The 288,358-nt window shown below is 32.6% G+C and overlaps 3 protein-coding genes across 6 annotated transcripts in view; 2 read left to right on the plus strand and 1 right to left on the minus strand.

Moving 5' to 3' along the window:
- Positions 1–26,345: 26,345 nt before the first annotated feature.
- On the plus strand, positions 26,346–57,448 carry LOC143235049 (uncharacterized). 2 transcript variants are annotated; one of them, XM_076472801.1, is made up of 8 exons: positions 26,346–26,771; positions 39,851–40,028; positions 50,000–50,084; positions 52,039–52,132; positions 52,582–52,714; positions 53,383–53,498; positions 54,080–54,162; positions 54,925–57,448. In XM_076472801.1, exons 1-7 carry the CDS (start codon positions 26,583–26,585, stop codon positions 54,125–54,127), a joined length of 843 nt encoding a protein of 280 aa, XP_076328916.1. In that variant the 5' UTR covers positions 26,346–26,582; the 3' UTR covers positions 54,128–54,162; positions 54,925–57,448. The 2 variants fall into 2 exon arrangements, with proteins under 2 accessions (XP_076328916.1, XP_076328915.1); XM_076472800.1 differs by lacking the exon at positions 54,080–54,162 and having other exon boundaries at positions 54,925–55,201.
- A 953-nt stretch (positions 57,449–58,401) lies between these two features.
- Rme-8 (receptor mediated endocytosis 8) lies at positions 58,402–229,311 on the minus strand. The gene is given in 54 exon segments (XM_076472799.1): positions 58,402–60,334; positions 62,290–62,389; positions 64,863–65,003; positions 65,597–65,737; positions 71,529–71,708; positions 71,955–72,128; positions 72,504–72,546; positions 75,660–75,741; positions 78,843–79,043; positions 80,809–80,883; positions 81,982–82,087; positions 82,460–82,551; positions 83,816–83,996; positions 90,487–90,603; positions 94,181–94,294; positions 95,415–95,582; positions 99,886–100,065; positions 100,387–100,578; positions 101,922–102,106; positions 102,660–102,795; positions 105,974–106,052; positions 107,285–107,397; positions 114,057–114,258; positions 115,408–115,562; positions 118,681–118,881; positions 119,699–119,783; positions 120,730–120,932; positions 126,357–126,461; positions 129,202–129,303; positions 129,784–129,846; positions 132,202–132,361; positions 134,065–134,282; positions 135,320–135,451; positions 146,320–146,430; positions 147,204–147,299; positions 147,836–148,033; positions 148,764–148,820; positions 150,579–150,734; positions 154,686–154,793; positions 155,268–155,367; positions 160,728–160,885; positions 160,887–160,901; positions 162,899–162,981; positions 167,466–167,632; positions 169,078–169,169; positions 175,764–175,859; positions 179,416–179,479; positions 187,897–188,039; positions 191,745–191,936; positions 200,042–200,083; positions 206,160–206,306; positions 215,345–215,420; positions 221,408–221,493; positions 229,176–229,311. Coding segments are annotated over 53 exon segments (6,678 nt in total). The 5' UTR covers positions 221,476–221,493; positions 229,176–229,311; the 3' UTR covers positions 58,402–60,251.
- A 19,353-nt stretch (positions 229,312–248,664) lies between these two features.
- The window catches only part of LOC143235053 (cAMP-dependent protein kinase type II regulatory subunit-like), a 101,763-nt gene continuing 62,069 nt past the window's right edge, over positions 248,665–288,358 (plus strand). For 2 of the 3 annotated variants that reach the window (XM_076472812.1, XM_076472814.1), the window contains exon 1: positions 248,665–249,138. In XM_076472812.1, the coding sequence (XP_076328927.1) occupies positions 248,913–249,138 (226 nt within the window). In that variant the 5' untranslated portion in view covers positions 248,665–248,912. Of the gene's footprint in view, positions 249,139–268,887; positions 269,103–288,358 lie in introns of those variants that run through there. The other variant, XM_076472815.1, reaches the window with a different exon arrangement.

The raw sequence follows: 288,358 nt of genomic DNA on the forward strand, positions 1-288,358 counted from the left end.
TTATTAAATTCAGACTTAGCAGTGTGCAGTTTTTGCCCTGTAGTATTAGTAGCCCCCCTTCTGCCCCACAAGGTGAAAAAAGCCACCGGAAGACATCTTATTATCCATAGAGGAAAGAGAAAGCTGGGTACCTGTAGCAAAGCGTTCGCGCGCTCGTGCATATCGTGGACGGTTACGCAAGATCTGGTTGGGCACAAACAGTAACTGGAAACATTGAAAATGGGTTCATCTGAGTTTGCATTTCCGTTTTATAACAACATGTCCATTTACCTTGTTGTTTGAACAATCTGGAATGCAAATAACATATAAACATAACTCGTATTTCTTCCACTGACATAAAACCATCTTGAAGTCTACCCAAAAGTCAGAATTGTTCGATTGTTCTTTGATTTCTGCATAATAACTGGTGTAAAACTTGGGTCGAATACACAGACAACTATCCTTCTATGTCTAAAGAAAACTATGTACATTCGAGAGAAATTCCATAGAAAAAGGTATTAAATTTAATTAAAAAAAGATAAGAGAGATAGCAAACTTGTTTCAAACTATTCGGTAACAAAAAGACAAGAGTCATAGTAAACTTCTTTCAAGTCATTCTATAAAAAAGATAAGAGTGATAGTAAACTTGTTAAAAGCAATTCTATAAAAAAGATAAAAATGATAGCACACATATTTCAAACTATTCTATAAAAGAGATATGAGTGATAGTAACCATATTTCAAGCCATTTTATAAAAAAGATAAAAGTGATAGTAAACTTGTTTCAAACCATTCTATCAAAAAGACAAGAGTGATAGTAAACTTGTTTCAAACCATTCTATAAAAAAGACAGGAGTGATAGTAAACTTCTTTCAAGCCATTCTATAAAAAAGATAAGAGTGATAGTAAACTTGTTTCAAGCAATTCTATAAAAAATAAACATGATAACAAACTTGTTTCAAGCAATTCTATAAAAAAATAAACATGTTAACAAACTTGTTTCAATCTATTCTATAAAAATAAGACAAGAATGATAGTAGACTTGTTTCGAGCAATTCTATAAAAAAGATAAAAATGATAGTAAACTTGTTTCAAACCATTCTATAAAAAAAGATAAGATAGTAAACTTGTTTCAAGCCATTCTATAGAAAAAGATAAGAGTGATAGCAAACTTGTTTCAAGCAATTCTATAAAAAAGATAAAAATGATAGCAAACATGTTTCAAACTATTCTATAAAAAAAGACAAGAGTGATAGTAAACTTGTTTCAAACTATTCTACAAAAAAAGACAAGATAGTAAACTTGTTTCAAGCCATTCTATAAAGAAAGATAAGATTGATAGTAGACTTGTTTCAAGCCATTCTTTAAAAAAAGAGAAGAATGATAGTAAACTTGTTTCAAGCAATTCTATAGAAAAATATAAGAGTGATAGTAGACTTGTTTCAAGCCATTCTTTAAAAGAAGAAAAGAGTGATAGTAAACTTGTTTCAAGCAATTCTATAAAAAAATAAACATGTTAACAAACTTGTTTCAATCTATTCTATAAAAATAAGACAAGAATGATAGTAGACTTGTTTCGAGCAATTCTATAAAAAAGATAAAAATGATAGTAAACTTGTTTCAAACCATTCTATAAAAAAAGACAAGAGTGATAGTAAACTTGTTTCAAACTATTCTACAAAAAAAGACAAGATAGTAAACTTGTTTCAAGCCATTCTATAAAGAAAGATAAGATTGATAGTAGACTTGTTTCAAGCCATTCTTTAAAAAAAGAGAAGAATGATAGTAAACTTGTTTCAAGCAATTCTATAGAAAAATATAAGAGTGATAGTAGACTTGTTTCAAGCCATTCTTTAAAAGAAGAAAAGAGTGATAGTAAACTTCTTTCAAGCCATTCTATAAAAAAAGATATGAGTGATAGTAAACATATTTCAAGCCATTCTATAAAAAGATACGAGTGATAGTAAACTTGTTTCAAGCAATTCTATGAAAAAAAGATAAAAATGATAGTAAACTTGTTTCAAGCCATTCTATAAAAATGATAAGAGTGATAGTAAACTTGTTTTAAGCCATTCTATAAAAAAGATAAAAGTTATAGTAAACTTGTTTCAAGCAATTCTATAGAAAAATATAAGAGTGATGGCAAACTTGTTTCAAGCCATTCTATAAAAAAGGATAAGAGTGATACTAGACTTTTTTCAAGCCATTTTTAAAACAAAGACAAGAGTGACAGTAAACATGTTTCAAGCCATTCTATAAAAAAGAAAAGAGTGATAGAAAACTTGTTTCAAAGAAATTCTATAAAAAAGATAAAAATGATAGCAAACTTGTTTTATAACTATTCTATAAAAAAGACAAGAGTGATAGTAAACTTGTTTCAATCTATTCTATAAAAATAAGACAAGAATGATAGTAGACTTGTTTCGAGCAATTCTATAAAAAAGATAAAAATGATAGTAAACTTGTTTCAAACCATTCTATAAAAAAAGATAAGATAGTAAACTTGTTTCAAGCCATTCTATAGAAAAAGATAAGAGTGATAGCAAACTTGTTTCAAGCAATTCTATAAAAAAGATAAAAATGATAGCAAACATGTTTCAAACTATTCTATAAAAAAAGACAAGAGTGATAGTAAACTTGTTTCAAACTATTCTACAATAAAAGATAAGATAGTAAACTTGTTTCAAGCCATTCTATAAAGAAAGATAAGATTGATAGTAGACTTGTTTCAAGCCATTCTTTAAAAAAAGAGAAGAATGATAGTAAACTTGTTTCAAGCCATTCTATAAAAATGATAAGAGTGATAGTAAACTTGTTTTAAGCCATTCTATAAAAAAAGATAAAAGTTATAGTAAACTTGTTTCAAGCAATTCTATAGAAAAATATAAGAGTGATAGTAGACTTGTTTCAAGCCATTCTTTAAAAGAAGAAAAGAGTGATAGTAAACTTCTTTCAAGCCATTTTATAAAAAAAGATATGAGTGATAGTAAACATATTTCAAGCAATTCTATGAAAAAAAGATAAAAATGATAGCAAACATGTTTCAAACTATTCTATAAAAAAGGACAAGAGTGATAGCAAACTTGTTTCAAGCCATTCTATAAAAAAAAGATAAGAGTGATACTAGACTTTTTTCAAGCCATATTTAAAACAAAGACAAGAGTGACAGTAAACATGTTTCAAGCCATTCTATAAAAAAGAAAAGAGTGATAGAAAACTTGTTTCAAGCCATTCTATAAAAAAGATAAAAATGATAGCAAACATGTTTCAAACTATTCTATAAAAAAAGACAAGAGTGATAGTAAACTTGTTTCAAAGAAATTCTATAAAAAAGATAAAAATGATAGCAAACTTGTTTTATAACTATTCTATAAAAAAGACAAGAGTGATAGTAAACTTGTTTCAAGCCATTCTATAAAAAAAGATAAGAGTGATAGCAAACTTGTTTCAAGCAATTCTATAAAAAAGATAAAAATGATAGCAAACATGTTTCAAACTATTCTATAAAAAAAGACAAGAGTGATAGTAAACTTGTTTCAAACTATTCTACAAAAAAAGACAAGATAGTAAACTTGTTTCAAGCCATTCTATAAAGAAAGATAAGAGTGATAGTAAACTTGTTTCAAGCAATTCTATAGAGAAAGATAAGAGTGATAGTAGACTTGTTTCCAGCCATTGTATAAAAAAAATAGAAATGATAGCAAACATGTTTCAAACTATTCTATAAAAAAAGACAAGAGTGATAGTAAACTTGTTTTAAGCCATTCTATAAAAAAGGATAAAAGTGATACTAGACTTGTTTCGAGCCATTTTAAAAAAAAAGACAAGAGTAACAGTAAACTTTTTTCAAGCCATTCTATAAAAAAAAGATAAGACAAGATAGTAAACTTGTTTCACACTATTCTATAAAAAATAAAAAAGAGTGATAGTAAACTTCTTTCTAGGCATTCTATAAAAAAAAAGACAAGAGTGATAGTAAACTTGTTTCAAGCCATTTTATAGAATGGTGTGTTTGCTGACTTACAATGCTAAAATCATGGTTTCGATACCCAACTTGATTGTGTTTAAATTGAAACACCAACCTTTCTTTGTCTTAAAATTTTTTACCTTTGGAGGCCCTCTTAACCTGTGGTGATAATATTTGATTGGCTGATATAGATTTAAATGTGCCCAGTGTGTTGTGTTCGCTATTCTTTTATTCCTCCATAGCCAGAACTACTTGCTGAAGAATTTTGTTTTTCCTATAGATATATTTCCTCTTTTTCTCTAACTCGTTTCTCTCTTATAATTTTGGTTTTCCTTCTCCTTGATGTCTTTGCAATATTATTGGCGACCTCAAGTTTTACAAAACTTCCCTGAAATGGCCTTTCTAGTGAATAAACTTCTTATGTTTTCTTATCCACAATTTGAATTAACTTTTTTCTCTTCTTTCAAATTACAATGATAGTTTTATTGCCTAACCTGTAATCATTCGATTTGATATCTTCTTAGTTAATATTGTTTATCAAAGGTAGACTTACTTGATAAACTAACAGTAACTTGCATCTATCTTATTTCTTTATTAAACTGTGTCTATAAATATTCAGTCCTCTGATAAATTACATGTAGTATTAATGGGATCTATAAATATTCAGTTCTGTGATAAAAATATATATAATATATATAAATGTTGTTTTAACTGGATCTGTAAATATTTAGTCCTGTAATAAAATAAATGTAGTCTTAACTGGATTTATAAATATTCATTCCTCTGATAAAATAAATGTAGTATCAATAGGATCTATAAATATTCAGTTCTGTGATAAAATCTCCCCCCATTCCACCAAAATGCTCGACCTTTTAGCCGTGGGGACGTTATAATGTGACGGTCAGTCCCGCTATTCATTGATAAAAGAGTAGCCCAAGAGCTGGCGGTAAGTGATGATGACTAGCTGTCTTCCCTCTAGTCTTACACTGCTAAGTTGGAACGGCTAGCGCAGCTAGCTCTCTTGTAGCTTTGCGCGAAATTAAAAAAACAAACAAACCTGTGATAAAATAAATGTAGTTTTAACTGGATCTATAAATATTCAGTCCTGCGATAAAATACATGTATTTGTATTTTATATAACAACGAACTGAATGATAAGTATATTCTTGACATTTCTTCACTTTTTCTCCTCTATACAATCTTAAACTGTTTTGTCAGACCTTTTTATTTGTCATGGTTCTCATTGATAAGTGAACTGTAAAGCCAAACTTTTGGAAAAATAAAACGAATGCTTATAAACACATTTTAAAGTCTATTAATCTACAGGAGAAATATATAATCGTTGGCTTTCGTCAAACTAATATCGATAGGTAGATAATTAACACCAAGGGTCACCAAGCTGCGTACGTCATGTATCCACAGTTTGTGCAACATTTCGCATTTTCAAACTACCACGTTGTTCATCATTTTGCAACAGACGATCAAGAAAGGCAAACACAAACAATGTTGCCTGTATACACATAAGCCTGTTTGACATCTTAGTAAAAGGTGAATTACTTGTTCTAGAAAAATGGTGCAGTTGTTTGTCTCATAAAAAACAAATGTTCAAAACGTGGTACTAGGTTATTCTCTTATTTATTTACCTGTGAATTTATCAAGTATTATATATATATATATAGCCAATCGACAACATCACCAATTCCTAACGGAAATTTATTACTCTGTAACAGGATGAGGTTGCATGTTTAAGTTTCCTTTGTATGAAAGGGTAAACATTGGTTCATCATCAAGTTCATTCATAACAAATATATCCTGGTCGTTGTCATGGTTATTAGACTATACGATCACCAGTCTAATTATAAATTACTTACCAATATTCTTTACCCGATGGCCACAACCCCAATGGAAGTATTCATTTATCCTAATACCAAGGAAAAAAATTGTCATTCATTTTAACAATTTTTGTTTTTTTAACAAAGCTTATTGCAACTTTTTAAATTTGCTTTGTGAATCTTGAATTTAAATCTACTCTTTGTAAGCAATATGTTTTTTTAAACTGAAAATCAATATGTTTGCGCAACTCTTCCTCGGATTTATTAAGGAAGGCCTGTAATGTTTGATCTGTTGTTTGTCTCAAAACAATGGATAAGAAGACGTGTAATGGCAGATCGATTGTTTGTCTCAAAACAATGGATAGAAAGACATGTAATGGCAAATCGATTGTTTGTCTCTAAACAATGGACAGGAATATCTGTGTTGGAAAATCGACAGTTTGTCTCAAAACAATGAACACGAAGATCTGTATTGGAAGATCAGCAGTATGTTTTAAAATAATTGATAGGAAGACCATGGTTGGAAGGTCGACTGTTTGTCTGAAAACAATGAACAGGAAGACAGTTAAGTTTTAAAATAATGGTAAACGTTCGTTGAAGCTTCTAGATAAAGAAATATGACATTTGTATGTACTGACTAAGATGTAAAATACATTATGGAAAAATTCTTTAATTTTTACATTAATTTTCTCTTTTACGAATTGAGGTGTTTCATATCACGTTGTGGGTAGAAGTACTTGTTTGTGAACGCAAATAATTGAAGGATGTTGTAATATTCAAAGGACGTTTAAGTAGTTTCTTTGAGATTGGTGAAAATGATAAAACCTTAGAGCCCATCAAATCTCTATACCAAGCTACATGATGCAAAAAATAATGCACTTACATATTTTTATTTCATTGTATATACTTATACGTTCAAATGATTTCAATACAAAACATGGCTGACTTTTTTTTTAATGGTACAATACGCAGGTGTTTCATTTATTATTATTTAATTTATTCTTTTATTGGCGCGGTATGGCCAAGCGTGTTAAGGCGTGCGACTGAGGGTCGCTGGTTCACATCCCCTTCGCGCCAAACATGCTCGCCCTTTCAGCCGTGGGGGCGTTATAAAGTTACGGTCAATCCCACTATTCGTTGGTAAAAAAAGTAGCCCAAGAGTTGGCGGTGGATGGCGATGACTAGCTGCCTACCCCCTAGTCTTACACTGCTAAATTAGGGACGGCTAGCACAGATAGCCCTCGAGTAGCTTTGTGCGAAATTCAGAAAACAAACAATTATTTTGTTTTATTTATTATTTTATTCCATATTTTGGTCGGGAGATCGATATTGCGACAGACAACACCTCCAGTTTAGCAACAAGGTAGACTTTAGGTCAACATAAAGATTTTTTTTACAACAAAAATGAAATATGAATAAGTGAAATACTCAAGTTCGTAAACAAACAATGTAGGAAGAAAGGTTTTGTTAAAGTTCTACTTGTTCAAAACAAAGACGTTAACTTGGAGTGTTACTACTACCCGCAGATTTTAAACAGTTACAAGAGTCACCAGTTTAGTCACGTAATACACACAGGCACGCACACAGTGGGTGAGTAAATTCTTCCTAAAGGATATGAATAAAGGTGTCAAGGCTGTAGTATATTCGGATGCTTAAAGATTATCAAAACCACGTTATTATGAACCTTTGAAAAAATAGTTTTTAGTGCCATTTATTTCCGTTGAAAAAAGACGCAGATTAAATGTTGGAGACGTGATACTTCTAAAGAGGTCACCCTGCAGGAGGCAGTATAACGAAACTGAATTGAATGTTAGATAAATAATAAACTGAAAGAGCGATTTAAGATTGGAAGGAATTGAAGCTGTTGAAAACTTAAATAAAGATAACGTAAACTCTGAAACTAAAAGCGTAAAAGCTCTTGAGCGAAAAGACGTTGGGACGGTTAGGTTTTAACAGACAAACAGATGTCAGGTAATATTATGTCTTGGTTGCACAAACAACGGCACTCCTGCGACTGAAAAGCAGAGGTGAGTTATTTTAGGTAGTTGCATACAAAGCTATTTATCCTTTCACTGAGCCAAACTTCACGCTTATCTCGTTTATTGGTGACATTTACACAATACAAGCTGACCAAAGTAAAAAAAAAAAAACCCAAAGATTATTTTTAAGAAACTAACAAGTTTAATCAGTGTTTCTAACAATACTTATTATTTTTTCCATGTACAGAAGGCGAAGCTAATTAACATATAGTTTGTTACAAAATCCCACATACTATCTAATTTCAAACAAAAAATGAGTAGTGAATATTCGTTTCATTGTACATATATCTAATAATCCTTAATATTAAATACTGTAAAGTGACAAGTGACACTAGTAGCGGATCAGGAGGAGAGGACCCATTTTTTTAATGCAGCAATGTGTGTGTGTTTCTTATAGCAAAGCCACATCGGGCTATCTACTGAGCCCACCGAGGGGAATCGAACCCTTGATTTTAGCGTTGTAAATCCGTAGACATATCGCTGTACTAGCGAGGGGCATTAATGCAGCAATAAATCAAAAGAAAAATTAAAATAATTAATCAGAAATAAACAAGAAGGTAAAAATGGAAGTGGTAGAAATGTTATTGACTTGCTTTCTAAGATATATATGCTCGCTTTCATGTATGGAAAATGGATCTGGTCCTTCTGTAACTATTATGAGGTTAAGACATTCATGAAGGATCCCTTCTTTTAAAAATTTTATGATCGATAAAAAACACACGACAACATTTCTTTGAAGGAACATTTTTTATTGATGTGACTTTCATACTGCTCTGCCCTCCGCGAGTACTTAAAACCTGTTTTTAGTGTTGCAAGTCCGCAGACATGTTGCTGTGCCATTTGGAGCGGGGGAGCTTTCTAGATTGAAGTAAATGGTAAAAATCAAAGAAAAATATCAGGAATTGGTCTTAGAGATATTTCTACCTGGTCTTAGGTTTCAAAGTTAATAAGTCTTCAGCTTCTCAGGGAGTTTCAATCCCCGCCTTGAAAACCCTGGATCCTTCCTTGGTCACCTTGCTGTTTTTGCAAGTTAAAAGTAATGCCCATAATAGCTACATCCTTTGAATAACCTGACCCTAAGTATAATGGCGCTTCTTTCCGTGTAACCGTTTGTTATTGTGACCACATATATTTACAAAATAAGTAAGTATATGACTTTCACGTGTTGTATTCAGATTTGAGTTTCGAAAAAGTAATACCCTTTTCCTCTTAATAATCAAATAATTTATTCTACAAGAAAAAAAGATTTTCATACTACTTGTGAGGTAAACAATTAGTTCATATGAATAAATCAATAACAACTTCAGAGTACTTTAAGTGCAAGTCGTAATTGTTTTAAATTTACTGAAATATATATATATTGAAGTATATTTAACAAGTGAATTATCAAGTCGTGTATATGAATAATCGGGACAGCAGGATTCTGCTATAGCATTGCAGGTTTATTTGTTTGTTCCTAAGAACTGTATACCAACGTTTGTTTGTTTGTTTTTCTTTAATTTCGCGCAAAGCTACTCGAGGGCTATCTGCGCTAGCCGTCCCTAATTTAGCAGTGTAAGACTAGAGGGAAGGCAGCTAGTCATCACCACCCACCACCAACTCTTGGACTATTCTTTTACAAACGAATAGTGGGATTTACCATAATATAATAACGCCCCCACGGCTGAAATGGCAAGCAATTTTGGTGCGACTGGGATTCGAACCCGCGACCCTCGCATTACGAGTCGGACGCCTTAACACGCTTAGCTATACCGGGCCATATATCAACGTGATTGCGATGAGACCGTGAAAGCTTCCAGTTACAACAATTTAACAAAGACAAGTTTGGTTTGAATTTCGCTTAAAGCTACACAAGGACTACCTGCACTAGCCGTTCCTAATTTATCAGTGAAAGGCTAGAAGGAAGGCACCTAGTCATCACCGCCCACTGCCAACTCTTGGACTACCCTTTCACCAACGAATAGTGGGATTGACCGTGACATTATAAAACCCCCACGGCTGAAAGGGCGAGTATATTTAGTGTGAAGGGGATTCGAATCCGCGACCCTCAGGTTACGAGTCGAGTACCGAACCCAACAAATACAACTACGATACTCATACATCACATGTCGGACAGAAGTAATAGTAGTACAGTGTTATTGAGTATTGTATACTCCATCTAGACTTGTTGGTTGAATATTTATTATGCTTACGCAACAGTTAAATTCGGAGGGTGTGTGAATTTGTTGAAAAGCGGGAAATGCACTTGGTAATTTTGTTTTGGACCATGGTTAGGAATCTCTGAGAAGGGAAGATACATTTTTACTATTAAACTATAAAGAGCAACAAGCGTGCCATAAACTGTGGTTCAAAATACTTATTATGCTGCAAGTATTGAAATTATCTAACCATGAGGTTCTCCATTTTGCCAATTCACAACGTTGTTATTATCAGTAGACCAAGCAAAAAAATTGAGGGCATCTGTAAACTAAGTGGGGCACTTGCCCCTTTTTCTGTGATTAGATTTACAAACACTGGGGAATATGCGAAGAAAAATAAATGTGTTGCTGCCGGTTTCTGTTTGTTTGTTCTTTGCTCCTTTATATTTTCATTGTCCTTTGTTCCTTTTTGGCAAAAAAAAATGAAGGTAAAAATCTGGTTTAGGCTCCATAAATTTGTGTGGTAGAGGTGGAGGAAGCAGAAACTCTTGAAACATGACTGTTTATAATGTTACAATCACAAGATCAAGAACGACAGTTAAACTTGACTCGTCGAACTTGTGGTAAATAATCGCGTTTAGAACCACATGAAAATCTAAGAGCAACCTTTCTTTTTCTCTGCATTGAAATCACCACGTGTATTCTCGCTTTTCCAAGCGCACATACCCACCACTGGCGCGTAAAAGTCACGGGCGATACAATGAACCATTAAAAATACTCTTAAGTATCCATATTATTTTTAATAACTTGTAAGAAAACACTTTAGATTTAATGTGCTTTAATATAATAATAGTGTACTATATATACACTGCTGGCCAATCTTAAGGCCAATGAACATAAAGAAAAAATATGCATTTTGCGTTGTTAGACTCAACCACTTGTTTGAGTAGAGCTTCGAAAAATGAAAATAAGAAAAAGGAAAATAATAAAAAAAATAAGTATTTAATAAGTATTTTGATTGGCTTTTTATTTCTTCCATCTTTGCGGGCCTGGCATGACCAGGTGGTTAAGGCACTTGACTCGTAATCCAAGGGTCACGGGTTCGAATCCTCATCACATCAAACATGTTCGCTCTTTCAGCCGTGGGGGCGTTATAACGTGATGATCAAACCCACTACTCGTTGGTTAAAACGTAGGCCAAGAGTTGGGTTGGGTGGTGATTACTAGATGCCTTCCCTCTCGTCTTACACTGCTAAATTAGGGACGGTTAGCGCAGATAGCTCTCGTGTAGCTTTACGCGAAATTTAAAACAAACCGAACAAACCAATCATCTTTATGATCCTCCCACGTGGCTCAGCGGCAAACTTGAAAGCTTGTTACACAAGAAATCAGGTTTCGATACTCTTGTAACTTCATGTTAAATAACAAACAAATTTTCATTTTTTTGGATACGTAGTTTGTTCGTTTTTGTTGTACTAGAATAATTCAAGGAGTGATGGAATGTTAATTATGAATTTACGTAGTTTGATTTTCCTTGAGCATTTTTCACTTGTGTCAAAACGGTTACAGTTAATATGAGCCTTAATGAATTAATGTATCCCTAACATTTAGTAAAAACCTAACTAAGATAAAGTGAAATTTCTGGGCAGGTTTGTTTGGAATTAAGCACGAAGCTATACACTGGAATATCTGTACTTGCTGTATCGAAGTCTGGTTTCCAGTAATGTGAGTCCGCAGAATATCGCACCCATCTCTCAGAAAACACCAAACTACTCTTGTTTCTCATTCGCTTGATTTACCTACTTGTCATACTAATATCATTATGTCTATATTTATTTTATCTTACTATTGTGTAACACTACTAGGAATTGATATGTCGGACTTTAATGTTTTACTCTAAAAATAATTCAACTGTTGTATTCATTACATCAATTCATAATTATTTCTACTGATCCATCGAACATCTGGTATCGTGGAGAAATTAGTAAAAGACGATGTTGCGAAAGTTGAGAATGAACTAAAATTTTATTACAAAGTCAATAACAAGCGGTAAGATAAGCTTTAAATTTTCTAGATGTTCTTTATTAACAGCCATAGTGAGTGAAATAAGTTCAGCAAATCTAAAGTAGAAAGAATATTTCATATTATTCATTGATGTACTAATCGTTCATTGATTCCTGAATTTTGTAGTAACGTAAAAAAATATATATTTCTTTTTCTAACTTTCAGTAGTGAATAAACGTAAATATCTTTTCAGGTATCTGTTAAATTAAGATAAAAATACGAATATTTTCTCACAGTGGGCATGCTATGTTATTAATCTATTATATACGCAAGCAACACTTACAGCGTTGAAATGTTAAAAATCGTCCATTTCCAAAACAAAATAAAAACTTTTTCTTGAAAGTCAGTGTTAAGTCTATTTTTATTTCATCAGTATGTTTCATTTACTACGACAAATACTGCACTCATCAGATTATTCTTTGGATGTGTAAATAAATAAATGTGTTAATTTGGCCACCAAAACGTTAACGTAGTAAGTAAAGTTAGTTTTCATACTCACTTTCTGTGTGCAAGGATAAAGAAAAATGATTTTAGAAAATTATTTATTTTTATTACTTCAAATCTAATTCACCATTTTGGAAGTAACTACATAGTTATACACAAAGATAATTTACTACTAAAAGAGGAACGCCGAAATATTATGTTCTTGTATGTGACAAATCCGTCCAGGTTTACCATGTCATCGCTAGAGGTCGTCTTGCAAGAAGGTGTGACGTACCGTCTTATATATGTATGTATGTATATATATATATCTTGATTTGAATAAAATGTCAAGGTTAAGCCTTCAGAATATGAGATGCAGACATTCATAAAATAAGATTAAACGTGAAGTCCCCAAGAAGCTAGAATGTATCTTTGTGGAGTGGAATTGTTGACTTTAATTTGTAATAAAGCAAAGATAGCATGTGCAGGAATCTGTATCCACTTTACTTTTATTTCATGTAAAAAATTGAACGATATACCGCAAACAGTTTCTACACGCTTGTTGCTGTAATAAAAATACCCCTTAATATCAAAACATCTTATAGTTAAAACTTTAAAATCTGCTGAATTAATATAATTGCTTGCCATCAGAATGTGTTCTATGTGCTTGTTATTCGATCGGTCAGTGTTTGGCTCGTGCTCAGCACCTCGGACGTAAGTTGCTTACAGTATCTGGGTAGGGAATTCCCAAATAGCCGAGGAAAGAGAAGCGAATAATAAGAGACCACTTATGTATTGTCGGGGGACCAACTCTAATAGCCCCAGCTGTCTAACATAGCTAAAAATAGAACGCCATATTCCATAATATTAAACGCAAAGATTTTATTTTGCAAAGTTGATCTGTTGTAAAAGAAATAAAAACAAGTATGGAGAGTAAAGGCGAGTACAAGCCCTAACAGCTGGCCCTAGTCATAAAAAACATTGGGCTCTGAAAGAACAAAACCAAACACATGCAGTGTTTATCAGTAAATGTCGTTCCGCAAGATGTTCACGTTTATGCTTCGTCTTTACTTATTTTGTTTTATAAAGCTAAAGCAATAAATATTCAAACAACAAAATGGAAAACACGTGGTGTTCACAAGTAACTGTCATCAAGAAAGCAGCTCCTTTAGTTTTATTTTTGTAGCACAAGATAAAGCCAAAAGATTGTACAAAAATAAAACTGTATTTATTCCATGATGAATTAAAAAAAAAAACTTCTTTTTTTGTCTACTTAGGAAAAGCACGTCTATTCATCTGTGAAATATTAATATCAAAGAAAAATACGACATTAAAAAGCTGAGATTTGTTAAATCATACGGTAAATGTTAAGCGTACAAATACTCTAGCTTGAATTAAAAATCAAGTTCTTATTTAGTGTAAAATGTATAAAATATTTGTTGCCCTTTTTGCACTTCTAATTATCACACTCCATCCAGCAGAGTTATTGTTTCGGTGTTGGAATACACGGTAAAAAATACGTCTCTATAAAAATATATTCTATTATTTGTTTGTATTAAGCTTAAAAAGTGCCTACACAATTTATATTTTTTATTTCTTTTTTAATGCACTTGTTTGTAGCAGCAGTTAAAAATGAATATATTTTGTGTCACCTTCTTGGCTTTATTGATGCTTTAAATTTCTGAAAATACAAGTTTCGAGGGAAAACTGCTTTGTCTCGTCTTCAACAAAACGATTATTTTTTTTAGTATGAGAAGTAAAATAATAAACACACCTGCAATAAAGTTTTATATACCGCACTCGTAATCGTGATTAGTGCGCTAGATTCGCAATTTGAGGGCTGTGGGTTCGAATCTCTTCCCATCAAACGTGTTCGCCCTTTCAGCCGTACGGCCGTTATCGTGTAATGATTAATTAATCCACTATTTGTTGGTAAAAGAGTTGGCGGTGAGTAGTGATGACTAGAGCTGCCTTCACTCTAGTCTTTCATTGCTAAATTAAGGACGACTAGAATAGATGGCGCTCGTGTAGTTTTGCGCGAAGTTCAAAACAAACAAGATAATGTCCTCTGGTGGCTTAGTCTGAGAGCTTATAACGCTAAAAATCTGGTTTCGGTAATCAGACCACGGATGGCCCATTGATAATGATTACTTGACTCAGTGTTAACCACAACACAGAGCGCTTTGTTTTCTGTGTTGTGGTTAACACTAAGTCTGATTCGGTAATCAGACCACGGATGGCCCATTGATAATGATTACTTGACTTAGTGTTAACCACAACACAGAGCGCTTTGTTTTCTGTGTTGTGGTTAACACTAAGTCTGATTCGGTAATCAGACCACGGATGGCCCATTGATAATGATTACTTGACTCAGTGTTTTGACTCTGCACAAACAGAGCGCTTTGTTTTCTGTAAATACGGTGTGCAAGACAAACATATATTTTTCTATGTATATAAACGGACAACAAAAATAAAATGAATACAAACAGTGGTTAAACAATAAATTATTTCATGATACGTACTTACTTAGACATGGCAGGACAGAAGGTGGTTATAGCCTAATTTAAGTTTTATCTGTTACTGTTTTGGTATAAAAAATCTGAGAGTAAATCAAAATAAGATACGCGGTTTTAGGCACACCACAATGTACATGAAATTATTTGCTAGCACAAAATTACCACGTTTTCGACTCTTTTTCTGATGTGGTTATTATGTACGAGATTGTAACATCGAACCACAAGGCTGTTTTCACAATTCTTTTTTTATAAATAAGTCAACAATTAATCGAGCTAGAAGAAAAATATGTACTTAATGTCTTGAGGTACTTCTATAAAACAAAATAAATGCCGAAGTGTAAAGTATGATCTAAACCATAGTAGAGGTTGTTGCTTATTATTAAGCACAAAGCCACACAGAGGATCGTCTGTACTCTTCTCACCATGGGTATCGAAGCCCGGTTTCTAGCACCACAAATGCGCAGACATACTGTTCTGTCTCTAGGAGAAATCCACAGTAAACAAACTAAACTAAAATTATATCTGCTTGGTCTAAATTTTATATACAAACTAATTTGATGACATTTGACCAATCAATATTCAATTCTGCAGAAGTACATGTTATCATTGCGTGTCAGTTTCTGAGAAAGCCAGCACGTCTCCATTGGTGTGTAAACTAATCTTATTTGTCTGTGTTTGTTTGTCTCATAGCAAAATCACATTAAGCTATCTGCTTTGTATAAAACCCTGGGTTATAGCCTTGTAAGTTCTTTAAACTTACCCCTGTTCCACGGGGGAACAACTTTGTTTCTTAAACCTGAAAGGCTGTGTATAGAGTAAGTGGGCTTTACAGCAAATATGAGATCATGTATATCCGACTTACAATTCGAAATTCATTTCGTATAATTATTTTTCCATCTGTTTGTTTTTTCCCTACATCATTGACAAAAAATGTCTGGTTATAAATAAACTAACATAGCGAATATTATTTTGGCTCAAGAAATTTTACACTAAATGATATTAAGACTTCAAAACATCAAAAATGTTAAAGCAAGAAAAGAATTTAAAATCAATGGTGAAACAAGGCAGTATTACATGTTTGTTTGTATATGGAGTTGTGAGGTATATGTACTTAAACTATAAATGACCCATGATGTTAGTCAAATGAGGGAATTAAAAGTAAGATTACAAAAAGAAAGGCATTTTATATCAAGTTATTTATGCCATTACTTCAATTTTTCAAGGGTAGTGGTGTAAGATAGAAAATTATATCGTGTTATGATTATGGTTGTGTTTATCATTCATTTGTTATTTCCATCCATCATTTAGTTTAGGTATGAATTTTTAGTTGCATTAAAACACTAACTCACTTTCTACATAAGCATTTGTATTTTGAGTAAATATATATGCGGGTGTGATGAATCAACTTCCCTAACGTTGACCTACAGATCGTGTTAATGTAGTAGAGAAGTATGTGAATTTATGATAAATTAGTTATCAATGTTAGTGTAACATCCTGGACAGACATTTGTTAACCGTGTTGAATTTATTTGTAAGTGTTGTAAGTGTGAATAAATTATGTTTGTCTTGTTTAACCCCGTATATAGTGGCATGCTTATTGTAGACCGTTGCAGAGTGACACGTTCATTTGTATGCGCGTGGCCCAGTGATTACTGTCCCCAGATTGTAAATCGGAGGATATATGCTTGACACCCCGTTGGCATAGAAATAACCTTTGCATTTTAGATCCGTGAGTGTGTGTTACTCATACATTCAATAGCTTTAAATAAATAATTACTATTTTTCTTTGAACCTAGGAAACTAAAGAGAGGCATTTTAAAACATACGTTTTATAAATTGTCGTTTAAGTTTAATATATCAAATTCGCTTACGTTTAAATGTTATAGCAACACACAATCCATGTACTTGTGTTGTGTCAACCCCAAAAATCAAATTTGACGTAAAATGCTTCAAATTTTATTTTGAGTAATTTTTAAAACATATGTTCAGAGCACTTTTTAAAAATGTATTCAGAGGAAAGAAATAACTACAGTTACCTGGTTACAACACGGGTTTTATAGTTATTGTTTTCTCGATTTCCTTAATGGGCGTTTCTTTATAAGTAAGTATAACATATAAATACCTAGCACGTAAATTTTATTGTGAAGATTAAACGAGAAAATGAGTTCTATGAAGACAAAATTCCGTTAGTTTCATATTAATAAATTATTATATTTCTGACAACAAATTGAAATAAGTTTACTTACTATCTAAAACGATTGTTAGTGATAACATTTTGAGTATTAAGACTTGATGTTTTGTTTGTTTGTTGTTAAGCTGTGTGAGCTCTTAGACTTACCGCTGAGTCACAGGAGGACAAGATGGAGATTCTGTTGTATGATTAAATTCAATATCGGAACGACGTTTCAGTGAAAAGTTTTTAAGCGAGTTTCAGCCGTTAAGAGCTGGCCATCTTTAGGCAATATATTGTTATATTATATTTTTAATATTTAAATTTAGATATGTGTTTGTTAAAGGGAGCATGTCATTACGTCATCATGATGATACACTGGTCTAGAAATTTTGTGTAAAAAGCAGATTTCTTTGTTTCTTTGGAATTACGCGCAAAGCAACACTATGGGTTATCTGCTTTCTGCCCAACATGGATATCGAAACACGGTTCTAAGTCCGCAGACCTACCGCTGGGCCAGTTGTGGGCTTAGTGAGTAGAAAGGAACAATATAAATACAATAATCAATAAAGTATTCAGTGAGTCAATGAGTGAATCAGTTCAGTGCCATGGTGAAGTAATTCGTGATGACGAGAAATCCACTTGAAATAAAATTGCTGGTATGGGCATTAATACTTTAATTAAAATAAAGTACAGAACAACGTTTCGACCTTTTTAGTGCGACCTAAAGTGCTGATACCCATACCAGCCGCCTTTAGAATACAGTTCAATGCAAGTTAGTGAGTTATTCAGTTCTGTGATTCAGTAAGCTAAACAGTGAGTTAATTAGTGCGTTTGGTACCGATAGATTAGCGAGAGGAAATTTAACAAATAAGTTTATTTTTGAATTAGGCATCCCATTGATCTAAGAAATTCTATGCAGACGTTGTTTCTGAAGTTAGATCTACAATTGGTAGTTTGTTTGTTTAGAATTAAGTACAAAGCTACATAATGGGTCATCTGTTCTCTGACCATCACGGGTATCGAAACCCGGTTTTAGCGGTGTAAGTCCGCAGACATACAGCTGTGCCACTGGGAGACGTAATAGAAAGTAGTTTGTAGCAAACGTTGTAAAAGAAATTAACCAGTTAGTTACCATTATGTGATCTGAACATGAATAATTTTTAGTAATTAATTCAAAAGAATATGTCTATTAACAGAATATGTTACAATAAAACAACTAACAATGATTAACAAACTTAAAATAAAATGGTTATTCTCGCTAGTGGGGAATGTTGAATTATAATTATTAAAACCTTCTTTGGAAAAATAACCTAAAATTCCTCTTTGTCTTTAGTAACTATAACAATATTTATAATTTTACACTATATTTTTAATTTCTATACCTTTTTATTAATTTTTGTTGTTTTATTGTGAATGATTTATTGATATCCATGTTAAATAGTTATGATTCAACATGTGCACTGCCGAAAATAACTGTCACAGTTTAAATTTGTAATTGTCTTTAATCATACATTACTAGCAGATGGCCTGCTGAAGCACTGTAGTTTTAATTGCTTAATAAACTTTGAAGACGTTCACGATATTGAAGTTAATAGGACAATTCCTTGTTTAATCTACTTCCAGTGCTTTATGTTCACGTGGAAATGAACTGAAGAATGTTGAACTAAACTACCAGCCTTTGTTCTATTCATAATGGAAAATGAGGGAATTAAAAAGAAAAAGACAAATGAACAGTAGATGGCACTAAATACGTCTGTTATCTGTCATACATTCACACTATGAAGAAGTGTTTTGCAAAGTTTGTTTGTTTGTTTTGGAATTTTGCACAAAGCTACTCGAAGGCTATCTGTGCTAGCCGTCCCTAATTTAGCAGTGTAAGACTAGAGGGAAGGCAGCTAGTCATCACCACCCACCGCCAACTCTTGGGCTACTCTTTTACCAACGAATAGTGGGATTGACCGTCACATATACACCCCCACGGCTGGGAGGGCGAGCATGTTTAGCGCGACGCGGGCGCGAACTCGCGACCCTCGAATTACGAGTCGCACGCCTTACGCGCTTGGCCATGCCAGGCCGAATTTTGCAAAGAGATTCAGACATTATACTTCCTCAATATGTTGCTCTTCGAGTCTTTAATGTCAGTTTCTCTGGCTGTAGAATAAGAAATTTTGTAGTAAGTCATAGTAATACGAAAATCAAAAACGTTGAATTCGCCTATATATATTTCTGGGTAAATTGCTAGAAAATGTCTCATAAATTAGTAAAACGTTTTTCTTGAAGTGTCTTTTAAAAATTAACCAGATGACAACTGATTCCAATCAAAGTCGTTCTTGGATTAAATCAATATAAAACAATTTCTTTTAATTGAAAAATAAGACAGTCAAGGTCATGACTTCAGCATTTAATAGGAGAATTAATTAAAGGAGTTAAATGACATTAATCTCAGTAACATTGGTTCGTGTGATTTGTTGTGGTAGGACCAAATCAATGTAGGGTTAGTATAATTTTGTTAATTATTTCACACGATACAAACTCTCCTTGATAAATAAAGATTTATACTCACATATTAAATGCCAACAAGAAATAACAAAATTAATGTAAGCAGCAAATCTTAGGACTGTTTTAAATTAAATTGTGTACTTTATCAATGTTTACATTTTCTTCGAGTTCACTTTTATAATTTTTAAAAAAAGTTCTTGCTTCAGAGAGTGTTGGCGAGATTTCTTATAGCATTCTGTAATGTAAACATGCACATATACGCTTTTGAAATAGAAACAGTTTAGAGAACGAATTTTGAAACCATACTGGATTTTGCTGGATAAAAGCGAATCCTGGGAAATTTTAAAATATTGAATGTTTGTGGTAAGCATGAGTAGGAAACATCTGGTCAAAGACCTTCCATGAAATTTGTTATTGTTTTGTTTTCTACAACTCTAAAACTTCTAGGATTATTCTTAACAATGTTTTCAGTTTTCTTTCATCCCTATATTTGATGATCGAACATCACCTGGAGTTTGGGTCTTTAAATGTTTCTTTCATACCTTCGAAACACCGTGAAAGGCCAGGATGTGGGCCGTCAGGCTGGGATTCATCCACGCGTGCAGTCCCGTTGCCCTCAACACCCACCCCCTCTCCCGACCCCTCTACTTCCTTGGCCAACAGCAGCTGTACTATCTTCACAAGTCTCGTACCACATTTTGTTTGGCAACAAAGCTGTTTTACATGTTTTTGAATCTTGTAAACTCTCTCCACAGTCTTTAAACAACCAGCTGTTTTAGTTCAAAGTAATCAGATTCTTACTTAACTTTTCCTTGCCACCAATACTTCTATTCAAAGTTATTATTTTTTCATTCAATACGCTTTCTTTATAACTTGTTAAAATAACATTCGAATGTATCGATTTATTAATTTTTTGTTTTTGTTTCCATTTATTCGTTTTTAATCCTAAATAATTGCTTTGTTCTTTGTTGAAAAGGAACTACATGTTATTCAATGTGATCAGCTTATTCTTTTTTAACCCTCTATTGCACATTGTAACGTACGGCTTGTTACTATATTTTTGTTGCTTAATACATATACAAATACTTCAACTCTATAGTTCAATGCTCTTACTGCCAGATAATAGTCTAAATAACTAAATAAACCATAGAATTACTTTCGTTGGCTGCTCAATTGAACAAGTCTCCCCCTAGGACAGCGGTAAGTCTAGAGATTTACAAAGCTAAAATCAGGGGTTCGATTCCCCTCGGTGAACACAGTAGATACATCGATATGGCTTTCTTATAAGAAAAATCACGAACTATTGAACAATGTTACTTCTAGCTTATCAAATTTATCAAAATAAATTTCACAAAAACATTTTTGTGCAATATAGACATATATGTAAATAACAAAAATTCCAATTAAAATATTTTTCCATCGTGTTATTATAATGCGTACAATAGAGGTTTAATCCTAAACGATTTCCAAAACCCTTGTTTGATTCGTTCTTTATTGTTAAAGATCTACATAGTATACAATGATATTAGCTTACTTTTCTTAATCCTAAAGAAGTTAGAAATTGATTGTTGAACTCGTTCTTTCTTATAAAGGAGTTACATGTTATCTAATAGTATTAGCTTATTTTTTTAATATTAAAAAGTACCATAATCCTTATTTGATTGGTTCTTTGTTATAAAAGAGCTACATATTATCTAATCGGAAAAATTTATTGTCTACAAGAAACAATTAATTTCAATTATTTAACGAGAAAAATAAGGTGTCAGAATTATTTCAAACATATAAGTTCTTACTTTTTACACTGTATCTGCATTCAATGTTGAAAATAGTTCATTTTGTACAGAAATAAGAAGTAAAAATATCACGATTATCGTAAGGTAATGGGTTTTAGGATCTTAAATACATGAAAGATTACCAAATATAATTTTGCAAATGTTAGTTTTCATGCACAGTTATTTTATTAAGAGACAAGAAAAAACATAATTTACCATGAAACCAACATTAGTATTTATTTGTTTCTTGTTGTTAAGAAACAACAACACATAATTAGCTATCTGTGCTCTGTTCAACGCGGGTATCGAAATCCAATTTCTAATGTTGTAAGTCCTCAATTTTTAATTATACATCTGTATTAGAGATAAACGCGAATGCGCAAATGACTTATTTAAATTACATTTTGAATTCCCTTACAAAGTAGAAAAAATCAAAAGTAAGTTACACTAATTTAAATATAAAAATTCTGGTTTTCATAAATCACGAAAAGTGATATATTGACAAGTTTCTGATTTTAATCAAAAACATTTCACGGAAAAAAACAACTACACGCTTAGTTCAGCACTGATACGACAACTGATGAATCTCGGAGTCAACACACTCCAATGTAATATTACGTATTTGTTATTTGTTTTAGTACAAAGCCGTAATGAACAATGCAGCACCTATACTATATCCAATACAAGGGTCAAATCCCGAATTTTTAGAAATACGAACTTTGATGTTAAACATTTCTTTAGTGCTCATAATGTTAAGTAAAGCGTTTTAAAGGCAATCAGAGAAGTTAAACATGTACTTTAAATATAGTCTAAGAAATTATCAGATATTAAGTAGCAGACATGTGTATAAAGTACAAATTACCGGTTTAAGTTTTCTCTTGCAGTTTGTTTGAAGAATGTTGCAGGTTTTCAATCGAGAGATTCTCACCTAACGAATTAAAACACAATCATCTAACTGTAGATGGTTCTAGAATAATTCGAGTCAAATTTATAGACAATACAAAGTATATTTTAACCTTTTCAGGCTAATGTGAAAACATGATTTTAGCTAAATTAAAACAGCAAAAATGAAATGTGGTATTATAGAAATCACTGTTGATTTCATCTCTATCTTTTCTCAAATCATGGTTTTGTTATACAAATGTCAGCATTTTTTGTACTAAAGGAACATTTTACATCTGGTTTTGTAATTGTAAATTGTGGTCCAAGCATAGTTTTAATCCTTAATATATAGGACTTTAATTACAGAAATATATTTATATATATATATTGTTAATTCGTATGTTAACTACTAAGCTACATAATGAGCTATCTATACTTTACTCAAGTGGGTATCGAAACCTTATTTTTAGCATTATAACCCCCTCTCGGAATTACTGCTGAGCCATGGGGGGTGTTTTGACAGAATAATCGTCTTTTCTCTTGTGTTGCGCTTTACGAGATCTAATAGTATGATGTGATTAATTTCCTAATGAGTAATTTTAAAATGAACCCAGTTTATAGCGTATTCTTTAGACATAATTTGGTTTAAATCCAATCAGATAAAAAGTATTTAACCACTTTGTAGTTTAAATACACACAGCTAGTCTGGACTACTTTAAGCGTATTGAACCAAAACAATTTCTTTGTTGATTTGGTACAAATCAGTGTGTTCCTTGTTCGAAATTTTGCAAGAGCGGCATATACCGTTTATCTTACCGTAATACCGTGTTTCTCCGAAAATAAGACAGGGCTTATATTAATTTTCACTCCAAAATATGACACTAGGGCTTATTTTCGGGGGATGTCTTATTTTGATATATTAAAAAAATGAAGTTACAAAGTAAAACTATTAAACTAACCATTTAAAATAAACTATTATTAAACTATTAAACTAACTGATTAATACTTAAACAAACTAATTAACTAACTATTAAACTAATTAATAAATTAATTTTTTTTATTTATTTCCTCTTCCTGCCACTCTTAACTAGTGCTTATTTTAAGGGTAGGGCTTATATTAAAACTATCCTCAAAAATCACACTAGGTCTTATTTTATGGGTAGGTCTTATTATCGGAGAAACACGGTAGCTCAACCTGTATTTGTATGCAAAATTTTGAACAAGGAGCAAGGAACACACTGAGTTGTTCCAAATCAACGAAGAAATTGTTTTCTTATCGGTTACTCTGGGAATACACAAACTAATGTTATAATATACTAATTATATCCAAATATATCTTGAACCTAAGAAAAAAGGTCTTAACTTTTGAACTTTCAACATTTTATCGTTTTATGTAAACGACAAAAAAAATTGGATAAAATATAAGGACGTCACTATTTTTTTCTTATTTCTTTTGATTTTGTTGTTTTGTTTTGTGAATTGTGTCGACATAAATATTTTTATACGGTTACACTTTGTCACGGTTAAAACAGCTTCCGGTATTACGTAAAACAAGAACACAGCCAGCGAAATTCTTTGATGCATAAATTAACGACCTCTGGCGACATCAGTCTTAGGTAACATTAATGACTTTATAGCTGGTTACGTGTTTTGCCGAAATAAGCGTTTGTAAGATGTATTGGAAAACTGCCAGTAAGCGTGAGTGTAAACCTTTCACAGATTCAGTAGGCCTCCTAGTTAGTTTTGTTTCGTTATTTGTTTGTTTTTAAATTTCGCGCAAAGCTACACAAGGGCTATCTGTGTTAACCCTCCCTAATTTAGCAACAACAGACTAGAGGGAAGGCATCTAGTCATCACCACCCACCGCCAACTCTTAGGCTACTCTTTTTACCAACGAAGAGCGGGATTAACCGTAGCATAATAATGTCCCACGGCTGAAAGGGCGAGCATGTTTGATGTGAGGGGATTCCAACCCGCGACCCTGAGATTACGAGTCGAGCGCTCCGATCCACCTGGCCATGTCGGGCTGATTAGCTAAGAAATAATTAGTTTTGTTTGCTTGTTTTTGAATTTCGCACAAAGCTACTCGAGAGCTATCTGTGCGAGCCGTCCCTAATTTTGCAGTGTAAGACTAGAGGGAAGGCAGCTAGTCATCACCACCCACCGCCAACTCTTGGGCTACTCTTTTACCAACGAATAGTGGGATTGACCGTAACATTATAACGCCCCCACTAAGAAATAATAAACGAGAAAAGCAGTTTTGTTTTTCTTTGCTTCCGTTATTACTTCTCATAGTTCTATTGAACAATACTACCTATTGACCAGCGCTGAGGATATGATAAGGCTATACTTACTTGACGTATTTTTGTAAGATAAATTAAATCAGAGTGTCTTAACCACCTGGCCATGCCGGGCCTCGTTGTTGTTAACCACAAGACGACAAAATGGGCTATTTGTGCACTGCTCATCACGCGGGTATCGAAACCAGGTTTTAACGTCGCAAACCCGAAGGCTTACCGCTGTGCCACTGGGGGGTTGGGTGGGGTAGATCTTCAAGCTAAAAAGCATTTTCTATTGTGGGTCAACTAAAGTTACTTGCATATATTTTCGCAAGTTAACAATTAAAAACAACCAAAATATCTGTCGACTTTCCCAGAATTCTAATCCTTTGAGTAATTAGAAATATTTTTCAAAGTAAATATGATACTTATGGTTGCTGATAACTCAGAAATAATTGACACTTAGCGGTTGGTATTAAGTTTAGTAATTAACTTATTTATTTGGTTGAAAATACCTAAATCAATTAAAATAACAACAATTTGAATAAAATGTAAAAACAAACATTTCTTAAAAGTTAGTCGAAAGAAATATATAGGTGAGCTACGGTAACCTATATTGATCAGGCTCTATTGTCTTTTGTTTAAGATATAAAAGCTGAGAAGGTAAACACATCTAAAAACAACAAGTAATTCCTCTTGATCAAGTCTTATGAGCTTCGTTATGAAAGATGAACTTCAAGAGAACAGTGGGTAAATCAAAGAAGGGGTCTTCACGGTCAGGAACTTTCGACAGTTTTAAAACAGTAATTTAGAAAACATGAGACAACTGCTAGAAGTTCAGTACGGTCCAACTTATCCAGTTATGAAGCATAAACCTTAAGAAAACAGCTGATATATCCAAATTACTCCAACTATCAAGGGGGAATTTGGAAAAAAAATTGTTTGTTTCTACCCAAAGTCAAGTAATGAGCTATCTGCTGATAATCGAACCCTGGATTTAAGTATTTTCAGTTCGTACACTTACAGCTGACCCATCGGAAGAGATTAGAAAAGCATAATTTATAAAAGTTCAAAGTTTAAGAATTTTAATTACAAAATGGACACTTTGATTAATGTACACGTATATTAGGATATTACACTGCACAAAGGTTTGTCGTTTGACTTGATTAGTCATAGATGTATGTTAGCAAATATATTTAAAAATATAATTTTCTCTATAAGTGGGTTTTCTCGTCATCACGAGATATATTTAAATATACATAGTAGAGATATGCAAGATATACCCAAACATAACATCTCTGACTGACCTGTTGTTGCCCGATATGGCAAAGCTGGTTTCGAACGTAAAGAAGTGATATTTTTATACAAAAATAAAGTTCCACCCGATTACGTCATTAAACAAAAGAAGGCGGAGATCTGTTATTCATCACAATCATAGTTTTATTCTTTCTCTCTTATACTGATGTCTCGCCTTAACACAGGTCGCGTGTATGTCTGACGGCAAGGTCACTTCAAGGCAAATGTTCTAGCTCTTTCATTTATGGGGGTGGATTTGGGTCGGGAAGAAAGATGGTGGGAGATGAGTATAATATGACAAAAGACGATACCATGGCCCGGAACTTGGGCCTCGGCTTCTTTCTTCCAGACGCTTGTCAGCTGATGCCCTTACCTATTGTTTGCAAAGCGGTCATGCGCACAAATAAGGTGGTTGCTACGAAAACACCCTGACAACCAATCAGCTTCTAGCTGCTCTCCGGGTGCCGCCAGGAGTGGTTGTGGGCGATTTTACTATCAGGAACAAACTCTGAGGAGGCCACCAAATCATGTGTAATGCGACTGTCCCATTTAGTTCCGTTGTAGGTTGGATCCGAGTTTGTGCTGATTAAGCAGTGTGGTTACAAAGTGAATCTCATTCGATTTTGAAAATAACCGCTGAAACTGATCACGAAAACTACATGGCCTAAGCTGTTTAGGAACCAACATTCACCCCGTTCAACTTCTGGCGCACAATAATTCGAAAATGTTAAAGCACGTGCATTTATCCAGCTCAGGCCTGTTACCTTATCGATGTCGAACGCCCGCACGAGACACAGTAAGTCTTAACTCAACGCTTAGTTTCAGTAGTAACGGTGGACACGACCCGTTATCGTCACGATCGTCCAGCACTTCGAGTCTCCATGACGTTAATCTTTCACCAAAACCTCCAAAAGTAAGAAAAACCCACTAATTTTAGTTTCATTAGTACATTTAACACCAGCTCTGTTAGAATAAGTCTGGTAAATATATCATCCATGCTAATGCTATAAGTGCTAGTCTAACACTACTTCTACTAGCAAGTGGTCTAATAAATATATCGCCCATATTAATGCAAGTAGAGTCAGTTTAATACCAGTTCAAGTTTAAAGAAGAACCCATTAAATACAGAAGATAGTAGATTTGAAAAGTTGAATCTTGGAAGTTATTCTCACCTTTTATTTTAATCATTAATTTCATTTCATTTTATATTTATCTGTATGTTGACATTATTTATACCAGTATTATAAAACTGAATAATTTTGCTTCCTTCAATAGCTGAAGATTAACTGTTGCGAAAACGCTATTGCTATTGAAATGGTCCTCCCAGTGAGACAGCGGTAAGTCTAGGACTTGCACACTACAATCTGTAGTTAGATTCCTCGTAATGAACACAGAATATAGCTCAATATAGCTTTCCTCTAATAAAAACACACGCACTATTGATACGAACATTCAATTTTAAGTTCGTTCCTCTTTAATTATTATCTTAGGCAATACTGTAGAAGTTTCCAGTATTACTTTGTCTGCCTTGTAGACGATTTGAATCTTATCATACACACCTACTATGTCAACGTACGACGTTTTATACACAGTTAGTAGACTTGTCATTCGGTTCATTTCGTGCAAAGCTACACGAGGTCTATCTGCGCTAGCCGTCCCTAATTTTGCAGCGTAAGATAAAAAGGAAAGCAGCTAGTTATCATCACACACCACCAGCTCTTGGGCTACTCTTTTGTCAACGAATAGTGGGATTGACTGTTACATTATAACGTACCCACGGCTGAAAGGGCGAACATACTTGGTGTGACAGGGATTCGAACCCGTGACCCTCGGATTGCGAGTCGAGTGCGTTAACCACCTGACCATGCCAGGTCATTGTCTTTCAGAGCTGTGGTATATCTGTAACTGACAGTTATGTATTTATTATTACAATTGAAGGAGGTAAAATCTTAGTTTGTCGTTGTTGTGTTATTGTTGTTTTGCTTTCTGGTATCTAAGTTATAAGCTTTAAAGCTCATAAATGTCAAATTCGAGGTTCGATTACTGCAGTAATCAAAGTGTCTATTTCACATTATTTTCTATAAATAGAGATCAGACGTGCAGCCAGCAAGCTTATGACGCCGAGTCGAATTTCTTGGAAAACTTTTTATCTAATTTAGTTCTTATAGATCAGATAATTCTTTAATTTCTCTTTAAATGTTCAGAGATCACCTTTTAAAAATCAAATTATAATCAATTTTTAATTTAGCTAAAATACAAAGTTGTTCTTTAATATATATATCTACACCCTTGTGCAAATTAATTGAAACAAATGGTCATTTTACAATATTTTCAGCATGGCGGCCGGTGTAGGCTCGATGGACCCGCTGATTTCCTTTAATAGTCATTTTTTCACACAGCGGCGTCATTAGCTATGTTTAGCAGTACGGTAGATCTAATTTTGGGATATATATATATATGACGAAATTTTGAGGAATATTACGTCATTCGAAATTGCGTTAGAAAGGCAAGGAGACCAGTCAAAAAACAATTTCTTACCAACTCAATGAAAACAAAAACGGTATCAATGGGGTCTGAAATACAAGAACTGGACGCAAGAACAATGGAGGAAGGTGTTATTCAGTGACGAGACTCGTTTCTTCGTACAGGGTCAAAGAAGTCTGCATGTTTGCAGATTTCCAGGTGGGAAACTTCGAGAATCACATATCGATCAGTTCGTAAAACATCCCTTGAAGAAGATGTTTTGGGGATTTTTTAGCTACTATGGCGTCGGAGGCTTACATATCGTAGAAGGTATGATGCGAGGACCACAGTACATCGAAGTTTTGCAGAGAAGAGTCGTTCCAGAATTGAAAAAGAGATTTCCAGATGGATCTGGCATTTTCCAGCAAGATCTGGCTCCGTGCCACACATCAAAACTTGTGAAGAATTTTATGACTACAACGCGAATAAAGGTGCTGGATTAGCCTGGAAACTCTCCGGACTTAAATCCTATTGAAAATCTTTGGGCGATTTGTAAAGAATTTGTCCGGCATGGCCAAGCGTGTTAAGGCGTGCGACTCGTAATCTGAGGGTCGCGGGTTTGCATCCCCGTCGCGCCAAACATGCTCGCCCTCCCAGCCGTGGGGGCGTTATAATGTGACGGTCAATCCGACTATTCGTTGATAAAAGAGTAGCCCAAGAACTGAAGAACTGGTGGTGGGTGGTGATGACTAGCTGCCTTCCCTCTAGTCTTACACTGCTAAATTAGGGACGGCTAGCACAGATAGCTCTCGAGTAACTTTGTGCGAAATTCTAAAACAAAAAAACAATTTGTAAGGAAAGACTTCGGGGAAAAGACTGTACTACGAAAGATAAGCTAATTGAGGCCATAATTGAGGTGTGGTAACGCAATCCAAAAATTAGTAAAGATTGCAGTCAACTCGTGGACTCGATGCCAAAGCGGATTAATGATCTTTTGAAAAATAAAGGCGGTCATATCATGTATTAATTTGTGAGTAATTTTTGGATTCTCAGAAATAAAACTCAAAAGCTTGAAAAAAATCTTAATTTTCCGTCTTGTTATATACACAAAGGTTTATATATATATATATATATATTTAATGTATATGAACATTTTGCACTGTTGCTGTATTATCCGTGTTCGTCTAATTTGGAATTTTCGACATACCAATATAATTTGTAAACCTGTAATTCTATATTCATAATATAAATGGAACTATATAGGGGCTCTTGTGCTGTATTATGTTGGGACCCCTCGAGAGCGTAATCCGGGCCTATCCAACCTGCAAGCTTAAAGATCTGTTTCTGAAGTCAAACTCAAACTAACGTGGCAGGGGTTTAGTTTAGAGAGAGAGAAATCAGAAGAGTTCTCTCTCCAACTGGGGTGTTCAGGAACGTTGTGGTTCCTCTTCGTCCCCTTACATGAGAAATGTTTTAAAATATCCGTGGAATTTTTACTTTATTTTTAACATTTCAAAAATGGAGTGGGGTATTTGTGAGTGAGAGGAAGGACGGGAGAACTGGACGAGAGCAACGAAAGTGAAGTGAGCCAGGCCTTGGCTCGAGAACGGAGTACACTGGCGGCTGGCGAATTGATTTTTAAAATTTACTATGATTGATTAGATACCCTGTGACTGGGTAAACGGCCCTTTTCAGAATGAGGCTGGGACCTACAGATCCGATGCCAGAGATTTTGCTGTGGGGGGAAACGGGAGTACCCCGAGAAAACTCACTTTCACGGCCTGGGCGCCGAATAATCTACCCAGACCGTGCCCGGAAGTAGCTGGGAAGAAAGAAAAAACAAAAACAACAAGTTTCTGAAGTTGCCACGCATTATGCTTAAATATTACTTACTTATTAAGAAGAATTGCCCTGTCCAAATTACATTCTACTCTAATCAAAGTTATCGAATAATTACCAGTCAAGTGTCATTGTTATAATACTCCTCTAGTCTTTGTTCTACTCAAATTGTTGCCATTTCTTCAGTATGAATATAATGAACTATGGGTTTCAACGTACTGAAGACTTTGAACATAATGAACTATGTGTTTCAACGTACTGATTAACAGACTGATTTTTGGTTTCGCTCTAAGTACAGAGCTTACTGTGATCGGAAACTTGTATTACATATTCTTCTGTTATAGCAGTAAAACACTTTTATGTCGTTCAGTGATAACTACATTTGATAGTTTAATTATAATTATTTACTCTTAAGAACTTGGCAGGAAGAGAATATTTTACGATGTGGCTTGCATTGTTCCATTATGTATTTGTGTTAGCATCCTTCACTTAATGTCACCGTGATCGGTTAAATGAGTTATTTATCATCTCCCACAAAGCAGAGTATGCAATTAGCACCTATTAGGATCAATAAGGGTTTAATAATAAAGGAGACATTATTTAACATCATCCTTTGTGGAGTTTGGTTTTCTTAACCGGTACCATCAGCTAGAACAAGTACATCTCTTCAAGTATACATATTTTAACTCCAAATGGTCATAATGCATTTGTAAACACTTTATACAGTTTGGTTTCCTAAACCGATACTATCAACTAATATAAATACACTTCTTCAAATATATATACGTATTTTAACTCCAAATGGGTATAATTTATTTGCAAATACATTATACACTTTGGCTTCCTTTTTTAACGTTGGAAGAAAGTCACAGGATAAAAAAGTTACAATCTGTAAAGTTATGTTTATAACTGTTTAAGTTAATAGAAGTTAAATTATTTAATTTTTATGTGTGATGACTGATCTCACACACGCCTGAAAAGTGCACTTGATACACTTGACATGTTAATAGGCTAGCTGATCAAAAACATGACCTTAATGAAGAAATGTATAGATTGGTTGATGTGATAGTAAATTCGATATATCACATACCAAATGTAAGTGAAGCCATCCAGGATTGTAATCTGAGCTGATCTCATGTGAGGTTAGGTTAGGCACCACGTTCGCAAGAGTGGCAGAGTTTGTTTGTGGTGTCGTCTGTAATGTTTGTCTTAACTTTAAGAACTGAAGACAGTATCATTGAATATACATGTAATGCCATGCTGTTGTGTAAGTTGTGTTATAAATGTATGTATGCCACATACTTTCCATATAATGTTACATATCACTCATCATGCTATTATTGCAATAAATAACTAAGATACAAATGTTTTTGATGTATTACTTTGCATTGCGTTTAGGTTTCAAAATGTTGCAATTTTTTTGCTTGTGATTTTATTTTGTGTAACCATTATTTTTTCTGTGAATGGAGAAAATTGGAAAAAACAAAGTAGTGTGCATGGTTGAAAGGATCAATGTGTTATCCGATCGGTTTTCTCACAACCACAGTTTGGGTTTTTCAATATTACATGAACAGTGAATGATTGACCGATTATTTGATACGTATGAAGTTTTTGTCAAGGTTTGAGATGAGACCTTTACGAATTATGTTGTGAGTAAGTGAGACACACCAGCTGGTATCAGCTGTATGTTTTATATATTTTTAGTTTAATTGAGTAAATTTCTTATTCGTATGAGATAAGTTCATTAATAAATTGACAGTTTCGTGAAATACAAGTACAATACTTTTTTTTAAAGTTTCATGTGTGTGTGTGTGTGTGTGTTTTTCTTATAGCAAAGCCACAGTGGGCTATCTTGTGAGTTCACTTTCATTTCTTTACTAGTTAGTAATCAGGAATGTTACTGATTTTGATGAAAACTCACGAATATAGTGAAATTATTTTTGAAACTAAAAATATACGGTTACGAAATTTGTAGGAACAAATTATTAGTTAATATATGAATGTGCATGCCCAACATGGTGTGATGCAAGCATTTTTAGAGAATTTAGAAAATATCTGATTATACACAGTATGGCACCTATAGTAACTTGATAAATCGCAACAATTAGCGCCATCTGTCTTCAACTAGGGGTAAGACCATGTATGGATTTGAAAGAAATGAACGAGATTCTTGTGGAGCATTTAGTATTGTGCGTACGCTCTGTTGCTGAGAGAGGGTTTGTTTGTTTGTTGTTGTTTTTTTTTAATTTCGCGTAATATCTGCGCTAGCTATCCATAATTTAGCAGTGTAAGACTAGAGGGAAGGCAGTTTGTCATCGCCACCCAACGCCAGCTCTTTTACCAATGAATAGTGGTATTGACCGTCACATAATAACACCCCAACTACTAAAAGGGCGAGCATATTTGGTGTGATTGGAATTCGAACCTGTGACTCTTAAGTTACGACTCGAGCGCCCTAACCACCTGACCCTGCCGAGCCAACTGAGAGAGAAAAAAATTAGATACAGATGTTGTTATACCAAGACCTTAACGATTAAAATTCTTTCTCTTAAAATCCTTACTTACCTCTGTATTTGGTTTCATTTTGATCTTAAGGGTCTTCTACTTATAAATTGATAAATATACAACTTCTTCTTGCAAAACATTGTGATTGTGTACTACTTCACTAATCAGAAACTTCCTTGTTTCTTCGCCAATGAATTAAATGTACTATTTATGGATACTTAACAAATTCACACAAATGAATACATCTATTAATAGTCAACATGCCATGTTTTAACCGTGTATTGTAGCAACTGTTAAGAGGTCACTAGTTACTGCATGACCTTTATTAATAATTATCTGTGTGGGTGAGAGTAAGTTAACAGTTGGTATGAGCTGCTTTTTTTCCCCACTAACGTTTATTTTCTGGTTAATTATTTCCCCGCCTAATTTTAAACTAATTGTTTTAACTATTCATATTCTCTTTCTTTATTTTGATAAGATACTCTGTAATTGAATGTCATTTAAATAACTGAGACCTTCAACAAACTGCTTTATTAAAAGTAATAGAGACTTCCTTTTGTCAAAATTACACTTAACGACAACGTGGACTACATATACGTCTAGTGGCCCCCTTTCAAACGTAAAGCATAAGACCAGACAGCTGTTATTGAGTGTTTGTGTGTTTGTTGATACATATACAAACACACTGAGGGACACTTTATTCTTCAATTGAACCAATTGGACCAGTCTCCAAACGAGGAGTTCGAAGTATCTCTCCACTTCTGTGCACGTTGAAAGTCATGAATGGCAGAAAGCTTAGATATATAAATAGTACTGTTAACATATTCGTCCGTTACTTAAACTAACAATATACATTATGAAGTTATAATATCATTTTGAATATATAATGGATCAGGTCTGCTCCGGCAGTAGTGCACCGAACTGTGGGTTCGTACCACGTCATCGCAATTTAAAAAATCCTGCTCCTCACTTTGGGTTTACTGGTATGTTATAAGAGTGACGGCCAAATCCAATAATTCGGTTTAACAAGTGTTGGCGGTGGATTGTGCTGAGTAGCTGCCTTGTATTCTCGTTAGTCAATTACTATAAACGTCCCTTTTCTGTTGAATGTCAGTATGGTGAAAGTTTTGATAAATGATTGGTTAGGTTAGATTAAGATGTGAATCACCACTGGGTCTTTTGAAACCAACATATCTTGTCAGCCTTTCGTTCGGGAAATGTTCTGCAACTAATATACATTATAAATCAAGTTATGCAACATGTCACACCAATAAAATGGAGATTTTCTGTGGCAACATTTAGGAAAAACTATAGCTTTTTACCTTTACTAGAAATAGTGTTGTCAGCCATCAGCGAAACGTAATTAAAATCCAGTTTGAGTTTACTGTTCAATAACTGAAAAATCAAATTTTTATTTCGTAGGTGCTACCTGCTGGTTTCTAAATTGTTGTTTTTCTCTGCGTACTAATTTTTGAGTTAAGCTTTTCGACTAAGTGGTAATTAGTAAAATCGGTGATGTATATTGTTGAGGGGGGGGGGTGCAGAAATCTTAACCTAGAAAAAATTAGTGGATGAAGACTGTTAGCCTGTATCATATGTACATAGGTTTCTGTGTGTGTGTGTACGTATTTCTTGGAATATTTTTATACTATGACACCTCTGGGTTATACCCGCATTTAATAACGTAAACAATTCATTGATGGGGAATTTTTATTGGCAGACATGAAAATCTGATATCGACTGTGACGTCAATAGGGTATGACGTCAAAATGGTACTGTAGTAAGGTTAGTTATACCAGGAAATCCTATTCTACGAATTGCAGACTTGGCACGTGGCCCAGATACCTTAGTAGTTACCTGTCGCGTAGAGTATCTAAATCTGAGAAGGGTTAAGTATGTCACTTTTAGTGTACATTATATGGCAATGTATACGAAGATTGGCGCATTCTTAAATCCTACCTCGTAGCTACTTCTCAATCTTGCAGTTGTGTAACTTTTCAGAAATAAGACTACCATAAATACACAGGTTACTGCTTCGGCGATATGCAAATAAGAAATATTTTTGTGAAGGTCACTAGTCTTCCCGTAAGGTTTATTTTGGAATTAGGTTAGAAGGTTCTTTTTTTTGTTGTTGTTGTTGCAAGAACTGATTAAAGATCTTTTAATCTTACAACATTCTTGGAAGTTGGAGTAGGTACGGAACAGAGTATGTAAACTGAAAATAGAGCATGCCTGTTCAACAATAAAAACATTTGAATATTTTTATATAGTTTTCTGCTAAGCCATTCAATGATATAAATAAAGCTTCAGTTGTCCATAATATTTGGTGAATTTGGTACTATTTACGTCCTCTTTTTTGCTTACTACATAGGGTGAGAGGAACAAGTTTTATGTTATGTTGACTGAAAGGTAATGTTACATAATTTAAACTAATATTAAGGTCTTTTAACTTTTAACTGAGCTACCACTGTTGGCTCGCCAAACTACAATTTTTTTAATACCTTTTACTACTACGAGTAGATCTCGTGCATAGTTTAATGTTTTTTTAAATTTCATAGAGTGGATTAATTAAACAATTATCTGAATTTCGATGGATGCTTCAAAACTGTATCTCTACTAAAGAAAATGAAAACTTACTCGAATTGTATGTTACCTAGTCGGATCCAGGACAATGTCTCACCTCAATGATCACTGACTCTCGCTTTAAATTAAACAAACTTTTGATGTTGCATTCCTATTAATAAATACAGATTTTTGCAGAATTTTTACTTTATTGCAAAAGTTTGGTGTTACTTTGATAAAATATAAGACACATACTTTGTGAAAAATTATAATACTTGAATGCTGTAATCAAATGCAGTCGACCACCAAAATTTCTTTAATTTATATAAATATTCAAGAAGTGTTTGGAACGATATTTCAATTATGAGCAATTACTTTAAGTTCTTCTTTACATGAATTAAATCGTCATGATTTTTGTTTTGTGTTCAGACAAAACTGTTTTTTCGTATATCTATTGTATTTTCTAACTATTGTTTGAAAATTTTTAGTTTCTTATATTTGGCTGAAAAATATGTTTGAGAATTGTTTTATTGAAATGTAACGGCTTGTTTCTAATGAGACGCCAATTTAATGCACCAAAGTGCCGAATTTTTTTGCAACGACTTGTAATTTCTCACCTACCTAATTATATTCTCGCTTTGAAACAAACAAACCTAAAATTGCAAGCAAACAGACTTTCAAGATGTCTTAAAAATTAATAAAAATAAATAAAAAGATAAACTATATAAATATATTTGGGCGAGACATTGTCCGTACCTCAATCTAGTCGTATCGCTTCATTATTAATTTATTGTGGTTGTAGTTACCTCCTCCCCTACATTAGGAAAGTTTACATTTTTATTACTTGCATTTTTTACTCAAGCGTCTTTATAGGCTTATCTTCTCTATAGTGTAAGTTGTAAATTAAAATAATTACACTAAAATAAAACCTAGGGCATTTTGCCTCGGTTTTTAAGAGTATTATTTATCTAGAGAAACTTGAATAAGTGGAAGTTACTTAGATTTCAGGAGGTTCAATATTGAAGTTTGAAAAGAATATACATTTTTTATAAATAAAAGCAACCCTTTACATCATATATCCCCATCTTGAAGAAAATCGGTATGTCGATTACCTCAGTGACTTTAATATAAAGAAAAACATTTATCCTAATAGACGGAGGAAAGCTTACATCTGGTTTTGTTGTTTAAGTCTATCTACAATAGAATAAAACCTCGTGATAGTTAATGTTTTTATATTTTATTTCAAAATTGCATATGCATGTTTTCTTTAGTTAAGTCAACTTCTGTCTGTCTCGCTTCATTATAATACACTTCAAATATTGATCCTTATTTTTAATGCTAACACTAAAAAGATAACTTTGGAAAACTTGTTCAAAAGACTAGCTCCCATGTCATTGTTTGGTTATTCTAGAAAAATCTTAGAACTTACTAGTTTTCAAAACAACACTGTAAGGTGACTAAATATGTGTTGCGTTTCCTTCCAAGAGTTAAGTGTTTGTTAATATCGTACCATGTTAGTTTATCTAGATTTTTAAACTGATATACTGAATAGAAGACAGCTAATGAACAGCCCCACCTCCAACATTTGGGTTACTCTAATCAAATAGTATGATATGACAGTCACTCTTATTACACACTCACGTTCCCAAAATACAGGGCATAATTCTGCAAAAATAAGATGCATCACTTTCTATTTCACAAGCTATATATACGATAAAAGCTTACTACTGTAATAAAATTAGTAACTTGCTGAAGAATTTAATATTTGCAGTTTTAACTTTGTTTATTTAAGGTATCTATAAGAATATTAAAAAGTATGAGTTACTATAGATATTACAAATATAAATCTATACGAAAAACAGAACGATTTTCTATAATGTGACGTTCCGGCCTTTAGTTTTCATTATACGTTTTGAAATAATTAGAGGATAAGGTGGATAAGGCACTCGTCTCGTAATCCGAGGGTCACGAGTTCGAATCCCGGTCACACAAAACATACTCACCATTTCAGCCGTGGGGGCGTTATAATGTTACGGTCAATCCCATTATTCGTTGGTAAAAGAGTAGCCCAAAAGTTCGCGGTGGGTGGTGATGACTAGCTGCCTTCCTTCTTGTCTTACACTGCTAAATTAGGGACGGCTAGCGCAGATAGCCCTCGTGTAGCTTTGCGCGAAATTCAAAACAAACCAAACTTCCTGTGAAGTAATGTACAATCAAATAGCGGATAAGTCCATAAAATTTTCGCTTTGCTAACCATGCATGCGCAATCCTGACAGGTATTGTAACAGTGGACAATCAGTTACGATTTTTTTATATTAATTTTGACTGGAAAACTTTTTCAAAAGAGAAAAAGAAAAGACGTTCGCAACACACATCATGAAATATAGCCTACAGGACTTGCTTGGGTAACAGCTACCGAAATACTTACGTTACGTGAAGTTTGTGTTAATTGCCACTTTTGAAACCATGTGAGAATAATTATTTCTGGACACACAGACACAGATATGCATTTTTTTTTTCTAAATTGCCCACTTAAAAATAAATGAACAGTAGCAAATCAGTGAATTTTGATGTATATTTTGACAGTTTCACTTCCCCTAGTGGGAGAACGGTAAGTTTACAGGCATACAATGCTAAAATACGGGGTTCGATTCCCTACGTTGGACACAGCAGATAACCTGATAAATAATACACAAATAAACATGGTCAGTTGGTTAGGTCGCTTGACTCGCCATCTGTGGGCCACAGGTTTGAAACTCCGTCCCACGAAACATCCTCACCCTCTCAGCCGTGAGTGCATTATAATGTGATGGCCAATCGCACTATTCGTTGATAAAAGAGTAGCTCACGAGTTGTTGGTGGGTGGTGATAGCCAGCTGCCTTCCCTTTAGTCTTTAACTCCTAAATTAGGGACGGCTAGCGTAGATATCTCTCGTGTAGCTTTACACGAAATTCTTAACAAATCAAACCATTCATGCTTTTATCTTCGAAACATCTTTTCAGTCTGTCGATGGAGGAAGTCTTTTTTTTTTTTTTTCGTGAAGTTCTCTCATAAAAATGAAACATTTTTGTTATTAATTTCTTTTGAATATCGGATTGATCGTTTAGCCCATACGAAGTCTGACGGACTAATATTGATATCGACTATGAAATTTTAGGGATGTGTGTGTTTTTTTTTTCTTATAGCAAAGCCACACAGGTCTGTCTCCTGAGTCCACCGAAGGGAATCGAAATTTTAGGATTTGCATTTTTCAATTAAAGTGCTCTTGAAAATAAGCATTTTGATACTTTTTGTTTTGTACGAGTTCAGGAGATACAGAGCGTGACAGAAAAACAGACATTTTTCATTATTTCAGTCAGTAAGAACTGTCGGAGACTCATCTTTCAGGTAATCAGAGAAAATTTATGATTTTCTCAGGCTTAAGGCAGACCACACCCACGGATACGTAATTAGTACTGCCAATTGTTAGATTTAAGGTCATGGTGGTACGAGGTTGTTTTGATGCGTTTTTCAACTTTTAACATTTGTTGAAATTTCTCGTGTTGTTGAACAAATAACTGTGCATGTATTTGTAATTTTTCTACTAGAAATAGAGAAGATAATAATTGGAGTCGTTGTCTACCTTAAACTGTTTCTTCGAAAAGAAATATACCGAATTAGAAACCAATTGTTCTTTTTACCCTAACGCCACAGTTTGATGTTCTTAAAGCATTTTTTTACAGTCCTCCTCTTTCCCAGGGAATAAGAAGTCCACTTACAGAATTAATTTCATTGTTCCCTGCATGTTTTTAATTTGATATTGAAACACTGTGTGTTTTCTTAGAACTGATTTTAATAGTGGCCAGAAATTCGCTTTCAATAAGTCTGCAATCTCTTACATTTTGTGAAATCTACCGTTTTGTAAAATCATTTTTCATAAGGGGTTTGGTTCTGTTTGTTTGAATTTCGCACGAAGCTACACGAGGGTTACCCGTGCTAGGGAAACTTAACTAGTAAAGGCCATCTACAGCCAACTATTAGGCTACTTTTTTACCAAGAACTTATGGAATTAACTGTAGCATTATAACGTCCTCATAGCTGAAGGGACGAACATTTTTGGTGACGAGGATTCGAACACTTCATCTGCATATTGCGAGTCGAGTGTCCTAACCACCAGGTCATGCCAGACGCTTTTCGTAAAGTAATAAGAAGTGTAGAGTTTACTAACGTTGTTTTTTCTAGTTTTTCAAAACAAAAATAGTTATCACTGGATCATTTAATGTTTATATGAAGATAAACAAGTTGAAATCTAACGAGTTAAAGTGTTTTTTTAATTTTTATTGTTATACTGATTTTGCCCAATAAATTGGCTTATGGTGTTAAGATTTGAGCAGTATGCTTTTATGACATTTGAATTTTAAACGGTTGCTCGCTCGGATAAAGGAGTACTTGTTATCGGTTTTTGTTTGGTGGGTCTGATGGATTTGTAGAAACCACAAAACCTCTCCAGGAAAGAGCACGCGAGAGAAAATAATAGTTGAATAACTGATACTGATGTATCAAACTCCTGCCAGTCGATCTACAGGGTAAATGAGAAATAGCTATTAAGAATTGCATTAATAATATGTTTCTTTTGTCTGCAGGTAGTGGTGAAAGTGTATGCTCGAGTGTTATCCGTTGATGTTGAATACAAGACGCTATCCATTGGACCACAAACCACGAGTAAAGAGGTTGTACGCATGTTGCTTAACAAGTTCCGAATGAAACATCGTGACCCAAATCTCTACTACCTTGCAATGGAAGTATGGATCAGAAAAACAGGTATAAAAGTGTTGAACACGTGTGCAAGTGACTGTTTAAATTGTTACAATAAAAATAACTGCTATACGTCTATCATATCTGTATATCCACCTGTGTAACTCTATACCTGCCTTTCTGTCTATCTGTCTGTACGTACTCATCCATCCATTCGTATATATATATATATGTGTTTAAATTTATAAAAATAACTTTAAAATTCTTGAAGTGGAATCGCCTTCTGGAACCATTAACATTATTACTTTTACTATGTTTAACGCTCAGAACTGTTATGTACCACACTTTGAAAAATAATTAAATTGCTGACAAGGGAACTATTTATCATCAAACGAGAAATGACACGGAAACTTTCCAGTTTCAGCTGTGAATGTGTTACGACTGACACATGATCTCCCTATCTGGTTTCGAGTAACCACTTCTATATATTGACGTACAACAGTTATCATTCTTCTGGTCTACAAGTTAGTCTATGCCAGAGCCATAGAGATCCATGAACTATAAATTTTGTCTAGAGTGTGCTTAAGCTGTAATTCTGATGGACATTGTTACTTCGGGATGATTTTAAACAAGAATAATGGTTTCCGTATTTTGATAAATACTGGGTTTTCAATCAAATTTCCTGTTGAGACAATAAACTCATGGTAAAAATATACGTTTTTTTTTTTTATTTGCGAAATTGAAAGGTGGTGAAATAGAGTTTATATCAACTTAGAAGAGTAAACTAAAGATTGAACAACAAGTTGATTCCAGCACCTACAGATCTTGAGGTTTTTACTTAAACACTCGAAAAGATAGAACTAATTTCATTTTGCATCTGTCTCTTTAGTGTCTCAGTAGTAAGGCTAAAAACCAGGTATCATTACCCATGGTGAACACAGCAAAGATAGACTATTGTGTAGCTTTGCGTTTAACAACAACAAATCTACCATTCTATTTATCAGCACAGAGTCCATTATGTATCATAGTTTTGCGCTTAAAAACAAGTCTACCTATCTGTCTCTGTATGGTATGAAACGTCTGAGAATTTACCGAACATGTACAAGTTTTGTGCTGAGACGTCATTGATTCTGGTGAAACTAAATATGAATCATAACTTAAATGTATTATGCCGTACGCAGTGAAAAATGGGAAATTATTCCCGTTGTAACACGTTTTACATAACGCGTTGCAACGATATTGTAAGATAGGCATCTAACTACGTAGATCAAACCTACAAGGTATAAATGATAAACAGTAGGCAACTAAGTTATACGTCACAATTTAAATTTCACATGAAAGTATTCAGTGAGACAAGGAAATACAAGTAAAGGACTGATCATTAGTTAATTTATGATCTTCCAAACAATTACACCTTTTCCGCTGATTGACTGTGGCCTTGCCCTTTTATGTACAGGTCACTAGCCTTTAACTAGGATTGCTCTAGGTTTATGAGCACGCCCTTTAGGAGGTGCAGGCGTAGACATTTGTGTTGGTACCAATGCGTTGGAAGATGAGGCCGATAAAGAAGGGCACACGTGCACTTTCGTGGATTTTACTGTAACGCTTGCTCGTTGGTCTTGAAGTTCAGTACGTTTACGGAAAACTTGTACAGTAATTAAATAATTGCATTTTCAAGGTTGATAGACTACGTAGAGAAGTAGATAATGCACATATTATGAGTCATGATATATAATAAAAGTGGCATGAGTAGTAAGTAATAAAACTACGTGGAAAATGGAAAATAAAGTTGTATTTTGTATATAAGTTATTAATAAAGATTTGATTTAGTAGCATTAACGTTTAAATTTGAGTTTAAATTTCTATACGTTTAAACACAGAGCTACCGAAATAACAATTATTTAAAAAGGACACATAAAAGACCGCAAATTCAATCTAGAAACCAAACTGTCGTGATATTATTATTGGGTGGTCATAATCAACTACTGAACCGTAATGGTTTGGTGTGTTTTGAATTTCGCGCAAAGCTACACGAGGGCTATCTGCGCTAGCCGTCCCTAATTTTGCAATGTAAGACTAGAGGGAAGGCAGCTAGTCATCACCACCAACTGCCAACTCTTGGGCTACTCTTTTACCAATGAATAGTGGGATTGACGGTCATATTATAACGCCTCCACGGCTGAAAGGGCGAGCAATTTTGGTGTGATTGGGATTCGAACCCGCGACCCTCGGATTACGAGTCGAATGCCTAAACCACCTGGCCATGCCGGGCTTTGAACCATAATGTAATTTCATATAATGTTCCAATTTACACTTTACAAGCTTTTTTTTTTATTAGAAAAGTGTTATAGTTTATTGAGCAAAAAAGTCGGTGAGTTTGAAGTGTTTGTGTAGATCTATATTTAGTAACACTAGTATTATTTATGAATATATTTTTTTTGTTTTATTGATGTTCAGGCATTTAAAAATGATTCGTCTAATTTCATTGAAGATAAACACTATATTAATCTGAAAGACTATAAGAGGACAGGCATGCTCCTCCGTAATTTCGGTTTTAAGTGTGTTACTTATTAACATACTAATTTTTGATAACATGTAACTAGTATAATCTGTTGGTATGTTTTGGAAGGACAACAAAATAAAGAAACAGAAACATATTTGCTTTTAAACTTGTGTACTTTCGTACCATGTCTCTTAGTAAACATGATAATGTGCTAGTTCTCTCGCAAGCTAGTGTATTTCTTGTTTTCTTGTCGTGAGAGACTTGACGTAATACCGAGTGACCCATTTTACTTGTGATTATATACAATTACAACAGTGGGTCGCTTGTAGAAGCGAAGGTTGTTATACATTTATGCTAGCCTGGACCTTATTGTGACGACAACAAGAAAAGTAATGGCTGAGCAACATAAACGATGCGATGATACACGTGTACGATTCGAGGTATTTTGCTTGTGACTCACTAATTTTTACCTTGCAGTGAAATACTTATAATAAAATATGTTAATCTTCGTTTAGATGTTTTGTTCGTAACTTTTAATATTCTATAAAAACCTACACAAGATGTGCGAGAAAATAAACTAGAAAGTTGTTTACATTCAAAATTATTTTTAGATATTTGTTTCTTAGGTAGTAGTGGCATTTGTTAGCATCTATCTTTTAAATATATTTTTTGAATATTAGCAAATAATAAATAAAGCAACCAATTTTAAAATATACCTGAGAAAATTTGTTATGAAACACAAATGTCCTTAGTCCCAGGACACATTTATTATGAAACATAACAAGGTTTAATCCCTAAATATATTTGGTAATAATAATAAAACGTGAATAACCACGTTGTTAGAAACCTATATCTTAGTAGTGTCATTATAGTAATGTAAATATATGAGTGAGTTGGGCTAAGGACTCTTCTACAGCAGGTTTTTGTGACTCGACGATAAATTTAAAAACAAACGAATATCTCACACTCCACTTAGTTTTGAAATAATATATACACTGCTGGCCAAAATCTTAAGGCCAATGAACATAAAGAAAAAATATGCATTTTGCGTTGTTCGACTTGACCACTTATTTGAGTAGAGCTTCAAAAGGTGAAAATAAGAAGAGGGAAAATAAAAATAAATTGTTTTAGCATTTTAGAGGGAAAATATGAACACTATGAAATTAACCTAAATACTAGCTTGTCAAAAGTTTAAGACCATACCAAAAAAAAGGTCCTAAATAGGGTAAGAAATGCTCAACAAGAGGTCTCAGTAGTGAGTTGCACGGCCGTCAAACATTCGCTTTGGCATGGTCGATATAAGCGTTTGCAAAAGGCTGGCTGGAATGTTATTCCAAGTGGTGAAGATGGCTTCACGAAGATCATGCAATGTTTGGAATTGACGTCTATTTCTATAGACTTTTCTTGCCATCCACTCCCAAACATTTTCATTAGGGCTCAGTTCGGGCGAACACGTTGGATGGCCCAAAAGAATCACGTTATTCGCTATGAAAAAGTCCTTTGTCCTGCGGGCATTGTGGATTGTAGCGTTCTTCTGCTGACAGATCCAGTCATTTCCACACAAGCGAAAGCCTTCAGTCAATAAGGATGCTCTCTCCAACATGCCAATGTAGCCAGCAGCTGTTTGACACCCCTGTTTTATCTGAAGCTCCATTGTTCCATGGAAGGAGAAAGAACTCCAGATCATGATGAAACCTCCTCCACTGTGTTGTGTAGAAAATGTCTCCGGTGGGATATCTTTATTTTGCCAGTAACGTTGGAAGCCATGTGGACCATTCATGTTAAATGTTTTTTCATCAGAGAACAAAACCTACGTCATCTTTTCTACGTCCCGTATTTGATGCTTCTCAGCAAAGTTTAACCGAGCTGTTTCGTGGTGTGGAAGGAGGCGTGGCCTTTGAAGACGTTTACGGTTTTTAAAGCCTTTCTCTAGTACATGCCGTGTTAGTGTTCTTGAGCTGCATTCTGCGTCCGTAAGGGCCTTAATCTGGTTCGACGATCGGCTGGTGTCTTGCTGGACAACCCGTCGAATCCTCCCCAATGCCAGCGAAATTATTTTGGGCCGACCACTTGAAATTCTCGTTCCGTATCCCTCAGGGTCTTTTCAGAAATTTGTAACAGCAGTTTTACTACGCCCAATCTCACCATGTATGGCCCGTTGAGAGAGACCTTGTTTTTGCAGCTCGACAATTCTGCCACGTTCAGACTCTGTCAACTTTTTAGCCTTTGCCATGTTTTTACCAAAAGTAACAAAGGAGATGTCAGTGGGAGTTGTTGACAATACTAATGCTTGAACACAAATGACTAAATTTTGTTACGTGTTTACCGATTAACGCTTCGTTTCAGTATGGTCTTAAACTTTTGACCAGCTGGTATTTAGGCTAATTTCATAGGGTTCACATTTCCCTATTAAATGGTAAAAAAGGTTTTTTATTTTTATTTTCCCTTTTCTTATTTTCATCTTTTGAAGCTATACTCAAATAAGTGGTTTTGTCAAACAACGCAAAATGCATATTTTTTTCTTTATGTTCATTGGCCTTAAGATTTTGGTTAGCAGTGTATATACATTTGAAACAAGTTAAACGTTCGTATAAAATTCTTTACATAAAGAGATCATAATTATATCTAAAACACTATATAGTTCTCTTTTTCTTGTCAAAAGTCCATTTTGGTCAGTTCTTTTGCTTTAGAATTCAGTTAACAGGCCGAACTATTCTTGTCTATTTTTATCGCAACAGTATCCATGTATAATTCACTTACTCTATATCACCTGAATTATCGCATTTGTATTTTGAACTTTCAACAATCGTTTGTCAAAGTCCACACAGGAGGGTTCAATTAGTTTAGAACACCCTTTGACAAGACAAATTATTGTCCTTATTTCTTTCAAACTGTTTCCACTTCAATATATTAACAGTTAAATCATTCACGTCCACGACAGGTAACTTTACGTTTCCTAACTTTTCTCTGACCGAACTGCTATTTCACGCAGCTTAACTTTTACTGTGTTTCCGTTCGTCTGGTTGCAACTATTTTTCGTCTATTACTTAGGTCTTCTAGAAATCTCTATAGCCTCGACATCAATAAATTACAAACACAAAATTAATTAATTAATTAATAATACCTACACTTAATAGTTTTTTATATGACAATAAGCCTTCTTTGAGAGAAATATTTACACTTTTTCCCCCCACTAAATTCAAAGCCTGTTTTCAGCTCGTATACTAAATCTTCTCATATAATCTTCGCTAGTATTTAGAGTTCCTTCGTTGGCCTCTTCTCACGTATGGCCTACATCTAGACTTCGCATTGACAGGATCCCTTGTCTTAATTTTGGTCTCGTGTTGTCTGGGATATGTATTTCCTTATTTGTTCATATACTGACACAGTAGATTTTGTTTCTCTTTCTTATTATTATTAGTCAGTTCTTGACCTGTGTCAGCATCCTTGTACGTTTAATCTCTACCTAGTGGTTTTAGGTCTATTATGCTCTCATCTTCTAAGACAAACTCACTGTTCTCTGGTTCTGCCACAACTGCAATATCCATCTTTGCTTCAAAAGCTGCATACATTACACCTTTCGTTTCTCTAAAAATATTTCTTCAACATATTGACATGTTAGATCTTAGTCTTTCCGTTCACAATCACCTTGCAATTCATTCTGTTGAGTACTCCCTGTACTTCAAAAGACTCTTTCCATTGTCTTTTGGGTTTGTTGTTAGCTGTGAATAGCAGAATTAAAACCTTCTTTCCGACCTTGAAAAGTCAACCCTTGGTCTTTTTGTTATACGAGTGTTTCTGACTCTTTCTGGCCCAATTCAATACTCCGTGCTGGCCCTTTGTTTTGTAAGTCTCTTTCCCCTTTGTATTGCGCTAGACTTCCTCTCTGGCATTGTTTCATAGATTCTAAAGTGAAGGGTCTTTTTTCTGTACTTCAGTTCCTACAAACTTAAATTCGGGATGTCGGCTTTTAACATTTGCAGTGGCTTTATATTTTGTTTGCTCTTCTTTTCATGAGTCTGGTAGCGAGTGCAGATGCTTTATCAGCCTTGTTTCTATCTGGTTTCTCCAAATTTCTACAACCTTTTATGATTCCAATCACCAAATCGTATATTGATGCCTTTATACATATGGCCTCAAAGTCTCCTACATAATATGGAATATTCATCTTTGTTTTTGCTATGGAAAACTTTCTCACTGTCCCACTAATTAACACACAAAGGCGTACCTTTCTTGTCATCTGATCATCAGATACTAGACTGGTTTTCACTGCTGCGCCGCTACACCCAGTGTCTTGCAGAACCTTCACTTACTGGTATGTTGTGATCTGGTATTAACTGTCGATGTTTCTCGCACACTTCAAGCACCACTGGCACTGTTTATCCATTTGCTATCATAAGCTGACAATTAGTTGTGCACTAATCAATTATGGAATTTGCACTTCCTTTTAGTGGTGAGTCTAACGTGTTTTCTTGATTCTGTTTCTTCTAGTAATAGCACCCTTGGTACTAGTCACTATTTTCTCGTTTCTTACCAGCTCTATATTTATAAATATCTCGAGCTGCTTTATGTTGAGATTTCTGCTGTTGCTTGCTGATAAAGGACTTCCACTTTTTGAAATGTGTTCCGTTCAGTAAGAAACATAGTATCTCTTCTCCCTTTTGCCTGTTAGCTTCCTGTCGCCTTTGATAGACTCTTGTTTCTGGTCAGCCATCACTGGTTTCGAAATTAACTGGATATTTTTGGACTTGCCAGCGATACTACCTCAATGGGCTTCTATATACTTTCTATCAACTTGATCATTCCAGTTACGTCTTTTGACGTTCTCTCCTTTATAAACAGTGACATGTCAACTAAACATATAATCATGGACTGTTAATGTACTAATAAGTCTACCAAGTCTCTCAAAACTATTGTAACATTTGATCATGCCAATTGATCTTCTGAAGTATTGCGGTTAAGGTGCCACAAACTAAAATAAAGTTTCTCCTGTGTCAGGTTTGCTCTGAACTTCCGGCAGAAACCTTCTTTGTTAAGTTTGCATTGTTTCAGTAAAACCACTTTTTGTGGGCCACTTCCTGTGAGAAGTGAGCTGAGACAGACTGCCCAGTTGCCTTTGTCTCAGTTCTGACTTTGGGCGAATCTTTCATATCTCTCCAGGAAAGCATCCATGTCATCTTTATATTCATCCAATTTGGCAGCTTGAGTCGACTGTCACTGACTTCATTATCATTCTTTGGGTCTTTCAGTTGGGTGAGCTTTGCATTCTCAATTTGTGCTCTTACTTTCTCTATTTCTAGTCTCTCTTTTTCTTTCTCTCTCTCTCTCTCTATTTCCAGTCTTTTTTCTATCATTTTCTTCTTTCAATTTTTTCTTTTAGTCTTTTTTCCTCTCTTCTTTTCACACTCTCTTCTCTCTCTAAATATCATTGTTCTTTTCAACATATTCTAGTAGTTCACTGTCTTCTATCCCAAGATTCTATCCATTTATCAAAATATGACATAGTTGCATAGCGTGATTTTGATCTTTACACTATTTACACTGTTACTGCAGTTGTGCCTACTTATTTCTACTGTCGTTCCCGTTTCCTTGTACCGTCGTTTATCACTGTATAATTCTCAACAAATGAGAGAAACTGGATTTTTAGAAGTATATATATATATACATATATTTATAGAATTAATGTAAATTTATGTGTTAGTCTAAGGACTTTTCTATGGTTGGTGTCTGTGACTTGTTGACGATAAAATCGACAATAAGCGAACAACATCACTCCACTTGTTTTTAATATAATATTTTCGAAACACGTTAAACATGTATATAAAAGTTCTTTACATTATGAAGATCATAGTTGTATCTTAAACACTATACAGTTTTCTTCTTGTTGTCAAAGGTCCGTTTAGGCCAATTCAATTGTTTTAGAATTCAGTTGACAAGCCGAACTATTTTCCCCCATTTTTATCTCAAAAATATCCGTATATAATTCACTTATGTTGTCACGTGAGTTACCACATTTGTATCCTGAGCTTCCACTAATTGGGTGCTCTTCATACTTTCTCTCCAGTGGTACAGTGGTATGTTTCAGATTTTTACAATGCTAGAAACCGGGCTTCGATATCCGTGGAGGGATGGAGCCCATTTGGTCCATTGTGCAGCTTTACTCTCATCTACAAAGAAACCAGAAAGCGTCTGCCTTATGTCGAATTACACACAGATGGGTTCAGTTGTTCTTTGACAAGACAAATTATTCTCCTCGTCTCTTTCTAACTGTTAATCTAATTCCATGATAACATATCAACCGTTACCTTTATACTTTCTAACTTTTCTCTGACTGAACTTTTCTTTCACGTGACTTTACTTTTGCTCTGCTTCCGCTCGTCTGGTTGCATCTGTTTATACTTTTATCATTTAGGCCTTTTATAAATCTCCATAGTCTCGACATCAATAAATTACAAACACAAAATAAATTAATAATACACTCTTCACTAAACAGTCTTTTATATCTGTTATTAGCTCCTTCCCTTTCAATTGAAAATAATTAAAGATTTATGTCTGATTAATACTTAATTGCTAAAATTATATAACAGCGCTGCTGTAAAGTTAATTGTAATTGCTTCAGGAAAATAGTTTTCAAAATCCTTTATTTTTAATTTTAAGTCGAATATATATAATCATTAATTTAATATGCATTTTTCATCGAATAAAATTTGTGGTTCTTCACTTTTTAAACGCCCAAATTTCAGTCGGAACAATAGCGATATTTCATTTTAAAATTTATATTTCTGTTTAAGTATAATTCAGAGTAAACCTAAGGACTATATTTGTTCAAAGTAGGACTTCCATGGTCAAACAAAATAACAGTTTAATCTTCGAATGTTTCGGAATCTACACATTCTGTCATCAGTAATGTTTTAATACATAAATAAGCAAGACCCGGCATGGCCAGGTGGGTTAAGGCGTTTCATTCGTAATCTAAGGGTCGCGATTTTGAATCCCCGTCATACCAGATACGCTCGCCCTTTCAGCCGTGGGGGCGTTATAATGTGACGGTCAATTTCACTATTCGTTAGTAAAAGAGTAGCCCAAGGGTTGGCGGTAGATGGGGATGACTAGCTGACTTCCCTCGTGTAGCTTTGCGCGAAATTTCAAAACAAACATAAATGAGCAAACGGTACAAGTTTTGATATGGAGACAAAAGTACACAAAATATACAAAGGACATGAGGTTATCATTTTGGTTTAGATGATCCTTTGTATATTTTGTGTACTTTTTTCTCCATATCAAAACTTGTTTCGTTTGCTCATTTATGTTTGTTATTTTATATTTATACTTTATATATGTATGTTGTGTGAAAACACTTTATGTCGTTGATGATGGAATGTACAACTTCTGAAACGACTGAAAATTAAATATCTTGTTCTTTTGCCATGTTGATCTTGTTTTTAATTATATACTGTTTTCTGCCCATCAAATATACTTGTTTCATGTTATTTAAATATTGATTTTGAGGTAAGTTCTATTTTTATCGACATAGGTTTACCCATCAGGACAATAATGGTGCTGGATGATGATGCTAAACCTGCTGAACTTCAAGCTTGTCATCCAAGAAGTGAAATCAGGTTGGTTCAAGTGTTTTTCAATTATAGGGGTGACACCTTTTACTCACCTCAAGTGAAGTGAGAATCTAAGTCCATATATTCATTGCGTGCTGTTTCTGTCTCTGTGTTTTATTATATATGCATAATTTCAGGAAATAGTAAATTTACCTACACATTAATTTGTCGAAGATCAATTGTCGGAGCTGAAAAATATAATTTTAAGTCCCCAAATTAAAGTCAGTTCACGACCCGAATGGTTCAAAGTATTTCAAACACAAGTGAAAACGTACTATTTATGCCTACTATATCAAAAATATCTATTCATGACACTTAAAATATGGTATTTACTAGGTCTGTATACATATTAATGAAGATGGATAAGTTAATAAATGTACATGCACAAGTGAATAAAAATGTCAATTCATTCAGCTTGTGTACTATATTAACATGGCGTATTGTTGTCTCGGTGCTTCTATAGAATATACTATACTTTTTATTACGAGAGCATTATTTTGTACAAAATAACGGGTTACGTCTTTCTATTGGAACAATGAAAAACATCTTAAATTTGTTTCTGCCTCTAGTTATCCAAGACAAACTGGCTCGTGTTATGTTTACAAATTCGTCGTAGTTATATTTAATCATTTATTGAGCTATAGAAAAAGAGATGAATCCGTACCTTTTACAAGATCTACTCAAGTGCTTTATGCCTTAGGTACCTTTTGTTATCGTTGGTTAAACTCTTATTTTCTTAATTCGCCAAAACTGATTGTTGTGTAATAGTAGGGAGCCACAGAAGGTCCATGTAAGACTGTGATGCCTTTACGACGTTACTTAGAAGAAATTGAGAATTTTGACCAAATAATTATTGATAATTTAGGTTAAAAAGATTGATAAGTTTAACATGAAACTTGTCAGTACGAGTCTGGCAGGCGTAGCAGTTGACAAAGTGAAGGCGAAGTCAACGCTCGATTGAAGAAGAAACGAGAAGAAGCAGGTCGGCAGTTAAAATATCAAACTCAAATGGGCCAATTCAGGGCCGGGAATGGATCAGTGGATCAAATTGCCCTAGCAGGAATCTACAGATCGAATGCTTAAGATTTAGGTGTGGGGGGAACGGGAGTACCCCGAGAAAACCCACTTTCACGGCCTGGGCGCCGAATAATCTACCCAGACCGTGCCCGGTGATGTATTAAAACAATCTCCTTATTCGGTTCATAGGGTCAGACAGAACACCTGTGGCGGTGGGTATTGCTGGGAGATTAGCTTCCTTCTGGTAAGCTGTTAAATTTAGGCGTGATTACACCTGAATATCGGGGTTCTATCACTTGCCAGTTCAGCCTAAGTGCACTTAAGTTACCGATTAAATTAAAAACAAGTGGTAATCTTCAATAATCGCTATAAGTTAAAGGTTTGTACCTGAAAAAACAAGAGGGAATCTCAATACCTATGGCTGTAATCAAATCTCAAATCAGTCAAAAGATGGAAACTATGAGTTAAAACTTTACACTTGAAAAAACTCGGAGCCATTCCATGAGCTTCTATGCGATAGGTGAAAATTCACTTTTAATGTGACAGCAGAAACTACTTTGGACGTTAACGCAAGATAAAGTTAACCAAATTTCACAGTTAACATACAGAAGTTTTTGCCAATGATGGCTTAGAGCGAGTTACATTGCTATCTCTTCAGTGTTTCTTTATAATAAGTGTGTAAAATTTTAAGCTCGGAAAACATACTCAGTTAACACTATTGTTTTAATACGTAGCATCATGCACAGTCGTATTATGCACAATGGTAAAAAGATACATTCAATCCTCTGTTTTATTTAATGCTTTATAAAACTGAATAGGAGTTTAACAGTATGCGATAGTGCTTTTTTAAACGAGATCTTTCTATGTGTACAGCTAATTAGACTCGCTCCTTGCTTCTGGTTACTTCGTTTTATTCAACAGAATTTTATTGGTTCTGTTTTAGATTCTTCCATTCCACCCCACCAGTTTGTAGATTCTTGCTTCAAATGAGAAGGGGTGGTTTAGTCAAAGTGTACGACAGCTGCCTAATGACAGGCGTAAGTATCAAGACACTCAAACACTTTTTTTTTTAATGAAAGTAATTATATAGTGTTCACACTTTCAAGTCTTAATGTGCTCTTCAACTGGTTCAAGATAGACAATTTACAATATCCTGTTCTTGGCGCATATAGGAAATTAACTATCCTTCTTACTAATTTTTCTTATTAAATGTTTTTCATATCTTTAAGGAACTGTAGGTAGACTCTCATCAATCATATGGAACAGTATTAGCGAATTGTTTTCACTCAAACTTTTGAAGTTATTTGTACGTTATAATTGTTATATACGAAAGTAAAATGACAAATACTATTTATTGCAATAATGGTTTTGTAAACGAATTGTCTTTTATTTGTTAACTTTTCTTTAAATACATTTTCCTAGTGTAGTAGTATAAAATTGTTGAAACTTTGACTGATAAATAATTTCGGTTTATCTGGTTTTTCAGTCTTTATACAAAAGTCTGTTGGTATCGGATAGAACTACAACAGAAGAAGTGATACAACTTCTTTTACATTGTTACAACTCAAAGGAAAGACCGAATAAATTTTCTTTATTTGAAATTTCATCGGTTCAGAAATGTAAGTAGGATCTACTACAGTAAATAAGTGCAAAAACCTAAATGTCTCTGGTAAAATCAGTTTCGTATATATATATATATTACCAAAGTTTTATTTTATAAAAAATTATTGTTCGATTTTTCAACTGTAATGTTGTGTCAATCCATAAGTAATATGTCGATTCATTAAAAGTAATATTGAATGTTTCTTTTACAGATAATTAATTGTACTTAGAAAACAATTATGTTTAACATGCTAATGAAAATATGTTAAGAAATCCAGTAACATGCACTCTGTGAAGATGGACTTTCCTTCTTCAGATGTAAATTGCGAGTGAGCAACTCTGATTTTATTGCCATCTATTGTTAAAGATCAATTATATAGAAACTTGTTACCTAATACCTTATACTCCCAGAAAGTTTCAACAGAAGGAGAAAAAATAACCAATATAAAAATATGTAGGCTATTATAACATTTTCAGTTACCCACCAACATATATATTTTTGTTAAAAATAATTCAATCGAAACGACAAAGAGTATAGTTGTTTTGTAATTCTGTTGTGGACATGAATTGCCATGAAGAGAAAATGTTTACTGGGGTCACAGTTACAAGAACATGGTATCTTTATTTGCTTAAAACATTTTCGAATAAAATTTATATTGCTTATAACAAAATTTCTTTCCGTCAGATGAAAGAAAACTTCATCAACATGACTACCCATTGTTAGTTCAACAAGAGTGGCTTAACCGTGAAGAGTTTTCTTTTCATCTACGTAAAAACTCAGATTGCTTGGTAAAACGGAAAGTAAGTTGCTTCTTTTGTAAAATTTTATTCCTAATATACAGTACAAATATCTTTCATCCCACCTAAGATGGTTAAAATAATAGTAATAATCATGTTATGTAAATAGGGCAGCAAGTTTCTGTGTATTCTGAAAACTCATTGCACTGATCTTTGAACAAATATCAGTGTGAAATGACCTCTGTCGACATTAGCTTGTTGTGAGGAAGATTAACTTTTAGCAACACTTTAAAATGAGTACTTTTTAAAAAGTTATGACTTCAGCCAGATATTTCTATATTCTAAATTGTTATATAAATTTTATATTTACAACTGTAAAAAATTAATGAGCAATTGTAATACATATGTGTGTTTTAAAAATACTAATTTCCGAATTTCACCTAGTGATTACTATTTACTAATTTCACCTAGTATGATTAACTTTTAATATTTAATACTCATTTTAAGACTGTATAATTAACATATAAATAAAGAACTAATCTATATATATATATACATACTATTAACAAGTGCACATCACTTGCATGAATTAACTGTTTTATATCAGCATGTGAACTTTAAAAGGTTTTACTGCAATTTTTTAGGGGAGATGGGAGTCAAATTCATCTCTCTGCTTCCGTCTTTACATCTAATACGCACATCTTTAGTTTTCTAACCTTGTACAGAGGTAAGCTATCAAATAATTGCACAAATTACTAGAAGTATTTCAATATCCTGTTGTATACATAATCCTAAGTGCACCACCACCTAAGTTAAATGTACTTTTTTGTCAAAGAGAACTGAATTAATTTAACATCAAATGTAATTTGCAACGTAAAGCAGTCATCTGGAAATGAATACTGATTCCTAATTTCTAAAAACATTGAACAATACATATGAATTGTATGTTTAAATTTGATAAGAACAATGTAGAATAACAAACACCCAATACGAATTATTATTACTTTTATAGCTATAAAATAAATCCAAGTTAAAAGCATACCGGGTATTTATCATTAAGCCAAAACTTTAAACCACTCTTTTGTTTGACTGCTTTAAACTAGTTAGGTGTTGTCACATCTGTGGAAATATGTTTGTTATCCAAATATGTCCAGTCAATGTAAAAATAATAAAAAATAACTACTGTTCCAATAAAAAATTATCGATGATTAATTAATGTATTTTTAAAAACACATCTTTCATAGTAACTCAGTATTATCTATCTCGGATATAACTATAATAACTTTTGTATTGAATCAACTTTAAGTTTACAAAACGTGTTATCTTAAACTTCAAATGTATTAACACAAGACCACTTAATTCTTTTTTCCAGATCAGATGGAGATTTTCCAACAATAATTGTGAAAAATAACAATTTAATTTTTGTTTAGAGGCGATAATAAAAGGTATAAGTTGTGGTAATTAATGTTATGTTTGTTTGATTGTACAGCTTCTTTGGATAAGAAGTACCAGCCCTTCTGGGCAACAGAGCTTTAGACTTAGAGTTAAAGATGAAGTTAGTCCCACTGCAATACATTCACCAACACTGAAGCCTTCTTTCAACAATTATGACAATGTTATTTACATCTGAATAGGAAGGGGAAAAAAAGTTAACCAGTTAAATGTATTAAAAGCTAGTCAACTATTTATGAATTATGACTTGAAAAACCTGATATTTTGTAAAAATTAAATATCGTATTTTGTCAATCATATTTGAATCTAAAAGCTTATCAATTAGTTATTTACAATATAAATGCAGTTAAATTTTAAAATGTACTATATAAAAATTATAAAATGAACAAAATTACTTGGTTAATAAAAATATAATTGTAAATCTTACAATTACTCAAGTATGTATCCATATTTTTCATTTCTTAATTATACAATGCTTTTGATTTTAAAGTGTTCAAAATATAGGATTAAAAATATAACCTGGTGATTTTTATTGATTAATGTTGTAAAAATATTTTGAAATCATCTATGTAAAATGCATGTCACATTACATAATATTACTCACGAATTCTGTTATAATGTTCAAATTTTTTGTGAATCAAATTATACACAATAGTAAAGGGCAAGAACAAGGAAGAGACTATGCCATTTATCTTTGTCACAGAATCTTTGCATCGTTATGTCGTCTTGATAAAAAACAACAACAAAAAAAACTGAGAGCAGTTTATATACATATATCATAAGGTTTGAAATTACTTGAGAATTTCATGTAATTGAAATATGTTCTTACCAGTTTCTGAGTGTTATTAATCGTTCCATTCTTTGAAGGAGCTAGTTCAAAATTTTTTAGTCACTGTTTTCTTTGCTTTCACAAAATTATTTATTTGGATAGACAGAAGCAACATCACATATTTTGTTCATTTTCAGGAGAAATAAAAATACTGAATACATTTTAACTTGATTATATTATTTTTTAATTGGTGTAATGTCCATATTTATTTTGCTTATATATAAGGTTAACATATGGTACTGAACACTGACTACTCAATTTTATTTTTATATAATAGAAATCTATGTTTGCTTCTGTTGTATCGAAATATAATTTCATACTGTTATATGGTTTTATATAAAAATGTAAAACATTTTATCACATTTTGTCACCAAAAGTATGATAATTTCCTTCCAAAACAATTTTTAAGTTTTAAAATGTTTTTTAATATTCAACTTATATTGCAAAGCTATTACAAGTATGTGGATATATAATATGTGTGTGTGTGTGTAAATATTTTGTCCTTTTTTGGAGATGAATTTTTAAGGACTATCATTAGACTTCATCCATATTATATCATTACAATTTCATTAATTTAGCCTTACTTCCTTCAATTATAAACATTATACTATTATATCAAGGAAAATAGAGAAATGTGTCAGGCATACACTAAAGATGCCCACTGCAAGAAATCAAATTAAAGAATTTAACATTTTAAGTCCTAAACTTAGAGCTATACCACTGGAAACTTTTGTTTGTGATACAAATATAGATATTTTACATTTATGTTCAATGAATCTTTGTAGAATGGACAACAACTGCCTGAAGACGAAATACTTTAAAAATGTCGTCCTCTACACTTGTCTCCACAACAGGCAGTTGCCGTCCATTCTATAAAGTTTCATCATGAATACTCTCCCTAAACAATGTATCAAAGTATACATTTATGTTTCTTTGTGAACTGTTTTTAACAAATAACTTGGCATACAGCTGAATAATATTTAATTAATGTTAGATAATATTAATACATAATATACAAGTTGTATATTTTCTGTACTCGAATAAGCATAAATAATTCTGGTCCTTTTGTGGTTATATTTTTGATAAAGCAAAAATTGTAAGTAATAGGATGGACATAAGCATTATAATCAAACAAGGTATTCTTAAATATCTTGGTTTACTTAAATGTTTATAAGAAGCAATGTTTCTGGGTAAATAATACTTAAATAAACAAAGTGAACATATAGAATACCTCTTATATCTTATATGACTATGTAAAATTGTTAATTTAAGGCTGTTCATATTTCAGATGGAAGGTTATCTGTTAGCCCCTGAGAGTATTTTTAATAAATATAATAAATTGGATAATCAACTTTAAAAATAAAAGTGCATAAAATTTGAAATAATTACTTTTAACCATCTATTCAGGTGAGCTAATGTACAAATTTTATTACTTTTTTGTAAGTTTGTTGTATATTCTTTGATATTTATAATTTCAGATAATCTAACGTGTTTGGATTGTCAGCAGCTGTAAACCAAAGTGTTTTTATAGAGAATATTTATCACTGGTATACTTGTACATTTTGCACCCATGTATAAAAAATTTTATTTTTGAATATAAAATAGCTTGTAAGATAATATACACTGAGGAGAATTACAATAGTAGTTGAGTCTGAGAAATCCTAGTAAGTCTTTTTTTTATCTAGTACATTTTGTAAGCAGTCCCTTGAAATAAATGATGATATATAGAGGCTGAAAATTATTTTGTCTTGCTTGTTTATAGCTTTCACTGGTGAATATTTTCCATAGTTTTGGGATTTAGGTAAATAACCATTTTTACCATCTAGTATTTTTCCAAGATATATATATAATTTAACTATATAGCTACAATTCATGCTTTATTTTACTGACTGTAAGTCATACTTGAGTCGGTGAAATGGTCCACGTGCTGTTGGTAATTATGTTTGTACACGTACAACTCTTGAACATTATAAGACACTATCCTATAAATTACTATTGAAATTCCACATACAATGAAAGTCGCTGTACACTCAATATTTGATAATTAAATGCCATGTTTCATTCATCTTCTATTAGTACTTTATGGTAGATAATGATTAACTTCAATTATCATTGCATCTTAACATTATGTTCAGTATCTCATGTTCACTAATTTGTTAATATATAGTTTGACTTCTCTGTTTCTTATGGTCTATGCATGATACAAGATTTATACTCCACTTAAATGTGTTAGTACTAGTATATATTCAGTAGATTTCTAGAAAAATTATTAACCAATTCTGCTTCTTAAAAGTAGGTAATATTTTACATTGCATTTCTCCCTCTTACATTATAATTTGTTTTGTAATGAAACTAATTTTATATATTAATTATTTAATCATCAGCTTGAAATTTCTATTAGGCTGCTGGAAAGTTCAAAATGGTATCAAATATGATAAATAAGTGTTCTAGCATAAGGGAAGTAATTCTACTATATGTTTAACATACAAGAATTTAAACTGACTAGATGTTTTCATGTTATTTTTACTTTTACCTATTGGTTTTAAATGTTTTTGATATTTGATCTAATGTAACAATATTTTTTAAATTAGTAAGCAAGCAAAGGTGGTTAAGGTTATATTTCAGTTTTTTTTATAAAACTGAATTAAATGGAGTAGAAAAGCAGAAAGAAATATGCAAGATGAAAATTGGCGAAAAAAAATATTTTAATGTTTTCATACATGTGCTTTATACAAACGGCATGCCTTTGATAAATCAACTTGTTGATAAACTATATATTTAGAATACTGTACAGTTATTCTTGCAACTAACTTTCACCAAACTCAGCCAGTTGTTCATACTTCAAACAATCCATCATAGATGATGCTATAGAAAAGATAAATCTTAAAAGATGACTTTTTCATCTTATATAATTTGGATGTATCATATGAGCAACACTGCCTAGATAAAATCTGTGCTATGAATAGTCTCTTAGAAACACAGCCAACACTCTACCCTGCATAAACTTCTAAAAGTTGACATTTTTTTTGTAAAAAATGTCATTTTTCAATGAAAGTTTTGCAGCATATCCAAAGTAAAATGACTAAACATGATACCAAGTTTAGCATGTTTTCAACAATTTCCTAATCCAGTCAAAAATTCTTAGAATAAAGGTTATTTTCCACAACTTAATATCCACAGGCTTCAACAAAACTAAGTTAAGAAGCTCTTGAACTAAAATATTGACTTTTCAAAACTAACCCTTACAGATGGAAGCACTTAGTTGATAACATTTTCTTCAAACTCGGCCACTAAGATAAAATAAAGTACATAAAAGAACCAACAAAAAACAACCAAATTCATAATAGGTGTACCATAAATTTGGAATGTCTTGGAACGTGTACATTATCACATTCTCTAATTAAGGCACAGAGTGAATAGGTTCCTGAGTTATATTTCAAAATGTTTTATTCATTACATTAAATTTCCATAAAAACACTGCTATTTAGTAGAGAATATAACTTTGTAGACTAATTGGCATCCCACGAGAGTAGCAGACTATAAAGTAAAACCATAAAAACAAAACCTTCATATATCTGTTACGACTCTGGTAAAACAGAGTGAAAAGAAACCAAACATCATTACTATTATTTCTTTTACACTTAATGTTTATTTTTTACTAAATATAATGACAATTATTTCTACTAAATATACAATATCATCAACAGAAAACTTGTACAGTACGTAGGCGTTTTAAAAAATATATCTATTGGTATCTTAATTTTGTACATTCCCTAACACCTATTTTAAACAAGGGAATATAGAACATGAAGTACAGCCGAACATGTACATTTGCATACTGATAGTATTATTTATCATATGCACGTAATCTTTAAAAAAAAACCTTTTTTTTTATATACTGCTTGAAAATAATAAAAATACAATATTTGAATCAAACTCAATGATAATATAAAATATTTTCAAAACAACTAAAACAAACAGTGAAAATACAAACCAAGACAACTTTCTCATCCAGCAGCCTCATAATAGCAAAGCTTCTTTAAATTCAGTAACTGTTAGTTTATCATCCTCCAATATTTTCAAATTTTTAAAGGTGCATATCACATTTTGATTCAGCCATTCTTTTTTCAGAAAAATGACAAAAATTGCTCTTTTGATATATAATCATTCTAAAGTTAAGATAAAACATAGTTGAAAACGTACAAAACTAAGCACTTCATGTGGAGGGAAAAGCACTCAGAGAGACCCTTCAGTGCCTTAATTAGAGGAAAAAAGAAATTTAAAACAGCCTGAATATTTAATAACTAACATGTAATTAACACATAATATACAAACTTATTATTTTAGATTCTTCAATCATTGATATTACATATGTATTACTCATTTATACTGCCTTCATTGAGAGAGCAGCTAGCAGTAGTAGCCAGTGATGCTTGATCACAACTGCTCGTTTCCATCACTAAGTGTTCTATGGAAATTTAGAAAATTGCTATTGTTTCTCAGTCAACTACCAATGATAATTCAGTTAAATTATGCTATGTCTCTTCTAATGGTGGTGGTGCTGATGGAATAACTCGTGATGTACCCTGAGTAAGATAACCGGCAACACTAGCTGTGGCTGTAAAATATAAAAACAGTTTAATTTTGAATCTTCACATAAATTCTCATATCAAACTTTAAACATTTAACATACAACATATTAAAATTGCTTAAATTTAATAAATAATTGGAGGTAAACAACTCTGATCAGGATAAAGTAATTTAGTCCAACAAATTACTATGGTATGCAGGACACTGTTTTTTCCACCTCCTTTAATTAATACAGCATTTCAAAAGTTTCATTCAATCAGATATGCATACACCTTTTACACAATATGCTGGTTGAGAATGCCTTCAAGCACTTTTCACTCTAGCTATTTATTGGTTCATATCATTCACCTTGTTTTCCAATGGGAAGAGTTACTGTAAGATTGACTACACCAAACAACAATATTTTCCAATGCCAGGTAGGTGATTTCTAGAGGCTAGTAACACCCTTATTTTTCTGACAGGGATGAATGACCAGTTTTATGAAAAGCACATATTGAAGAATAGTTCTGTATGTAATGCTACATTCTTTCAAGCTTAAGCTGTAATTCTGATAAATAAAGTTTAAGCTCTTTACTTAAATAAAAATATATATTCCTGATATTTAACCATTAAAATTAACTAATTCTTAATAAGCTTTTCAGCAAATTCTTAAAACAATTCAGGGAGTTAACTATCCTATGCACTATTTTAATTTTGGTTGTCATTTGTTTTCAGCAAATATTGTTTTCACTGTGTTTTTGACAATTGTGTAAAGTTTCTTTTGCATGTGGGTCAATCAGAAAATTCCAAATTACCTCACAATAAATATCTCGATCATATTCTCCTATTATTCTGCAGAACAATTTCATTCACTTTTGACAATATTACAACAGCAGTAACTTAGAGACAAAAAGTTATATCACTATTTTTATTTGTGTATAGTATATAATGATAAGCATTTTGAGAATATTTGTTTATACATCATCATACATACAGTTTGGGATCTTTATTAAGGTTTTATATTTTTGAGAAATATTTATAAAAGATATAATTCAGTTAACATTATATTATATGGAAATTTCAACAATACTCTACTATACAAACAATGTAATTAACTAATTTATGCACATTAAACATCAGTTGTTTGCTATAAGTAAACTTTCATTTAATTTTTATGGCATAACACAGTTATCAGCTCTGACAGTTTCTTGCAATACATACAAGAATTATTATTAAAACAAGTTAGAAATGTGCCAGTGCATATATATTTTTACCTTTAAATATATAGATTATTTGATAAATCTGTTTCACTGAAGTACCAACAACACAATGGTATTACTTAAATGTCATATTCATTAAGATACATCATTGCACTAGTGTTTGTGGTAATATCTCTCTCTTTTTGTATCTACTGTGACTATAAATGAGCCTGGAACCTCTTTTATGCTAGAAATTTGCTCTACCAATGGAGCTAAAGGGTTAATTCACTAGCAAGTTCTAAAGACACTTTTTAATATTTCAAACTACATTAATAGAAAAATGTGAAAAATAGCAGCTGACAACGTTCTACTTTACATTATATTGAGTGGTTATAAATTTGATTACACACACCAACACATAGAAAAACTGCCACTGGCAACAGTGTTAAAAACATTTTAGGCAGTGTGTGCTTAATGTAGAAATGTGAAAAATAACAGCTGTTAAATATGTACTCCTCAAAACTGTGAAACTAAGGAGTAAAAGAAATGCCATCTGAACTAATATTTCATAAATATCTCTCAAAAGTTATCTAACTACAGTTTATTAGTACCTAACATTGATTCATTTCTGTCAAAAATATCTGTATTAAGGGAACATATGCCTGAATGTAGATATGAAACTACTCCACGGTCAAGGTGACTCAGTTTTACAAGAAGTTTACATTTTTTTATATCATATATTTCAGTGCCATTCTGAACAACCTTTTACTAAGAGTGTACTGTGATAAAACAATGTTTTACTCACATGGGAGATATCCAGACATAGTTGTAGAAGTGATGAATAAGTCATGTTTCTGATCTCTGTATTCAGACCAGATGGTTGATTTTTCTAGCACAGCTGAAATCTATTTAGATTAAAATCATTAAAAACAAAACTTGAACTTAAGATACTATATAAAACAAAATACGTCAGTCATTATGAATAATCTACACTGAAACTTTCACCATAATAGTTCAGTTCAATTTAACTTGGCTGATACCAACAGAGCATCCAGCCCTACAGATGTTGCCAACTTAACAAGTAGGGTAAAATAGTACTATAACAACTTATAAAGCAGTATAAAAAATGCCTTCAAAAAGACAAAAATTAAGAAAAAAACATCAGGAAGTAGGAAAGAGAAACATCAATAAAATATCTGATAAACACAATATTTGTAAGATGTTGAAGAAATGGAGAATATGCTCACTGAACTAGTGGATCAAAATGTACATTGTTCAGAGAGTTTGTTTTTCTCGTAGCAAAGCCACATCAGACTATCTGCTGAGCCCACCGAGGGGAATCGAACCCCTGATTTTAGCGTTGTAAATCCATAGACATACCGCTGTACTAGCGGGGGGCATTAAGATGCCATTGTTGTTTGGAAGTTAAGCACCAAACTGCACAAGGGGATATGAGTGCTCTGAGCAGCATGGGGAACGCAGATTGTTCAGTGAGCAGTCCATAAACAGATTGTTCATTTCAACTGTTTAACTGCCTACCTTTTAAAATATAAACAACATTCTAAAAATATTTCAAAGGAGCAAAACATCAGAAACTTTTTTCATGTGATAAAGAGACAAACTTTTTCAGAAAAAATGTATTGAAAACTATTATAAAAGAAAACATGGTAACTAGTTATCAGTAGCGAATGATCAAAGTGTTAGTTTTGTGGCCAAAAAAGAAAAAGAAACAAAACTACTGCTGTCTATTCTACTTATGTAGTTTTCTCATTATGCATAAAATATGCACACTTATTAGTTTTCTCCAGAATTAAAAAATGCCAAATTGTTTGCTTTATGCTGAACATTATGCACCTCTTAGATTATACCAGCAAAATTTCATTAACCAGTTTTGCCTATTTTTGATTCTTCAACTGCATGAAGTTTTTCCAGGGAACAAATTTTTCATTTTCTTCAATTTCTGCCAAACATTAAAAAACAATGGTGCAGGTATTCTCTTTTATAGTGGTATGAATGTGAATAGGAAACTTCAGTTTGCACAAAGTGTGACTGGCAAATACAAAATCTCCTTTAACATGATTTATATGGAGGTTCTAGTAATAACACATAATCATTCACATCAACATACATGGTATTTTTATATAATGGTGTTTTGAGTCCATTTTATTTTACCATAAACTGATGGTATTTTTGTTAACATTTTCGTGTGGAACTCGCATGGATTCATGAACAATTTTTCATAAAATTAATTCAGTAAAATTTGTTTAAAACTCCAAAAGGGAACTAAATTTAGTATAGACACATTTAGAGTCAAGATTATTCAAAAACGTTTGAAAATAGTACAGGGTATTTCAAAAATTGTCACAAAAATATTCACTTTTCTTTAAATTATTTTCAATTATCCCATCAAGCTTATTCTTAACACAAGTTTCATATAATCTGGGCAGTGTTAACTAATTCTCACACTCTCATGCAAACTAACATGCATGTTATTCAAATCAGCAATATCATGTTGTCCCATGGGACACAGAATCTATGTTAATAGGCAATAAAAAGTAATTGAGGTACAGAGTATTATATGGCTATAAAACAATCTACCTCTGGAAAATTCTGTTATTTTAGGACAAGTAGTTTTTAGGATATAATAATTTTAAACATGAAGTTTTCTCTATAATGCCCTTTACATACTATACACAACTTACTCTCTTTAAGAATAAATTCAAAATTAGACCAGCTATAAGCAAAGAACAAACCTTCTAGGAGTAGATGTCTGTTTCAAATTCAAAGAAACCCTTATTCTTTAACAAAAAACATAACAGAAGCTCATTCCACTGTTACAGTAAGAAAATTGTCCACTGAAAATTCAAAACCAGTCTCTCAATAAAAGACTAAATAAATCCATATCACATAATGAACATGATCCATTATAAGGTCAAAATCAATCTCTCAAGAACACTTACATACTCTGTATAGAAGTCTATATTACCATTCTACAGTAAGAACACCATACATTAAAAATCTAAAATTAATCTCCAGAACACATACACTGTATAACAGTCTTTATACTACAGTGAGAATATGGATCAATAAAATTTGAAACCAATCTCTCATGCACATACACTATATAGAAATCCATATTATAATATGAGAGTAAGATCATTCATTAAAAATTAAAAATCAAAAACGTAAATTACACACACACACACTGCAAAAAAGTCTATATTACAATACTCTCTGAAATAACTTCACAGTCAGACCCAATTCTTGTGAATACACTTATTGGTTGATATTCTTACTACTGCACATGTTAAATCTGACAAAAATTTGCTAACCATTTAAGTGACTTTACTGTCTGATAGCTACAAGCATTATTCATACCTCCTCTCCATACTGTGGGTTATTCATCATTAACTTCAGAGTTTGAACAATCTGAGCTTTGGTAGCAGCAGGGTTGTGAAGAGACTCCAGTCGACTTTCAAGTAATGCCAATAGGTATGGGACTAGTTGTGTGTCTAATACCTGTTAAAAAATAAAAAGATTTCATATCAAATATCAAGTGTATTTAGCCTAAGATTTTGAATAAGAACCAGCAAATCTTAAAACATATTTTCCTTTTTCTTTTACATTTTGTGTGTTATTACTACTTCTCTTATTATATAAATGAACATAAAATGTTTTAGAAGTGGAAGGAACTAATCAAATTACTTTTACTTCAACAGGATTTATAGACTTTATATAGCATGATATGTCCTTTCCCAGAATTCTCCATATTTTGAACCAGGGAGGGTCAAGTTCAGTGTTGACTTCTTCCTCTCTCTCAGGAATTGTTTTGTTTGCACTCTTACTGAATCCTACTGTTACATTACTCATATGTTAAATTTAAATATGATCTGTTCAAGTTATCAGGAAACAACCATTCAAGTACAGTAATTATTGTTCATATCACACAACCTAAAACTAACCTCCATATCAGATAGTTGAAATTTTATCATGCTATAGATTTAATTTTTAAAAATACAGTTTTAATGTGCACTTATTTAAATGAAAGTTTCTTAAAAAGACAGAGCTGTAGGACAAATGACAGATATTTAGTAGAAGATTCAATTTCTCACCTGTTGTACAAGATCTTGGTTATTGTACTGGAACATGCTGTTAAGAGCTTCACATGCCACTCCCACCATGTCTTTCCTTCTTTTCATAGCCTTTATCATTGATAATATACAGTCTGTCTGACCAAGGAGTCTAATACAAGCCTAGAAATACCAATGTTGATTTTTTGAATACTTGGTTAATAGCATAATGTATTTGCACATTGAAAGGTTTCAAAACAAGGATATTTGGGAATCAATCCACATGTTTGCTGAAATTATACAGGAGAAAGATAAACATGTCTACAGAAAGTTTCATTTCTTGAACTTCATGCAAAGTTACTCAAGGGTTTTCTGTACTAGAGATCACAAATTCTGATGAGAGATTAGAGTGAAGGCAGCTAGTCAAGATCACCTACCATTAACTTCTGGACTACTGTTTATTAATGAATAGTAGAATTGATTTTCACAGTATAATATACCCGTGTTCAGTGACAAGGCTTAATCCCATGACCAACAGGGTGCAAGTCAAATTTCATGACCACCAGGCAACTGCAGAACAGTCTTTATTAAAAGAAACCAAGATAGATGCCCTTGACAAGATATTACTGCCTGTTATTTATAGGCCTGTTAGTCATAGCATACAAGTGACAACTTTTGAGAAAAATAACAAAAAAACAAAAACTTTTGCTGGGATTATTACAGTAGCAATATGTCAATAAATACTATATTTTCTGTAGGAAACGTTTAAAAGTTTGATTATTATATAGTCCTTTTTTAAATACATTCTTTTAGCTAAAACTAGAAGTTTTGATTCTTCAACCACAAAAAAAAATTAAAAAGGTTGTGTGTAACAGTTTGTTTAGTTGTTTTCCTTTGTATTTAACCACAGCACAAGTTTAAAAGAATGTAGAAATGGTACTTCTTTTTCTATCAGTTAAAAAAAAACTCTGGGCATCCATGTATAGATAGCTCTTGAGGATTTTGCTTGCAAATTCTATAAACAATGAAACAATTTTAGCAACCATCTACAGTGCAGTGTTCCTGCCTATGGAAATATCTGAAGTCGAATGTGAAGCTGTGATTTAAACAACAAATGTGAAACTGTTTTGTTTCTACAGAAATGAATAACAAAGGTCCTCTGATGTCACTACAGGAAAACTGAAATTTTATGATATATAAAAACTTGGGGGTCAACCATTGTAATGAACATGTCAGTGATAGTCTATTTTGCAACCTTATGCTGAATAGTAATAACATTAACAATGCTTTATTAAAAGAAACAATAACAGCTTTAATTTATAAATATATATACAGAGATGCCAACTATTTCGACTGATTGAGCGTAATGATTGTAGACAGAGCCCTTTCACAGTTTTAGTCCTTTTAGATTTGCCAGAAACAAGACAATCTGGTGAATGAGGCCTCTATTTTTCCAGCTTCTGAACGATCACATTGGCGTTTCTATGCCGCTTAGAAAATGAGAAAAATACCCATCTACGCAAGTGCTGATTGGCTGACAAGCACTGATGATGTAACTATGGATTCCCCCACGTACCCAGTATGGAGAAGCACCGCACTCAAACAATTGGTAGATGTCGGAGATACAAATATTTTTTATTATTTCAAGCACAAACATGATTATCACAAGTAGCCATTTGCACTATGTCTTTTATTTATTATCAAAATTTATTTGTATCTCACTAGAAATTTTCTTTTCACCCCTTTCAAGCCCCTTTCATCACTTTATTGTACAGGCCTATATAATATATAATAATTTTTTACTTGTCATAATATTTGTCTGTATGAGCATATAGTCGTAATGTATACACCAAAATCATAATGATTACGCTCAAATCATAATGGTTGGCATCTCTATATATATATATATATATATATAACCTTTTTCTCTAATTTCTATCATATAAAAATATAACAAATCTACTTTCAAAACATTATTTTTATGACTACAATTTGTTAGTGCCACTGTTTTTTCAATTCCCTTTAAATACTGAAGTATAATGTCCTTCCCTAAAATCCACAATTCCAATAAGGAAGTGATTCACAACTAATTAATCCCGAACTTTCAAGGAAATTAAACAAATAAAAATTTAGGCAATTCTAATATTGTGTATAAACTATAGTACATAAAATTACTAATTAAATAAAGCATGGACAGAAATTCAAATCTCGTCCTTTTTCACTCCACATGATACTTTTCGTAAGTTACCTTTTACTTTTGACCACAGTGATAGTAGCTGCAACTGCTAACTAAATTTTTTGGTATCGATTCTATGATCACTAAACAAAGTAATATCTCATTTCTTGGAAAATGGTTTATGTATTGAGAAATTTCAAAGAAAAAAATCTCATTTAGGCCACGTTTTGTTGCTCATTTTTAAGTTGGCTGGACAATATAGGTTTTCTTGAGATAAATAACTGCTCCTCCAAACTTTCATAATCATGATTGATTCAATTAAGTTCAAGCCTCACAAGCTATTTAAAAACAAGAAAGTTATACGAAAGAAACTATATGCAACAAGATTTATAACAAGATTTATTCATCAATAAACCTGAATAAATGTATCAAGTCCAAATTAAATGACAGAAGTCAGTTTTTCTATTACTGAAAAATGTAAGTAAAAATTATATTATATATATATTGCAAATGAAATAAACAGTCTATATTTGAGTTAAAGATAGAATCATAATTAAATATAGCTGCTTGCACTTATAAGTTTGGGCTTTTATTTTGAAAATACTTAATTCAACTAATTTGCTTTTCATGACTACTATAGAAAAAAAAAAAAAACAGTACCAGGTTATAGCATCAGAAAAGCATCAATACAGAAAGAATACCAGCACTTGGAGAGATTAAGCTAAAGACATTAAAACAAGTATTCGATACACAAGACTATTTAGTGTTAAGTGTTATTATTTTGTTTACTTTTTGCTTTATATTTAATGATTTAGTTTTTAAGACAGAAGTGTTGAAGACAAATTGTTTCATAAGTGTCAGTTGTGACATATTTCATTACTTAACTCCATTGTGTTTCCAATTACATTATTATCTAGGCTTTACTTACATTGTTGATATGACATTACTTGAACCTTTAAAATTTTTTATCGTTAACTTAACTGAGTATTGTTACCCTATAGTGCAGCTTGCATAGTTTGGAGAAAGCTAGAGGCTGCAGATGGGCATGTATATATAGGCAACCAAGCATGCACAAGTGAAGTAAAGTGAGAAAAAAAGTGAAATTCACTCAGTAAAAAAAGTTAGAAAATGTGAAGTTAGCCAGCAAGTGAGTGGTTAGTTGTAGCATGCAATATTTTAAAGTGAGTTTCACAGTTTAATGGTGATAAGAAGAAGAATTTGTCTTGTCAAAGGGTGTTTTAAAGTGTATGGACTTTGATGAAAAGAAGGCAATTATTTAAACCCTGCGATACAACTGTGGTAACCCACAGGGAAAAGCAAATAAAATATTCACTGGAAAGAGTACAGAAACACAGTTCATCTCATCAGTTGGCTTCTAAAGTAACTGAATAAGCCTGAATAGACATTTGACAAGAGAATTGTTTAGAGTTTGTTTTGAATATATTCTTTTAAAACAAGTGGACTGTGTGCTATCTATTTATTGTTTGAATTTATCACCAACAAATCACAGACACTTACTGTAAAGAATAAAAGATTTTATACATAAAATCCTGAAAGCAAGTCAAAAAAGCTAATTTTAACCCCTCTATAAAAAAAAAAAATTCTGTTAACCTAATAGTTATATATTCTGCAAGTATTAAGTGAATAAATGCATATATTAATACAATATTTCCAATTTTTTTTCTGCAAACACCACACTGACTACAAGGTTATAACAGTGCCATAAGCCCCGATATAATCGTTATAAATAGAAGGTTTTACAATATAACTTTCTTTATACAACTCAAATATTTAAAGTTTATATTCAAAGTATATAACTGAACAAAAATAGCACTTTTAAAAAATAAAAATAATAATTTTATAGGAAGCGTGTTAACCTTCAAAGGCAGCGAGAAAATATTCTTTTACTACTAGTAGAGAAGTAAAGCAGATGAAAAAGTATCTCAAAACAATAAAATTTAATAGTGAAAATTAAACAGTACACAACTAAAATCTTCAAAATTAATATAATGTTTTTGGGCAACATGGAACCTACTAGTCCACTTTATCTGTTCCATCCTCTAAAGTCAATTTAAATAATTTTTAAAAAATCTTTAAATCCAACCCTTATAATTCATGCACTTATTAAGCTTTTTGTTAAACTCTTTTAAATTTATTTCCTGTATAAAATATGAAGAAAATCTATTTCAAAGGTCAACACACCTTGTTAGAAAAATGAAACTGTCTGAACTGAAGATGAATCCTGCCCTGCCAAAATTTATATTTATGTCCTACTATTCTGTGCTAAATATGAAAAAAACAATGATGCATCAACTCTTATTAATTACCCTTACAATCTTAAATACTTCAATCAGATTTCCCTAACTCTTCTTTTATCAAGAGAAAACAATGCAAGAGATTTCAGCCTCTCCTTGTATGACAACTCCTCCATCCCAAGCACCATTCTAGTAACCTTTTTTGAACCTATTCCATCAATTCAATGCATTTAAAGGTAAAATTCTTCAACAGGTTTAAAATTGAAAATTTTATGTACTCCACCTTTAGATAGAAATAGATGACATTTCAGTTCCAGTGATGAGATTTCAAAGATTTAAATGTCATCCACCTCTTCGTGCAGATCATTAAAATCCAGTTTTTGAAGTCTTAACACAAAATGAAATTAAAAAAACAAACTAAATAAAACTCTTTACTAATTTCATTGGCAAATTCCAAGCAACTGACTACAACAGTAGTTTCTCTGCTAATTATTTTGAAGGTAAAGATTGGTCCTATAATAATAACTGTGGAGAAAAAAAAGCACCATTTTTGAGGTGAATACTCTCAAATCAGCTGAGTATAGTTCTTTGACTTTCAATTCATGCAATTCAAGTGAAAATAAGATAATTATTTTTTTATAAGTTTGATTACATACCATTCTTAGAAACACCAGAGATTAAGCATGTCTAAAAGTTTATAAATTAACAAATTTTGTCTTTTAAGAGAAAAATAACATTAAATAAAATGTGAGACAGCATCTTACAATTTTTCAACAGGTCTACAAGTATAAGACAGCTGTTTCTACTCAAAATTCTACAAGCTGCCTCAAGAAATCAAAGAGGTTGCACTCTAACTGCAACAACCTTGACAAATCATATGAAATAAGGAAACATTAGCATTGGTAACCTAGTATAATCATGTCCAATTCGTGAATTTGTTTTTCACATCATTAAATCACACATTAAAATAAGAAAGCTTACAATAAACTTGTCTGTAATATACGTAAATAACTTGCCTAGATAAGCTTTGAAATATACTAATAACATAAAAACATGCTTTATAGCAATGAATATCCCACACATTTTGTTTTCAATATAAATAACCTATGTTGTATATGAAGTAAGGAGGAAAACTACTACGAAAAACAGGATCACATTACTGGAAGTTATTCTTAATATAAGTAACTACATATAACAGAGTTAATTATTACTGCTCAAATCAACTACACTGAAACTATTATTTGCCAAATACAAATAAAACTTTCAAGAGAACAATTTACTTTTTTTCTTTTAAATAAAATGATCTTATAACCTGATAATTTCACTACTAACCTGTTTAAGAAAATGGGTAATTACATATAGCAGACTACCTTACTGAATGATTAGTTCATATTATCTGGCTACACGTATGAGATACTTTGTCAGTTAGTTGAAAAATAAGAAAACCAACAATATGTGCACTATGATGTTCAAAAGGTTTACTTCTTTCATGAACATTTGCTTAAGAAAGAATACATTTATATTATTGAGTAATTTAACTTACTTCACTGTTTGCTAGTTGATGAAGAATAAGTAAACATGACTTTGGTATAGCATCATCTTGTGCGTCAACTGTTTTTAGAAGATGAGGAATGTGGCCTAAAGCAGGGACTTGGTCAAGAAGAGTTGGCTGAGCTTGTAGCAGACTTACAAGAGCTGTTGTGACCATTTCTAGAAGTTCCCCCTACAAGCAAACAAAATTATGCTATATTAGTAGAAGATCAAAAACATACAAAATTACAAGATTTTTTAAATTAATTAAATTTATTATTTTATTTAAAGTCAAAATTAGTTGAAGACTTCAACTATTTTGAAGAAAAATTAAAATTAAGATAAACAGTTATTTAGTGTTAGTAGATGAGTCAGAAAAGAAAGTCTAAGATTTTTTTCTTTTCTTTTTTCAGAATGATTATAATTTATTTGTATTCACATTTGGATTAGACATGGACATCAACTGTAAGGTCTTGTCCAGGAGTTCTGTAAAAAAGTCTCGAGGTCGTCGAAGCACCCATGTTGGGTTCTGTATGAATAACCTTAAGTAGACTCCTGATATAATAACTTCACCATGCAACTCTTGGGAACATAAGCTGAACTCTTCAGGAACCTGATTAAGTGGAAAAATAATTCAACCATATTTTGATACAAGATTTAACTGTATTTGAGTTAAATTAATAATCTATGTTTAATGCTACAAAAGCATAATAATGTAACAATAAAAGTTCTTATGTTATATTTGTATATGCATCAACTGCCACTAGGACATGCATTCTTCACTAGAGAAAATCTTTAACATAAGGTAAACCATTAATGACATTTATAAATTTGTCCATATCTATCTGACAAAATAACACAAGTATTTAATTTGAATGCCATTTTCAAGACAGTTAACTATAGAACCTTGATCCTGCATTAATGTCAAATTTTTTAACAGTAAGCTACAGTAATGAGACAAATTAAACCAAAAACAGAAAAACATTACCTTCCACACTGTTGTGGGATTATCCTTCTGTATCCTGTAGTGCCTAGAAAAATGTATAATATACATACATGCTCACACACATCTATGTTTCTACCAAAACACACTATTAAAACTGAATAGAAAATCACTTTAACTAACTTTTATTATCTCATCTAACACAGACATTCTAAAAATCACAAAATTTATAACCAAGTAAATGAGTAGCTTGACCTTTATTTGAAACTAAATGTTTGAAGACAAATTTCTTTAATATATGAAATGTTCTAGCTTTAGTAGCATTCCAGAGGACTTTAAACACCAGAATTAGTTGGGTTCAAATATTTAAATTCTCATAAATCTGTTACTTATTCACTATCCTCTGTTTCAGATACTTTTCATGCAAGCAGATAAACAGCAATCTCAGGTTCATACTCTTTAGTCTTTAAATAATGATAAAGGAAATATGTTAAAAAACAGTGAAGTGTAGAAATTTTATCCTAGAACCAAAACCAAAACACAAAGCTCTACTTTTTTGATCTGAATAAAAACTCAAACAATATTTGTAGAACAAAAGGATTGATTGATTGATTTAGTGTTTTATGACACAAAGCAGCTAGGCTATCTGCACCAAACATCTGGTGAAAAGGTAAAAATAAATTAAATGTAGTACAATACATAAAAGGAAATGAAGGTAAAACAAAACATCATTGAAAACCTAATCTACAATGTTGAGAGAGAAAGCAGAGTAAGAGAAGTTGTAAAGGACTTTCTCTAGCAAAATGGTAATGACCACAACCCTCCAGGAAGACTAACAGGTAAGTACAAGAACCATCGTCAGTCACCTGAAGTTGGCCTTTCCAGTCCTGGTTCTGGATTATGTTGTCATAACAGCCATTATCAAAAGGTAAAATAATAAAAGTGTTAAAATACATGCAGCAAAATTGTAATAACAACTCGCCAGGACGACTAACGGGTAGTTCAAACAGATAGTTCAAACAACAGCGTTAGCCACCTGAAGTTGGCCTTTCCAGTCCTGGTGTCGAGTTATTTAATGTTCTGGTCATTTTCCAATTACAAATTCAACTAGAGAGATTGAGACTCTGAAAATGAAACCACAATTAAAAAGGTGTAATGAATAAATATCCAACACTTAAATGAGATTAAAAAGATTAATGGCCATTAAAAAACTAAAAACTTTATCAAGGTGGACAGTGTCACCATCAGCAATAACACAGAATTACCCGATTTGGAACCATCCGTATAAATTGGAATGGAATGATTATTGTCAACCCTCCATGAAAAATGGGAGAATAATGAAGGAGAGCAAACCGAGAGATCAATAGCGGTAAAGGACTGACTAGATGCATGAAAATAAGTGGAAGAACCAGTATTAAAAAGAGAAAGATTGTGATCAGGGAGCATATGCTTTACAGAGCGACCCCTTCTATCAATAACAGCACTTCTCCAGAGGGGATGATGTCCATTAAAGTCCTGCAGGATTAGAAAGGGAGATGGCAACTTTTCAATGAGAGCGTCAAAGTCTGATTGGTCATGTCTCTCCAGGGGACAGGTAGAGAGAACAAACAGTGATGGTATGACCCAAGGAAACATGGATGGCTACGACCTCCAAGGGTGTGTTGAGTGACAAAGACAGTGTGGGCACATGCTGATCAACCAATAGTGCCACCCCTCCATGTACTTGTCCATCACACAGCCTGTCATTTCTGTACAGAAAAAACTGCCGAATGGTGACTGTATCAGCAGGTTTTAGAAATGTTTCTTGTAAGGAAAGACATACAGGATGGTAGGAAGCAATCAGTGTTTTGATATCATCCAGATTAGAACGTGAACCTTGACAGTTCCATTGTATCAAGGTGGCCATTTTGAATGACGGGTAGGCGAAGTGGCTAGAGAACCCTTCTGTTTATGACTACATCTTTTTTCCTTACTGTCCTTATTTGGAGGAGGTCTATCGACCTTCAGAATAAATGGAAGTGTTATCTTTTGATGGTGTAGAACATGAAAACTACTACACAGAAAAACACAACAGTTTAAGAAATCTGAGCTTTTATTAAAATTCATGAAAGTGCCACCAAGTGGTCATATTTTAAGCTGAATAGCAGTACTTATGATAAAACTGATGATTCTGCTATAATCAAAATCAGCTCCTAATTCAGCTACATTATTTCATTTGATCAACAAACACAGCCAATTTAATCAGCATCTTCAAAAATAGCATTCACATCTATTCAATTTTAGTTTCCTTAAAACATCAAAATACTGGTATTACTGTTGATGAATGAAATATTCCAATTTGTTTTAAATTAACACCATCTTTACAGATATGGTTAGTTAAAAAGGTAGATTAATTAGAAAAAAACTAATAAGGCAAGACAATTATGTGATATTAATTAATATCAATCATGGTCATTAATCAGTTATTAAAAAATAAGATTATTTTCTGTATGCTATTTGTAATGTTAGGAAGTTAAGTAACTTTTTTTGTTATCCCAAGTTTTATTTTTACCAGGTTATATTTTAATTTCAGCTTTTTATTTTTTGAGTTTTAAAAACATTTTAATTATAAGCATTGCTTGTCAAACCTACAGTTTGATGAGTAAATTCTAATGCTTTTATAAAAAAAGATTATTAGACATGAAATTCTAGATTCAATGCAATAGGTTTTTTTTTCCTTTTCACTCTTTAAAGGAATGACTGAGAATTTTGAAAAATTTCTAAGATAACCCAATCCCACAAGTACTTGTCCATAAAAGACTTTTTGGTCTGTGTTCAAATCATAAAGTAATTTAGAACTGTTTATATTTGTGTCAAACACAGAATTGCTATATTGCACTACTCTTGTTTTGGATATAACAATTTTTCCTTGGTGTTGGGTACAGCTACTTTGGGTTGACAGCTTTTTCTTTGTCAATATTAACATAAAAACATCTGAGGCTGAGTTTAGTGAATTGATCACTACACATTTAAACACTGGATGAAGTATTAAATGAATTAATAAAATGTGAATTTGATGAACTAGCTGTGATGCAAGTTTTAAAAGCCACAAATATTTAAAACTTAATAAAATAAATATCCTTCTTATGCTAAATAGCTTACTTAATAAATGGATATGATACAAAGACATTTAAAAAGCACAATTAGTCAATCTTTACTTACTCTTCTGCCATCCGTTGTACTTCACAACACAACCGTTCACGAGACTCATCGTTCCAAATAAGTTCTGGGTTTTCTTGGACACCTTTATAATAATGTGATGCAACACAGTAAAATAATCAATATAAATCAACTGTAAGCAGTAAAAATATCAACTATATACAGTCAACATAATTGTTTCCTGGGACTCATCATTCTAAATGAGTTATGGGTTTTCTTGAGCATCTTTATAATAATGTGATATAAGATAGTAAAACAATGAACAGTAAAAACTTTGTTCTTCAGTTGTTATTTACTATTATGCAAAAAAAAGTATGTTGAGAATTAGGTCATTGGCATGATCATTGTAAGTTTAACAGCTCAATGTAACTTCTGCTGAAAAGAATCATATAAACACAAAAAAAACTTAAAACATGGTTAAAAGTAAAAAAAGACAGACAAAAAACTAATTTACCCACAAGTGAGAACAAGTAGTGCTTAGACAATAGTGTCAAGAATAAAAACAAAACAAGAAAAATGTAAATGGCCAAACCTTTACTGAATTTGAGTAATTTCTCACTTCTAAACTGCATTTAATAATTTAGCAATTCAAAATTTTAGGTTTAGTTTGTGAAACGATGGCTGTGTAGAAATCTGGAACTTTACAGTTTGAAGAGAACGTATTTATTAAGTTGGATATGCAAATAGCAGCAAAGCCAGATTAGTCTCAGTTTTGGTTTAATGCATGCAATAAAACCCAAACTAGTGATGAGACTTTTGTTAAAAAACTGACTTATGAGTCTTAAAATGATGTAACAGGTTTTAAATATCTAAATGCAGTAATTTCCATTGCAATATTTTCAACCCCCCCTCTTCATGGTTTATCTGGTATCATAAAAAAAAAGTGTCACGTTAATAATCACAATTATCATTACAAAGTAAGAGGTAAGCCACACAAACAAACAACTCAAAAGCAAGTAATGTAAGTAAAATTTATTGAGCCTGTATTTTGGCTTGGTCATTAAACTGAAACTACTATTCTAAGAAATTTTATCATCAGTACACTAGACTGAAAACATTTGTGCCTACTTTCAATAACAACAAAAATCACGACACCAACACTTTATGTACCAAGTACATTTAATTATATAAGGTTAAAGAAAAACATGCTCTACATGATTTGGTAAATAACATGATCTACCATTTTCAAGTGACCAAGATGAACACACGAGGTTCATTTACTAACTAGTCAGTGTGTGTATATAATTAATGTATTGTACAGAGGTGTCTTTTACAAAACAGAATTTAAGAAATTCAATTTCACAGCACCTCGACCTAAGTCTCTATTCAAACTCATTCTTTTCATTTTCAACAATTTGTAATAAGATTTAAGTCCATGGAAGTGAATTTCTGGAATTCTACTTTGTAAAAGACATCACTGTATGACATATTAATAGTTTACTGATATTTTTGAGTAATTAACTGAATCTTACGAGTCCTTCTTTGTCACCTTAAGTTAGTATATTATTTTTTTCCACTAAAATGTGTAGAGCATTTTTCCTTTTAGCCCTATACTAATAAATCTTCACACATGAAACATTAGTGTTGTGATTTTTATTTTATTGCAATTGATGTACCTTTTTAACTGTCTACAGAAAAGTATAATTTTTAAGAGCAACTTATCCACTCATATCCTAATTTTTCACCCAGTCTTTGAGAAACAAATAGTTAAGCAAAATTAAAGTTCATCTATTTCTTTGATTACACATATAGGATTAATTTAACATAAAACAGGAACTTGCTTTTACTTAATTAATATTAAACACAATGAAATGGAAGCTTTCATGGTAATTTCTTTTATAACATTTTTAAATTTGATCAAAACTTAAGCACTCTGGGATACAAAATAACTTTTTTTTTAACCTATAACAAAATTTCAAACAAAGTCTAAATACTTTGAAAAATGCTTCCTATTGTGCCATTAACATACCATAATTTAAAGAAAATTATATACATGGTTTACTACATATCACTGAGAACAACAAAGTATTAACTGGTTCTTTGTTAATATAAAAAATTGTTTCATCACAAAATTGTTAGGCTAAACTAAACAATACACAACTAGAAATGTGAATTACCTTTATACCACTTATAATGAGAACAGTAGGTGAAAACATGATAATCTTTATACCAGAATTATCATACCATCACAGTAAATTGCTATAGTATGTTTTCATAAAAAACTTAGTTTTTGTTCAACATGAGTTAATATTCTAAAATTATTTCTCAACTATGTAATTTCTTGTAAAAAGTAATGACACTTATAGAAACAAAACAGCATAGTTGAGTTGCATTGTTTGGTTGTCTTGAATTTTGCCCAAAGCTACATGGGGGCTATCTGCACTAGCTGTCCCTAATTTAGAAGTGAAAGATTAGAAGGAAGGCAGCTAGTCACCACCACCCACTGCCAACTCTTGGGCTACTCTTTTACCAACAAATAGTGGGATTGACTATCTTATTATAATACCTCCATGAATGAATGTGCAAGCATATTTGGTGAAATGGGGATTTGAGCCTGTGACCCTCAGATTGCTAGTTGAGCACTCTAACCACCTGGTCATGCCAGGCCATTCAGTTGCAGAGTTGTACAATTTCACATAATTTCATTTACAATATTTCAGTATATTTAAAAATCATAACACATAATAAAAATGTGTGGTAAATACGCATTTCTTTATTTCTGTTATGGATAGATTCCAAAGTAAACATATTTAGTATTTACTAATATTAAAAACAACTCTCGTTAATACAGAAACACTGTAGCTATATTTCTAGATAAACATTTACAATTTAGTAAACTTATTTTTTGAATTAGCTTTAAGAAGTCACATAACTAACACTTTATACTTATAATAACTTTTGAAGGTAAATTGTATTTCCTTGATCTGATTTATGTGAAGCATTTGAAAAACTGGAAAATAAAATGCATACCACACTATTTGTGTTACATTAAATACTTTAAAGGTCAACAAAATAAGGAGTTGATGCAATAATACATCTACAAAAAAGATAGTTAGAACACAAAATTCTATAATTACTTTGAAAATAATGCAATTCTACTTTCTTAGATATATTATTTGACTTTCAACTTCAATGTACATGATAAAATGCAACACACAGAAAGATTTTATTTAGTATACTTCTGACCTTCAAACATCATAACAGCAGTTTCTGGTGAATCTTTGGTTGCATCTAGGAACAACTGAGGTAAAAATTTGTTCAAGGTGATACGTAGCTTTGGTCCTACAAGTTTATCCGAAGTCATCTTTCCAAGAAGTTCAGCAGTTTGTTCACGAATTTGAGGATTTGTAGAGTTACAGAAGAGGTTCAACAGATATATTACAGCTCCTAGAACAACACAGTAACTTTAATAAACATAATCATCAGCATAATCTTTGGAGGGGAAAAAGCGGTTTACTAGATAACATTATTGTGATACATATTTAATTATTATTATCATCATCTATATATTTTTAGATATTATTATGAATACTTTACATTATTAGCTTAGTATCTGGGACTTAACTAAATCCTGCGAGATATAATTATGATTAAGAAAGAAATATGATGACCACTGAGCTGCATTTCTGAACACAGGTTGGTTTCACTTTATCAAGCTTAAAAGCATTAGACAAGACTATTGAAGAATACCAAATATGAAAATAAATTTTGTAATACAAAAGAATTTCAAATCATATTGAAACTTATCAATATGAAAAAAGTAGGTACTAACAAAGAAGTATGCCAAAAAAACAAAACAGTTGTAATATTATTCCTACCTCCACACCTTTAACTATTTATATGAAAATAAATGTATTAAATAGAACATAATATATCAAAAATATATATGTAAAAATGGCTGGTATGGGTTGAGAAAATTCTATGTAAAGGAGCAAACAATGTTTCAACCTTCTTCAGTCATCATCAGGTTCACAAAGAAAGAAAGAAAGGTAACTGACTGATAGCTGACCACATGTTTGAAGGTCGAAATGTTGTTTGCTCCTCTACATAGAATTTTTTCAACCTATACCAGCCATTTTTACATGTATATTTTTCTCTACAAGTGAGTTTTCTCACCATCATGGATAATATATCAAACATACAAAGTAATTACATTACTGACTCCATATCTCAGCATTATCCACTATTCATATAAATTATTTAATGATATTGAAGGCTTATTTTTATGATGTAGTTATCACCAACATTCATACAAAAACTAAACTGATGTGACATACTTATGTAGAAATAGCAACCTTTTTTAATGCATTTAAAAAGTAATTACAGTCTGAACATCTTTATTGAAGTTAAGGTCATGAGTTAAAGCTCATGCATATCCAAATGAAAGACATTTTAATATACATAATCATGCACAAATAAAAACAAATCATAAATACTGCATATAAGGAAAAATAAGTAAGCATAAATTTTTACTGATGGAAGAAAATAACAATGTTCTAAAATTTTGCTAAAAGACAATAACTATAAATTAAATTTAATATTACAGCAGTGTACATTTAGTTTTTGTCAGTGCTACAAATTCAAAGAATTATGAATTTTCTCAGGTGGAAATGAATCTTTGTAGAAAATCTTATTGAAGAACTCACTAAAATTTGAGTTACCTTTAGAGCATTGACATATTAAAAGCTTTCTGTAAAATTTACACAATCAAAATGTAGTAATTTGTGAAACAAAAAGACAAAATTCAATAACAGAAGTAAACATTAAAACATCAAAAGATATTTAAGCTTATCTTAAGCCCAAGAATAAACAAAAACTTATTTTATTTCTTTGTGTATAGGATAAACTTTAAAACATTTTAGTATGTATATTTTAAACAATATCTATGGTACAATATAATTCACTTCAGTAAACTGAAAAATTAAAAGTAAATATCAACTGATACCTTAAAGCCTATATCAGTTATCTAGCAGGTAACTTTTATTTTAGAAAATGATGACACAGAACATTTAGGAGTTATACAAGCAAGTTGCTTAGGTAAAGAGAAGATGGATGTTATTTCAAGGCACTTTTATACCACTTTATGTCTTATTTTCACTAGTTTTATAATTTCATAATCAAAACCTTTAATACTTTAAACTATCATACATACCTTTGGTCATAGCTTCTTTGACTAACTTACTATTTGACATTAAAGGGAGAAGAGTCTCAAGAACCGTAATGCGACCTTTGACAGAAAAAAATATTGATTTAACTCAAGTCAGAAATTAGTGTTGAAAACATTTCAAGTACCCATGATAAACAAGTTATCACTACTAATGGTAGTCTGTAGTACTTAAATGTAGATTGATAGCTACTGTTGTTTGCCTTTTCAATAAGAAAGTACAGAAGTGCCATATTGTAAACCTAGAGAGAAATGCTTAAACTAGAGCAGTGTGCTTAAGCAAAACAGAATTAACCACAAACAAGAGTTTGCATGTATAAAACAGTAACAACATAATGAAAAAATAAACTTTTTCTTTATTAAATAAAAAACAGAAACTAGTTCTATCATCACTGTCCTTTAGCATAAAATTAAAGAAAACTGATATTAACAAGAAAATTTGATTGTTATTATGACATTTTATTCTCATTACTAGTCAGTTGGAAGGTTTTAATAAATATTTCGTTTGTTTGCAATATTCATGCTAAATTACACGGGCTATTTAAGCAAATCACCAGTAATATTAAGCTGATAGACTAGAAGGAAGGCAGCTAGTTAACAGTACTAACTATAACTTAATCAGTTTTACAATGTACCTACAACTCCAAAGTCTATAGATTAGCATGCTTAACCACAGGCCACATTCAGCCCATTTAATAAACTTTAAGACATATAATATGATTTGTTTGTAATTAAGCACAAAGCTACAAAATGGGCTGTCTGTTTTGCTCACTACAGGCATTAAAACCCAGTTTCTAGTATATTAAGCCTTCAGATATGCTAAAAACACAATCCTTTATATAGGTTTAAAACAAATTATAAAAATGATTGTGAAAAGCACTGCCTCACAAAAAATATATTCAAGAGTAATATTTTCTTTGTTTTACAAGTTTCCTATGCTATCTGTTCTAAGATATGATTTGCTTAAATGCTCAATAAAAAAGTTTTTTTTTTGATAGAAAAAAAATAGAAAAAAAAATTTAACAATTATTCTTATGATAGAAACGAAAATACAATCACATAATATGTAGGCTTAGCAGGTACTTTCTACACGTACTAACTGAAGGAACTGCTCAAAGAGCAAAGTACCAATAAAATAAAAATCAAGATCTTTGCACTTACTGGAAGAGTTGCTTAAAGAGTAAAGGACAAGTAAAAGGTAGACTAGAACTTCTGCTGCTGCTATATCATTTACACATTCTTGGTTTCCAGTAACACTGGCTATCACCTTCAAAAAAGTTTTAAATGGTTGATTACATTATTTGTAAACAGTATATAAATAACTAGTGAAAGAAAAAACAAAAAAACAGTTAAACAAGCAGTTTTATGTTTCAGAAACCAGAATTTGTTAACTATCACAGTATATTATCATAATCATTCAGTTCACAGTAAACTAGCAAATTTCAAGGAATGAATGTATTTCACTTAAAATATATGTGAACAAGCACCACTAGAATATTCCAAGTAAACCATTCCTTATTAACATATGATTTCATTATTTAACTAGTACACAATATTTAAATCTCAACATTACAACAGTACAATATCAGAGTGATATAATGGCACAAAAGACAGCATGACCAAATAAACATATACTCACATCAATGGCTAAAGCCTGGACTCGAGCACATCCATCTAATCTAAGTAAACTAAAAAGCAGCTTGAAGTGGCCGATACATTGGATTTCAACACCTAAAGAAAAGTATACTGAATGTTAAGTTACAGAATCTCCGATCTTAAATAGCATTAACAAGAATGAAATGAGATTAAGCATAAAACCTGAAACAAATTCACGTACAACTGTTATGCCAACGAATTCTTCTAAAGACTTCAAACAAATTATACTGAAAGTATATGAAGACAAAAAAGAAAAACATAAAATAATAGGAAATAAATTTAAAAAGTAAATAAACAATTAATTCTTCAACTTATACTAAATGTATGCTTCTATGAAATAACAAAAATAAATTATGGTATTCAATTTTCTGTCTACCAAGGAATTGGTGATCTGTGAAAATTTATATTAGACCTAAAGTTATTGGTGGTAGTGGACCCAAAATTAATACATTAATAGAATGTTAAAATGAGTTAATACCATTATAGAAAGAAAAAGAAAAGAATTGAAATAGCAACTTATGAAGACAGCTGATTTCTTACACTTTTTGATACCACAATTATAAATAATTACTGTTTCACAATGTTGCTTTATAGAGTTTGATCAAGAAAAAATCTCAAGATCCTAGTTAAAGGTGGCAATGATCCACAAAGACAAAGCTTTTAGGCAAAAAAATGTTATGTACAGGGATGTATTTTATTTATTGTCATTTCACATTTTTACACTTCTCTACTTTAAACCTAAATACAGCTCCAAATTAGCAGTTTGTTTCATTCTTGTCCAACTACATAATACAACAAAAGTTTTATTTAAAACATATACACCTCCCATATATGTATATAGTATTTCACTTAATAATACTGCAAATATGAAAAAAATAAAATAAAAAATTAGGTTTTGGTTCATATGGCACAGTATATGCTTTGTATAGGGGTGGTCAAGAATTCAAATCCAATCTATGTTCTTTCTTTTTCTAAAAAGTGCTTCAATAGTCAAATACTTTTACCACATATATCATATACCAAGCACAAATTTACCTCTTAGTCATTAACAGATATTGTGATGCTAACTAATACTTTATGAAAACATTTAAACTCTTCCTGTATACATCATTCTGATAAAAATATTTTATTAAAAAAATATTAGATATATTATAATACTTTCAACTTTCTAAACCTAGAAACAAAATATTACACTTTTATTTCTTGTGTTTTTTTAGGAATCAAACACTCACACTCAGATATAAATGCTTAACTCATTAAATTATATAAATCTACAAATATATGTAGCTTAGTGCTACAACTCATCATTTAGATCTGATTAATAGAAAGGACTTCTTACCAGAATTATTTCTTATTACATTTCTTAGAGCCTCAAGAGCAGTTTCCACATTTTTTAACCTCTGGAGAGAAGTTTTTTGATTAAGAGTGCTATTGGAAGTTGTCAGTGCCATTAATGAGTAAAGATACTGAGCTTGAGCACCCAGGTAATCAAGGAGGTCCAGGGTAAAACCTTTTGGATTCTGACATACAAAATGTCAATAAAAAATTATCAAACTCACACCAACATTGTGTACACCTCAAACAACTAAATCTTACTGCTAATGCAACTGGTACAAGTATTTCTGATAATATACATATTTTACTGATGCTATAATTTATAAGCTGTTGCTCCACATATTAAATACAGATTGGTACAATACAAATATACCTGCATGCAAGAGAGGACATTTAGTACGCTTCTCTCCAAAAAAACTCCATAAATACATCTATATTCACAACTTCAAATTACAAAGTTGCCAAGGAAAGATATTTTATCATACAACAACCTGATAACTTGAAAGTTGTTAATGTTTGTAACAAAAAGAAAACAAAAAACAAAGTGATAGAAACAGTAAATAAGTATTATTAGAATGTATTCAAAATTGATAAAACACTCATAAATGTAAACCAAAACTATGCTTTCTACAAGTTATTTCCAACATGTAACTTAAAAACAATTACCTTAGTTAGAGTCAATTTATCAAACAAACAAACAAAAAATACATTTATTGATAAAATGAAATATATACTTATATATATTTTTAGTTAAGTTAAATAATTACATCCAAATGAAGCCTTATAAATAAACGAAATCATACGGAAGGACTGCGTTAAAAACAGCAAATCCCAATCTCTATTGTATTATAACCACAAATAAAACACACTAAAATTAAACACAATATGCTGCATATTTTTAAAAAGATCCTAGGGTACAAGCTACAATGTGGGATTATAAAATGTATTCTGGATTTTGGAGATGACTGGAAGTAGGACCCACATTGCAGTGGGGATACATCGTCTATCAGTCTCAACCTCCAATTATATTTTGGATAATAAAAAATAACCAACCTATTTTAGAATGTCTAAAAGTGTGAGTAGATAAATAGTATCCAAACATTTGACCTTACATTATATACCATAATACCCTTAAAAGATTTAATCTTTGTTTTAAATTCATTAATAGAACAATATTGTTATCCTTTTATAAAACTGGAAAATAATATATAGTCCCAAAAACATAAAAGATATATCAACTTACTGTATTTATAATAATTATATATTTTTCAATAAACAACTTTTTGAACAAGTGATAGAACTTCCAATGGGAGCTAACTATTCAACTTGTATAGCAAATATATTTATACTATTATGAAAATATATTTATTGAAATTATGCAAATCCAGATATTTTTACTTAACTTAGATATATTGATGATTTAATTAGCATAAATATTCTGAAATATACAATGTTATTGACACCATTTATCCAACACAATTAGATATTTGAAATACTTCAATTTCTAATAAAAATGCACATTATTTAGATTTAGAAATTAAAGTAACTGATAAAAAGGATATCAATATAAATATTTTTGACAAAAGAAAAGATTTTGACTTTCCAATTTATGGTTTATCCTCCTTACATAGTAATGTGCTACACCCATCTATTATAAACATTATAACTTTGCAGTTATTCAGATATTGTAAAATTTGTAACAAATTACAATATTTTATTAATAATGTTGATATATTGATACAAAAATTAATAGTTTATGGATTTAATAAAGAAATTTTAGATAAAATTATTAAATTATTCTGACATAAATACAAAATGCATTAAATAAATACAGAGGAAGTAAAATCAGAGAAATTTTACTGAAAATTACTAATTAATTAATTATAGTTAAATGAGGTCATTTAAGAATTTGTCACTACTTTATGCAGATGTATACCTTGAGCAGCATATAAAAGCACTACAGTTGCACTAAACTACCACTTTATTGATGTTGTATTAATTAGTGCCTCTATCATATTGGGGGCAGGAATGCTTACTTCAAGAGGTAATTTTTATCTTATTTACCCCCAAGTGGTAGTACCTTATTTTTCTTACTTTTTATTTTATTTTATTTATTTTTTATATGTTTTTTTTTCTTATTCTTATTTTAACTTGGGAGAACAGTCACCTTCCCACAACTGTGTACTGGCAGTAAAGGGTGAATATAGATGTGGGATATTGTAGGCTTGAGCATTCACATCTCATTCTCCTAATTTCTAATCTTATTATGCAAGACTAGCAAACTGGAGGTTAAAACAGATTGCCAGTGTATACACACCACAATGTGGGTCCTACTTCCACAGTAACCTCCAAAACCTATGATACATTTTATAATCTCACATTGTAGCTTGTACCCTAGGATCTTTTCAAAAATATGCAGCATATTTTGTTTAATTTTAATGTGTTTTGTTTATGGCTTAAAACTTTATGGTTATAATACTGATATATATGTATATAATTCTTCTGTTTAGTTTCATAAGTTTATGAAACTATCACAAGTGACATTAAAAAACTACAAAACCCTTTAAATTGAAAATAATAAACTTAACAGTTTGAATATTTAGATTGAAATTGTTCTATAACAAGCTAAAAAATACTTTCACCTGCTGGTAATCACTGTTGTACAAAAATAATAGGAATCTCTTCTAAGAAAATTATTTTTAACACATTATTCCTGTAAAATCCAATAAAAAGGAATTAATTTTGCCATTTGGTTTATCTTTTCTCATTTGCACTTGGCTTTCATAATTAATTACTGTGAAGGTCATGAAACTCCATGAAATAAATCACAGTTAAGTGAAAAAACCTATTTCAGATTAAATTTTCAATAACATTTTGCTAGAAACATGATTTATTTTTAAAGAAAAAAATTAAAAATATAAACAACACTAGTTTTGCAAATTACACTGTGTAAACAATTCCAACATTACATACCATGTTTCACCCTTGAATCTTGAAGTTAATTAATGCAATATTATTAATCTACAATTAATACAGATTGAGATCTACCAAATATTTTATTTTGGAGGGAAAATCACAGTACAGCAAAATTAATTTATTTACATGACAAAAAGCAAAGAATAACAACATTTACTTTAAGGGTAAAAAATAAGAATTACATAAGAAAAAGAACAGGCAAAGTTATAGTATATTTCATATTTTAGATCTGAAGAATTTGTCACCACCCAGAAACATGAGAGTTCACCATCACATTGTAATGTCTCCACATATGAAAGGACAAGTACATTCAGTGTCAGGTTTCTGATCCCTCAACCTGTAGACTGCGAGTCAAATTCCCAAGCCAGAAAGCCACAATTTAACTAAAATCTTTTTATTACTATCTATCATTGAATATAAACTCTGAATACTTATTCATACTTTAATCCTCTCACCTTAGATATAAATTATTGTGCCTGACACAAAGTTTTAGTTCTTTACATTCAAATTTTATTAAACTACTTTTTAATTACATTTTATCACTTAATATAGCATAAAATCCTAGCTAATAATAATAATACATATTTTAATAGTATACAAGTTTTGAGTTCTTAATTCTAGAAGACAATATTAACCCTTTCATAATGGCTCATGGGTCAAAGGTGATGTCACTGTGTGTTGCCTTGTATTCAAAATTTTACTAATCTACTATTTTATCAATTTATGTCGGTAAGTTTAGAATCAAATTGTAGATTATAATTTAAACTTTAATATTATATAGGAGTTATTTTTTTAATTTAAAAGTAAATATTAAACAAACCCACATAAATATAGATTTTAGTGAGTTAAGTGGTATGTTGAATGCAGCACTGACTAAAACTAGATGTTTGTGATGTAAAAATACTAAATATATAGTTTCCTAGAAATTAAAAATTAAAATTACCAGTACTGGCAAGCTAGAATATAAAATCAGAGCCTCACACTTTTTTTTTTTTTTTTCTGAGATATGGCATATGCACTGAAACAAACAGTGCCTCCTTTACCTCTTTCCATTTTTAGAAACTGCAATACATGACATGTGAATAACGAATCAACAGCTCAGAATGTCCCTTTAGTGGTTTTCTCACCCATTTTAATCTGTGAAAAGGCTACCATGTTCTTTTGATCCAGAATTTCAAGTAGATAGGTTGTGTTTTTAGCCAACTCAAAGTTTCATACCTTTTAGACCCAAGTACAGCTTAGTTACTAAGCCTAATAAATTAGTGAAATTCTATGGTATCAGTACAGTTATTTATGATTTTTTGGTTATTCAACTGTATATATAAAACCTATACAATTTTGTTTGATAATCTCCATGTGCAAAGCTTTAAAAGGCCTAGCAACCCATGTCTAGCAGCAACCAAGTTCCAAGATCATAGCTAAAACAAACAATTGTTTTCTTTACTTTATTTATTGTTTTATATTTTATGGAAAATAAATTTCATAACTTATTTATAACTAGTAATAATCTATATATACATATAAAATGTATAATAATTTAAATGTTACTGTATAATACAAAATACTAGTCTACTAAAACACAACCAATACCAAATTCAGCTTTATATTATTACATGCCAATGCAAGTTATGTAATGTTAGCTATGCATGACTAGAAGATCAATATAATAAAAATTAATAAATGTATAATGTTACGAGACTTAAGCTACTCAGACTAAACATTTGCATTTTTGTGTCATAATATGTAGCCATTCTATCATAAAAAAAACACAATTTATATTCATTTCCTTTTTTTTTTATGATAGTTACAAGGTTGATCGGTTGACAGACCACACATATAGTATAGAAAATAACAAAATATAAAGTATTACTAAAACCAAACATTTTAAATGTATTTAGGAAGTTTTATAGATTACACCAACAGTACTTGAGAATTTTGGGATGAAGAATAGTTTTGTTTTTAAATCATAATATGAAATCACATTGCACTCAGACTAGCAACCGAACAGACTCCATAATTTTTAATGAAAAAATATTTCATTACAAAAATCTGATTTTTTGATTACAAAAAACTTGTAATCTTTACTAAAAGTCTGCAAAATTCTGTGAAGGTACACATACTGTATCAAAAGTTATAGGGTAAATACTTAAAGTGTACCAGTGTGTATATGAATTTGTGTATGTTATGCCAAGCCCATTGCAAAAGGGTTAAAAAATACTGAATTTCACCTAGTGTGACACATATGGTCCATTTTCTCTAGGCATCTTCTCTTGGTTGTTATGAAATGTAAATTACTTACTATAGAATCATCATTGGTCAGACAAACCTTAATTTTTAGTCTTCAATTTTGTTTCATTACACAACTATCAAATCAAAAATTATACCCTTCCTGCCACATCCTCCCATTCAGGATTTGTTAATAGTTCTCTCATGTTTAATTATATATTACCTATAACCAATAGAAAGTTAAGATTTTAATCTGTCAAATGACATTATATAATAGTGTTCTATTGGAAAGTTGACGACTAGCTCGGATGATTTTCTAACATGTATTGTTGCACAGTTAGAAAGCCAGAAAAAATTTAAGAATTAAGGGAAATTGTCTACTTTTTGCATGTTATTAGTTTATGCTCTTTGTTGCACTTTTTAAGAAAATAAAAATTATTTACTGCAATACTACCATTAGTATAAACAAAAGTAGAGTTAACTGCCATCAACAACAAGAAAAAGGAAGATTGTGCGAGTATTTTACTTCTTGTTTATTCTTTATTATTAAAAAGTAACTAAAATGTAAAAATAGGATTTCCAGGTTAGTTAAGATTAAAGTACATAAATAATAATACAATAAAATTGTTTCATGAGACATAGACATGAATAGTTCATGGGTAGTGTAATTTAATAGCATAATGTGAGTTGCAAGTTCCTTGAGTGATTTACAAGTTATAATGGCATGGATAGTAGTTACACATGGTTTAAAGGGCAATAAAATAATAAAATTTAATCATAAATAAATGTATATTGTTACAAGCTTAAACCTACTTAAGGAAAATGAATGTAGTTTCATGTTACAATTTGAAGTCATTTTGGAAGGAAAAAAGGAAATGTATTTATGAGGTTTTAGAACTTACACAAAAAAACTTTGATATTTCTGAGATGAGAAAAGATAGTTTTAATCTTAACATGAAAATTATTTTGCACATGGAGTATTCAAAACAAATACTCCATATATTCATGGAAAGATCTTTATTATAGTTTATTAAAAATTCTTTATTAAAAGTACAATTTTTTGTATGTAAAAGCTTTATAAAGACAAAGTTTGTGAAGACAGACATGCTATCCTGAAAGTTAGAAATATTAAATTTACAAAGACTTGAATTAATACAAAGAAGACGTGGTTGAATGAGCCCACATCAAGCCCAGAATTAAAAAAAGTATTAGTATGTATCAACCAACATACATAATTATTATACTGTAAATTGTATAATTCTCATTAAAAAATCTTCTGTTATTTGATAGCCTTGTATTTCTGTGAACAAAGCCCTTTAAGAAGAGTTAATATCTTCCTGGATTTGGTCTGTTCTTTTGAATACAAACATTCCTTTATAAAGGACCTGACATTTATATCTAACTAATAAAATAAAAATAAAAACTCAAAAATACGTATAGTGCTATAAAATAAAATAAAAAACAATTTCTAACCTCTAATGGATAGGTAGGTTGTTCATTGTAAACTCGGACAAAGATGTCGCCAATTACAAGCTCTTCTGAATGAACTGTATAAACAAATTCTGCTCCAAAGGAAGGATCACAATCACCCTAAGAAGTCAAATACAAATAAATAAAATGAATGTGCTAGTACAAATAAATTGGAAGAATAACTCACATCTTAATATGTTACAGTTTCTAATATAAAACTAAAACAACAAACCAAATTAGTCAATGAGTAAGTTCACCTCTTGTTCTAGAAATGACCATTAAGGAAATATTGAAAACCCTAACATTGGTTCCTTTATATTTCTTATTCATGTGCTTATTAAAAGACTTCTAAAATTTCAGTTAGTTCACTGCAATGAATTGGTTTGGCATGTTTTGAATTTTCTCCAAAGCCACACAAGGGCTATGTGCACTAGCCATCCCTAATTTAGAAGTGTAAGATAAGAGGGAAGGCAGCTAGTCATCACCACCCACCACCAACTCTTGGGCTACTCTTTTACCAAGGAATAGTGGGATTGACTAGAAATTTATAATGCCCCCACAGCTGAAAGGGTGAGCATGTTTGGTGTGATGGGAATTCCAACCTGCAACCATTGGATTACTAGATTAATGCCTTAACCACCTGGCCATGCTGGGCCACACTGCATTAAATATCAAAATTTTAGCATTAAGTTACATGTACTGTTAATCCATGATTATAATTATATAATTACAATTTTCTCTAGTTCAACTTTGAATTTAATATTTTTAATGGTTTATTCTTAAATTAAAAAAGTAAGAAAAAAAAGCACAACTCAATTATGAAAGTTTTAACATGTGTAACATTACAACAAATTACGCTTAATTATTAATATAAATTAAATTAACAACTGGTAACAATGATATCTTCTATGCAAACATTCTACAAAGTTTCTCAACTTATTGCTTCATCAGTAAAGGTGTTGTAAATTTAAATGACAGTCAGTTTCAGTTCTTGTATTTATAAGATGTACAACACTCTTATAGACCAAGCAAAAACCATGGTGTTATAAACTACTTTTAAGTAGTATATACAGTAATGTAAATACATGAGTGTGCTATACTAAATATTCTTCTACAGCAAGTGTCTATGATTTGCTGGTGATAAATTTGATAATAAACAAACAGCACACATTTAACTTGTTTTAAAAATAGCACACACACATGTATATAAATGCTACACATTTCTTTACATCTTGTGAAAAGTTCACTTAACCTCAATTGCTTTAGAATTCAGTTGACAAGCAAAACTATTTTTACCTCAACCGCATCCATGTACTTATTGTCACATGAATTATTACAGTTGTACCTGTACTTTCAATAATAGTCTGCCTTTTGTCGAAGGCAACACAGGCTGGTTCAAATGGTTTAGAACACACTTTAACAAATTATTTTCTTGTCCTTTGCAAACTGTTAATCTTACCCTAAAGTATCAACCATTAAGCCATTCACATCCAAAACTGTTAATTTTTGCATTTCCCAACTTTTCTCTGACAGAACATCTCTTTCACATAGCTGTACTGTTACTGTTTCTGCTCATCTGGTCACGTCTATTTATACATCTATCACTAATGCCTTCTATAAATCTCTACAACCTCAACATCAATGGATTACAAACAAAATAAATTAATAATACTCTAAACAATCTTTTATATCTAACTCCTGAAATATCTGTAAAATCCTTTGTGCCCAGTAAATGCTCGACGATGGACTATTAAAACATTTTTGCTTTATGTGATTAGGTGGATCAAAGTGCACATTTCTTGAAATTTTTAGGGAGATTCAAAATTTCATTAAACAATTTTGTTAGCAATGTATGTCAGTAAATTTGACAAACAAATGTAACTTATTATTCACATTTTAATACAACATTAATTTATTAATATGAAAAGGAAGTCTTTAAATAAATTCCAAGTCTTCACTTCTTTGCATAACCTGATATTTCTTTGTTCCAAATTACCCAGTTTAAATGTTCTTTCTACCCTATATGTTATTGTGTATGTCATCAATTACACAATTATAATGTGTGTGTGTGTGTGTGTGTGTATATATATTTCTAAGCCATACTGTAAATTTATAGTCTCTAAGCTCCTTGCTTTACTGAGATATTTAAAAATGTCATGTCCTTTCCATTTCATTCTTTCTTTCAGAAAATGTCAATAACTTTCTCTGAAATTTGCTATTGGATTATTTATAGCCAAAAGAAAAAAAAAACCTAAAAAAAGGATACAAGTTTTTTTTATGAGGCCAGTAATCAACGTTAGAAAACATTTACCCTGAATTTGTTTGATTTTGTGTTGTTCAGCCAAACCACCTAACCAAATTTACCTATTTGTTAATAACTTAGTTTAAAAGCCAGTTATATTATAGTAGTTTTAAGGTTAATTTTAACACATGATAATGCTTTGTATTCTAATATGCATATTTCAAACATATAAGGATTAAAATCTTTTGGACCACCAACATTATTCCAAAAAAGTAGGTTTAGTATGCTTAACTCCATTGATGGCAAAAAAAAAAAAAAGGCTGAGTTCAATGTACAAGTACTAAAGTTCTTGTTTTACAGGTGTATATTTTTATTTGTTATAAAAGTAGCTGAAATATAAAGGTTAGAAAAGAAAATTTAAATAAAAAATTTATAGTGATATTCAAATGTCCTAGCATGTGAACATTGCATGACAATTGTAATTTGACCATGGTATGCTTGCAACTCAGTCACTTACAAAGCTGTAGAACTATGGTAAACCAATTTTGGTATACCATGAGACTAAATGAAGCTTTAAAACAATAAAACTAAATGAACCCAGACTTGAAAAATCTATTAGCTTTGTCTGAAAGAATAAATGGTGTATAATTGTTTGTTACAATATGCAGCCATTTAAAAAGAAAAGAAGGATTTTAGGCTTATTCCATATTTTTCAACTTTTCATTTTACCAAAACTTAATTTCACTACAGTTAATGTTAGGGTGGAGCAAGTAATGATAAAACAAAGATTTACTGATAAAAAACAAAATATTGTTGATGTTCAATGAGGAGATTATAGAGGTTATAAAAATAAAATAAGAAACTGCAAGATAAACAGTATTTATTTGAAATAAAATAGGGAATGGACCTACTTTAACTGATCATCATAACTCTCCTGACCATTCCTATCTCAATAATTACTATATTCTCTCTGTCTTATATTTCTTTTCTGACTAAACAAAGAATGGAAGGAAATACTGTGGTTTAGGCCTTAACTTTCTGATCACTTTTGATACTATATAGTAGAAACCATATAATAAATCATCTTATATAATTTTACACTCTTATGATATTAAGTAGAAGGAACTTACCAAACAATGAGATAATCATTCATCTTCTATGTAAAATACATAAGAAAATAGCATTTGTTTTTGTATGATTAAACCCCATAACAAATAGCCATAGACTCAGAAACAATTTTGTACAAATCATTTAGAAAATGTGTTTAAAAATTAACTAAAAATTATTCTAAACTTAACAATTTACCATTACATGCTATTACTTAAAGATATGTTTGAAAAATATCACTTTCTTTACAAAATAATTTGTTACAAGTCATTATATATTTTTTACATATCAATGTAATGTTAAACAAAAATCACAAAAAAACTGAAAAAAATTGTTTAAAGAACCTACAGTGCGGATTTTAGTTTTTTGTTCCCGCCTAAGATACTCAGTCAGTTCTGCTCTGGTGGCATTATTCCAGATCAAATAAGGACTTTCAGTGTTACTGTTCAGTATCTTCAAGATCTGTATTAAAATAATAGACTATATCTAAGAATTATCAGAAAAAAGTTAATGCTTCATTGATTCATAATTACAAAAAAATGAAAAATAATTTGAAAGCTGTTGCAGAATAAAGAATATAGGGTGTCACATTCAATGTCTGATTTTCTGAGACAAACAATGATTTTTTTTAACGTGTAAATTTAGAAAATACGTTATTCTCTCAACAGTTTAAATATTATAATTTGTAATTCCACAACTTTATGAAAATTTAGTGGAATAGAGGTAAGCAAACCATATACAAAAGCCACTGTCAAAACATGAAATATTTTAAAGCATACTGTACTATAAAGAAAATTATACTCATTTGTTTTCACCTAGTGAAAACAAAGTGTAAACCAATGTTTGTATTATAGAAGCAGCATCTGATCAAATCATCAAATACAGCAAAATATTTTTTTATTTTTTAAAAAAACAATTACTTAAAGCAAGTAGTACACAAAACTGATGACAAAAATATCTGAATGAACCAGTGAAGGGATTATTTTAAGAATAATTCTTCAATCAATAAAAAAATGTCCCCCAGAATAAGATCAAATGCATGTAAATAACAGACTGCCCTACATGCACTTGTCAACAATATTAAAACACACAGCAATTCCCCAAAATATAAAAAAGTGAAGGTGCCATTCTATTTAATTCATGTCAAATACAAAATTTCTAATAACAAAAAAAGTTAAAAACAAATTAAACTAAAATGTAGTCATAAATCAATTTCTGATTCATGTTGAAAATAAAACAATACAAAAATATTAAGTACTACTAATAAAAATAGGCCTGTTACAAGTAAAAAACATCCATTTCTCTCTATTGTAGAATATAAAGGAGTTCTCATATAACAAAATAATTGAAGTAAACTTTAATTTTACAAAATGTTTTTGTCCCAGATAGATCAGTGAGCCAAATTAACAAGGTTCAATAGTGAAGACATTTCTATTAATTATTTGAAACTTATGAATTCTGAAAAATATATGAAAGTAATAAAAATCAGTAATATCTGGACAACAAATATTTCACTCTGGGAATTCCTCAATGAAAACATTCTTCAAAAGATATATCAGTATATCTTAAGCAATTATCTCACCTCATTAGATGTCATAGTGCTCAAATTCCTGCTTAAATAAGGAGTCAGCAGTGAACGAAGAGCTAACTGGACTGCTAGATTTTCTGGAGTAGCCTTTTCACCTTTCATATAACCACCAAGACAGCAGCATGCTTCAGTACTTCTTACTGCTAGTTGATTGGCTATTTCCTAAACAAAGAAATAAACAACAGGGTGCTAAAAGTAATTTTACTGCAAATACTAATTTATACTGCAATTCAAATCCAGTTAAATTAAATTCATATTATATATATCAATTATTCATTTATTTTACTACTAGAGTAAGCAGATGCTGCTACTGTAAGACAGTTGGTAGACATCATGTTTCTTCATCACAGAATTTATCTCTATTTCTGTACATTGCTTATGCAAGACAGTTGACATCACATTTATTGGTTTGTGTTTTAGTTTTTTTAACTGTCTTTATATAAATTAATGCTGTATAAATGATCTTTCTATGGTGACAAAGTAAATGTATTTCTTTCAGAGAATCTGGTGTATAAATCTATTAAAACTAAGAACAAAAACCCAAAACATGCTCATATTTATGTACAAATGAATATGTAAGACAAGATTTGCTAGTGGATAAAAATATATAAATTTATTATGATTTGGTGAAGCTTGTTAAGTCACTGAAAAAACAAAATTATGAGCACCACAGCCTCAAAATTTTAACATATTTTCCTATTTGTTGTTATACAAGGAAGTGCCATGACATAATTTTAAATACAGAAAAATGTAAGCACAAACCGTATTTTGTCTGTAGCTAAATGAACCAAACATCTAACTTCATTAAAACCACAGTACATCAATCAGACTTCTAACCCTAGTACATAAGACTTGAAAATCTTGAAAATGAAATAACCAAATGGATTTAGTTACAGAATAATCTCTAAAAGTTTAAACACCAGTAAATAACATGAGGATATAATAATTTCTATTGTAACTACAGTACCACAAGTAAGTTCTGTAGATATACATCCACTGTTAAATCAAGAAGATACCAACATTTTATTAAATTACAGCATTAAGTAGCAGAATATTTAAAAGACAACTGTTTTCGTAATCTTAGCTTAATCAAATAAAAAATGTTGCATTTATTCTAAATAATATGTCACTACAGTTAGCAATCCTACACACATCACCACTAGTAAGGAGACACAAGATATAATACAAAAATGTTGAAACTTCTTGTTTTTATGACTTTAGTATGTACCTGTTTATCAGTTAAAATCCAAACACCCAAAATCAAATATACCCTAAAGGATGCTAAAATATTAAGTTTAAAAAAGTGAAAAAGAGCCTAAATAGGTTATAGTTTTTAAACACCATTGTATAATAGGTGTGGTGTAAAATGCATGCATAGACATAGTGCAAACAAGTTTTACCATAGAAAAAAAAAAGCACTTTTAATCTTGGAATCATCAACTGCAAGTTACCAAAATATCACATTTGTAATGCTTTTTATTGTTTATATATAAATTACATTTTTAAACTCACTGCTCATACATTAAAAATTTATGGTGATTTTTACAAATGTCATTTATACATTCTAGAAGCAGGTTGAAATGAAGTGCTCCAAGGCTTGTACATAATATAAATCAATTTATAAGTTCTTGAATAAACATGAATGTAAAGAAGCAAAATAGAATTAACTCTAATAATTTTCTTTACACTGCATGTTTTATACAAGTGCTTTCAGTTAAGACCATTTCAATACAAGCTCAAAAGATGCAAAAGTAAAAAAATTACATTTATTTTTGGCTTACTTTAGTAAAATCAATACATTATTTAGAGTCACAGTCTTAATAACAACAACATTATTGAAAGTATAAAAAAACTTCACATATCTTCAAAAGTATAAAGCCAATAGTGAAACTACTGGATGTTACAAAATTCTTCAGAAATTATAAAATAACAATTTAGCCATGTATTTGTATAATTAACCATTATTTTATACAGACCAATTTCTCATAAAATGTAACACTGATAAAAGAAAATCAAACTAAAGCAAATGACTAGAAAAATCCCATTTCTTCACCACTAATAGTGTAACTCTACTAGTTTAAAAGAATTGAAAAATAAATGGGTTCTTACATTTTTCCATTTAGAAAAAAAAATATGATGGAAGAAATGTAAAGAAAGCCTTGAAAACTTAATTTTTAAAAGTTTGTTAATACATGTATATGTATATGTATATATATATATATATATATATATAGGGCCATTATAAATACCTCAAGCAGTCTTGAATTTTCATAACTTCATTTCTATACATGATAAAATCAACCTGTAAAGAGCATTGAGAAGCATGATGCATTTATTTTATCATGATTTAGCAATAAATTGGTTGTTACTCTTACTTTATTAATTTGTTAATTATTTTATTTGCAGAAATAGGATTGACCCATGGCATCAATAGAAGAGAAAGTGAACTGTGTCCTGTGGTTAGCCAAGCTAAAATCTGTCATCACAGTCCAAAGAAGATTTAGAATCAATTATAATAGAGATGCACCACATAGGAATTCCATAACTAGCTGGATAACTAAGTTCAAATGAACAGGTTGTGTCAATGATAAGCCACAATCTGGAAGGCCAAGTGTAAGTGAGGAAAATGTAGCAGCTGTAGAACAATCCTTTGTTCAAAGTCCACAGAAATCAGTAAAACAGGCATCTTTGGAGCTGGGTATTCCAGACTCAACAGTGCATAAAATTCTCAGAATTAAACTTCACATGAAAGCTTACAAAATTCAAGTCCACCAAATGCTGCTAGAAGAGAATTATCATACACAATTGACTTTCTGTCATCAATTTCATGAAACATTTGTCAGTAATGCTTCATTTTTTGGACCATTTAATATTTTCTGATGAAGCAACATTTCACATTAGTGGTAAAGTCAACAGGCATAAGTGCTGAACATGAGGCTCTGAAAAGCCACATGAATTTGAGGAACATTAAAGAGATTCTCCTAAGATCAATGTCTGATGTGCATTAGAAAACAAATGTATAATTAGACCATTCTTTTTTGAAGGATGGGTTGTTAATGCTGAGAGTTATTTAGAAATGCTGCAAAATTACTTTATTCCTGAACTTACTTAATTAGAGCTGGTAGCAGATACAGCGTTTCAGCAAGATAGTGCACCTTGTCACATTGCTCTCAGAGTTAGGCAGTTTCTGAATGAAAATTTCCGTAACAGATGGAATGGAAGAGATGGACCACTCTTGTGGCCACCCGATTTGAGCCCACTGAATTTCTTTTCATGGGGACATGTAAAGCCTAGTGTTTATTCAACAAAATCTCGCTCTTCAGATGACCTGTGGACTAGGTGATTCATGATATTACTGAAATTCAACTGCAAAATGCATTTGTAGAACTTTGAAATTGCATCCCAGTTTGTATATGTAATGATGGTGGACATGTTCAAAATTAAACTATCAAGAACAATTCTGTGTAAAAATTTAATAAATTCTTTCATTAACCCTTTTTTTACAGGTTGATTTTAATATGTACAGAACTAAAGTTATGAAAATTTAAGACTGCACAAGGACTTTATAATGACCCTGTATATACTAAACAATAAAAGAATATTGTTTAATAATTGTAAAAATAAAAACTTGAATAGAAAACAAAATTAAATTAACTCTTGAAAATTAACTTTATTCAATTAAATTTCCAGCAAGAAAATGATTCCCATTTTAACATCTTTAAGTGATAGTAATTAATTATGTAATTAAACACATTTTGTTTCAGTTTTATTAAAACTTGCTTAAATATTTTGTACAAACAGTAAAAGCATAACACCTCTTTCAATAGTTCTACTCATACAGATTAAATATATAGTCTAATGATGAATAACTTAACTTATTAGGAATAATGTACATACATACATATAAGTGACTGCTTTATACTACATAAAAGAAATGACATGATACCAAATGAAAGTTTTAAAACAAATAATAAAGCTCAACCACACAAAATACTGATATTCATAAACATTAGACTAAAACAATGTCACAGTTTATAGCATTTTCCCATCTTTGATACCAATTATCCAGTTTTACTGTACCACCACTTCCATCACAGGAACAGTAAATGGCAAGAGTACCATACATCTGTCTTTTAGAGAATGGACCAAAATTATTAATAATAGGAAAGCAACTGCATGATTTTAATATCATAATATTGATGACTATATAACTAAAATTTAATCTCTACAAATGTTTGTAAACACAACAGTAGTCTCTATTTTATAAGTATTGACTATTTTCAATATAAATTTAACAAAGGATATTTACAAAATAAATAGTAAACAACTAAGGATAGAGTAAAATAATGTAGAATTTATACTACTGATTAACATGCACATTAAGAGCATCTCTGCATTAAGGAAAAAAAACAGGTCAAAACTTTAATGTTTTTATACTGATACAGAATACAAAATGAATCTGTACCTGTATGTTTGTTTCTTGAGAGCTTTCGATTCCTCCTTCCTCAAGAGTGTAGTCATAATCAAAGAGAAAAAGCAACAGGTGGAACAGCACTCCACTTTGGAATAAGTGAGTCTGCAATACACTATCAACAGCAAAGGCACTAATACAGCTGACAACAACTGAACAAAGGTGAGGAAGGTGCTGCAATAAAATATAAAATTTTGTTTAATAAAAAAACAAACAGATTTTGAGTCAAGTACTGATCCATCAGTAATATCAAGCATCATCAGTAACATAAAAACTAATTATCACTCACTACAGAGATCTAAAAATCTTCAAAATTAACATACCATTCTAAATGTTACAGAGTTTGAATTCATCCCTAAATGTTCAAAGTTCCTCATTTTCAACAGCAACAAAAAACATGCATTAACATGGAAAATATTATTTCAAAAAACTTTTAACACTAATTTTCTACTACAAAAAATTCTCACTATCATGCAATGAAAAATCATGTTCAACCTTTAGAATGAGTATCCGACACAAGTCTTTTATCATGTCAGGCATCTCCGAGATACGTTGTCGACAGTCTGGAAACTTGGCAGCAACAGCAAAGCAAGAAGCAATGTGTGAGCACACCTGTACTTGCAGGTCATCAGGCTTGGAAAAGTGGCTCAATACTCCCACACATCTTGAGAAGGCATCTCGCAATAACTAATAACATACATAAACTAGCTTACATTAATTTGTGAACAGTAAATCTTCATGCATGTTATAATACTAGTTCTCCCTCACAGAACATGCTCAATGACATCTGTTCAAATACGATCTCAAATCCTAATCTAAACACTGGCTTTCATAAATACTCGGACTTTTCATAATTTTACTTACATTTTCTCATAAAGTGTTGTGCAACTATTGCAGTTTCTTGAATTTTCTTATTCCAATTACCATACAAAATGATCAAATAAGTTTATCTGCAATTGTGGTTTGTTATTTTGAGTTTCATTTTTATGTTTGATTATTGCAGAGACAATTGTTTAATGTTTTGCACACAAAAATTGAAATAAGAAGATCTAAGAACCTACAGAAGGTGCATAACACTTTTTACAAGAATATGCAACTTAAATCATGAAAATCTCAAGTATCTATGAAAGCCAGTGTAAAAATTAAATTTTGAGATCAAATTTCAGCAAATCTCATTGATTGCATTCTAAAAATAAATAGTTTTTGATATTTTTCTGTTATCTTATAAAATATATAAAAAAATTAACATTTTCAAGGGGGGGGCACTTTTTCTTGTCTATCCCTGTATGTACATGATACCTCCATTTTACTTAATGTCTAACATTATACTGGCTGACTGACTTATGCACTGTTGAAACTTTCTAACTGTTTTGGTCTATCAAAAAACAAAAGAACTGCACCTATATCAAACCTTCCAGCCAAGTAAAAGTCCTAGTATGGTATCCCGCAATCCTACATTAGTAATCATTCCCATTAAACATACTCAAAGGAAGTTTAACTTTTGTTTATCTGCACTTGAGTATGACTCACACCCCTGTGAAAAAGGCCATACAGAAGTTTGAACAAGTACTCGTGTATATAAACTTGGCCCACACAACAAATTTTAAAACATTATCCTAGATATATAGGAATTTGGTATCCTATAATTATTTTGAACCAGCTAAAATCCAATACATTGCTATCAAAATTATTGAACTGTATGATTTTCTGATATCTGTCTAGACTATTAGGTAAGTAAGAGAGACAGTTCTGATTGTTTGTTTGTTATTGAGCACAAAGCTGGACAAAAGGCTGTCTGTGTTCTACCCACTGTGAGTATTGAAGCTCGATTTTTAGCATTACAAGTCCTCAGACTTAAAGCTGAGCCAAGTTGGAGCTGACTATAATGAGTTATTTACTGAAAATAAATATACCATGTTATGGACTTCATCAAGTATTTTATGTCAAAACATGTAATAGTAGAGAGAAGTTTATAAAGTTATAAACGGTAATAAGTAAAAGTTATCTAAGTGCAAGAAAATGTAGCTTACTTCTAAACCCCCTTCTCGTCTTAGTTCCTCTGCATTTAATGCTGAGCAGTTGACAGTATGATAGGCTGTTTCTGTAGCAGCTGCCAAAAGACTCTTAGTTTTGGAGAACAAATGTTCATCTTCCGTTTCCATTCGAATTGTCTTAATCAACATAGGGTACCCTGCATACTTGTATGGGTGGAGCTCTGGTGGACAAAAACAGGTACATTGTAAATTCTCTATGCAAATACGTATGTACATATAATCATTAAATATCAAACATTTTGTTAAGCACTAACTACACAAAAGCTTTTAACAGCATTTATTTTATAAATCTTAGAGCATAGTAGTTGAAAATTCATATTTAAACTTGCTGCTATTGAATCAAAATTTAGCTAAGGTGTATTATTTTGTAAGAGAAGAAGAAAAAGGTTTTTTTGTATAAAATAAAACTGACAATAGCATACTTAAAAACAAACATTATTACTAAAATAACAAAATAGCTAGTTGTATAAAGATGGCTGGACAAGTTTCTCAGCTTCTTCTTTGTCTTGCAATCACAGTTTAATATTTTTCTTTATAAAAAATTAATAATTTTCCCATGCTTATGATTATCTATTGTTATTTAATTCAGGAATGCAGACCTAAAGAGTCTTGAAAAATCCCTTATATAACCAACTAGGATTATCTAGTTCTCAATTCAATACTATAACTAGATTGCTCACAAAAAGTGTAAAACAGAGTTTCTATGGTACTAACCATCTTTGTAGCGACTGAACAATATACTTTGAGTATTCAGTATTAGTATAATGTCTGCTGGATTTGGACCTTCTGTTTGGCGAGATGATTTACTGCATAGAAATTCATATGCCTTGTTTACCTCTTCAAAGATTTCCTAAATTTGAGAAGAAAAACATAATACCTCTGTTAAAAGAAATGATTTTACATGGATATAATCTGCACTTTATTACTTTATAAGGTAAAAACTGTAAAGTAAGTAAATGCGTGTTATTTTTTGGCCTGATGTAATATGCACAACTAAAGCTTATATAGTATTAGGATAATTATGCACATAAATACAAGTACCCATGTGCACAGCTATATTTTATATAGTAAGTAAAAGAGCTTATGTAGCTACACGTACTGTCTGTAAAAAAGTAACTCACGTACTTAAAAGTTAAATAAAAGAATTGAGCACATCAGAACATTTTGCTACTTCCAAGAATGCAGCATTACATGATACTAGTGATGCCATGAATATTACCATACCTCTCACTTTAGTTATTGAAGGCTTTATTTTAAAGAACATTTGCTGATATTATGTTCACACCAAATAAATTTTACATTTTCATTTTCACAGTAACGGTGTGTATATATATATTCTATGTTATAAAAACAATTTTGAAATTACAGTTAATTTAATTGTTTTTTCACAAAAGAATTCAACTTATTTCCTGATAGAAATTAATTTACTATTGATGGAAAGATTAACGTTTTTTTATATTTCATATTCTATCCGTTTCATTGTAGCTGACAAAAGAAACACGTGAGGAATGAACAGTAAACCAAGTAATCTGAATAATTTTTCTTTTCTTTTGAAAATCTTTTGAGTAACTAACCTTTTTTTTATACATTACAAGAAAAACTGCTACTTTTAATTAATATATTTTCCAAGTAACTTTTTTCCTCATACAGTGCTTCTTTTAAAATGCAAATGACTATCTGAGGCCAATAAAGTTTTCATAAACCCTTATTTTTTCAGCCTTATGATGAGTTTAAGTTCAATATACATGAATATCATTTTTCTCTTTCTTAGAAATGTTAGTAACACTTCAGTTATTTGTCCAAAAACAAAGTCAGCAAAGGCATCACCCACATACCTGATGTAAAAACAAAATACTAAATGAACCAAACTCTTGAGATTGTAATCAAGCATGTTCATACAGCTGTTATTGTAGAATGTATGGGTTGCAACAGTCTTTACAAATGAATAATGCAGAATTTAAGGTCAAGAACACAAAAACATGAATGTGCTTTATTACACATCTATCAACATCTTAAAGATATGTACTATCATACTGAAAGCAAAAGGGATAAATATTATTTGGTATGAACCAAATACTTATATTTGTTTTACGATCAATGTTAATTTATAATGTTGAAAACAGTATAATACATATATTATAAATGTGCACTGTACCAGATAATGCCACTTTAATGGTAGCTAAACATGATAAATTCTGTTTGTAGTTGTTTATATTTCAACTTTTATAGGCACTCTACTCAAGGCACTCAAGCTGCATTGTTGTATAAAGTTTACGTATATTGAGGGTGAGCACATCATGTTAAGGTTATTTTGAAGCCTCACCACATTTTTACAGTCTGTGTTGCCACACAGTCATATTCTACCTAAAGGCTATGCATTTTGACAACAGCCCTGCAGCAAAGACTTCATTGAAAATACTTTGTCATAAAGCATACTTTTCCTCTTTTCATGTTTTTTGTATGCCATTTAGTGTACTAGGGTGATGGTTTCCCTGTAATCATTTTAACAACCTAATTGCACAGATATCCATATGCACTGTATTTAGCAACTTGACAAATATGTCTTGAATATTTATTTCAACTATAAAAACTTTTAAAAGTAACTGCTTTACCCCTGCTGTGAATTGAAGTAAGAATTGAGATGTTATGGGTGTAAGCAATCAATTCATCCATACCCTTAATTGATTTTCCATGTTTGATGGCTAGTTTAACATCAGCACATGGATTTTGTCTGACAGGTGGGATACCCCCAATGCATTTGGGAGCTATTACCAGAGGCATTATCCATTTTGACTTTAATGTGGCAACCAGAACTGACAATGGGAACTCTACCAAATCTTTTTAATGCTTATTTTATATTACATTCATTGTTGTTTTATAATGTTGATTTTAATTCCAATTGAAAGTATTATAATAACTTACAAGGGAAAGCACAGAAGAATATAATAATGTCGACCACACTATATCAACTATGCCCAGTATTGAGAAGGCCTAGTGCCAGAGCTCATCAGGTTGGGTGGGAGGATATGATAGACATCATAATGGTTGAGATGCTATTTATACTATTAGCTGTGAAAGCATCTGAACTCTTGTAGAATTCGAACAACAACTATTTTGGTGTGAATTAGATTAAGTTGGTTAACTGTAATTTTTATCAATTTTGGTTAAGTTGTTACACATCAGAATTAGGTTAATAACTTTTATTAACGTCAAATTATTTCTTTACTTTAACCTTATATTATTTACCATTAATGTTTCTATTTTACTCATCATTCAGAAGAACTAGTAAAACAGCAAGCTAGTCTTTTGTGAGACGCACTGTATTTTTCAAGTGAATACATCAGCAACACAAGAAATTGATATTAACATGTTAGCCACACTATATATGCTATATCATTGATGACAAGATTTTTTTTTCTAATACCAAAGCCCTTTAGGCCAACTCAGACATAATGCAAGTGTGTTTGAGATGCTACTTGTACCATCAACTGCTTGAACAACTGTTTGGGTATGAATTAGATTAAACTGGTGCATTATAAACATACATATGCAAATACACACATTATAAAGACCATTTTTAAATCTTGCACTAAATAACATTATATAATTTCACCTGTTATTAAATACATATTCAAAATATTTAATATGATTATCATATACAAGAACAAATGTTATTGTTATTTATTGCAATTCATCACATCTAATTCCAAACTTTTATTGTAATACTTTCACAAAAAAATTACTCCTCTAGCAATCCTACTATTCATTCTATTTATCTATTCCCTCTTATATACAATTCTTTGCAACATAAATGTTGCAATACATTCACAACTGTTCTTTTTCAGCAAGCATTTGTTTTCCAGAATGGAAAAGGTAATTTATGTTAAATAATAAAAGTTAATAAACCATAAATGTTTATAGCTGTGCACATAAATCTTTGGTGTATAGTTTTTGTATTATTTCTATGAAACAGCCAATGAATTTTACAGTCTAAATACAAATAACAAAAATGAGAAGAAAAAACGTACCCTTCCTTCAGGATTTTTGTCAGGGTGATATTTCTGTGCTAGTCTGAAGTATGCTTTTCTAATTGTGCTTTCATCATGCCTGTTAATGTAAAGATATTTTATGAAATAGAATACAAGAATAAAAATTTTCATTCGAGATTCTTCCTGAAATAAATGTTAAGCAAAACGTTTGTTTGTTTCTGATGTTTTTGAAAAGCTACACAGGTGTCATTCATTGACTTGTGGGAAGTGGCTGGTCAACAATCACATCACCAACTCTTTGGCTACTACACTCAAGTAGTGGAATTTGACCATTAATTTCATAACAGAACCAGAAAATGGGCAGTTATAATTCTTAAAACACTAAAATCACAGTTATTCTTATGATACCAACTATGAGTCATCACTATACATGTGTATGTGTATGTACATACACACACACACACACACATGAATACTCCTTTTTTCCAATGTACTTTTATATATATATATATTTTAAGTAATTGACATAAAAATTAAATTTAATCCAACAGAAGTTGAGCCCAGGAAAAAAGACAAGTACTTGCAGTAAACTTCCACTAAATATAACCCATCTGGGTGTAGTTTAACAAGTTTTGGCCAAACATGAGCAATATTTCTTTCATTGTTTGCATGACTTAGGCATCATTTTATAACAAATACTACTGAAAACAGGTTAAAATCAAATACAAGTTCTAAAAATATTTCCACTGAATTAATTTTAGAATTTATTAAATACAATATAAAATGTCTTGTTTAAGAGTTCCAAAGGAGGTTCATGTTTCGAAAAGGAAAATGTGTTTTTACACCACTTTGGGTTAAAACTAACAAATTATGTTCAACTTTTAATATCAAATATCCTATAAAAATGAACAATCAAAGGATGTAATTTTCAGATTTACTTATAGAATGGCACTAACACATATACGTGTCTCTTGCAAATATTGTTGAAAAAATCATTTTCCATGTATTTGTCATCAATACTCAAATTTCATACATTCTAGCCAGTTTGACTGCAGTGTCAGTTTCAAAAAGGTATGACTTGCATTGCATGTTTAAACTTCTGGGTTTTGAAGTACTGACAAAAAAATTATATACTTAACAAGACTAATCAATAGGGCCATTCCAAGAACATAATGTTCTAGTAAATTACAAGGTATGTACATATACAAGTCTTGCTCACTCAACCAGAATCTGGAATTGTTCTCGTATCACTGAAACAAATGAATTCAAATTAACTGCAAATCAGTTACATGCATATTTTTCTGTGATTTAGATAATATTTTTTACTGGAAAAATATAAAGTCAAGTTACCCTTCCCCAGGTTTCAGTCTCAATGCTTTATATGCATCTTCAATAGAAAGGTTTGGTGGTTTTTTCTCAACCTCTTGTTTCCAAGCATCAAGAACATCTTTTAGCAACTTCACCTAGATACAAATCAAAGTAACAGTTGACAAAAAGTTAAGGAAAATATTGGTGAACCAACAATTTGAACTTCTTTTTGGGATAATTTCAAAACCAATGCTAAAGTGTTCATCACAGATTACTTAGAAGATACTCAAAGCCTTATACATAAAATGCATTGTCTTTAAATAAACCTTGTACTATCTTACTGATGAAAGAAAAAATATGACTGCATCCCTGTTTCACAAAAAGCAATTAAAGAAAAATTTTTTGTGTGAAAGTAAAAGAGAACTTTCTTGTAATGAAGTTTTTTTTGTTGTTTTAATGAAAAGCTACACAACAGGTTATCTGTGCTCTGTCCATTATGTGGAATTAAACTACAATCATAACTCCTTAAGCTTATCACTGACTCATTGAAAGATCAGTAAATTATGAAATCCAGTTACTTAGCCTTCAAATTATAGAATGTTCTGTGGTAAAAACACATCTATTAGAAGATGTTAATGTCCTGTAATAACTATAGAAGAATGAATTTCTATGTCTTTTCTACCATCACTAGAAGTTTTCAGTATGATCAACCTGGATAGGGACTATTGCTCTGCAAAGTAATTTCCTCATAGAAAACAAATGTGTAATACAATAAAGTAAATGTTGCCTTCTCTTCCTTATCTGCTTTCCAAGCCTATCGACTACGTACAGATGATGTCTTCCAGGGACCTATTTGAGCAACTAAAACAAAATCCATGAAAAAATATATATGTAAAACCAGCTTGTTTGGGTTGGGAAAATTTTTATGTAGACGAGTGAACAACGTTTCGACCTTCTTTGGTCATTGTCAGGTTCACAATGACGATGACCGAAGAAGGTTGAAACGTTGTTCGCTCCTCTACGTAAAAAAGTTTCTCAGCCCAAACGAGCCGTTTTTACATATATATTTTTTCTACAAGTGGGTTTTCTCAACATCACTGATTAAAATCCATGAGAGTACCTTTTAATCATGTCAGCCAGCCTTTAAATATATACAGATCATCAATTGTCTAGAGTACAAAACCATCATAACTGTAAGTTTCAAACACATAAATCCTTCAGATAAACATTTTTGAAATGTTGTATCATCAGTATAGAGATAATAAAGTACCCAGAAATTTAAAGGCTCTTAAGCACATATTCTTTGCCCAGTGTGATGGCATATTTCCATTTGTCACAAGGTGGATAAATAGTGCTCATACAGGTTTTGACAGTTGCCCTTCCAGTTGGTTAAATGCTTTGGGAGGAGCTGGGGAATACAGTTCTTGTATCACTTTTACAGACCTAAATCCATGTGAATTATCTTATTCACAGTTCCAAGGGAGGTTCCTGCTTTAGTAACAAAAGAATGTTGTGTTCTTGGGCCACTTCTGACAACAGGTTGTTATATTTTCTTCAGTAACTCTTGGTATAAAACTGGTAACTAGTTACCAAATAACTTGTATTTTTGGGTGTGTTTTTCTCTGCTGAGACCAGGCCTTTCCTTCCTTTGCTTTACAAATAAAAAAGAAAGATATATCTATTTTTGAAGTACTAAATATCACATATTTATCCTTTCATAATCACAGTATAGGTTAAATTCATATCAGAAAACTTTAAAACAGTACTTTAAAAATAAATCAAATTTATATGCCAGTTACACTTGCTAGTCACCAAACTTCAACAAGAAGGCAAGGGTTTTTAACATAAAAATAGTTACATGCCAATACATCATAAGAGTGACCACAAGCAAGGTGACTGGATATATGGAAACTGCTACTGCAGGCTGTAAGCAATCTATGTAAACTACAGATCATTACAATAATATTTCAATGTTCATTTCAGGCTTCATCCTTGCACCAAAGATGCATACAAAATCCAAATGGGTATCCTTACATATAACAATGCATACTGTGGTGGTACATACTTTATGTAATAAAAAATAAATTCTGAAGATAGTCATTTAGTTCTTGGCAACATGACTTTGAAATCCACTTTGCGATGCTTAAGTTTTTCACACTTCATGCAGACTTGTTAAATGATGGTACCAGGCCAGCAATACACCCATTTTATTGGAAGTGCAGTTCTCAGACAAAAGCATACATTCTTCTTTCTCCCTTTGTCAAAGCACTTCTCCTTCAGGTTGATTTGGCAATATAGCAAGCAAAAACCATCAGAAGAGTTTGACAAATGTTGGTGCAGGTATGCTCAAACAAGGAAGGCTGAGTGAAATACTTTTATTTATACCTGTTACTAAACAGCATGGCCTTAAAAATACTATGACTTAAGGTTGATGGACAGTGTGGAAGGGAAACAAATGTTAACAGTCAAAGTATGTGCAAATGCCCTCAAACTTATACAAAGGTATAATTTCACACCAAATATGCATGAAAGTCAATGTTTTGATGACTGCTGATTGCATATTCATTGTCTTTGTTGTAATTTTATGGAGGTAATATCTATTTTTCTGGTAAAACAAAAAAGCTCTGCTCAGTGTAATAAGTCTATGCAGCAACACAACTTTATTATTTATTAAATTATTAATTTACATTGTACAGCATAACTTTTACACAACAGTAAACTTTTCCTAAGGAAATGTGGTTTCAAAAACGCTTGCTTACTTTTTTGAATAATAGGGGTGGGACCCATTATTCAAGTAAGCAAATAAGTATTCAAATACAAACTACTGTAAAAAGAAAAAAAGAATATTTAATATCAATGGATTAACCAACTGATAATAATGATGCCTGATGTATCAAGCACTATTAATGTTTAAGTTACATTAAACTCAGGATATTTTGTATAGGAATGGTTAGGAAACAAAAAGTGCATATTTTGGAACTACAAAGCAAAATGTTTCAACTCCCCTTAAAATATGGCTCAAGGTAATTTACTTCCATGAGAATATTTTGGACGAGCAGAATATGTCGTGGGTAAGACAACTATGACAGTTCACTTGTTTTGGACAAGTGCACATTTTGAATAAATTCAACCCAACTTTAATATTTTAATTTATGATTTAATTACACATCAAACTGTACAGTTCTGGTCATTACTCAATGTAAAAACCCAACTATCTGTACCAAAAGAATTTTTAAGACTTTAGTATATGTGTGTATATGCATTTTGAAGGTATGTAAAATTTGGCAATTGGTCTTGACAAAGGAGGTAACCTCATGTTGATTTTATTTGGAAGTATAAAAAGGAAATACAAGATAAGAGCAATAGGAAGCCCTAATTTAGGAGAAGGAAAGGGTTATTTATGTGCCATTTCATTTAAATTATCTTACTTTTGTTTTTGCTTCAACGGTCTGAGCTGAAAGACTTCATTGTTGTTTGTTTGGTTGGTTGTCATTGCTGGGTTGTTTTATGTTCTCAAAGTGAAACTTAGGTATGTAGGTTAAAGTTAGGTTTTTTTTGGGTAGGTAAAAGTATTGACCTCATAATGTTGCAATTAAGTCAAAGCAACTTATCTGACATCAGTCTGAAAGTTTGCAGTTAGAAAATATTGTACAAATTCCTGATATATTGGTTATAATAAAAAAAATAATAATGGTCATACAAATAACATTTTTATGTACATATGAAAATTAAACAAACACTGAAATCTGCAAAGAGACCAAGAGGAACAACAATGTTGGTGAATACACTGAAGATGGACAGGATACTTGCCATTTTCACAGATATGGCTTGTTAAACTTTTCTGGTTTTAATATCATGGAGAATCTAACACCATGACATGTGGTCTGGGCAAGACATACAGAAAAGGCAATTTGTTTACGTAGGGTGCTAATAATTTCAGGACAACTTCACTAACCCATCATGTTCCTTAGCATTCATACAATTGGAGTTGAAGCAGAAAATATGCAAGATGAACTTGAAAAAGCCATTAGAAGAATTCTCTCCAAAAATTAAGGGACTGCTTTCATTGGCCTTAAGGGAGTCTACTGTTTGGTAAAAGTAAATCTCCAACTGCATAAATATGACAGTTTGGTGAACTTGTCTTCTAAACTCAAATGCTGAGGGGTTGACAAGCAAAATGTTTGTAAAACAAATGCTACATATGAAAAAAAGAAATATGTTCATTGATTTTCTTTAGTCCTGCTACACTCATTTGGAAGAATTTGAACACTCACATTGAAAATATCAAATGTTAGAGCTTATGAAGTGCCTCAAACCCTGAAGCATAATCTGTTGAAAAAGGAGTGTACTCATGATAAAAGGCAATGAAGAAAGTATCATAAGCAGTAATAATAAAATTTACATGACAAGCTTGTTGTTGAATAAAAATCCCATTATATCAAATGTCACTTTATCTTCAACAAGTTAACTTTAATAACATCCTGTGCTGCAAAATCAATTCAATACCTAGTAAAATACCAAAAATTTCTCACTATCCTGTTTTATTATTTCAAGATGTCTGCTATCTTAAAAGAAAAATTTTAGGAATAAAAAAGGTGTTTCATTTATCAAGTGAGGATCATGCAGCTACATTAAGTGAGATGAATGGCTATTTACGAATCCATCCTATGCATATATTGTATGCTTGATGTCTTGATCATCTACTTCAAGTCCAAATATCCCAAGAGTGCAAAAGAGTTTCTTGAAAAAGACAGCAAAGTATGACTTTGTTGCAACAATATATCTTTTGATGACAATCCTAAAAATAGTCTCAAAGCTGTGCTTACTGTTCCAGAAGGCTACAGAAATGTATGTTCAGAAGTCACATGTAGATGTATATGAGAATAATTTGTTAAAAGTGAAGAATGGTAACACTGATGTCCCAGACTATCTGAACAAACTCAAGAACTATGAGCAGTTGTTCTTTGAGTTAGGCAGCATGTTCCTGCAGACAAATGCAATGTAGACAACAGGAAGACAGTCTTTATTGACATGCTGATTTTCTAGAGGACTCAGACGTAACACAAGCTGTCAGTGCTCTTTTTATCAGACCAACATTTTTCTTGTTAGCAAAAGACATATATAAGTGAGGCAATAATAAAATAGACACTCTCATAGCCAAGTACAGAGCCCCAAAATCAAGGCAAACCAGTGATAAGATTTTGACTGTCCAAGCTGTAATTGATCCTATAAAAATCACAGAGGAATGGAGATTGGAGAGACTGTTGTGAGAGCTACCCAAGAAATAAATATGTCAAATCTTGCATCTTTTATCTTCACAGCATCAATTTATGCTATAGACTGTGAGTGAGGATTATTTTCTCAAAATGTAATCAAGACTACAAAGAGAAATAGTCTTTCTGCAGATAGAGAAAATAACTTGATAACAGTGTCCCTGGAGGAACCTCCACCACATTAAAAATTTATACTTTGTGATATTGCTTTCTCTAAGCAATCTTTCAAAGATTTGTTGGTTTCTAAAGATTCAATTTATCAACTCATTTTATTCAATGTTTAAAAAAGTGGTCATACCTTTCATACAGTGATCTGATTCAAACCCATGATGAATATATGGATCACTACATTATAATTTAATCAAACTAATCTATATTCATATTGTAGCTGCAGATTTTTTGATACAGTATGAATTTAAGTAACTATTTCTGGTACACTGAAGAGACAAGAAAAACAAAACAATATTCTATTAATCGGTGTCCATGTGAATGTAAATCTCCTCCCCTCAAACCTTCTACTGAGAAGTATCTTGTATGCTAGAATGGTGCCTTTAACTGCTTTTATATACAGTTTTACACAAGACTACCATAATTACTTCTGAACAAGAAATTAAAGTTTTAATTAGCAAACAGTGACTGAAGACTTACTGCCACACAAATTTCTTTTGTTGTTGTCCCAAGCCATTATGCAATATTTCAAACAAAATAATGTTTTTGGTTTTGATTTATTTGCTCTTGTTCTGTATTAGTAATAATAATCATGTGGTATAGTATGAAACAATGAAACTATTCTAAATATATAAAATCAAATACAAGAATTTAACTATGTCTATGATTATATCAGTTTCTTTCCCTCTCAAATAAACATTTTAGTGTACAAAACATGATACAGCAATATTAACATTACATAAACATTACAAAAACAGGAAAACAAAACTCTGGAAAGTCATATAACTGTGGCAGAATTTGCTTATTTCATTAACACTGCATATGTTTTTTGTTATTCCAAAAATAAAACCTATATATTAAATGCCAACAACAGCTGTGAGTAGAACAAACATAAATATAATTTGAATACTTTAACTACTAGTTATTGTTAAGATAGGTGCTTTCTCTCATAGCTCAAAATTTTTTTCACACTGACTCAGCACAATTGTCATGGAAGGGCTCAATAGCCTATCAAATTTCAATTCTGAAATATAGATTAGTAATGTTGATTTTTAAACTTCTGTAAAATAATATAATCAACTTGTACTTTTCACAGTTTGAAAGGAAGTTAAAAGCTACTTGGAAAAATAGTAACTAAACTCAGATGTAATTATCATTCAATAAAAAGGTTACCTAAACTTTTAAAATCAAAGTAAGTGATACGCTGTTTTCTTAAACAAGGCTTTCTTAGTGTCTGAGTAAAAATTACATTGAGCATTTGAACTACTAATTTAATAATAATAATAAAATGAAAAACTGTCAACTACAACAGTTTCCATCTTTATACTTATTCTTCCTATAGAACAATATCGAATCTAATGTGTAGTTCTTACCGGATCTTTAATTGGCCAGTCTGGAAAACGACAGGTATCACATAAGTGTCGCAAGTAGTAAATATTACAGAAGAGTTCATTTTCTAATTGAGGATATTGGATCACTGGAATGGAACAATACTGGTACAAGGCTTTGGTGTTGGAATGAAGACGTGGGCTGAATTCTGATATGTGGGTAGCAATCTTTTCTATCATAAGTCGCCTAAGAAAAGTTAAAAGTACACTCTGTTTAGAGATTTCAAAAATAAAAATTTTTCAATGAAATGATATTACACACTATTAAACATGTTGTACTGTATTTTGGAAACTGTTTCTTGTAAAAAATATTAAATTACTCTAGGTAGCACAAATATTAAAATATAGTTCTATATAAGTTACAAAATAAACACTTTGCATGTTGTATCAGATGTCAAAAGTATATAGAAATATTCAGTGTTTGGTATTTTAAGTATTGAAATAATTTAGCAGATTATATTAAATTGTGATTTTCTGAATATCATTCACACCATTTGATGGACAAATCAACCCACCTTTGTAAAACTTTTTATTGTCAAATGTTCCATTACTAGCATATGAGTCCCATCTACTATTATATTATGAAACTTGAATTAAAGAACTGTGTAATGTTTCATGATCACGAGAAACCCACTTAAATTAAAAATGTATTTTGAAAATGGCTGGTATGGGTATTAAAACTTCAATTAGAATAAAGTACAGAACAACATTTCGAGCTACTTAGGTGTTGTCTTCAGGTTAACATAGAGAGTTTTGTTAACCTGAAAATGACTAAAGAAGGTCAAAACTTTATTCTGTACTTTATTTTAATCAAAGTTTTAGTACCCATCCCAGCCATTTTCAAAATACATTAATAATATTTCATTTGCAAATTGCTGGGTGCAACTTCAGTACTATACACATCAAATTTAATAGATAAGAAATCCAAAGACCTTGCAACTACAATTTTTTATTCTTTATGTTTCAATTATACCCAACTAACTAATCTGACATATTTTTACAGAAAATGATTCAGGATGTTTCATTATTGATGAGCCATGCAAATGGCAAAACTGGTCTGTTGCAAAAAAAGCAATGAAAGAAAGAGTTAATGCACATAAGCCAATCAGGAATTCTTTCTTTTCCATACTGAAATGACACATTTTAGAGAAGAGACAAAAGTTGACCATATTACATATTTGGTATAGTCAATTTTTTATCTTCTTTTGTTTGGTAATTTACAAATATTCAAATATTCAAGTTTACAGCTATTATAAATATTTACATCAAACAGTAAAAAAACCAAAACTGTTTTTATCTAAAACAAATACCTAGTACTATTATGACTACATCAAACCTCATTTCATTGTTCCATATAGCTTCAGGGGTGTCAAATTCTCCTAAGAAAATCTGAGCAAATTTTTCTGCTCCATGGTTTTCTAAATAGCAAACCATAGCTTCAGGCAGGAGTTGGCCAAGTATACTTCTTTGCATGATACTAGATGATTGGTTCTGTATGGAAAAATGACAACAAACAATTCAAATAGTTATTAAGCTTATTCTATAATTATAAAAGTTTACTATATTCTTAATTGAAAAACAGTGTTATAAAGCACTGCATGATTCAGTATTTAACAAAAATTATCAAGTTGTATCGTGGCATTCTTCACTGATCCAATAATAAGCATTTGTGCAATAATAATAGTAAAAAAAAAACATTTATGATTTCAGATGGTATTTTATGTGAAAGATTACGATATAGATACTTTAAATGTAACAAAAACAGAAAAAAACTGAAATTTTAAATGTTCTTTCGCTCATTTAATGGAATATACTACCTTAGTTTTTATCAGTATTTGGTAATATTATTTTAAAATGTCAGCAACTAAAAATGTGATTGGTTTGTTTGAAATTAAGCACAAAGCTACATAATAGGATACCTGCATACTGAAACCCAGTTTCTAGTGGTGTGAGTCTTCAGACATGCCACTGTGCCACTGGGGAGCAATGGGATTGGAAGAAAAATAATTTCTAGCTTGAGTCTACATCATGTCTTACTCTCACAAAATACAATACGGCAAAAAGACTAAAAACATTATTTCTACATAATCAGAAAATAAACTTCAAAATGTTTTGTTTTATAACTCATAACAAGAGAAATAAATATGCCAAATGAAAAAGTATTTCTCAATTTAAGTTGACAAAAAATAATCATAGTTAACTGTTGCCACTAACAAAATCTTTACATAAAAATAAAAAGAAAATTGTATTGATAATGACACATCTGTAGTTGAAACCACCAGAAAGTCCAGTAAATGTGCAAGAGTGCAGCCTAAAAACAACTAATGCTGTCTATGGGAATTAATATGTAGAGTATAACAAGATTTATATACTCAGGAAAAATAGGCTACTGATAATCCTTTTCAAGTTTGAGATTCTAACAAACAGATAATGTGAGAGACTTCAGATTCCAATAAGCAGATAATGTGAGACACTACAATTTCTAATAAATAGATAATTTGACACACTACAGATTCTATTAAGTAGATGATGTAAGTTACTACAGAACAAAATAAGTACTAAGTGAGCTGGGAAAAATATAAGGCAGCCAAATGCCAGATAGAAAACAAAATAACAAAAATGACATATAAAATGGATAATTGTATAAACTCAGGAAATAATCACAGTTTAATATATATCAGCAGCAATGCAATTACAATGGAATTCAAAAGTTAAATATCAAAATTATTGGGAAACGTGAAGATGTAAAAAAAAAATTTACGGGAAAGGATCAAAATTTGTCAATGATGATATCATCATGAATATAGACGAAATGGACAGGAAACAAGGTGAGGTCACATGTGGATATAATGTGATATACTTCACCAAAAAACACTAGTACACATTCCTTTTTGATCTCAAAAAAAGGATTCAATATCATTCAAGATAAAATCATGACTATGAATCTTCAAAACCTACTATTAATGAGAAGAAAGTTTTCAAAACCTTTTTTGATCTAAAATGCAAGAATTTTTAACTCATGTAGTAGTTGATAAAATAGGGTAAACTAAAGTGAAAAAAATAGGCTGATGACAAATTCCTGTGTCAATCTGCTCCAAAAAAAAGGTAGTTAAGATAACATGTAGTAACCATTTGATAATACTATAAAACAGATTCAACCTGATAAACTGGGAAGGGAGAGTATGGCAGAAAAAAATGCCTGGTGTAAACTGGGAGTTCCACAATAGTCTGTCCTATTTCAATCTTATGCAAAATAAGGCCTGATAATATCAATACAGCACTATAAATTTAGAATTTACCTATTTCTATTATTGTTGTAGTTTGTACACAAAAGATTATTTCTGCTTTACCCACCACAGGTATTAAAAACCAAGCTTCTAGAGCTGTAATTCCACAGACATACTGCTGTGCCAATGGAGGTTTATCTCTTTATAAAAAAAACTGTTGAAAGCTTGCAATGAGGCCTGGAGATGAAATGAATTTATGAAAAAGATAATTCAAATGAGTTTTCATCTTTAGATATGGAATCTGAAAGTCTGGACAACTTGATAAGAATGCACAAAACCTTTATTACTCAAACAAAATAGCATAAAAACATAGTATACATATCTAAATGAAGGAGCAGACAAATCATTCCTTCAATTTATGTTTTGCTCTTTAGCTTCCCCACTCATTAGATTGACTGCTCCTGAACTAAACATGGTGATTTTCAACCCATAGATGTCCTACCCATAGATTATCTAGAAGAGAAATGAACTAAGAAAATACATTCAATTGTAGTACGTAAACTTGTTTCTTTGTCTTGTGTGTGGTGTCAACTTGCGACCTATGTCCCCGACAACACTCGTTGTTGCCACTTTCAGTCAACACCATAATAAACCAGCAAAGGATGTTCTAGTGCCAAACCATCCAACAATACTGAAATATCCTTGTTAGCAGAAACAATATCCTCTCCTAAAGAGAACAGAGAAATGAAGTCATTGGTAATAGGTAATTTTAATTGTTTGTTTTGTAGCAAAATCATATTAGGCCATCTGCTGTGTCCACCATGGGGAATCAAAGCCAAGATTTTTAGCAAAGTAAGTTTGCAGACATATTGTCCCACGAAGGGATCAGTAACTAATAATTCTGGGCCACATGATGCCACCATGAGACTGAGAAGCTAACTTGTATATTTTGAAAATTTCTACATCACTATAGAAAGTAGAGAAAGCACAATACACTTGCATGTCACATATGTAAAATACCTTTGGAAATGAAACTTCATCAAAAAGAAAGCAGAAATAATCACACCAATGCAAAAAATAAAATAAAAGGGGGCAGAATAAACAGAACTACAAATAGTTTTAATAAAAATATTATGGACATTATAATTCTAGCCTGCATAATATATAATAATGTTATTCCATTGTTCAGTATGTCAAAGCTGTTTTAACAACCTTTGATTACCAGTGATGAGATTGTAATTGAGAATTACAATTTATAATAAAACTTTCTTGTACAAAGATGTTGAAATATATCTTTTATACAAACAAAAAGTTACAAGAATCTTTTCCTTAATTAATTTTGTTCTTTTGAGTATAATTATATTTTCACGTTTGTAACAAACCTCATCTGAACGAAAGGTTTGACTAGCATGAGTTGCCTGTAGGAGCTGACCAATGGGTAGTAGGTTGGATCCCGTGTACATAAGGATAAAATAGAAGAAGCCTGTTAGGTACAGTCGAGACATTGCTGGATTATCTTGCATGACCAGAGAGAGCAACACTGCTACTTTCTCTACGAGTATTGGGTCAAATGTCAGTAAAAGCTGAAAATCATAATTAATAGGAAAAAACAACTTAATAATATGAAACATTAAAAAAATAACAGAATATTATATATATATACATATAAAAAAGGAAGGCATAATATGTATAAAAACAAACATAAGTTCCATGGATGTTATAGAAAACAACTGAGTGAATTATTAATGCTTTTACTGTTGTGTGATACCACTGCAATGTCACACATCATATTTTTGCTTTTTGGTATCTACAAAACAAAAAAAATAAGTCACACTACCAAAGTTTAAGTTTTTTAATGTGATTTAATAGGTTTTAAACTTATTTCAATGCCAATTTCAAAAACCTGGTGCTTTACAAATATTTTTTATTATTCAATGAAATGATTTGCAAGTTCCCTGATAATGAGCCATTGAAATTTTTCATAAAAATCTCAAAAGTTTATGAAATGTTGGTCATTTTGTATAATTAGCTACAGTACATTTTATATGGCTCAGTAGTGAAACTTACACAGAGTGTTGATTTATCTACAATGCTGTAAGTGAAATTAACTTGATCACTATGGAAATAATTAAGGTATAAAAACACAATTACTTGTAACAAGATGTAATGGGACATAAAAGAAACAAGTTAAATGTTTTAAAATACAAAATAGTAAAAATCAAAATATATAAAATACTTGCAAAATAAACCAAAATTTTGAATTTTTAAAGGTTTTGACATTTTAGAGAATGAAATATTTTACTTATTAATATTCGTTACAGAATTAAAACACATATTATTAGTTTATACTCTGATGAGATTATGAATAAAAAATTAAAGGTTCTGAAAGAGATCACTAACCTGTACAATGTGAGGTAAACAAGCCACATCAGAGAGCAATCTCTTTACCCTTGGAAGAGGGCGGACAATAGCGCCATCTCCATCTCTATGGGCGTAATAAAAAAAACAAACTAACTAAACATTTGAAACCTATAATTATCATAACAATGGTATGAAGAATGAAAATTGGTGACATACATACATTCTACTAAGAATATTCAAAATTCATAATATCCACCAAAAACATTAAATGAATGTGCCTAGATTAATACCTTATTGGAAAGGTAATTTTGACAATAATTCCAAACATACTATGTGTATCAACATAAATTGAGTCAAACGTTTATTAAAATGGACAAGTCTGTTATAAGCAAAAAATCAAATGTACTACAAAATTATTTGTACTTAAGATGTGTTTGCTATTAATTGAAGATGTCAGTTTGACTCAAATCTTGAAAAGTCAGAAAACAAAATGGTGTTAATGTGGAGAATAAGAATACTTTTGTTCATTGTAAAATTTAAATGTTGCATTTTTATTACTTATAGAACATCCAAAATACATATCTACAGCTTTTTTAAATTACTTCATTTTTATTTAACTCTTCTCTATCACAAATGGTCATGAAATCAGACAAATACATAATAGCATGTTGAATGCCTGATGATGAGAAACCCACTTAAAATAAAAATGTATCTCAGAGCAGCTGGTATGGGTATTAACCTGGGTCATTAACCTGAAGGTAACCTAAGAAGATTGAAACATAGTTCTCTGCTTTAATAGTAAAAGTGTCAATACCCATACCATCTGTTACGACATACATTAGCATGTTGAATGGCACTCCTTGAAAAGGTTGTGGCATGCACACTTTATTCCCCACCATTCATCCATGTAGTTAAAATGTCATAAGAAGATGAATACTTGTAAGAAGTATGTTTCAAATTACTAGTAAATGATGAATGATACAAAATTAAATCTGTTACTGTTATTCTATATGCATGTTATGCAAGTACCATGGAATTTTTTTACGAACATTAAATTTAATTCTTCTTACCTGCTTGGAAAATACTCACAAATCTGGATCAGTATTCTAAGAATCTGATTAGCCAATTCACTTTCATTCATGAGAGCATGTCCTGTAGCTAGAAGGCACCATTTGAGCTGGGGAATATTTATCAATGGCCTCCACCCATCCATTCCTTGTGCCCAGCAGCGAGTCTTGGCATCTAAAATTCCTTCCTTCCAAAGATCTTTCATCTGGAAATGAAAAAAATCTTCAAAGTCTAGAGTTGTTGTTTTTTTTCCTATAATACTGAAACTAACAACATTATTCACAATTTCTTCTTCACTCTTTCAGATGAGTTCAAAACAAATAAACACTGTTTTCACTTTTAAGTTTATAATCTACTATGTACACAGTGAGTAACAACTTTTCCAAGTTCTTGCATCAATCTCTACATATTAATTGCCAGTAGATATTTCTCTAAAAAGGAATTCTGTGCTTTTGAACAAAAACTGTTTTCCCATAACCTGATACAAAACTATTCAGTAGTTTCACAAGTGATGAGAGTTTGTTCACTTTCAGTACTAATGTGTAAATTAGAAATGTCACAAAAAGATACATCTTAGACATAAAGACATTATGTATTAGACAGACTGAAAAAACTCTCAGTAGAAAGGTAGATATTCAATGTTTTTTTGGCACAAAGCTACAAGGCTATCTGTGCCAGACAAGATGTGGCACAGTAGAGGTATAGGGTAATTAAGGTAAAAAGTAAAATTTGTAAAATTGGGAACTGCCAGGAAGACTGTCAGTCACCTGAAGTTGGCCTTTCCAGTCCTGGGTTCAGTTAAAAAAAAAAAAAAAAACTAAAATGTGTAAAATTAAGACATGCCAGGAAGACTGAAGCATCAAGATCGAATTTACTGTCAGTCACCTGAAGTTGGCCTTTCTAGTCCTGGGTTCAAGTCAAAATAAAAATTCCCACAAATACCAACATGACCTGGTATCCAAAAGAATTGGACGGAGACAGATGAGATAGAAAGATGTTTTCGATAGTGATGTGAAGAGGATGGTGACTATCATGGAATGATTCCAGGACCAATAGACAGCTGAGTGAATCCGTACATATTGTACAATTTGTATATTGCATTATTTCAATATGATTTAGGGCAAGAGAGATGGCATACAATTTGGCAGTTCAAAGAGCTAGATACACAAGAGAAGAAGTCCCCAAAAGTACTGGCTATGCTCTGTGCATCTGCAACTTCGTGGCCATCAGATATTAAGATAAAAAGAGGGGCAAAAGTATATCTTCCACTCACCCTCTGGATCTTATCCCATATAACTTTTGTGCTGGTAGTTGAAAAAATGCTGGAGGTGTATTTAATCCAAGATTCCTTCTGGCTATGACATCTAACTTGCCGGGCGTGTGCACGGGCTTGCTGAAATGCAATGCAGTTTGAGAGCGTGGGGAAATCTTTGAAATTTATCCCAAACACGTTTCTGAGTTTTTGGTGCTATAGAAGAGGTAGAATTCCACCAAGGGCGGGGATACCGTTGAGAACATGTCGAGGTTTTAGGGATGCATCGAGTAGCAGTTTGTATAATATTGTTGGTTACTGTTGCTAAACAATCATCCATGGATGATTTGCATAAGACGGCAGGATCAAGTTCTGAGAGAGTAGTGAAAGAAGGTCAGTTGGCCTGGACCAACTTCCACCAAGGTACATTGGTCAGGTGGTACTAATCACAGCCAATTTCTTGTAAGATGATAGGAAAATGATCACTACCTCGTGGATTGATGTCAATCTCCCAGGAAAAGTGAGTGAGTAGCAAAGGAGAACAGACAGAAAGAACTATAGCTGTAAATGACTGACTGGGTGCATGAAAATATGTGTAAGAGCCAGGTTGTGGTTCAGGAGCATATGCTCTATGGTGCGCCCTCTCATATCAATATGGAATCCACCCCAAAGGGGATTATGCCCATTGAAATCTCCCAAGATTAAAAAGGGGGTTGGCAGTTGCTCAATGATGGTATCAAGGTCTGACTGATTATAATGTGTTTCAGGTGTAAGGTATATAGAGCAAATAGTGATGGTACAACCCAAGGAGAAATGGATGGCTACAGCCTCCAAGAGTGTGGTTAATTACAGGAACAGAGTGGGCACATGCTGATCAACCAACAATGCAACTCCCCCATGTCCCCATCCTACACATAGTCTGTCATTCCGGTATAATGAATAATGTCGGATAGTAACTGTATTTATGAGCTGTAGAAATGTTTCCTGCAAAAAAAGACATATGGGATGATAAAAGTCAATCAGATCTTTGACGTCAGTCATAGTTGATTGGAAACCTCGACAATTCCATTGGATTATTGTAGATTGTGTAATTATTTCAGTGGACAAGATGGTAAAGAGGCCTTCTACTTACAACCGCGTTTTTTTTCTTTATTGAATGTGGGTCTATCACCCTCTATGGATCCTGCTCTAGCTCAAACGGACGAGTCTGAATTTATCGGTATACTTACTAATGAATGAGGGTGCAGACGAGTGGTTTGTTTAATTTTTGGGGTATCAAGAGAGGAAGACCCCATGGAAACATCTTGACTTGAAGAAGGTGAAGTTCAGCAATGACTGGAAGGTGTGGTTAGGACAGAGATGGTAGGAGACACTGATTCATGAACTGTGTTAATTTTGGGAAGTGTTTCATTAAGATTTGCTGGTGAAGATTGTGTAGAGGACAGGGTAAGGTTTGTTTGGACTCCTACTGTAGTAGTAGTAGAATAGGTTACAGCAGCATAAGTTCTGGATGGAACAGGTAATAATAATTTTCAAGCCTCCGTGTAAGTGAGATTGTTAATGCGTCTTGAGATGTTCTACTTATTTTTCTTCTATCCATTTAGAGCAAGAGGTAAAAAAAGAAGGATGTGTACCATTACAATTTATACAATGTGGTTTGAGTTGGCATTCGGTGGCATTATGGTCTTTACCACCACAACGGGCACAGGTCAAAGAACCACAGCATGATTGTTTTGAATGACCAAATCATTGACAATGGAAACATCATACAGGATTTGGAATATAAGGTCGCACCTTACAATTAAGATATCCTGCTTTTATCGTGGTGGGAGGACATGGTACTGTGAATGTATTAGTATTAGAACATTTGTTGGTTCCAGAATTCCATTTTTTTGAGTGAAGATTTGGCATACTGCTGTGACACCTTGGCTTTGTAAGACCTGCGAGGATCTCTAATTCAGGGACAGTCCTTAAATCTCTTTCAACTATGACTCCTCTGAAAGTATTCAAAGTGGAATGAGGAGTAACCTCAATGGGTATGTCCCCTAAGGCCTTTGATGTCAGAAGTTTGGAATGCTGTGATGAAGATGTTTCCACTGAGATGTCTCCCAAACATAGCTCTTTTTACTGATTTAAGGGAGCCAACAAGCCCTTCTGAATAAAAAATGGTGACATCTGCCCTACAGATTTGTCACTTAAGGAATGCAAAATTAAGAATCACGGGACAGATTCAAGTGGTAAGTTAGGCTGTACAGATTCATCAATGCCTGGTCATTTTCCAGTAGTCGGGTTTTTCTCGATGGTTTATTTTTTGTTTTAGTAGTCACCATAATAAACAGAAAATTTTTCAGTGCTTACTGAACCCACCCACCATGGAGCCCTACAAGGGAATGCACTACAGTGCCTTAAGGGCATTGCAGCAATGCTAGGATTTCGTGAGCACTATACCCGAACACCAGTATCAGGCACAATGTCCACAACACCCGTTGTCAACGTCCTATGCTGGTACTCAGTTGACCCTGGACCAAATGGACTAGCTGATTGAGCCTGGAGAGGCAACCTCAAGACTGCCCGTCTATAGGAATTCGAGGTCAAAGTGGTGTGTTAGAGTTAGACCCCTCAATCACCAGGATTCTCTCCTCCCCTTCACGGGTTACCACACACAGCAAACACGCAGGTGGATGTTTAGATCCCAGAGGAGGTAAACTGTAAGAACAAAACCTTCTCTGGGAGGTCCCCTCACCATGTACAAAAATCCATATCAAGGGGAAAAAAAACTGTACGTTACTTGTCATGAGGTTTTAGTTACTTACATTCAAACTTTTATCAATCTACATTTTGTTTATCTTATACCAATTAGAACATGATGACAAGAAACCCATTTGAAGTAAAAATGCATTATACAGATGGCTGGTATGGATATTAAAACTTTAATTGAAATAAAGTACAGTACATGATTTTGACCTTCTTAAGCTATCTTCAGGTTAATAGAGAGTTTGAAACTGACCATTGCTGAACACATCCTAGGGACGTGCGTGAATGAGAATGAGATTGTAGGGGGCGTTGCAGTTAGATGTAACATTATTAATTAATAAAGGTATAAAAGTGTTCCTTGATATCAGTTCAAATTTAGTTTGAGTTGTTGTATAAGTAGGGCTTCTTTGATTTTGCATTTGTTTCTCTACTTGGTATGTTAGAGTTTTCTACAATTATATTGTGCTTATTTGATTTGCAGCATTAAAAAATGTGTAAAGGTGTTTTATTTTTAATTTGATTTCCATTTTTCTGCTTGTTTCTCCAATACAGAATTCGTGGCAGTTGTTGCATTGTATTTTATAAATACAACATATTTATATTTCAATATTATACAAATTTTAAGTTCTTAATTACACAAGGCAATATTTAAAAAAATCCTGAATTTCACCAAGTTACACCTTTTGTCTAGGCATCTCTTCTGTATTTTATCCACCACCTCTCTAATAAGTATAATAATCAATATGAATTACTAAATATAAAATCATAGTTGCTCAGATAAACTATAATCTTTATAGCCTTCAGTTTTATTTAATTATGGAACCACCAAATAGAAATTTAGACCTCTCTTACCACATCTACTTGTGATATCCTTTCTTTCAGGATTTGTTAACAGTTCTCTCTTATGCTTAATTTTGTATTATCTACAAACAATAAAAAGCTAAAGTTTTCATCTAACAAATGTTGTATTATATTACACTGTTTGCTGAATGGAGAATTTTCAATTTCATTGTTAGTACAAGCTTCATTACTATGGGAAATATAACAACTAGCTTGGATGATTTTGTAATTGTTTTTGTTGCAGAAAAATTGTGATAGTTAAGGAAAAGCATCTACTTTTTGCATGTTATTATTCAATGTTCTTTGTTGTATTATTTAGTTAAATAAAAATTATTGATTGTATTATTACCATTAGTATAAAACAAGTAGGAATAAGTGTTATCATTAATTAAAGGCAAGAAAAAAGAATGCTCAGGTAAGTAATTTGCTTCTCGTTTTTCAAGTTTAGTAATCATTATTATTATAAAATTAATTAAAATGTAAAAATAGTAATTTCTTTAGGTCAGGCAAGGTTAGACTAGGTAAATATTAATAATATAATAAAAATAACTAATTTTAATTAGTTGATTACTTTTGTAGTAGTAATAGGTTAGATTAATTGATTGTTTTGTATGGTACTAAACAAAGCTCAAGTTAATTTATTATATCAATTAATTGAGTTAATTTTTCAGTTTTACCACTAGTAGTAAAATTCTTACACCACACTCATGGTGTGGAGATTTTATGTGAAACTAAAAGAATCAGCAAATGTGATATTATAGTAAATAAAAATAACTAGCTTACCTCTTTGAAACTGTAGGGGCCACGTCTTTCCTTTTCCACATTTCCATAATACCATTCTTTTTCAGTATCCAACATCATATCAGGTGAAGCTTCAATTACATTTGTCTACAACATAACCCCTCAAATAGTCAGTAATTAGTTCAGAGATTACTACTGTAAGTTGCCAAATGTCAAATGAATAGAAATACAAGTTCTGTGACCTCATTAAAACAGCTGAGCTCCAAATGAGTTTAATGAATGTGAAATTAGTATACAAGAGAAAATCAACATAAAACTATCATAAGCTATTACGTGATATAATTACATATAATAACTATATAAATAAGATACAAAATTCAAACTTTAATTTTGTTACTAGAGCAAATGATATCCCAATACAGTGTTCACACTATGTACCTTGCATTTTTAAGCATTTCTGACAATTTTTGAAATTTATTGTAATGTTCCTGGAAGACACTTGTTTCATGCTTGTACATTATCACACTATAATGGAACTCATGCTTACATAATGCTGGAAAAACTTTTTTATTATGTGATGTCCAACTCCCAACAATAGGGATCACAATTTTCCTGTTCCCTGTTACAGAGAACTATTTTTCTCCATTCCCAAACTGCAGATATGACATCATGAATACATCACATCCAGATCTAATGCACTGGCATCATCTATATTAAAATAACAGTACTGTCTGTTGTATATCCATGTAAGTACTTCATTGGGTGTGGATGGATCTTCACTAAAATTGGTATGGAGGTTCATTAGGTCCATAGGGAAATACATACATTTTCAATTTTGCATTTTGCAGTTGTTTTTTTTACCACTACTTTGCCCCTGTTGATGGATCTTCTCCAACAATGGCATAAAGGTTTGTTTGGATTAATGAGGAGATATATACAAATTTGCAGTTTCACATTTTGTGTTCTGCTGTTTTATTGGCATTTTGGGTGTTGTTTTTTTTAAATTATATATAAAAGAAACAACATTTCATGTAATAAGAAAACCTTTCATTAATCATGAATTTACATGACTTCCATCCAGGATACAAGTACTCCAGCCAAAGGATATAAAATTTGTACATTTTCAATAGATTCAAGTTACGAATCAGAATTTCATGGTTCTCATACTTTTAGGCTGACAAATTTCAAGTACATTTTTGGACCACTATGAATTTTTCAAAACTTTTAATTCTTATCATCAATTGAAATAAACACTTTGTACATAACTGTCACCTCTTTTACCTAAGTTTGTTGTTTAAGTTAATAAACAGAAAATGACCACACATATCATGTAGTTCAATTTTTATTTGAACTTTCAAATAATTACTTTATTTAGACAATTCAAAACATCTTTCAAAGATATTTCTGTTTCACCTTTTAGTAGGATTATCATAACTTATGTATAACATGTATTACAAAGTACCTGTGTTACTAAACACAATCACTAAGAACAAAACTAAAGCAAATCATTTTTTCCTAGCATTTATATAATTCAATAAAACACACTATAGTAGTTGAAGTGAGTTGAGTAGCTGAAACTAAATTAAGTTTTTTGCACCTGTAAAGATTAAGAAAAATAATATGTATTTTATAATCTAAAGTTTAATGAGAAATAAATAACAGCAATTTTCATATAATTAAAAAAAAAGAATATAAGAATTAAGTACTAGGAGAATGAGACCAATATGAAATGGTAAATACTAGTCATAGACCAATTACCATCCAATGTCACTAGCAGGTTCTTTATATTAACAAACTAAACGCTTGCAAGACCAAGAACTTTTTCAGACAAGGAAAAACAACTTTATACACTACCATAATTTTCCCAATTTACTATACATATGGGAACCATGCAAATGGGATACTTTAGTTTTTTTAGCACTTGCTTAAAGTAGGATAAACTCAAAAGTACTTTTGCTTTAGTAGGTATTTACTTAAAGTTTTTATGTTCTTTTAAGATATTACTGCATTATGCTAACCTTAAAAATATAATTTTAAGGTAATTTCCATGAGAATAAGTATCAATTATTTCATTACTTCTGTCATCCAATTCAGTAATTACCAAGGGATTGATAGAAAATTACCATAATTTATCTGATGAAATATTTGGTTAAAAACTAGTAACTAAACACATTAATATTAGTGATACACTATTATCTTTCTGCAGATTTACTGCTTTTATGTGTTTTATAATCTCTCAGGAAAATAACTATACGAAGTGAGTACAAAATAAACCAAAGTTTAACCATACTTTATCTCATACAAGAACATACAGGAGTTCTCAAGCTGAAAATACTACAGAAAATAACAATGTTATGTGTTGGTGTTGTTTCATTTGATGCAATACATCACTGGTTCAAGGAAAAGGAAGAAGAGGAGTTTTTTCTTTGAATTTAAACCTATGTCAACTGTGTTAGGCAATAATGTTTCAAGCCAATTTGTGATGGAAGTACGTAACACTGCGACAGTATTATATGCTATGTACTATAGCTCCCAGTTCATTAACTGTTAATTAAATTTGTTGAACTAAAAAGTTAAAATATAAAAATCACTCAAAACACCAACAGGATCATCAAGACCATTACTGTATCCCAATCTGCCTCAAATGACTTCTTCTATACTGACAAATTAAAGGAAGTTTACTATTGTATACAAAATACCCAAGCAAAAGTTCTTAAGGAGAAAAACAATTGAAAATACTAAAGATGGGAGAAATACTCAATCAACCCACAGTTTATCTAAAGCTCTGCATTTATTCAACAACTCAGTAAATTTTACACATCTTGAGTTTAGTTCAAGCTGATATTTATAATTTCACTTAAATATTTCCAAAGCACTTACAACTTACCTGTGTGGGAACAGTTGCTCGAGAGGTGTGAAGATGTGCTAAGGTGAGTAGTTCTACGAGCACTTTGATGCCATCAGAATCCAATACATCTTTAACATTTCTCTTTACAAGATTAGGAAAATAAAAAAAGATGCAAAATTCAGTCAAATTACATTATACTAAAAATGGTGAACAGAAACAATTTATATTATTTACCATAACATATATTATTTTCACTAATTACATTAAAAATTTTAATTTTAATCATTTGGAAAACTTTTCAATAATTCTAAACAGAAAAAAAAAAGTCTCAATCAAGACATGTCTTTGACGCAAATGTACTGCTATCTTATATCACATATCAACACTAAAACTTCTTTGCTCATTTCACAAACTAGAAAATATACTAAATTAAGTACTTAATTATATAAAAGAGAAATAATTTCAAAATTATAACAGTATACACGATAAAATACTGATCTCTTGTATAAAGAAAATATTCAGCAATTTTTTACATAACAATTTTGAAATTTACATGTACATTTTGTATGAATGCTTTGCAAGTCTTATTACATTCATCATGAAGAAAAACAAAATATTTACTCTGTTCAGAATCAGTCTGCTTATGAAGATAATAAGACGGTCCCTTTCCAGTTTGTCTGTACACTGAAAATAGAATAAATGATCATTATGGACTTCTGTAAGATTTTGTAAATATTTGTCTACTTGAAAATCTTATGTCATTTTCACTCATTCATCTAAATAAACCTGCTTCAGTATGAAGTTTTTAAATATTTAAAGATGCAACAAAGGTTTATGGCAATAATTTGTACATTTTTGAAATACAAATAGAAAATGTTTTCCATGAGCTCCCAAAGGTTGCCGTATTATATTCTATATTTAACATAAGTCATTCCACAGTGCTCTTTTTAATCATGTCCCAATTCATAGTTAAGTTTTCAAAAATACAGTTTTAAAAATAATTATGAAAATGGTAGAAAAATGGGTATAAAAAAGCCAATATTATGATAAATGTCACCTTCATGTTGTAAAGATGAAATTCTGAAGTTTGCAATGGAACAGTCACATACAACTTGTTTTTGTTGTGTTTAGTTGTCATCCAATCAATCAGAAAGTACAACACCAGTATAAACCTACAAAAGAAATGTCAGGCTAACTGTGATCAGTAGTTGTAGTATAGTACTATCAGTCCAGTCATGGCTCCGACAACTGACAAAAAACATGACAAGAATATGAAAATCAAGGTGTTGGTTTTTCACTGATATTGTATGTGAAAAATTTTGGCAAGACTCATATTGGTACATTAAAACTGCTACTGTTAATAACAGAAACAGTCAAGAGAGAAAAAACTGAAACTCTTCAAAAGTAACTTCAGGTATCTCAAAGCATATTCTTCACAAGATAGATGATTGATTGATTGCCAGTGACTTTGCTGTATATATAAGTAAATGTTATCCAAAGTATAGTAAACTACATATTAACACAAAGTGATTTCAACATAGACTTAAGTACTCAAAAACTGCAGCTGGTAAAAGTAACCAAATTACAACATATAATGGGAATTAGACCACAAACAATTGAATGCTCACACCTGAAGACACTTGGTCTTTACAGATGAGCTCATGTTTCAGTTGTTTAACAACAATCAATGACAGTTTGTTGACAGAGAAGAAAAGAGTGACATCAGTCCATGTACAACATCCACAGTGAGATATAAAACATGATCATTAACAGTTGGGGCTGATGGCAAGCATATGAAGATTCCGATGCTTCATACCATTCCCTCACAAACATGATTCATCACTAAAAATTTCCAAGCAAACAGCAGACATGGTAAAATTATATTTTGGTAATAAAGAGGCCAATGGCACACTCACAACCATTATAAACTCCTAATATAAACATTCTTGAGATATTAGGGGCTTATTAAAAAAAATTGAAAAGCCAAAAGGTAAGGAAACATCTTAGCTGAATTGTTCACAAGTGTACACTAATAAATTATATGGCAACATGAAAATAAGGTTTAATACTTTCTATAAAACAAAGAGTCTACATACAAAATACTAATATTTCATATAACTTATTCACTTTTCTATTCCATTTTATTATTTTGTATCATTAATAAATTCACCATCTAGTTTTCATTACTGATCACTTGCAACTTGTGTACTGCCTATTTCTTTTCATATGTATTCCCATTGCTGTATGTGAATAAACTGCTGTGTGTGTTTAAGCACTTAGCTTTTTCTTTAGTGTAAACTACTTAAGTGATGAGTAATTACAAATTTACTGGCATATTATAGTTGAAAAATATAATAAATACTTTCTTTAAACATACACTACAAGGATCAAAGTTGTTACTTATTTGATAATTTGTTTGTTTGTTGTTAGGCACAAAGTTATACAATGGGCTATCTGTTCTGTACCCATGCAAGCATCAAAACCAAATTTTTTAGCATTACAAGCTCTCACATCTACTAGAGTTACCATTGTTTAATGGTTACTCATCCATCAAATAGTCATCTAACTGCTAAGAAAACTTCAGCAGCATACAGTAAACATTCATTTCTATGCACTAAACTGTTTACACATGGAAGTTATAAGCTTAAAAGTTATAGCGTGAAACTGATAACAAATTTTACATTATGACATAAGTTAAAATACTTTATATTTAAATTACGAATCAAAAAGCAAGGAAAAATAAGGATCTGTGAAAAAAAAAAGGAATAAATATGGAAAATGTACAAAAAATAGGAATGGTAGAAAGCCTGTATTAAAGTCTCCTTGTTTCCAACTACACTTGTTTTGCTTTCTTATTAAAATAAGCAACTTCTTACACATAAAACCCCTTTTTTTCATGTACATTGCTCAGAAGAAAAAAAACCAATAATATACAGTTAAAAGAGGTAAGAATTCTCTGTTCACATTCAAAACATTAATCAATTGCATAAGAAGGGTATACTATGGAATGCATGGGTCATAATTAAACATTTTACTAACCTTCTTCAATTTATCTATAATATACCGAGTATCATTGAAAGGTCCAATATCTTCATGGTGACGTCCATAAACAATGGACATAGCTTGAAGGCACATGGCTCGCATATAAACTTTAGAGTTTAACAGAAAACGGTGGTAGAGGTCATTGAAAAACTCGTATCTATAAAATGTAGAAAAAAATAATTAATTGAAAATAAGTTACTCTAAAAGCAATTTTCACACTTGTAGCCAAAAAGCACCTATTATTAAATAGTGTTCTCTATAGAAATAAACCTAAAATGATAATTATAAAACAAACACATACTAAAGTAAAATTACAACTAACCAAATTCATAATATTTTGTTTGAAAATAAAAACAATAAAACATGATTAACTGACATCAGTTTCCTGGCTTGTTAACTAATAAAAGTAATTTCATTCTTAAGCTTGAGAGTTTAATGAAAATAACAATACGAAGTTATAGTTTTAAAATCAATATCTACTTTACATATTTTGGATATTTTGAAACTAGTTTTAGATAACTACAGATACCTTGAGACCCTTGTGAAGAATAATTCTAGAGCATAATACAATGAAACATGCGTGTAAGATCACTGTATAGTATAGTGAAGAATAATTATAGAGCATAATACAATGAAACGTGTGTAAGATCACTGTATAAAAACAATTTACCTTCATAGTTTCAGAATAAAATGAATACTTAGAAAGCTATCCTTATATTTAAAGTAGATATAACAAACAGCTCTGTTTACATGCAAGTTGTATTATTACACTAATTGTTATATCAAATTATCAACCAAGTTAATGATGAGGTAAAATACCAAAATAAAATTTTAAAACATATTTTTATGTTTACAACAGTGGTCACTGAGCACAAGTGTTAGTAATGCAAATGCTTTTGTAACTTGATAATTTAACTTTTTACGAATCAAATTTAAACATAAATTTCACTGTTTATATCTAACACACTGTTTGCCCTTGTAAACTATCTAACAAACAATTAATGAGGTTAAAAAACATTTTAAACTGTTTCTAGTAGTTAATGATACTAGCTAGCCTTTCTAAGCCTTATCCACCAATTCTGAACTCAGTAAATGTTAAACTCAAGCTTGTTTTTCTAGCTCCTAGTTATTATTGCTTATCTCTCTTACAGGCTCTTATGCTTTTCAAGAATAGTAAAAAAGTGTTATTTTTATGCAAGCTGAAAATTAGAAATGCAAAGGAAGTTTGTTATCATTTTTAAAATGCATTCATTACTATAACCTCAAGACCATTTCATGAATGAAGAACAATGTTATATGATGAAACAATGACCATAAGCTCCAGAAAAGGGTTATATTTATTTCACTCAACATTTCCCTTCTACAATTTCTTCAAGAGTGATATGCTACTCACACTGCTAGGCTAACAGTGCATAACAGACTATAACTTTTAAATTTGTCCTATACACCAAAACATCCAAGTAACTCCAGTCACCACTCCATAATGTGAAGGATAATGATACTTATAATAAAACAAAATGATAATAATCATAATGTCGACTGAAGTATAAAAATTAAGTTATATTCAAGTGTTTTTCTTTCTTTATTAACACAGATTAAGTTTATATCCTATAGTGTAAAGAAAATGGACCCCTGGAAAAACCTACTATACATAATATTAGGTAGTAACAAAAAAGAAGGCTGTACTAAGTGAGAAAAGTTGTTTTCTGTTGAAAAAAAATGCACTGTTATTACTTATCCATTAACATGGTTATTAAAATTCAGTGTGTGGAATTGGCATTTTATTTTAATTATGTTTTACATTATTATGGAGCTAAACATTAAAGATTGTCTCCATATCTATTTCTGCCACATACTTACGATTTCTTGATGTATGAGCTACCAGTGGTGTCATTTTCATCCTCTTCAAGAAGCAGTCGTAGGTAATATTCACCAATTTTGATCTCTTCTAACTCAGTAGAATACCTGACCTCAAACTCAGCATGGTTCCAGGAAATTACTGCTGTTCTACTGAGATCTCTATCCATGTTGAATGCTCTCATCTCATTATCCAAGGCATTACGAAGCTCTTCTCTAGTCTATTTACAATAAAAACTGGATTATATATTTCAGCATTTTGTGGTTAAGTTAGCATGGCCTCACAGTTAGACTTTAAACCATTCAAGTTTCTTTAAAATAATATTTTGCTTTCTTTTTAAATACCTGTATGCCAAAATATTTTGATTCATAATGATAATTATACCATTTATAACTGTAAAGCACAAAAACTTGAGTTTTAAATTAGCTTAAAATCACAAATGCTCAAATTAATTTTTTTGCTTATTGCAGTGAAAAGGACATTAAAATATCAACTCCAGCCTTTCATACTTGAGGACACACAGAGATGTACCAAATACTTTCCATCACCAAAGAAGAAACACAGAACATGATCGATTACACATTTTACTTAAAATTGCAGTCCTCATCTGACATTGTATCACATAATTCTTAATGATCTGAAACCCACTTGATGTAAAAATGTACTTTAGAATGCCTAGTATGAGTATTAACACTTTTACTGATAAGGAGAGAACAATGTTTTAGCCTTCCTAGGTCATATTTGGGTTAAGAAAGGTTGAAATGTTGTTCTCTCCTTATCAATAAGTGTTAATACCCATACCTGCCATTCTGAGACACACTGTATAACACACACTGAACAAAAATGTTTTGGTATAATAGTTCATAATGAAATTAACTTACAGCAGAAAAAAAATTACCTTATTACAAAATAAATGGCCACATATATTTCTTAATTTAATCTTAAAAAGTATTTGTTAAGGATATTTGCTTCAACAAGATACTGTTTACATATTACTTGGTAAATTAAAAGATTTAAAAAAAAAATTCACAGATTACAGACCTGATCTCAGTTTCTAAATAAATAGATAAATCATAAAACACAAAAGTTTATAATTTGTATTATATATAATTTACAAGTCCTCTAATGTAACTTGCATGTTCTTGCTGTTTCATAAAATAATTCAAGGTAACAATATAAGTCTATAAATGTATGGATAATGCTAAACACATTTAATTCTATTCATTTATTCCTTCTCCTTATATTAAATGCCTTTACCTTAAAGTTCCATATAAGATCTGGTCGACTGTGGTCTTGGTTAAACTGGTAGTAAAACATAGCCCAGTTAGCTTCTGTTTTTATCCTTTCCCTTCTTTTCCGTAATACAATGGGACGCTGTTGGAATTTTTCCTGTCAAAACAATGAACAAACACTATTCACTTATTTAGAAAAATGGAAACGAAAAGACGTAGATTCCAAATTTTTGTCACAGTGACAGGTGGTATAAGAAAATGACTTATACACAAGTTGTTGGATATGCAGAGTGTGACTTGGGGAACATATTCAGACCATATCTTGTGTGCTCACTTCAATTCTTCCATCAGACTCCACAGGACTGACAGCAACTGACAGAGAAGGGTATGTTAGAGATACTTCACAAGTTTGTACAGAATGCTCACCTCAACTCTACTGTGAGACTTTACAAGACTAACACAAACTGGGGAAGGAGAGTACATTATTCAGGTGGTAAGAACTAATATAGTGTGTGATCACCTCAATTCTAATAAACAGATATAAATTGAAGGAGAGGGAAATGTGAGATATATATATCTGTTGGCAATGTAGAGCAACTAAATTTAATGAGTACTACATATTAGATTCTATTCACAAGAGAAGGGCACTATATTTTGCAGCATCAATCCATATTTATTGTATGCTCTACTCAACTGTAGTGAACAGACACTGACTGCAGAAAGAAGGCACAGTCATTTAGTTCATGTTCACCTCAACTCCACTTAACAGACTCAAACTGAAGAACAAGACAAAGGTGGCATTAATGATGTATCTGATTTATATGAACAGTGACCTGCACTACACCGATAACATCATCACCATTCCACTTCTCAACATACTGATACTCCTTGTTCTATAGCCCAAACAACTGAGATCCAATCAGTAATGGTTGCTTACAATCTAACACCCCAGTGGTTACGAAATACTAATTGGCAAAGATTTCCCAAGCTCCATTTGACAGGGGGGGCATTGTAGGGGAAACCTTGAGAAAGTGCTTAAATCCTCACTGGTCCTCCAGTCTGAAAAATCAGAAAGAAAGTATTGGTCAGAGAAGTCAGCAGAACATCTCCCTGGTGCTGGCTTTTCCAGTAGGTATATGTAGAGCCAGAGAAGATGGTAAGAGTATTTTACATTATTCTGGATCAATGCAGATTTTGGATAAGTATAACCTGGAAAGTAACATCAGGAATCTAACAGGATCTTGTGTAATGAAACAGAAGCTCTAAGAGAAATAGCCCATATTCTTCTCAAAGTTGGAGTGCACTGGTTGAAGAATAGCAGCCTGTGGAAGTTGAAAAGTCATCAGAAAACAAAACAGCACAAAGATATAGAAAAGGAGATAAATGTATGGAGAAAGTCTACATGCCAGCATAAAGAAGCCCATCCAAGAGCTATAAAAGATGTAAGAGAGAAAAAAAATGAATGTGAAGAACTCACAGACCCATCTTGTAAGGAAAGAAAGAAATAGGTCCTCTGAAATAGAGGGTTGGGTTGGTTGATTTGGTGTTTTATGACACAAAGTAACTAGGCTATCTGCACCAAAATCCAGTAAAAAGTTAAAATTGAAGTAAAATTATTAAAATTCATGAAAGGAAATTAAGGTAAAACAAAACAAACTTAAATTTTTGAATTAAAAATATAAATAGCATTAAATCCAATTTTTACATCTACTCTAAAGCAGTAAGAGAAAAACAACAGTAATTCAAGTTGTAAAGGACTTTCTGAAGCAAAACTGTAATTATCATAACTCACCAGGAAGACTAACAGGTAAGTACAAAAACCACCATCACTCACCTGAATTTGGCTTTTCTAGTCCTGGTTCAGAGTTATTTGACTTTATGGCCATTTTCAAAAAGTAAAGTGTTAAAAGTTCTAAAAGACTTGTAGTAAAATGTTAATAATAACTTGCCAGGATGATTAACTGGTAGGTCAAATAAATAGTTCAACCAGCAGCATTACTCACCTGAAGTTGGCCTTTCCAGTCCTGGTTTAGAGTTATTTGACATTAAGGGTGTTTTCTAATTTCAAATCAAACTAGATATGCTTTGATCCTTAAAAGGGAATCACATTAAAAAATGTCTGATGAATAAATTAAAAATTACTTAAATAGCATTAAAAAGATTAACGGCCTTTAATAAACTAAACACATTTCTAAAGGTGGACAGTGTCACCATTGCCAATAACATTGTCTAACATTATGGATAAATCTTAAGACAAAACATGGTTTAAAATGTTGACAGCAAAACAGTAAAATGTGGCTTATTGTGACTTGAGCATTACACAGACAACACATTGGTGCATCAGTCCCAGATAAAAGAAAACAATGAGTTAAAAAACTGTGACCAATGCATAGTCTAGTTAGAACAACTTCCTCTTTTCGATCCTCACAGAAGTAAGATGGCCAAAGTCCAAAAGAGAGTTTGATTTGGAAAAGCTTGTTTTCATGTTGCTCACTCCAAGTTGACTGCCAGCTGGCACAGAGCCGAGCCTTGAATACAGGACCCTAGTCCATGTATGGAACAGGCACAGCAGTGATAGTGCCAGAGCAGATAGACTTAACTGCAGTGTCAGTGAGCTCATTCCCACAAATACCAATGTGGCTCGGTATCCAGAAAAACTGGATAGAAGTAGATGTTAAAGAGAAATGGGCCAGTCAGTTTTGAATATCGGCGAGAACAGGGTGTGAACCAACATAAAGTGATTTCAGGGCCAGTAGAGAACTAAGCGAGTCAGTATAAATAGTGCAGTGTAAGTACTGTTTAGCTTCTATGTGATCCAGGGCAAGAAAAATGGCGTACAGTTCAGCAGTGAACACAGAAGCTGTAGAGAGGATTCTGCGCACAAACACTGAACCACAACAAACCATGGCAAAGCCCACACAATCACCTGATTTCGAACCATTTGTATCAATAGGAATGGAAGAATGGTTCAAAAGATGTTCAGCAGATAACAGACAGTATTTCCAATCAGGAGTGTCTGTTTTTCTCAGATGACTTAAAGATGGATCACATTTGGGGACTGTAAGAAACCATGATGGGATGGGCTAACCAGTAGATAGCAATGTTATCCAACAACAGGCCCAATTCATCCAAATGCACCTGGATACAAAAGCTAAAAGGAGCAATGGCAGATCGTCTGTTCTGAAAGAGCATGACCCACCGAGGAAGGAAAATACAACCCCAGGTGGAAAGCTTTGGTAAGGAATGAAGTTTTGAAGCATACAGTAAAGACAGTTGCAAACAACAGAGGTGCAGAGAAGGTTCATGAGGTTCTGTGTCTAAGCTCTGAACTGGAGAAGTGAAGAAAACCTTGGTGCAGAGCTGAAGTCCATGATGATCAATGGGGTCCACCATCTTTAGGGCCGAGGTCCTGGCAGAGCTATAGACCAGTGATCCACTTCCAAAGTGGTGGAAGAGAAGTCAAAGAGGATGTTCAGTGCTCATGTACATTTGACCCGTAGCTGCTTGATGTGTGGTATAAAGATCAGCTTACAGTCAAAGATAAGCCCTAAGAACTTTGTCTCAGGGACCACAGGTAGCACAACTTCAGGAGTTCAGGAATAGGATGAATACCCTTTTAGCAGCAAAAGTGCATGCAAACAGTTTCAGAGAGAGAAAGTTAAAACCATTTGTTGTGGTCCACATCAATAAATGAATGAGGGCAGTCTGTAGCTGCCACTCAATATACCTCACATTCGATGACTGACATGAGATGTGAAAGTGGTTAACATGGAGCACATTTGCAACAGTAAGAGGGAGTTGTTCAGTGATGGCATTAATCTTTATACTGAAAAATGTGACACTCAAAACACAACCCTGAGGGACTCCAAGTTCCTGTAGAAAAGAATGGGAAAGTGTTGCACCCACATGAACTTGGAATCTCCTGTCCATTAGAAAATGTTTGATAATAATAAAAATTGGCAAATGTTCATGTAACCCATATACATGAAGGTCCTGCAAAATGCCATACCTCCATGTTGTACTATAAGCCTTTTCAATGTCAAAGAATATTGATACAAGATGTTCTCATTTGAAAAAAACTTCTCTGATTGACATTTCAAAGCTACTTCCTGGTTATCACAGAGCAAGATTAAGAGGGAAACAGAATTATATTGCCACTGGCCTTTAGATTCTTGTCCCATAAGATTTTGGAACTGATGGTAGAAGATATGTTGTTTGTGAACTTAATCCAAGAGACCTTGACCTGGCTTTGACATCTTACCCACCAAGCATGTGCACGGATGCGGTGGGATACTTACAAAAAGTATCCCAGGCCCCTTTTTGAGCCTCCCTTGCCATGTGGTAAACATGATTCTGCCACAGGTGAGGGTATTGTATAATACAGTCAGTTACTTCTGCTACACAGTTGTCTTCTGATGGCTTACAGATGATGGCAGGATCAAGTTCTGCAAGAGCAGTGAAAGAAAGCCAGTTTTCTTGATCCTGCTTCCACCAGGGCACACGGGTCAGGTGGTATTGTTTGTGACCAATTTCTCTCAAAATTATAGGAAAATAATCATTATCTCGTGGATTATTGTCAACCCTCCATGAAAAGTGGGAGAACAGTGAAGGGGATCAATTTGAGAGATCAATAGCAATATAGGACTGACTAGGTGCATGAAAATAAGTATAAGAACCAGTATTGAAAAGAGGAAAGTTGTACTCAGAGAGCATATGCTCTACTGAGCAACCCTTACCATCAATATGAACACTTTCCCAGATGAGATGATGCTCATTAAAATCCCTCAAAATTAAAAAGGGAGATGGCAACTATTCCACGAGAGCATCAAGGGCTGATTGACCATAGGTCTCTCCAGAACAAACAGTGATGGTATTACCCAAGGAAACAGGGATAGCTACAGCCTCCAAGGGTGTGTTGAGTTGCAATGATAGTGTGGGCACATGCTGATCAACCAATAGTGCCACCCCTCCATGCACTCATCCATTATATAGCCTGTCATTTCTGCACAAAGAAAATTGCCAAAAGGTTTGTCAGGTTTCAGAAATGTTTCCTGTAAGGAAAGACATACAGGATGGTACACAGCAATCAGTGCTTTGATGTCATCCAAATTAGAACGTAAACCTCGACTGTTCCATTCTATCAAGGAGGCAATTTTTGTTTATATATCAACGAATTGGGTGGAGAGCCCTTCTGTTTATGATCATGCCTTTTTTCTTTATTTTTCTTTATTCAAGAGAGGTCTGTCAACCTCCATGGATTATGCCCTGAGTCAATTGGGCAGGTCTTTGTTGTTGGAAGTGCATTCCAGCAACTGAGGATGTAAACGAATGATCATTTTCCATCTTGGGGTGGGAGAAGAAAATGTACCTGAGGAAATGCCTGTACCTGGAACCAAAGGAAATGCATCCTGGGGTTTGCTGGAATGTATGTTAAGGACAAAGATGGAAGCTGCCATTAATTCATCAACTTTCTTTAACCATGGATGTCAAAAGACTTTTAATTTAGTTTGAGAACAATTCTTTTGAAGGAACAGAGAGATCCACCTGCACTCCCACTACGGTGGTAGAATGAAGTGCAGAGGCATACATCCCAGATGAAGTGATGGACAACGACTATTGAGCTTCAGGGTAAGTAATGTTTTTAATCATTTTCAAGTGCTGCAGCTCTTTTTCTTTCAACCATTAAGGGTAAGAAAAAAGTAGGATACGTGAGAGCCATTTCAACTGATGCAATGAGAGTCTGTTTCACACTCATAGGCATCATGGTCCTTGCCATCACAAAGAGCACACAAAAAGGAACAACAACATGATGTCTTCGAGTGACCAAACTGCTGACACTGGAAACATCTCAAAGGGTTTGGAACGTATTGCCATACCTTGCAATTAAGATAATCTGCCTTGATGGTGGCAAGTGGATGCAGTGACGTTAATGTCAGAATGAGGACATTGGTTGGCATTATAATTCCATCTTTGCAAGTGGAGATACTCCTCACTGCAGAAACTCCTTGGGTGAAGAAACCAGCAAAAATCTCTGACTTGGGGATGTTCTTCAAATGGTTCTCAACAATAACTCCTCATGACAAATTCAAAGTACCATAACGTGTAACCTCAATAGCTATATCCTCAATTGCCTTTGAATGCAACAGAAGTTCACTGTGTTGAGATGTGGATGTTTCCACCAATATGTCATCAAAGTGAAGGATTTTGACTGACTTTGGACAGCCAGCAAGTCCCTCCCAGTCCCTTCTGAATGGAAAAGGGAGACATCTGCCTTAAAGGTTTGTCTGAAAGAGAATGCAGAATAAGAAAATGAGGTGCTACAGATGTTGAAGACTGCTGTTCAGAATCATCAAGACATGGTCGTTTACTTATGAATTGTTTTTTCACTATTTTATTTGGAGGATCCACAATAAAATAAAAGAATATTACAGTGCCCACTGACCCCAACCATCACGGAACCCTACAAAGGGGTGCACTACAATGTCAAACAAGGACACTGCAGAAATGCCATGGGTTTGGTGAGCACTATACCCAAACACCAGTATCAGATGCAATGTCTACAACACCTGTTGAGAACATCCAACACTGGTACTTGGTTGATCCTAGCCCAAGTGAACTAGCCAATTGACCTTAGGGGGCCACCCCAAGGCTGCCCGTTTACAGGAATTCAAAGCCAAAGTGGTGTGTTAGGATTGAACCCCTCAACCACCAGCATCCTCTCCTCCCCTTCACGGGTCACCATGCAGGCAAACACGTGGATGGATGTTTAGATTCCAGAGGACGTAAACTGAACAGAACCTTTCCAGGGAGGTCCTCTCACCACGAACAGGAATCCAGGAGGAAAAAAGAGGGACCTCAGGACAGGAACAGATGAATATGGGAATCCATAAAGGTAGAGGTCAATGATAAGGCACACTAAACAGCCCAACAGGACATAGGAATTGAGCTAGGTGAAAATGGTCCAACAGATAAGAGAGAAGTAGGAGAAAAGTATGGTGTATCTTTCCAGTAGTCAAAGGATGAGGAAGAAAGGATCTGTCCAGGAAGAGAAAAAAAAAAAAAATCTAATGGAAGATGGTGCAAGAATAATGTACAAGAAAAACATTGAAACAATGATAATTGCAAGAAAAAAGTAGAGAAAACAAGCCAGAAGAGAAAGACTACAAATGCTAGGAAGTCAACAGCTCAAATGGGACGTGTATAAGATCATGCAAAACCTAATTAAGGTCTCGATTGTGTAAGGAGGACGAAAGAAAATATATGGGAAGAAACATCTCATGATATTGGAAGAGGAGAAAGGCCATAAAAAGAGCCACTGACAACTAAGAAAGACTGAAACCAAGTAAAAAAGACAGAGTTGGTGTACAAAATAAATGCCAGGATTCCTCCTTGCAGAAGAACCAATAACTAAAGATACATGACAGATGACAATAGACCAATTCAGTGTAATGATATGACAACAAGAATCATGCAACATTAGAGATAGGTCCAGCCTAAGAGGTGAGGCAACAAAATAGACAAATTCCATGTGTCAAGGTAGAGAAGTTTGAGAAAAAAAGAGAGAAAGTGGAATTATAAAAAGAGGAAGGGGGGTTCTGAATGTCAAGTAAACCAAGACTAAGGTGGTAAAGAAGTACCAACAACGTGGTCCAAGAATGAGAGCAGTGTGTAAATCTGGGATCCAGGAGTAGGTATAAAGATGTAAGACAAGGTTCCACTGAGAAATCCACAGTCAAGAAAGAGTAGTGGAGGACTAAAATAAAGTAAGACCATCAATGAGAAGTGTTGGAAAACTGTCTACAGACATATTCAACTAGAGGTAAACCACACAAAAGACATGAAGGTATAGAGGCTATTCTGTTGATAGAATATGGACTGGCTAAGAGAGAGTCTGCTACAAAGATTGAAGCTCATAGTAAAGGATGTGAATGGGTTAAGAAATATATGGTTGAAGGTCACAACCCTGGAACAGAAGCCACTATAACTGTGACAGCAGAAGAAGACCGTGGAAGGGGCTGAGTGAAATATAAGCAAGTGAACGATCAGTAGGGAATAAAAATGGAAACATGCCCAATGAAAAGTAAGAAGGTCAAGCATGTTGATATAGAGTGGACTTCTGTCTAGTGTTCAAACATCAGAAGTCCTGCATTCATCAAAAAATTTACCTCTATCAGAGAGAGAACCATCTGAGAGGCAATAAAGGAATATGTAAGTAATATGAGCTAGGTTCAGTCACTGTGACACTTTCTTGAGAGAATCCCTACCAAAAAAAAAACAGACAAATGATTCCAAGAAAGAAAACTCTGGATCCACTGGAAAAGATGCATGAAGGCAGGATCCAAAGGAATGAGAAGATCTAGAGAAGCCAGAGTAAAAGTACTTCTCATGTATGGCGAGAATAAGAAGCATAAAACCTGGTGACTAGATATGTCACAGCTTACTGGTGAAGAAGCTAGGGTGAAACTGGTTGAGAGGAAAGATGAAGAAAACATCTAAAAGTATCCAACACTCAATGAGTGTGAGAAAGGACTTAGATCTCAATGTAAATCCCTGCCAACTGATTAACCAACTTAAAACAAGGAAACATCCAAGAATGGACTACCAGTTATAAGTTATTAAAGAAACAACACTAGGAAAGCAAAGGCCCTCATGATACCAATAAATACAAGAGATTGATGCTGAGATGAAGAATGGAGAAAGAAATGGGAAAGTGCAAAAATAAAGACCAGATGGGATAGAGAAATCAAATGAAGGACAGGCTGAGAGTGATTTGAAAAAAGGTGTCTGACACACAAACCATAGCAAACTGCAGACTTGGTGAAAAAGACTGTAGATGAGGTTGCAAGGAAGAGAAAATGAAAGGGAAAGCAGACAAAGAGAAGAAGAATGAGGAAAGAGATTAAGATGAAGAAATAAAAAATGACCATTGGCAGAAAGGAATGTGTGTGATAGTCACAGTAAGAAGAGAAATGAATAAAACTCCTGGTAGAAGGAAGACATGAAATCTGGAAAGAAGAACAATTTAGATGATGAATAGAAGTAAAGGACAAAGTCGAGAAAGAGAATAAAACTCAGGAAGATGACAAGGACAGAAGTCATAACATCAGGTGAGGCCATCATGGAGAAAGGAACACCACTAAAAACATCTGGGTAAAGAAACAGAGCCAGATGAGTAATAATACACAAAAAAGAAAGAGTAAGTTAATGAGGAATGTAACTCAACTGAATGATTTCTGATAGCAGGGAAACATAATAAAAGGAAAGAGAAGAACTGAAAGAGGCCAAACAAATAAAAGAACATATGTGTATAGAAACATTAAGAAATGAATCAGATAAAAAGTGGAGCTATGCAAGAGGTTAAAAAATTGTAGTGAAGAAAAGCAAAATGTGAAAACGGGGACCTAGAAAGTCAAATTTAAGGTAAATGGCTCAATCCTCAAGTTGGCCAGGTAGATACAAATGATAGTGAATCAGGAAAAAAAAAGTATAATAACCAGGACAAAATGAATCACAAATGTAAGTGGGATGAGGCATTTAGGGATAATAAAAAAGCTATTAGATAAAGGGAACAGTATAAAACCAAATAACAAGCAAAACGAAATTACATGATAAACACAAAAATTGAGAGTAAAGAAGGGACAAAATGAAAAATAATAAAGAACACAGGTGACAGAGATAGAAATGAACATGCCTGAGAAGGAAATCCAGAAAGAATGAAAGTTTAAGGTTATTTCATAAATGATAAAGTATTACTAAAAAAAAAATCAGGTTAAGGTCACAATGTAATTGATCATTCCTGACCGAGGTGAAAGAAATATGGCTGACAAACCAGAAGTAGGACTATCATTAAACATGTGGTAATCCTCAACACATTGAACAATGGCTGTAAAGACCCTGACAGTTAACAATCTTCCAAAAGTCACAGCAGAATTAAGGTCTAAGTGTGAACAAGTTCCACTGACTAAGTATAAACCATCATCATCATTGAGAATTCACAATAAAAAAAAGTTAAAGTTATTGAAACAAATGGTAAATAAAACAAAAACCAAAGTTTCACAAATAATGCAAATCTCAATAAATGGATAACAAATGAGAAATTTAAATATATCTGGACAATACAATGCTTACAAAAAGGCTGAAGGTTTACAAGTACAAATGCAATGATTGAGCCAGTAATTATCAAAGTGAGAGCTGCTTTTCACCATCTAATAAACCTAATTTATAATCTTGTTTGTAAAAATTTAATACACATAAAGTTTGTATAACACTTATCTTTAAATGTTTTTGCCAGCAATTATAACTAATTTCAATCTATTGATAGAAGTAGTTCACAATTTAAGTAACTTTCAATTAATCAATTTAAAAACCCAAAATTTGGAATAAAGTGAAAATTTCAGTTATTCACTGTTGTTGCTTGAACAATTATTTTGTCAGTATAATCATTAATATCAAATGCAACACAAAATTTCCATAATAAATTCTCATTGTTTCATTCCAATTAAGTAGTCTAAAATCAAACTTACAAATATTTTGTTGTGATCATATACGTTTAAGAATGTTCAACACTTTAAAACCAAACACAGTCTTGTTAAATGTATTTCAATATGAATAGTTCCTTATGTCATTCTTGATTTTGATAAATTTGAAATTTGAAGAATAGAATGTCAAATAATTTTAAAAATGAATTTTAAAACTCCATATTTTCTAGTACACAAAAATTATATCTAAATAAATAAAATATGTGTTGATGATTTTATAGCCTTCAAAACAAGACTCTTAGAACATCACCCAAAAAAAGTTCTCTTGGTGATGTGGAAAGTTATTAGATCATGTGCTAGTTCACAATAATAAAACAGATATTTAATAATGTTTGGTTTTCAATTTAACAGTCCTAGGAACAGCTTGAAAAACAAGTCATTTAACAGGATGGAAAATAAACTAGATAACATTAATCATGTGATTTTTACATGTTTTATGTGAAAGGATAAACAACAAAATTAACAAATTTCTATTACTGAAACCAACCTCCTTTTCAAGGCCTATTCTAGATCTCCAATGCTGAAGAAACATTTCCACATGTTTTTCTATCACCTGCAATGATGGTGGTGTTCTTCTCTTGGTTTTGGCTGAATGATCCTATATACCAAAGATAGTAACATCACATCTTAATTAGCTAACTTTGTTAAATTTACCTCACTATCAAATCCACTAATATTCAGTGTAAAGACAGTTATCTAATATTTTTCAAAACATGATTATTATGACAGATAGCTTAATGCATATTAAGTTTTAGACAGTCTTAAAACAATGATTTCAATATTTACTATGTCATTAAAAATTCACATCATACTCTCTTAAAACCACTATCAAATTTAATGATATATACATATACATATATCTTAAATGAAACAATGACATACTATTTTATGATCAATTAAATATGAATGTCTCTAATTTATAACTAGTTTTTAGTTAATCTGTTTATTTTAGAACAAAGCCACATTAGGTGAGGAATAAAACCTCAGATTTTAGTACTGTATCTCAGTAAACATACCACTGACTATTACCTCTGATTCAAACTGTTCATTGTAAAAATATTAGAGGGACAAGCATCTGTGATAAAATTTTAATAACAGTTATTTTGTTTTCATTAACAATTTTAAATTCATCAGGTAGTTTTGTCAATAAAGATTCTAACTGACAAAAAATTTAGTACATCACTGATACTATCTAGAAAAACAAGCATAACAGTAACTATTTTTAATAACAGCAAATGTTTCGAGTTTACTGAAATTAGTTCTATATGATAGGAAATGGTCTCTTTCAAAAATATGGCCATTTCCTTTGATATTGAAAGAGAACAAGAAAATGACCTTTACTACTATTCTCTCTATAAAGTAATTATCTACCTGAGCAAGTTTCAAGTTATCCCGTACATTGATGTGATCTATCGATGGTTTGGGTGCAGAATCTGTTGAATCAAGATATGAAAGTAGACCTGGTGGCTAGAATTGTGATTATAAAATAACTTCCCATTAGCTTTCTTTCAAGTAATTCAAACTACTCATTGCTACCTAGTTGTCAGTAAAGGGAACAGTTTCAATTTCCAAAAGAAGATTTCTGATGTTACATTAATAAGCATTGGTACAGTTACTATTAAACATAAATTAGACTTGTTTACTGTAATTGAAAAATTACTTTCATTCAAATATTTGTGGATTACATGTTTACATTTGCATGGACAAGTGACAAAAATTTAATTCTCATATAATGCTAATTGAGATTGATAAACTACTTGCACAGTGGTAGGAAAAAAAATCAGTGTATATTTTTTGTGACTTTAAGTTCCAGAAAATATTCTTATGGAACAAATAATCATAGATTTTTCTATCTTTATATGCATTTCACATTATATAGAACTCCTTTTAAATTTTAAAAAATAAGTAAACAAATCATTAAAGCCAGAACAAAATATTGAAGAATGGAGTTGGTTTTAATTCAACAAAAAACAATTAAAATTAATAAAGACGTTATAGCTTACCACAACTCGACGCAACAGACCAACAGCTATTGGATTTCCCGTTACCCACAAAGCTACTAGATGACGAGACAACTGCTGCACAGCCAAAAGTCGGCTATCAGAGCTCTGTTTGAAAAGGGCAATGTGGAGATGACGTAAAAGAGCACCCTCAGCTAAAGCTAAATCTTGCATCTTTGCAGCTATTTCACCATCCCCTTCCTGAAAATAAAAAAATGAATAATAAAATAAGGTTGCTTCAATATCATGAATCTCAAACAAAAATCAAATTTGTACATTTCTGTAAAATCTAGTTACTGACGAGCTAATTCCTCCCTAAGCTTATAAGTGACTTACGAAATTTAACTTGCATTTACATCTTCACGTACATGAATATTAATAAGCATACACAAACTTTAAATTTATAAACAAAAAAATCATGTTAGAGTTAATTTAGTTTCATAAAAATAATCATGTTGGTTAACTAATATTTGCTTATAAAGATTGTGTCTTTGTTGAAAACACACTGATCGGATTTTTGCTAAAAATTATGGCATATCACAAATGTTACCTGGTAAGGCTTTCAAAAAACAAACAAAATCAAATTTCTGTAGTCTAAATTTTTATCTGAATTTTCAACATGAGGCTTATAAAGTAATCCTTAAAAACTGAAGTGATGTGACTGAACTAATAACATCTGAAAGATATTTATAGACTTAACATTCCTACTTTTCATGATTTGTCAATAATAAAACCAACCAAAAATGCTTAAGTCTTTTTGAAAAATCAAACTTTTAATAGTGCTCTGTCACTAATCAAACCAATTACTGTAACCAGTTCATTTGCAGAGCATGAAATAAATGAAAAGATACATAGCCAAAATAGAAAGCTGAAAAATATGTTAAGTTTAAAATAGATGCACACTATTATGCTCAGAAATGACCAAATATACCTCAATGATAGCCTTCATCACCAGTCCAGCTCCCTTTAGTATAGCAATGGATGGATGCTGAATGAAAATCAATGACAGTTATTTATATGGATAAAGAGAGGGCACAACATTCTATTTCTGAAAATGTTTTTGACATACCATTATTATGAAACTTCTGAACTGAAAACACAAATTGATATCTGATTCACAGCTAAACTGTTGCAAATTATTAGAATATAAAATTCTTTAAACTATCAGTATTTATAGCAGTTTTTATGCTATTTAGCTTTCTTAGCTTGAAATGATTCATCAAAATAATAATTTTATTATCTATCACATTATAAAATGCAAAATAAATGCTTAAACTCTTGGAAAATAATACAGTACATTACATTTTCAATAATTAAAAAAAGAAATTAAAGCTGAAAAAATTCCCAGTTATTTCAGAAATATGTTTAGTCTTAAATTCATCAACTATGAAAATGATAAACAAAATACAAAAATGCTGAATTATTTAATGGAAATGCTCTCTGAATATTCAGTGGATCAAGCTATACATTATATACATGCAACTAATTTATCACCACCTTACTTCTCAGATGTATAAAAAATGAATACAGTATACAACAGAATTTTAGAAAAAAAAAGAAGGTTTTAAGCTTAAAATAATACAAGATCCAGGTGTAATGTAAATGTGGATTATTGTAAACAAATGTTCAAGTAACAATATTTGAATATTATCAATTCCCAGCAAGTTCACGTTTGTGTTTTGTTCTTATTTATTTCATCACAATACACAAGTTAGTCTATTCAAATTCTAGAGTCAATAGGGTATTGTTCTTGCACATTGCTAGAAAATACTTTTATAGCTTTAGATAAAAGTTGTTCCTGTAGATGCTCTATTTCTTCCCATTTGCAATGAAAATATTTAACCACATTTTTTTTATAACTTTGTACAAACATTTTATATAGTCTCCAGTTTCCACACAATAAATCTTAAATGATTTGATTTTACTTGTATCAATATTTTCAGGTTGCAAGATGTCCAAAATTCTGTTGTAAAAAAAAGAAAAATGAAAACACTTCCTTTCATCTTCAACTTTCAACCCAATCCCACACTCATTCCATTATTACAAAAGTAAACTAATTTACATACAGCACTGCCTACATTACAAGTTAAATAGATTCTACTGATGATAACTAACTTCAATTTACAAATCTGAGACGTCTCAAAGTTTTCAATGACCCTCAGGTCAAAGCAAAAAATGTAAGCTCAACCAACACGTTCAGAAAGAAACAAACATAAATAATCAAAACACAGAATAAATCTCAAACTAACCAGAAACACTGAAAAATTATTTAATGAAATAAAGTAAAAGTTTAGGATTCAATGCAAAAATAATAATGCCACTTCTAAAGTTCTAATATCTTGATCCATGACAGAAGTGAAAATTAAGTTTTCAAATTCTTCTGTTTAAGAAATGAACTAGACAAACACCACATAATGCTAAAATATTAATTCTACTGCAATATTTGAGTAAAATATTTTGTGCTAAAATCAAAATTACATGTTTTAATTGTATTTCTAAAACATTTGCAAGTGTGCACTTCAAGTGACCTGAAGATTAAACACAATGTAGCATATAAAAACAAGATTTCCAAGAAGTGTTTATAGTACATATAAATCTTTCTCAACTGATCTAAAAGTAAAATTACATTATTTTTATAGTCACAAAACATTCAGTAACAGCCCTGGCATATAAATAACATTAAGATATGAGCTCACTGTATGGTAAAGAAAAAAGAAATATATTTATTTAACAGTCTTAAACTTACCTGAAAAAGGTGAAACAGGGTGCGTCCTTGACCAGCTACTAATCCCAAAAGTGAATCAAAGTGAGTTCCATCTGTTGTTTCACTATATGGAGCACATAAGGCAAAGGTTAGAAAATCCAACATGGCTGCAACTACTAAAGCACCTGTTCCTCGATCCTACAAAGAGCAATAGGAGGTAGAAAATATTTTTTTTAAATAATAAATATTTCCTGCTTATTATCTTTCATTTCATGTTACAACCAAAAACAAGAAAACAAAACATTCCAATGTATATTATGAATGAGATGTTTATGTATTAATATAACAAAAATTAATTAAAATATATTTAACATATATTGAAAGTTACAACAAAAAATCTATCAAGTCTTTAAATGAGTACAAAAAGGTCATGAGGTCTGTCAAATTGAGTAAGTCCATGTTGAGAGAATTAATTCTAATTATATATCTTATATTAAAATTAAAAATACTGTTAGACACAATAAAATGTTGCAAAGAACTCATAACTAAAACTTTTTTTATCAAACTTATTTAATCAAGAAGTAAATGAATAGGCCAAACAGTAAAAGATAAGCTATCAAACAATTTTCTTCACATAGTTTCCTATAAGTTTTTATCAAACAGCAAAAGATAAACATCAAGTATGTTTACTGTGTCCAGTAAGTTTCTTGTTGCAGTCTTTTTAAAACATGCATAAAATTAAATTACATTAATAAATACGATCATTAAAAAACCCTTTTTATAAATGCCAATAGATAAAAACAGAATAAAATTTAAGTCTCTCAACACAACCACATCACCTCTTTGTAATCGTTTAAATCCTTTATAGGTTTGATATTATTAACTTCACAAAATTTGGCAGTCTCAGTTAATATTACAAGTATTTCACATACACAAAAAAAAACATTTTTCAGTGAAGTATTTTTAATAAACATAATAAAGATTTATTTATGAATTCATGTAGTATTTGTTTTGATTTGCCCACATACAAAAGGATCTTTGTGCTAAAATTACAAATATTTTTCATCTTATGATGGATTTACTATAATCCAATTATTTTAATATTAGTGTAACCTAAATTTATATTTAGAAATGTACATAACTTATACTGTAAAATCTGTATTGTGAAATTCCCACCTATTTACTGATGTTGTAAAAAATTATCAAGTGTAAGAATCAACAATGTACGTGTATGTAAATTCTATTACCATTGTGCACACTGAAATTTCTAGAATTTTGCCTCATGCCAAAAAAAATGTAACTAATGCTAAGCACCAGGAGACAGTATATATTATTAGTTTGCCACAGTTGATATACTATAAATCTCAGGCTATAGCTGTGATTAACACTTACTAATTACGAATTTCAGATATTTCCCCAAGAGTGTTTACAGATTTCAAACATCACAAACCAATCAACTTCAGTAGATTCATATCAGACATTAGTATTTTGACAAAGTCATTATACAACTTCAATGTTTGGCTGTTGAAGAAAGAATAATACAGTGCTAGCTGTTAAGTGAATTGCATCTACATTAACTCAAAATTAATTAGCTCATTGTAAACCCTCAATAAAGGAAGATCTGAAGAAGATAGTAGGCAATATTGTTTGCTAGTTTGTAAATCTTTTATATACTGATCACTATTTGTAATAACCATTGGCATACATTGTATTATTGTTTGTATATTAAAATGTATTTATATTAAGAAATAAATGTGTATATCAATCTTGTTGGCAAATACAGTAAATATGATACATATGAGCATTTAGTTAACTTCTAAATCTAAATTACAATTTAACTCAGTTTTAGGCTACTTAAATCATAAGACATTACATAATAATATGGGGGCTCATCCAAGATAAATCATAATATGTAACAAACTTGTTCTTTCCTCCACAAACTGTAGAAGTCAATATATGCACACACCTATACAAAAAGCAAAATCAACTGACAAAAGTAAATATACCCCACAACTTAAAAATCATGAAACCATATACTACTGTATACCATATATTCCTGACATCAGCAAACAAATAACCAACATTTGGTAAAAACTAGTAACAAAATATGACATTCCAGTCAATACAAAATTTATTCAAAACCAGGCGCAAAACTAAAGTCTATACTATGTAAAAACTACACTGACAAACACAACACCAACATTATTTATAAAATACAATGTGATAATTGCTACGACTTCTCTGTTGGAGAAACAAGTATAAAAATATGAACCAGATTCAAAGAACACAAAAAGTCACCTTCACACGTTTTCGAACACTGCAAATGAAATAAACACAACATAACCAAAGAAACGTCCAAATACTAAATAAAGAAATAAACATAAACAAACGCAATATTAAGGAAGCCTTACTTATACAACAACTCAAGCCCAAAATAAACCAATACAAAGGAACACCTATATACCTATATTAATAAATATAATCAAACATCTAAGCACGCCCTTCTACATTCCTACACTCAATTATTCAACACCCTACAAACATGTAGTCAGCTATCAGTCAGTTACCTCTTTCTTTCTTTGTGAATTTGACAATGACCAAAGAAGGTTGAAACGTTGTTCATTCTTCTACTAGTGCTTTCTCAACCCATACCAGCTGTTTTTAAATATATAATTTTTCTCTACAAATGGGTTTTCTCGCCATCGCGGAAGAAATAAAGTATTTCTTTATTCTTGCTATTGCTTGTCAAAGACATCTAAGTCTACTTTTTATACTTTTGGTAGCAATGCATTAAATATTTTTTATTTAATTAAGTAATGCACTGAAGAACACAGAATGATAACATGCACACAATAGACAGTTTCCCCATGTATTATAATTTTTCTGGCCTTCTGACTATGTGACAAAAACAGTTATAAAAACTCCCCTAAAGCTTCTTCTGCAGTTGCTTGATTTTGAAAGCATTTATTGTTCAAAAAATTGTCAAAGTGCTTGAAAAAATGAAAATCTGTAGGGGAATAAAGTGGATGAGACAGAACCTCAATTCCCAATTCATTTGATTTTTGGAGTGTCATCCTTGACACATGGAGATGAGCATTGTTGTGAAGAAGAATAGGGCCCCTTTGATTGACCAGAGCTGATTGTTTCTTGTGCAACTTTTGATGCATTTTGGCCAATTCTTGACAGTATTTCTCCCCTGTGATTGTTTCCTCTGGATTCAGAAAGTTGGAGTGAATGATGTCGACTGCAGTCCACCATGAACTTTCTTTGGTGAAACTTGGGCTTTGGGAAATGCATTGGGGTTGTTTTTCGATCAAGTCATTACGCAGATTGTTTCCGATTGTTGTACAGAATCCAATTTTCATCGCATGTCACTATCCATTCAAGAAATGGATCATTAATATCCTGCAATAGCAGCATAGAGCAGGTCTTATAATGCTAATTTTACTGATCTTCAGTCAGCTCATGTGAAACCAACTTATCCACCTGTTTCATCTTTCCAATAGCAGTCAGGTGGTTGGTAGTGCTTTATTTGCTTGTGCCTAGCTTTTCTGCAAGCTCACATACTGTTGTGTGAGGGTCTGTTTCAACTGCTTCCCTTAAAGTGTTTCATCTAAGGATGGCTTCCTTCCATGACCTTCATGGTCTTTAAGACTTTAATCTCAATGTCGAGACATTTGGAATCAATACTTAACTGTGTGTTCAGTAACAGATCTGTGGCCAAATGCCTGGTTGATGTTCCTTGTAGTTTCAGTAGCTTTTTGTCCAAGTTTGAAGTTATAGAGGAAAATCAGATGAAAGTCCTTGTCCATGCTGCCTTGAGGGTTGCAAAACTTACTGTGAGTAGAGTTGAAACAGCAGACAATTAAGACACCTCATAGGTGACAAATGTTGGATTAAACCAACTAACCAATGATAAGTTACTCAAATATTCAGCTTCTAAGTATCATTGTGAGAATTCTGACATTTATTTCTGGACAACCTAATATAACTCACTAAAACCTCTACAGTAAGGGATAGCTGGGGCAAGAGGATTAAAATGCTTAAATATTTTTATTATGAAATCAAGTAGAAGAAATACAACATAAATTTGATAATGATTGGAGTCTACAGAAGAAGAAATGTGAATTATGAAAATAGAACACTCACAGTATGTTGGACAAACATGTCTAACAAACTTTCCATGAACTTCTTTGATGATAGAAGTAATGTTTTGTTGAGCTGCTCCTGTCGCAAATCATAGTCTTCATGCATAGGCTACAGTTAGAAAAACAAATTCATCTATTCATTTTTAAACATTGAACTGGGACTTATTTCCATAAAACAATAAACAAATACCTTACACAAATGTTATGTACAATAAATTATTTTTTATACCATCATATCACATATTAAACAAAATACAGTTTATGTAAACTTTGTTGATCAAACATGTTTCTACTATTTCAACATTACTGTTGTATGTCATTATCAATGATATATTTCATTTCTCAAACAAGCATCAAATATAAAACATTGTAAACAAGGAAAAACAATATCCCACTGGGGCATCACTTCATAAATAGATCATTCTCCAGTTTTCAAAGAACAAAACTAGTTTGCATATTAAAGTGAATGAAGAATAACATTTTGAGAGTTGAAATAACTGAAAATTTTCCTACAAATTTACTTAATAATGTCATTTTTATGTATATTATTTAACAAACATTTATCAGCAAAAGTTTTATCTACCTGCATAAGTGCACAGAGCATATCTATACCAGCATGAGTGACTCCATCCACATTACGTTTTAGTGCTTTTACAACCTTCATTCCAAGTCGTTCCCGTACCCTAGAAGAATAATTACATACTGCCAAAAAATAGTTCAGTAGATTTATGTATATTCATGCTACTATTTTTGTACATTCAAATATGAATATTTAATCTCCTTTAGCAAAAATCTATTGTTTTAACCATCCATGTAACTGCAGTTTGAAGAATACGTTTAAACCATACTTACAGGCAAACATTATGAGCTTTAATGTGTGTGCATTTTTAAAGACTATTGATTTTGAAAATTGCTGCTTTATGTACAAATTTAAATTGAGTATAATACACTAAAAATTCTCAAACATCAAAAACATCCTGTAGCCATTGTCATTTGCAATAATCTCTTCAAAAAATAATTTACTGTTAGATATATATATTTATATATATAATTACTCTTGTAATTATATAATGTAAAGTATGTATTGAACAAATATTTCATATATAAGTAATGCTAAAAATTCCTTAAGCAATTTCTGTTCTCTAAATATTTGAATGCTTGTTACAAATTGTAGACTTTCAATTGATACTTCAAAAAAGGAATTATCCAAGTTAAATGTTTACTCACACCTTACTCTATCAGCTTTACCACTGGATTTATAATTACACAGTATTGCCATAACAAATTGAATTGTCATATCAAGCAGCTAATCCCTTGATAAAGCTGACAAAGGAAAACATTATTTCATGAGGTACCTTTCTTTTTAGTTAGAGATTAAGATCTGCTTTTCTCCTGGATATAATGAAATAATTGAAAAATAAAGAAATATAAAATGCAGAGGTTTTCCTACTATAATTTATTCTTAAAAAACAGTATCACCTTTTTCTATCCTATACATAAGAAAAAGAATTATAGGTTGTGTATTATTCTAACTGAATAACCTGACCTACAAAGATATCTCTTAACAAAATGTAACCACAGATCTAAACACATCACTTCTACAAAATATACATGCATTCACACCCACACACATACATATACACACACTCATCTTTAGCAGCCATTTCAAGAACAAACAAGGTATATTGATTGTCAAAGTAAAGGAAAAACAGTTTTAGCTGCTGTGAAGAAAAGTTGACTTCTACACTGAACAATAATAAAGGTGCAACTAACTTTAATAAATTTTTGCAGTGAAATGTTAAGGCTTTTTAATTTAGGTAAACATTATAATTCCATTTAAAGTGTTAAACAAGAATATTTTTAAGATGTTATTTTATCATTATGCAAGATATATTTAGTGTAATTACTTAAAAAACATTTTATTTAATATTTCAATTTTTACATCCTCCTCAACTTGCATATCCCCCTGTAACTCAACAGGAAGCCTAGAGGGTAATAACAGTGGGCACAACATAGATAGCCCATTGTGTAGCATTGTGATGAAACCTTTCTCCCTGGGTGTCCTTTACTGATAGAAAGTTTTAGTGTCTTACATTTAAAATTTTATTAAACTTTTAATGCTTTTTGTTTACATTTTACCAATTAGTATAGCATAAAATCTCAGCCAAAAAACCATACTTTAACAGAATACAAGTTTTAGCTTCCTAATTCTACAGGGAAACATTTAACAAAATCACTGAATTTCTCCTAGATTGACATAAATGACTTTCTCTACACATCTTTTCTATTTTTTCCATCACCCCTTCAAAAAGTATGAAATTAAATGTAAATTAATCACAATAGAATTGTCACTATAATTTTTATAGCATTCAATTCTGTTTGGTTTCAGACCCTTCCTGCCACATCCTCTTTTTCAGGATTCATTAATATTTCTCTTACATTTAATTATATATTACACATAACCAATAGAAAGTCAAGATTTTTATCTATCAGATGGTGTACCATATAACATTATGTTCTTAATAAATAACAGTCAATTCTGCTCAGAGTACAAGCAACATGAAAAACTTAACTAGATTGTGTGAATTTACAATGGCTGTTGTTGCATAATTAGAAAGCCAGAAAAATTGAAAGAGTTTGAGGAAATTGTCTACTTTTTCCATGTTATTAGTCTATGTTCTTCAATACATTATTTAATTAAATAGGGAATTATTTAGTGCAATATTACCATCAGTATAAGCAAAAGTATAGTTAACTGTCATCAACAAAAAGAAAATTGGGTAAGTACTTTATTTCTTGTTTTTCATGTTTTTTCTTGATTTATTATTATAAAAGTAACTAAAATGTAAAAACAAGGATCTTTTTAGTTTGATTAAGATTAGATCAGATTTACAAGTTATAATGGCACAAAGTAGTCAGACATAGATCAAAACAGCAATAAAACCAAATTTAATCATAAGTACTTGTATATGGTAACAAGCTTAAATCTACTTAGAATAAATGAATGTAGTTTTAAGTTAATATCTGAAGTCATTCTAGAAAGACAAAAAAGATAATTTATGTTCATTTCAATACTATTTTGTTTCTTATGGTTACAAGGTTGGTCTAACTGTTCAATATCACACAGATATATAGTGGAGAAAATAACAGAAAAAATATAAAGTTTTACTGAAAAAGCAACACCTTGTGAAATTTAGGAGGTTTTTTAGGGATTACACAAAGGAAACTAGAGATTTCTGAGGTTAGGAAAAATACTTTTAGTCTTAACATGAAAATTACTTTACACTCTAGCTATTCAAAACAAATACTCAATATATTCAACATATTAGAAATATGATTTTTTATGTGAAAGACTTATAATATTAACTAAAAGACTGAAATTTTGTGAAAATACACATACTTTTTTGAAAGTTACAAGTAATAAATCTACAAATAAAAAGTCTTTAAATGAGTACAAAATGGCCACGAGTTCTGTCACAGTGACCAAGCCCATTTTGAGAAAGTTAATTCTAATTATGTGTTCCCTCATACTACAATTAATGATACTGCTAGCAACAATAAAATGTTGTAAAAAAATCAGAAGTAAAATATTTTTATATCAAACTTACAGAATCAAAAAGTAAACAAACAGGCCAAATGGTAAAAGATTAACTATCAAACATAACTGTCTTTATGCATTTTCCTATAGCAGTTATTAACAAACAGAAAAGTTAATAGTATCAAAACTATAAAAACTTCAAATGAGTTCAAAGAAGCCACATGGTTGGTCAAATTGACCAAGCCCATGTTGAAAGAGTTAAAAAAAATATTTGCATAGATCCAAAGAGTTGTATTAAACACATTTACCACCTATACTTTTTAAGAAACTATCACTCCCCAAAAATATAATTTGTCTTATTTTTCTCATGATTTTTCCTTCTATGACAGTGGCTTTATTAATGTAGATAATTATCACTTTTTATAATGTTACAGCATGTGGTTTACACAGCTAGTAATGAAACACAGCTTTGAAGACAGGTATATATATAAAGGATGAAAGCAATTTACTAGATGAAATTATAATATACTTACTTCAATTTATAGTAAATAAAATAGTTTTAGCAGCAACCTACAGCATTCATATTTTATGTAGAGGGTAAATAATGAATTCTTATTAAAAAACTACAGTTCTAGAACTTTGTTTGGAATTTTCTTCCCTGAAAATATTTTATGTCCAATTATATCTGCTTGAATGTTAAAGAATTTTTATGTTGTGTTTAGACATCACTTAAGTGTAGATAGGTTTAGGAAATGGTTCAGACAAGGCAAATTCTTCATTATTGAATATTTTTAACTTCATAATATTAAAACACCATATAAAAGTACATATTATTTGTTACAAGCAAATTATATTTATTGTATACAAGTTGATTTTAGTCAATGCTGTTGGCAAATGTCAGAATACTTCACATCACATGTTAACAGTAGTGCCATTTTAAAAGGTAAGGTCTTAGGTCATGAATAAATCTTTCAGTTTTTCAATGTTACTATTTTTACTTTGCCAGAAGTAGATGTTTCAACTTACAAAATAAAATGTCATAAGAAATATGTTAATAAATGTCAAACATGTTGAAACCTTGTAACCACAAAAACTGAAATACATCTAAATTACCTTGTTTTTCTTTCTAGAATGACTTCAAATTGTAACATGAACCTACATTCATTTATTATAAGTAGCTTTAAGTTCATAACGATAAAAGTGTACTTATACTTAAATTTTATCATTTGATTGCCCTTTGAATCACATCTAACTACTATCCACATCATTACAATTTGTAAATCAAAGAATGTGCAGCTCATGTTACATTATCTAATTACATTAGCCATGAGCTACAACGTGTATGTTTTGTGAAACATTTTTATTATATCAATAGTTATTTTACCAAATCCTAAAAAGAGCCCTACTTTTACATTTTAGTTTTTTGTAATAATAAATAAACTTGAAAATCAAGGAATAAAGAACTAAAACTTTTTTTTGCTGCAATTGTCAATGACACTTAACCCTACTTTTTTTATAATAATGGTACTAATGTACTAAATTTTTATTTAATTAAATAATGCACCAACAAACAAAAACTAAGAACATGCAAAAAGAAGACAATTTTCCCTAGCTCTCAAAATTTGTGTGGCTTTATAACTACAAGAGCAGTTACAAATTCATCAAAGCCAGTTGTTAACATTCCCATAAAAATGAGGGTTGCACTCTTAGTGAAACTGATGATTCTTAGTTCAGAACACAATATTATACATTATTTGATAGATGAAAACCTTGACCTTCTATTGGTTATAGGTAATATATAACTAAACATAAGAAATAACTGTTAAATCATGAAATGAGAGGATGTGACAGATGGGGTTTGATTTTATATTTGATTGCTCTGTAACCAAACAAAATTGAAGGCTATAAACTTTATGATTTGTCTGAGCAATGACAATTTTATAGTGCATAATTTACATTTAATTTCATACTTTTTGGAGAGGTGGAGGATAAAAGAGAAGATGCTTAGAAAAAATATGTCACACTGGAAAATTCTTTATCATATTGTCTTTCACAATTAAATAACTTAAAACTTATATACTGTTAAAATCTGGATTATCATCTAAGATTTTAAGCTATAATAATTGGTATAACAAACAAAAGTGGCTTAATAAAATGTTGAACATAAGATACTGAAACTTTGTGCAATAAAGGATATCCATGGTGAGAGAGTTCACTAACATCATAACTGAAATGCGTTTCATCATAAAATACAACTGTTTCAAATTTTTATCTATCTATTTAATGGTAAACATAAATGAATATCATTTTGATAAAGATGTAAAAACCACTATTTTAATTCTAGCTTACAATTAATTGTGATGTAGGTGACATAAAAAGCAAATCCTCTTTCCTTTCAGTTCAATTTTGAGGCATTTTTATTGCAACAACAATACATAAATTTATCTGCACTAAAAACAAAGAAAAAGTTTTCCTGTTGAATATTAAAAGTTGGTGTACAAAAACCTTGGTAGCAGAGTAAAAGATGCAAATCCAATCTTTGAAGCCACTAGTCTTCTAAGACCTTGAAACTGGGCTTCAAGAACACAGTTATCTATAACATTTTGGTCTCCTTCTTTTTCCAAAAGAGCAACTAAAGCTCCTTGTATCAATTTTTCCTTTTTTCTCTGCAAATAAACCCTATTCATAAAAGGGGAAAAAATATTAATTTATATTTGCAAAGTTCGAAACTTTTGTGTGACATTTGTCAACACAGCATTAAAACACAGTCCTAGAATTGCAAGTTAAAATTGAAGATAAGCATCTATTGGTTCATTTCTTTAACAGTTATTTCAGCATCATTTGATATTCTAGTTCCTCTCTCCATAACTTCTTACACATTCCACTAAAATTAAGTCTAATTTCAACAAATACTAGATTTTGCAAAGATAAGTTTCACCACTACAAAAAATGCATAAATTAGTCATACTATAATATACTTATAATTTCAAAATATACTTTTTTATATAAAACAAGAATCATTACATCACTTTTAATTACTCAATTACAAATGATGAACAAAGAAAAGATGCATAGATTTTATGGTAATTTTCCTTTTCTTGATCTACAAGTTGCTAATTAGAGCTGTACTCATTCATTTATCTTAAAGACTTTGTGCAATTAATAAAGATAATAAAATGAAAAATTATTGTCACAGTTCACAACAAACCAAGAGAACTCAAAACTGTTAAAAAAAAAAAAGTCATATCAAGAGCTGTAAGTGTAAAGTTAAATGAAAACAATGTAGAATCTTACATTTTCAAATACTCTATTCCATCTGTAACTGTATTTTTTTTTTTAGAATGATGAGATAATTTAGGAAATTCTTGTGATCCTGTATGCAACAGGTATACAAGGTTGTGTCAACATTTTTATTAACTTTCATGGGTTGAGTACATACAAAACATCATACAAGCTCAAATAAAAAAATCAGTAATGTAGGAATAATATAGCACAACAATCATAAGAACATAGTAAATGTTTGCTAATACCACATACTTCCAGCAGAGTCTGCCACCAGGTTTTTAAATTATAGCTATGTTTGACAAAACACAGAATGATATTGACTAAAACATAAGCAATTTTTATAAAATTGCTCTCTTCAGAAGGTGCCATATTTGTGGTTCATTTGTCACTCATAGTTAAAACTAATTTGGATAAATTGTATAATTTTTATAGATGACCTTTAGCTATTCTTCCAATAGATGTTATTTTATATTAAGTCCTACAGAAACAAATATAGGTATATATTTTAAACCAGTTACTTTTCACTTTGAAGCTAAACACACTACTGTGTCACTCACTGCCCACAAAGAGCATCTCCTTCACAGAACTTGTATGGCAGCCAGAAATAAAAACTGAATTTTAAATTTTAAATAAAGAACAAAAATATCTACTTCTGTAAATATATTTTTTTTTATAAGCCAAACCACAAGAAAACAGGATCTTATGAGCTATTACAGGATCTTTGGCCAATTTTACAGGTTTTTAACTTTAAGAGTCACTCGTCACCATATGGCAACCACATAGTGGTTTGAATTTTTTTGCTAGAAATGTAAACTTAGCACCCAAATCAATAGCTTAAGCCTAATCTACACAGATAACAATCTTGCCAACATGACATATATTGTTATTCAAAAATTAGTAATATTTCCAGTAGAAAACTGTTTCATTTTTATGAGAAAACAGACTTTAAATGGCATCAAATCACTCTCATGTTTTTATACTCAGAGACATTATCTGTTGACAATTTTGAGCATGATATGACTGAAAAATGTATGTACACCTAAAGGGTTAAAAGCTAAGCTTCTGAAAAACAGGTTTTAAAGATTTGTTGAAAGCCTATTTCAGTATTTACTGTTACTATGTCCTTCTCTGTTTAAGAACAGTATGCTTTTATCAGCTTTAATATTAAAAACACACACATAAAAAAAGCAGGAATAATTCAGACTTTTTTTCTCAGGAGAGCACCTTCTTTACAGTATATATTACTTTATGCTCACAGTGGAAAAATTACCACTAAGGAAAAAAATCATTGAACTACTTAAGCATAATGTGTGATAACATTTAACAGTTTTTTGATAAGTTTAAATTTTAGCTCAAATATTTTCATCTAATTACAGCCAAATCTTACTTACATCTTGTGTAACACTGTGTAAGAGTCCACTGTATGGTACATTGTTATTGAACCTAAATACACATTCAGCAAAATCACAGCCACCTGAAAATACAAACCAAACACTCTAATTAAAACTATATCGCAGAGTACATAATTATTTCTGTTCATTTTCCTATACTTGTAGTTTTGAATAACACTTGTTCTCTGTGATATTTAGTACTACTGAATCCATTACAAAGAGTTGTTTGTATGTTTTGTCATTAAATTTGAATGTTATTTATTTTTCTTTAGTATTTCACATAAATTGATTATCAGGTCATCCCATAAATGTCTGAAAATTTAATACAGAAAGTGCATCATCATTTTTGTCTTTGTAGAAGGCTTTAATGACTAAAATATGTAGCAGGACATGTATAAAAATGTTCAGACAAATAAAAGAAACTAACCCAATTCCACTTTTACAGATCATTAATCAAATAAACCCTTATGAAGATGAATGTATTTGAGGAGCACATCAGGCATATATAGCTTTATGAATTTAAAAATCACAATAGTGCAGCAGAAACTTCTCGAAACATTCAAGGCATTTATGGTGCAGAGTCTCTCAATAAAAGAAAATGTCAAAGGTGGTTTCAAAAGTTCAGATGAGGTGACTACAGCTTAACTGATGTGCCACATTCAGGTCATCCTGTTGAGTTTAATGATGACTTGTTGCTGGCTGCACTTGATGAAGATTGTGCTGTAACAATCAAACTAGCATAGAAGCCTAATTCAACCCATTCAACAATTCACCAACACCTGCATCAGCTTGGAAGGAATGGTATCTAAACTTGGAAAATGGGTCTCCCATGATTTGACAGAAACCAACCTTAGAGCAAGAGTGGGCATTTGCACTTCTCTGCACTCTTGTGAATATAACTCACCATTTTTAGACAGGTTAGCGATTAGAGATGAAAAAATGGATATTTTATAAGAACGTTAAGCACTGCAGACAATGGCTCAGTGCAGGTAAACTGGCTAAAACACAGCCCAAAATGGACCTTCACCCTAGGAAAGTACTGTTAAGCATTTGATGGGATATTGTTGGTGTGATCCACTTTGAGTTGTTGCCACTCAATGTATCGATTATATCAGACTTCTATTGTCAACAGTTAGAGCACTTGAATGTTGCACTGAAAGAAAAGAGGCCTGCTTTGATTAATTGTAAAGGTGTTGTGTTACACCAGGATAATGCACAGCCCCATAAGGATCACATCTGCAAAGACTGAAGAGCTAGACTGGGAAAAACTTCAACATCCTCCTTATTCTCCAGACCTTGCCCCATCTGATTATCATGTATTCCAAAGTTTTCAGAACTATATTGATGGAAAAGTGCTTGAAACATATGAGGATGTCAAAACTACCCTCTCTACATTCTTTTTCTTCAAACCCTAAGAATTTTATAGAAGTGGCATTCAAAAGCTTGTGAATCATTGGCAGGAAGTAATTAATAATGATGGAACATACATTATTGATTAAATAACATTATAAGCATCTGAAATCCTTTCTCTTTTTCTGAACATAAAATTGGACATTACTTAAGGGATGACCTGATATAAGCTCTTCTATAAGTAACAGATGTACATCATTTCACTGGAAATCACCAAACAATCTTTCAGTTATTTCTAAATGGATGTTTAATTTTTATTACTTTTTGATATTTGCAAATGTTCTGTTAACTTTTCTTACAGTGAACAATATCAGTTGGAGTAACTCAGAACTCAGTACTACAGCCTTTGTTCTTTGTGCCTAATCAAATATTACTTCAAGTTTCTAATGATATTAAGGTCTTGGATGTTGCTGACTGAGTAGAATATTGCTGCTTCACAGAAAAATTTTGATAATTTTATAAGTTAAGCAAATATGGTAGATGACTTTTAACCATAATGAAAGCAAGGTATGCAAAGCGAGTTATCATAACTTGAATTGTAAGTATGATTTTCATATGAATAATTTTAAAAATGCCACGGAATAAAATGATTTTGGTGTTCTGGTTCAATTTCTTAAACCAACCAAACAGTATGCTGTTGTAAGTGGCAAAATAGACAGGATTTTAAAATTTATCCACAGAAATACTGACTACAAGCCTAACCAGGTTATAGTTTTGTTTTATGAGTCACTCATGAGGCAATGTTTGGAGTACTGTGTTCAGTCTTGGGTTCTTTACATTAAGAAAGACATTGTATCATTTGGAGGAGTTAAATTTGATGGTTTGTTTGTTGTTAAGCTCAAAAATACTCAATTGGCTATCTGTGCTTTATCTGCTACAGATATTAAAACCCAATTTTTAACATTATAAGTCTACAGGTTTACTACTGAGTTGCCCAGGCTAAATGATAAGAGTAAGATTACTAGAATGATACCTCAAATGGAAAGGTTGTCATTCAAAGACATGCTAAAATTTCTGAAATTGTGTTCTCTTGACAAAAGAAGGGTAAGGTATTTGAAAGCAAATTGGCAGTGTTTCCAATAATTGATGAGTAGTATGACTAGAGGACATCTTTAGTTTTATTTGCCTAACAGGGTAGGTGGCCTTTTGAATTGGTTGCTTTCAGATGTAGTGGATACAGTGCATTTAAGTGGTTTAGAAAAGGTTGGATAAATATTTGAATGACAAAGGTTAGCTCTGAGTGTTTTTACTTTTTTTTTTGTAAGTTTTGTGGATGGAAATACCTAGACAGATTAGCAAGTCTCTTGTTGTCCATAAATATTCTGTTTATGTTTATAATTCTTATTTATAAAGATGTAAAGCTCCACAAAGTAACTTCCTAAAGGAAACCTAGTTTCAATAAATTCTCATAGCAGTAATGTAGTACCAGTAATTTAACAATAATACTACTTGAATCTTATTGTATTAAATCAAAGATATTATAAATCAGTCCAGTAAAACAACTGTTATGCAGATTTTTGTTGTTGTTTCTCTTTCAGAGTTGTGTTTTCAAAAACATTGATTATTTTTTACACAAACTTATTATAAGTAGTCAGAGAAAGTACAAATTAGTTGAACAAAACAACTGTTATGGAACTTTGGGTTCTTGTTTCCCTTTCAGGGTTGTGTTATCAAAAAGGTGTGTGGCTATTTTCATGTACATGACTATTAGATATTCAACTTTTTCCAATTTTGTACCAATTAACTATTTAACTGTGGGATCACATAAAATACATAAGCTTATCTGAGTAAGAAAACATGTACAACAATGCATATGGTAACGTTTCCTTTTTTAATGTTTTCTCACAAAAACTGGTAAGATTTTGTTAAAGATAAGTATCTCACACATAAATAATAACAATATTTTCCTTTTTAATTTTCCTTACTGTCCTTTACTATTTATTATTAATCTCAACACAAATCAATGATGTTCTTGGGGCATACTACAGTATCTTTGAAAGAGGAGTACAATCCTTTGGCCAAAATTACTTACACTCACATAATAGCACAAGTCTTGAGAATCAAAGCAAAGTTTAAAAAATATCTAAACTTTTCAATTGTGTATTTTAGAACAAATTATACATTAATTAACTAAAATATAAAAGTAAAACCTAAAAACAATTAACTATCTCTCTAACTATGACATACTTTGATAAACAACCACAAGTGCCATCATGGACAAAGCAGCCAACAACATTAACAGCAGTTATATCTACCCAATGATGACAACTAATTGCTAATTTCAAAATTATGATTGTTGGATTAGAGTGTAAAATGAGCTCTTTCTAGTGGTTATAAGCAGGTGCATCAAATAAGTACATGTTTCTTGTAAATTTTAAGGTTAAGTGTAAAAGGGGAGTGTGGCATTTGTCAGGAGTTTGGAAAATTTATTTCTCATTTCTACCAAACTCAGTCAAAGTACTCTGGAACATACATATAAATAGTGCAGTAAGTGTATTTTCTGTCTCGACATACATCTACAGACACTGTAGTTGTTTGTTTCAAGTCAGAGATTGCAGAAGTTCATATTTATGAATGTTTATGCATCATTTCAGAACAAAACTGAAATTTAAATACTTTTTTCAGGTTTTTTTTTAAATAAATGTATTAAATCTTGGACAATATAAAACATTGAATTATTACATACATTATAAGGTTACTTTTACTGATGTACATTGAGAATAAAGTTGTTTCATTAAATATTGAATGTAACTTAATGATTTGTGCAGAAAGGAATTTAAAGATGTACCTGTTGTGAAAGGGTTAAAAAATTTATGAATGAAAGTAAGGAATATGCAATAATATGTCAATCACTACGTATAACTATATCCAACATCAACAATAATTTTCTCCTAGCATAAGGTTGGTTGGGATATAACAAAAAATATATCAGTAGTTGAAATACTTTCTATACAGCCAGTTACTTGAATAGTAACTGTTTCTTTATCAACTAGGTTAAGTTGATGAGCTGCAATTTTTACAGGTTCCTTCAACTCTCACTATATCTATAAAAAAATAACTCTAGAAATAACATAAGCTTTCATTAATGTTGTATGTTTCATATCATAAACTTAACATCAAATAAACAGTTTATACATGATTTATTAAAACCACGTACTTGGTGGACATTGCAGAAATTTAAGATGCCAGCTTTCAACTTCTTCATCAACAGGAACAGTGAATGGACCAAGTCTTTGACCACGATTGGTTGGTATCATTTTAACATGGACACTTTGGTTACCTGATGCCCTGACCCCATCCAGCAGGGAAGCTAACAAAGCATCTCTGGAGGAACATTATCAGAAAATATTTTCTTCCACAACTCATACAAACATATAAAAACTTTTTTATCAACCATGAAAACTCCCTATTCTCATACATGACAACACGATATTTAAGTTTGGAACTGCGTTTAATGGAATGATATATTTAATTTGCTCTCTTACTTACAACTTATGTACTGATCCATTATTATTTCATTACACCTGTGAATAATAAATATACCTAATATGTCAAACATACACATTCTAAATGAAAATCAAATGAACTGATTTAAAAAAAGTAACAATTCAAAATGTTTAACAATTTCAAATAGAATATCTTGATCTTTCTTGTTAATCTTAAAGAATTATGTTGAACATGTAAAATTTTTTATACATTAATGATTAGATCTCAATTTTAAAAAATCAAGATGGCATTTGTGCCAACTTGCAAGTTGTAGCAACAAATTATATCAGGTTAAATGATATGATACAAGAAATGAGTAGTTTTATTTTTCTTATCACTAAAATGAGCCATTTTGGAGTAAGGTGACACTGTAAAGCACTAAGAAGTGGTTATGAACTTCCCAACAAGGGCACAAGAAACATAATTGCTTTCACATAATTGATGATGAATGAAACAACCTTTTAAATTGCTCAAGCTTCTTGATAGTTTCTGGATCTAAATAAAATGCATATTCTCAGCAAAATAAAGATATAGTAAATATGACAAGGTTTTTGGCCTCAATACATAATTAAATATTTGCCATTTCTTCAAATAAAAGGGTGAATACTGTAAGTACAAAAATTGTTTGCAATTAAATCAGCAAACAATTTTATTAACTTCAAAAATATAATAGAACTGCTTTCTGAACCTATCACAGATATGCCCTTTTGTTCATGAAATGTGGATTAATGGCCATGAATCACATAACTTCAAGATAAAATAACACCTTTAAGCATTACTTTACCAATATTTAGTTCAGTTGATGTTACAAATATTATTTTTATGCAATATAGAATGATATATAAAACTTAAAAATAATGCATCACAAAACTTTAAAGCACCATAGATATAAAATTCACTAATAAAATATCTGAGTCATGTTTTAGCAAGTTGTCAAGCAAGTGAGAATAATTTTCTTTTCACTTGAATTTGATTCACTGACAATGGACAGCTATACAACCTTTACATATATTCACTGCTTCATGTTCCTGTATTTTCCTGACTTCAGACATTACTTACTTTTGTTTATACTTGATTTTAGCATCTTCATATGATAACTAAATGATTACTGATTTTTTTAATCTTTGTGTTAGTCTTCCTCATACAGAAATATTATGTGAATTAAACAAATATTTGTTCAATAATAAAATATTCAATTAACTGCTTTGATAAAAAAAAAATCTAAGTATTTTTCTTAGCTTTCAACCCAATACTTTATTGTTGGATTTCACTTGTTCACTCACCTATCAGTTGATGTATATGTTCGAACTTCACCTTTCACGTATTCAACCAAGAACATTTGTGGGTTTTCTGAACACCTTACTATTGCAAATATCTGAGATTAAGAAAAAAAGAAAAAAAGAAAAAAAAAGATTAACACAAGTACATGTTAGTCTTCTTTCTAGGTATACATGGGCCAGAAAGAATATTTTTCATAATTGATTGTTTGTCAAAGTTTGAAGATTGAAAAAACATTTTACAACAAAATTTTATGAAACTAAAGTATTACAGATGCCAATAACATAAATTATGTTATTACTAGAGTACAGCCAGGTTAACAACTTCAAATGTACAGAAAAAGCCAGTGAATTTTGATAACACTACATTCCAACAACTGTTTTTATGTCATGTTGCTTAACAACAAAAGTATAATATAATATTATTGTTAGTTTATATACAGAAAATATAAAATGAAATGTACACACAACAAAACTGGAAAAAATATTTCATTTCTTATCCCTTTTGTGACAGGTCACATGTCAAAGGCAACATCATCACATATGTTGACTTGAATTCAAAATTTTATTAAACTATATTTTACAAATTTATATCAGTAAGTCTGGAATCAAATTGTAGATTATAATTCAAAACGTAATATTATATACGAGTTATTTTTTAATTTTAGAATGAATATTATTAGAACACATCCAGATATAGATTTTAGTGTGTCAAGCGGTATGTTGAATGCAGCAATGTTTAAAATTAGATTTTTTTGATATCAAAATACAAATTCTGTAGTTGTGTATAACTTATGAACAAATCACTAATATTATCAAGCTAGAGTATAAAATAAGAACCTCAGGTCTTTTTATTTTACTGAGATATGGCTCACATACTGCATTAAACACAGTTGCCCAGTTCACCTCTTTCCATTTTTGGAAAATGGTCCATTATATACAGCTACTTCAATATATGGCATGTGAATAACCAATCAAGAACTCAATGTCCCCCAGATCCAGAGTGGATTTTCCCCACCATTTTAATCTTTGAAAAGGTTTCCATGTTATTTTTATTCATGTTTTAAAGGAAAAAGGTTGTGTTTTTAGTCTGCTTGAAGTTTCATATTTTTAAAATCTAAATATATCTTAGTTACTAAGCTTAATAAATTATTGTGGAATTCTATGGTATCAATGTAGTTATTTATCAACTGCATATATAAAACCAAGAAAAATAATCTTGATTGATATCCTGCACATGCAAAATTTAAAAAAGCTTAGCAACCTATGTCCAGCAGCAACACAGTTCAAAGCTTATAGCGAGAAGAGATAATTGTTTGCTTTACTCCTTCAATTACTGTTCTATATTTTAAAAAACATAAGTTTAATAATTTATTTCCAAATAACAATAATCTATATACATATATGTATGTAAAATGTACAATGAGTGAACTGTGACAATATTACAAAATACAGCAAAGACAGGGAAGACTGAAGGTCAGTTTAAAATTACTGGATACGTAATGCGAGTGCAGGTGTACTGGATCAATGGAAGTTATGTTATGTCAGCTAGGTGTGACTGGAGAGTCAATATAATAAAAAATAATAAATATATAGAGTTATGAGACTTAAGCAACTTAGACTAAGCATTGTATTTTTGTGTTATAATATGTAGTCATTCTGGCATGAGCAAAGTATAATTTATATTTATTTCCTAATTTTATTTTTATGACATTTATGAGGTTGGTCAAGTAACAGACCCCACATATGTGGACTATATAAAATAACAAACTATAAAGTCTTACAGAAAACAAACATTTGAAATGTATTTAGATAGTTTAAAAGATTATGCAAATATTTGAGATTTTTGGGATGAATAATAGTTTTTTTAATCATAACATGAAATTACTTTGCACTCAGACTAGTAATAAAACAGACTGTATTTTCACAAATAAATTTTCAGTAAAAGTATTTCATTAAAAAAAAATCAGATTTTTGCTATACAAAATACTTGTAATCTTTACCAAACATTTACCAAATTTTGTGAAGACATACATGCTGTATCAAAAGTTATAGTGCAAATACTTAATGTAAGGAAACGTGTAGATGAGCTTGTGTATGTTATACTGAGCCCATGTTGAAAGGTGTAATTTAGTCTGTTGATTAAAAAGTTTTATTTTTATGAAAAACATTGGTAATATGACAGAAAATAATTTAATTCAGAAATTATTTAAGTTTAAATTTATTTGATATTTTTACTTTCATGATAAACTTTATGCAGGTAGTTCTAGGCTAGATTATCCCATACTAAGTCTTTACTTTAGGCATATTATACCAACAGTTGCCACATTTATAAGGTTTCACGACATCCCCCCATCGTGGTACTCTTATCACCATCACTAACATCATAATGGACAAACAGGTATTAAACTATTCTATCTGGATAAATGTATTTTAGCTTTTATGACTCCTCCTATTTCAACAAACCAAGCATGATGCAACAGAACTTGCTTTTATATAAATTAAACTTTACTGTATTATGCTATGCTTACCTAAATAATAATTATGAACAACAATATAATCCTTGATAGTGCTTAACCCTGCTCAAAACAACTATAAATTAATCAGGAATTTTTTAGTGAAATTCAATCATGCTCTCAGTTCACTGTTATATGAAATATTTTATGCTCAGTCATACAATCTGAAATAGAAATATTAGTTCATTTAATCTATTAACAGTGTGTGCCCAGTCATCAATTATTCTAAAACTGGTCATCTTCTGGTCTCAACAAAGTACCTGGTTAATATTTTAACAATCACTTTTCAGTCTTTAACAAACAAATAAGAAATCTTTATGAGCTATTCAATTCAGAAGTTTTAGCAGTAACAGAAACAAAACTACACATTGTAAAACCTCCTGGCAGAAATTTCATTCTCTCTTCAGTCATATTAACTATGTGTCAAGTTATGGAACAAACTTGGTCAACATATGCATGAAGGCCTGCTGTTTACTAATAATTGGAATGTCAACACAGAATTGAGATAAGAGAAATATAAATCATATTATTATGGCAGTGAATTCTTTATCATACAGCAATGAAAATCAGACATTAACAAAATGTTATTCATTTTAAAAATTCAATAATATACATTAAATTATTAAATACCTAGCAGTGCTTAATTAATGGTTACATTACTATTAACAATCAATTAAGAGAAAATTGGTTGACAACACCTAACTAAACAAACATGATTTTAAAACTAATTCTCATCATTATAATCTATGGTGTTGTTAGTGTTCTCAAACATTTTCACAGTCATCACTTTCAAGTAAATAATGGTGTTCAAATTGATCCAAACTGTTGATGAACCATGGCTAGACTTCAGAGACAGACTGAATGGGTAATGAAGAAAACTTTATTAAAAATTTAAGACAGTCATAAATGTACAACAGTTTGACAAAACTCTGTCAACAACAGTATGTCCAACATATTTGTTTTGTATGAAAAATATGGCTTCCTTCAAATTGAAAAGACTCAATAGTGTATGATCAAGAGGGCTATAATTTACATTTTGTCTCTGTGTGAGGGCTTCTCTTAATCATTCTATCTACCATCAATTGTTTGTCAGATCAACTTAAAAACTTCATGGAGCTTTCATTTGCTTCTCTGCTCATTCTCTCTGGTCTTTCCTTCCCTCTTTCTTTTGCACACATATGTCTACTCTCTAACTCCCCTTAATTGAAAAAAGCTTGTGTTTTCTCTCAAACATGCACACCTACTCTCTCAAGTAAATATCCAAGCTTCAGCCATATCTTTTGCTATGCTTGTATGTAATCACAAGAATCAGATATACAGTGACTTTAAAAAAACGTTTGGTATCAGTAAATTTTGAGTTGAGTTGCAACAAGAAGAAAATAAATGAATTCTTCATTAAATGGAACAATATTAAAGCAGAAGATGCCACTGCAAAAGGCATGTGACCACACAGTAGAAATAATGCCACTAAAGGGTAGGGAATTTTGTTTTAGAAACTTGAAATGTCATGCAAAGCAAATGCAAGAAGTAGGAGCAATGCAGCCTGTTTTACTCTGATTAAAATAGCTTTATCAAATTTTTATTTTTCCACTGTTATTTTTTATTGAATTCAATCAAAATATTTAGTTGGGTAAAGAAAAATAAATCATTTTGATGCTTTTGCAAAAATATCATGATTAATATGATTAAATTAATCAAAACAACTCAGGATACTTAGTCATTTTCATCCCAGCAATGCCACATACTCTGTTAGTGAAAAACATAGCTTCCTCACATACTGTTGCTTTACAAATATTATAGTAGTCTATATTCCAACAATTCAATTTGTAAGTTAATGTTTATTGACAAAATTTAAGAATAAAAAAATGGTATTTGATAAAAATAGCAATGTAGTGTGCAGGCACACCATGCATTTTCTGTCTTTTTTTATGTCAATGATGAGATTTTAAAAATTGTTTTTTAGTTTGATTCAATGTAATTTTACATAAACAAGCAGATAAAACTACTGAGTTAATTTCATCTACCTGCATCAGGCAAAAAGGTTAACAAAATAATTGTTCTTAAATGGACAAATAGATTATAAAGGTTGCAGCCTTATCTATACATAAGAATGGCCATTCATATGGTTAGCACCAGTCATTACAGGTAAATCCAACGTTTCCTGCTAAGTAAGGGGATTTACACAATTCTACTGAGTTCCTAACATGAGTTGGTTGACAGGAAAACATTTTGAAAGATCAAAACTGAAAATTAACTGATCCTGTATAAGATATCCTGTATCCCACACAAGTATGCACACTGTCCCTCCTTTCACATATATAAAGATTATTCTTCATTTTACACAATGTGCAAAGTCTTGTCTTAATTTAAAATTCAAACACTTCAGTTAAATTCAGACTTACTCTGAAATTATCCTGATTGATCTTCCCAATATAAAGACAGCCTATCTAATAATGTTTGTAAAAATCAGATAATCTAAAATATCACATCAAAAAAAAGATATTGCTGCTAAAGTTGTTATTTTATTAGCATACAAGTATCAGATCTGAAAAATGGTTTGGTTGTTTTTTGTCATGCATATTTAAACCACTACACATAAGAAATATACTCTTCAAAACAAGAAAGCATAAAAGAGATATTTTTGTTATTTTAAAGAGAAATATATGTAATAATGTTACAAGCTCAGAGTATGAGATGTTACACATGTTAAGGCACTGATTATCAGACCAAAATGACAATAAAAGTTGTGCACTTTGAAAACGAAGGAAAACATCGGATTTTTCGCCAAAACGCATGCGTGTCCAATAAATTTGTTTGAGAGATCTGCATGTTCTGCAAGTGCAACGTGTGCAAAATCCCTATAAAAGCAACGGGTTCTCGATTTTCATAGCTCAGTGTTAAGCTACCGACACGCAATACAGTTACGCCAAGACTGACTGAAGCACAATTCAAGAACGCCATTGGTCGCTTGGAAGCAGGCAAATCTCGATTAGATGTTGCCAGAGCTGTGAATGTCCACCCAAGCACCATCACAAGGTTATGGAATCGTCACCAACAACATGGATCAACTCGTGACCGTCCACGATCTGGCAGACCTCGTGTGACCACGCCCGTACAAGATCGCAACATCCGGTTACGTCACCTTCGGGATAGGACCACCACTGCGACGTCTACTGCCTCAACCATACCAGGGCTGTGTAGGATATCTGATCAGACCTTACACAACTGTCTACGAGATTCTTAGGCCCCATGTGCAACCCATCATGGTGAACGTCAACAACGTTTTTCAACATGACAATGCCCGTCCTCACACAGCCCGACTCACCACTGTCTTCTTGAGACACCACAACATCAACGTTCTTCCCTGGCCCTCCAGATCACCAGATTTAAACCCCATCAAACATCTTTGGGACGAGTTGGACCTACGTCTGCGACGGCGACAACCTCAACCTCAGATTCTACCTCAGCTTGCAGCAGCTTTGCAGGCTGAGTGGACAGCCATTCCACAGGATGTGATTCATCATCTCATCGCTTCCATGGGCAGGAGATGCCAAGCAGTTATTGATGATCACGGGGAGGACATACTCGTTATTGACGTTTAGTGACGTTAAACTTCACCTAGTGAGTGTGGACTTCACCTTTGCAGACTTTGGATGTTCAGCAGTGAATGTGCAAAGTTTCACACATGTCATACAGAACTACCTGGAATAAACTTGTTAACAATTTGTCTCATATTTTGCTTTTTGCATTTCTTTTTTTGAAGAGTATATTACTCTTTTGTCAAATATTACAATAAAAACTTTGATATCAAACTGTAAAAATATAACTTCAAAGAAAAAAGGCAATACAAATGTAGCTTCACAATGTGAAGTTAAATAAAAATATCACATGGTTAGTACTTCATATAATGTATGCATTCATTGTTATTATTTCACCTGTATTAATAATTCACAAATAAAATTATACTCTTTAATTGAATAATGTTAAATGTTATGTTTTGAATATAACAACTGCTGTTTATCATAGTGATTTGTTCAACACATTCTATAAACATAAAACTACAATATTTTACATGAATCAAAAACAAAAAAATCATATCTAGTGGATATTGAATGATATAAAATATGGATTAAATAACAAATAATTGTAAAGTATGAATAAGAAATACATTCTCACCTCTGATAAAGGTTTCAGAGTAGTAATGGAATATGTTAGTGGATCTCTCTCAACTAGACAACTTTCTGTCAGACCAAGTATTCTTTTGACAGAATCCTAAAGATTTAATAACCAAACCATTACATACTACAACTAAAAGCTCTTTCCTGAAACATATTTCAATTACGTAAAATATACTCACACTATACATAACAAAAGACATTTATGCCAGAAGCCAGGAATTAGTAATGTAGAAATAATTAAGATACATAAACTAACAGTGCTGCTTCTATGATTTTTCATAAGTGGGTCATCCATACAATGAAGTAGGTATCAATTTTCAAGTCATAAGAGCATAACCTTTATTTGATGATGGAGTAAATTAAATAATTGCAATTTTTTTTGTGTGTGTTTGTACTGAAAATATGGTAAAATGTTTCATGTAAGCCAAATCTGATTTATTAATACGCTTCACCATAACATCTATGCATTCACTGAAAAAATTATATTGCAGTCACCTACTCTATGTCTTTTCTTTATTTATTTCTATTTTTACATCCTTTTGATGAAAAATGTAGAAACCTTAATGTCTTAATAGCTTACATTTTTTTCCCAATTTTCAATTATCGATATCTCAGAATATCAAGGGGATCTTCTGCAACACTCAATGACACTATAATGCAGCCAACCACATTTCATTTTGTATCCAAATGAGATTACTACTGTTCAGAATTTTATATTTATGATCATGATCTACTATTATGAAGTTATTCATAATACATTTCAAAGGATGAGTACACTCAAAATATTAAAATGCCTAATTTACTTTTGCTCAAACTGGTACACAGGCAAATGATTAATTTGCACCAGTGGCAACCACAATGACATAATTATGCAACGTATGTGGCCTAGAAGCAACACTGTATTAATACTTCATTTTTCTCTGTAGAGTACACCGTAGGAGACAATTCCATTCTCACAATAGAACCTGCCTTTGTATGGTCAGTGATGACAAGAAAACCCACTTGTAGAGAAAAATATATATGTAAAAATGGCTGGTATAGGTTGAGATTTTTTTTTTTAATGTAGAGGAGCGAACAACGTTTTCACCTTCTTTCGTCATCGTCAGGTTCACAAAGAAAGAAAGAGGTAACTGACCGATAGCTGACCACGTTTGAAGAGGGTTGTGTAACTGAGTGTACGAATGTAGAGAACATGCTTAGATGTTTGATTATATTTATTAATATAGGTATAAAGGTGTTCCTTTGTATTGGTTTATTTTGGGCTTGAGTTGTTGTGTAAGTAGGGCTTTTTTAATTTTGCATTTGTTTATGTTTGTTTCTTTATTTAGTATTTGGGTGTTTTTTATGGTTATGTTGTGTTTATTTGATTTGAAGTGTTCAAAATAAATGTCAGAATTCTCACAATGATACTTAGAAGCTGAATATTGATAACTTATCAATGGTTAATTGGTTTAATCCAACATTTGTCACCTATGAGGCATTTTAATTGTCTGCTGTTTCAACTCTACTCACAGTAAGTTTTGCAACCCCCAAGTGTTTTTGAATACTGCAAATCAAATAAACACAACATAACCAAAGAAACCACCCAAATGCGAAATAAAGAAACAAACATAAATCAATACAAAGGAACACCTTTATACCTATATTAAAAACATAATCAAACAACTAAGCATGCCCTCTACATTCCTACACTCAATTACACAACCCCCTTCAAACATGTGGTCAGCTATTCATCAGTTACCTCTTTCTTTCTTTGTGAACCTGACTGTGGCAGAAGAAGGTTGAAACGTTTTTTGCTCCTCTACATAAAAAAAAAAATTCCCTACCCATACCAGCCATTTTTACATGTATATTTCTTGCCTTTGTATGATAAGGCTTTGGTTTTGGTTTTAAGGCTTCCAAATTTTATTATTGAAATTGAAAAACAAACCATATTTTGTCTTAGAGAAAGTTTAAATTAGAAGATTGTACATGTCTGAAAACATCTGTGGATTGGATGTCTTAGAAATATCCAACAAAAACCCAAAATTTTATGGAATTCCATATGTTGAACTTTTTCCCTTTAAATGGGACAGGTATTTAATTTAAAGGAATGGTTTAGCAGGAGCAAACTTTACCTAACTGGCATGGTCAGGAATATATTTGTTCCTCTTTGACCAACACAAAGAAAAACTTTAAAAGTATAATGAGAGTTGAAAAAATTTATGGCTAAGACGTTAGCACACAAAATCAGCTACAAAAGTTGCAATTTTTTTCAAATAAGACTTGAAACTCAAATTATTTTCAATAGTTGAGTATTCTTCTTCAGAAGAATAAAGGAAAATAAAATATGTCGTTGGATAGATTACAAATTTGGCTTTCTATTGCTTATCAATAATATAATATAAAATATCACATTTATTTACTGACAATTTATGAAAGAAAGAATGTGACAGGTAGATGTGGCAATTAGTTCTGATTTTCTAGTTTATGGCTCTGTAAACAAACAAGATAGAAGCTATAAAACTTGCACAATAATGTCTATATTATAATAAGTAACTTTTCTTAAATTTTTGTACTTCTTGCCAGGGAGATAAATTAGAAAAGAAGGAAGACCTAAAGAGAAAATGTAAAATTATTCTACTAGGAAAGATTCAATAGTTTTAAATATTTCCTTATAAAATAAAAAATGTAAACTTATATAACATTAAATTTTGTTTTACTTACTATGTTCACTAGAAAAAATTCAGGATTTCTAAATATTTCCTTATAAAGTAAAAAAATGTAAAAATCACGTAACATTAAATTTTGATTTACTGACTGTGTTCTGAGTGCCAAGTTTATTTGTATACCTTTACAGTAATGTAACTTAATTAAAATTTGAATGTAATTCTGTAAATAATTGTGACATGCACTTTGACCTACCTGATATAAAACAGTTAATTAAAGTCATTACCAGGCTTATTTTTATTTACCTAAGAATGTAATTTTCTTTGACCATAATTTAATGTAAATGTAACTAACAAAAGTAACACACTTGACCTGAAATTTCAATTTTTATATATATGCTATTCCTGGTAGAATTCTGTTTTTATCTGGATCTATAATGTTTCATGACTGTTACATGAAGTACAGGAATAAGTTGAGAAACTGTCCTTGAGCTACAATGATGCAAAATATATAAAGAGAATTTTACATGAAAAGAAAGTTGTGCTACTTTGGGTGTGTGTGTGTGTGTGTGTGTGTTTTTTTGTTTTGTTTTTACTCCTCATACCAAAAGAAACAAAAATTCATTTAAGCCCATGGTTGAACAGTATGCTTCAGAACTTATAATACTAGAATTCAGAAAATGAATTCAACCACAGATAAGTCAGTGTGTAGCATTGTGCAAAATAAGCTTTATATCAAAAATAAGCATGAAACAATTTATGTAGTTTTAGATATACAAGATATACTGAATAAAATGATGTACAATTTACTCTTTCTTCAAAACTTAGTGTAATCACAACAATATATGTTTTAACAACCACACAAATCTTTCACTTAAGTTATTGCTATTTTTAGGAAACTGATATGAATTCTAACAAAATAACTTTTGCATACAACAGATATGAATGAAGCTAATATACAATCAAGCAAGACAGACAAATTTACTAACTATAGTAACTTACTGAGTGTCTTGGCGAGATCTTATGAACCGGAAATTCACATAAGGAAGTAATAGCCTCATCTGTACTATAATCGGAGAAAAGAAAAGAAACACCAGTGAAATACAATGTTTTTAACACAGAGCACTTACAGAAGTATCAGCTCAACCTTTACTGCATGAATGTTGGTTGATTCGTTTGGTGTTTTATTGCAAAAAAGCAGATAGGCTCTCTGCACCAAACATCCAGTAAACAGTTAAAATTAAATTTAATAAAAATCATGAAAGGAAATTAAGTTAAAACAAAACAAAGTTAAAAAAACCCAACATAAATAGCATTTAAACCAATGTTTACATCTAGTCTACAGCTGTAAAAAAAAATCTACAGTAATACAAGTTGTAAAGGACTTTCTACAACATAATTGTAATTATCAGGTAAATTCAAGAACCACCTTCAGTCACCTGAAGCAAGCCTTTCCAGTCCTGGTTTAGAGTTATTTGATATTATTGTCATTTTCAGAAAGTAAAGAAATGAAAGTTTTAAAAGACTTGCAGCAAAATTTTAACTTGCCAGGATGACTAACAGTAGTTCAAACAGCAGTGTTAGTAACCTGAAGTTGGCCTTTCCAGTCCTAGTTTTGAGTTATTTGATGTTACGATTATTTTCTAATTTCAAATCGAAGTAGATGGACTTTGATTCTTAAAAGGGAATCACATAACAAAAGATCTAATGTATAAATTAAAAAAACTTAAATTGCATTAAAAAGATTTATGACCTTTAAAAACTAAAAACATTTCCAAGATAGACAGTGTAACCATCACAAATAACACTGTCTAATGTTACGTATAAACCTTGGGACAGACCATGTTTACAATGGTGCCATTGTTGAGTCATAACGATGGCAAGACATTAAAATATGGCTTATTGTGACCTGATGTTACACAGACAACACATAGGTGCATCAGTCCCAGATAAAAGAAAATGATGAGTTAAAAAACTGAGGCCAAAACATTGTCTAGTTAGAGAAATTTCCTTTTTTCGATCCTTACGGAAGCAAGACGGCCAAAGTCCAATATTGGGTTTTACATGGAAAGTTTGTTTTCATGTTGCTCCCTCCAGGTCCACTGCCAATTGGCACAGGGACAAGCCTTAAATACAGGACTATAGTCCATGTATGGAATAGGCACAGTAGTGACAGTGCCAGAGCAGATAGATTTAGCTCTTGTGTCGGCAAGCTCATTCCCCTGAATGTGGCCTGGTATTCAAAAGAACTGAAAACAAGTAGACATTGAAGAGAAATGGTCCAGTCAGTTTTTAATATCAGCAAGAACAGGGTGTGAACTAATGTGAAATGATTTCAGGGCCAGTAGAGAACTAAGCGAGTCAGTATAAACGGTGAAATTTTATTACTGTTTAGCTTCTATGTAATCCATGTCAATAGAAATGGCGTACAGTTCAGCAGTGAACACAGAAGCTGTAGAGGGGATTTTGTGTGCAATCAACGAGCCACAACAAACCATGGCAAAGCCCACACAGTCACCCGATTTCGAAGCATCTACATAAATAAGAATAGAAGGATAGTTAGAAAAATATTCAGCAAATAACAGTATTTCCAATTGGGAGTGTCTGCTTTTCTCAGATGACTTACAGATAGGTCAAATTTGGGGACTGTAAGAAACCTTAGTGAGATGGGCTGACCAGTGGATACAGCAATGTTATCCAAGGACAGACCCAATTTGTCAAACTGCTCCTGAAAATGAAGGCCGAAAGTAGCAATGGCAAATCATCTCTTCTGAAAAAGTATGGCCCACCGAGGAAGGAAAACATAACCCCAGGTGGGATTCTTCGGTAAGGAATGAAGTTTTGAAGCATATAGTAAAGACAGTTGCAAACAGCAGAGGTGCAAAGAAGATCCATGAGACTATGTATAAGCTCCAAACTAGGAAAGTACAGAAAGCCCCAGTGCAGAGCCAAAGTCCTTGATGATGAATGGGGTCCAGCATCTTTAAGGCTGAGGCCATGGCACAGCCAAAGACCAGTGATCAATAGTCGAGTTTTGATTGAATAAGAGCACAATATATCTTTAGCATAGAACATCGATCCCTTCCCCGAGTGGTGGAAGAGAGGACACAGAGGATGTTCAGTGCTCTTGTACATTTGACCCATAACTGCTTGATGTGTGGTATAAAAGTTAGCTTATGGTCAAAAATAAGCCTCAAGAACTTTGTCTCAGGGACCACAAGCAGCACAACATCACCAATATGGAGTTCAGGATCTGAGTGAATACCCAGTTTGCAGCAAAAGTGCATGCAAACTGTTTTAGAGAGAGAAAGAAGTTAAAGCTGTTTGCTGTGGTCCGCTACAGTTAACAATTGAGGGCAGCCTGTAACTACTACTCAATATACCTCATATTCCGGGACTCCCATGAGACATGAAAGTCATCAATATAGAGCCCATTTGAGGGAGTTGTTCAGTGATGGCATTAATCTTTATACTGAAAAGTGTGAAACTCAAAACACAGCCCTTAGGAACTCCACGTTCCTGTAGAAAAGAAAGGGAAAGTGTCAAACCCACATGAAATTGGAATTGCCTGTCTACTAAAAAATGTTTAATAAAAATGAGCAAATGTCACATAACCCATACATATGGAGGTCACGCAAAATGCCATACCTCAATGTTGTATCATAAGCCTTCTCAATGTCAAAGAATATCTTGTATCGATATTCTTCTATGAGAAAGGCTTCTCTGATTGACGTTTCAAGTCAAATCAGGTGTTCCACGGTAGAGCTCTGTCATGGAAACCCAAACTGGGTAAGTGAGAGGAGGTTGTTTGATTCGAGGAACCAAAGAAAACAAGCAATACCCATCGTCTCTTAAAGTCTTACAGAGACAGTTCGTCAAAGCAATTGGACGGTAGTTTGAAGGAATCTTGGGATCCTTAACAGGCTTAGAGAAAGGTAGGACAATAGCCTGGCACCAGACATCAGGAAAAACATTCTCCTGCCAGATCCAGTTAAAAACAGTCAGAATAAAAGCAAGAGAAGCAGGAGATAGATAGCTCAGCATTCCATAGTGTACATCATCAAGTCTGACCGATGTATTGCCAGACTAATGAAGGGCCAGTGTAAAGGAATGATTATATTCATAGAGCCAATCAGCTATAAAGGAAAGAGGTGGTCACTCTGGCCAAGTCTTGATGGCTAAAAAGGTGGAGGAAGAAGCAGAAGTGCTAGATACCTGGCAAAAGCTTTCATATAGAGTATCAGCAATGCTCCAAGTATCAGCTACTTCCTGGCCATCAGAGATACAAGATCGAGATGGGGAACAGAATTATATTGCCCACTGATCTTTCAAATCTTGTCCCATGTGACTTTTGAACTGGTGGTAGAAGATATGCTGAATGTGAACTTAATCCAAAATTACTTCTGGCTTTGACATCTTACCCATCAAACATGTGCACGGGCTTGCTGGAAAGCGATGCAGTGCAAGAGTGTGGGATACCTATGAAAAGTATCCCAGGCACGTTTTTTGAGCCTTCCATGCCACGTGGCAGCCAGGATTCCATCACAGATGAGAATATAGTGGAAAACGTGTCGAGGTTTTAGCAATACATTGAGCAGCTGCTTTTATAATACAGTCAGTTACTGCTGCCACACAGTCGTCTATTGATGGCTTACAGTCGATGGCAGGATCAAGTTCTGCAAAAGCAGTGAAAGAAGGCCAGTTTGCTTGATCCAACTTCTACCAGGGCACATGGGTCGGGTGACATCGACCATGGCCAGTCTCATTCAAAATCATAGGAAAATGATCACTGCCTCGTGGATTATTGTCAACCCTCCATGAAAAATGGGAGAATAATGAAGTGGAGCAAATTGAGAGATCAATAGCAGTAAAGGACCGAGTAGGCACATGATAATAAGTAGAAGAACAAGTACTGAAAAGAGAAAGGTTGTGATTAGAGAGCATATGCTATCAATATCAGCACTTCCCAGATGGAATGATGTCCATTAAAGTCCCCCAAGATGAAAAAGGGAGACGACAACTGTTCAATGAGAGCATCAAGGTATAATTGATCAGAGGTCACTCCAGGTGACAGGTAGAGAAAACAAACAGTGATGGTAAGACACTAGGAAACACAGATGGATACAGCCTCCTAGGGTGTGTTGAGTGGCAAAGACAGGGTGGGCACATGCTGATCAACCAACAGTGCCAACCCTCCATGCACTCATCCATTATATAGCCTGTCATTTCTGCACAAAGAAAATTGCCAAAAGGTTTGTCAGGTTTCAGAAATGTTTCCTGTAAGGAAAGACATACAGGATGGTAGGAAGCAATCAGTGATTTGATGTCATCCAGATTAGAACATGGGCAGGTCTTTGCTCTTGGAAGAGGATTTCAGAGACTGAGGACATGAACAAATGATCATTTTGGATCTTGGGGTGAGAGAACAAGATGTACCCAGAACCAAAGGAAGTGGATCTTGGAATTTGCTGAAATGTATGTTAGAGACAGAGATGGGTGTTGAAGTTAATTCATCAACGTTTTTAACCATGGAGGTCAAAAGACTTTTCATCTGGTTTGAGAACAATTCTTTTGGAGGCACAGAGAGAGCTGTCTGCACTCCCTCTGTAGTAGTGGAACAAAGTGCAACAGCATACGTCTGAGATGAAGTGGTGGACAGCAACTTTTAAGTCTCAGTGTAACTAATGTTTTGAATCATTTTCAAATGCTGCACCTATTTTTCTTCCAACCATTTAGAGCAAGAATGAAAGTAGGATGGGTGAGAGCCATTGCAATTGATGCAATGAGAGTCCGTTTCACAATCATAGGCATTGTGGTCCTTGTCACCACAAGAAGCACATGTCAAGGAACCTGTTTGTATGTTACATCTTTATATACTTGTCAAAGATCAACATTACCTGCAAGTACTTAAAGATCACAAAATAAATGATTTTAAAATATTAGGTATCCACTTAAAGTTCTCAACACTGTAAGTACTGTAGTGAGATTAACGAGTTTTTAAATTAGAAATTAAATTTTAAAACACATTTACAGAGATTTCAGTCTCTTTTAATCTCGTACTTCCTTGATATTTAATTGAACATTTTTTGAGTAGAAAATTACAAAACAAAAAGCATCTTACTTCTTATCTTTTTAAGTTATTCAGAATTAATTACAGCCAATAATTTATCTACCCTAATAAAATTTTATTTGAAATACATAATCTTAAGAAATAAATTATTTTTTATAATTTAATAAAATAATTTATTTTCTGTCTTTTTCAGAGTAAATCCAGCCAATACTTTTTTATCCATATTTTCCTCAAAATAATCAATACATTTCTTAAAATAAGCACCAACTGATTTTGTCTCACTCATTATTTTACTTATTACAACTGCTTTTGAGAAGGTTGTTGTTATATTTGTATTTCTCCACAAGTAAAAACTTTCACATCTTAAGAACATTTTCATTTCAAGCTTTTAGCTGAATGACTAACATTTTGTTTGTGATGAGCCAAATAAAAATCACTTGGGCAACACTGTTACAGAAAACACAGTTTATTAAGTTGAAAATAAAGTTTTGGGGATTTTTTTTTAGTTAGCAAATTGAATTCAATAAAGAAAATTAACATTTTCTAATCTGATAATGTATTTCTGATAGAAACTTACCTTTGCTCAAGAATGCTTTCTCAACTTACACTGCTCTCAATCAGTGCACATTTTCACTCACTAGCCTTCTAACTCCAACTTATTACTGCACAGTAGATGCAAATATGAGAGTGACACTACCTCTATTATAAATAGCACCCTCTGTAATCATGCACATGTTAATCACTTCAATACTGGTCACAAATAAACAAATCAATTCACATCAGAAGTGAGGAGGGCAGGTGGGAAATGTGATAAGAGGTAAGTACTTATCACAAATACAGTTCGGTTTTAAGAAAAGGTTAACTTTCAAGGACTGGTGAAAAGTTGATATCCCTTTAGTAAGCACCCAAAGGAAAACCATGATGTGTAAGAAGAAATTAAAAACAACCCACCAGGGCAGTGTAAGACCAAACCACTTCTCTTTGCTCTTGAGTAATGTGTTGCCAAAATGTAAAGGACATGAACTTGGAAGGGTCCAAAAAAATTCAGAAATAATGAGACCCCTTGGTGTAGTGTGACTATGGTCAATGAAGTTCAATCTCAACTACCACTTGGCAGCATCTTAAATTGTACATCAGGTTAATGGCAGAAAGAAGATCCTCTAACTTTCATCTCAAAAACAGATACAGACAGGGAAGGGGAGCACCTAAAACACAATGAACACAAGATTCACCAGGAACCAACATTCAGTTAACAACTAAAAGTGAGACCACAATTTTGGAATTGCATATCCAGTTGTAAACTTGATGGTTTTGGGAATGTATCATCCAATCCACAGCAGAAAAAAGACACCAACCAAACACAAGGACTCACGAGGCTCAGAAATCAAAATCAGAGAATGGTAGAAAGATGGATGTCTCAGCCATAGTAAACAAAAAACATTTTTTGTTATTTTTCATTCAAATATATCTGGCAGAGTGCTACACCCAACACTTGGTGGCATTTGGAATTCTAAAATAAGTCTGCAGTAGGAAGTGCATCACACCATTGACCTGTGCAAAATGTCATCACCCTACTCTCAAATTCAGTAGTAGTAGTAGTATGTAAACTCATGACCCACCACCTAAGTGTTTAAGAACTGGTAAGTAGCAAAAACTGAACTAGAAGAAGGAGAGAAACAAGGAGTTGGGAAGCCTGAAGGACCACACCCACAGAGTCAATTCAATGGGTATCTCAATACTCTATACTGCAAAGCAAAGTGAAAACATTAACAGAATGTGTCATTCAACACTTAATGAAACCATCTGAAATTGTACATCAAATCTGCAGATTAATAAGTTTCAAATTCCTCAAATCAACAGAAATGGGCAGTGACTCCTGTCTGTTTTACTCTTATTAGTCCATGAGTGTAGTACAGTCCTAGATAAGCATATTTATGAAGCAAAAGACCACAAGATACACCTATGTGCAGTCCATAAAAAAAAAAAAACACATCTCAATGATGGGTATAAATCTTGTGATGTCTTATTTTGTCTCTTTTTCAACATTCCTTATTGATACATAGGGGACATATTAGATGAAGTCAATCAACCAACACATAGTAAATGCCAGGTGAATTCATCTCAGAAGAGTAACTGGAGAAGATCATGGAGGTGAGGATTTCAAGAAGAAACAAATAAACTTGGGAATTAGGGAAGAAAGCAGTACATGTTACATACTCTTAGAGTCCTGACCTCACAAATTAGGTGGTGCTTTCAGAATATTCTAGAAGTGTAGGGGTGAAACTAAGGAAATGGGAGATAAGTACAGAGCATAACATATCCAAATAACAAATCCATCAAAGGAGAAAAAGGTCTGGGTAAGTCTCCTAAAACATCACACGATTAAAAGGTATGTACAGGAAAGGGGAAAAAGCTGTTCAAATCCAAAATTAAAAGATCACTGAAAACATTGTTATGACAATCAACAGCATGTTCCGATTGTTGTATGAAAGTGATAAACTGAAAACAAATAAGAATTATCATTCCATGGGTAGAGAATCATGGTATGGAAATCCACTACAATAAAAAAAGTATTTGTAGTTGAGATCACACAAAACTGTGTGTGCATAACTCCAAAAATTGAAAGGAGACAAGATAAAATAAAATAAATTGTAACTCTCCCAGAAACAGAACGAAAACTTAAGATATATTAACTGAATTAGAAACTCAGAAAAGTAGAAATGTATGGAAAGGTTAATTAAACAGAGTAAAACACGTCTAATTAGATGGACTGCCAATTGAGAAATGGTTAATATATGAATTAGAGGTAGTGCTAGTTACAATTAGGGTAGTGTTACACTCCTATTGGTGGAGGGTTACTGCATGATCATTTGTATGTTAGTAGACAATAATAAATAGGAGTAATAATGGTAGTGGTGAGCAAAATGGAGTGCAGTACATGTTGATAAAGCCTTATGTTTTAATAAACAGTATATTCAGTCAAAATACTATAAGGCTGATGGTAATGGTTCCTAACATAGCAACACAGTTTTCTGGCACACCAAAGGAATTAATCTAACTAGGTTTGCCAAGAATATGACAAAACCATATTGAGATTGTTTCTCTGTTTCTAAAAAAAAGTTAATATGTATTATAAAACATTCTAGAATTTGATAATATACTACTGATTTTAACTCAAATAATTGCCCCCATTAAGCTCACATTAGATTAATCCCTCTTCTCTCTTTCAATAAAAATAAATACAACTATGTTTAAAATTAAAACATATCTTCAAAGTTTTGAATTACTTATTAAGAATTGGCATGAAATAGTAAGGTTAGATACATTACAAAACTTAAGTTGTACAGATGGATGATTAATTTATTGCAAGATTTTAACCTAAAAAAATTAATTTATATCATTCTAACAAATACCTGTAGATTCCAAATTTGCAATCATCTAAGTTGTCAAGATTGACTAATTCTTTGGTAATCTTTATGTTAATACCAATGTAACACCAACCATGTTCAGCAATCTTCTTGAAAAGCTCTTCTCGTTTATCTGTGAAAAATGTATGCTGAAAAGAATAGCAATTTTTAATACAAATCAAATAGATCTACATTTTCTGTTTCTCTACAATTATATGAATAAAGTATATTTTCAAACTGTGAAACTTTAAAACACACTATAAAACACACCAGGAACTATCATAATACTAAAATTTCTGTATAATTTTGTTGTGGCAAGTGTTTTGCAGCACAACCATAACTCATATGCTTCAAGCAGCATTTGTGCAATATCAAGTATAATACCCTTTTCTAATCATCAACAATCCATTTTTGTACTTTTGCACAAATTACAGTTTCTTGACTATATATGAAGATTGAAATAAAGGTTTTTAATGCTACATAACCAAATATTCCATTCTCATTGAGTCTTCTTCAAATAGATCTGGACACATTTCTGTTACTTAGTACATGGTCATTTTTCTCATGCTTGAGATTAGTGGCAGTCTTCCTTCTGTCCTGAAGGCTGCATAAATGAAGATACTTAACTTCAGCATCACTGTGTTAAAGTGTTTAGCCTCTTCCTTTCCTATTTTCAAAGTTGCTTGTCTTGGTCTCGCAATCCAAGATGTACTTCACAGTGTTTGGTAAGCAATTCAAGTCTGCAGCAATTTGTTGGGGAGTTCAACCAGTATCATGTAAAGCTTTTATGAGAACTCTGCTCAATTGACAATTATCTATGTTTTTAGTGCCATGGCATTACAACAAAACTAAATATATTTTGTTAATTACTGTTTTTGTCAAGGTTTATTTCTGGAGTGCCATTAAATTGTTTTCTTCTAGTATATACTAGTACCATACAATATCTCTTTGCTAGCCTCTTTCGGTATAGTTAAGACACTGCATGGGGTACTGAGACAGTTATTTCAGACCCTAAATTTTGTATGTTTGTTCAAGCACAGTCCTTATGGCATACTCTTAGTACAAGTATATGGAAATTGTAAATAATAAGCATTCTCACCCTAGCTAATTCAACTGTCAACAAGGATTAATAAAGCATTACCATAGTGTTGAAATTTAAATTTTGTAATGACATGAAAGAATTAGTCCCATAAAATGGAAAGAATGAGAAAATATTCTCTTGTCCTAACACTTTTGCATAGTACTGTAATAAAAAAAATTGAAGGGAATATAATGCTAAAATAATTATATTATAAATAATTTATTACAAAAAGGGACCAGCCCTAAAAAGACCACATATTTCAGTGTTCTTTTGATGGGACCTTTGAGCCCTGAGAAAATGGGTTCCAAGTTTTTCTTCTTTTTTCAAGTACAAACCTTTAGCTCTATAACCTCTTAAACAATTTGAGATCTAATTATGGTTTTACATTCAGAAGGTCAAACCCTTTTGAACGATGTATTTGACCATACTCAAAGTCTTATGGATTAGTTTACTCTAAACCTGCCTAAAAGAATTTCAGTTCAAAAGTAGGCTGGCAGAGGTCCTGATAAGTAACAAAATCCAACTAGGTATACATGCACCCTATGCTGTCTTGCTGGTGCACAGAAATGTAGTTTATTAAAAAAAAAAAATTCAAGTGCAGAAAATACTGGGGCTTCCTTTTGTTTATAAATTATTTATGTAATAATTTAACACTGTACTCTTTTCAATTGCACAAACTATCATATATTTACCTGACAAAAACCTAGCTGTTGCATATGTAAAAAGTAATCCTTGATATTGCTCATGCTCTGTTACAAAGGATTTACATATTTTTATATATGTTTATTACAAAAAAATTTCCAAATAATAAAGGTAAACAACCCCTAACTACTGTCTAAGTACCTAGTATATACTTCCTGATCGAGGACCAAAGAAATACTCTTCTATAATCTTTCCATGATTTATTAATGTTTCTTCCCATGGCTCCGATCAGTTTCACATAGTTTGAGTTTTGTAAAGACTAAAACAAATTTTATCTTCTAATCTAAATTTTTATTTAAGTAATGTCTTAACTTTCTCTAAATTTTCTTTGTCAAATTTAACCTTCTTGTATTTGTTAGTCATAAAATCAGTTTTATCACTCCCAATTTTTTTTATCTACAGCTTTTAAGAATACACCAATGTACTTTTATATCAGGCACTAAAAATATGAGGTTTAACAAGGGTAGAATGAAACTTGTTTTTCACTTAAAATGTAATATTGGGCTGAAACTAAAAAAGAATGATAAAAGGTAAAGAAAAAAGCATATTGCAAAGAAAAACAATAGGTTCAAAGTACAGACTAAGATCACTCACACAAAAAAATAATTCAACTATGAGGGTACAATCTAAAATCAATGAAAAGGATTTAACCAAATGTAAAATAAACACATCAATGAATGGTTCCTATAAAAATTGGAAATTATGTTACAGATTTAGAAATCTAATTTTCAAAAATCACTTAATTCAAAATCATTGTAAAATAAGTATTAAAAAAATGGGTCAAATTTTATTATTTCTAAGTTTCATAAAAAACAGTTTAAAAAATATGAACTGCATAGAAATATTTTGGACTATTACTGGTCCAGCTACCTCCCACAAGATAAAAATTAGTTTGATGCAAAATTTAATCTTCCAGTTAGAATATAAACATATTTAAGATAATTAAATAATGTTACTGAAAAGAACTGTAAAGATTTAGCCCATCTCAACAGTCTAATTCTAGTAAGAATTAATTTGACAATCCTTGATGAAATTTAAACAAAAATATGACTTTTAATGCATTTTATTTGTTAATACACAAATACAGCATCTTCTTCCACTTGTGACTTTAAAAGTAAGAAAGGCATAGTGTTCGAAGTATAATTTAGTATAATTACTTACTTTCTCAAACTTCTGAACAACAATAAAATAAACAAACTATAACATTTTAATATCAAATTTCTTGCAATTGCAATAAATTTTAGTGATGTGGCACAAATAAAACTATAACCTACACTAGATAGTGACAAATCAAAATATCTGATCAATTGAAACTTATATTTAAAAATATGCACAACTCCTTGGTAAAGTCATTTCCAACTCTTTTATCTCTAAAAACAAAGTTTTTAATAACTTACAGTTAAAGATTATATTCTGAAGGAAAGGTAAATAACATATTGAACCTAGCACACATCTGTAAAGAATGAGGAAGTTAATAACATACAGGGTCATTTTGAGAAAAAAAAAAAACAATCTAACATTAAGAAATCAAATACATCATTGAAAACAGAATAAATTGATACTATAGATATACATTTCTTTCCTAATTTTATGTAAGCATTCCTGCTAATCACCTCCACAAAACTATCCCTTAATGACTTTAATATTGGCTTCAAGTGACTTCTGTGAATATAATGTCAAAAAAATCAATCCTTTGGTCAACAACTTCAGTATTTTGCTAACATAAAATACTTTCATGAAAGAAATTATGAAATATGGATCTCAAGAACCTCAAGTTCAACTTGAGAAGAGCTTATCAATACAAGCTGAACACAATCACAACACAATCAAAATGTCTACAAATCTTCTATCCCACATCTAAACTACAGGGGAAAAAATATAAAATGTCATAAATAAACGATACACCAAGTGCATGATATAACCTAATTTCTGTCAGATTTAGCTTTTATTTCTTGAAATGACAGAATATTTAAGTCTTACATTTATTTTTTAAAGGCTTATTAAAAATCCTTTTAATTAATATTTTAATATTCTCATAACAAAATTAGTTTTCAATAAATAATAAACTTACCATCCTACCAAAACCTCCATGGATTAAAACAAATCCACCAGGAACAGGAGCTAGTCCTTCTATGTCTTTATAATCATAAGAAGCTATTATTTTTGCTGTGCTTCTATCTAATTGGTTAAGAGAGCCTTGATTAACTTCTAAAACTACAGGAACTCTTTTGTCAGACCAGTGAAATTTGGTACAGTCATATTTCTAAAAAGAAATTTAAACACAAGTGATCTTCATATAAACTTATATAATAAATACAAAAATTACTGGAAAACAGCACTAAATATCTATAACTTTTTTTTAGTTCAGCTATTTTAACATGCTTTTATTTAAATAGAATAATACCTGAACTTGTTTGTTACATAACTAAACATAAGATCTGATGGCCAACATGAGGCCTGTCTGTCTGTTCAGGATGTCCCATTCACTTGGAGGAAACAAAGAACTCTAAATCAGCTCTGGTCATTTAATTATCCTTCCCTTATACTCTATCTATTATATGTGAAAACAACCCATTCCAAAGGTCAACCAGCCTGTTAGAAAAGTAAAAGTGTCTAAGCTAGAAATGACTCCTACCTTGTTGAAGGTTAACATTTTCCTAATCTCAGTACACAATACCAATATACATATATACACACACAGTTTAGTTATCTCTCTTGCATGTCTGGTTCAAAGATTTGAATGTCACATGAATTGCACTGCTGCATCATGAAATCATGCAACAAAAGCCCTTCACCATAAGAAGGCTGATACAACCATTCATACACACAACAAGTTTCCATATACCCTTGGTAACTTCATCATTTGACAAAGCAAGAGAAAATACACACTGGAAATGGAGAAAATGGATGTGAAGGTAAGTATATAATGGAACTATATTTTCAGGTTAGGAAAATGTTAACTTCAGACAATGTAGCTAAAATTCACACTCAATTGTTGGAGTAGCAGGTGCAAAGTCTACATAAATGAGTTCCTTTCAGCACACAGAAGCCAATGGAATGTGACACCCTATAGCAGGTGATCCATAGAGGAACACATGTGGGAGACTGCATCTTGTCACAAACGAGATATAATCTTTGCTAAAATGTAAGAAGGGAAGATGCATATGAACTCCATGTGTCAAAAGAATGGGCAGAATAAAAACATAACCATCCAAGCACTTACACACAAGCACACAGAACACTTGTGTGTGGTTGTTGAAGTGTATTCAGACCATTCCTTATATTCTCACCTCAACTATACTGAACAGATTCTATGGGATAGACTTCAACTGCAGAAGTAGAGTACATTATTGGCACAGTATAGTTTTGTATAATGTGCACTTGTCTGAATCTTGTGGAACAGATTACAGCTCCAGGAAGAGGATACTTTAAATATGCAGCTGTGTTTTGTATAGTGTGTGTACTTCCAAATAAAACAAAGGCAGAGAGATGATACACCATATGATGACCAGAAGGAAAAGCAAGGCAGAAGGACCAATGACAAAAATCTGCCACAGTCAGTGACAGACATATAGTGGAAGAGCAACAAAAATTCCACATAAATTGAGTGTCTGGCTCAATGAGTGGTGAAATGGAAAAATCCCACACATGATGATGGAGGGAAGACATTTGTCTATGAAGAAAGTATACGTGAAAGAAAAGCAAGAGGGAAGGAATTAGGATAGAGGAAGGAAGAATTTACATATCAAATGCACCAAGGCTAAGTTGTTTAAGGTGGTGCCAACAATAGGACCTGACAAGGAGTGTTTTGTGTAAAGTGGAGGACTTATGGAAGAAGACAAATAAGACAAATAGACATACAGGAAGAAGTGAGACCAGATCTGACTGAGAAAATTGACAGCTAGGATCAAAGGATGAGGAACAGTGAACCAGAAGAGTTGGGAATTGTAACAAATGCATGCTTGATGAGCATGTTGAACTATGAGCAAATTCCAAGAATAACCTTGGAATAAAAGACCATTCCATTGATAAAAAGTAGACTGGCCAAGAGAGACAGTACAACACCAAGATTTAGTCTCAGGTTTTTTTCATGGGGTTTTTTATAGTCCACCATGCTCATCAAGAACTCATTTCCTACCATTCCAAACTCTTCTGGTTCACTATTCCTCATCCTTTGACACTAGCTGTAAATTTTCTCAGTCAGGCCTGGAATCATCTCTTTCTGTGTGTCTATTTCCCTATTTGTCTCCTTTCTCATGTTCTCCATTTACAACAATCTTTAACATTGTTCGAAACATTTTGGGAAATACTGTATGGCCATGGAGTCTTATCATTTCTTGAACTTGCAATTTACTTCTTGACAAATTTAGAATTATTATAATGATTTTGTTTGCTTAAATATTTAATAAATATGAATAAATCAGCAATCTTACAACATCAAATATCACCCCTCCATCATTCTCAAAAAAAAGGCCTTAATTCCTATCCAACTATTTTGCTTACCCTTAACTAAGTTAAATATATACTAACTGTTAATTTTACATTTTCAGCAAACCTTTTGCATATGCCCTTTTTATTTCCCTTATATCCTATATGTAATTCTTCTGTAATACCTTAAGTCTCCAGTCACAATAGTTACATTTTTTAAATGTATAAAACTATTCTATAATTATATCCCTTAAATGTTTGTGAGCCAACATAGTATTTTAGTTGAAGCTACACATTTTTGCAATATTGAAATTTAACATTTACTTTAAAACATTTTCCACCTTTGTTCAGAATCTCAAATTAACTTAGTTCCCTAATTCAAAAAAATATAACTTTTGTCATATTCCTTTAACATTTATAACCAAAATCTCATTCCTGATCTTTATATGTACTAAAACATCAAATCTAATCAAGTAATGACTTCTAGCGCCCAGGTGTTCCCCAATCTCCACCCTCTCAACCATTTCCAGTTGGTTGGTTGGTTTGGTGTTTAATGGCACAAAGCAACTAGGCTATTTTTGCCAACCAGTAAAACTTAAAGTAAAATTAGTAAAATTCATAAAAGAAAATTAAGGTAAAACAAAAAAAAGTTTAATTTTTGAATTAAAAAAACATAAAAAGCATCAATACCAATTCTTATATCTAGTCAACATGGAGTTCAGGATCAGGGTGAATACCTCGTTGGCAGAAAAAGTGAATGTAAATAGTTTTAGTGAAAGAGAATTTAAAGCTGTTTGCTATGGTCCACTTCAGTAAACGATTGGGGGCAGTCTGTAGCTGCCACTCAAAATACCTCCTGTTCGACGATTGACATGAGATGTGAAAGTTGTTGACATAGAGCTTGTTTGCAACAGTTTTACAGTTCAGTGATGGTATTAATCTTTATACTGAAAAGTGTGGCATTCAAAACACAGCCCTGAGGGATTCCAAGTTCCTGTAGAAAAGAAATGGAAAGTGTCAAACCCACATGAAATTGGAATTGCCTGTCCATTACAATATTTTTAATAAAAATAGGCAAATGATACCATTATCCATATACACGGAGGTCTTGAAAAATGCCATACCTCTATGTTGAATCATAAGCCTTCTCAATGTGAAAGAATATTGATACAAGACATTGTTTCAAGTCAAATCAGGTGGTCCGTGGTGGAGCACTGTGATCGGAACCCACACTAGGTGGGTGAAAGGAGGTTGTTTGATTCAAAGAACCAAACAAAACGAGCATTAACCATCCTCTCTGAGGTCTTACAGAGACAGCTTGTCAAAGGAATTGGATGGTAGTTTGAAGGAATCTTGGGATCCTTCCCAGGCTTGGAGAAAGGCAGGACAATAGCCTAGCACTAGGCATCAGGAAAAATTCTCCTGCCAGATCCAGTTAAAAACAACCAGAAGGATGGCAAGAGAAGCTGGAGATAGATGGCGCAGTATTTCATAGCGTACATCATTAGCTCCGACTGATGTACTGACAGACCGATGAAGGGCCAGTTTAAGTTCCACCATTGTAAAGGGACGATTATAGTCTTAGAGACAATCAGCTCGAAAGGAAAGAGGTGATCACTCTGCCCAAGTCTTAATAGCTAAGGTGGAGGAAGAAGCAGAAGTTCTAGATACCCAACAAAAGCTTTCACCTAGAGTGCTGGCAATGCTCTGGGTATCAGCTACTTCTTGGCCATCAGAGAGCAAGATCAAGAAGGTGACATATGACTTTGGAAGTAGTGGTAGAAGATATGCTAGTTGTGAACTCAATCCAAAATTGCTTCTGGCTTTGACATCTTACCCACTGAGCATGTGCACAGGCCAGCTGGAAAGTGATGAGGTGCGAGAGTGTGGGATACCTACAAAAAGTAACCCAGGCCCATTTTTGAGCCTTCCATGCCATGTGGCAGGCAGAATCCCACCAAAGACGAGAATATCATAGAAAATGTGTCGAAGGTTTAGGAATACACTGAGCAGCTGCCTGTAAAATACAGTCAGTTACTGCTGCCACACAGTTATTTATTAATGGCTTATAGACGATGGTAGGATCAAGTTCTGCAAGAGTAGTAAAAGAGGGCCACTTTGCTTCATCCAGCTTCCACTGGTGTACACAGGTCAGGTGGTGTTGATCACAACCAGTTTCTCTCAAAATTATAGGAAAATGATCACTGCCTTGTGGGTTATTGTCAACCCTCCATGAAAAATGGGAGAATAAAGAAGGGAAGAAAATTGAGAGATCAAGAGCAGTAAAGGCCTGACTAGGTGCATGAAAATAAGTACAAGAACCGCTATTGAAAAGAGAAAGGTTGTGATCAGAGAGCATACGCTCTCTGAGCAACCCCTCCTATCAATAACAGCACTTTCCCAGAGAGGATATCTAGTAAAGTCCCCCAGGATTAAAAAGAGAGATAGCAACTGTTCAATGAAAGCATTAAGATCTGATTGATCACAGGTCTCTCCTGGCAACAGGTAGAGAGAACAAACTGTGATGGTACGACCCAAGGAAACATGGATGGCTACAGTCTCCAAGGGTGTGTTGAGTGGCAAAGACAGGGTGGGCACATGCTGATCAACCACAGTACCATCCCTCCATGCACTCGTCCATCATATAGCTTGTAATTTCTGCACAAAGAAAACTGCCAAAAGGTGACTGTATTGTCAGGTTTCAGAAATGTTTCCTGTAAGGAAAGACATACAGGATGGTAGGAAGCAATCAGTGATTTGATGTCATCCAGATTAGAACATAAAACTTGACAGTTCCATTGTTTCAAGGTGGCCATATTTATTTATGTGTAGCCAAATTGGGTGGAGAGCCCTTCTGTTTAAGACCACGTTTTTTTTCTTTATTGTCTTTATTCAAGGGAGGTCTGTCGACTTCCATGGACCATGCCCTGGGTCTATTGGGCAGGTCTTTGCTCTTGGAAGAGGATTTCAGAGACTGAGGACATGAACAAATGATCATTTTGGATCTTGGGGTGAGAGAACAAGATGTACCCAGAACCAAAGGAAGTGGATCTTGGAATTTGCTGAAATGTATGTTAGAGACAGAGATGGGTGTTGAAGTTAATTCATCAATGTTTTTAACCATGGAGGTCAAAAGACTTTTCATCTGGTTTGAGAACAATTCTTTTGGAGGCACAGAGAGAGCTGTCTGCACTTCCTCTGTAGTAGTGGAACAAAGTGCAACAGCATACGTCTGAGATGAAGTGGTGGACAGCAACTTTTAAGTCTCAGTGTAAGTAATGTTTTGAATCATTTTCAAATGCTGCACCTATTTTTCTTCCAACCATTTAGAGCAAGAATGAAAGTAGGATGGGTGAGAGCCATTGCAATTAATGCAATGAGAGTCCGTTTTACACTCACAGGCATTGTGGTCCTTGTCACCACAACGAGCACATGTCAAGGAACCATGACATGACGTCTTCAAGTGACCAAATCGCTGACACTGGAAACATCTGAGGGGGTTTGGAATGTATGGCTGAAAGCTGCAATTAAAATAACCTACTTTGATGGTGGTAGATGGACGTGGTGATGTAAATGTCAGAATGAGGATATTGGTCAGCATCATAATTCCATCTTTGCACGTGGATATATGCCTCACTACAGAAACCCCTTTGGTGGAAAAACTAGCAAGAATACCCACGTTGGGGATGTTCTTGAAATCCCTCTCAAGAATAACTCCTCATGGTGAATTCAAAGTAACATGAGGTGTAACCTCTATAGGTATATCCCCAATCACCTTTAAATGCAAGAGAAGTTCACTATGTTGAGATATTGATGTTTCCACCAATATGTCACCAGATCAAAGCTTTTTCACTGACTTTGGAGAGCCAACAAGTCCCTTCTGAATGAAAAAGAGACATTTGCCTAAAGGATTGTTTGAAAGTGCGTGCAATATAAGAAAAAGAGGTACAACAGGTGGTACGGATGGTGAGAATTGCTTCTCAGAATCTTCAAGACATGGTCATTTACCTATAGACTGTTTTTCACTATTTTATTAAAATTTGTAATTGGAGCATTCATAATAAAGAAAGGGAAATTTCAGTGCCCACTGATCCCATCCACCATGAAGCTCCACGAGGGGATGCACTACAGTGCCAAACAAGGACACTGCAGCAATGCCAATGTTTCGTAAGCACTATACCCAAATACTAGCATCAGACACAATGTCCACAACACCTGTTGAAAACATCGAACACTGGTACTTGGTTGACCATAGCCCAAATGGACAGATGACTGATCCAAGAGGGCGTCACCCCAAGGCCAACCATCCACTGGAATTCAAGGCCAAAGTAGTGTGTTAAGAATGGACCCCTCAACTACCAGGATCCTCTCCTCCCCTTCATGGGTTGCCACGCACGGCAAACACGTGGTTGGATGTTTAGATCCCAGAAGAGGTAAAATGAAAAAACAGAACCTTCCCTGGGAGGTCTCCTCTCCACGTACAGGAATCCACACCGAAGGGACCATTTCCAGAATGGAAGTGTATAAAAAGTTTAAAATAACACTGTTTGTAATAATTTCCCTGACTAGCATGTTGATAAAAATCTCCTTTAGAAATAAACAGACTGTCTTAGAAGAGTCTTTTTTTCTTCAAGCTAAATGGTTGAGTTTTGTGACATATCTACATTTCTAATCTTCATGCTTAAAAAAAAACTAGATTAATACATCAAACACATATTCTTTACTCAGCAAGTGATACTTTCATTCTGAGATTAGACTACATATATCACTCCAAAACTTTTAAGTAGATAACACTGACTTTTATACAATTCTAAATTTTTCTCAGATGCTCGTTATACTGTTTTCCACCACTAACATTATAATTTTTTGTCAGTCAAAAATAGAATTTTGTTTCGAGACTAACAGAGCTCATAGCTTGATATTAAAATATATTATGTATTAGAAACTTTTAAGCATGCTCCTATCTAACCCTCTATTAATTAGTCAGCAAAAATTCTAAAATCACAAGTACACTGTAGTTCAAAGATTAAATTCAGTACTTCTTAAGTCTCAAATGGAGAAAGCTGTTTACATTGTTTTAGAACAATTTGAATATTTACAGAAATTCATGTTTACAATAAACATTTGGATATACTACCTTGATCACAAATGAGATCATTACACAGAGCAACAAAATTTTGCATAATTTTTTTAAAATTAACCACGGCTTCAAGAAGAAATGAAAGCTGTACCTCATCAAGTAGATTAGTCAAATAAAGGTATTCAACACTGCTCAAAAGTGAATTTGATATCTACTTCTCAGGTACTGTGATAAAATTAAATTTAATATGTGAAGAGCCATAAATAAATATGAAGTACAAGGGAAAAGAACACAATTCTAGAATGAACACAGTAGGAAGTGAAAGCCAACTTGCAGATATAACAGCAGAGACAATGATAAAAAAAAGAAATAAAACAACACATTGCTCTGAGATAAAGTACATAAATATTTTATCTTAATCATAGTAACTAAAAACATTCTATTATAATATATTAATGTTATTGAAATTTTAGTTCAAAGGTCTCTTTCCTGTATATAATACATTTAATAACTATGCTGTATTCATATCTTTTCTTGAAAATAAACACAATCACGCACGAAGTGCAGAAATCAGACAAGAAAATTTTGCATATGATAAAAATTTTGAAATTTAAAAGTATCGTACTTCTAGTCAAAGTAGGAAAAGAGAGTTTAAAGTTGTATTGAGTAGCAAAAATAAATTTGTCACATCACTAAAGAAAATTTATCTACAACAATTTCCAATATGTACCAACTGTTTTTAAAAAATTACATAAATGATTAACATTTACAAATCATAAAAACACTCCAGTTTCAGTTTATTAAAATATGATAACTTAACTATGAAATCTAAATTATTATATTTGAGAAAATGCACTTACACTTATACCTGAAGCTGCTTCTGCAAAACAATGTCGAAACCTCTGGAAAAATAGATGTTTCACAAAATTAAAGCAATTACAGACTATCTAAGTACCAAAGAAATGTGTAATTATAATAATAATAATAATACTTATTGGGTTTAATTTTCCTAATTTTTTTGCACAGATTTTTAACAGCAAATCATAGTCTTGCATGGATGTTAATAGCAACTTATTTATATCAAATTTTTTGTAAATAAAATATAAAGTGTGAAAGTGATTTTAACCTTGCTTTCATATTACTTTTTACTAAACTTTTCATCTTCCAGTGCATTTCAAAACACTGTTCAAAATACAGAAATAAACTGAATATAATGTGAAATAATAGGAAAAAAACATGTTTAACATCAAACACTAATAGTATCCACAGGATAAACATTATTACACTTGTTCTAGTTCTTGAAATTAACTAATTCATACTGAAAATAATTTTTTACACTATTAGGTCTTCTAATTTATCAGCTTCAATGTAGAAGCTGTTGCAATCAAAGTTAATAAACAAAATGTACTGATATTATGAACTACAAATGCACAAAAGGTTGAATGGTAGTACATTCAGAACACTTAGATTTCAAATACCAGTATTTCATTGAATTCTTTACCAATGTTATTTTTTGAATACACAAATTCATCACAATTGCTTATTTTGGAACACAGTACAAAAAACAAAGCAATTATTTTTTCTATTATAGTTTCATTTAATTTTTTATACAGTTTTAGTTAAAAAAAGACAAAAAGTTATAATAAAAGATATTTTCATTAGATACTTTCTACCAACATTCAACAATTATGAAAATGTTTTCTTTGGTTATATAATGCTACTGTGCAATGTTGATCGCAGAAAATAAGTATTTTTATTCCTCCTTTTTATATCTGAAACAAACTGTGTAGTAGCTTGTTACTAATAGCAAGTTTAAATTTTATGACGGAGAAATACAACAGATGCCATTTCTTTTAAATAAAAACAATATTGTGACTTCTGCAATTTTCTCTTGAAAGCTGTTCATCTTAAACTTTATGTATTTGAAAACTAATAAACATAACAATGTGAACAGTTAAAAGTGTACTAAATGAAAATAAAAATCAAACTAACTTAAACTAATACTGAACTTAAATGACCTGTTTAAATGACTAGATGTGGCTTAAAAGTCTTCAAATAATTTCAGTTTGAGATTTTATATATTACCACAATTATTTATAGCACAGATATAAAGTATACATTTTAGTTCAAACACATATTCATTCTTATTATATTTTCCAGCTTCACTCACAATGCATATAATGATAAAAACAGTTTTTGAATGTGTCAAACACTGATAAACTTTAGTAACAAATTCTCAACACCAATACAATATTAGCTTCTGTTTTACGTGTTGTTTAATTTTATAAAATAAAAAACACTGAGATAATCTTTAACCTTTAAAATATAAAACATGAAACACTGTTCAGAATCCCTAACTTTATCCTTGCTAAGCATATTTCTTATGATGTGCTTATTACATCATTATACTTTGCTTTAAACCACCTTCATATGATACAAAGTAACTATACAGTTTTAATTGCTGATACGCATGATTCTACCATAAAAATAAACTAGTTAAAACAATTAACATAAGTGTCACAACTTGAGTAACAAAATGTACAAGAACAGGTTATACGTTTCAAATTCTTTACAGCACAAAAACATCCCTTTCCTTGTATTGTGACCATGTAACTATCAAATAAATATGTCATAATTTTACTTTATATTAAATTTTTATTTTACAAATTGAAATATTGTCATATCTTTTACATTATACCACACAATATTTTTGGTTAACATTTTCTTAAATCGAAATATATTTCCAATAATACTTATCTCTTCTCACAATACAGCTATTATTCAATTGCTAGAGTTTTTCCTCACCCACTTAAGTGTTGGTCTGATGTTTTCTTGTTGCTCCAGTCTTATATCCCACTTGATTGCTCTTGGCTATATTTGTCCTGTGACACTCTCCACATATATCAACGTGCCCTCTGCAATCTCTAACACTGATTCTTGTGGGGAGAAGGGACAGGAGAATGTGAAAGGAGGTAAGTGTTATTGGAAATACATGTTTAACTTAATAAAACTTTAACTTCAAGGGCATACTTACCTCCTCTCACACTACAGCTAAAATCCCATACTGAGAAGGTGGAGGGGCTATTGAGAGCATTATCCATACCCAAAGCATCTGCACAGATCATGGGTGTGCCAACTGAAGATTGGCATTCTAGTGGGGGTACTTCATTACATCCATAACAGGTATGCTCTTTACCCAGGACTTACTTCATGTACTGTTGATGGAACTTTATATGATTTATCATCACTAACAGCTAGGCTTCACCAGATATCTAGGGTTCCATTGCTTGTAATTGGAATTATAGGGCCAATACCCCACATTCATGACCAGGAAAAATGGACTACTAGATGTATATATAACCATACATTTTTAAGCCATAAACAAAACACATTAAAATTAAACAAAATACAATACATATTTTTAAAAAGATCCTAGCGTACAACTACAATGTGGGATTATAAAATGTATCCTCGGTTTTGGAGGTGACTGAAGGAGGATGATCCACATTGCGATGGGGATACACTGTCTATCAGTCTTAACCTCCAACTTGCTAGTCTCACATAAGAATAGAAATTTAGAAATTAAGAAAGCAAGATGTGGGGGCTCAAGCCCACAATGACCCACATCTAATCACCCTTCACTGCCTGCAGAAAGTTGTGGGAAGGTTACTGCTCTCCCAAGTTAAAATAAGAATAAGGAAAAGATAAACATTACAAGATGGAAAAAAAAATTAAATTTAGAAAATAAAAATAAAATAAAAAATGAAAATAAGGTACTCTTGAAGTTATATATACATACACAATCATGAATCCCAAACTGAAGCCATAGAGTGACATGAAAAGAATGAAAACAAAGCAAAACCCAAGTGAACAGACCTTATCCTTAACCTTAAGAAGTCTAAAAGGCAACACCCCATGCTCACACAGATGCGATCATGTATGCCTTACTCAATCAAAGAAACAAAACACATTTGGTCTGGAATTACAGAAAATAACCCTCACTCCCCAACTGTGTGGGTGAGGTAAATTCCACTTGCCCCAAAACAACATAGAATCTGAAAACTAAACCAACATGTATGCTAACAATGGTTCCAGTTCATCATTAATGAAAGTGGTAATCCTGAGTCTTCAGACAAAGTTTGTTGCAAGGAAACAACATGATGGATGTTAGAATTGTAAGTCCATAGACATACTGCTGTCCTACCAAAGGACACAGATCTATGCAGGTTAACTATGAACTCTTCCTTAGAACCACTGACTTCAAGGAGAAAATGTGTTATTTAAGAGTTGTAAGATACTTTCATCTGGTGGTGCTAGGCAACAGTTCCAACAACCAAGACATAGCTGTCCCATCACAGCTGAGCAGCAAACCTTCCTACACGAACCACAACATCCGTAAATGTATAGAATCACTAAATATTTGCTACCAAACCTTTCCACCATCAAGTAAGTAATCTAGAAAAGGCCCAAAACATCATACTCTCAATGAACCAACTGAAGAAACAAATCAGAAGTAGCTTATCATAAGGTGGCCTCCTTTTACAGTCATGTGAAAAAGTTAGGTAACCCCATGAAAGTCTGTGTATTTTTGTAACATTTTTGGATATATAGATATTTAATCTCAATTTCAACAATACTGAGAGATTATAGGAATATAACTAAACAATTAAAACTGAAGAAAAGACTTTTCAAGGTCTTCTGTAAATGTAATTCTACAAAATTGCATATTCTAACTAAGGAAAATGTTAGGACACCCTACCCCATAATAGCTACTGTTACCCCTTTGGCTAAAATAACTGCAGTGAGACACTTTTTGTAGCCATCTACCAGCCTCTGACACCAGTCTGAAGAAAGTTTGCCCCACTCCTCAATGCAGAATTCTGTCAGCTGTGAGATGTTTGAGAGGTTTCTTGCATGTACAGCCCATTTCAAGTCACCCCACAGCATCTCAATGGGATTAAGATCTGGGCTTTGACTCGGCCATTCCAGGACTCTCCATTTCTTAGTTTTCAGCCAGTCCTTGGTGGATTTACTTGTATGTTTTGGGTCATTGTCGTGTTGCAGGTTCCAGTTCCGCTTCAGCTTTAAATTTTCTTATAGATGGACTCGCATGTTCCTCAAGCACCCTCTGATACACAGTAGAATGCATGGTGGATTCTATGATTGTGAGCTGTCCAGGTTCTGCTGCAACAAAGCAGCCCCAAACCATGACACTTCCACCTCCATGCTTCACAGTTGGTATGAGGTTCTTTTCCTGGAATGCTGTATTTAGTTTATGCCAAATATGTCCTCTGTTCGCGTGTCCAAATAATTCAAATTTGGACTCATTTGTCCAAAGAACATTATTCCAGAAGTCCTGGTCTTTGCCTACATTATCTCTGGCAAACTTCAGTCTGGCCTTGATGTTTCTCTTAGAGAGTAAAGGTTTCCTCCTTGCATACCTCCCATGCAAGTTAAACTTGTGCAGTCTCTTTCTGATTGTAGAGGCATGCACTTTCACATCAACAGTAGCCAGAGCCTGCTGTAGGTCCCATGATGACATGTTAGGGTGTTTGGAGACCTCTTGTAGCATCTTGCAGTCTGCTCTCAGGGTGAACTTGCTTGGATGACCAGACCTGGGCATGTTGGCAGTTGTTTTGAAAGCCCTCCACTTGTTAACTATTTCCCAGACAGTGGAATGGCTGATTTCAACATCTTTTGGGATCTTTTTAAATCCCTTACCAGACTTATAAGCTGCTACAATTTTCTTTTTGAAGGCCTCAGACAGCTCTTTTGCTCTCACCATGGTGCTCACTCTCACTTCAACAGTCAGGAGCACACCAAACTAAATGTCTGAGGTTTAAATAGGGCAAGTCTCACTCAAAATGCTGAGTAACGATCTTCTAATCATGTGCACCTGGTGTGATACACTTGTGTGCGAGTTAAGCCATTTTAAGGGGGAATAAATGTGGGGTGTCCTAACTTTTTCCTCAGTTAGAATATGCATTTTTGTAGAATTACGTTTACAGAAGATCTTGAAAAGTCTTTTCTTCAGTTTTAATTGTTTAGTTATATTCTTATAATCTCTCGGTATTGTTAAAATTGAAATTAAATATTTATATATCAAAAATGTTACAAAAATACACAGGCTTTTATAGGGTGTCCTAACTTTTTCACATGACTGTATATTTCTTTTAAGAAATGTTATGATCACCATTATTTGAAACAATATTTTGTCAGATATATTTGTTTTGTTAGAGAAAAGCAGCATTGGGCTATATACTGTGTCCATTATAGGGAATCAAACTTTATATTTCAGTGATTTAAGTCTATAAACTTACCACTTTCACATAGAGGGACTGAGAAACCAATGGAATAAAAAGCACAGGAAAAAACAAAATTTCTCTAAAAAAACGTCCAGAATTGTCCTCAGATGCAGCCTCGGAGCCCCTCGGAGCCCCACGGAGGAACACTACTGAACCAAATGTACATCTCCATCTCCCTATGAATAAATCACTGACAATCTCAACAGAGTGTGACTCAACATCCCACCTGCAATTATTGTACGATGCTAGGTATCAGAGATGGGATAGGAGAAATCTGATTTATCTCTGTGCCAGAAATAATAATATGAGAATTCATACCATATGTTGTTTGCTAATAAAATGTTTTTTTTTTCTTTGATATAAAAGTCAACTTGGTAACATGAATAAATCTCAAAGTATCTGAGAATGATCATAGCAGTGAAAAACCTGTTAGTGATGCTTTGTCAAGAAAAAGCTATAACATTATCTGAATGACATACTAGAATAAAGGACATATTGACATAGTTGGAGAGTATCATGAGACAAGCATCTCCAAGGACAATTAAGTAGGGAATAAAATACCAAAGCAAGTGAGAAAAAATCAGGCCAATAAACCTGGCAGAAGAGTAATAGATGTAGTGTGAGTGAAGGAAGGTATGTTTTGGAATTATGTCACAAAAAAAATTTAACTTGCCAATGCTTCTGTTAGTATGTCGGAACGATGATCAGAAGAAAACTTCATGGAATCATTTTTCTTTCCCCTCTTCATAGTGATGATAAATTCATTACTGGTTTGTCCTTTTAGGTTAGGTGCAATACTGACAAACTCAGCATAGGGCCACTATTTACAAAGAAACAACTTTAGTAATGTTAAACTTGATTAATTACACAAGTACTGACTTTTCAAATCTGAATTTTAATTAATTAGAATGGATTCCAAATAGTTACATCTATATATATAGTAAACTTAAAGTCATCAGTTTTAGGTTTTTTTCTACTTCTACCATTCATTCTGTAGTGAAGTTTTCTAAAACTGTCATATTATCATCCACTGCTCAACATTTCATTATTCCAACAATAAAGCCCCCTACACATTGTCAAAATTTTAGGTAGCTTATAAACTTTCTCAAGTCAACTATCAGTCATTTATTTGGAGGAAGCCAACAATCTCAAAGTCACATTTCTAAAGTTTTGCCTTTGTATTTATTCATTGGTCATTATACATTTGTTGTTTGTGCATTTCTAGTCAGATAGAGATATTTTACCAAACTTGCATGACAATTTTTAAATGTAAAAGTTTTTTTAACTGATCTTATGACAGTTGCTTGCTGCTACTGTTCAGCATTTCTACCTTATCTTTACTACAGGCAGTTTAAAAAGCCTACACTGTTCATTCACCAAGAATTAAAGGAGCATTGTGACCAGTATTTCCTGAGTTTTTTGTTGTTTACACCCTGGTTTTGGCAACAATACTGTATAATGTTTCTTTTCTTGTTTTTTAATCAATTAAAGTACGATACTAAACAAGTTCATATGTTACAAGAGTGTCTCCTCCATGAGTGGACAGTAAACTCAGTTGCACCCAAATTAGAACTGCTTAACAACAAACATGGAGAGAGATAAGTTATATATTAATACAAAAGTGATTTTAAGTATGGTGAAAAATATAAAATGCTTGCTAAAGAAATTCATTCCTTTTGTAAAAAAACTTGAGTCCTGTACTTGTGATAATTATTTTTAAATGCCAAAATCATTAGACAATTAAGAAAACAAAGTGTCAAGTAAAGATAAAATGGAAAACATAGAACTATACAAAAAACTCTTAATATACCAAGTAAGTGTATTCCAAAATGAACACATGATCAAGTAAGCTAATGGAAGTTGGTTGGTTGGTTTGTTGATTTAATGTTTTATGGCACAAAGCATCTAGGGTATCTAGGCCAAACATCCGGTAAAAAGGTAAAAGTAAATTCAGTAAACTTCATAAAAGATAATTAAGGTAAAACAAAACAAAGTTAAAAAATAAATAAATAGCATAAAACAATGTTTACATCTAGTCTACAACGTTAAGAGAACAACTACAGTAATTCAAGTTGTAAAAGACTTTCTGTAATTGTCATAACTCACCAGGAAGACTAACAGGTAAGTATAAAAACCACCATCAGTCACCTGAAGTTGGCCTTTTCAGTCCTGGTTTCAAGTTACTTAATGTTATGGTCAGTTTCTAATTTCAAATTGAACTATATGAACTGTGATTTTTAAAAGGGAGCCACATTAAAAAGGTGTAAAGTATATATTAAAAAACTTAAATGGCATTAAAAGATTAATAGCCTTTAAAAAACTAAAAACATTACCAAGGTGGACAGTGTCACCATCACCAATAATACTGTCTAACGTTATGGACAAACCTTGGGACAGAACATGCTTAAAATGGTGCCATCTTTATGAATTATAATGATGACAAGAAAGTAAAATATGGCTTATTGTGACAGAGTGTTATACAAACTACACACTGGTACATCAGTTCCAGATAAAAGAAAACAATGAGTTAAAAACCTGTGACCAATGCATAGTCTAGTTAGAACAAATTTCTCTTTCCAATCCTTATGGGAACAAGATGGCCAAAGTCCAATATAGGGTTTTATTTGAAAAAGCTTGTTTTCACGTTGCTCACTCCAAGTCGACTGCCAGCTGGCATGGAGCCAAGCCTTGAATACAGGACCATAGTCGAATCAGGTGGTCCATGGTGGAGCACTGTCATCAGAACCCACACTAGGTGGGCAAAAGGAGGTTGTTTGATTCAACAAACCAAACAAGACGAGCATTAACCATCCTCTCTAAGGTCTTAAAGAGGCAGCTTGTCAAAGGAATTGGATGGTAGTTTGAAAGAATCTTGGGATCCTTCCCAGGCTTGGAGAAAGGCAGGACAATAGCCTGCCATGAGGAAAAACATTCTCCTGCCAGATCTGGTTAAAAACAACCAGAAGGATAGCAAGAGAAGCAAGAGATAGATAGCGCAGCATCTCATAGTGTATATCATCAGGTCCAACCGAAGAAACTGCCAGACCGATGAAGGGCCAGTTTGAGTTCCACTAGTGTAAAGGGACAATTATAGTCATAGAGACATTCAACTCGAAAGAAAGGAGGTGATTGCTCTGCCCAAGTCTTGATGGCGAAGAAGGTGGAAGAAGAGGCAGAAGTGCTAGATACCCGGCAAAAGCTTTCACCTAGAGTATAAGTTACTTCCTGGCCATCAGAGAGCAAAATCGAGATGGGGACAGATCTCTCTCTCTCTCTCTCTCTCTGTGTGTTTTGGTAAGAAGAGTTCATACCCTGGAGGGTCAGGTTCTCTATGACCTCTTCCTCCTCCCCATACTTATGTTCTTGCCAAATTGGTTTTTGTAATTGTTGAACTGAATATTATTTTGATCCTTTTCAGGGCAATGTCCATGTATTGTGGCTCATACATAGTGATTATTTTATTCTATCAGCAGAATGTCAAGTTTGTTGGTGGCATTTTTATTATTATTTAATAAATATATATATTATTTTTATTATTTTTTATTACTATTATTTTTTATGTACTTATTTATTTTTATATTCAAAATATAAATTAAAATTAACTGGGGAGAGATATTTAGGATTAGCTTTATCATGTATGAGGTACATGTCTAGTTTGCATAGTAATTCGTTTTTCATCCAATTCTTATCAAAGTACATTATTGTACTATGTAAGAGTCTATCTGGTACAGTTGGTATGTTCGAATATTCGTGAATGAATTGAGATGATATAGTTCTTGGAACTCTGTATGGAGTTGTGAGGAGTGTGTTTTGGATTGTTTGTAGTTTGTTGATATATATATATATATATATATATATATATCAACATCCAAGGTGCAATAGCTTCCAAGAAACATGAGATCGAAGACCTAATACAAGAAACTAACCCCCACATTATAATAGTAAGCGAAACTCTAATATGCAATAACAGTAGATTTAAAATACCAAATTATACAACAATAAGGAAAGACACAATAAATAAAAATGATGAAAATAGAGGCATTATGCTACTCGACAAAATGGAGCTTTCAGTTATACAATTAAATTGAGCAGTAACAACGAACATGTTACTGTCGATATCCTGCAAAAAAACAAAACAAAAGTAACTGTAGCAAGAATATACTGCTCACAAAATAAACAACTAGATATAGCATTACTCAGCAACATCTTTTCCCACAACGAAAACTCTATAGTCATGGGTGACTTAAATATTGGGTTGAGGAATAATTCGTGAGCGTTTTTTCAAGTTAAAAAAATATATTCATAAATGAAATGCTTTTGCAAAATATTTCATGTCATTTGGAAGATAAATTTTTGCTCTAATAGATGGTGTGTTTGATTTTCATATGTCTTTAATTTTTGCTTTCATTTTCAGCTCATTAAATGGAATATCAAGTGGACAAAATCGAGCATTTTCGACACCATCTGCTTTTCGCATTTAATTTCTTGCAATTTCGTTTAAAACAATGCATACTATATACCTAGGTATTACATGAAATAAAGTATCATAATAAATGTTTTGGGTGTAATGTGTTCATGCATTGAAGTATTGTATAGTCTTGCATGTAATGCTTGAATGAAATTATTTAAAAACGCTCACGAATTATTCCTCAACCTAATAGTAAAAATGTTAACTTTGGATGCTGAAGCTCAAACAACAATGGTAGAAGCCTTTTACAATTCATAGATGATAACAATATAGTCTTATTAAATGATACCACCCCTACACACATAGCGTATGCCACTAACTCCAGTGACATACTAGACCTGTGCATGTGTACATATAATCTGAGCCAAAAAATAATAAAATTCCAAGTGGGAAAAGATGTTGATAGTGATCACCTTCCAATATACTGTGTCTTCAATCTTGTCCCCCATAAAAATATAACACTTAGGAAAGAAAAATTTAATTACAGAAAAGCAAATTGGCAAAATTACAAACAGGTATTAGACAACCTATTACCTAATAAAGTTGTAAAAGAAGTTAAAAACCCATATTGAAATGGATAACTGCTGTCAAACAATAACGGAGTGCCTTCAGAAAGCAGCCAAGATAACAATACCAAAACAACACCATAAAACAACAAACAACACATGGAAACCCACCACAGAAACAATCACTCTAATCAAAAAATGAAGACAATTAAGAAGACAGTATATGATAACAAGAGACAAAGAAACAAAAACGCAAATAAACAATATTAGAAATCACATCAGAACACAAATAAAACAACAAAAACAAGATAAATGGGACAACTACTGCTCAAAACTAAATGATAAAACTGACCTGAAAAAATTCTGGTCACACCTTAAAAGACTCATCAATGATAATACAGTCACAAAGAAATATCCTCCACTTGAACATAATAATACTATAGCACATACAAATAAAGAAATAGACGAAGCTTTCAAAGATCAACTTCAAAATACTTTTAAAACTCATACTGATCCAGATATGAATACATATTTCTACAATAAAGTCAATAACCACATATTAAACAATAAAAAACAATTTGAACCAATTTTTCCAATAAACATAACTGAGACAAACACAAGTTCCAACACAGATTATGCAAGCACGTTACTAACAAATGAAATATCCCTTCAAGAACTACTCGAAGCAATAAAAAAATACAACAAAGCTCAAGGTGAAGATGAAATACAAGCCATCCTTTTAAGAAAGGGCACTCCGAAATTGTTTGACCATCTAAATTCACTTTTTAACCTATCTCTATCCTCAGGATACATCCCAGTTTCTTGGAAGCTTGCAAATATATTAATGTTCCATAAGGAAGGAAAGCCAGCAAATAAACCTAATAGCATAGACCAATCAGCCTGAACACCTGTGTAGGCAAAATTCTCGAAAGAATAATCAGTAATAGACTCTCCACATTCTTTGAGATAACATCAAAATTACCAAAAGAACAAAATGGATTCAGGAAATTTAGACAATCGACATACCACCTAATGAGATTAACCGAAACCATAATAGATAGCTTCAATAAAAAAGAATGTACTGTCGCTTGCTTCCTTGAAAGGGGGACAGAGTGATATTGCCCACTGACCTTTCGAATCTTGTCCCAAATGACTTTGGAATTGGTGGTAGAAGATATGCTGGTTGTGAACTTTATCCAAGATTCCTTCTGGCTTTCACATTTTACCTATTGAGCATGTGCACGAGCCTGCTGTAAAGCGATGAGGTTCGAGAGTGTGAGATATCTATGGAAAGTATTCCAGGCTCATTTTAGAGCCTTCCGTGCCATGTTGCAGGCAGGATTCCACCATGGATGAGGATACAGTGGAAAACATGTCGAGGTTGTAGGAATATATTGAGCAGCTGCTTGTATAATACAGTCAGTTACTGCTGCCACACAGTCATCTATTGATGGCTTACAGACAACGGCGGGATCAAGTTCTGCAAGAGCAGTGAAAAAAGGCCAGTTTGCCTAATCCAACCCTCCATGAAAAATGGGAAAATAATGAAGGGGAGAAAATTGAGAGATCAATAGCAGTAAAGGACTGACTAGGCACATGGAAATAAGTAGAAGAACCAGTATTAAAAAGAGAAAGGTTGTGATCAGAGAGCATACACTCTACAGAGCGACCCCTCCTATCAATACCAGCACTTCCCCAGAGGGGATGATATCCATTAAAGTCCCCCAGGAAGAAAAAGGGAGACAGCAACTGTTTAATGGGAGCATCAAGGTCTGATTGATCATATGTCTCTCAGGGCACAGATAGAGAAAACAAACAGTGATGGTATGACCCAAGGAAACACAGATGGCTACAGCCTCGAAGGGTGTTTCGAGTGGTAAAGACAGGGTGGGCACATGCTGAACAACTAACAGTACCACCCCTCCATCACACAGCCTGTCATTTCCGTATTAAGAAAACCACCGAAAGGTGACTGTATTGGTGGGTTTCAGAAATGTTTTCTGTAAGGAGAAACAAACAGGATGGTAGAAAGCAATCAGTGTTTTGATGTCATCCAGATTAGAACATAAACCTCAACAGTTCCATTGTATCAGGGTGGCCATTTTTATTTACGTGTAGGTGAATTGGGCAAATCACCCTTCTGTTTACGACCACATCTTTTTTCCTTACTTTCCTTATTCAAAGGAGGTCTATCGACCTCCGTGGATCCTGCCCTGAGTCGATTGAACAGGTCTTTGCTGTTGGAAGAGGATTCCAGAGACTGAGGACATGAAAAAATGATTGTTTTGCATCTTAGGATGAGAAAGAAAGACTGATCCGAGGAAATGCCTGTACTTGGAACCAAAGGATGTGGATCTTTGGGTTTGGTGGAATGTATATAAGGGACAGAGATAGGTGTCAAAGTTGATTCATCAACTTTTTAACCATGGAGGTCCAAAGACTTTTCATTTCTTTGGAGAATGATTCTTTAGGAAGCACAGAGAGATCTGTCTGCACTCCCAAGTAGCAGTGGAATGAAGTGAAGCAGCATACGTCAGAGATTAGATGGTGGACAGCAATTTTCAAGCCTCGGGATAGGTGATGTTATGAATCATTTTCAAATGCTGGACCTATTTTTCTTCCAACCATTTAGGGCAAGAACAAAAGTAGGACAGGTGAGGGCCATTGCAATTGATACAATGAGGATCTCTTTCACACTCATAAGCATCATGGCCCTTGCCACCACAATGAGCACACAACAAGGAATCACAACATGTCGTCTTCAAGTGACCAAACCGCTGACACTGGAAACATCAGAGAGGGTTCGGAATTTATGGCGATACTCTGCAATTAAGATAACCTTCTTGATTGTGGCAGGTGGACATGGTGACATAAATGTAAGAATGAGGACATTGGTCAGCACCATAATTCCAGCTTTGCGAGTGGAGATACGCCTCACCGCAGAAACTCCTTGGGTGAAGAAACCAGCAATGATATCCAACTCTGGGATGTTCTTGAAATCCCTCTCAACAATAGCTCCTCATGATGAATTCAAAGTAGCATGAGGTGTAACCTCTATAGGTATATCCCCAATTGCCTTTGAATGCAACAGGTGTTCTCTGTATTGAGATATGGATGTTTCCACCAATATGTCACCAGATCAAAGCTTTTTCACTGACTTTGGAGAGCCAACAAGTCCCTTCTGAATGAAAAAGAGACATTTGCCCTAAAGGTTTGTTTGAAAGTGCGTGCAATATAAGAAAAAGAGGTACAACAGGTGGTACGGATGGTGAAAATTGCTTCTCAGAATCTTCAAGACATGGTCATTTACCTATAGACTGTTTTTCACTATTTTATTAAGATTTGTAATTGGAGCATTCATAATAAAGAAAGGGAAATATCAGTGCCCACTGATCCAATCCACCATGAAGCCCCACGAGGGGATGCACTACAGTGCCAAACAAGGACACTGCAGCAATGCCAGGGTTTCGTAAGCACTATATCCAAATACTAACATCAGACACAATGTCCACAACATCTGTTGAGAACATCAAACACTGGTACTTGGTTGACCCTAGCCCAAGTGGACAGCTGACTGACCAAAGGGGGCATCACCCCAAGGCCACCCGTCTCCTGGAATTCAAGGCCAAAGTGTTGTGTTAGGAATGGACCCCTTAACCACCAGGATCTTCTCCTCCCCTTTACAGGTTGCTATGCACAGCAAACATGTGGGTGGATGTTTAGATCCCAGAAGAAGCAAACTGAAAGAACAGAACCTTCCCTGGGAGGTCCCCTCTCCACATACAGGAATCCACACTAAGGGGCCAATGGAAGTGATAATAAAACATGTATAAGCTTAGACTAAGTTAATATTCAACATGTAACTGGTGTTGTTGAAGTTAAAAGAGAAATTGTCTTAAAGGATATGCAGTATAAGGCATTTACAATTTAAATAAATATTTTAAAAGTTCCAATAAAGTACCAGAAAAATTAAAAATTTCCAAAACCTAATCCATTTTCTTACAATTTCTAATTTATTTCAGACTATAGCTTTAATTTACTTGAAGGCACTAAAACAGGTGGCTTCATCCTAAGTTAGATGATAGACACCATAATCCATTTGAAAGCAGAGTATGCTAAACATCCATGAATAAATGTTGAACACAATCTTTGAGAAAGTACATGTATTTCATATTATATAATTTCTGCATTTATGCTGTTATCAGACTATCTTTTTTAATTAAAAGTAAAAACATTCAAGCAATGGATAAATTATGCACCACATACTGATCACTTTCTTTTTTGTATTCAAATTTCTTTATTTTGTTTATTACAGATTGTACCACATTTCTAGTATAATTACTATTATGTATTTTTGTACCTGTAGCTTAATAAAGATGGAATCTTGAAGTTTCTGAAATTTCCAATATGTGCTTCATGTAATTACATTAACATTTTCCTTTACTATTAAATTACATTTTCTGAAAAATGAATCAGTTACTAGAAATCAACTTGTTTTGAAAAGAATCATATTCACCAGATGTGAAATGTGCTACAATATAGGTAGCATGTAACAAATACACATCAAAGTTGTTAACCACAGTGTGCAAACAACTAAAGATTACGAGCATAAAAAAGCTACAGATAAGTTCAGATATCAGCTGAAATCATTCTATACAAACAAGGCAGTTCAGCAATGCAGTAGTAGAGCAAATCTAATGAGCAGTTACAAGAAATAGCATTATAATCAAGATGTTTTTCTGATGTTTGCAAGCTCCTTCAAGTGGTCACAACACATTAAAAAATTACTATATATGAATTTTGTACTGAAGAAATTGACCATAAACTTTCTAGTTTTGTATTTACAGAAACAAACTTCAGGTAAGTAATTTACATTAAACTCACCTGGTTAGTGATTTCCATTGTACCTGGGTTATAAGTGCTTATCCCTAGTGTTCCTACAGAAAATATTCTTTTATACCTAGAATGTAATACATTAAGTATAAAATCACACACACACACACATATATATATATATATATACTTGTATATAAATGTGTATATATTTACAGACACACATTCATCTACATATACATGCACAAACAGAATTTTTATTATTCATACTAATGCTTTTAAATGATTTACTGAATAAATGAATAGATAAACATCCAAAATCATGATTAAATATTGCTCTAATTACAATATATTTAAAACAACAAATAAAATAAACCACTAAAATACTTCTTATTAACACCCTCACTAAAGGGTCTACAGTCTTAAAAATTCTGAAATAAATATAATACAATTTTGAAACTGAAAAAAAGAATTAAACAAATCTCTCAACAAACTACTGAGAAAACAAGTCTGGCCAGGTTAATTAATTACCAGTTATATACATGCACAATAAAAACCTTCAGTATATATTCTCTACTAAAGAAACTAACAACCACTTTAACCAATGATGAGACATTTACTAACAACTTAGATTTTTCTTTTACCAATTATAACTGAAATCTTTTTTCATGAAAGATTTTACAATATGTATATGACACATTACAGCTACTAAAATTTATTACATCAAGATGTTGTCTTAGTCAACTTCCACAAAAAAAGTATTTTGCCATTAGCACACATATTTCCATGTAACATCACACATCCAGATAGTGTGGTTTCTTTATTTTTGCATATTTTGAGTTTTACTCTTCTCTTTTGACCTGAACCTTCTGTTTATTAACTTTTCTTTGTTATAGAGAATATCAGTTATGGTTGACTTCCCTCGTTTTCTTGTATAAACAAATATTGGCTTAATGATGATGAAACTTCTTTGCATCTTTGTGTCAGAGTACAAGATCAAACAAGATAATCACATTAATTTTGAACTTAAAAAACTAGGGAAGTTTAAAGAATGCTAAGGCTTCTGGGTTAACTAATATTTACCCAAGGATTTTGATGGAAGTTAATGATCAGATATGTAAGCCCCTTGCTACTATTTTTTTGTAGGTCCTTGAATAGTGGGCAGGTGCCAAGGGATTAGAAGTTAGCTGATATCACTCTTCTTTTCAAGTGAAGTGATAAAAATTGTCCCAGTAATTATACACCTATTAGTCAACTGTGAGAAAATTTTTGGAAAGTCTGATAAAGGATGATATGCAAAGTCATTTAACAAACCTTAGTATTTTATTGGATAGTCAACATAGTTTCACTAAGAGCAAATCTTGCCTTACAAATCTTTTGAATTCTTTGAAAAGGTTATTGCTTTTGTAGAAGAGGGTAAGAATGTAGGTTTAGTGTATCTGGATCTTCAAAAAGCATTTGGCAAGATGCTGAATTAAAGGCTTGTAAAAATATTTGTCCCTATAGAGGATAAGTTAGCAAATTGGACAAAAGAGTGACTGGATGAAAGAAAGCAGAGTTGTTACAAATGAAGTTCGGTCAAACTGGATTAATGTTACATGTGGTGTAACTCAGGATTCGGTCTTGAAAGTTTTGCTCTTTATGAGTTACATCAATAACAGACGTAAAAATGATCAACAAATTATTTAAATTTGCTGATGGTATCAAGGTATCAATTGTGTGGAGGAGGATGCTGCTTTACTAATGAATTTAGATCATTTGGTGAGTTTGGCAAACAAATGGCAGGTGAGTTTTAATTATGATAAATGCAAGGTACTGTTTGTGGGTTATCATAATTTCAATTACAAATATAATTTGGATTGGAATAACCTTAACAGCATTATGAAAGAAAAGGATATTGATGTAGTGATTGATCAGTCTCTTAAGCCATCCAAAATGTGTTGTTACCATTGGTAAAGCAAATAGAATTTTAGGTTCTATCTACAGAAATATTGAATACAAGTCTAAAAAGGTTACAATTTCAATTTATGTCACTGATTAAGGCATATTTGGAGTATTGTGTTCAGTCTTGTGATCCTTATTTCAGAAGATATTGAACCATTGGAAAGGATTCAAAGGAGAGTTACTAGAATGGTACCTGGGATGGAGGGATTGTCATACAAGGAGGGGCTAAAATATCTGAAATTGTTTTCCCTGTGAAAAGAAAAGTTAGAATTTGGTTTATTTGTTTAGGACTTACTGGTGTAAAACTACAGGGCTATCTGCACCAAACAACTGGAAAAATTAATAAAGTAAAAAACTAAGAAGAAGACAGCTAAAAAAGCAAACAATGCCACAAAATAGATAAAAAAAACTTAAAACAGAAAAAAGGCCAATAGTACACAAAAATTGAAAAAAACAATCAAGTTGGAATATGTTATCATCAACAGAATAGTTAGAGTGGATCTGATTGGCATGTTTAAGAAGCGTTTCCTTACCCCTTTGAACTGGACACTGAGGTAAACTTTCAAACTGAAAACAAAACAATACCCCACACTGAAAGCATCATAGCAATTTACATCATTTAATAGATTAAAACTTTGCCTTTCTCTTTGTTACAAATGATACAAAAAGAGAGAAATAGTGGTGCTTTATGAAAGAGAGGATGTTACAGAGGGGCATAGCCAGTAAGTCTGATTTTCAAGTTTATGGTTCTATAAACAAACAACATTGAAAACTATTCAAATTAAAATTTATCTTAGTAATACGAGGGCTGTTCAAAAAATACGCGGACTGTTCGAATTGTGCGGCTCCAGTTTGTTCCAGGGGAAATCCGCTTGGTGTCGCTAGGTTCGCACAGATCAGCGGATTACGACGCCATTTCCCGATTGCAGATATCTTCATTTGTGTATTAGCTACGCGGATTTAAGTGAAGTGCGATTTTTTCGTTTGGTGGATTTCAGAATGAATGACCTGAAGGAGCAACGACTTGCTGTGAAATTGTGTTAAACTTGGAAAATCTGCGACTGAAACTTTTGCTATGCTTAACACGGCTTACGGTGATGTTGCTATGAAGTGTACGGCATGTTTCAAGTGGCATGAACGTATTAAGGATGGTCGACAGTCCATTGAAGATGATGAGCGTCCTGGACGTCCTTCCACATCAACTGACGACCCATACGTCGACAAAATCAACACCCTGGTGTGGGCAAATCAACGTCCGACTGTCAGGGAGCTTGCTGAAGAGTGTGGGATATCAATTGGATCTTGTTACGAGGTTTTGACCAAAAATTGAAGATGCACCGCGTTGCTGCAAAATTCAGCCCTCAGAACTCGCAAGTTTTTGGCCAAACACTCGATCACTGTTCTTCCCCACCCCCCCTATTCACCTGACCTTGCTCCTTGCAATTTTTTCTTGTTCTCCAATCTCAAAAGACCCTTGAAAGGAAGAAGATTTGAGACGATTCCCGAGATTAAGGCAAATGTGACGAAGGAGCTGGAGGACATTACAAAAGAAGCGTACCAAGACTGTTTCAACAAGTGGAAACACCGTTGGGATAAGTGTGTGCGTTGGGGAGGAGAGTACTTTGAAGGGGTCCCAGACCTGTAACTTCTAAATAAAGTACATTTTGTTTTATGACGTCAGTCCGCGTATTTTTTGAACAGACCTCGTATATATAAACATATATTATAATGAATATAATTTACATTAATTTCCATAATTCAGAGAGAGATGCCAGATAAATTAGAGAAGGGAAAAACCTAGAGAACAAATGTAATGATTCTCATACAAGGGAAGATTGGAGATTTATTTAAATATTTCCTTACAAGACTAAGAACTTAAAACTTAAATATTGGCAAAATTTGATTTATTAACTATATTTAAACTTCAAGATATACATTAAAGTAGTTTAATAAAATTTTAAATTAATTCTGTAAAAAAGTCATGATATGAGCACTTTAACCTACTCATAGTAAGAGAGTAAATGATTTTACTATAATTTTATTGTGATAGCTTCAGTGTTCTTGACATTAATCATGAATCACATTAAAACTAAATTAACATTTTTATAGAATTATACATTCAGTTTGAAATTAAAATATCTGATTTTATATGAACATAATGATTTTTCCATTAATTCTTTCTATTGCCAAATTTGACTGTAGTCAATTCTACTGCTTTGTGCCATTTGCAACTATAGCCAAATTTTTAAAGTGTCTTCTTTATTCAGTAGATAGCAGCACTTTACAGGCAAATTCAGTCCCATTTAATATTCATAGGCCTTAGATGTTTTTCTTAGACTATTTACATATTCACAAACCTAATCATGTGATTAGTATTGTTTCTAGGATGTGAAAAAAAGGCAACAAAGTTTAAAATATGGCTTCATGAAGACATTCATCATTCATTGCAACTCAACTTTTGGAAATAATTCAGCAAGATTTGAATACAAGGAGTGACTGTTAAGTATACTTCATTTCACTCAAAACTAATCATTTTTATGTACCAACACATAGTCAACAGACTTTTGTAATTTTATTTCGACAATTTTTTTCCGAACTATTTTCACTTACTATATTCATTTGGACTTTTAGTATAAGGCACTTTAGACTCTATAAAATGCTTTTTAATCATTCATATATGTAAAACAAACTAGAAATAAATAAAATTGTGTCAACATGTGGGCTACAAATGGTAAAATGTTTCTTATGATTCTCAGTTGTATCATATGTTGTGGTGTACTTGTATCATTGATTACCACTGCATTAGACAGAAGATTAACAGACAAACAAACTACCAAAATTTCATGTTTATATGTTCATTTGCAGTGAAGGTATAAACTTTTTACGTAATACACCCTCTATTCAGTACCAACAGGCAAAAAGAACGTGGCAATCAGCATTAGTTAAAAATAATAATTTGGCAGCAAAAGAGTTAATGGAACTTTTTTTTTATTTTATGACACCTCAAGTATAAAAGAAGATGCAGTTAATTAAATCAACCACTTTTTTGTTCTAAATAGATAAAAATAAATAGTTTTGCAATAGATCCAATAAAAAAAAAGTGATATAAGATTTTTAAGTAACCCTCATACATTCACTACTACCATTAATCACTTAGGTTTAAGCCCAAGCTAACATAACTAAATATTTATCATACAAATAAAATTCATTTGACATCTACCATAATATCTGAGGCAACAAGAAGCTTCTTGGCCAGTTGTCTCTCATTTATTTAAATACCCATCTGCCTATATCCAGCCCTGTCTCAACAAGTACTCATCAAAACTTCTTATGTTTGAAGCTAACCTATTAAAGGTTGAAACCCTATTGAACAAATAAAACTGTTTAACAAGCAAATTACTTCTATCTTGCTGAATCTTTAAACATATCTCCCAAAAAATATGATGTACCAATCCTATCTATTCGAATTATAATTTTGAGCACTTCAATCACTTTCCTTCTAACTCTTCTTTTCTCTAAATAAAATAATTCTAAACACCTTAACCTGTCCTAATATTACATTCCTTCCATCTCAGGAGACATCCTAACAGCCCCTTTTTGAACACTAAGAATTCATTATTATTTTTGCTGCTTGTTTAGGAAATTTTTGTCATTAAACATATCACTGAATAAGTATGTTTAAGTATAAATATTTTCAAGATGATTACTACAATGATTATTATAACATAGGTAATCATCTCTGGTGAGTTGTATACTTACAATTTAAGCAAATTGAAACTAACTTGTTTTGCAATGTGTCACCAATTTTCAGTGCAAACCTTTATATTTCTTCATATAAATATATACACACATTTTTCCTTTTTTTCTTATACAATTTGAAAGAAGTAGCTGTAAAATAGATTAATTATCATGCTGTTCTGTACATAAATCTTAGATATATTGAGAACTGTGATGTGTCTTGACTATCCATCTGTCTCCCATTTGAAAGGCTGCACATGCAGGCAAAGCTCAACATTTACTTTTGAAATAATGGGAAAACGGGAATGAATAATTTTCTTTTGCAAGCAGAATATTCTACATTAACTTATAAAGAATTAGTTGCACTGTCAATGAATTATTGCAGAATCAATACAATATTAGATAGAAGCCACAGATATCTTAAAAACTTACTTGCCCTTCCACGAATGCTTTGTAACCAAATAACATGCCACATCTTTGTTTTCAGACAAAAAAGACATGATTGTTTTTCAAACTACCTGCAAATAAAAAAGATAACATTTTTAAACAAAAAATCTAATCTTTAATTCATGTAAGGCTAACTATTTTATTATAAATATTAAAAATTTTAGGGTCACTTCATTTCTAAAAATAAAATTTGTGTATTTCTATTTTCTAATAAAAATGTTGAATTATTTTTAAACTATGCAAAGTCTATCTTAAAGTCTTACAGTACAGAGGATTATTTTGCCAGAACAAAATGACATTTGCTCTAAGCTAGAAGTAACTTATTTATCAGAATTGAACAAAAATAAATTGCACATGGATAAAAAAATTATTTCAATATAGCTACTTCAACTTTACTAAAACTTATATGCCATTAAAAAAAGGAGAATGCATCTTAAGATTTTCAGAAACCCTTAATGAAAAATGACACACTGATATTAAAATTGATGTTTAAAAAGGATGTTCATATTGTACCCTTATATTTACTTCCTTATTTTATAAATTCGAATTCTTAATAGCTTCCCCTAGTAAGAAGGGCATAATCACTGCCATTTATAGATTTTGTTTTAATTTGTGTTATGGGCACATAAGCTTATTTTCACTATGTTAAAGACTATCTACATGCGTGTTACAAAATATTCTATGTTGATATTTACCAGCTTAAAAAAACAAACAAATACAACAATGAATGCTCTTCCTTTTCAAATCAATAAATATTTTTCATTTATACTCAGGTAGTTATAACTACTTTTAATTTATAGGATAAAATTAATTTTTAATATAAAAACACAAAAAAGGCAAAGATGACAAGTCACTCGTGATGAGCAGATGAGTAATGCAAAAGACATGTAAAACAATTTAAAACAACTTAAATATGGATGCACTGGGGTATCAGAATATCCAATATCTAAGTACATGCATATAATTAACCAATAAAATTGTAAAATAAAACTAAATGCGCAAACCATATCAACAGACAAATCATTCCACGAGACAACATAAACTTTAAAGGTAACAAGGAACCTGTTGGTCATTATGTAAACCACCTTATTCACGGAACTAAACAATTAAAAAACACACAGTCATCCTTTATCAAAAACTTTCACTTAAACTCCCTTAAATAAATTCCATCCATGACATGTAAAGGCAACATATGCTATTAGAAAAATAGTATTCTAAAAGTGAAATCTGTGTCCATATTTGTCCTACCACTAGCAATAGCACCCCCAGTTAGATGGCTTTAAAAAACTGAAAACAGAACACCAAGATCCTTTTCTTCTACAATACCTGTCCCCCAGTGCACAGCAGTATGACTGTGGATTCACAACACCAGAAACTGGGTTTCAATACCTGTGGTGGGCAGAGCACAGATAGCCCATTGTGATTCTTCTTCCTTAATTCCAAACATCTACAACATCATTAAGGTTATCCCATCAAAATTATACCTAAAAATTACATTACAAGAACCTACATGCATTATCTTCATAATGCATTACAGAAAAAAAAATCTAAAAACAAGCCTGCAACAAAGCTTAAAGGTTAAATCTATTACCAATAATGCACAATTATTTAACTCCAAATTTTTCATTCTGTGACTCCAACATTCTATAGGAAGGGTTTACAAGACCCTGAATATTTTTAACATATAAATATAATCTTCTTTAATTCTCAGTACTCCAAAGAAAACTAGTCATACAATAAGCTTACATGATTTAAACCAGACATTATATCAGACCATTTCTGCATTATTTCTAAAAGATTAATCTTTTCTTTGATAACAAAAGCATAAATTCATGTAAAACTCCAAATAAGGCACCATTGGTCTTGAAAAAAAGCTGTAATAACTTGTAACTAAATTACAAACTCTTATAGTTAGAATCAGGGGGCCTATTTGCTCTTTTTGCCCTCAGTAAATGTTCAATAGAGGGTTACATCAACAATACCTGGATCTTTTTCTTCTTGCACAAAAATAACACTATATAACACAAATTTTGTTCCTGGATAGTATATGTTATTTCTTAATTACTTATGTTGCAAAACTACAGAAAATGGCCATTATTCCCTTCAAACTTTGCTTTTGTGACCTGGATAATGAAATTTAGAAATTAACCTATTTTCTAGGTAAAACTGGACAAATTTGCAAATTTACATAAGGTCTGAATAACACAATATATGAATTAAGATTTGCATGTATTTATACTAAAGTTATACAAAATTGAGCAAAAATGTTTAGAAATGAGTAGTCTTTTGATTTGCAACTTTAATGTAAATCACTTTCACGTATCAGCCCCAAAATATAGTCTCCCATCATGTTTTTGTTGCACGCTCCTTGGTAGCAGCATTCAAAGTCCAGTACATCTTGGTGGAAGCACTTGCCTTGCTCCTCTGAGTATGCTTCCATGTTCTCCTTGAGTTTATCAAGATGAGCATCAAGGATATAGGCTTTCAGGGACATCCTGCAGTCCATTTTGCTGTAGTTCTTCACTAGAGCGTCAACCAGTTCCACATAATTTTCAGCCTTGTGATTGCCCAAGAAGCCCCACACCACTGCAACAAAGCTGATGCTTCTTCTGACTTGTGACTTACACACTTTCATCTAACAAATCCCACTCCTTCAACCTAAATGTAAAAAACTCAGCATTCGACTTTGTTAGACCAAGATCACTGATCAAGTCAATGAGGTGTCTTTGGTTAGGGTAGTATGGGTTTTTCTCATCAGCTGCACCTCTGAAATTGTAATCCAGATCTTCAATGTCTACCTCCTCTTCTGATTTGCTGCTCTTTTCTGAGGATGTCTGCTTTCTTTCTGGCAGAGTGGGTACAGGGAGCCCAGGGCAGTGTTGCACTGGGGCAATGGATGATGGAAGGTCCAGATACATGATAGCAGATGCATTCTTGCCAGCCTGACATTTGGAAGGGTCCACCATACAGAAGTAGCAATTGCTTGAGTGTTCAGTGGGTTCACGCCAAATTCTTGAAATAGTGAACTTCACAGCTCTCTTTTCCCTTCTGTACCATCCTGCAAAAGAGCAAAATAAAACTGTTATTATGAAGAATAAATTTATTTCATCCCCAACTAATGTGTGAGATGTTCATGCATAATATTTTATGTGTGATATTTTGTCTATACAATTGAAAATATAAAAAAAAATTTAAATTTTAAAAAGTCTAAAATTTGTATAATATAAAATCTTACTATTCAAGCAAGCAAAAATTGTCTGTCTTACCTTCTAGAGTTTTTCTGCAGAGCTCACAGGTAAAATGAGGTGCCCATAGTTTGTCTTGATCGCCAACAGGCATGCCAAAATATGCCTTGTAAGCTTCACACATTTTAACAGATGTTGTCACAGAGTAATTTTTGCTCTTGTCTTGATAAATTGGCCACATACATAGCAAAATGCATCTGGAGAATGCTTGCAGCTTCTTGATACCATCTCTGATAAAATCAGATAGGTCTATGTGTTCACTTAGGCAGATAGAACTAAAATGAAGTGGTGAGCCCCTGTATATATATTACTATAGAAAGTTCTATAAAATTCTTTCGAGTTCTACAACATTGTAGAAAATTCTTGTAAGTTGAAAAAAATTCTCTATCAGCTACTCAGCATTGAATCTACCTGAAATGTTCAGGAAAATGGGTAAATTTGAAAATTTCATTATCCAGGTCACAAAAGCAAAATTTGAACAGAAAAATAGGTCTTTTCCATTTACTTTTGGAATTAGCAATTGGAATATAACACTTTCTGCCCAGGAACAAGAAAAAGTAAAAATTTTGTTACATACTGTAATGTTTCTCTTACATAATAAACACATCCCTTTGAAGTTCCTATAAACCAAGTTCATAATTCAACATTCTGCCTTATTTACTAGAACTATTAAGATACTTTTGGATAAGATACATTTATCCACATATCCAGCTTTTCTCCAAAATTTCAATATAATCTATAATCTTAAAATTAATACCATTTGAAAAGTGAGTCTGACAAATATTTTGTAAGGAATTAAAAAAAAAAAATCCTATTACACCTCCTACAGATCTCCATTAGTCACGTTGTTCCAGTTAGAAAAATGTCAAAACAATATTATTCCAACTTTAGTAATTGTTCTGTACAATTCTTGCATTTCTTTATAATTTCACATGACTGATTATGAAAAGGTTTACCTGATTGAGTTAATGTTCCACCTCTATTATTGAAACTTAGTTACATTTGAAGAATACCGGTAAGAAAAATAATTAGTTTTTCAAGTTAAACATGACTATATAGTGAAAAACTTTGTAAGAGGTGGTTAGGATGGCTTTATATATAAAAAGTTGACTACCTTATAGATATTTTCAATAAATACCCATGCCATGTGACAACTACAGCCAATATAAAGTTGCAGTAGAATATAATGTCTCAGAACTATATTTTAATAATTTTAGTACTTTACATATAATGTAATGCTGGCAAAAGTTAAAACTTTGGGGAAGAATGTGTAACAGACCATTCTGATGCAAAATATTGACACTTGTACCATAACCAACTGTTTAGAATTAGAATTTAGAATTTCCAAGATGGGAATATCCCTTATACTTAATTGCATTGAAAAAGCAGACAGACACACTTATCAAACTGGAGTAACAGTGCCATCTATAAAAAGACTTGTAACAAGTCATACCTCAGTTGTGATAAGGCAACTACACCATCTAGTAACAGGTGAAAACCTGAAATATAAAAAAAAAAACTGACCATATAATTAACAAAAACCTCTACCTAACAAAGCAGCATTAGTCATAGGTACACAAATTGCTTTAACAAATACTTACTTCAAATAGACAGTGAATGACCAATATTCATACTGTTCAATGTGAAGACATACAAATGAAATTATTAAATCAAGTACAAATGGATTTTTGGAAACTGTCATTTTTGCATATTACATGTATCAAAAATGTGTGCAGGGAGAAGTGCTGTGTTTTGTCATGACAGCCTTAACACAAGGCCTTTTTCAATCGAAATTATACTGTAGGACTATTGCCAAGATGCACATGGTGACATGGACTGTAATAACTGGTGAAACTCTAAATATTCTTTTAATATACCTCAACCTATATATAAGAAATGAAATATGGCCTGTTAGGATTTACAATAAAAAAATTTAAAAGTTCTTAAACTGTGAGGACAGTAAACCATAATTTAGTTATTAAATTGGAATTAGACTAATGTGAATGTTAAAGACAGTGCCATTTATATTTAATTCAGAAACCTACACTGACAATGCTGTCCAATTTACATGTACAAGATACTTTGGGTTACAATAGAGAGATTCGAAAGTAGAAAGTTTTTAATCAGAAACTGTTGCAGAGCACGTAAACAGATACACAGTCAATGAGGATCCACACAGAAAAACAATAAATTTAATGATGTAGTAATTACAGATGTTCATTTTAGATGCATTTAGATGTTTTAGAAGTTTATGTAGTCAAAGAGCAAGAAAGAAATATATATGGAAGTATTTCAAGATGATTTTCTACACCAAAGGATCAAAGAACTAATAAAGGTGGCAATTTGTTAGTCCAAGGGCCCATTACTCTAAACATCCAAAGATGTTAAGTTTTTTTAATTTAAAATGTTAAATTGGTTGTTTGGTTACATGCTTGAAATTTTATGACAAAAACACCTATGACCTAAAAGGTGGCAATTTCTTATAAATTGAGGGATAGCATTTGTCATAATTTTTTCAATGTCATTTTCTTGTACACATGTATAAGTTTAGCTACAGAGCCCACATATTTATGCATCAGGATTGGATTTGGAAACCTAACTCCTCATTGAAGATTCTTATTCAGCAGTATTATGCCAATAATGCCATATTACTGATTCATTAAACATGTTGAAAGCTTCCAGTCAGTAAAATCATCTTGACAATGAGTCAATGCAATAAGCTGTACACTACAATATTAATTTAAATATTTGTTATTTATATTTAAAATGAGAGTGAACCACCATGAGCAACTAGTCTCCCAAAATCCTGCTAAAATGTACCTTTAAACATTTCATTTCAGATTAAATTCATAATTTGGACCTACAGATTTGTTTATTCATTCAACTTTGACTTGAATTGTGAAACCTGAAGACCTTTGACTCTCATTCTTTCAGAGAGACAAACCTTTAAAATACTGGGCAGTCACCCTAATAAAAGAGATGTTGCTTTTATATTTATTGTTAACTACTAATCAGGGTTTGATTGCAAGCGGTGTAGTAGAATATTTGAGGAAGTTCTCACTGCAAAATTATGTTTAATGTTTTGCTACATTTTGAGATAAAAATAAATAAAATTTTGAATCTAAGTTGCAGAAAGCCAAAAAAACAAATCTGCCTTCAAACTTTTCTAAATGACAAGATGCATAAAAAGAAATTAGTTCATTTGACCAGAGTGCTTCAATACATAATTGGATTCTTTCTTATGTATATAATTTTTTATTCAATCATCCCATTTGCTAGAATTACTTACTAGCCCACACTGTTTAGACCCTTTCTGTTTGTTCTATTGCCTCTTCCACAAGTTTCCAGTAGGTCAGTCAGACTCCCCCCTACTGTCCCTCAAGAACTTCAACTTTCTTTTGACACATCAAAAGTAATGCAGAAGTTTCTTTGATGCATTATAGTCATAAACAGCCAATAAACAATACTCTCCTATTTTAGACACCTCAACTGACAATCTGTTCCGGAAAGGGACAAATGTATTTGCACTACACACTTGTGTATGTTTATTATTCATGTAATTTTTTCATAAATAGCTCATTACATCACTTTTTAATGGGCTTTATATAATACTGTTATAACACAATGGTGTTCCAAGTTTCTAAAAATAACCTAGTTAGAGGAAATGCTTGAAGATTATGGTTCAATGATTTAATGGCTTTTAAGCGTATAGTACTTGATCATACTGTGTGTATAATAATATATGTTAACTGTATAAGATATTATAGTGAAATGCAATAACAAACTCATCTTTAATAATTACAGTGGAGATTTTGATATTTGTAGTTAAGCACGAGGCTACACAGTGAGCTATCTGTGCTTTGCCCATTGCTGGTACTGAAATTCAGTACTGAAATAATTTATACTATTTTTATACATATAATTTGTCAGTATAATATGAGAAAATGTTACATATATTACTCTACAGTGTCAATGGTCAATTTAAAAACATTTGTTACACTTGCAAAATAAAACACAATTCAGCTATTAAATTACAACTTTTCCTTATGCCAGTACCACAGACAGTTTGTTGTTTTTTACATTAAAATCAAAATACAAAATATCCATTAGCAATCATTACAGATATAAAAGATATATATGTACTAAAATTACGACAATTCTCTTGTGATATACATTACGACTTATGATCAGGTGACAAGAATAAACACTTTAAACTTTATGAAATCAAAACTCTGGAAGTAGATTCTAAATTAATATTTTCGGTTTGGAAGTAGATTCTAAATTAATATTTTCGGTTTACCTTAAAGATTCAGTCACTATTTCAATAAATCTAAAGATAAGCTAATATTTAATCAAACTGTTGATATTACTTATGTAGATTAATACTATAACTGCATCACTATTAATTTTTAATTTTATAATTATTATTATATACAATGTATATCAGTAACAAAAGTGACTAACAATAACAAAGTTTATTATGTATTAAAAATAAACCTGAGTAATACCTTGCTAATTTCTAAACACCAAATTTTGGCCTTCTATATTTAAATAAATTAAATCCTCTAACTTCTGTTTGTATTCCGCGATTTACTTAGTAAATATACAACGTTAAGTCCAAAACACAACTTCCCACAGTCTACAATTTAGAAGTAATAGTGGGTGTTTCACTAACACATTTTATGCACCATCTGCCGGATACGATCTTCCATTTGAAAAGTAAAAAGTAATTTTTGCAAACCAAAACACTGGCTGGAGAATAACTACAAATTAATTTCATTTCCTCGTATTAAGAAACCAACAACAAAAACAAACAAACACAAAAGCAAGAAATATTATAACTTAGTATTGTAGGAATGTATTGTAATATGTAAAATTCAGTGAAAACAATAGCAATAAATCAAGTGTATTTACAAAATTAAAATCACTACGTAGTAAGAAACTTAACTCTTTTAAAACTGCTTACCCAGTCACCTAGAGCTAGGTTCTCCACTCTACATTGAAGAATTAAATGAACATCAATTCAAACCCGTCGTTTACATGTGTGTTACAAAACGTAGCATTCGTTTTCTACTTTTTAATATTAATCTAGTGTTGTAAGCTTTGTTTCATTGTTTTAATTACAATGTCAACTAGTAGGTGCATGGCGCTAGGATCACAACATTTAGACTAATATCTAGAAATTAGTTACTTAATTATAAATGCGAGTAATTGTTAAAGTATTTATGGAAAAGTTACTAAATAGTGATTGAGATGACCGCAGAAGGTCGAAACGTTGTTCGCTTCTCTAGATAAAAAAAATTTTCTCAACCCATACCAGCCGTTTTTACATATATAAAATGCATCATATTATTTTCAAGTAAACTTGATTTCCCAACAAATATCAGATAGACAAGCCCGTAAATAACAGGAGATTTAATCAAGAATTTAGGATTATTTTATCACAGATAACTTGACAGAATTTCTTTAAGTGTAAACTAACGAGGATGGGTATTTATATGCAAAAACGGCTCGTTTGGGTTGAGAAAATATTTTACATAGAAGAGCTAAAACAAGACAAAAACATAAAAATTCTAAAAGCAGATAAAGGTAACGCTATAGTCATAATGAACACGAATGAATACATCCAAAAAATGAATAACATCCTATCAGACACGAACAAATTTAAACAAATAAACACAAATCCAACAAAGACACACGAGACACAACTGAACAAATTACTACTACAAATGAAAAAAGCCAACACAATTTCACAAACACTTTATTCCTACCTACGTAAAACCGACTCACGCACACCGCAAATATACGGCATCCCCAAACCTCATAAACCAGATTGTCCATTACGACCAATAATGTCCACATATGAATCGTTTAATTACAATCTTGGTAAATACATAGCATGGGCATTCTCCAAATATGTAACATCAGCCAGCTCATTCATCAAAGACTCTTTTAATTTCAAGTCTAATCTAAATCAACTTAATCATAAAGCCTTAATGGCCAGTTTCGATGTTATATCCCTCTTTACAGAAGTTCCAACCACTGAAGCCTGCAAGATAGCCTTAGAACTCTATATCCGAGACCCTAACCCAACTATAGAAATTCCCAGTAACCAGTTAGCAACCCTCATAGAATTCACCACGATAAAGACAAACTTCATGTTCAACAACCAAAACTATATACAAACAAATGGCCTAAGCATGGGCAACCCAATATCACCAGTTCTAGCCAATATTTTTATGACACAAGTTGAAACACAAGCAATTAACACAGCATTACATCCACCACTATACTGGTACAGATATGTAGATGACACGGTTGCGGGATTCAAATCTACAGAACACATACTTAATTTTTTTCAATCACATTAACTCTATACATCCCAACATTAACTTCACATGTGAACAAGAAGAAAGCAATCAAATATCATTTCTTAACCTCAAAATTACAAGAACCGACACACAATTCAAAACAGAAATCCACCGAAAAATCACCCATACTGGACTATACATTCCTTGGGACTCAGCACATGAAACAAAACAAAAACTCAACATACTAAGAAACCAAATAAACACAGCCATAAAACTATGCTCACCAGATAAAATTAACGATGAATTAGACAAAATAAAACAATCAACATCAATAAGTTTCCTCCACAAACCGTAGAAAACATTATACGCACACACCTAGACAGAAAGCAAAATCAACCAACTACAGTAAATACAGCTCACGAATCAAAAAACCACGAAACCATATACTGCTGTATACCATATATTCCTGACATCAGCAAACAAATAACCAACATTTAGCAAAAATTAGTAACAAAATATGACATTCCAGTTAATACCAAATTTATTCAAAAACCAAGCAAAAAACTAAGGTCTATACTATGTAAAAACTACACTGACAAACACACCATTATTTATAAAATACAATGTGATAACTGCCACGACTTCTATATTGGAGAAACAAGTAGAAAAATGGAAACCAGATTCAAAGAACATAAAAAAGTCACCTTCACACGTTTTCGAACACTGCAAGTCAAATAAACACAACATAACCATAGAAAACACTCAAATACTAAATAAAGAAACAAACATAAACAAACGCAAAATCAAAGAAGCCTTACTTATACAACAACTTAAACCTAAAATAAACCAATATAAAGGAACGTCTTTATACCTATATTAATATAATAAATAAATAAAATTATATATTCAAACATCTAATACCGCCCTCTACATTTCGACACACAGTTACACAACCCCTTTCAAACATGTGGTCAGCTTCCGGTCAGTTACCTCTTTCTTTGTGAACCTGATGATGACCGAAGAAGGTCGAAACGTTGTTCGCTCTTCTATGTAAAATATTTTCTCAACCCAACCGAGCCGTTTTTGCATATAAATTTCTCAACAAGTGGGTTTCTCGACATCACTGAGGATGGGTATCTTTGAATAAATGAGAAAAAAATCAAGAAATAAACAGGAACATAGAGTGCAAGGCTATGCAGATGAAATGACAGTCCTTCAGCTCCACAGCTTTCTTTCTATTAAGATTAATATCGATAGATATAAACACGCTCATAATTTGTTCTTCAAAAATGCTCACTTAACGATTTCCTAGAAGAAAATAACTAAAGAAAAAAGACTGAATTCAACAAATAAAAATATCTTTCTTTTTTTTATACGCTCAGCAACATCATCTCGTAGCCTTTGTTCCCTCACAGCATTGTCTGACTGCTACACTGAGTCAACATCATAATTGGTCTGGAAAGAATATTACAGTACCAAGTCCTTTAAATAAAGGTTATTTATGTTATTGCAATATTCTCCTCAAAAGATACATCTCCTACGATAGAAGACAAAGAAATGAACCAACTAGAAAAAACTTATCTTATCGGCTTTTTGTACCATGTGTTGCCGCTATTATATTAGGGAAACTAAATAACCAAAGTATTTTTTTTTTAATTTCTACGTCATTTAAGGGATAGAAAATATATGATACGCCCACATTTATAAAGGTAAAACTATCAAAAAATATCATCAATGCACAAACGTTGTCCAAAATTTACATGAAAAAAACTACTTAAAACCATGTTGAACACGAAATACAAAGAACTACATGACTTACAGAAACAAAAAAATGAACCTAGACCATCGACTGGCATGCTGCATTAAACCAGAGAATTTCGGACTTATACAACGAAACATAAATGAAATCAACACTAGGAAAGACAGGGACAAAAAGACCTACCACAAAAAAAAACTAGAGAAACTAAGATGCAAACAACAGAAAAGACACCAATACGACAAATCATTGACCAACCTCATAATTAACAGATCCGACCGACAATTAAACACAGACGAGATACATCTACTTAACAAAGGACTCAACTTCGCAATAGCACCTAGGTACATTCCAACCTTGGAAATTAAACCATGTTTAGAAGACCTAGCCAGGAGTCTTCTGGTACTTTACACAGAAAATAAAAACAAGAAAACAACCTGAAACAACCAACAGAAAGAAAACAATTTCGACAATTCTATTGACATCTAACAGTCAAACTTCCCAGCAAAAATTAAAAATTTATATTCTCCAGAAACACCTAAAAACAACATCTTAAACGATTTTTTCAAATATTTTTCTCACAAAACCATCAACATAATTTCACAAAACAGAAAATTAAAAATAACCTTACAAAAAGAAACATTAATTCCATTCAAAACCTAAAACAAGACAAAAACATAAAAATTTTAAAAGCAGATAAAGGAAACGCTATAGTCAAAATGAACACGAATGAATACAACCAAAATATGAAAAACATCCTATCAGACACAAACAAATTTAAACCAATACACACAAATCCAACAAAGACACACAAAACGCAACTAAACAAAAATTATTAAAAATTAAAAACCACGTCAATTTCAAAAACACTTTATTCCTACATACGCAAGACCGACTCAGGTACATCACAAATATACGGTATCTCCGAACCTCATAAACCAGATTGTTCACTACGACCAATAATGTTCACATATGAATCGTTTAATTACAATCTTAGTAAATACATAGCATGGTCATTCTCCAAATATGTAACACCAACCATCTCATTCATCAAAGACTCTTTTCATTTCAAATCTAAGCTTAATCAACTTAATCATGAAGCCATAATGGCCAGTTTCAATGTTATATCCCTCTTTACAGAAGTCCAGCCACTACAACCTGCAAGATAGCCTTAGAACTCTATATCCGAGACCCAAGCCCAACTATAGACATTCCCAGCAACCAATTAGCAACCCTCATAGAATTCACCACGATAAAGACAAACTTCATGTTCAACAACCAAAACTATATACAAAAAGTGGCCTAAGCATGGGCAACCCAGTATCACCAGTTCTAGCCAATATTTTTATGACACAAGTTGAAACACAAGCAATTAACACAGCATTACATCCACCACTATACTGGTACAGATATGTAGATGACACGGTTGCGGGATTCACATCTACAGAACACATACTTAATTTTTTCAATCACATTAACTCTATACATCCCAACATCAACTTCACATGTGAACAAGAAGAAAGCAATCAAATATCATTTCTTAACCTCAAAATTACAAGAACCGACAAACAATTTAAAACAGGAATCTACCGAAAATCACCCATACTGGACTATACATTCCTTGGGACTCAGTACATGAAACAAAACAAAAACTCAACAAACCAAGAAACCAAATAAACACAGCCATAAAACTATGCTCACCAGATAAATATAACGACGAACTAGATAAAATAAAACAATACTTCATCAACAACAATAAGTTTTGTCCACAAACCATAGAAAACATTATACGCACACACCTAGGCAGAAAGCAAAATCAACCAACAAAAGTAAATATATCTCACGAATCAAAAAATCACGAAACCATATACTGCTGTACACCATATATTCCCGACATCAGCAGAAAAATAACTAACATTTGGCAAAAACTAGTAACAAATATAACATTCCAGTTAATACCAAATTTCTTCAAAAACCAGGCACAAAACTAAGGTGTATACTATGTAAAAACTACACTGATAAACTTGTTTGTTTGTTTTTGAATTTCGCACAAAGCTACTCGAGGGCTATCTGTGCTAGCCGTCCCTAATTTAGCAGTGTAAAACTAGAGGGAAGCCAACTAGTCATCACCACCCACCGCCAACTCTTGGGCTACTCTTTTACCAACGAATAGTGAGATTGACCGTCACATTATAACGCCCCCACGGCTGAAAGGGGAGCATGTTTGGCGCGATGGGGATGCGAACCCGCGACCCTCAGATTACGAGTCGCACGCCTTAACACGCTTGGCCATGCCGGGCCACATAACCATAGAAAATAAAGAAACAAACATAAAAACACGCAAGATTAAAGAAGCCTTATTTATACGACAACTAAAGCCCAAATTAAACCAATACAAAGGAACACCTTTATACCTATATTAATATATACATCCAACATCTAAGCATGCCCTCTGCATTCCTACATTCAATTACACAACCCCCTTTAAATCTGTGGTCAGCTATCGGTCAGTAACCTCTGTAAGCCGTAGGAAAGGCTCAGAAGAGGGGTAACGCAGAAAGTTTGGTCAACTACTAAGATTATCTGCACCAGCTGAATAATAAAGTTTACCTTTCAGTGGGCTTGGGAGATAACAAGAATATTCTCCTTCACAAAGTTGTGGAAAGGCTATCAAGTAAAATGCTAATACACCATCCGAGTTTGAGAAATTATCTTACTCTTATTGAGGCAATTTGTCGGGATGCTTAATGAAGTGGCTACTAAGCTCACAGGAAAGGAAGAAACCTGCAGTAGCTCTACCTCTTACAGACAGTCCTATCAAGGTACCCATACAAAGATGAAGATTAACCAACTACTTTTACATTCATGAACTGTAATTCACTTCCACAGGTATCCAGGAAAAGGATAGGGCTTACTGGTTCTTACATGGCTTACATGCCATAATCTCTGTTGATGATACCTTCATCTTGATGTTGTTCTTAAATAGAGTTGCACAACGTTTGCTTTGCTTGTGGAACATTGAATTATATTTTTAGTGAATGGCTTGTACCTTGATGAATAGTGAGAAAGATAAGGGTATTGGTTTCGATTAATGGATCAGTGGGTGTAGGAGAGACAACAACAGGAAGCCAATGAAGCCCAAGTTGAGGGAGAGTGCGATGGATAGCATGCACTGTAAGTTTTGACAGTAAGCCCAACTCTCTTAAGACTAATTGGATCATAGAATGTGCCTATCGAGTTATAGGGGCAATATGTAGAATTCCTAGTTGACACAGAAGTGGTCAACACACTGGAAGACCTCACAGTATATCAGGCACACTGGATGAAACTACCACTCAAGTAAGTTGGCATAAACTTCATTCTTATAAATGAAGGAAATTATATATTAGTGATAGCTCTACAACGAAGTATAAGAGGTGACACATAAAAAGAAAGTAGCCCATGTTGATCTTGGTTCAGGAATTGGCATCCTTGGAATTGACATTATTCAGAACTTAATTATTAGTTTTTATTAACGTTATAGGCGAACTGATGTTCCCTGCAAATATACTCTTCAAAAAAAGAAACGCAAAAGGCAAAATTTGAGACAAATTGTTAACAAATTTATTCCGGGTAGTTTTGTATGGCATGTGTGAAACTTTGCACATTCACTGCTGAACATCCAAAGTCTGCAAAGGCGAAGTCAACGCTCACTAGTTGAAGTTTAACGTCACTCAACGTCAATAACGAGTATGCCCCCCGTGAGCATAAATAACTGCTTGGCATCTCCTGCCCATGGAAGCGATGAGATGACGAATCACATCCTGTGGAATGGCTGTCCACTCAGCCTGCAAAGATGCTGCAAGCTGAGGTAGAATCTGCGGTTGAGGTTGTCGCTGTCGCAGACGTCGGTCCAACTCGTCCCAAAGATGTTCGATGGGGTTTAAATCTGGTGATCTGGAGGGCCAGGGAAAAACGTTGATGTTGTGGTGTCTCAAGAAGACAGTGGTGAGTCGGGCTGTGTGAGGACGGGCGTTGTCATGTTGAAAAACGTCGTTGACGTTCACCATGATGGGTTGCACATGGGGCCTAAGAATCTCGTCGACGGTTGCGTACGGTCTGATCGGAAATCCTACGCAGCCCTGGTATGGTTGAGGCAGTAGACGTCGCAGTGGTGGTTCTATCCCGAAGGTGACGTAACCGGATGTAGCGATCTTGTGCGGGCGTGGTCACACGAGGTCTGCCAGATCGTGGACGGTCACGAGTTGATCCATGTTGTTGGTGACGATTCCATAGCCTTGTGATGGTGCCTGGGTGGATATTCACAGCTCTGGCAACATCTGATCGAGATTCGCCTGCTTCCAAGCGACCAATGGCGTTGTTGCGTTGTGCTTCAGTCTTGGCGTAACTGTGTTGCGTGTTGGTGGCTTAACACTGAGCTATGGAAACCGAGAACCCGTCACTATTATAGGGATTTTGCACATGTTGCACTTGCAGAACATGCAGATCTCTCAAACAAATTTATTGGACACGAATGCGTTTTGGCGAAAAATCCGATATTTTCCTCCGTTTTTAAAGTGCACGACTTTTATTGTCATTTTGGTCTGATAATCAGTGCCTTAACACGTGTAACATCACATACTCTGAGCTTGTAACGCTATTACATATATTTATCTTTAAAATAAAAAATATCCCTTTTGCGTCTCTTTTTTTGAAGAGTATATTGTCTGATGTCAACCAGATCAGGCCCAGAAAGAATGGACTGGAAAAAGGATGTTGGAGAGTAAGTCTATCCTCATGTACGCAAATTGTGTTTTATAGTTTACTATTGGTGAAATTCTAGTGCATCGGAGATGTGTAATACGGTAATAACACCTATAAAAGAGACAAGCTAGATTCTGTACGAACTAAAAACAGCATTCGCTTGAGCAGTGATCAATTTAAGGAAGGTAAAGCTCCATTGTTATTCTGCAGTTATGGATGATTGGTTATCATCTTCAAGCTGTGATGGTCACTTATATTATAAAAGAAGTGGGAGTAACTGAAGATAATTGCAATGTTAGAGTTATGTCTGCAGCATCAAGTCTGAAAGTATATACACTGTTATCAACGCATCTGAGACTGCGAAAAACTCTACAGTCAATGCAGTGGCATCAATTCAGGGACTTATTAGCTGAATTCAATGTATCTATGGGACTAGATGACCAGTTGAGTCAAATAGCAGTCACACAGCATCATATAAATGAAGATTTTAAACCATCAACTCCAGATAACTACACGGGTTTCCCTGAAGCACTAGGGATGTAACAGCATTGGGGTACAGTGGATGTCAAAAGATGGAATTATACAATCTTCACAGAATTCTTGATTATTTGCAGTACTAATTGTCGAGAAGGAAGGTGTACCAAGTTTCTTTATCGATTTTAGACGAGTGTACACTGTAATGTATATCAATCAGGGGCATAGATCCTGGGGGGATGGGAGTATACATACCCCCTTAATTTTGGGTGGGAGGTATGGTGCATACAATCATCCCCCCCCCTACAGTTTGGTCTGTTGAATTGTTTTATTGCATCACAGGCCTACAAATTGTGTGTTTATTCTTGTGATTCTCGTGTTCTTACCAATCGAATTACATAATTAGGCCTAAATGTAGGCTTTTTCAGTAGCCGAAATATACGTCTTTAATATAGGCGTGCTTCTAAGCTTTTCGATCTAAGCGATAGTTCGTAAGTATCAGTCAGTAGGCCTAAGTATACATGCAAGTATCGTGGCAACAAGATCACTCTGTGACTGCATGTTTACAGCTTTCAGGTTCATGTAATCAGAGATTACCAATTTGCAAATTGAACAGTCCACATAAGTGGATGCAAAAATCCCCCCCCCATCTGGTGTAAAAAGCCTACGCTCCTGATATCGATGAATTTCTTTTACTATGAACAGAAGAAGTTTCAGGAAGTTTTTGGTTAAACATTTTGGACCTGGCATCTGGATACTAACAGCTCAAGCTAAATGACGAGAGAGGACCTAAGTCTATTTTTAGCAGACGATATGACTTGTGTGATTTCCACTTGATGTCAATCAGCCTGTATAATGTCCCTACCACTAAAAATAAGCTAATATAGCATACTCTAATACTCTAAAGGAATGCAATGAGAGAGATGCCTGGTCTACATTAGTGATGATATGGTGTTTTGTTCCGTGTCCACAGCTATGACTAACGACCTGAAAATGGTATTTCAGCAGATAGATTAATAAGTCTTAAAACTGGAACTTAAGAAGTATGCACTAATGTGCATGGAAGTGGAATTATTGGTCAAATTGTAGGGAGAGGGGGAATCAGGATCTTTGAGATCCTATGGATCAAGCTAAGATAGTTGTAATGAGTCTTAATATGTGATAAAGCAAGGAGTCTGCAGTTTTTTCAATTTCAGGTTGTGTTACCAACAGTTTATGTCCAGCTTCTTAAAGATGGCAGCACAGTGAAATGTGAGATGAACTTTGGATTGGTTTGGTTTGTTTTGAATTTCGCGCAAACCTACTCGAGAGCTATCTGCGCTAGCCGTCCCTAATTTAACAGTGTAAGACTAGGGGGAAGGCAGCTAGTCATCACCACCCACCGCCAACTCTTGGGCTACTTTTTTATCAACGAATAGTGGGATTGACGGTCACATTATAACGCCCCCACGGCTGAAAGGGCGAGCACGTTTGGTGTGACGGGAATTCGAACCCGCGACCCTCAGATTACGAGTCGAGTGCCTTAACCACCTGGCCATGCTGGGCCTATAAACTTTGTACAGAGTGTGGAGTGTGACCATACCAATTCGTTTCCTTACGTCTGCTTAGATGAATGGTCTAATTTTGGCCTATTCATAAAATGCCAGCACATTCCTGTATGGCATACTCAGTAATCCTAATGGAATCAGGGAGGTAGCATTGCAGTTGTAGTATAGAATAGAATATATATTGATATATGTAAGTTTCATACGCACAACTCCCAAATACAGATACTCTACAACAAAGAAATTAGTTGTCTTCATGCAATTCTATTGCCAATACTTGTATGTTAGGAGATTCATTGATTCAGAGGGCCATATATACTTCGCTGAACTATCTAGTGAACCTTAAAATCCAGAATGGATGATATTCCTTTAGACAACAGTTTTAAAATAACACAACTTTTTCATATTTTGCATCACCTAGGCCTGTAACATTAAAGCATGGTATTTCTGGCAGAGTAAAGTAAAACTATAAAATAGAAAATTCTACTAGTGGATGTACACCACAATTAACACAAACACACATTTTTACCTCTTTATCTTTAAATTATTTTCATACAACATTGACATTATGTTTTAAAATTGTAATGAGATTATATGCAACACTTATAGCGATTTTTCTTTTTGGGGTTTCTCGATTGTACACTGTTGAATTGATAATATTTCACATTTTATGTCTCTTGCAATATAATATGTGTTTATCTACAAAATTTTCAGTAAAACTTCAGATATTATTAAAGTGATACTGTATTAGTTTAAATTAAAATAAGACATTTTTAAATATGTTCTAAATAATCTGATGATTACTGTACAGTATTTTAAAACCGCAGACAAAGTTAAAATCTTATCTAGTTAATAAATAAAATAAAAACTAATTCTGTAGCGTGCTACCTGCTGCTTTTGTCAAGTGATTCTCTTAGTAAAATTTAAAAGACCCGTTTGTATTGACAAACTGTGCATGTTATACTCACACACACACATAGAGAAATGATCCCCGGCTGGTACAGCGCTAAGCCTAATTATCACTACACAACAATATTTTTCAAAAGTTTTGCTTCCTGAAAAGTTTTTGCTGATTGTGACAGGTACCTGGTAGGTTACACAAATATGCTTTTGGTTTTGGTTCATCACGTAGGAACTCTGAGAAAAAGACAGTTAATTGTTTACCGGCAATAACGTATTTAATTGCGTTTATGTTTCTAATACGCTATTAAGTTCAACATAATTAAAAGTGTTTTGCTCCTGATTTTCATTTGTATTCAATATCCGGTGCATCACGTTGCAGTGTCCGACAGTAGTCAGCAAGCATTGACGGATTGCAGTTGCCCTGATATCGTTTTTCCATTGTAGCAATGTCCTGGTGAAACTGAAGATTTCGATGAAAAGGTACGGGATGGGCAAATTTGGATGTGATTTTCGTGATCAGCAGCCAAAAATCTATAAGGAACACCAAACAGTGTTCAAGAAGCGAAAACTTTGTTGTGCAGCATTATTTACAACGCTAAGATCAGGGGTTCGATTCCTCTCGGTGGATTCAGAAGATAGTATGCTGTGGCTTTGCTATAAAAAACACACATACATAGAGAAACGAGGAAGATCACAATTTCAGTAGGATATCTGTGACCTTATGTTTCTTTCCCGTCAGCGCCATTCGCCTGTCACAGTCATATACTGCACAATAATTTCTTCATATTTGTTAGTTCTATCAAAATGATTATGTTTTTAGTCTGTTCATTGCGCCAAACCAAGTCGCTGTTTCATAAAACACCTATGATTGGAAAGAAGTCTGAGGGAAATTAGTATATGAGCTGTTGTCTCTCATGAGAGCAAAATAGCATTGCTCGTGTCATAGTGAATATTACGTATTTTTCTTTGTTTTTTTTAAGGTATGTAATTTCTGAGTATCATGAATTCACAGGCAGTATTGTACTTTTTTTCAAGAACATAGTGTGGTACTAGTTTACTATTATCATTACTTGAGTCCAGACGTCTAATAGAAGAAATTTATTATTAATGTACTACAAGTAGTTGTAACAGTAGTGCAGTCTTCTTCAGTAACTTAGGAGCTCAGTATTGATATTAACATTATTAGGTCTAGCATTGTATTAGTCTGAGCAAACTCGGATCATTTGTCATTGATAAACACTAAAAATGTACTTGTCATATTTTTTATTGTCGTTTAAAATCAGTACACATGTTAGCGGAAAGTATTTCGAGTTGTTTAATGCCAAAATAAACCGATGACACCACATATTTCATCTCTTTAACAACGAATAATTTACATGCATTTCAGCCTCAGTAAACTCAGTGTTCTTAATCAAGCATTTTCGCTTGAGATCACATTTAATAAGTTAAGAGATTTTAAAAATCATAATCTGCATTATCGCAAGAATATTTTTATTTTATATCGTTCGAAATGTTAGGCCCGGCATGGCCAAGCGTGTTAAGGCGTTTGACTCCTAATCCGAGTGTCGCGGGTGCGAATCCCGGTCGCACCAAACATGCTCGCCCCTTTTAGCCGTAGGGGCGTTATAATGTGACTGTGCACCCCATTATTCGTTAGTAAAAGAGTAGCTCAAGAGTTGGCGGTGGGTGATGATGACTAGTTGCCTTCCCTCTAGTTTTACACTGCTAAATTAGGAACGGCTATCGCAGATAGCCCTCGAGTAGCTTTGCGCAAAGTTCAAAACAAACAATCGAAATATGATGTTGGTGTCATCGTTTCAAAGTAGATTCCTTAGTTCTTGTACAATAAAGAACAAATGTACAGACAATAAACTAGACAATCTTCAATACATAAATGAAGTATCGTTTGTCTGCACATTCCTGTTTTGTGTTCATATTACACAAGCAATATTTACTGTTGTGCTGTGAGAATATATCACACAGAAAATGTGTTATTGTTGCTGAATCAATTTTCACGATACTGGTACTTTTGGTTATGTGTTGGTATTAGCATTTTTTTTGATGTCACATCGATGACTTATTTAAATTAAAAATTAACAGTAATAATAATGGTCAAAAGTTGTGTATTTGATAGATATATTATTGCACAATTATTCGATATATAATGCTAAATTGGTGTCTGTTTGTTCGTACTTGTCATCCATGTGTTCCTTATATGCTTTCACATTGTTTGATCAATTATACAGTAATACAGGATAACATGATGAAGGCAGAGATAGCCCTCAAGTAGCTTTGTGCGAAATCAAGAAAACAAAAACAAAAAACATGATGAAGGTCATGAAAGGATTGGGGGTTGGATTCCCCAATCGTCTATATAAATGAACATCGATGTGTGTATGTACCTGATTCTTGTACGTTTCCACATATCTTGATGAATCAGCACCTAACTTGACACAGTGATACAGGATGGCATGAGGTTTGAGGATTGGAGCCCTTTCCAATTTCATATTGATAGAATTATTGAAGACATTATATCTTTATTTTTGGTGTTGGTACCTTTATGTATTTTTATTGCATTTTAAGTGTTTATTATGTTAATGAAAGTAAATAGAAGCAGAATTTCCTATCCTCTTTACAAATGAGTTTTTATTTCATCTGTCTAACGGACGAGTATTCCAACTAGTAATTAATATAATATTGTTGTACAGAATAAGATAACGTAACAACTATTTGCTTGTTTGTTTGTTTGTAATTAAGCGCATATCTACACAATAAGCTATGTGTGCTTTGCCCACCACGGGTATTGAAACTCGGATTTTAGCATTGTAAGTTAGCAGACATACCACTGTGCCACTGGGAGGCTTTAACAACTGATAAGTACTTTGCATGCAGATAGTAAAGTATGCTTTACTATAATAGAACGTATATTCTTTATGCTAATTTAAGTCTACATTCCTGTACAGTGTTATAACAGAATGAGGATTTGTTAACTTTTCACGTTATGTTTGTAGATTTTATATAAGCAGCCATACAATTGTTTAATCCATATTTCAAACAAAATTACTTCTAGATTCAATCTCATAGGACTTATTTTTCACAAATTTCTGGGGGACATATCTACATCCCCTTAGTTTTGCATCCTGATTTTACTTCGCATGTGTTGGTTTTTATCTCACAAATTAGAAACCCCTTTCAAACATTCTGAAGACTATTTATTATTTTATCACAAATATATTTGATTGGAATCACGTTTCGCTGACTTTGGAAACTACATTATCACCACAACAGTTATTATTTTTCCTAATGGTTTATATAACCATATATTATACCAGAAAAACATTTTTCGTTGTCAAGTTGCATTAGTATAAACAAACATTACACGTGAAGAAATAAATAAGATATAATAATAATAATAAACAAGTGATGCTAAAGAAACTAAAATGCATAAATGAAAAGAACGGGGAATATAACTAGTGTTTTCGTAACTATCATCACCTGGTAACCAGAAATTTAAAAGTCAAGTTACATCTCATGTTCTTTTAAATAATTTTTCAGGAAGTCCAAAGTTTTGAAATGCTAGTAAAACGATCTAATAGAAGAGATGGGAAAATACAATCATAAAACAGCTATAATATATGCAACAGCACAAATGGCATGAGATAAATACAGTGAATTTTCAATTTTCAATTTTGTGATAGTAAGAATCGTACAAATAGGAAATTTTGACTTAAGCGTATCAAACATAGTGGTCTTTCTGACTTAAAGTTTATTCTTTCTGGCACAGAGCTGGTAATTACTTACAGTTTTCAGACAAGAAGAATTAACATGTGCGTTAGTATTGTCAGCGGCTGACAATCTGGTATAGTCTCGTGGTTAGGGAAGGGGGTTCTAATCCCATCCACGAACGTGCTCATCTTTTCAGTGGTGAGGATGTTATAGTGTAATGGTTAAGAGCAGCCCAAGAATGGCAGTGGGAGTCGTTGATTATATCACTGCACAACAATTGTTTTGAAAAGTTTTACTTCCTGAAAAGCTTTTGCTGATTGTGACAGGTACCTGGTGGGTATGCACAAATATAGTTTTGGTTTTGCTTCATCACGTAGGAACTCTGAGAAATAGACAGTTAACTGGTTACCGGTAATAACGTATTTAATTGTGTTTATGTTTCTAATATGCTATTAAGTTCAACATAATTAAAAGTGTTTTGCTCCTGATATTCATTTGTATTCAATGTTCGGTACATCACGTTGCAGTGTCCGACAGTAGTCAGCAAGCATTGACGGATTGCAGTTGCCCTGATATCGTTTTTCCATTGTAGTAATGTCCTGGTGAAACTGAAGATTTCGATGAAAAGGTAAGTGATGGACAAATTTGGATGTGATTTTCGTGATCAGCAACCAAAAATCTTTAAGGAACACCAAACAGTGTTCAAGAAGCAAAAACTTTGTTGTGCAGTGTTATCTGCCTTCCCAATACTTTATCACTTTAAAATTAGAGGTGGCGAGCGCAGATACCCCTCAAATAGCTTTGTGCAAAATTCATAAATCATGGAAACAATAAAAACAAAAACAAGTCAGTGTGTTATTCCGAAAATACGTTTCTACATGTATTTGTTGATGAAATTCAAACATAAATGCATACAACGCATTATCGACTTAACTGAACAACGATTTCTCTTCCTCAAATTAAATCCCAAAACACTGTAAATACAACGTAAGAATTAAAATTGCTCATGTGATTTCATTAAGATAAAAAACAGTGACTTTGTAATTCTCTTTGCTGAAAATTCAACTCCTTTTTTATATTTTCAAGTTTAATAAAACTGTTGCTGCACTGGTTTGTAATCTAATATGTGAAGTTAACTTTTTGCCTTTTCACACCTTTCAGCCTTGTGTTCCTTAAAAATTTCCAATTTTTTGATCAATCAACATCAAACTTGATACAGTGGTATAGGATGACATGAGGGAGGCCACGAAGGGATTATACTCCATCTTCTTTGTAAACAAATAACAGTATGTGTATCTGTTTCTTACACGTCTCTACATTTTTTGATCAACCAGCACCTATTTGACACAGTGATACAGGATGATAGGAGGGGTTGGTGAGGATCCTTCATATCATTTGATATGTAATTTTGGAAAAAAAAAAATCATTTCAGAAAGTTTGGCTTTGAATTTCGTGCGATGCTACACGAAAACTATTTTCGCTAGCTGTTCCCAATGTAGTAGTAAAATACTAGATGGAAGGCAGATAGATATCACCACCTACCGCCACCTCTTGGGCTGCTTTTTTACCAACGAATAGTGGGATTGACTGTCACTTTATAATGCTTCCATGGATGAAAGGACGAGCATGTTTTGGGACGAGGATTCGAACCCGCAGCTCTCAAACTCCCATCAAGCGCCCTGATTATTTAGCCATGCCGAGCCATACTACAAGTCACCACAAGATGGCACAGTAATACAGGATTACTTGAAAAAAAGGTCATGAGGGCGTGCGAATCCCTCATCTAAGTTCATATTGATAAAATTATTGAAAACAGTAGTCTTTGTTTTTAGTATTGATACGTTTGCGTGTTTGTATTGTACTTTTAATGTTTATTTTGTTAAGACACAATATGGAAGCATAATTTCTTATTCTTTGTTACAAACGAGTTTTTATTTCACTCGTAGAACAGACGGGTATTGCAGCTAGTATAATATAAAATAAATTTTGCTTTTAGCTATATCTACCATTGTGTCAGCCTTAAGTTTACGAACTTAAAACACTAAAATCCGAGTTTAGAATGGACACATTAGGCAGCCTGGTGTGCGTTTGCTATAAAATGAACAGCAAACAAGCTTTCAATAATATACAGTGTATAATTAATGGTCTCTGGCCTCAGATCCTAAAGTAAATAAGAATTCCATTGCAAGAGTCCTTAAAATAACACGATAGACTCGGCAAGGACGCAATTTAATGTACATTTAAAGAAATAAAATGATATTCCGATTCCCAGGTTTTTACTTCCAAGTTTCGTAATGACAGAGTTACAATTATTTTTGAAAGTACTATGAGATAACGAATTCTACTTTATTTTGTTATGGTTTTGTTTGTCATTTATTTATTATTCCTTCTATTTTGGAGGTTCAAATACGAATTTTTAGTTATATTAAAGTGACAACTTACCTTCTAGCTCGAGCATATTGAATTTGCGTATCTATATATTATGACATTGGCACGAGCTTCCCCCAACGGTGACATAGAGATATTAATGTTGTGATATAGTATGTAAAGTTGTTAGTCACAAGAGATGTAGCCTCATGCTCTAACCATTAAATAAAATCCTTCTTTTATTATGAATAAGTTATTTCCCGAAATATAGTTAGAATGAATTATTGGTAATTATTATTCGATATTGTTATTGATCTTGGAGTGACTTAATTTTGAAATATTGTGTCTTTCTTCTACTTCTGGTTCTATTTTCCAATTCCTTTATTTATTGAAATTAATAAAATTGATATTTTTGTAAAAATGAAATAGAAATTAAAAGTTAATTAATTAATTACATGTATGGGTTACTGTTTATCACAGTGATTCCATGAAGAATCTAGAAAAATAAAATTTTAACAATAAGAAGTGATCTGTTAAAATCATTCTGTTGTATTTGTGTCTAATTGTACTCTATCGAAACTGGCTAAAACAAAACGCCGCTACAACCACATTTGCATAAAGGCCTGTCATGGCCTAGCGCGTTAAGGCGTGCGCTTCGTAATCTGAGGGTCGCGGGTTCACGCCCGAGTCGCGCCAAACATGCTCCCCTCCCAGCCGTGGGGGCGTTATAATGTTACAGTCAATCCCACTATTCGTTGGAAAAAGAGCAGCCCAAGAGTTGACGGTGGGCGGTGATGACTAACTGCCTTCCCTCTAGTCTTACACTGCTAAATTAGGGACGGCTAGCACAGATTGCCCTCGAGTAGCTTTGTGCGAAATTTCAAAACAAACGTTTGAATAAATAAATAAAAATAAATGATTTGTTAAATTATAACAACAATAGAAATCTAAAATAAAACTTTCAAACAATTGGAAAACAAATTTTATCACTTACAAGAAAAAGAAAACAAAAAGAAGTTAATAGCTATGTGCCTAGCCAGGACTTGATGCAAACGTTAATAAACAATACAACATAGATATCAACGATGTTCTAAAAACACGTAGGTCCAACAGGTCTTGATAAAAATGAAATAGAAACCCTACAACTCAAGCGCTTTTGAAAAGTGGGAAGGTCCGGCATGGCCAAGGTGGTTAAAACACTCGACTCGTAATCTGAGGGTCGCGGGCTCGAATCCTAGTCACACCAAATATGCTCGCGCCTTCAGCCGTGGGAGTGTCAAAGTGTGGTGGATTTTGACAGCATGTGATGTTCATTAATAAAAGTTAAGGTACAAGCACTGAATCACCTGTAATGCCAATGTTAAATAATAAAAGATTATACTTACCTGAATTTATTGAAACCATAATTGATAAGCTTAAAGATTTCCTCAAAAACATTGACAAAGGAAACCTTTCAGTATTTGATACCCAGAAAAGCTTTTAGACACAAATATTACAGAATGATTTTAACAGATTACTTCTTATTATTAAGATTTTATTTTTCTAGATTCCTCATGGAATCAGTGTGATAAACAGTAACCCATAAATGTAATTAATTAAATAACTTTCACAGTTATTTCTTCTAACATTCATATGAATACATATGTTATATAAATAAATTTGTGTGTGCAAAACCATATGGAGCTATTTATTCTTGTGTCGTAAATCCGAAAACTTAACGCTGTCCCAACGGAGGATTTAGTTGAAAAAGATAAAATAATAACTATATGTTGTTATTATTTTTAATATCAGTTAATTTTTAATATGCGCATATATTAAAGAAATACGTGTACTATATACTGTTTACATAATCTTTAGAACTTCCATTACTTAAAAACGAAACGAATTAATAAATTTCATTGTTCTAACAAAAATATTTACTTCTCGAAAGATAACTAATGAAAATAATATAGTGAAATTAAAAATTTACCAAAAATCATGTCGCATACGTTAATTTGTTCATCCATCATTACACTTGCATTTTTATAAATATGTATATATTATAATTCATTTAAGACCACTAATATTTTTTACGGTGACTCTTTTATTCAATTCAGGTAGTGATTTATGCAAAACATACAAATAACTCTTTATTTCAAAGGTAAAGTTGTTTTAACATCATATTTTCTCGTTCGATGGCGTCCTGCTTCGAAATCTTTAGGTTTGCTTGTGTATGCTGTCAATGTTAATATTAATTCTAGCAGACGGCGTGTTGAAAGCTTATATTCTGCAGAAGTTCTTGGGTCGCTAGCGTATTAGAAACGTATCAACTTCGTTTTAAAACGCTAATTTAGTTTTATGTAAATTTGTAGAATAATTTACTTTTTAATGGATTAGGTTAGAATCTTTGCGTGGAAAGGCCGCAAACAATTAGTTTATAAAATGAGTCAGACCAATAGAATATCTGTTCCTCCAGAATTAACTGACATTCTTCTGGAGTTTACAGTAAATGTGCTTGTAGAGAAACCAGTAGATATAGTGAATTATGCCGTTAATTACTTCACAAAACTTCGTACTGAAAGACAACAAAATGGTACAAAAAATGTAGAATTTGAGAACGATGCAGGAGCTAGTGAAGATGAAGATATTTTAGATGAAGAATCACCAAGTAGGCCTAAGAATAGTAACATTTTAGTCCACTTTTGGCTATTTATATTAAATTGTATGGTTTGGAACACCTACTCTTTCTGTAATTGTAATTCGTAAAGAACACCTATAACTTAGTAATAATGTAAGGAAGATAACGTTTTACTTAATAATGTATAAACATATATTTGTTTTTACAAAGTTTGCATGTACTTTGGACATAGCTGACTAGTTATACTAATTACCGTGATTTGTATATTCAAAATTGTTAATAATAATATAATTGTTATTAATATTATAACTGTAACTTCTGTGAAACTTAAATTGTGATGCAGATAGATCAGTTAAATAGTTGTATAAAGAATCTTTGTGTTTTTAACTTCAAGTACAATTAACAGTGGAAGATATTTTACTATTAACATTAGTTATTGACCAAAATGTTTTGTTGCTCATTATCTCAAAATGTTTTTAGTATTGCTTTAGAATTAGGTATATACCACAATATTGACTTACTAGTATTAATACTCTTACTAATAAATAGTTGTAGTTGACTATGGCATCCACGTAGTTTCACGCAAACTTTGTCAGCTTCACACTTTCTTCAGAAACTAGTTACATAGCAGACTGCTGATTAAAATAAACTGTGTGTGAAAACTGAACAGATATGGTTATTATCATTAGAATATTTACATTGATAATATTGTATGTTAATAATTAGTTAACAAGTAAAACTTTTGGATTAAATTACATTCTTAAGTATGCCTAGATGTATTGAGAATATTGAGGTACTACAGAATAACATTGGATCAGTTGGGTAGTTTGATAAGTATATAACAAATGAGCTTTAATTTAATAACAGTAAGTATAACACATTTTGGTTATCATGATTTGTGCCACATTTTTAATGCAGAACAAAACAAACTTAATGTGCACTTAAACCATCAAAGCAATCAGTGCTTTGTTGCTGGTAGCAAAGCTAATATCATTTTAAGGTGGATTTATAGATGTATTCATAACAATGAAAAGAAATAAAAACTTTTTAAAAAAAATTACTAGTTAGGCTTTACTTAGAATACAGTGCACAATTTGAATATGAAAAAGAATATTAACTTATTGGAAAGGATTTGGAGAAGCGTTACCACATTGATTCCATAGATAATAGTTTTATCTTTTAGGGATAGGTTAAGATCTTAACTTATTTTGTTTTGAAAAAAGAAGAGCAAGAGGTGATTGTACTGATTTTTATTGTATAGTCCAAAGATAATTGCATAAAGATCTTGGATTTCTTTGTTATGTTCTGAAAATAATGAGACACAAGTTTAAGGTTTGAAAGCAACAGGTTAAGCTTCAACTGAGATAGTTTTAGTTTTCTAACAGAGTGATTGATCAATAAAACTAAATTCTATCAACAGTAGTAGGGGTTGGCAGTTTCACAGGGTTTAGAAGGGGAATGGATAATTTTCTTTAAAATAAATGTGAGTTTAAGTTAACGTTTTCAATAGGTGAATGGGCAGGGACAGTGTTGAAGGACCTGTGGTATCTTGTTCATACATTAATCAGTATAAGCAATTTTCTGTAATTTAGTTTATGAAACTTGTTAAGAACTTAGTTATGTGGTTAGTTATTTTTATGGGTTACATGATGATTTCAATATGTTTAACAAATTGTTATAATATTTCCTGTTTTTTTTTGTTGTTTTTTTAAATTATCATTCAATATATATATATATATATATATATATAAATTATATGGATACCATTGCCTCATATACTGTATTGTGGTGGTAATATGAATATGAGTAGAGTTTATTCTGAGAACAATGTTTAAGTTAGGAGGGTCTGGTTAAGCTAAGTGAGTTGATGTGTGCTTTAATGTTAATGTATAGTATTTATTTAAGAGTAAAAGGAGGAATAAAAATCATTTAATTTTTTGAAAATCATATTAGATTGAAGAGGAAGAAAAATGTTTGTATGGGGTTGTTTATAAGAATTTAGACATATAAGCATGTAAATGACAGAAAGCCAGTCATTTGGTTTTGAATTTCCTTTCACTCACTAAGGTAAACTTTCATATTTATAAACACCTAACATAGATTTCACAGAGACCAATTTAATAGTGCTTGTTAAATTCTTAAATAATTATTTCAAAAATTAGTAATGCTAAGGAAGAAGGGGACATCTGTCCAAAAATAAGCATCCTTTTAGGCTTTCAGGGTTTCTATTTATGCAGTGATTATCACTTTCATTCAGGTCACCACTTCCAAAATTATAATTTTAACAGTTTTATAGCTAATTGTAAAGTGTTGCTGATATCATGTGCTGTTATTTAAAATAGATTTTATATTTTTTTAACATAAGAATAATCTAAAGATATTGATGCTATTCATACCTGCTATTGGGTTGTCTTATTAGGTGTGTAATGACTGTTTAATGCCCATAAAATTAAGACTAAATAAATAAATATAATAGAAATTTTATGAACGGAACAAATTTGTTGCATTTCTATAATTGAGATCTAAAATTGTTTGTTTGTATTTCCTTTGTCAGTGGATTAGTTTAATGATCTAATGCAGTAAGTGTATTTGAATTACGGTTGTCTTGATGTACAAAAAAATTAACATTTGTAGAAAATTTTTTGTTTGAAATTTAGTAACTATACCTGCTGTGTATTTGATAATTGTAGCAAGTTATAATAGTAAATAATAATTTTATGAATTATGAGTGTTCATCTTGGAATTTATGTAATCTAAAGGTTTTTATTATGTTTGTATAAAGAGGCTTTACTTTAGTATTTTATGCAGATAAAGTATTCTGTAAAAGGAACAGTATATGGCATGACTTGTAAGCTTTGGCTACGTATAGAAGCAATTTAATAATTTACAGTTGTACACCTCAAGAATAAAAGGCAAATAAAATTGTTTACCACGGGTATATTTGTAATTCAATTACCAATAAGCATATGTAGCCATATTACCAAAATTATACTACTTTAAATGACAACTAACATATAGTGCCTCAGCTGCTCAGTTGTAACTTTGAAGAATGGTAATGGCAAAACACGTTTTCAGTACCTACAGTGAGCACAGTACAGATATCCAATTGTGTAGATTTATGCTTAGCTATAGTTAAACAAAAAACTAACTTATAAGAAATAAATTTACTGAAATAGGACCGACCTTTGACAAGAAAGGGTTCAGTAAAAGCTTAAAAGAATTTTTTGCAATTATGTCAGTTTTGTGCATGTTTTTTATTGAACTAAAAACATTGACTGTTGCCATTCAGTTACCACTGGTAATCAAACTTTCACATTATGTTAGGTTCACAGAGTGAAGCATCATGCACCAGTAGAGTATCTAGTGTATAAAAGCTTTGAATGTATTCAAACACAAGAGTTAAGTTTAAAAGGGTAGTAACATTAAACATACAGAAGGAGTTGACTTCAGCACCAATATTCTATACATGTGTATGAACACATTTCCTTTGAAGAAGCAATTTTCTTTATGCTTATGCCCTTATCTAACAGTCAATTAAATAATGCAGTGAAATGATTTTTACACCTGCTTTATTTTGTTTGAATTTGTGTATATATGCATTATGTACAAATAGTAGTCCATTATGGAAAAATGATATTTAGCATTGCTTTAACAATGCCTCTATTAATTTCAAATTTGGATAATGTATCTCCCTAGGGTTATTCCTGACTTGAGGGATTAATGTGCATATTTGCTGTTGTATAAATTTGGTGCATGTTATTAAAGATTTGCAAAGGATTATTACACATATAGTATAGCTGGGCAGTCACTCAACTTGGGAATTAATACAATCACATTCGTACCTCAAAAAGTTGAATAAACAAGTCTAAAGTATCATCATGGCAAAGTATATTTGTCAATTTTAATGTAGGTTTCTAAACTCCAATAACAAATAATAAAGGTTCAACGAATAATTTGATTCGTTGGTTTTTGGTTTTAATTGAGCTCCATGTATTTAAGTGTAATTGATCATCTTCACCAAAGATAGTCCAAGTATGTAAAACCTTATCTTTCATTTTGAAACAATGAGGTAAGGGTGAATTCTTCTTTCTAAAGCTTAATGGCCCCATACAATCCGTCACTAAATAGACCCACAGTGGTTGTAGAGGTTTTCTAAGTTGATGTAACAGTCTTGTGTTTTAACTTCTAGTGCGTAAAGACTGAACAAAAGAAGCTCTTCTGAGTTTTGTTGACTGAATCAACATAAGGGAACTTGAAATCTCTGAACACCTGATAAGACATTGTTGTTGCCTGTATTCTGTGGTTGATTGGTAGGCTTTCCAAAAGTTCCTGTTTTTTTCGGTATGCTTGGGTTTCATGACTAATGCGGCTCGATAGTTTCTTTTTATAAATCTTACATGATGTAATAAAGTTTTTTTCTGTAGTAATTAATACAAGTGTGCACTACCAACTTTGTTCACATCGTGTAATGTTGGATATCTTGCTTAAAACGTGTTTCGAGAAAACTTGTTTTACGCAAAGATGAAATGCATCATAGAAAAAACAAACGCGTTTGTTAGAAAATGGCGTATCTTATGGAAAGTGATATTCAACAGTATATAATTAATTTTCTGTGTGCCGACAAATTTATTTAATAGTAGAGTATTTAACTTCTCGAAATATTTTGTACTGATAAGAAATGGTTCATTTGCTCTAACTTTTGCAGTATACCCCGAGACAAATGGTTAACGTACTGGTGACGTTTCTTGAAATTTTATTTATACTATATGGCTCAGTGAGGTAAAAATGTAATCCCAAGACGACTGGTAAGGATATTAAAAAAAGTTTAATTAAAATAAAATACATTAATGTTTTTAATACCCATACTAGCCGTCTTGAGAATACATTTTTACTTCAAATGAGTTTTTCGTCATCATGTATTACTTCACCTCAATAACGTGCTACAACAAATTCTGTGGTCTTTTATTTTACTTGAACCTTACACAATATTATCACTCAAGGCTGAAATTTAACGCTTCGCCCTTACTCGTATTGGCCCTCCCTTTCCAGTTACCTACGTGTATTTGACACCGTAGTTCAATGACACAATTTTTGTGAATTCTGCCACAAGAGGAAAACTGCACCACAGATACTCAATTGAAGTCATTCTTCCACACATTAAAAATGGTTGTGTTGAAATTTATTGATTTGAAAGTATTTGTTTAAGTTTATCCCTAAAAATAACAAGAAATAAAACAGTGCGCTACAAAAGATAAAAATGTTTGTAAATGTTTCTGGACATAATACAGCACTCGTATCCCTTGAGGAAAAAGTCAAAATAGAAATGTATTTATTAAAATAAAGCAGAGAATAAGTTTCGACCTTCTTAGGCCATCTTCAGGCGAGGAAAGTGGAAATAACCTTCAACAAAACGGTGTTGGTTTAAACATTGTAAATTCGGCCCGGTGAAGTTTATTACCTTGTAAAGAAAATTTATATCTGACAGATGCGAAAGTTTCCCCTTCATTAAAAAAAAAAAAGGATAACTTTTAAGAACACATTATTAAAAACAGGAATATATTTAAACCAGTAAAATTTTAGTTTTCATAAATTCGTACTTTTAACAACGTTGTCATGTGTGTTTTCATGTATAATTTAGAATGAGGTTTCCATACATTTTAAAACCACTTATTTCACACTTCGGCTTGCAGTTTACATGCGACGCAGCTGCATGTAGTTTTATTGATTTAGGCTAGTCACTGTTTCTCATTTTCTGTTGATTTTTTGTTTATCTCGTGTTTGAGGAGTCACAGGATAGTGATCTACATATTTAATGAAATTCTTTTTTCTGCTTATTTGAACAGCTTAAGCCAGTATTGCTTGCAGTCCAGTGGAAGTTTGTGTAGAGATTGGAGCAAAATGTTAAAAGCCTAGCTTGGTATATATGTATTGCTAAAAGAAAAGGTGTTTGTGTTTATCATTTTATACTATGTTTTAATTATGATGCTGCGTTGTAATGCTAAAAATAAATTATATTTGGTGGAAAAAAATGAGATAAACTTGTTTAAATTATTTTCCACTTGATGATGTTAAGTTTTGTACCTCGTTAAGCTCGTTGTATTAGAATTAAATTACAAATTGATCAATCGCAAAGTTTCATGTATTTTTATTTAAAGAAGGATAACGCTTCAAGTTGGCTCTCTTTGTCTGATAGTATAGTTTATAACTTTATTGAGTCGTGTTTCCATTAGGCCTTATCGGCGAAACTATTTGAATGGGTATATCAATCGCCGAATACAAATTTATAATGTGTGTGTGTGTGAGCGTTTTAAAACTAGTGCCGCCCGTGTTGATTATACCTAATGTTGACCTGTACAGAATGCAAGTGTGTGGTACAGTTGAAAGTACAGTGCATATTCAACGACATAACATATCGAATCGTGTTCCCTTAGAACTGCAGCCCAATACGCTAATCACTTGGGCTACGCCCGATCCAAAATTATTCTAGTAGAACTCGAAAATATATTTGGCAAGCAGGTCACAGGTTACCATACTGTTTTGTGGTAACGTTGAGATTTTTAGAATAAGAATTTTTATGTATATTTCACTAGAAAAGGTGTTACGTATTACGATTTGGAACAGACTGAAACTGAGTCAAATAGTAATTTTGATTTAGAAGTTAATTAAATGTCAATATATATCAACTTTATCATATTTGACAACAAGATTGATACCCTAAAGTTTTATTCTTAAAACAAATATATTTTAATATACAAACAATAGTACAATTTATATTAACGGTCATTACAATTAATGATTTATATACAAAAGTTTTACAAACTTGCAAACAATATTGTTTCTTTTATCTGACTTGCAACTACCTTGATATCCTATTGAGGGTTTATGACTAGCGAATTTATTACGAGTTGATAGATATAGGCACGATTCACTTAACGAGGAGTTAGCTAGTTCGCCGATAACTCGTGAGTGTTTCACTGCTGAACTTGTACAATGTCTTCGCAAAAATACTAAAGTTCGATATTAATTTGCTGAAATTAAACGGTTTTTACTGCTCGATATCTATAAACGTTCGTGGTCAAATATCTGAATTTCCCTATTAATAATCGTTAATCACAGTTATAGTTTCCGAGGTTTATAGTAAACCAACTGTAGCAAATGAACAATATATAACGTTACTCTATGAGTTGCGTTGGTTACCTTTTACAAGCGTTAGGCGAAGTTGTAGAAAGTTCAGATAAAAAAAACAATACTGGCTATCACTCGAATTTACTTAAACATATTGTAAATTGTTAGTTTTTACACTCGAGAATCTTCTGCAACATTAAAGAATTGGTGTTACAATTTAGAACAGAATGAAACTGAATCAAGTGTTGTCACTTTTGTTTACTATTACTAATAAAATGTCTAAATATATATTTAAGCGAAACAAACATTGATATTAAAATAAATATATAATAATAAATCCGTCACAGTAGTATTAATAGGGAACGTGTGAGAACATTATTATTACAATGAAACTTTTATTTTCACGATATAACTGTCGTGAGTTTTGTTTTTTATTCTAAACCTAACTCTTCATAAAGAACAAGATATAATAAAATGTTGTATTTGAAAATGTTATTCGCCTACTACTGTTGTCTTACGATAGGTATAATTGTAATTATTCATTGCCAGCTTGTAAAATATAGCAGAACAATTGTTAGCGTATCAAATAACTTTTTTAAATAGTGTTCACCCCACTCTTGTGTTTGTTTATATCCCAGATAGCCTGAAATGCTTTGATTTTTTCTGTTAAGCACAAAGTTACACAAAGAGCTATTTGTACTCTTACCACAACGGACATCGAAATCTGGTTTCTCGCGATGCAAGTCCATCGACACTCACTCCTCTGTACCACTGGGAAGGAAAGAGCTCTGGATTGAGCGAAATATGTCGTCGGAAGTTGTAACAAATATCGTGTGGTTGGAGTATTATTCTTATACAACCTTCTTATTCGTGAAAATATTTAAGGTATTAGATAAGGAATGTATTGTTTAACAAAGTAATAACCCTAATACTAAATGTCTTACGACAACTACTGATAGGTATCGGGAAACAAATTAAATATTGCTGTATCAGTGCAAATTGAGTGCATTTATAAAACGATAGCATGTAAACATCGATTTTCGTAATGGTTCATTAAGTGGAGCTGTCAGGTTATATATTATTTGCAAATAATGGTATTGAAAAGCTGAGGCGAAAATAGTTGATAGCTTAGCAAACTTTGTGTAGAATCTCAGAAGAGTTCTTCAGTACAATACTAGAATTCTGAAATTATCTGTTGGCGCAATAGTAAGGGCTGTGAATAAACATTCTCTCCACTAATCGGAATAAACTGTTTCGTAAACGAGTAAAAGCAACACCTTCATCGTCATTATAATCATTGTTTTTAGAATCCACTCATACTAAATAATTGGAAGATTGTTTATATTTTAATTTCGCGCAAAGCTACACGAGGGCTATCTGCGCTAGCCGTCCCTAATTTAACAGTGTAAGATTAGATGGAAGACAGATAGTCGTCACCACCCACCGCCAACTCTTGGGCTACTCTTTTACCAACGAATAATGGAATTGACCTTCACTTTATAACGCCTCCATGGCTGAAGGGCGAGCATTTTTGGTGCAATGGGGATTCGAACCTGCTACCCTCAGATTACAAGTCGAGTGTCTTAATCACCTGACCACGCCGAGCCATTGAAGATGGTACAGAAAACTAATTCTTTATACGCCAATCAAATGTACGAAACAGCTTCTCAGTTTCTAATGGTTATTAATTTAGCTTACAGTTGCATGTTAGTTTGCAAAGGAATGACACAGTCGAAACAAATAACTTCGATAGGGGTGGGAGACTGTCGTTTTGTCTATTTGAAATACAAGTGTTCTTTCAAATTGCATGTAAACAGTGATACACCGCGTACACGGTTATGTTTAGACAAGTTATAAACACTTGCAGAGCTAATTGTTTTGAGAAATGAAGGACAATAGTTTGAAGCTTCAACACGTATTAAACGCATGTGACAGACTGAATCTAATTTATAAATACATTGACTCGCCAAGATGATCAGTGGCTGAAGCAGTCTTAAAGTTTCCTGATATGTTCATATTGATGTTGTGTTATAAATTATAACAGCAGGTATGGATGTTTTAAACAGATATATTTGTTTGAGCTGTGTGTAGCGTTTACTGTTTGAATTTTCAAGATAATAAACCACGTTTTAACTGTTCAAACGATAAGAGTGACTTTCTGATTGTTAGTTTTTCAATGTAACGTCATTAGTTATTGAAAATGAACTAGCGACTAAGAATGACTATTTTCACATATTTGATGCTTAGAATGAATCTGGTTAATCAAATGTCATAATCGCCTATTTTGGGAATTATTATTTTATAAATTAAGAAATATATAAACGTATTAAATATCGACTTACTGTAGACTATATGTAAAGATGGATTAGTTACTTGGTAGAAATAATACAGATATGTACACTAAAAACTCGACAGTGACATAGAGCTTTGCTTGAAACTATGTTTGCAAATCACTTTCATTTGTTTCTTTACCCAAAAAGCCTAAAAACTAAGTAATAAACCGTTTTTAAGATACCAAACCACGAAATTGTTCATCTTTCATTTACTTGTTTCAGTTGAGATAACTATACAGCTTTATCACCTAAATTAACTGTGTTTCTGGGCAGTGCACGATGTCATCACTTAGTCGTAATAGCAAGTAGTAATCAGTAAAAAAAATCATAGTTCTAGTGTAAACAGTATTATCATAACCCCATGAAATCAGTGTTGTTTTTTTTGAAAATCGAAACATAGCGTTATTTTAAGTAGCTTAAGTGTGGGAGGAAACAAGAATTACGATTATGAGGGTTAGATTATTGTAACATTTAGAACACTCAATGCTTTGTTTACTATACAATCGATGTCTTTAGGGAGCCAACCCCTATATTATATACGAAGTGATTGAGTGAAAATAACGTCAATACAATACACATAATATTAAATTTTATTATATACAGTAATAGAATACACTAACTTTATATTAGAGGGAAAAACGTTACAAAAGAAGTTATTAATCATTTTATAAACGTAAAATGATGTAGCGATGACAATGCTTAAAATAATACAAAGGAGAATGTACGGATGATACAGCTATATGTAGTGTTATTTCTTGGTACTTGTATGTGATATCAAAATGATAAATAACAGAAAAGGTTAAAATAGGTACACAATTAAAACTATCTTAATTAAGGTCAACATAGGACCACTAAAAAAGTTGCAATATGTTTCAACATTACAACGTCATCTTCAGGAGTGAGTTGTAAAACATAATCATGTTTCATTTACACTTATTTTGCTTATTATACAGAGATATAACTAGTGATTTATGGAACATCATATAGCTTGAGATTTTGAAAAAAATAATATCAATGGAACGTAAAATATGAGAAACGTGAACAACAGTCATGATAGTGCTTTTGTTTATTCGTTTGTTTCAATATAGAAATATAATGTTAAAGTAATAGTTATTTTTATAAGAATGAATTTCATATAGGTGGTAGAAGTCACAAACAATACAATTAATCTATTCTTAACTTGTAAAGACCCATGTGATTACATGCAAGCAGTTGAGTTTAATTTTTTGAATGGTTATTCGTTTTGTTACTAAGGGATTCTTGCGTGGAAAGTAACAAGCTCGGGTACTGTTTAACGCATTTACTGCGGTTCGGTGCCAATGGGCGATAGCGAATTGGGTGCCAGTAAATTATGTCGAAAGACATGCTGCCGAAATAAGTCGAAAAATCAACTTGCTGACAGTTGTGTCATGAGATGGATTTATTTATCTTTACTTAGGGGAATGCATGCATGTTTACATGTGCATGAATCAGGTTTACAACGTATATGAGTAATTTGTTGCATTTTGAATAGATAAATATAAAATATAATTATTTCATACAGACTAAACACTTTTATGCCAACGTAACAAAATTATACCTCACGGTCATGAGATAGAGTAGAATCTGAGCATTGTCCTTGAATTCTTGGTAACGTGTAACAACATTCCGTATTCGTTCATTTCTTGTCACAGCTTTTTTGCACAAGTTTTGTCGGATATTTCGCTGGCCAGTATTTATCTGAAGTACAGCAGCTTCAGTGTCGTGCTGCTGCTTTCGTATTTCATTCAGCAATGAAAACGTCGACTCTTTTCTTGTTCGCCATTTTGTTAAATTTATTATACCATCTCTCTCTAGCATTAGTAGTCTTGACTTCGTCTGTCCGTGCTCTTTCATATGCATTCCACAACTCAATTGGGTAGGTTGGTGGCAGTGCTCACCTTCTGCCACGGGCAGGACGTCCGCGTATGCAAGTCTTATCAAGATATTCCGCAACATCCTCGAGTCTCGCTAGATCGTCGTTTTTGTCACTCAACTGGTCCAGCAATAGTTCGAATGCTTCGATAGCATCTTTGGGAGAGACAAAAGCTAGTCCGATAGCGCTCAACGTCCATTGCTTTATTGGACTGTCTCCTTGATTGTACTGAACTTGGAGCCCAACCTCTTGAATTTTTCCGTATAATGATTGTCCATAGTGGAACAGGCACAGATATACCTGGGCACGTGGGAAGACATTGCGACATGCATTTATTGCGCCCTTTTCAAAATCCATCATAATTGAAGTTGGTCGTGTTTCGACGTGTGTAATTTGCAATTCCCTTGCTGTTTGTTGTAGTCGTTGTAAAATTGCCAGATAATATTCTTCTCGCTTATTTTGCATAAGGACGTACACAAGTGGAAATACTGTCTCTGATACTTTGCCATGTATTATCCACAGTGGAAAAACATGGTTTGTACTACTTGGAGAGTCCCATCAATGTACCACATGGTCGAAGAAAACAAGTAGTGAAGGTTGTGTGCTGTGGCAAATATAATAGTTCTGCTTTGGATGTTTCAGTCATTTGCATTCTTTAAGATGTTGTCGTGCAAAAGAAACCGACGACCAGACATTGTGTTTTCATAAGGTGGAACTATCTCTAAATCTACAATGTTCCGAGAGTTACTTTGCTTCACTGAGACCCTGCTTCTGTTTACCAATCGGCGAAGGGTCTGCAGTTTGGGTAAAGCTGCCACGGCACTGGCGGAAATGCCCTCGATTCCTCACGGATCAGGGTGGCTGGATGTGCCACTGGTTGTTCCATCGCTTTCCACTTCAAGTTTGTTTTCGCCCTCTGCGCTGCAGCTTTTTCGCATTGTTTTGCGTGCGTGTGTGCCTTAGTTATTCGCACGACTAGCTGTTCCCCATTGCCTACTGAAGAAACTGCTCTTCCATCACGTTTTTATTTGCTCGCATTTCCAATAGGAGCTATTACCCCTTGACCTGTCCTTAGTGTAAATAAATCCAGCATGATATAGCTTATCGTTGTTCCGTTGCGAAGGTACAAATTCAGCCATGATGAAAATTCGGAAAACTCGGTAAATCTTGTGAAATGAGTTAAAAGTTCGTGAATTATTGAATTTATACTCCGAAAATAAAGCGAATAAGGAAATAATATAAAAATATTCAAATTCAATGTATTATAGATGTCTTATAACTAAAAATAACGTAATAATTTGTGCAGTGAAAAGCTACAGTCTTGTCAAAACGTTCATCTAATTATTTTACTTCGATAATCGCAAACTATCGGCAATACTAGTGGTACATTCGAAACACTGGTATGTCAACAGTGTCTATCGGAAATTGATAATATTATCGGCAAATGGTTTGTCGCCGAGATGTCTGTCAACTAGCGGTATTGTTGACAAATTGAGTGTCGCCCAGTTGACCCTGAAACCACTGACTGCTGATTTGCCAAATGGGATCGGATCCTCTTTCGGCAGTTGAATGTAAGTAAGCTGTATACGATGTACGGCTCGCAAAAATTATGCGCGTGTTTAAAACAGACGCAACAAAAAAGGGTTAAAGATTTTCCCGTTAGAATACTGTTAATGTAATGCGATGTGCATCCTCTAGTTATATATTTAAATATACCAGCACTCTCTGTGGCTCGCATCCTCTAGTTATATTTAAATATACCAGCACTCTCTGTGGCTCCCCCACCGTCAAGATTCACAGATGCTCCTACCTTATCCTCAATTACTTCTGCAATTTCCATAAAGAGGGGTTTTTACCCCCAAAACAAACCGTGTTGAGATACACATCGATGATACTTGTTACCAAATACACGTTCAGTAATCCTGTAAATATATCCTCTACATTACATCATATCAGGTTAATCTTCCTTAATAAGAGGGCTACACCACATAGATAACGGCATATTCTGGGCCTCCCCGAATCCGCCTGCTAGATCCAAAAGTGCGTGTATAAAGAAATTCCAGAAAGCACAACATGAGTTGATACAGGATTCTGTACTTGAATGCTTTAATTAGTGGCTGTGTCAAAGTGGTATGAATTTTTCCATTTGTTTTGTATGACAAACATTTTGTGATGTTTTGAAAACCCCTGAAAACAACAGTGTCAGACCAGTGCTTTCTTTGTTTGAAATTCGTGTTTTCGCTCAAGTTACTACTTTTATTTTAGTGTTGTGTTGATATTAGATGTTGGCCTGAATAGAGTCGATGTAGAACATTAAGTGTTACATTTCAATGTTGCTATGAGTACTTGAAGTGTAAAATGGTTTTGTCAGGGTGTAATATATATTTTTTGGTTTTACTATTTTGAAACAATCCTCGTTTGTAAATAACATTTCAATCAAAATATATAGGTTTTCATTTATTGTTAACAATGAACGTGAGCAATTGTTTTATAACGAGTGTTGGTTATACGGACTGTTGAGTTTAAGAATTATTATTCAATGTGTAACGGATTTACTATTATACATTTATTTTACAATTTATGCTTGTTTCAGTTTAATATATATTTAAAATTTTTTGTAACGTATATTGTTAAATGTTAAATATTATTAAATGTGTATTGCGATATTCCAGTCTGTTCTTTATATTTGTAGATTTTCCAGCATGAGAACCAACAATGCACGATATGTGTGTGTAAAATACTATTATTGTTGCCTTAGCCGAAATTTCTAGAAAACATTCCCTCAAGCTTATAAAAGGTAACAAACGCAGCATACGGGAAGACAGTTTAATGGTATTGTTTGTTTGCTGAAGTCAGTATACTATTAAACCTCGAAAGCTGTAATTGTGATAAATGCGTACTAATCGGAAAACTACAGATATTTGACCAGAAAAGTTTATAGATTTCGAACATTACAAACCGTTTAACTTCAGTGAAGTAATTTCGGGTGTTAGTATTTCAACGAGGACATTTGATATGTTCGTCAGAGAAGTCAGTTTGTAAATGGCATAAGGCTAGCCATTAAGCAAAGTGTAACAATATCGACATGGAATTCGCTCCTCTTGAATTGTCGATAAAATATCAAGTTTCAAACCATATAGAAGACTCAGTATTGTTTGTTTGTAAAACTTTTGTATATGACTCATTAATTGTAATAACCGTTAACATAAATTATATTGTTTGTATATTAAAATATATTAGTGCTAAGAAATAAAATTGTGTGTGTAAATCATGTTGGCAAATATAAATTTGATAGATATCGGTATTCAATTCGTTTCTAAATTAAAATTAAAATTTCCGGCTATTTGAAATCGTAATATGTAACATAATAAATCGGAGACTCGTCCGAAATAAATTATAATAATTAACAAGTGTATTTTGTGATTTAATATCTAACGATTATTTATCTTTCGTAACCACAGTGTTAAATGTTCATTATGGCCTGGCATGGCCTAGCGCGTTAAGGCGTGCGCTTCGTAATCTGAGGGTCGCGGGTTCGCGCCCGAGTCGCGCCAAACATGCTCGCCCTCCCAGCCGTGTGGGTGTTATAATGTGACGGTCAATCCCACTATTCGTTGGTAAAAGAGTTGGCGGTGGGTGGTGATGACTAGCTGCCTTCCCTCTAGTCTTACACTGCTAAATTAGGGACGGCTAGCACAAATAGCCCTCGAGTAGCTTTGTGCGAAATTCCAAAAAACAAACAAACAAAACAAATGTTCATTACTTTAAAATCGATAATTATGACATGTTTCGTTACCTTACTTGGTACGAGTTTCACTGTGTCGGTATTTGGGTATTGATGTTAAATACCCAGGAGGGTCAGGTACATTAGACCTCTCCCTCCCTTCCGAACGATTATAGCGTCTGTCTTTAGGGATTTTTTTTTTTATAACTTTGGGCCAGAGTAAAAGTATAACATCGTACTCAGGCCCATTTCAGGGCTCAGTCCATGCATGGACGAACAAGAAGTTCTTTTTTTTTCTCTTTTATTATTTCTCTTGTATTTTTTTCTTCTTTTGTATTTTCATATATATATAATTTTTTTTTGTATTTTTCTCCTTTTTCTTCATAGAGAGAATGCTACTACTACTTGTAGTAACAAAAAAAAATATTGTTATTCAATAATTGAATAATAATACAATAAATGAAAAAAAAATAATAAAAGAAACAAGGATTAAGTGTCTAGTGCATAGTGGCCAGCTTGTGTTACATTTCTTAAATACATGTTAAAAGGGGAGAGGTATTTAGGACTATTTACATCATGTACGTGATATCTGTCGAGATCACACATTAAGTCATTTTTATGCCAATTCTTATTGAAATATTTTAGAGAATTATGCAAGTCTTTCAGATATTGTGTCTATGTTTGCATACTTGTGCATGAATGTGGTTGAGGTGCTACGTTGTACTTTATATGCCGAAGTTAGAACTGAATTTTGTATACGTTGAAGTTTCTGTAAATGTGTGGGTGCTATGTTAATCCAGACAGGTGATGCATTTTCTATTGTTGGTCTAATGTACGTTTTGTAGATTTTAAGTATGTTGTCTGGTGATGTTCCTTGGATTTTACCTGAAAGACTTCTTGCATAGTTTGCTCTTTTCCAGATTCGTATCAGTATATTTTTAATATGTGGTAACCACGTTAATTTTGAATCATAGGTTAGACCTAGAAATTTAGCAGAAGTAGCAGTCAGTAAAAGTGATCCATTCAGATAGAGCTTTGGTGGATCTTTTTTCAGCTTATTCAGTCTGCTGAATAATATGACTTGTGTTTTCGGAATATTGATTTTGATTCTGTATTTCTGGCAGTATTCTTCGATGTTATTTAGGACTGGTTGTAGGTTCGTTGCTGCTATTGACGGAGTGGGGGCACTTTTCCAGACTGCTAGATCATCAGCGAACTGTGATGCATAACCTAAATTTAGGTCCGAAAGAGGCATATTATTCACGTACATGATAAATAATATAGGGCTAACAACCCATCCCTGCGGGACTCCTGCTTCGGGTGAAAAGGACCCTGAGTGGGCCCCATTTACATTTACTTTACACATTCTGTTTCCAGGAAGTTGGACAGCCAGCGAATAGTTTCCTGGGGTAATGCCATTTCAAGTAATCTATGACGTAAACCATTATGCCACACTGTGTCAAAAGCTTTCTCAATGTCGAGAAAGCAAGCTACAGTGCATTCGTTTTTGTTGAAGCTGTCGGTAATTGATTCTGTAAGTCGAATCAGGTGGTCTGTAGTTTGGCGGTTTTTCGAAATCCGTTTTGAATTTCTGGTAATTTTGAATTTTCTTCTAAGTAAACTGACAGACGATTACTAATTATCCTCTCTAATACTTTGCCAATACAACTGGTTAAGCTAATCGGGCGGTAGTTGTTTGGTTTATTCGCTGGCTTTCCTTCTTTCTGGAACATTAATATTATTGCTTCCTTCCAAGAAACGGGGATATATCCTGCTGATAGTGAGAGATTAAATAACGCTGTTAGGTGTTCATATAAACTGAGTGCCTTGTTTTAGGAGGATAGCTTGAATACCATCTTCTCCAGGGGCTTTGTTTTTTGTGTTGTTAATAGCAGTTACGACTTCTGTTACAGTGATATGTTTTATCAGTTGATGAGTGCTCCAGTCTTTTGTTTTTTCTTGGTGTGTACTAGTGTTGACTGGAAATTTAGGTGTAAAAAATGCTTCTATTTTGATCAATAAAGTTGGTGACTGTATTATAAAAGTATCTGTTCATGCCTGGTTCATGATGTGTCTTGAACGTGTTTTCTAGGTGTTTGTTAAATATCTCGGCTTTTTATGTGTTAGTGTATGCTGTTTCTCCATCCAGTTCCAGTGGTGGATATACTGTGTTTGTTGTTCCTGTATTTGTAAATCTTTTCAAGTGTGTCCAGAATTGTTTAGGATCAGTTTTGTGATTTAGATCGGAACAGAAGGTGTCCCAGTTTTCTTGTTTTTGTTGTCTGATTAAGTTTCGTATTTTATTCCTTATTGTGTTTATCTGTGTTTTAAGTGTGGGGTTGCGATTTTGAATGTACTGTCTGCGGAGTATACGTCTGTCTTTAATTAAGTGTATTATGTCTTTTTGTGGTTACCATGAATGAGTTGTTGTGAAGTGTTTTTGTTTCGGTATCGAACTGTTGGCTGCATGTTTTAGACGCTCAGAGATGATATGACAGTATGCATCTATATCTGATGCGTCCGCGGCAATATGTAGTACTTCGGGAGGTAAGGTTTCATTTAATATAGTTTGAAAAACTGGCCAATTAGCTTTGTTGTAGTTCAGTTGGTCTTTAACTATGATTTTATTTAAGTGGGGGGGTGAGATTGAAGATACACCAAACTGGGAGGTGGTCACTATCCAAATCGTGACCAACATGAAAATTTACGAATTTGCGACTCATATGTGACGAACACAGGCATAGGTCCAGTATTTCACTGGTGCCGTGTGCGTACGAGATATGTGTCGGTGTTGCATCGTTTAATAAAGTCATGTTTGATTCATCCAAAAATTGAAAAAGTAAATTGCCGTTTGCGTTTGTACTTCGACAGTTGAATGCTATATGTTTACTGTTTAGGTCGCCGATAATAATAAGATTAGAATTGCTATTATACAATATATTCAAAAGATTTACATCTAACACTGTACTAGGCGAGCAGTAGATGCCCGCCATAGTAACGTCTGCATGATTTTGCGTTTTAATGTTAATGATTATAGATTCGTTACTGGAAGGGATACTAAGTTCCTGAACTATAAGTTCAGTCCTATACAATAATAAAATGCCTCTGTTTGGATCTCTATTATCCTTCCTGTCATGCCTAATATTGGAGTAGCCGTTTAGTTTGAATCGATGGTAGTTATATAGGAGAGTTTCACTAATTATAATTACATCTGGTTTTATGGAGTTTGTTGTATCTTCAATCTCATGTTTCTTGGAAGCAAGAGCACCCTGGATATTGATGTGTAGAACTGTGAAGTTATCCATGTTTAGTAGAGTTTATGATGGAGGTTAAAATTTGCGGCAAGAATTTGTGTATGTTTTCCAATATGATTTTAACTATCATGTCTGTGAGACTGTTGGTGTTTGTAGGGTTTGTATATTCTGCCATTATTTCCGAGAAGGTGGAAGTTATGGCAGATGTCAGTGTGGTTTCAATCGTTGTTGGTTGTGTGTTTTGAGGTGGTTTGGGTATTTCGTCTTTACATGGTGATGGTTTTTCCTGTCGGGATGATGAAGTTTTAACCACTGCAGCGTAAGTGTTTGTTTGTGTAGTTGTGCTTTGTGGTGCTGGAGTGGTCGGTGTGGGTTCCTTAATTGTTCGTGGTGGTGGCGGCTTGTTCGTGTTGGGATTTTTAATTTCGTACAAGTGTGTTTTAATGGATTTATATTTCTTACATCCTTTGTAGTTAGCCGTGTGTTCTTCCCCACAATTGCAGCATTTGGGTTTGGGGTTTTGTTTAGTACATTGTGTAATGTGGTGATTCTCCCCACAGCCCACACAACGCGCATTTGCTTGGCATGCTGCTGCTACATGTCCAAACCTTTGGCATTGGTAGCACTGTGTGACAACCACTGCTGGTGTTTTTGTTTGTTCTACTGTGTACCTTTGATACCACATAGTGATACCATTATTAATGAGCTTGTAATATCCTGGCTGTTGTCTGTGACTACTTTGATTAGGTTTGTGGGTTTTTTAGTAATGTTTGAAATTATACGGTCTACTGAAATATGTTTTATGTTTTGTGTACTTAACGCTTCCTTAATGTCTTCTGTGTCTATTGAATTATGTAAACCTCGTATCACAAAAGATTTAGGTGTTGGTTTAGTTCCTGGTAGGTGTATTGTAATATTTCCTGTTTTGAACGCGTCTGCAGGCCAACTTTCAGTAGACTGTACAAGTCAGCGGGTTCCTTTCCTTGAACCAGAACACCGCCTCTAGGCAGACGCTTTATGTTAGTGATCTTTGCGGTAGGTTTGCACCTGTATATTTCTTTAGCTAATTGTGGTTGGTTGAAACTACCAGGAACTCCTTGGATTATAAATGCGTGCTTAGGTAATTTTGGTGCGAGTTGTGTATGTGTGTCTGTGTTGGTTGTCGTTTGTTTAATTTGTTTTTTCTGACTTCGAGTCTGCACAAACGTGAAGCCTTCGTCGTCAGAAAGAACTTCGTCTTTGTCTGAATTTGTTTGTTGTGGAATATCCAGGGTGGGGTTTGGGTTGCTTGAACTGCTAGTTGTTGGCTTATTATTGTCTATATCCGTTATCTTAGCTACATTATCTACAGATGTTGAAAGTATAATATCCTTAACTAGTTTTCTTTTTTTTTCTAGTCCTAACAGTATTTTCTTTAATAGGCGTTAATTTGGCTTTTAATTTTTTTTCTGCTGTAAACATTAATGATTTTAATTTTACATTTTCATTTTCTATTTGGCCACCGTCACTAGACTTACTTTTTGTCCCTGATATAGACGGGCTTGCTCCCTCAGTTTCAGACGCTATATCGTTTTCCCTGATGTCTGACCGCTCCGACTCCCCGGCCGGCATGACGCCTCGTTGTTTAGCGAAGTTGAACTTGCTGTCTCGGGCTAATTCAAAAGGTAATAAGGTCTTCTGTCTCTGTATCTACTGGCGTGAAACTCGAAGTGAATAGTAAGAACTCGACAAAATATGAAGCGAAATATAGGTTGTATACACGTAGAATTCAAGAGCCTTTCAGAGGTATATCCTATCTTTTCCCTCTCCAAGCGCAGAATCTCCTACTTGGTACGAGTCGTTAGATGTGTATGCAATTTAATTGTTGTTATAGGCTTTAGTAATATTGTTGACGTCATTTTACTCGAAGCCTTCAAATTTTTCTCGTTATGTGTAATGATGTTGCTAGAGGGCTACATATTTATAGAGTTTTCTGTTGCGTGTTATAGATATGAAGACGAGGTGAAGAATAGTTAACCAAGAGATAAATAAATCTAGATTGAGTGGTTGGCAGTTTAACTATGATGGGCGATTTCTAAAGAAGTTAAAGTTAGGGAAAGTGAAATGAGACTTCATGATTGTTAGTTTAGCCTTAACGGGGATATTTTGAATTGAGTTTAATAGAGATAAAAATAATAATTTGTCTTATTAAAGGGTGTTTTAAAGTAATTGAACCAGCCTGCTTGGAGTTTTGACGTAAAAGAGAATTATTTAAAGCTCTGAATAGAGCTGTGGTAACCCACGGGTTAACGTAGGAATCTATCGCAAATTATGCAGTAAGAAACAGAACAGAGAAAAATAATTAGATTCTAAAGTAACTGAACTAGTTTGTGGACATTTGACAAGAAAAGATAATTATTTAGAGGTTTAGATACAACTGAGATATTCTATACTGTAAATAATTTTATACATACGTTTGACTTGTTTTAAGTACATTCTTTTAAAACAAGTGGATTGCATGCTGTCCATTTATTTTCCGAATATATTGCCAACATGTCACAGCCACCTACTGTAAAAGAATCTGAACCCTACATACGTAAAAAAAACTGACAAAAAACTAGTTTATTGGGAGCCTTTATAGCAATTAATGATTATTTATTCATTTCTCAGTTTTTTTTAATATAAAAGCTGAAATACTCGTCAGTTAACCGAAAAGTTTCAACCTAATTAGAATAACGTAAGTTTAACACCAATCATAAACAAAAGCTTTTTTATCAACACTATTTGCATCTATCAACTATTTCCATCTATCAACAAGTAAATATTTTGAGATTACTCCATGCTTTAACACCCTACATCTCGTTGACCACGAGAAAAGCATAGTTGTTTGAGAAACAGTCCAGTGACTTTCAAACTTTGACCTTGAATCCCTTTAGAATATTTAACATTGTCTAAAGTATCAGCTTTCCAAGACATTTTGAGATTTAGTAAATAGGCTGAAAATAATTAACCAACAGACTTTACATAATAGAAATATAGTTTAGTTCAATTCCGATCTACATAGAACGTTGTTCATAGTCCATAGTGTTTAAATACAAATTGTGGTTGGGATTGACCCAGTAGGCTCGAAGGAGTTAGGTGCAAGCAAACATATTTCGTCTTTTCGTATACAGATTAAGCATGAGCAGTGAAGTACATGTTTTTTAAAACGAACTGAAAATTAAAAATGATATTAGTAATTTACAACACAGATTATTAATATGATGTGTGCGTGTGTTATGCCATTTTAGAAAAACGAAAGATCTTTATAAGAAAAATGGACTTCAACGAACGTATGTAGCGATCCGTTTAGAGCTTGGACAGTCCTGAGTATGCGCTAAGAAATTCAAGTACATGTGCAGATTATACGTACATTGACAGACATGATCATGCTTCCCACAGACACGGCACTGCGACATCTATTATTTGCTGAGACCTTAAAATCAATATATATTCTCCAAAGATGGCATACGTTGTAATTAACGAGGGGGAATGTCTATGTCGCTCATTACACTTTTACATTAAATGGCACCATTTATAATGTTTATATATACATGCAATACTCTAAGTGTTTGTTAAAACATAATACACATAAAACTTTTTATGTACGTGAGTGGGTCTGGCATGCCTTGGAGTATAGGGCTCGTAACTCGCAATCTGTGGGTCGCGGGATCGAACCCGTCACCAAATATGCTCGCCATTTCAGCCGTGCAGGGAGCATTATATTGTAACGCGCAATACTATTGCTCATTGGTGAAAAGTAGCCCTAGAGTTTTCAATGTATAGTGTACTATTTATCGCTATTGTATAGCCATGTGGAAAACTGCAATTTCCTTTTTCTTGTCTTGGCATATTTTTATGCTGTGAGAATTCAAAGCAGTTTCGTTATTGTCATTAAAAAATATGATGTACACAAATATAAAACTTATATAAAAGCTGGTGTATATCACGTCACGCTTGATTTCTCGAAGTAGAAGTGATGAAAGCTAAAATGCATGTATTGAGATAGAGCAGTTCGATTACTGTTTTCCCACTTCGAGTATTGTAACAGGAGTGCAAGTGATCCGTCAGGAAGGGTGCCATAAAACCTTATAAGTGTAGTGAGTGTTGGTATAATAAACCTAAAGCCAAGATGTAGTGTGGGATCACCTAGTTTACAGCCAAGTGCATAAAGTTTATCATGAAAGTAAAAACATCGATTCAATTTTAAACTTAAAAGGTTTCTTAATTAATCTATTCTGTGTTATGCCATCAATGTTTTTAATAAAAAAAAACATCTTTAATCAACGGAGACTTTTAAACTAAAATCAATAAATATTTTTCCAGTGTTGTTGTCCATTCATTTTATTTTAGACTTTAAAAGTTTAAATACATCGATTAATAACAGCATTAGATTATACTTGTATTGCTGAGCAACATGATATACAAATAATTGTTGGAACGTAGTATTGTTAAAACGCACTGGTTTTTTTATATATTAATTTGTTAACATAACAGAATTTTTTCTGTAAGTATTTTGTGAATACGCCACGAATTCATTTCATAAATAATCAGTGTTGATTGGCTAACAAAGGAACTTACCAACGTTTGACTGCCTTGACAGCACTTTTCTGCCTCTTGATTGGTCAAGCTTGATTCATGAAAATTTACTTATTTCAGTTCTCTAAGAAATGTGAGGTTTGGGAATATTGTGGGTTGAGGATGGCAGTACATTTCCTTTCACTTTTGACGGGCTATGCGTCAGTCGATATAGTAATGGCCTTTGAAGTACAGTTAATTTATTTCTTATAATTATGTCAGATGTTACGAATTTCATCATCGTATTGTTACGTGGCAATCAAAGCGGCTTTATACTTCACTCATTTGTGTTTAGTACTGGAAAGTTGCTAGTGTCACGCTCGTTTATCGTGTGTTGTAACTGACGCAGGTGATTTATGCAAGACGTCGTGATTTCTTGTTCTTCAGTAAAGTTCTTTCAAATTTCAAGTACAGTTTGTAAAAAAATAAGAGCTTCTGTACTCAACAGTTTAAGCACAATGTTATAATTAGATCAGAAAAACTGGAATTTGTAATTTATTATGCGTGAGTGTGTGTCATGTAAAGCTATGATTCTAGAGTATTTAGAACTAGATTATTCTAAAGTTGAGAAAATGTTTTGTTTTTTAAAAAGAAAGTGGAGCCTAATTCACGCCGCCCCTTGCCAAAAGAAATGGTTTACAAGAATATTTGTCACTTTTAATTAAAATGAGTAACTTTTTTTTTATTTTTCTATGCATGTGCATTCCGTTGTACAGGGTGGCCCGTAAGTCCCGACCCATTCATATGTTATTGTTATATTCAATAATACTAATGATGAGTTGAAGGCATCTGTTACCGCGGTATTTGGAACAATAACCCCTGCTACGTTGAGGAAAATGTCTCACAAAACATGGCGTCGCATAATATTATGCAGCGAGAATGAGGGACAGCACACAGATACACTGGATACATAAGATATATGGATGGGTAGGGACTTACGGGCCTCCCTGTACATGTAACTTACCGTAAGTGAAACTTTATAAATGTAGTGAGTATCGGTATGACTGTAAACAAAATATCAGCAAAGTATACCCAAACAGATTTCGTTAACAAAATATCCCAGGGCACACAAACCATCGATGAAGAACCAAAAACTAGCGAGTCTTCTACCATGACTGACAATATCCCAACAGCAGACGCAGTTTCTCGAACCAAGACAGACATGATTAATCAAAATACCCAGTATCCTGACGATATGCGCATCACGAGAGCAAGCAGGAAGGCTGCTTTTCTTGAGTCGAAGCTTAGGCCGTTCACAAATTGTTCTCCCTGGCTTGACCGACAATTCGACCCATTAGACTTGGACAATCCGTGTTGCCCTTTGGAACAGTCGCCATTTTAGTTCAAAATACATCCAAGCTACCACCTCTGCGTTTTGTGTTTTGTTATTATCATTTGCTTTGTAATCATATGTATGTCAATTGTTCTTAATCTGTATAAGTTCTTTCCCTACAGCTCTTCTTCCGGGCACGATCAGGGCCTACATTCGGCGCCCTGGTCGTGAAAGTGGGTTTTCTCGGGGTACTCCCGTTTCCCCCCACAGCAAAAGTTCCATTTCATAGGATCTATAGATCCCAGCCCTGAAAAGAGGTACGTTACTTTGATATCTAAATTTTAAATTAGTATCTAAATTTTTGAATATCCAAAATTTTTAAGTGTTTAATAGCTAATAAATTTAAGTCATGAGACCTAATCATGTCGGCGCACTGTGTTTGCATCTCTCGGCTCTCTCCAAGTCAATATTCTCAAACATCATTCCTCGGACGCTTGTGGGTGTTCTGCTGAACCTTCCTCATCTTTCTTCGTCGTCTCTCTAGCCGGCAGGATCTCTTCTCAGCTTTTCCTGACGCCCCTCAATTAAATTCAACACACTATCAACTTCTAGGTCATTCGTGACCATCGCGTTAGATGAATAACTAACATGCCACTTCTATCCATATCACTCGCTCCGTAATCAGGTAACTAATTTATTCTTGCCGTGTGTGGGGTGAAGAGAAACAATAGTTTCTGACCGCCCCTGGTTATTTTTCATTCGACCAGAACGAAAGAATAATTTAACCAAAATACCTACCAAGGTCTCTATAATAAGCCTGGATACTTGAGTTTTTCTATTTTCATGTTGCTGCACATACATACACTCACTAAAAATATTCTAGAGTTCCCAAGAAACCCAGTCTTAGTTGTAAAGACATAGGTGACAAATGGAGAACAATCCTCGTGTAATGAACCTGTTCTTAAGTAACGTTTTAGTGCACTCGAATGTACCTTCAACAGTTCTGCTGGACGTACACGCATATATGTCGAAATGTAGTCTAAGTACATTTACACTCTGCTGTTGCCTGTATTAACTCTTTATAGTTCAGTCCTGTTTGTTCTTGCAAATTTTGGGTTTTTTGCAGAGTTTTAAAAGCTTGATCAGCTTTACAATTGAACTGTTAAGAATTTTTTGCTTGCAATTTTTTTTAGCATAGTTCTTTATTATAACCATCTGTGAAAACCTCCTTTGCATATTCTTTGTTTTTCAATTTGATGTTAAGATTCTTTAAATGATACTATCCTTTGAACGATTCCTTTTATTAGACTTGAACTTTCCATTCTCTCAAAACATCATAACGCGTTTCAAACTGCACATCTCAGAACATGAAGTTTTTGAGTACTACGTGCTCATGAGATTTAAACATATTGAAACTTACAAAGATTTTGGATTATTTTGACATCTTACTTGATCATTCATTAACTCATTTGAAGCAAGAATTTTGGCAACACGTTCAAAATAATTCTAACATTGTGAAAATTTATATATAGGAATCAAGCCCACTTAATCCACGTTTAATTATGCTCAGTAGTTTAGTGCAGCTATGATAATCATTCGATTGTAATCACAAAACAGTGTGTGGATGTAATGAAAAATAAAAAAAGAACAAGAGACTCTAATAAAGATATTCCAACAGTAGTTTCTGTTATTGGATTTACGACTGGTTCTGCCTATAAATCATAGATTCCAGTGAGTTTTTCAGTAGATGTAAAAATATGAATCATGCTAATTAAAATATGGCTTTACTGTATATGTTAGTGAAAAAGAAACTATATATCACAAGAATAGTCAAGTATAATAATTATTAAGAACTGTGTGAAAGTAAAGAAGTGTGTATAATAATATTCTAACCATACTATATTTGCTATATCCAGTGCTGATGAAGTTTTTGGCTGGCTGGATTATAACAAACAAGGTAGTGGTTTAAGATGCTGTTTATATTAGAAAATTTTCTCACAACAAATGTTATGAACTGTATCAAAGTTGTAAAATAGTTTCTCATCAGTTTATTTGTTACTAAAATTCAGCGCAAAGGTAATAGTTAATTTATTTAACACCCAGTATATTATGAAGGATAATAATAAAACAATACGACAATGCAGTTATCAGTAAGATAAAAAGATTTTTCTTTCATCTTGCAAAGAAAGTATATAGATAACTGTCTGTATCTTAGAATCTCAACAGATGGAGTTGATTAACGTTGGTTAGCTGACTTCTCGCTAGTCTACCACTTCTAAATTAAAACGGCTAATGCAGGTATCCCTGAAGTAACTTTCCACGAAACACAACAAATGAAAACATTTGTTATAAATAAAGCTTCCGAAATGTTTACATTTTTTTATAAAGTTTACGAAATTTTTTGCGTGTGATTGTAATGAGTTATTAACAATGAACAATATTAACTGATTATGATGGCAGCGGATAGCCTGTTGCCTGAAATTTCCAGCCAGTAATTTTTTATTGTATTCCCCACTTCTGTTTTTAGTTTTAGTAAAATCGGAGTAATTATTACCTCTGTCACATAGTATATTTAGCTAATATCTCCAGACCTGCATGTAAGTCTTGAAGCTTGATAATTCATTGAAGACTTTAGTTTCACTAATCAGTAGTAGATCGATAACATTCAGAATTTGTTTAAGTTTTCAAAATAAAAACAGCCTATCATCTTTTGATGATACCAGTAAGTGTATAAAACTCTGCATCTTTCCAACTGCTGCATAAATTTTGCATAGAATGATGGCGAGATTTCCTGTGTTGTTTGCCAGTTAGGCTTAAATGGATCAGCGTTTTCAGAGTGCTAGAGAAAAAAACAAAACAAAAACAAAAAACGCCTGTGAAGTTCTGCTGTGACGTCATGCATATATTAGAACGGCCTAAAGAACCGGGCAACATTGATGCAACTTGCTGCTTGGCTCTTAAATCAACAATGAAAATGTTTCATACCACATGATATGTTCTCTGTCGATCACTGCAAATAATTGACACGGTTAGGGATAAAATAATACATGTTATTTAATGTCAGTCTGTACTAAAGAGAAATTTGCTGTATTTTCTGTATCGTAAGATTAGGTGCGTTCCTTTTAACAGCGTTCAGATTGGGCCATAAACAGTAGGACTTTGATCCATCATAATTTCTTAAATGCAAAGTGTTTGTCTCTTTCAGTCCTTATAGAAAGAGTGACCACAGGAATTCCTACAATAAAATAAATGTTTGAATTGACTTATTTTTTTTTCTCTTGGACATTTGTGTTAACTTTGTTTTACATGGGTAAATACTAATGTCATTAATTATATTATCCTACACAACTATAATATTGACCATGGGGGAGGGGATGCCTTACTGATTAACGACCAGTAAGAAAGAGTAATTGAACAGTGAAAGGTTTGGCATGGGCAGCTGGTTAGGGTGCTTCGCTCGCAATCTGAGGGTCGTGGGTTCGAATTCCCATCACACCAAACATGCCCGCCTTTTCATCCGTGAGGATGTTATAATTTGACAGTCAATCCAACTATTCGTTGGTAAAAAAGAGTAGATCAAGAGTTGGCGGTGGGCGGTGATGACTATCTGCTTTCCTTCTAGTCTTAAACTGCTAAATTAGAGACAGCTCTCAGATAGCCTTCGTGTAGATTTGCGCGAAATTAAAAAAATAGACCAAACCAATCAACAGTGAATCTGCTTGTTACATATGTATACTGAGCGATAGCTCTCACCATAAGGTATGTCTTAAAACTATCTAGGTAAATACATTAGAAATAATTTTAGCTCGTACGCAAGTGTGTGTCTGACACTGATTTTGAGATGTAATGCTACTCGACTCACAATTTTTTTCTTGTGTATGAGTCTAATGTAGCATCGTAGCTATTACCGTTTTCTCTGAAAGTGGCCTCAGTTATATTCAGTGGAATACTCAGGCATTTTATCTGAATAATGAAAGAAAAGGGAAAACCCTGCTATTTCTTTACTGTAAGTTGTTAAGGCAGGTGTATTAGCAAACTCATGCTACGCACACTTGGACTGTTACTTCTAATTACACTTCTACGTTTAAGTCATAATTTTATAATTACACATATTTCAGTCCTTCTTTTCAAAGAACAAATGATGCATTTTTTAAAGTAGTCAACAGAGAACGGTATTACATGATGACATATGACAGATAAAAATGGGAATTTAAAAACTTGCAAATAGTGATCGTGAAAAGTAAGTAAACAAGGCTGGAGATACTGTAGTCATTACTTACTTGAACTACAAATTCCTATTTTTGCTCAATGCTGTTACTTAAAATTACATTTGATGAAGTCAAAATAAGTATTTGTAGTTTCAGTAAATAATGCAATTTGTAATATTATGACGTCAGTAAAACATGCACACGACATAAATTAAGAGAAGAATTATGCAGTCTTTACAGAAAAAATATATATGTAAAAACGGCTGGTTTGGGTTGAAAACTTTTTTTTTTTGTAGAGGAGTGAACAACGTTTCGACCTTCTTCGGTCATCGTCAGGTTCACAAGAGAAACAAGTAGAAAAATGGAAACCAGATTCAAAGAACACAAAAAGTCACCTTCACATGTTTTCGAACACTGCAAGTCAAATAAGCACAACATTACCATAGAAAATACCCAAATACTAAATGAAAAAACAAACAAACGTAAAATTAAAGAAACCTTACTTATTCAACAATTCAAGCCCAAAATAAACCAATATAAAGTTTTGACACTTTAGAAGAGAGGAGAAGCGGTATTGTTTATAGAATACACTATAAACATTGTATTGAAGCGTACAACGAATAAAATATTTCTGAAACAAAAACGAAGATGGTGTAAAACAGGTCGACTTTCCACCTGAATTGGGTGTTTTTTGTTTTTTGTCGGAGCGTCGTAAATACAAGACTCGTTTTGTTCAAGCAACAGGACGAAAACACTTGGATTTGAGTAATAACTTTCTCATGAGCTTAATTAAAAGGCAATTCAGCTCCAAACCTGTTAAAAGGTAAGTAGATCAAAGAAAACACCAAAGATCAGCAAGGAGTGGTAAACAGTTATTCCTATTATTCCAGAGATCCATCCATTTTTTCTATTTGAGACGTAGTCCATGTAGTTCATGTGTTTGCACCTAAAGAGTGAAATAAGGGAATTTAAATACAAGATGAGAGTGAAAAACTGTTTGATTATAAGAGGCAGATCTGTAGACAGAGAGATGACTCATTCAAGGTAAGCGGGTGAGGTTAGTTACGCTACATTTTTTTTTTATGACAAGAGAGGTGTGCGTGAAAATATGAACTAAGCAATTCAGCCAGAAATCATTTATTTAATTTTTCTTTTTGTTGTTGACTTTCGCGCAAATCTGCTCGAGAGCTATCATCCCTAGCTGTCTCTAATTTAGAAGTTACAGACTAGAAGGAAGGCAGCTAGTTTACGCCACTTGTGGCCACATTTTTACTTTTGGGCTACTATTTGCCAAAGAAAAAAAGGGATCGACCTTCAGTTTATAATGTCCTTATTATTGGAAAAACAAGTACATGCAGTGACTGAAGCTGTAACCGCGACACACAGATTCTGAGTAGAACTCTGAACTACCAGGCCAAGCCAGGTCTGTGTAGATTTATAAAGAAAGATTTAGTTTTGTTTCAAGAAACATCAGCCATACAACTAAACGTAATTTTTAAAACAAATTACATTCCAAGGTTGGTTTTTAATAACTAAATGCTTAATTTTCTTAACTGAAAACATTTCACTCATAAATTGTTTCGTATTGATATGTCTTACTTACATTTTTATTATAAACCATTATTACAGCAGATATTAAATACAGAGGATGATCTGAAAAGTTTAATAATTCCTTCTCAGATGTATCTGCTTAAAACGTTCGTTTTTTCATGTTTATTCGCGGATTTTGCACCATATAATAAAGCACAAGAGCCAACCTCACGGACTTGTTCTATATACTCGTACGGCACAGTAGAGAGGATGAAGGAGAAAGAAAGGAAAATGGTCCAAATCCGACATTATATAAAACTTTAATTGTGGAATTCTGTTAACCTGTTTTGTGTGTCATCTCTCGATGTCTTAGCATCCGTTTAACTTTGTTATTTGAGTTGTATCGCCCACCGAGTTCCATTTAAAAGAGAAATATTAGTCTTTATTATATTATGAATTTAATATTGTATTGAAAGTATTGTTTTGTGAATAAAAGCTGAAATTACCAGTGCATGTTATAATCTATAGAAAACAATTCCTAACATGCTGTATGGAACTTACGACAAATATCGATTACTTTTATGGTTGGAAAGGAAGCTGAATGTCATTTGATGGGGATTCTTTCGAAAAATAATAATAAATCAGTGAAAAATTTTGAGTAGCAACCAGATATTGTTTTAGTAATCACTGTAAGCTGAATGAATGTCTCTCATTCTAAAACTTTATCATATTTCTGCATGCACAAATTTTGAAAGTAATGAATTTGAGAACTTATGAAAAACGAACCATGTTATCATTTCGTTTGTCTGACAAGAAGTGTGATTTTACATTTCCTTCTAAAGGGGGATATATATATATATATATATATATATATATATATGTTAAAAGTACAGACTATTTTCTGTTTTACTGTGAGCGCACTTTATTATACCTGACTGAAAAACTCGCAGAATAGGTTTTCCTTACGACCCGGCTTGGCCAGGTGGTTAAGGCACTCGACTCGTAATCCGAGCATCACGGGTTTGAATTCCCATCAAACCAAATATGCTCGCCCTTTCAGCCGTGGGGGCCTTATGATGTGACGGTCAATCTCACTATTGGTTGGTAAAATAGTATTCCAAGAGGTGGCGGTGGGTGGTAATGACTAGCTGCCTTCCCTCTCGTCTAAATTATGGACAGTCAGCGCAGTTAGCCCTCGTGTGGCTTTGCGCGAAATTCAAAGCAAACAAAAACAGATCAGTACGTTGTGTGCCGTGCATATTACGTTCTAAAACTGACGCATATTTTTTCATTTACGAAATGTTGTTAAAAGAATACATAAATTATACGAAAGTATAATCTTCAATCATACTTCGTTCGCTATGATCAGGTGGTAAGGACACTTGATTCGTAATCTGAAAGTTGCGAGTTCGAATCCCCGTCACATAAAACATGCTCGCACTTTAGCGGTGACGAAGTTATAATGTGACGGTGTATCACACTATTTATTGGTAAAAAAGTAGTCCAAGAGCTGGCGGTTGGTGGTGATGACAAGCTACCTTCCCTCTAGTCTTACACTACTAAATTAGGGACGGCTGGCGCAGATAACCCTCGTATAGCTTTGGGCGAAATTCAAAAACAAAACAAACCATCATACTTAAGGTGTTACTGTCATCCATGACTTATGAATGACACAGTGAATACATATAAAACGAATATTTTATTGGTAATCTATTTCAATATACAATTCAAGTCCCTTGTTAGAGATACGTATTCTTCTTATACTAAGATTTGTGTTGTTTTTTTTCATGTCTGCTCGTGTACGAAAAGTGCTTGTATAACAATTATAAGCCAAGTGGAACGAAAATAAGAATGTTCTGGAAAATGTGTTACCATTTTGTTGCTGTAGCAACTAAACTGATTAACGTTCTATTCCGAGTTTGTCATTAAGAAAATGATATTTTTTAAAATAACATTTTAGGAACGGTTATGGACCCGTGAAACAATGGATGATCGTGTTTCAGCGTATTTGTTGGCCTGTATTGCTAACAGCTGTTGGCTACGCACAGATATTTTTTAACTTCTTTTCAGGAAACTTCATTGTACTGATGTCTTTTTTATTATTATTATCATTTGTATTTAGGTAACGTTAACTTCAGTTCGTATATTGGTGGTAGTTTCATTAATGGAACAAGAAACTGGGAAATTTCACATATACTCGAGTTTTTTTTTTTGATACAGTTTAGAAATTGCCGTTGTTTTTAAAAAGATAATTCCTGTACAAGAAGTATTGCTACAAAATTATTACACATAATTACACATAAACAGTGTAATACAAAGGTTATTCTTAGATACCTATCAATAACACTATGTAACAAACTTTTTATTTTTCTTGTTCCTGGATAATGAAATTTAGAAATTAATCTATTTTCTGTTTAAAAACGGACAAATTTCCACATTTTCATTTACACAAGGTCTAAATAAAACAACGTATGAATCAAGATTTACATGCATACTAAAGTTATACAAAAATGTTTAGAAGTGAGTAGTTTCTCGAGATTTGCGACTGTAATGTAAATTACTTTCACGTTCAGCCCCCAAATATAGTCTTCTATCATGTTTTCGTTATACGTTCCTTTGTAGGGGCGTTCAAAGTCCAGTATGGCTACCTTACCTAGCTGTTTTACCATGCATGTTTTAGGAATGGTCTCATTTATCTTTTAAGTTCTTAAAATGCTGTAATTATTGCATGTAACATTCCACGATCTCAGTAGAATTAAAATGTTCAGGTCTTGCATGTAGTGTAACCCCCCTCCTCCTCTCAGGTAATGGTAGTGGTGACATATAATGTTGAAATATACTGATATACGTGGATTAACTCCCATAAACAGCCTTGAAAGTTAATGGTGACACATGTGGTATAGGCCTAATTATGTCTGCAAATAAACAAGAAGATTATAGATTTATTCTATCGAAAACTGTGGTGTATCCACTTTGTATCTGTTGTCATTCCATATATTGTATAATGCATCAACAGTGACCTCATGAAGAGCATGTGGTGAGATGAAAGTTATTCAACTTTTTTTGCAAACAACTGTCAGTTTATTCTTGATCCATGGTAAGAATTCTTTACACTTAGTTCTAGAACCTACTGTCGCTTTGGGTGAGCTATGAAGTAGTAGTACAGTTTGTTAATGGTCCCCATCATATTAAGTATGGACTCGCTGTACCTACTACAATATTTTATAACAAAAGTTGAGCTACAGTGAAAGTACAATATATTGACTACTATTGAGATGTGGTTGTTTGTTGATGGAAGATTTTACCTTTAGTCGTCTTACTCCATCATTGCACTGCCCCTGTAGTTTTTTCTTTAAAGTCGAAGGTCCTTCACCAAATACAAGATTGGCTATGACTTTTTGTTCCATCATTACAATGAATGAAGTTGAAAAATTATTCTCTAACTACAGTTTGTTCTTGGGCACGGAGGCGAATAACTAGGGCCATTTTGCCCTTGTTACTTGCACCATTGGCTTCACCTGTTAAATTGCAGAGTTGTTATTAAACATGACGTAGTGTACTTCCAACATTCTTTGATCACAACATATTGGATAGTCTTAGATCGATGGTCTGCACTATCTTATTTTGTGTTGGAATGATTCTGTCAGATATTGTCTTCTGCTTCTTTAGAAGTGTCTGAAAGTTTTTAATTTCTGTCTTCCTCTTGGTTATCATGATATACATTTACTGTGCTGCTATAGTGTAAAGTTCTGCTGATTTCATAGTATAACAGTTCTCGTTATGGACAACAGGTTTGTGCAAATCTCTCTAATTCTTTGACTCATTGCAAGTGCTGTATTGGTAGTTGTACGAAGAACTGGGCTTTGTTCTTCGTGACCTTCAAACAGCTATGAGCGAAAATTCTCTGCTGTCTTATAAGCATCCTGCTCATGACAGCTGAGTCTCTTGCAGACATCAGTCCATCTTGTTAGCACTTACTTAAAAGAGCTTGTAAGGCTTTTTGAAGTTCTTACCAAATCCCCTTTCCTTTCAAACAACACACCAATTGGTTCCAGTTTGAATAGGTGAGTATGGGCCAGCCATGAATATTTTGACTACCATCCTTGCTGAGTGCTGAAATGAGCAGTGGATATTTGAAGTGAATGTGTGGCTAAAAATATTTAATGAGTCTTTTGTGTTCTTTGGTGTCAGATACATTGTCCATTGGAATAATTCGCTGAAATAGGACTTCTTTGGGGAAGAGGGCAGAATTAGCCATGATTTTAGGAAAGCTTAGTATTATTTTGCAATTATGACGAACTTGAAACTCGAAATAAAATTATTGCGGTGAAAAGTAAAGAAAATACATTAATTAAATAGAAAATTGTAAATTATTCATTGTTGTTAATACTATTCTTTGCTAGAATTATGAGTTTATTTTATTAAGTCAATAGTAATAGTCAAATAATTGAAGCATATTAATATGTAATGCATGAGGTAATTAATAAACATATTTCCAAGTCTGATAAACAGGAAAAGTGATAAGAATCATGTGATAAGATTTATAACAACAAAAACAATAGTGTTTCAGTATAACATAAATACCAGTGTTTACTGCATGCAGATAATTAGATTGAATTATTTAATAATTAACATATTTTATTATTTTTTGTGTATTTATTAGCACGTATTTTGACCAAATATGATGTTAAACTTTAAGTCACTTTCAAATACAGCAGCCATTCAAAATCGATATATATCAATCCTTGCTGAATAATTGTTTTATAACAGTAATTTTACTTGCTATCCTCACTTTTGAGTTTCGTCCTTGTTTTGAATTAAAATTGTTGAAAGTTACTTTTAGAATATTTGCTGTTATTACGACAGTATTTTTAAAGTCCACTATTTAGGAAGCAAAGTTGACACAAATTAATAAATAAATCATTAAATATGTGAGCTATTATGATAAAAGTAATTTAAGATAATCTGAATTAAAGTAAATATGTAAAACAGATTGAAAGAAGTAATGCCATATCGTTCACGTTCTTTTTTTAATAATGAAATGTGTATGTGTATTGACGTATTGTTTTTACTTCGAAATATTTGCAGATTTCGAGTTCTCTTTATTATATATATAAAGGAACCAACTGAAGCATGCTTTCATTAGATTTAGGTGTATCTCTTACAAACTTTCAATGTTCAACTTCCTGATACGTGAATTATGACTGTGTTTGAAAAATGAACCCCTAGTAGTCTAATACGTTTAATAAGTATTTACAAAAAATATTGTCTCCAGTGGTACAGCAATAAGTCTTCGGATTTAAAACGATAAAATTAGGGGCTCGATTCACCTCGGTGGACACAGCAGATAGCCCGAAGTGATTTTGCTGTAAGAAAGCGCAAAAAAAAAAAGAATACTCTTTGAAACACCCAGTAATTCGCGCCAGTGTATTAAAATGTCAAACGTAATTCATCTTATCTCAGAGAATTTGTGACGTTTGTCATATATTAAGCGTCTATTTGTATAAGTTGTTAAATACATCTACTCTGTATCATATGCTCAATGCCAACGCATGTAAGTGCTCGGAATATAGTTACAAGCTTTGTAATTATACGTGTTTTTATACCAGTATAAATTAGCAGTTAGGAATCTAGGATAAGTGTAAAGAAGGTATGCTAGAAGACAAAAACAGTTACGTATACATGGTCAACAGACACAGCTGTGACTCAAGTCTCTTTGGGGCTATTTAAAATAAAGCAATGTACTCGTTGTATGTGTTTTATCGCGTAACCCTAATCACCTGTATCAGAAATCGTTCCTAGTTTCATGTTTAAACACTTGCCTCTGTTAAAAGTGAGATCATAACAATATATTTCTAATACATTCAGAATAACTGAAACACTGGCCTGATTTGCGTAGTTTACGAATTGCAATTCTAGTGTATACGTAATAAATCTCTCTCTCTAGATGTTTGGGTATATATATTTTGCATACCCAGGAGGGTCAGGTACACTAGACCTCTTCCTCCTTCCATTTCTTAGTTGGAATGGACTGATTAATACATTTATAGTAAATACAAAATGGCTGAAGTAATAGCATAACTTTAAATCTGGTCCTTTTCAGGGCAATGTCCATTTATATTGTTCTATCATGTTGTGTAAATAAGTCTAGAATGTAGGTGGCCTGTTTTATTTTAGCACTATTTTATTATTATTGTTTTAAATTTGATTTTATCTGAAAGATCTGATGTACAAGTTTAACGCGGAGAGGTGTTTAAGCCTCTCTTCATCATATATGCAATATCTGTAATACATCATGTAGGGGCCGTGTTATTTGTTAAATTTCGCGCAAACATTATGTGCGCGATTATGTGCGCTATCGTCTCTAAACTGGATGGACGACACGCAGTTAATACCACCCACTTCCAACACGACTGTCTGTCGTATTTAGTTCGGATATTCCCGATAGTCTACAATACACCCTCCAAACAATCATGTAATTGTGATTTTTATGATGCTTTGGGCCCTAAATGACAGATTTAGAGATGTCCTCAAGAAAAACGCTTCTGTCTGCTCTTTGTGAGCAATTTTTTTTTTATATGGCCCCCAGATTTTTAGCCGAGAGAACTGAAGGTGCTTATGATAAAATTACAATGTGCGTAAATCTTCTGTCACATCAACCAGTGGACAATACCTCGAACGTTCTATATAGGCTATAAAGACAATAAGCTATGTAGAAATTTCTAAAGGAATTTTACAAATAAGGTTTTGTTTCTTTTTAATCACTGCTATAATAATCGTCATCAGTGTTATCATCACTATCAAAACGTATAAATCATCATATTGCAATTGTCATCGTTACTGTTGTAGTTGATATCAGTATATACACAGGGGTGAACAAAAAAAGTGGCCTCCCTCCCTTGAAAATGTTGCTAATTTGTTATATATTTTAGTATATAACAGGATAATATGTAAAACTATTTGTTTTTAGACCACACTCGGCAAGATCTATTCAAGTATGATCTCAAATCTTAATTTTAACACTTGCTTTCGTAATTACCTGAACTTTTATGATTTTAGTTACATTTTGTCATTAAAAAGAGTTATGCACCTGCTGTAGTTTCTTAAATCTTCTTATTCCAGTTAGCCTACAAAAGGGGGGAGTGCATGGTAGGCTATAGATCTTATTCCAGTTAGCCAACAAAAGGGAAAGTGCATGGTAGGCTATAGATCTTATTCCAGTTATCCTACAAAAGGGGGAATGCATGGTAGGCTTTCGAGGATGGGGTCTTAATTATAACGCCTCCACCACTGAAGGGGCGAACATGTTCAATGATTAGATAATTTTGCGACCCGCAGCTTGCAACTCGAGTGCCTTAAATATCAGGTCATATTAGAGTGTACCTTGCAAAGTCTAACTATTTTTATATGCATAAAAGAACGTTCGTAGACAGAACGGATGAAATGTGTACAAACGGCATGCTAAGCAAGTGTGTGTAATAATAATATGGAATTTCACAACTAAGACGAGCTTTGAAAGAACAAAAAGAAAATGTAGTTGATCAAACAGGAAGAGGGTGTTCTTAAACGTTATACTAACGATAGTTAAAAAGTAATACTAGAAAAACGCAAGTTGTGAATATTATTTACTGAGTTCAAATATATCATAACGCAGTCTAGTTACAGCTTCATTTTCGTCCACGGCAAGAATAAAAGCGCTGCGTGTATAATGAGAAATACATGAGTATTGACTTTTCATTCTGTCCTGTAAATACGTGTTAGTGTACTCATCTATGTTAAGTAATAGTAGTTAGTGTGCTGGTGACATCACTGTATGCGTTCACGTTTTGTAATACAGTGACTGCTGTGTTCTAATCTATTTATTAAGGATTAGTTATAAGACACAGTAGAATGTTAAAGTTTCACTGTAAGGGTTGGGTTGCGAGACCTGCTCTTGTGTACTTTATAGTTCAAGAGAAGATACTCGAGTTTTCAACAAGAAAAGTACTTTACAGGAGAGCACAATGAATTAATTGTTGTTGTTTTTTTAATTTCGCACAAAGCTACACGAGAACTATTTGCGCTAACCGTCCCTAATTTAACAATGTAAGAGTAGAGGGAAGGCAGTTAATCATCACCACCCACCGCCAACACTTGGACTACTCTTTTACCACCGAATAGTAGGATTGACCGTCATATTATAACGCCCACATGGCTGATAGGGCGAGCATGTTTGGTGTGACAGGGATTCGAACCTGCGACCCTCAGATTACGAGTCGAGTGTCTTAACCACGTGGCTATGCCGGGCCATGAAGTAGTTATTAGTACCTCAAAGCAGTGCCACCAGAAGTGCTATTTCTGTAGCCTAGTTTTTCCTTTTCATGTACCTTTATTCTATTCTTTTATTTATATTACAGTACATTGATGCTATATTTGAAAAAGTGCGGTCATTGAGTTTCTCTGTTTTAGCTCTTATCTTAAAATTTTGAACTGAGTTGTGCTTATCCATTATCCAACTTTAAGTCAATATTATGGGGGTTTTAAGTAATTTTTAACTCATCATATAGTAACCTAAATTAATTTAGGGATGTGGATATTATTATGGTATTGCGCCTAATGTATTATTTGATATTATGTAGCGAACCAATTGTTTAATGATTATATTACAGATTTCTTGTCACCAAAGGTAAAATTGAAAAGATTTGTGACGTAGAAGAATAATGAAATATTTGTTTCGTAAAGTAACAGAATGCATAAGATCTCTACGTCATATACAGTAAAACCCGTCTTAACCGGAAAACACAAAGGGTGGAAACCTGTACAAGCCGGAAATATCAACATTTTGCAGCGTTATCTTAAGATTTCCCTCATAAAAGGCCCTCTATATGGCGGAACCTGCGGAACGCGGACGAAAAATTATCTTTCACCTACCTCATCTATCAACAGGTAGGATTAGAGCCTGAGTAAGGCAGATAAAATGTTTTTGATTAAATATTAATTTCTTATTCAATTAATAATTTCTTTAATTATTAATACATTCTCGGACATTTTGTTATAGTAAGTACTGGTTAAATATATTGTTTTTTCTGCCGTCATTATTTTTGCAGTTAATGCAACTTGTCACCCAAAAGTTCAACTTTCAAATGTTCGTTTAGTTTTTCTACCTCCATGTACAACATCAGTTCTACAGCCACAAGATAATGCAATTATACAGTGTATAAAATTAAAATACAGAAGCCCGATGCTTCAGCATATTATTGCCAACATGGTCGACTATAAGAGAGCATCTGAAATGACTATGAAAATTGAAGTGCTAGATGCAATTACATATTTA

The sequence above is a fragment of the Tachypleus tridentatus genome, chromosome 12, assembly GCF_004210375.1.
Source record: "Tachypleus tridentatus isolate NWPU-2018 chromosome 12, ASM421037v1, whole genome shotgun sequence".
Classification (NCBI taxonomy): domain Eukaryota; kingdom Metazoa; phylum Arthropoda; class Merostomata; order Xiphosura; family Limulidae; genus Tachypleus; species Tachypleus tridentatus.

Coding starts and splice junctions, on each gene's coding strand:
- LOC143235049 (XM_076472800.1), top strand. CDS start 26,583: ATGTTAAAGCACGTGCATTTATCCAGCTCAGGCCTGTTACCTTATCGA. Junction 26,772..39,850: donor TTTCACCAAAACCTCCAAAA/GTAAGAAAAACC, acceptor TTTTGTCTGCAG/GTAGTGGTGAAAGTGTATGC. Junction 40,029..49,999: donor AGTATGGATCAGAAAAACAG/GTATAAAAGTGT, acceptor TTATCGACATAG/GTTTACCCATCAGGACAATA.